The 255082-nt window shown below is 40.9% G+C and overlaps 5 protein-coding genes across 18 annotated transcripts; all 5 read left to right on the top strand.

The window, feature by feature from the left end:
- Positions 1-3896: 3896 nt before the first annotated feature.
- SF3B1 (splicing factor 3b subunit 1) lies at positions 3897-27176 on the top strand. Of its 3 annotated transcripts, XM_054277919.1 has the most exons (25): positions 3897-3966; positions 9690-9856; positions 11875-11976; positions 12663-12777; positions 14612-14691; positions 15833-16000; positions 16152-16386; positions 17172-17384; positions 17784-17905; positions 18534-18731; positions 18823-18924; positions 20227-20406; positions 20830-20916; positions 21044-21314; positions 21591-21736; positions 21824-21970; positions 22091-22216; positions 22618-22839; positions 23087-23269; positions 23362-23473; positions 23561-23681; positions 23961-24092; positions 24664-24936; positions 25398-25614; positions 26546-27176. In XM_054277919.1, exons 1-25 carry the CDS (start codon positions 3939-3941, stop codon positions 26702-26704), a joined length of 3906 nt encoding a protein of 1301 aa, XP_054133894.1. In that variant the 5' UTR covers positions 3897-3938; the 3' UTR covers positions 26705-27176. The 3 variants fall into 3 exon arrangements, 2 of the variants coding, with proteins under 2 accessions (XP_054133894.1, XP_054133895.1); XM_054277920.1 differs by lacking the exons at positions 3897-3966; positions 9690-9856; positions 11875-11976; positions 12663-12777 and adding an exon at positions 12845-14298; XR_008483119.1 differs by lacking the exons at positions 16152-16386; positions 17172-17384; positions 17784-17905; ... (14 more) ...; positions 25398-25614; positions 26546-27176 and having other exon boundaries at positions 12962-14691; positions 15833-15851.
- An 18927-nt stretch (positions 27177-46103) lies between these two features.
- On the top strand, positions 46104-177975 carry ANKRD44 (ankyrin repeat domain 44). 10 transcript variants are annotated; one of them, XM_054278477.1, is made up of 30 exons: positions 46104-46201; positions 107953-108036; positions 116442-116520; positions 122616-122686; positions 126623-126823; positions 128055-128142; positions 129893-130035; positions 131392-131604; positions 132535-132613; positions 135783-135897; positions 138825-138907; positions 140130-140247; positions 142560-142628; positions 143328-143468; positions 145377-145460; positions 146426-146537; positions 151815-151841; positions 157378-157449; positions 158846-159047; positions 162805-162883; positions 163946-164063; positions 164702-164918; positions 165554-165641; positions 166507-166590; positions 167791-167936; positions 168746-168828; positions 169958-170040; positions 171124-171215; positions 171524-171595; positions 173356-173442. In XM_054278477.1, the coding sequence occupies exons 1-29, from the start codon at positions 46175-46177 to the stop codon at positions 171559-171561; spliced, it is 3036 nt and encodes a 1011-aa protein (XP_054134452.1). In that variant the 5' UTR covers positions 46104-46174; the 3' UTR covers positions 171562-171595; positions 173356-173442. The 10 variants fall into 10 exon arrangements, with proteins under 10 accessions (XP_054134452.1, XP_054134449.1, XP_054134445.1 ...); XM_054278474.1 differs by lacking the exon at positions 171524-171595 and having other exon boundaries at positions 140184-140247; positions 173356-177975; XM_054278470.1 differs by lacking the exon at positions 171524-171595 and having other exon boundaries at positions 145380-145460; positions 173356-177975.
- A 714-nt stretch (positions 177976-178689) lies between these two features.
- PGAP1 (post-GPI attachment to proteins inositol deacylase 1) lies at positions 178690-211855 on the top strand. 2 transcript variants are annotated; one of them, XM_054277743.1, is made up of 27 exons: positions 178690-178842; positions 182945-183098; positions 185724-185899; positions 186533-186704; positions 187788-187948; positions 189520-189572; positions 189749-189815; positions 190883-190988; positions 192729-192784; positions 192893-192976; positions 194331-194380; positions 195915-195966; positions 196191-196268; positions 197189-197264; positions 197542-197615; positions 197702-197753; positions 198439-198505; positions 199372-199480; positions 199832-199870; positions 200935-201028; positions 201721-201811; positions 202014-202211; positions 202437-202569; positions 202976-203026; positions 204196-204419; positions 204760-204864; positions 205691-211855. In XM_054277743.1, exons 1-27 carry the CDS (start codon positions 178690-178692, stop codon positions 205827-205829), a joined length of 2814 nt encoding a protein of 937 aa, XP_054133718.1. In that variant the 3' UTR covers positions 205830-211855. The 2 variants fall into 2 exon arrangements, with proteins under 2 accessions (XP_054133718.1, XP_054133719.1); XM_054277744.1 differs by lacking the exon at positions 192729-192784 and having other exon boundaries at positions 178703-178842; positions 192937-192968.
- A 2644-nt stretch (positions 211856-214499) lies between these two features.
- CUNH2orf66 (chromosome unknown C2orf66 homolog) lies at positions 214500-218705 on the top strand. 2 transcript variants are annotated; one of them, XM_054278122.1, is made up of 4 exons: positions 214500-215778; positions 216297-216439; positions 217322-217513; positions 218492-218705. In XM_054278122.1, the coding sequence occupies exons 2-3, from the start codon at positions 216317-216319 to the stop codon at positions 217493-217495; spliced, it is 297 nt and encodes a 98-aa protein (XP_054134097.1). In that variant the 5' UTR covers positions 214500-215778; positions 216297-216316; the 3' UTR covers positions 217496-217513; positions 218492-218705. The 2 variants fall into 2 exon arrangements, with proteins under 2 accessions (XP_054134097.1, XP_054134096.1); XM_054278121.1 differs by having other exon boundaries at positions 214500-216439.
- A 423-nt stretch (positions 218706-219128) lies between these two features.
- GTF3C3 (general transcription factor IIIC subunit 3) lies at positions 219129-236077 on the top strand. The gene is made up of 19 exons (XM_054277788.1): positions 219129-219253; positions 220281-220383; positions 221461-221702; positions 222065-222188; positions 222690-222881; positions 223180-223345; positions 224188-224335; positions 225395-225467; positions 226470-226556; positions 227598-227701; positions 228297-228468; positions 228902-229104; positions 229670-229771; positions 230666-230801; positions 231457-231694; positions 232034-232224; positions 232853-232977; positions 234272-234424; positions 235329-236077. Exons 1-19 carry the CDS (start codon positions 219155-219157, stop codon positions 235449-235451), a joined length of 2781 nt encoding a protein of 926 aa, XP_054133763.1. The 5' UTR covers positions 219129-219154; the 3' UTR covers positions 235452-236077.
- The last annotated feature ends 19005 nt before the right edge of the window (positions 236078-255082 follow it).

The raw sequence follows: 255082 nt of genomic DNA, 5'->3' as shown, positions 1-255082 counted from the left end.
TTTAATGACACCTTTCAGTGGGCAAAGAGTCAATGTTGACAAGGAGAGCATATACCTGTGGAAAAAAAGGCTATTTTTTATTCAGCTATGTTCCTACAGATGAGTGAAAAGAGCAGCTGGTTTAGTATGCTCCTTAGGCAGCCAGAGATATGCTGAAGAAAACAAAAGTATTGCCATTGTGTTCCTGTTTATACATGAGTTTTGAATAATACTTGCCTTTGAAAGATCTCAAAATACCTCACAATTATACATGTAGGCTGGGAAAAATAATCATCTACGTATGTAGATAAATCAGGATATAAAATCACATAATTTTTTAAAATATTTCATATAGCACCAGTGAACTTGGTCTTATTAATAATTGAAGTATTTGGCTGTATTAGACTTGTTTGATCTTCATAAGGTTTTAGTGAACTAAAAAATCCAAAAGATGTTTAAATCTCGGTGCATATTTGCTCACAGCCAGATTTGAAATCCAGCTGCTCTGTTCTTACTCTGTCCCACTTCCAAAGCAGTGCTGTGTGTATTTATTGAAGTGCTCAGGAAGAACATGATCTGCACCAAACCATGCAGAGCCCGGGCTCAGCTAGGGCAGGCTGGGGAGATTGCTGTGTGGGGAGGGGCAGGTGTCTGCAGCAGCCCTTAGCCAGCACCCTGCCCCTGCCAGCCCTGGGACTGTGCCCGGCTCCTCTTGGCAGAAAATCTACAAAAACACCCTCAGACTCCCTCAGGGGAGCCCACAGGACTGTGAGAGCACAGATGATCATTCCATCCCATCCTTGATTTCAGTTCCTCAGCCCACCCTTACTGGCAGTGACACAAATGGTTTGTGTCAGGTTATGCACATCCTGCAGAACACAAAGCAGCCCTCATCTGAAATCCTCCAAAAAGCTTATCTTCCAATGTGTGGTTTTTATCTCACTGGCTTGCCAGTGACTAAAAGGATCCTTTCTACATTATTTCTTCTTGACATCAGAAACAAAAATGGGACTGGAAGAGATTTTATCTTGTGCTATTTTTTGAGAAGTTTCTACAGAGTTGAAACCACAGCTGCTGGGGTTAAATATTTCCTCTCTTTGTTTTAAGAACTTGTGCCCTTACCTTTAATAGACACATGGATGTCAGTGATCTGTCCCTGGCACCTGAAGCTAAGCACAGACCTGGGCAGAAGGAAGCACTAGGAGTTTAGCCCAGGTTTTATCTTTTTGCCTGATGTCAGCTCGTTGTACAGCTCTTTAGTTGGTGGGTGGGGGGAAAAAATGGATACAAATAAAAAGTTACTTTTGGAAGAAGCAGCAGAGGATGTAGTCAAAAGCCTGCCTTCTTTGAGTGGACCAGTGCCAGAAACTTCTGCTGGCACAATAGCTGGGGTCAGTCAAGGACAGGCAGAGTCTGTCAGCAGCAGTGCCAGCTAGTGACAGCTTAAGCTGCCCTTGAAATTGGACCTGAATCTTACATAAAGCAGGAGCTTGAAGCTCTGTTACTTAGGTAAAAGATCTGCAAAGCTTGAGGGCTCTTAAATCCAATCTGCTTCAAATCCATCCAGGAATCTCTGTGAACTCTGTGGTCACTTGTATGTGTGGGAAAGGGATGGGACCTCAGTAGGGCTGGTAAAGCACCAAGTAACAGCCCTGTCTGAATCCTGTGGAAGCTGTGGGATGGAGTTCATGTTCAGGAGGCACAAGTACATATTCAGGCATTTGACAGCCAAAAAGAACCCAGGGCAGCATACAGAATTTGGTGGAAAAGCAGGGAAGGGACACAAACAAAAGGCAGTTCTCTCATTGTTTCATCACTGCACAAATTCTGTTAGCACTCACAACACATGAGTCCCTTTAATGTGTGAAATGGCACATTCCAGAATGATTACTTGAAAGCATTCCTTGGGACCTCATCCCTAGCTCAGGTCTGCTTAACAACAGCAGAAATGAAATACTGTAACTGTTCTGCTTAGGATAAGCTGGAAGTCAGGCTGAAGAAACAGGAGAAAGTTACTGCAAATTGATCTTCATAGTCAGCATGTGACATTTCCTTAAAATAGTCACATGCATTCAATTCTTGCAGTGGGGAATTAGTTTGCCTCAACCTTACTGTCACATGTCCTGGGCAGCTTGGTAAATATCTCCTTTTGTGGCCTGTGAGTATGTGCAAGTGCATCTTTCCAGAAATGCAAATATGAGTTTAACAACACTGAGAATAAAGGACAGAGGACTTTGTGCACCTTCAGTGACAGTTCCTTTAACATTTGAGTACATCTAGTTACTAGTTAGTAAATTATTAAAAGCAGAACTGTTCATCAAACTCCTGCAAACCAACCGACACAAAGCAAAGACTGACAGATCTTTAGATCAGTTGGTCAATCAAATAGGCATGTTAACACAAAAACATGAGCTTCACACTATTTTCTTTAAGACAACCTTCAAAAAGCCATAATGTGAACTACCAGCTTACATAAGGGGAGTGGTTAGTGAAGAGTCAAGAGGAGTTTTGCCATCATGCATTTATCACCCTTTTCAGAAAGAGTTTATGCATTTTACCTGATGGAAAGTTCTCAAGTCAACTTCACTTGTTGCAAAGGCTTCTGAGGAGATTAGGGACTTAGCAGGTGTACAGTGAAACATGATAATAAATAAACTATAGAAGTTTACATGTTACACTGTGTTATGAAATATCATTGATGTGCTGAATCATTAAGCAGTTGTGGACGTTGTACCTAGGTTGCATAACCAGCCTTGGCGTTTTACTACTACTAAAAGTTGAGACAATAAAAAACTAGTTTGTTCACAACACTTGACTGTAAGGGGGAGTTCCCAGGGCTTTGCATGTGGACAGAATCAATCCTAGTCAGTTATCAGGTATACAATAGACAGTGATGCTGAAATCTGTGTATATCACACCAAAAGAACGGGGGAAAAAGTTAGTAATTCCCAAATGAAATGTGGAAGTGGTGTGAGGGCAGTTACTGCAGAACAGCTAAACAATTTGTTTACATCCCCACCTAAGTCATGTTCATAAACATCTGATTGTTCCTCCTCTCTTCTAGACTATACTGAGTTTGCTCAAGTCTCTGATAAAATGCCATCAGTGGCTTTGACTGAGGTAAGTAAAGTGAAACAATTGCTTTTCAGGTTTTGTACACAACACAAATCTTTAATGGCCTGGAGTAAGACTTAATTCCACTGCAGCAGCATATTGCTATGGATAGTTGTATAGCTTTGATTTCCCATGTCATCCGTTCCTGACTATTTTTGCCACTTTGAATTAATATAGTGACTTAAAATTCCAATATGTAGTAACTTTTACTTTTTGTTGAAGCTTACCTCTGTGCTCTTAGATTATTTCATATGTGAATAAATGTCAGATGATTCTTAATTCCTTCTTCCACCTGCCAGTTTGGTGTCATCTGCCAATTTCGCAAACACAGCTACCCTTCCCTCTTTCAAGCCCTCACTAAAATATTGAACAGACTTGACCTGCCTGAAGGGCTGCAATCCGGTTAACCCCCATCTTGTAGCAATAAACGTATATCTGCTTTATTTTATCTAGCGATCCGCCTGTTGGCACTGAGCCAGTTGTCCTGACCACATGAAACCCACGTCAAGCAGTTTGGCAAACAGAGCTGAGCACCCAAATTCCCGAGGGGCACCCCTCAGTGGCTGTGGGAAAGAAGTTTTCAGCAATCTCTGCCATATTTGGCTCCTCCATTGCCCCCGCCCTCACCGGAAGTTCCCTGAGGGCGGGCCGGGCTCAGCGCGCGCCCCCGCCGCTTCCCGCACGGCCATTGGCTGAGCACGCCGTCCATCAGGCGGTGGGCGGGGCCTGGCTCCCGGCCCGCAGGACGGCGGCCGCGCCTGCGCGTTGCGGGCTCTGGCGGCCCCGTGTGGCGGAAGCGGCGGGGCCGCGCCAGTTCCGCCTCGGCGTCGTTGGCGCTGCACAAAATGGCGAAGATCGCCAAGACTCACGAAGGTAAAAATAGCCCGGAAGACCCTGTGTCCGCGGCCGCCCGCGCCTCGCTTGGGCATCGCCCGCTGCTTGAGTTGCTCCCCGGCTCCGGGCAACGCCAGGCGCGGCTCGCCGGGCGGGGGCCGGGCGGGCAGGGCCTGTGTGTAATGGCGGCTGCGCTCGTCACCACCGGGCCGGGCGGGGGACGGGCATGAGGGGGAGCTCTCGCCGTGCTGGCGTGGGACGGAGCGGCGGCCAGGCCTGTGCGGGGCAGCTCGGTCACTGAACTCCCCTCTCCCGGCCTCCTTCCTCCCATCGAGCCTCGGCCGGTGCGCTGTGCAAACCCCGCGGGGCCGGTGCGAGTTTCGCATCACAAACGCCGACACCGCGCGTTCCTCCCCCCGCCGAGCCCCTTGGCCTCGGTAACCGGGGCTGCGGGGCCGCAGAACGGCGCGGCCGTGCCCAGACTGACCCGCCGCGGTGCTGGCTGAGAAAAGTGCCCCGAAGGAGGGGAAGGATCGTGAGGTGTGGAGCGTTCGCGCTGCCATTTTACACAGACTTCCTGCGGCCGCCTGTTGGCGCAGGAACGCGGCTCCCGGGGCTCCCGGGGCTCTCTCGGCTCCCGGGGCCGTGGAGCCGCCGAGGGCCGTCCCAGGCGGGCTGTGCTTCTCCAAGGGGCCCTGAGCGCTGCTCTCCGGCTCTTCTCAGACGGAATCAAAGCGCTCTTTGTGGGCATTGCCTGCGGCTGGCCCTGCGCTTAAGGATTTTCAGGCACCGGGGAATAATTTGTAGAATTACAAATTACACTGCTTCTGTGTTTTTGCTTAGAGGTTTTTCACTCGTGTTTCTGTGTGCGATAGGTGTTCTGCTGTATTTTGTTTTAATTTATTTGCGTAACTCGCTGATCGCAAACTACCTCTGGATGGTGCACTGTGAGGGCACCCAGGCATTCGTTGTCTTTTAGTAATTTTTTAATTTTTTTTTTCAGTTTTGCACTGAAAAAGCTTTTCAAATGGAAATCCACCATCTCCCGTGGAAGTAGGGTTAATGTAGTGCTTAACACTACAGACCTAATCTGAGCTTAGGGATGAAGAAAAGCTTTAACTGTTGTGCTTACTTTCTTAAAATTTAATTTGATTTCTTTTTTTTTAGAATTCTAGAGTATTTTGGTACAATTACAGAAATTGTCTTGTTCTTTGTTTATGTGCTGTAACATGTGTAAGAGTTGTGTGAGATAGTACCCAAGTGAGTATTACCCATCACAGTGCTCTGCCTCTCCTACTACCTAAAGAGATTTTTGTCTTAAAACAGTAGAATTGTTGAGGTTTGGTTGTTTCTTTTTCCTTTTTTTTTTCCTGAGCTGAAATTGCTTTTTTATTGGAGCAAATGGTGATGCACTGACTTCAGTGAAGACACTGACATGCTTCCAGTTGCATGTGTTTTGATTAGTGTTGTATCAGAACAGGTTTGAAGGGAGAGAGTAGTTAAATAAAAAAATATATGTAACAGGGTATGATCATGTAAGGGGCTTTCCCAGCATGGAGGCATCAGCTGAGCAGCTTGATTAATTTGCTTTCAAGTTCTAGCCTATCTTTTTCAGTTCCTCACTGATCTTTCAAATTGAGTTATTACTATAATAATCTTAAAATATTTTAATATATTTGTATTGTTTGTTAGATACTTATTGATTGTTCAAGATACAGCTTGAGAGAAGCATCAAAACAGTTGGAGTTTGTGTCAGCTACATAGTTAAAGGGGAACTCTGAGGCTGAAAAGTGAAGTTTCAAGTGGCAGCTTATAAAGTAAATATGTGAGCTTTCAATGCTGTTGAAGGTCATTTTTAGTTTAAATATTTTCCTTGCTTAGAAAAGAACAGAAATCTTCCAACATAATAGATCTAACATGTGTAAGAGTGGTAAAGTAGCTAAAAACAAAGCCATGCAAGGCCAAGCTAAATGTGCAAAAATATGATAAGGCCTGAAAACATAGAACCTGTTTACTCTGTAAAATACCTCTCCAGCACAGGGTCTTATTTCTTTTTTTTAATGTTTAGAGTAGAACTGCATGTGTGGTAGCAGAGCACATAGTTAGAGAAAGCCTCTCTGTGAGCTAGATGTTCAGACTTCAAATTCACTTGTGTTGACTTAAATAATATTCAGCATTTGTGGTATGTTTCAAATCAAGTGCTTGTTAAAGCTACTTGTGCTAAAACACTAAATTATATAAATAATAGAGTGAAATACAGAAAAGGAATGATCAGGAGACTATTATCCCCCTCCTCTGTTTTTCCCCCCAATTTCCTACTCCCTTTACTGTTTCTCTGTGAGTGAAGTTTCCATTCTGTCCTGCTTGACTAAGCCATTAAACAAGTAGTTTGCTTTGCACAATGTATCTTTAGGCATTGTAATTACTCTTTCTTCATTTGCTTTTTATTAAAGAGCTTTGTTAAACATGGTGTGAGCTTTTCAAAGGAAATGCCACTTAGCTCAGGGAAGCTAGCTGGCACATTTTGAATGTCAGAATAGCATTTTCCACCTAAATATGTGATGCTTTCCAAACACAGGCTGCCTGTGGCTACAGCCTCCTGGTTCAAGGGCAGATTTTGTAGGGTGTTCTAGGTGCAGGGTTCCAGGTGGGAGCTCAGAGCAGAGGGGCAGAATCCCCTGCCTTGCCCTGCTGCCCACGGGATGCCAGGACACATTTGGCTTTCTGGGCTGGGAGGTGCTTCAGTTAAACTGGCACCTGGAGGCTGGTATGAATTAAAAATCGGGGTGGCTATCAGTAAGGTTTGTTGAGTCTATATAGACTTTTTTTTAATAAATAACCCAGTAGATTTTGCTGTAGGAAAATGAGAATGCTCCTTACCCTGCTGACAGATATAATTTAAAGGAGAAGGCCAATTATGAATGATAGCTCTACTCTCTTAAAGAAATATAACTGTTTTAAAGATAATAGTTGAGGACAAGATCTTAGTATATTAAGTGTTGGTAAGAACCATCAATAAGGAAATATTTTTGTGTTGACAGTTTCAGTGCTGAGATCCCCCAGCTGTTTTACTTAGCTGTTGGTGATAGTGGAGGTGGGAGGCCAAGCGCGAGCCAATCTCTGTGGCCCATCCTGCAGTGCAGGGGGCTTTTCATGTGAATTTTGGTGTGTTTGCTGTGTGCTGGAGCTGTATGCTCTGGTTGTGTCAGTGAACAGCTGATGAAGATCTGTAGGCAAGATCCATAGGCTTTTGCATGCTGAAGTTGGTTACAGCTGTGGGGTTTCAGTCAGGCCACTGAGCAGGCAGGGTGTTTGTTGTCCCACTGACTGCCCTTTGCAAATAAGGGAAGCAGTGGGGTGGTACCCTCACACCACCCCCTCAGTGCTGGTAGGGTTGTCCTTGGCAGAGATGGAAGCTCCAGGTGTGCCCTTCCACCCCAGTACTGCAGTGCACCAGGCTGCAGAGGGAATCAGGAGCTTCATCTGCTCCTCTCTGGGACAAACAGAAATAACTAAAAACTCTGTGGAGAGGGTAATTGTGTTTCCTTGGCTCTATAGCTGTGCCATAGGATGGTTGCTCACAAGTGGAATACCTTAAGAGGACGCTGTAAGTGCCCCTGAAGGCAGGCAGAGGCCTCTGAGGGCAACAGACAGATCCCTAATTTGGAAGCAGTTTCTTTCTGCTGCTTCACACAACTAACACATTGGAGAGCAATGTATTCCAAGTTCTGGACTCACAGGAATCCCCTGGGCTGTGCAGGATTTTGCAGGCAGCAGGATGTACCCCCAGGCTGGATTCAGGAGGCTTTTGTGAGCTTTCAGCTTCTCACGAGTCTGTAACAGAGGTGGCTGAAGTTACTCTGCTCTAGAAAGCTGCAGAAGTTCAGTGGAAGCCCTGAAATGGCTGGAGCAAGATTCTCCTTATAAGCCTTTAGGGTGTATCTTCTGTGCTTGGGACTCTTTAAGAGTTTAGAAACACATTTGTGCTGGGTTTCCTCACTAGAGCAGTGCAGGAATTGCTGATTTGCTGCCAGGTTTGCTGTGCTTCACTTTCTGACTAAGTGAACTCTTAGTTCTGCTGTTCTCACTTGGCAAAGATTTCTCAGGTAAAACTCTTGAGTTGCCCCTCTAGAGAACATGCCTTTGTACAGGAATCATAATTTGACTTACTGTGGGGTTGTGGTTGTTTTTGTGTTTTTTTTTTTTTGCTTAGTGGCAGCCTGTGATAAGAAAAGGACCCAGCTGTGACGTTAAGGCTTGATGTTTGCAGTGTTGACATTTTAAACTTTTAAACAAAGCAATTCTGATCCAATAATTTGCATTAAAATGCTAATAATCTTAGCTTTAGAAAAAAGTATTCTTATTTTTTGTCAGGTTTCCTAACAGGTGTTGAATAACGTTGTGTAGTGTCTTTTGCAAGATGGCTTGATGGTAAAAATGTGTCATGTTTATTCATCATGAAAAGAGGAGTGAGCCACAGTAGTAAACAATTATTGAATACTCAGGATTCAAGATATTTGTGAACAAGATTTCCTGTAGCTTTTTTGTAAATCGACAAATTTCCTTTAAGGTAGCAGGCAATAGCACTTCAGGTGGGAGAGGGTGAATGTCAGAATTATTCATGTTGTAAGGGTCTTTTGTAGTCCAGTCACAATGTAATCCAATTCTTCCTTGCAGCCATGCTCCTTCATATTCCTGCAACTCTTGGGGGTTTTCTTGGCCATTAAAGTAATTGTTTGATCTAGTGAAATTTACATGGTATGAATAATTGTTATTCCATGTCTATTAACTCAAAATTCACATGAAAACAATAATAATTTTTACACAGCTGTGCCTCAACATACCTACAGTTGCATTTATTGAAGATGGCTGGATTACTGCAATTTATTTTCCTCTTGCATTACAGCAGATGGGACGAAGGCATGGTTTAATTTTGTTCCTTGTTTTTTGGATTAAGAAGTTAATGTTCTTTCTGAAAGTACTGAATTTCTAGGGTCAGAGATGGCCACCAGAGTTGATTAGAGTCAGATCCTGATACAGCATAGGAATGACAGAGCTCCCGTTTGTCCCATTTGAGGAGTGTTTTGTTGTCCAGAAGAATAGCAGTCTTCAGAGATGGTGGTGCAGGCAGGAATAATGATGAGGAAACAACATTTGAGCTTCCAAAGTGAAAAGAGAGTCCCTAAGTTTTGGGGGTTTTTTATTAACTTGTTACCCAATGGCATATTGGAGTTGGATTTTTTATTTACTTATTCAAAGATAGTATAGCTTTGCAATACGTAATGAAACAAATACAGTGTTTTATTAAATCTCAGTTCTGAGAACCTGTGCAGTAATTCTTTTAAACAGAGTTGTTTAAATTAGCAAAATTGGTGGTAACATTGTGAAAGGCTTTTTTTAATGAGAGGATGACATTTGTTGTGAAAGGGTTTTGTTAGTGTAGTGTTGAGAAATACTGCAGTGGTGTAAATTAGCTTCTCTGCTACCTCTGGCAGTAGATGGGATGTGGTAACAGTGAGTTAAATAGTTTGCTTTAAGCCATATTATTAAAGTACACTTGCTGGATCATACTAAAACATGAGGAGGAGCTTTTTTTGAATACCAGCTTATGAATTGTGATTTTGTAGTTTTGTGTGTCATATGTTTATTTCTTTAAAAATAATCTTTCAGGTTGGGCAAAAAACCGTTTGCTGTACATAGTGACATGGCTGCTGTATTTGGTATGTTTGTGTAACAGGACTTTGTGTGTGTCTTTACCCTAGATATTGAAGCACAAATTCGAGAAATTCAAGGAAAAAAGCCTGCTCTTGATGAAGCACAAGGAGTAGGCCTTGATTCCACAGGATATTATGATCAAGAAATTTATGGTGGCAGTGACAGCAGGTTTGCTGGATATGTCACATCTATTGCAGCTACTGAATTGGAAGATGTAAGTAATTTTATTTATTTTGTTTGTTTAGGGCCTGCATTGTAACTATTTCAGAATTGATTTTGAGTAATTTTTAATAGCAGTTGCTTGAAGTAGAACCAATTTCCATTAAAGCCATAGTGGACCAAGTTATGTCTTATGTGGGAAGCACATAATCATTAAATAATTTGGGTTGGAAGGGGCTTAAAGATAATTTTGTTCCAACTGTCTTCCCAGGGGCAGGGACACCTTTCACTGGACTAGGTTGCTTGAAGCAACCTGGCCCTGAACACTGCCAGGGATGGGGCATCCACAGCTTCTCTGAGCAGCCTGTGCCAGGGCCTCACCACCCTCAAAGAAAACAAATTTATTCCTAATATCCAATCTAAACCTACTGTCCTTCAGTTTACAGCCATTTCCCCTTGTCCTGTCACTACATGCTCACATAAAGGAGTCCCTCTCCCACTCTCCTGTGGGCTCCCTTCAGGTACTGGAAGGCTGCACTTAGGTCACCCCAAAGCCCTCTCTTCCCCAGACTGAGCAAACCCAGTTCTCTCACCTTTCCTCCAGAGAGAGGTGCTCCATTTCTCTGATCTCTTGGTGGCCTCCTCTGGAGTCACTCCACCAGGTCGCTGTCCCTCCTGTGCTGGCCCCAGAGCTGATGCAGGGTTCCAGATGGGATCTCAGAGCAGAGGGGCAGAATCCCCTGCCTTGCCTTGCCCTGCTGCCCACGGGGCTTTGGATGCAGCCCAGGGCAGGTTTGGCTTTCTGGGCTGGGAGTGCCCATGGCTGGGTCATGGCCAGCCTCCCTTCCACCAGCTCCCCCAAGTCCTCCTTATCAGGCCTGCAGTTCCAAGTCTGGCTTGTATTTAATGAATTTTGCTTTGAGAGCCCTGTAAGCCCAAGCAGAAGGCAAAAACTTGTGGCCAGGTACTTGGCTGGAATAATTTACTTTGTTCTGTTACTGCTGCCAGGATTACAAATGACAGTAAAAAATGTAAAAAAATTTTAGCCAGCAAATTGTAGTGACTGCTTTAAGATTCCTGGTTCAAATTTCAGAGCTGTTTTTAAGAATTGGCTTTTTCACTGTGTTGTGTTTTCCTTCTGTATCCTGCTTGTAAGATTACCTTATGTTAATTTCTAATATTAAACATTGGACTGTATTTTCAGTTGCAGGAACCATCAGATCTATATGTCTTATCATAAGTACAGAAGGCTTTATAATAAGTACAGAGGCAACTACATCATACACTGAGAGAATTCTATTTCTAAGAACGAGGAAGATGTTTAGTTTAGTACTAGTTGATACTTGAGGGTTTTTTTAGTGATGTACTTGTGTCATCTGCAGACTTCTAAGAATGCCTTATTAAAAATTTCCATTGCTCTGGGTCTCACTGAAAAAGTTCCTTAGTTATATGAGCAGTTTTTCTTTTGGGTTGCTGGGAATAACTGAATAGAAACTGACTGCTGATGTGAAGGAACAGCAAAAACAAGTGCTTGTTATTGCCATTGTGGTTGAGTAAGTATAAACTAATATGAATCTAGTTCTGATTTTTTTTGCTGTTTCTGAAGCCTTTTTATTAAGTCTTCTTCCATATATATAGATATATATCTATATCTATATACATATATATATATCTGACTTGTATGAAAAATAGTTTGAATATCTCTACCCCAGTTCTCACACACCAGCTAGGGAACTAGTTAGGTTCTAATGGTAACTAGTTAGTTCTAATGGTGCTAGCCAATGGTAGTGCTGATATGAAATACAGACTTTTTGTCTAATTAGTGCAGATAGCATACTTGATTAAGTGTAGCATGCTGAAGATTACTTGAGCCTTCTTAAGTGATATGAGCAGGTTTATCTGATGCACCAGTTTAGGAATAAGAAAAGCTATATGAGAAACCTTGCTAAAATTTTGAATTAGCTGTTCTACTTGTCCATTTTCATCTTTTCTATGACCACAGCATGTTTATTTGATGTTAGTTTATCTAAATATAATACCAGCATGACCAATCCACCATGTCTTTACTGACAGGATGATGATGACTACCCTTCCACAAGTCTGCTTGGCCAGAAGAAGCCAGGATACCATGCCCCAGTGGCATTGCTTAATGACATACCACAATCTACTGAACAGGTATGTTGTAATTGAGGGCACAGTAAAATAGTCCTGTAAGCACTGAGGAAAACAAGTGTTAATAACAGGTTTTGTTTGCTAGAAATAAAACATGTATGTAAAGAGCTATGTTTTTTTAATGTTGCTGCAAGCTTGTTGCTGCTTTAGTTTGAAATTTCACAAGATGATAAAGATTGGCACTTGTGCATGTAAAGCCAACATGAATATAGAAACTAAACTATCAAAATTTTAAAAAATTGAAATCCAATACTTTGTTAAATTAAAATAACTGGGAAACTTAATATCCTTTATATGTATAATTTTTAAAGGAAAATGTAATCACCTAAGTTTTACATTCCTGGAGTATTTTTCTGTAAAATTTAAAAGCACAAGAAGTAGCATTAAATCACCCTGCAAAAAGAAGGGGAAAGGTGAACAGCATTAAATGCTTTGGTAACAAGTGAATAAACTCCAAAAATACCAAATTTTTATCAGAAATTGTTTCATAAGAAGTTCTGTGTTTAAAAAACTGAAATTCTAGTTATGGAAGTAAAATTTAAGTTAGTATAGTGTTTTGACATTTCCTGCACAATGGAGGCAAAAAATAATTTAAATCTTTTTAATAATACTTTAAATGAATACAGTACCTGACAATTTTCATATTAGTCTTCATAGATCTGTGACTAACAGACTGTCTTGGTTTTTAGTATGATCCTTTTGCAGAGCACCGTCCTCAAAAGATTGCAGATCGGGAAGATGAGTACAAAAAGCACAGGCGGATGATGATAATTTCCCCTGAGCGTCTCGATCCTTTTGCAGATGGTAATTTATTTTGGCTTTTCTATACCCTGTATGAAATTTTTGTCTTTAATTGTCTTTAGCCCTTTGATTTCTGTTGGCATGCTTATAAACTTAGTTTTGTTTTAAACATCCCCTTTTCATAGAGATTTGGTTGAAAATTTAGATGCCATATTCTTCATCTTTATAATACGAGTTTTCTTTCCAGGTAGAAGGACAAGAAACTTGTCAATGAGCCATTGCCATAGAAACACAAAGGGTTAAAGGTTTCTCTTTTCATTTCGTTTTGGGTTGTGCGTTGTACTTTGAACAACTTGTGTATTGAGTGCTCAGATTCATTCAGTACCTTGATAGTTTTCATTCCAAGTTATAGACTTACAGGGTTACTGCTTTTGAAATGCTAGTAGAGCACCTAATTCTTACCATCCTATGTAAATTTTAGGTGGTATACCTAAAAGAAGCAAAAGCATATATAAGACTTTGATACTATTAATAGTTCAAGTCTGTTCTGATAATTTTAGAATGCAAGTCAGGAGAAGGGGTGTTAGTGGGTCTGAAATTTTCTTCAGGTGAGTGAGTTTCACGTGTGGCAATAAGGTGCCTGTTGGCTTAAAATTAGTAGCTATTTTGCAGGTTTTACAAATGAGAATTTCAGCCTGCATGAATTAGTAGGGATATTAATTATTTTACTTGCTTAATTGTAATTGATATAAACATGTATTGTCAGAATTCACAGGCCCATACTAACTGTCCTTAATTTCTTTCCTACAGCAGTACTGCTATATGCCAGTCCTGTCTGCATTCTTAAGGGTGCAGTTCAACACATCCTGTGTAGATTATGGTGAAAAAGTATTCCAAAGGAAAGTCCTATCAAAGCTAGTGTCAGAAAGACACAGCCAATTGGGCAGTGATCTTCAGCATAGAAATGTTTAAGAAGTTTATTTTTTTCCCTAAAGTATAATAGCTATACCACTTGTATAGCAAATCTGCACATTTTTCTTAAAGAAAAGTGTTTTTCTTGACAAGTCTCATTTCTATAAAGTTGGGCTTCTTTTAATGTATTTAAAAACTCAGTTAATGCAAGATACAGAGCATAAAACAACATATGGTGTACAAAACCCATTACCTGTGAGTATTGTTGTGGTGGTGTATGTACTGTATTGCATTCAGATCCCAATCACAAATGTCCCTTGAGAAGAGAAGAGGGGGAAAGTGTCATCAAACAGTATTTTGGGGTTTTTTATTTTGTTTTATTTTTATTTTTAAAGAAGCCCTGTTACAATATGACACTAGAAGGTGTGTGAGACATGTCCAGATTTGTCAAACTTATAAATGGGTCTTTATGATAAAACAATTTAAACATTACTTAGGTATGCAGTAGTTATTTATAGTCAGATAACAAGTAGGATTTAACAGCTTACACAAGGTAATGTTTTGATGATAAATATCTTTCCAAAGTGTTACTAATGGTAAAGAGATAATTTTCTAGGCTTCTATTCTGCTGCTTGAAGTCAGAACTGCTGATGGAGACAAAGGCACGAAAGTGTACGTATTCCGGATTAGCAACCCAGGAACCCATCACTTCTGAAGACTCTTAACTGTGTTGTCATTTTATCATTTTTATCGGCTTTAAAATATTTGTTTGAAACTGCAGTAGTTATGTTTGTGTTCAAACAGGTTAAATTGATCAGCAAACTGAATAAACGTAAGATACATGTAATTTAAAAAAATTACGATCAAAAAGTAAAATTAAATGATCATGGAATAATATAATACTAGAGCAGGACAGTAGAAGTCCATAGTTTCTGCTTATCCTGTACTCATTGTGCTCCATTCCTGTTGCTGTTCTCTTCTGCAGGAGGGAAGACTCCAGACCCTAAAATGAATGCCAGAACATACATGGATGTTATGCGTGAACAGCATTTAACAAAAGAAGAGGTGCGTGGAGGGGAGGGTTTTCCACGTGGGCTGAGTTTCATGTTACAGCCTTTGAAAGCATGTTACAAAAGTGGGAGCATAAATTCTCTTGACTTTGTCTTGACTTAAAAGCCCCTTTCTTTGGAAAATCACATTCTTCATATGTTGAAAGTCAGTAGAATGTAAAAACATCAAAAAAACATCTGTTCTATGTAATAGTAAAGCAGTGCAGGAGAAAATAGTCTCAATACATTTTAATCTGGATTTTTAAATTTTTTTAAATAGAACTTGTACTTTCTCTTGTTTATTATTATCTTTCAGAGGAGGAGAGAAAATCTAACTGAGAATTACTCAGTGTGAGAGATGTTTGTTTTTGTGAGCTCTATGTATAGGTAGACAGATTTTAAAAGGCTTTTGATGAAGTACCTACAACAGCACTGCAGTACTGAGATCGGGTATAAGATTGCCATTTGGTTTTAAATATTAAAAAAAGGAGAAAAGCAAAATATATGCTTTAAAATTTATTTAATAGTTAAAAATATATTGGTAATATAAACAGATTTCTTGTCTAATACCTCCAGTACCATCTTGCTAATTGGCACAAGACCTTGTAGTTCCAGTGACTTCTAACATTGATTTATCTTAAGTGAGGAATTATTTCATAATTTTGGCGGCCTTACTGCTTATGGTTCCACTGATAAGTGCAAAACAGTCTCTGTTAGTGTGCTGTTTCAGCAGTATCATCTCAGGATTTAAAATAAGAATTTCAGGGCTTTTTAATGTCATGAGATGTAGCTCCTGTGAACATATTTTCCAAGTTGTCCATCTAGTTTACTGAAGTGGTACTTATTTGAAACAGGTGGGTGATGGTCTTAAAGCATATACCTATCGGTGACAGAAACTGATAGCTGTAAAAATTCCCTGTGCATTTGCTGTAAGAATGGCTTTTATTGAAAAATTAATTTAAAAACAGCCCCTCAAATACAGCTCCTTTGGCACTATAGAAGAATTTGAAAAAAGAGTGGCCTTGAAATGAAAGCAGTGGCTAACTGCAGGTTATTTGAGCAAAACCGCAAAAAAAGCATAAAAAGATATTGAAAAAGCTCTTTTGAAGGTATAATTTGAAAAATTCTTATGTTTTTGTTTTTGTGCTCTTGAACAGAGGGAAATTAGGCAACAACTAGCTGAAAAAGCTAAAGCTGGAGAGCTTAAAGTCGTCAATGGAGCCGCTTCTCAGCCACCTTCAAAACGCAAACGGCGTTGGGATCAGACAGCTGATCAGACTCCTGGTGCTACGCCTAAGAAATTGTCCAGCTGGGATCAAGCAGAGGTAATGACCTAGTGCTCATCAGCTGTCTACAGAAGGCATAATCAGTGCTAATCCTCTTGAGTGTCAGAAGTTTCTTACTGTACTTAAGAACAACTGGCAGTGTTTTACTGTACAGGATGAGATACTCACACTTGTGTTTTGTCTCGTGCAGACTCCAGGGCACACCCCATCCCTGCGATGGGATGAAACCCCAGGCCGTGCAAAGGGAAGCGAAACTCCAGGTGCCACCCCAGGCTCCAAGATCTGGGATCCCACTCCCAGCCATACCCCAGCAGGAGCTGCAACGCCCGGCCGGGACACACCTGGGCACGCAACGCCGGGCCACGGAGGGGCCACTTCCAGTGCACGCAAAAATCGGTGGGATGAAACCCCCAAAACAGAAAGAGGTATTTATGCAAACTGGGAGGTGCATCATAAGTTTGGAATGATTAATTGTGCTGGGTTTTTTCACCTTACGTAAGCAGTGAGTTCAGAATCCAGGCAAAAAGTAATTATATTCTGACATCTAGTGGTTGATGTGGGGAATTGTTATTGTCTGAGTTCTCAGCATCGGGTTCTGCCTGTGCCTTAGTGGCATCCATGAAAGTATCTTGGCTGAAATATGGAACAACAGTTTTGTCATAGCTAATGACTGCTGCAAGTTGGGTTTTTAATGTATAAAGGACATAGTAAAAAAGTACATGTTGAATTACTTTTCATAATATGTTTGTGTGTTGTTTTTTAGTTGTTACGGGGTTTTTTAAGAGGTTGTTGTTAAAACAAGTTAAAGAAGCATCTCACTTGCCTAATTTGAATTTGACTCTGGTGTCAGAGAACAGTGAAACTCTTGTTACCTAATGCTTTTATCAAGGGAGTACATGGAGTACTTCATTCAATTCCTAGAATATCTGAGTAGATCTTGTTTTTTTAGAATCTTTTTATGCTAAGGTTCAGTAAGAAGATGACACTTCTTTCATAAAACAAAGTTCTCTGTTGGATATTTTTAGTGTAATGCCTGGGTTTTTTCAATATTCAGAAAAGTATTTATATTTATTTGGATATTCAGCAAAAAGTCTTTACTTTTAGCCTAGTGTTTGTTAATTTGATACTGAGAATGGGTTTGAATATTGATGGTGTAGTTGGAGTATATACTGTTCAGTTTTCTGAGAAGATTTGGTTTGTTTTTCCCTAGATACTCCGGGCCATGGCAGTGGCTGGGCTGAGACACCTCGTACAGACAGAGGTGGTGACTCCATTGGTGAGACACCGACCCCAGGAGCGAGCAAAAGGAAATCCCGCTGGGATGAAACACCTGCGAGCCAGATGGGCGGCAGCACTCCTGTTCTGACACCTGGCAAAACACCCATTGGAACCCCAGCTATGAACATGGCAACCCCTACACCAGGTGAGCTCGGTCCCTTGTCCAAGGCTTCTCTTAGTGTTGTGGGAATGAAGCATTTCCTTCTGTATTGTCTTTTGAAACAGACTTCTGCCCAGCATGCTCTCCTGCCTGTATGAAAGCAGTCAGTGTATGCTCAGTATACTATTTTTGTGGCAATGCCCACAGCAACTAATTTCTAGAGAGGAATTGAGACTAATGCTACTTACCTATTGCTGTTCAGTTTAGTTGGTAAGAAATGCTAAAAGGCTCTGTAAAAGTTTGATATCTTATTTGGCTACAGAGTTCAGGTGCTATGGAAACTTTGACTCAAGAGAGCATTAAAAAGTTAAGTAAACAAGTCATCTGCTTCTGCATACAAAAAGATTTTTTTAAAATACTTATTTTTTTAAAATTTGGATATAGGTCACATCATGAGCATGACTCCTGAACAGCTGCAGGCTTGGCGCTGGGAGAGGGAAATTGATGAGAGAAACAGACCACTTTCTGATGAGGAATTGGATGCTATGTTTCCGGAAGGATATAAGGTAATTAATCTGGATTAAAATAACAGCAGATCATGATGAAGTTTTTTTCCTACCAGGGATTACTGTTTGTTTTTTTTTCCCCAGAAGTAGAATGCTTCACATTAAGTATTGATTGTCCACACTTGCTTGACTTGATTTATTGTAAATCCCTTAGAAAAGGGGGTCTAAAGGTGTTCTCACAGGCAAATCACTGCTGTGCTTCTCAGTGCTGGAAATGCCTGTCAAGGCCAGAAATGTACTTTGTATGGGCTGATAGAAACTGTAAGTCCAGATGTAGACAAACATGGAAGAGGGTCACAAATCCTGAGACAGCAAGAATACTACGTTGATTCAGTTATTGAAGTACTTCTTTAATCCTTGGAGACTTCCCAGTTTGTTATCCCAGCTCTCAGCAATGGGAGTGAGCTTTCTTCTGAAACGTTGGCAGTACAGGATAAGTGCAAATACAAGCTCTCAGGGTGAGTTTGTATTGCTGGGAACGTGGGATCTGTTGTACGCAGTAACACACAAATAAATCCCCAAACAAATAAAGTGAAAGCTACAACTTGAAGCTTCAACGTTTTGTGTTTGATGGGTTCTTCTTTTCATATCCGTTGCAATTAAAATGAATTTTGTTCTTCCTTCTCAGGTTCTCCCACCCCCAGCAGGTTACGTGCCCATCCGTACCCCTGCTCGGAAGCTCACAGCGACTCCCACGCCCCTGGGGGGAATGACGGGGTTCCACATGCAGACCGAGGACCGCACTATGAAGAGTGTGAATGACCAGCCATCGGGCAACCTGCCCTTCCTGAAACCAGATGATATCCAGTACTTCGACAAGCTGCTGGTAAAGGAGATTGCACTCATGCTGATGGAACTCCCCTGGTTTCTTTTGATTATATAGCAATGCCCATTTATTTGTCTGGAATTATTTGTAGGTTGATGTTGATGAATCGACTCTGAGTCCTGAGGAACAGAAGGAGAGAAAAATAATGAAATTACTTCTGAAAATAAAGAATGGCACGCCTCCCATGCGAAAGGTAAGATGAGTTGTCAGATACATTTATGTAATCTCATTTTTCAAAAACTGGTGTTTTCAGGTTTAGCTTTAGTTGTCCATCCATGGGATTCTCTTGAAGATAATTTCCTAAGCTTTGCTATCTATTGTGATTTAAATCCAACTGTTAACTAAGCCCCACACAGCTATTTGCTTCTCCCCTTGCTTCCTGTAGTAGGATGAAGGAGAGAATCAGAAGAGTAAAAGTCAGAAAACTTGTGCACTGAGATAACAAGAAATAATAGTAAAGGAAAATAACAGAAAAAAAAAAAAAGGATAAATAAACCCCAAGGAAACAAGTTATGCAGATGGAAAACACTTGTTCACCACCAACCCAAGTGATGCCTAAGCAGTCCCCTAGCAGTGACCCTTGGGCAGCTTTGCACCTGGTTTGTATGCTGAGCCTGGTGCCATATGATGTAGAGCATCCCTTTGGGCAGTTTGGGCCAGCTGTCCTGGCCTTGTGCCTCCCGATTTCTTGTGCCAATCCACCTTCTCAGTGGTAGGGTGGGGTCAGGGGGAGAAAAGGCCCTGACTCTGTGTAAGCCCTGCTCTGCAGTAACTAAACATCCCTGTGTTAATCAGCACTGTTTCCAGCACAAATCCAGAACACAGCCCCATACTAGGGGCTTGGTAGAGAAAACCAACTCAGTTTCAGCCAGAACAGCACGCTCTGTTTAGTGTTTTTGTTCTTCCTCTTCTATATCTGTGTGGCTTTTTGTTATTCAGTATAATTTAATACTGCTGCTCTTTTAACAGTAATGTCAGTCACTAAATGGTGTGGGCCTTGTATAATTTTTGGGTTTTTTACAATTATGAGAAATTGGATTTATAGTGTGTTTTGCTTACACGGCTTTGTAACTTTCTGGATTTTGCTTCTTTCTCTTAAATTAGCTACTTAGTGTAACTCTTTAAGTTTTGGCCTTAAGCACTAGGCAGCATAATAGCAGTCTTTTCTGCAAATGCTCTAAACTGACCAAGCCCCAAGCTGCCTGGATGCAAACAAGGGCTGTGAAGCTATTTTCCAAAGGGAGCCAGTATCAGCTCACAAGTATGCTTCTCTTGAAAATTGAACACCTGGGCACTGACAGCACAGTGTTTGTCACCACACATTTGTATTTTAACAGATCAACTTAAAAATGCTTGAAATAGTTTTGTGGTGGTTGGGGCAGATATTTGGAAGCCTGTGGATGCATCAGTTACATTTTAACTTGGTTGTACCTGTTTTGTGATTGTTCAGTATTGCTTCCTTAGTTTAACTGGCAGGTTTTCTGGTTTTGTTCAGGCTGCGCTGCGGCAAATCACCGATAAAGCTCGGGAATTCGGAGCAGGGCCGCTGTTCAATCAGATCCTGCCCCTGCTGATGTCTCCAACACTTGAAGATCAGGAGCGGCACTTGCTTGTCAAAGTCATCGACAGAATTCTGTACAAATTGGATGACTTGGTCCGACCATATGTACACAAGGTCTGTTGCAGCTTGCTATTTCATCTCTGATTTGCATTTTCTGCATTTTGTGTGCATATGAGAAGAGAATGATGCCACTTTTTTAAAACATATTTCACTTTCATGTTTCTTTAACCAAACTTAAAAGTTTTTATAGTGTGATTGGAGTGTAGGCTGTACAGTATTGAGGCATGATGTAAATATGAAATATGCATATTTGGAGGTGGGAAGGACCTTATCTGATCTAGGTAGTGTCTCCAGGCTACATCCTTAAGAGACTTAAGAACTATAAAAAACAATGCAATAGATTTAATTTTTTCTGATCATTGTAAGGCTTTAAGCTTGAATTAATGGAATCATCTCTGTTTCATGGACTCCAATAATGCTAGAAATACTATAGTAAGTATTAATAAAAGGAAATATTAATATGTTTATCTTTTTTAGATCCTTGTCGTCATTGAACCACTGCTGATTGATGAAGACTACTATGCTAGAGTGGAAGGCAGAGAAATTATTTCAAACTTGGCTAAGGTAAAACAGCATCTTTTATTAAAGCACTGAGTTAGCTTACATATACCTGCATGTTTATAGGCATGGCAGAACAATTAGCTGTGCTGTTCATAAATCCAACTGGTATATTTTGTGTTTTGTCCTGCAGGCTGCAGGTTTGGCAACAATGATCTCCACAATGCGACCTGATATCGATAACATGGATGAGTATGTCAGAAATACAACAGCTCGAGCCTTTGCTGTTGTTGCATCTGCTCTGGGCATCCCTTCTCTGTTACCCTTCCTGAAAGCTGTCTGTAAAAGCAAAAAATCCTGGCAGGCCAGGCACACTGGCATCAAGATTGTACAGCAGATTGCTATTCTTATGGGTTGTGCTATCCTGCCTCATCTCAGGAGCTTGGTTGAAATTATTGAGCATGGTAAGTTCTGCTTTCCCTGACAAAGTTTTTTTTTTACCCACTTTCTGTCTGGAAGTTTTTATATCTCAGTAAGGCACAGTGACAGTAAGGTCCTGGTTTTGTTGTTGCTGTGACACTGAGAAACGTTTCATCTGACTCTGAAAGGTGAATAAAGACAAATAATTGTTCAGTATTCCTGAAAATAAATTAATCCCTTTTACACTGCTGCTCTGTTGTTGCTAATTTGAACTTAAAGCACGAGTACAAGAAGTGGTCCTAAACCCTGAACTCTTGCAGGGCTGGTGGATGAGCAGCAGAAGGTTCGCACCATCAGCGCTTTGGCCATTGCTGCTTTGGCTGAGGCAGCCACTCCCTATGGTATTGAGTCATTTGACTCTGTCCTGAAGCCCTTGTGGAAGGGTATACGTCAACACAGAGGAAAGGTAAGTCTAAAATACTTTGTTTAGTTTGAACTGAAATGGATGTGTTCCTGCTGTAACTTATTAGAGACATATTTTGCATTTAAATAGGGTTTGGCTGCGTTCTTGAAGGCCATTGGTTACTTGATTCCACTAATGGATGCCGAGTATGCAAACTACTACACCAGAGAAGTCATGCTGATTCTTATCAGAGAGTTCCAGTCTCCTGATGAAGAAATGAAAAAAATTGTGTTAAAGGTATGTCACAATGATAGTTTTGCATTGATACTGAATATGTATTAAAAAATTCCAAACAAAAGCAAAAAAACCCCACACCCTACACCAGATTAAAATTGTTGGATTTTTATTTCCTGTCAGGTGGTAAAGCAGTGTTGTGGTACAGATGGTGTTGAAGCAAACTACATTAAAACTGAAATCTTGCCACCCTTCTTCAAACATTTCTGGCAGCACAGAATGGCACTGGACAGAAGAAATTACAGACAGGTAATTTTGGTGTTTTTTTTAGCTGGGAAATTATTTAGAGTAAAAGAAAATTAGAATGCTCATTCAGGCTAAATACTTATTTTTGTCTGTGTCCTGAAACTTGATTTTTGTTTTTACTAACAATTTAGAAGTTGTGTAGCTAAGAAGATTTTCAGGTTCTTAGGAGGTTATCATGACATTTTACATCTGTGAATGTCTTCATCACTTGCAAGGTGGGGTGGTTCACCCCATTCATATTCTTAAAAACACTGGATGATTTCTAAAGCTAAAACTAGTTTTTTGTAGTGGACTTAATTTGTTTCTTCAGACTAGGGAAACTATTTTCAAGAGGTAAAGAGTAGATTTTAACTACTTTTCAGCATAATTTTAATGCTTGCTTATTTAACATTTCTGTATTTCAGTTGGTTGATACGACTGTGGAGCTGGCAAATAAAGTTGGAGCAGCAGAAATTATTTCTAGAATTGTGGATGATCTGAAAGATGAGGCTGAACAGTACAGAAAGATGGTCATGGAAACAATTGAGAAGATCATGGGAAATCTGGGAGCAGCAGACATCGATCACAAACTGGAAGAACAGCTCATTGATGGTATTTTGTATGCCTTCCAGGAACAGACCACAGAGGTAAGGCCTAGGGTTGGAGTATTCCATTCACTGGAATTGTAAGCCATCTCACTGTTAGTTATACAGAAATGTGTGCTTCTGAGTTAGATTTTAGAATCCCTTTTTAGATGTCAGTGCTCTAATCAGTGAAATCCAGAAACAATCTCTGGAATGTTAGCATTTTAAAAGCAATTTTAGATTATGGCAAGTTTAGGTAAAATGCAGTGATGCTGTTTGTCTGATTTTCCTTTATTGTTTTTTCCCTCAGGATTCTGTGATGTTGAATGGTTTTGGCACAGTGGTTAATGCTCTGGGCAAAAGGGTGAAACCCTACTTGCCACAGATCTGTGGTACAGTTTTGTGGCGTTTGAACAACAAATCAGCCAAAGTCAGGCAGCAGGCTGCTGACCTGATCTCTCGTACTGCAGTTGTCATGAAGACTTGTCAAGAGGTATGGACTTCTCTTCCAGATTTGCTCTAGCAGGTCACAGTAATGAGAGGGGAGGGGAAAATTCCATTCTAACTCTTTTTACTTGCTTGTAGGAAAAACTGATGGGACACTTGGGTGTTGTTTTGTATGAGTACCTGGGTGAAGAATATCCTGAAGTACTGGGCAGCATACTTGGAGCGCTTAAGGCTATTGTGAATGTTATAGGTATGTTTTTGTCTTCATTACTTGTCTGTTCAAGAGCAAAATAGAAAAACCACTGTAAAACTAAATGTGCCTCTTTGAATTCAATAGGTATGCACAAGATGACACCACCAATCAAAGACCTGCTGCCACGGTTGACACCTATTTTGAAGAACAGACATGAGAAAGTACAGGAAAATTGTATTGATCTTGTTGGGCGTATTGCAGACAGGTAGGCTGAGTAATGTTAAAATAGCTAACCTTCTTTGTGGGCAATTACTGTAGCAGAAGCTCAACTTTGGCTTCTGGGTATTTGTTGTCATATCTCTTGATATTTCTGAAGTTGTGCCCAAAACTTGAAATATTTAGCAGACACACTGTTGAATTACCTGATAAAGGAAATGCTTAAGCTTAGCTCTGTAGATAGCAAATGAATAGGTGCTACAATTTGTGGCTTTATGTAAAAATCTCTAGCATCACTGAAGAGGTAACTCACTTTATTCTCTTTCAGGGGTGCAGAGTATGTTTCTGCAAGAGAATGGATGAGGATCTGCTTTGAACTGCTTGAGTTATTAAAAGCTCACAAGAAAGCTATCAGAAGAGCCACAGTGAACACTTTTGGTTATATTGCAAAAGCTATTGGGTAAGTTGTGTTAATGCTTGTCCACTTCTTCACACAGTTACCAAATATAGTGATGATTGTTAGTTTTCTGGTGGGAAATATTCAAACTTCTCTATATTTTATATGTGCAGACATTGTTTTACTCATTTTGAAAACTACAATCACGTATTCTTGATTAACATAGGATGTTGCACTTCTGAACAAAATTTGTGGACTAATAAGGTTAAAATCTTATTCGAGAGTAAGAGCTGTTGTCTCATGAATCACTGTGGTGTGCATTCACACCCTCTTTGTATTATTTTATAAACTCCTTTAAAGAATTTATCTTCTCTCTTCCCGCCCCCCCCCCCCCCCCAAATCACTAGTTTTATCAATTCTTAAAGGTTTGTTTCCACTAAGGTCATACTACAAGTCAGCACATTGTAGAATAAGGCACAGTTGCCATCTTTATGTGTGTTCTTTAAGAGACTGGTTCTCTGAACTTTTTATGAGGGCTAAACCAATGTTTCTCTGCCACTTCTTTGAAGCTTAACTACTTTTATCCAAATCCTCACTGAATCGTTGACATGGATGTCCGTGTTGTCTCTTCCAGACCTCACGATGTATTGGCCACACTGCTAAACAACTTGAAAGTACAGGAAAGGCAGAACAGAGTATGTACTACAGTAGCAATTGCTATTGTGGCTGAAACATGCTCACCCTTCACAGTGCTGCCTGCACTCATGAATGAATACAGAGTTCCAGAACTGAATGTCCAGAATGGTGTGTTAAAATCTCTTTCTTTCCTGTTTGAATACATTGGAGAGATGGGAAAAGATTACATTTATGCTGTTACACCATTGCTTGAAGATGCTTTAATGGACAGGTGAGTGCACTTCTTCTATACCCATAGTGACTTTTTTAAGGATATACTTGATTGTTAATGATAGCAGATATGCATTTTGTCCTTGTTTGCTGAAGACTTTAACTGACCAGCATAATTTGTAAGCTATTATTTGCAAACAATTTGCTCCAATTTTACTAATAATTCTGAAGATTAAAATTATAAAAGCATTTTCAGAGAGTCAAGACTTCTTACATTAAAACTGCTTTTGATAATTTCTATTGTTGGTACTTCTGTGGAATCGGAGTGCAGTAATTTGTCAGAAAACTCCCATCTTTTTTCACTTTACTCATTTTTTATACTCTGCCTATTGCTGTCACTGAGTATGGCTTGAAAGTGTTATTAGTGCTTTCAAGAAAAGTGTTAGTGAAAAGAAACAGTATGGTTCTCCAGTCATGTTGCTTCTAAGTCTCATTTATTAATTCCCATTGTTCTCTTTGCAGGGATCTGGTACACAGACAAACAGCCAGTGCTGTGGTGCAGCACATGTCCCTTGGTGTTTATGGGTTTGGCTGTGAAGATTCTCTTAATCACTTGTTAAACTACGTGTGGCCCAACGTGTTTGAAACCTCTCCTCACGTCATCCAGGCAGTTATGGGGGCTCTGGAGGGCCTCAGAGTGGCTATTGGGCCCTGCAGGATGTTACAGTACTGCTTACAGGTATGGTCTGTGTGCTGGGGCAGCAGAGAGAGCTGTCAGGCAGGACTTCTTTCCACCAGACAGAAAAGTCAGCTGAAGATGATTTCCAACAAAGGAAAAACGGCTTTTTGTTTCCAAAGTATTTTTTAAACAAATACTCTGTGCCAAGGACTTGAATAGTGGAAATAGGCAGTAAACAGAGAGTCTGGTATAGGGAGATAGCTGATTACATCACAGAACTTGTGTAGAAAGAGCAGGTAACTTAGAATATCAGTTGACTAAAATAGCCTGGCACTTCGATTTCTAAACTGGAAGGATCTCAAATTTTGAGGATGTGAACTAATGACTGGGGAATAAATTAGCTGTGGGAGGGGTTATGACAAGTAATCAGATAAATAAACGAGAGGATAGGATTAGTAGTTGTGATTTGTTGTTAGCCAAGAGAAAAAGTGAGATGTTTACAAGAGTGCAGCACTATAAACAGTGCTTTGATTAAACTCGGTACTGTTAGAGCAACACTGGGCAGTTCAGCTTCTGTAAATGGGGTGGTAAAATCTGAAGACTCCTTTTCTGTGTTACTTTGTGTCACAGCACGTGACAGTGGCTGTGTTGGCTATGGAATTAAAACTCACCTAACAGGTGGGGAGCAAGTCCGTGTAGAGAAGGTGTGACAGCATTTTAGTAATAATTTGCAGATAGGAAATTTCAGACTTCTGCAGTGTGGGGACCTCAGCATGGAAATACTGATGTCAGTAGGAAGATGCAAGTCTCTTGCAGTGCATATTCCTGCAAGTACTGTCTGTATGTTGTTAGTACATAGAAATGTTTTTTCCTAGAGCTTGTATGTTCTGTCCATTTATTAAATGCTTGTTTTGCAACACTTGGTTAAATTCAATAAAGGAACATTGGAACTGCAAGCTTTTATTACATTTTGTTCTGTTCTGTTTTCTAGGGTTTGTTTCACCCTGCCAGAAAAGTCAGAGATGTTTATTGGAAGATCTACAATTCAATCTACATTGGCTCACAGGATGCTCTGATAGCACATTACCCAAGAATCTATAATGATGAAAAGAACACCTATATTCGTTATGAACTTGATTACATCTTATAATCTTCTTGTTCAGTTGTTTGTGTTTAATGCACAGCTGTTGTTCAGTTAAATGCTTCGGATTTCATGATGTAAAATTTTAAAATTTTGGAGATCAGTGTAGAGCTGGTCAGAGGCAGAGCTAGGTATCCAGTAGCATGATTTTTTAAATATGTCCTCGTTTTTTGATGTTAAACAGTTAAAGCCAGTAGTGACCAACAAAACAGTAATTACAAAGTACTGGAGGGATTTTGTTTTGGATCCATCTTTATGAAGATTTAGATTTCATTCCTTGTGTTTAAAGGGGAAGTTTATTTGAGAAATAAACATTTGTGTATAAAAACTAATTTGTGTGTGGTTTTTGGACAGAGGGGCTTGTAAGATAAGTCCCTTTGGATTAAGTATTTGTTTATGTAATGAACAGGTGGTATAAAACATTTTAACCCTTTTTGTCATCCACTAGCTTTTGAATAAATAAGAAAAATGTACCAACTGTGGTTAATGTGTGTATCTTTGTCATGCAATAATGTAGCTGTAGCCTGGCTGATGGTTGTAGTAGTATCAGTTTATTTTCATGGTAAAAGTATTGAATTTCTTCTTGTTACTGCTTCATTTGCAGTATCCTGGTGGACATGGCTTGTTAAAATTTCAGAAGTTAGCAGTTTTATTATAAATTGCATTTGTAAAACCAGTTGTGAAAATTATGCATATTGGTATATTTACAGGCTGTGCTGTAATTCAGTTTAAGAGCTAGGAAAGTGAAGTCCCCAGCACCTCAGATGAGGCAGTTTCTAAGAAAAGCATTCTATTTTCTCATTTGCTTTTTGCCTTTTGTGTGTGTACTACAAAGAAAAAGGTTTTGCTGTCAGTAAAGCACCTAAAACCCAAGGATAAATGATTTTGTTAGTAGTGTACATTATACCATGTTTGTAAGGTAACAGGAGGCAGTAGCTGGCTATCAGACACCTTGTTCTGTGAGTGCTTGACTTCAGTGATTCATTTCCATCTTACCAAGTTCAGGGCAGTGCTGTTACCTGACTTGTCTCTGTCTCACATAAATGTCTGAGTCTTTAACTGTTCAGCATATAGAAAATTTGACCCTACCTTTCAGGTCTAATTTTTTTGTTAGAGGTTTGGGATGGCACAAAAGCAACTTGGGGCCCTTTTGTTAATAAATGTGCCACTGCTACTTAGGAAAGGGGAAAATAACTTTTTTCAACAGCTGGTTTTTACCTAAAACTTAGGTATAAACAAGCTGCAACTTGTTTAAGTCTTTATTGCTGAACTGTTTCCTCTGACAATAAGGTGCATTCTAGTCTATTTTTAGTGCTTTGTCACTGAGTAGTATTGTTTGTATTACAGATAGCCTGCCATCTTCCTTGCATCAGAAGTTTTGCAAGACAGAACCAAGCAAGTGCCAGTAGAGAGGGAGAAGGGCTGGAAAAAAGCACTGAGTTTTGAGAGATGAGCCAAAAGAGAGCTCTGAAACAGGTAGGAATAGATGATGGCTCCTGACTTCTAGATATGCTTCAGCAAATTCATTATTAGAAATAAGAAGTGAAATTGTAAAAATTTTCTCAAAGTGGAGAGCAGCTTCAAATTGTTACCATTTTTGTATTTTTGAAGCTCATCACTTTTAAATCTCAAATACTTTCATAAATCTTTTTGAGGAAGGTGCAATGTTTCCCTTGTTTCCTCAGGAAGACAGAAAAGGGAAGAACTGTATGATGAAACAGAATTGTACATAAAACTGATGTTCATGTTTGGGTGGTTTGCTATCCCAAGTATCTGGTATGAAATCAGGTTTGAAATGGCAGTATTTAGGTGCAGCTCTTGATATCCAGAGTCATCAGGAAGCATTTTTATCCTTGAGACTTTGTGGATCTGTGGAACTCTTACTAAAGAGGCCATCTCTGGATCATAGACTGATGGGATTTTCTGAGCGCCTACAGCAGCTTGTAAAGGATTTTGCTTTTGTTGTTTAGAAAGCACATTGAGTTTTATTCAGCACAGGAAGATCAAGGAGGAAATTTGGGGGAAATAAATAACTACCTAGATGCAACATCTGTCTATGTAGACAAATATGTTTATTTTCCAGTACAAACTAAAGTCATTAATGAATGGGAAAGTTTTACTCTGAGGTGGTGGCTGGTATTCACCTGCAGGCTTCTGGTTCTAGACAGCAAAACCAAGGAGTTTAAATGAATGGAAAGATTTGGATCACTACTGTTCAAATTCCTTTAATGGATAATTAATTGTGCCATTGATGCAGAAAAACAGGCTAAGTGAACAAAACATCAGCTGTTTTGCTTCTTGTTTATGAAATGGGAGACATTCCATGGCTTGGCAAGTGAGCAGTTAACATAGTCACAGAATTAGTGTGATATTTGATAAATACAAACAACAAACAGACAATCCCTCAATTTCCTTAATTAGGTTTTCTTTTAAAAGGAACCAAGTTCCTTTCCAGTTGTCATCTAACCCCCTTTCTGGATTTACTAGAGCTCCTAGCTTTCTCAGTGAATTTCAAAAGAGGCTCTATGGACAGAAGCTTCACTGACAGTTGATCATCCTGAACAGGCTCATCCAGCATCCAGAAAGAGGTGGAGACACCTACAAGAAAAAAAAAAGGTATGTGATTTTTTTTTAAATTCAAATCTGTTTTTTTTAAATTAATTACAATTACGCATTTAGGTAGGGACAGTGAATTAAGAGAATGTAAGCCATACTTCTTTGGGCTCTTCCTAGTTCAGAGTATTATATTTTACCACTTAATGTGGGTTCTGATTTAATCAAATTGTTTTCATTTGTCCTTTTTAATGGAAAAAAGGATGCATTGGTTGTATAGACCTACACTTCCTTACAGTCTAAACTTCTCTATCAAAGGATGCCATGCCCCTTTACAGCTTGAGCTGATGGAGCTAAAATTAGCCAAGGCCAGCAGTTATCCTTTAAGGTATGCTAATCTTAAAAGTTTGGGAAAATTTTTTTGGTTTGTCCAAGCTTCTTTCTGAGAGCACCTGAAAATAAAGATCTAAAGTGTCCTCAATTTTATGTTTGGTTTTAGTTGCATTTTATTGCTTACACTTCTGTGTCTTCTGTTCTAATTTCACACACATGCACTTCCTTCATTGCCACTGTTCTGATTCATTTGTACCCATTTTGCTTGTACCTCATTTATCCATGGATCTCTCTAACCTGCATCTCCCACCTCATTTGCTGCACTCTTACCCCTGTGTCAGACTTCCTTTCACCTTGTCTTGGCACAGTAGCAGCGGTGGCAGTGAGAGCACTGAAGAGAAATCCTCCTGCCCTCCTGGTTGCCCTTGTAACTGCAGCAGTTCCTGGCTGTGTGGAGAATCACTCACTGCTGGAAAAGTCTCACTCTGATTCTGCTCCTCATGCTGGGCCAGATCCAGGGGGTCTGGAAAAACACAGCTGCCAAATTTTAATTGTTTTGGAAAATACTAGGGAGTGCAGTGTGCAAATATAGTCTGGTCTTTCTTGCCCAGCCTGAGCTACAGGGGCTCTTCCTCTGCCAAGCCAAGTGGAGATGGAGCCTGTTCAGTGGCTTTTTACATTCAACTTCTTGATCTTACAGTGAAATCATTGTAGGAGTCAGATTGAATTTGTCACAGTGTTCTGTCCAGACAAGGGAATGGGATGCCAGATTACTGAAGTGCTGCATTTTCTGTGATGGTCTTTTCTGTGTACCTCCAGAGGGAACACTGCAAAGCTTATTTCCAGGCCCAGCAGAGCTTCCAACCTGAGCTGCTGCTTGAGGCAGAGTTAACAAGTTCAGATTCATAAATAAAGGTATGCAAGTAACCCTGAAAGTATTTTGCATGTTGTTGTTACAGACATAAGGTCAAGTTTAATTCACCTTTTTTCAGAGATCCTGAGATGGCTTAAGGAATGGCAGTTGTTTCCACAAGAACAGGATTTTGATGCCTAGAATAAGTTTTGAGATTTTCTGAGAGAATTTCAAAGAATTGTGAGCCAAGTATGAATGTGATCATTTTAAAGTAAAATTGCATGTAAGAGTCCTCAGTTTTTAGCCAGACTCCCAATATTTTGTTCTTGTCAATGAAGTAATTCCACTCTGAAAAATGGTTGATTGTGAAGTAGCCTCTGACATGTTTCAAAAGAGCTTGGAGCTTGTAATAAAGGAGGTTGTAATAAAGAGAATGATCATAACAATAAATGCCAGGAATCATTAGGAATGTTTTTTATCAGCTGTGGCATACCTTCTATTTGCTGGCTTCACAGGCAAACTAAACCAGAGGGTTTTCCTTATCAATTTTACAGCCATGTGATGCCCAGAGATTACGTGGCACAAGTTTCTATTCTGTTACTTTTTACAAGTTTGTCACTTAAGACCACTTAAACCTTTTGGTGCAATGACTGTTGTGAAATTAGGTTTCAGCCAGTGTTGCATCACACTGATAATTCTACATATTTTTCTCCAAGTTAAGGAACATATTTTCCCTCAGTTTAAGCTGCTGTAATGAATACCCTCATTACTAATAGACTGGGGTGGGACGGGAAACAGCTTTCAAATTTTGGTTCTTCACTAACTGTGGGAAGTGTTGATGTGCAAGTAAAGTGATTGCCTGTTACTTAATGTACATCTGTGAGCCAACTGCAAAACCTCACTCTTTGTCAGTTTAATAAAAATGGAAGAGGTGAGTGTGAGAGTCTGATCTGAAGTATAAATTTGTACATCAGTGTGATGCCATATGCTGTCTTGAATCTCACCAGCAGTAATGGAAAGATTTCTGCTCCCCCTGGCCTCCAGTGGTTCCTGTGTGGTTTGAAGTGCACCCTCCCTGCACTCCCCTCCCAGCTGTATCCCTGGAAGTCATGGTAGGGCTGGTAAAGGGATCCAGCACACTCCTGGGTAAGGGGTGCTGCTTCTCCACTCCTAACATGAGTCCCAGGCCAGATGCTCTGGAATTTATGGATAAGCTGATCTATTTTCAGGCTAAAGAGCAGCAAATGTTTTGTGAATTCTGAATAAATGAGGAGGGAGTAAGTTAACGGACCTGATCTATTTATCCCAAGATTGTATCAGATTGATCTCAAAGCAATTAGTGTGGACTTTCTTACTGTGAGTGTCAATTAGTAGTGGTCATAATTAGAGTTTTGGGTTTTATGAAAATTTGCTTTCTTGATGGGAGGAGATTTTGTTTGCTTGCTTGTTTGTCTTAAAAATCATCTCCAGAGTCTGCACACATTTGTTTCTTCACTGGAAATCTGTTCCTTTCAGAGGTAGGAGACATTTTGGTCACCTTGATAGACAAATGTTTTTTTGTTTTATTAGCAACCATCTTCTTCACTGAGCTGGCCAATAAAATGTTTCAATACACTGTACAAGTCATTCCCCTTGTGCCCCATTTCCTCTGAGGGCTTGTGTTTCTTGCTGAAGAATGCCCCCTTTCACTGGTCCTGCTGCTCTGGAGCAGTGGTTTCTGTTAAAGCCATCCCTGATCCAGGCCTGGGAACAGGCTCGCCCTTCACTGTTCGCTCCTGGCTGTTGATTGAGACCAGATGTGACAGCTGTTCACCACCGTAGGGTGACAGGGTCTGAGGTGACTTATTTCTAGACTTTTCTTAGGTAACTTTAGAAACAGTGACCTTCAATCCCTGCCTGTCATCCAAAACAGTAGAGCAGAACTGTGTTCAAATAGTGATTTTGCTTTGAAAGCCATATATTTTTGTCTCTGTTGAACTCTTAAGTCTCCAAGGATCTGCAGGTCTTGAGCCCAGCTGATAAAAGGAATGCAACTGGCCATTTATTATTTTAGCTAATAAAAGAGGATATTGTATATTAACTTTTTCACATTCCAAGGCACTAACAACAGAATGAAGGTTAAAGGCATCTGATATTCACAATTAAAGAATGGAGCCTTTGTTTTTAGCACAGTATGCAGCTGAGACAGAAAGAATATGGCAGGAAATGAAAACCAGGTGGCTTGAGTTTCAGTTTTTAAGACCAAAGAAATGACCTTCAGAAAAAGCTGTTTCCTCACTCAATAAAAGTAAGTTAAATATATACAAAATCCTTTAATTATTCTTTACATTAGTTTGCAGATGTTTCTGTACATGTATCTTGCATTTCCACAGAATTAGGACAGTGATGTGTAGATCAGACTTAAAAACCCTGCTGAGATAGAGCTAGAGCTTTCTGTAGCTTTAGGTTCTATGTTCATTTTGACAGGACTGGAATGTACATAATATTCAGTGAGTGAATTTTTTACTCATTTCAATATATATGAAATGTTCATCTGTATACAAATGTTAATGTTTATATTGCTGTAATACCATTACCAGTGGTTTGGGTTGGAAGGGACTTTAAAGATCATCTAGTCCCCCTGCCATGGGAAGGGACATCTTCCACTAGGCCAGATTCCTCAGAGCTCCATCCAGCCTTGAACACTTCCAGGGGTTGGGGCATCCACAACTTGCCTGGGAAACATGTTCCAGTGCCTCACCACCTTCATAGGTGCCCTCTTTCAGTTAAAAGCCATTTCCCTTGTCCTGTCACTCCATGCCCTTGTAAAAAGTCCTTCTACAGCTTCAAACTCCCTCTCCAGATTGTGTCAGTACCTTAATAAAGATCACAAACACCTGATATTTTAAAAAAAGCAAAATCAAAGGCATAATTGTTTCTCATTCTCTCCTGTTTAGTATTATATTTATCGTGAAAAATGTAACCATGGTAACTCAAACTTAGTGTAAGGCATCCACAAAGTGCAATGACAAGTCATCATTTAATACAAGTGCAGATTTTCAGGTACAGGCCTTATTTAAAGCTTAGAAAACTGGGGACAGCACACTTTGTAAATCAGCTTGGTTTTTTTTCTTTTGAAAATGGTGAGCATGAGTTCCTTGTGAGAAGCTGTAGGGTTGTTTTGCTACCCCCGCAGCAGCAGCAAAGTTGTAGTTGCCATGAGAGCTCCAAACTCCAGTGCAGCTGGAGTCTCCTGCAGGAGGAGGCTGGATCATTTGCCTGGGTGATGCTGGAGCAGTGCTCAGGAGCACAGGTGTAAAGCCTGGTTATCTTCATCAGGTAGTGTGTTTCCAAAAACTGGTTTTCTTGGCTGAGGTTATTCTGTGTTTCAGGATGATGTTTGAAATTTCCTGCCACCTCCACACAAAGTGTCATAGGCCTGGGACAGCAATGGGTCAAGATTCATTCAAGAAACTCAGCCTTACTTCTCCAATCTTTTCTCTGACTCTGGTATTGTACTGAAGAAGCAAGTGGGCTTCTTGATTTGCTGAGCAAGTCTGTCTTAGTCCAAGGTGCTTCATCACCACCCTATGATTTTTTGATTTTGCTGTGTTGTGTGTAAGATTTTGGTGGGACACCTCTGCAGTGTTTACAGAAACAGAGATGTTTTATTACCAAATGCTGTCATGCATAGCATCTGCTTACTGTTTGTAGAAGTCAAGAGTTAGTAAATGCATAAGCATTCATGTGGCTTATATATTAAGATCTCTCTGAGTCACTGTCTGAAGATGGGAGAATAACTTCCCAGATATTCTGTCTTCCCATGTTAAGATGCATTTAACATGCCCATGTGCAAGAAAAACCCCACATCTGTGCTCCTGGGTGCAGGTTGCTTTTTCTCTTATGGCCAGTTACAGTTTCTTTCTATAGTTCTCTGTGTTGAGGCAGCTCTTGGGCATTTCAGTCACTAGAGACAGACCTGCAGTACAAACTTCTTGGAGTCACTGTGTTTTCATACTTTGATTATTCTGTTGGTGTTAGAAAAGCAAGTCTGCAGTTCAGGACAGCCTGTCAGCTGCCAGCTCTGCTTCCTTCATGCTGGTGTAATGCCATGTACCACAGTCATTTTTTATGTAGTATAGGATATGCAGCGATTAAAAAACAAAGGCAAAACCAAACCAAAGCACAACCACCACCACATTTACATTTTAGTGTGTATCAGTAGTTGCTTGAATTGCATCTGTTTTCATTGTGTTATTTTTAATCACTTTTCAAGCGTGGCCTATAAGGAATTCTCCATTGTCAGAGAGGCCTCCGGTCTGGGTCCTTGCTGCCACTGCGGGATTCCTGTGTGATACAGATATTGCCATCTGGGAGATGTTTTGAGACTTCCTGTGCAGTTCAGGTATCAAAGAACTTCCTCACACATCTGTTAAAGGTTTTGCCTCTGTTCTTGCCTCCTTTCAAGTTCTTGATGCTGCCTTGTTACCTGCCTCTGGAGTTTTGCTGCTGGGAATTGTGATTTTTTCCTCCCATAGGAATTAATGTGCATCTGATTGTAATACTTCTGTTACCATTGCAAATCATCTCTGTAAACACAAGCAATCCTTTTATTTATTCTCCCCTATTTCAGGAAAGGGAGCTCTTCCCATTGGTAAAAGTAGTAATCCTCAACCCCGCTCAGTTTCTCTCTTAACACCCCAGCTGATGAGCAATTACTTTTTACTTTAAACATGTTTCATCTGTTGAATTTTTATATTGTTCAACTCATACAGTTTTTTTCTTTAATTGGATCATTTTCTTGGTACATACCATCCATTTTATATGGCTTAAAGCCAAAATAAATCTCCAGCTATCTTAATCAAGTACCAGCTACCACTGTGTTTAGCTCAAGTGCTTTCTTTTTTACGCCAGAATATATTTCTTGAGGATGGAAATTTAAGGTCTTGGCCCAGTGTTATGTAGAACAAGGGTCTTAGCAAGGAAATAGTTTTGTTTTGCTCTTTTAATTTACAGTTAAAATGTGGAACTGTCTTGTACACCTGCTGTGTTGTCAAAAGTTTGACTTACGTGCTTAAAATCAGGCAAGTGTGGGTGTAAAGAAGGAGCAGTGCCTAGAGATTAAAGCACAGTAATGGATACTGGGATTTCCTGCTCTGCTAGAGTATTTGCTGTGTCTTCAATGCAGAAATTGTCTCAGTACCAGTTCTGGGAAACCATCTTGAGGGGAGTCAGGGGTGTTTTTCAGTAAATCAGAGGACACTTGTTACCTTGTTCTGAGGGGAAAAGTTTACTTAGCATGTGAATGATTAATTTTGTCTGCTGTTTTCTTGAATGTTGTGTACACATTGAATACAGTACTTTGGGTGGTTTTATGTTTCTTTCTAACTATGATACATCACTGAAAGTTGGTCCTTTAGCCCCAGTTTCTACTGGGATGTTTCTGTGGAAAGCAGGCATTTTTTCCTCTGGAAACAATGGACTTAGAGCAGGTTTTAGGGCCTGCAGGAATGAGTGTCAGGGTCTGACCTCTGAGGAGACCAGGAGATCTGCAAGCCAGGACTGAGCTGGTAAATCCCCTGTAAACCTTGAGAGAGTCACTTGAGGCCACGCTGCTCCTGGGGCTCGAGCACCTGGGAGAACTGTACACAGTTGGGAAGGCTGTACCAGCCATGCTTGCAGTCCCTTCCTCTTCTTTCTAGAGATATTGATGCAGATTAATCTGTTTTATTGTCTTTCACATTCAAGAACACTAAGAAATACTGTAATTCAGTAGCTGTTGAAAATTCACCCACTTATTTGCATCTAGGGTAGATTATTTCAAGGCATGTTAAGGGTGTGCCAGCAGCCTGCCTGTAGAAGGCCTTGTGAGAGCCCTGCTGGTGCTATTCACTGTGACAGAACAATGCTTTCTGTCCTTCAGGAGGCAGGTTCCCTTTCCTTTCTAGGGCTTGGCTGCGTCTCATTGCTGAGATAAGAATGCTTCTTAGTGTTTCTTTTTTCATAGCAGCTAAACTGAGTTGCTGGAGTGAGCTGAGGCCATCTGTCCTGATGCTGGAAAGGAAGAGTACAGCCTGCTGTCAGCTGTCTTAAGCTCCTGGCAAATCAGGGGTGTGACGTGGGGGACTTAGGAAGGAGTCTCTCGCTGAATTGCAGACCATGGTGATTAAACCAGTCTGCCCTACTTGGCATACTGGTTCAAGATGTTGCTGTTTAGTGGGGAGCATCCCAGTAATGCAGACACAGCTTTTCCTGCCTCTCTGACTGGGTTCTCCTCCCCTCTTCCATGAGAGTGGGTTTGAGTCCATAACATACTGTTTGGAAAATTAGTTTCCTGCGTAGTCAACAGAAAAAAATCATGGAATCACTAAAATATGCTACTGAAACATGTTTCCTGTGCTAAAGGAACTGCAAAACCTGCCAGGAAGTGCTGTGTGATAGCAGTATGATTTGTAACGTTATTTATTGTAAGTAGTCACTAATTCTGCCATGGCTGGACAGCAGAGTTAAGATGTTAATGCATTATTAAATCATTAGTACTAGTATACAAGCATAAATTTATTCTTAATGTGAAATATAAATCAAAAAAGCCATATCCTGATACACTCACATAGTTTTGCTTTGAGAAAGAACAGAATGACCTCTCACCTTGCCATTCCCCAGACACGCAGGTTTGACAGTTTTGAACTCCAAAATTCATCTCCCAGATCTGAACACTGGCTGCTTTATGGCACTGTTTTTCTACCAGCAAGGTGCTTTTCATTCTCACTGTGCTCTGGGATTTGGGGAATTAGAGGGGAGTAAGGCAACTGTACCGTAAGCTTAGAAGCTCATTTCTGACCTGCTTTATTCTTGTAGCTGTATCTGTGGCTGTGTCTGGAGATGTTAATAGTGACATTATCTGGAGCACAGCCATTGACCCAACCTTCTGATCCTGCAAGAGGATCAAGGAAGACATCTGCACTCATGCAGAATTTTACAAACGTGCTTCAGGCTTTGTGCCAGTGCAGGGCCCATCTGTATGGGCTCCATCTATAGATTTTTATCTGGGGACCAGGCATGTGTGCTGAGCATTATTTATTCCATCCATTGCTAAGTCAAAATACTGTGCAAAACACATGTATGAGAATATACAATGCCAGAAGAACTTTAGCCATTGTACTCTGCACACATAAAGAGTAATTCACGTGTTTTTTAGGAACATAGAGCAGATATTCACACTGTGTGAACTCTAAAAGTCTTCTACAGTGAGAGATAAATCCATTTAAAAGGAGATTGAATAGAATGCAACAGAGGTACTCAGTCTTGGAGTCATGACTTTCCTCTCTGATACCTTGTTCCAACTTAAATAAATAGAGGGTGGAATCCTCATTTCTTAGAGGCAAGGTAGTGTTTAGTTGGCAGTGCTTCATATTTTAGTCTGTTGGATCTTTCTTTTATTGAAAACTCTCCGCAGTTCTTACCCACAGAGGCAGGATTTTCATAAAGAACGTGCAAGATGAACTGATGTTGATGTTTGTAAGCCAGAGCAAGATTATGTGCTATCCAAAAATCCAGTAGAAATAAAACAGATCAACTACAGGATGTTCCTATCCATGGCACTTTCTCCAAGGGCTCCAGCAGTGGCAGTACATGCTGGGCTCTTCCCCAGGATGTGTTGTGCAGGCAGCATGGCCATCAGGCAGGTTATCAGAATGTCATTGCAGTTAAGGATGGATTCCTGCCTCTCTACCATTTCTCTCCAGTTACTGTAAGGCTTTAAAGAGACACTTAGGAGCTAAAGAAATTATTTTTTCCCTCACAGGAACACAATAAGCCCCTGTCAAAACAATCAGTTGTTTATTCTGATGAATGTATGTGATTATTAAAAACAGAATAACTTCTCGGGGAAATGGAGCTTCCATCAAAACCTTACAAAATTCTTCCATTACCGTGTTTGGAAGTGAAGAGGAGTTGGGGTAGAGAATTCTTTGTTTTCTTTTTCTTTGGAAACATCCTTATTTGGCATCTGTAAAGCATTTGCATTCTCTAGTTCTGGATCAAAGTCCTTTCATGGCTCATGTTACTTATTTCCTTCTTTAACTGAAGCACAGAAAGAAAAATGGATTTTTCTTCCCTCAGGCTTACAGTATAAACCATTGTGAAAAGTCAAATCCTAGTTTTTTAGCAAGGAAGTAGTGAGCATAAGGAATAAAACAGCTCAAAATCTATAATCTGAAGAACCACCATCACCCACTTCAGAATGAATAACCTGTAAATGCAAGTCCCTATAGCAGTTATAAAGCATGTAAGGTAAAATTTAGTAAAACTAAACTAAGTTAACTATGCTGCTGGATTTCTTTCAGTCCTCATGTTCCAAAGGTTTGTGCTTTTCAGGGGAAGACCTTTGTCCTCCTCAGCCTGTGTAGCAGCTAATACATTTGGCCAAGTATTGGGATACAAACTGCAGTTGGACCAGGCACTAGAAAGATTACAAGAAAAACACTGTTTTCTTTGTTGATGAGTAGCAGGATGAAATTTGGAGTTGGCAGAAGTATTTTCTGATAGAAGAACAAGAAACCCCTGTGTATCAGCTATGGCACATTATCTTGTGTTAAACTTGCAGGAGAGTGTAGATAGTTTTGTTTCTGAATGCAAAACAAACTTTCCAAGTCTGCCCCTCCCATTGGTCCTGTGCCCCAAAGAGCTTGGTGTTTCTGCTTATTTTCAGAGCTGTGCTGGCTGTTTGCTGGCTCTCTGCCTTTTGTACACACATGGAGCTGAGCCCCATCACCCTCTTCAGCTTGCAGACAAGCTTCTAGGCCTGTGACCTTGAATATTAGTTTCCTCCTGTTTCCAAGTACTGCTACAGAAGTGTATATAATGCTTGGGTTTGATTTATCTTCTAGGAAGAATTTGGATGTATATCAGTTTTAGTATGGCTTGGAAGGATGCAATTAGCTTGAGGTAAGCCAGTGGAATAGTGTATGTAGCCTTTGTTCTGCTGGAAACAAATCATAAATTCTCATCTGTATTTTAGTGTGTTGAGATATTTAAGTTGGTTTCCTTCACAGACCTTCATTCTGCGAGGTTCTAGTCTAGCATTTCTTGTTGTAAAGGAATGTACTGTAGTGCAAAGCATGTTTTATATCTAACCATAAAGCAATGTTGACTACAGGCTGTTGGGCTGATTTGTTTCCATTAGCTTGCATCCAGCAGATCTGAACTTATTCCAGAGTTCCAGCATTCCTCCAAAAATAACGTTACTGATACCCTCTGTCACACTGTTCTCCCTACAGAGCTCTGAGCCACATCATTTCCCTAATGCAGGGGAAAAAGCCCCTCCCTTTGGATTATGAGCTAAACCCTAACATCAGAGAGAAACACAAACTGCCACAAAGGTGCTGCTCCCTCCTTGGTGGCAACTGCATATTGGTCACTGCGTTCTTCCACACTCCTTCTAATTAAATTCAACTTCAGGTGTTGCTTTTCATTCTTTGTGTGACATGAAAAATGAAATCTTCTACTTGCTTTTGGGCCCTGTGAAAAATATAGTTGAGTTTGGGGAAGGAATTTGCTATCAGAACATTCCCACATCTTACTTGGTCTTAAGAACTGGTGTTGGACTCCTCCTGCTCCGGCATAGCCCTTTCTTCCTCTCTGCACATTGAGAAGAGATTAATATAGACTCCCAATTTTGCTTGTGCAATGTTCTTCACTCTCAAGACTGCAGCCTTGGACAGCTGACCCAGTGGTTTCTTTCTGAAATTAATCTGTTTCAGCTGGTGGATTTCAACACTTCAGGCATGCATCCATTGGTGTCCCACTGGCTACCCTATTAGACAAAAATGAAGATTATGCAGGTACTGTGAAGTGAAAAGACCAAGGATATGAAATCTTCCTATATTAAAATAATGATGACTTCCTGATGCAACTGAGATAAAAAAATTATATTTTATATTAATGTGACAGTTCAATAAATTTAATCTTGAGGGTGCAAGTGAAAAGGAGATTTCAGAACTAAGGATTATAAGTAACTGATTGCTATAGTTTATATAGTAAAGTGGTGTGTACAGAGAGGTTGGTGTAGTGTCCATTTGGGGACACTAAATGATATCTGTTTTAGGGAGTGTGACTAATTAAATGAATACAACTTGTACAATTACCTGATGTTTCACTTAGAGGGGTACAGGGGATGTTTCAATATAACGGGAATCCTACCCCCTGGAGACTGCTGAATTCTTTAAAGGTCAGGCATACTTCAAAATGTAAGTCAGTGGAAAATGTCTCTTAATGTTTCACCAAAAAGACATAGACAATTTAAGATCTTTTATATACCCAGAAATTAAATAGAGCTGAGGACAGAAAATCTGAGTACCTCTTGTTAATCTGTTTTGCTCATCCTTCTTTTTCCCAATTTCTTTTTCCTTTTTTTTTTTTTTTTTTTTCCCAGTACTTCAGTATCTGTTAGTATAGAGTGTCAGTTGTGGTGGAGTCTAGACTCCACAGCCAAGTCTGCAGCTCCATAGTGTGGTGAAGTGTCTAATGTGTTAGGGTTTTTTGTTGGTTTTATTTTTTATGTTTTGGGGTTTCGTCTGTTGGAAAGCTTAAAGCTTTCAGAATCAGATAACTTGGTGTTTTCCAGGGAAGAAGATCAGGAGATAAAAGTAAAAACCCCAAACAGCAAAGAAACACAGATCTCTCTGGCCCTTTTTATGTGATATAAGGCAGTAGACTTACCTGGTTTCTAGATTGAGCACTGGCTTATGTGACAAATTGCTGAAAACTTTGTTGCAGCCTCTTGTCAGGAGTGGTAAAGATGGGTGTATATTTTCACAGACAGGCCACTAACATGTTGCTTTAAGAACTGAAGTGAGGCTAATGCTTTCTATTGTCAGTGAAGTCTTTTTCTTTTGCAGAGATGCATTTCTAGACTGCCATAACCAGAAAGGAGTTGACCCTGTTTAACCTGTCTAGTTGTCATGTGCCTTAATTTCTCCCCTGTTTTCAATACCTGGTGCTAATTACATGGACGTCTGCAAGAGAGGTGCTAGCTCAGACCAAACGTGAGGACACCTTAATGTATGAGGGAGTGGTTTTTTTCCTTTTTGATTAACACAGCAGAAGGCTGTAATAATTATAATTCCAGCTTTAAATTCACAGCTTCTTATTGTATCATATGTCTAATGCTGTGCATTAACTACATGGCTGCAGAAGTATAATCAAGAAGTATTTGAAATAAGAGGAGGAGGCCTGTGTCTGGACAAGTGGAGGTGTTGCCAAGGTCTCCTCTTTGCCCCTCTCTGTCCTTGTCAGTGGATTGATTCACTTGGTTTCATTTCACACTGTCCCCACCCCCTGTCCCATGTATATATTAAACAAGTAAGTCTAGGAGGAAAAATAGAAGAATCATACTAAAACAGAAGGAAGAAGACTTGGAGAGGGCAGTGCAGGAGGGGAGAAACATCTGAGATGACCACTCCCTTCCCACCTCACAGTCACCCTGTGTGCTGGAGCAGTGCAGGAGGGGAGACGGTGACAGCAATGATTAGTTCCTGTCTCTGGTGTTGTGCTTGTTCTGCTTGCCAGTCTCCTGCTGTGGCCAGTCTGCCCTTCCATTTCAAATTGACACAGCTCTGTATGTTTGTGCTTGTTTTCCCCACAGCAGACACTCAGAATGATGCTTGTACATCACTCTGATCTGACTCCCACTGATCTGTAAGGGGGAAGAATGTGCAGCAAGATGTTCACATGCTGCTGTTAGGGGATAGGCAACAGGTAGGGACCAGAGGCATGCCAGGTATCTGGTGCTATTAGAAACAGTTAGAGATAACAAATTTGTCTTCTGGTATCAGTTCTGTCCTCCATCCTTGCTCAGCAGTGGCAAACACTGCTGAGGAATATGCTGACTGTGTGTGCTTAGTTTCCTTCATGAGGCTGGAGCCAAACATATGTCTAGGAACAATTGCACCCTCCATCTGTGAGTGATCATCATGCTTAAATACAGCAGCAGACCTGGCTTTGGAGAGAAACACAGAGCACAACTCTTCCCCTGCCTCTGCTCAACAGTGCAGGCAGAGCAGGAGCAGGGAGGAGGGTGGCAATGCAGACTTTTGGCTGCCTTAAAGTGACCACATCCTGTTAGGCTGCAGAAACATCAGACTAATGCAGAGATCTGTCTGTTTGAGATGCAGGAGGGTTTGTAGGGATTCAGCAGATGATTTGCAGACATGTTTGTACAGGGTGCAGGGAGAACTCCTGAACTTGCTCTTTTGTGTAGGCTGTTCACCCATTTCCCACCCTTGTCCCAGCTCACTACAGCATGTATATACAGTAAAATGGATTTATTTCAAGGAGATTGCTTTCTTCCCTGATAGCACATGGGAAGTGCATAACCCTTAACACTGAGTCTGTGGTGGCAGGGTAATGCTCAAAGCAGTGGCCAGTGGCCTTTACCTGAAATCCTTCCCTAGCTGATGCCTTGAGAAATAAGGCATCACAGCCATGTCAGAGGGTGTTCCTCACAGAGCAGGAGAATTTCCTTCTACAGGCAGCAAGACAAGCAGCATGAGGAACAAGCACCATGCACGAGCACTGTGGCACGAGACAGAATTAATGGGGAGTCTCTCAAGTCCTAAGCCAAATACCCAAACAAAGACTTGCACTATGACCCCATATGAAAATGACAGGTGAGATCTTAATCAAAGGCTGATCATATATGATAAGAAGATGCAGTTCTGTTGAAGTCACATGCCTAAGATTTAAGTGTGCGTGGGAGTTTTGTTAAACCCAAGTGGGTATAAGAATGCTAAGAGGCTTTCCTGACACAAAATCGAAGTGAGGAAGTGTCTCAGATGTGCATGACTGCTGGTAGCAAATGGCTGAACAATCCAGTTTAGATGGAACTGGAGGAACTTTTGTTTTTCTGGGGACAAAATGAAAAGGTGAAAAGAAAAAAAGGCAGACATCCATGGTACTGGGCCCACACACTACAGAACATAATTGTGTTGTGGACAGAAGATGAAGAAATCTAAGTGCAACTGCAGCATATTTGAGGCAGTTCTTGCTTTCTGTGGGACAGAAATTGCTAAAGTGCTAAAGTTCAAACTTTCATGTTCCTATTTTGCTTTTTAAAATATGCAATAGGGGATTATGTTTCACAGAAGGCTTCAACTGGATGCACAGAACCCTCTTAGTATTGGGTATGGGTCAGCAAGGAGCAAATGCACCCGCTGTCCTTAGAGGGTTTCTTTCCATTTCCCTGTCAGAGGCCCAGTGTAGCCCTAGGGCTTTTTCCTTTGCAAATACAGGTTTAATCCAAGATGACAGTATCTGGCAAGCTCAAGTGTATTCTCATTGAGAATGTTGCACACCTGTTTTGGTGGTACTTTTCTTGGTAGGGAAAGTGAACATTAATGCTACAGGTGTGAGAGTTGCAGGCATAAACATTATTTGAAAAGTTAGCTAATGGCTTTGTGACTCTTCTTCAACAAAGGGCAGCTGAGCATTTGGCATCATTTCACTTGAAAATGTGTCATGGAATTAGTTATGTATCAGCCTAGGCTAAGAAGTTGTTGAGTAAAGTAACTCAGAAAAGCTTTTATTGGTTGTGCATGACTGGAACATAGTTGTTTGTGCTATTTTGTGAACAGGAGAGGAGGACATTGTATTTTCAGAGAAATCTTGGACTCCTTTACTGTGTGGGTAATGACTGTAACACTGTGACTACTCTTGGCAGATCCTTTAAATGGGAAGTAAATAAAATTGTAAGGACCTCTGTAACATGAGAGCTGTCTTCTTAATATGGGATGTGAAGACTTTCTGCAGTTCTGCATGTCTCTGGGGGCCTTCCAAGGAGTGGCACTGGAGGTGGTTGGTTCTCCTAGACTCCATCCTGTGGAGCCTGGGAAAGGAGCTGGCATGAGACTCTGCTTGTTGGGAAAAAAACTTGAGAAAAATATTATAGCAGTCATGACCCATCTCCTCTATGATCACTAGCTCTCATCTAGCCCAGTTATTGACCTCCAAGCAGCTGGGCTCTTACTGCACTGCAAATTTCCATTCAGATGATTTATCTCCCTGACAGGAGTGTCAGTGGTCCCAAAGAAAGTACAAGGATTTGTACTAGATTTTTGGATCAGAAAGTGAGGGGAGCAAAGAACAAATCTGAAAAATAATTTTTCTTAGATTGTCAAAACCAAATTTCTGGCCTGAATTGGTGGGACATGGAAAGTACTGGATTGTCTCACTGGGTTGTTTTTTGTTTTTTTCCTTTAAAAGACTAATTTATATTAACGCTATTTTGCCATTAAGACCCCTTTAAAATAGTTGGAGTCAAAACGTGTTGTAAATTGTGTGATATTTTTAATCTCCACTTATAATGATGCCTCAAAAGCCCGAAACCAACATCTGCTTCCTTGCTGGATTGGTTTTCTTCCATAGAAGGCACTTCCCTTTTTTTAACTACTTAAGAGTCACCTCATTCTGTAATTAAGTGTTGAAAAGCCATAAATTACTGTCATATTGGATGTGTTGCAGCATATGGGAGTTTCTTACTGTAGAATCTAACTTGCGAGAAAATACCTGGCCTTTGTGTGACTTGGAGGAGGGGAAGAGTGAATCTTCAGCCCTTTGCTCTTCAGTTACATGTCCTTGGAAAAAATGTAATTACCCTCATTACCTTCAGCATGTGTGTAACCACTGTTGCTGTGCATTGTACCAATGATTTTAATCAAATCACATGCTTCAGGGATTTAGCTTGTCAGCTCTGAGGGGTAAGAAAGAATGTAAATTTACCCCTTCGTGCTTTTTTTCTTCTTTTTCTCTTCTCCCCTTGCCAGCCCCTGGCCTTGCATGCCTGGCTGTGCGCTGGTGCTCGAGTGACACTGACAGCCAGCTCTGAGGGAGGAACTGAAGTTTCCCTCAGGTCAGCTCAACAGGAACAGGGGATGATGTTCATTTTCTCTACAGCATGAGGCAGGGACTCTGGGGCTATTTTCTTTGCTTGTTAAACTGTACTTATAATTCAGCATGTTAGTTTTTGAAAAATTAAGTAATATATTGAGTAGGAAGAGATCTGGACTGTCAGGAGTTACCAGATTTTTCAAGATAGCTACTACAAAAAGAGATAAAAAAAACCCCAAAAGGCTCCTGTCAAACAGTTGTGTCTGTCTGATGGAATTTGACAAATGGATTTGCACGCACACATAGAAGGAAGGGAGAGGTTAAGGGTTCGGCTTCTCCTTCTACCCGGGCTTGGGTCAGCACGTTCGCTGCTGTCCCTCAGCGCGGCCCTCAGGGCTGCAGCCGGCGCGGTGCCCTCGGGGCAGCCCCTGCGGCGGGGAAGGGGCACCCGGCCCCCGGGCAGCGCCGTGTCCATCATTGTCCCTCAGGGGCCGCGGCCGCTCCCGTGCCGGGTCGCCCCGGCGTGCAGCAGGTGCCCGGGACGCCAGCCGGGGCGGGTCCGTGCGGGTCCCGCCCGGTCCGGCGGCACCGCCCCCCGCGCTGCCCGGCGGGGCGGGGGCGCCGAGAGCCCCGGGCGGCCCTCGCTCCGCTCCGCTCCGGCAGCGGCCGCCGGCGCGAACAAAGGCGGCGGCAGGCGGCGGTGGCGGCGCGGCCGTGCGCGGCAGCCCGCCCGCCCCTGCTTCCTGGGCCGGACCAGGCGAGGCGGCCCCCGCCCCGCCGCGAAGCGGAGCCGCCGCCGCCGCAGCAGCAGCGCCGGTCGCGGGGCGCGCTCGCCGCCCGTCGCGGGAGCTGCATGTGCGCGGGAGCCGCGGCGGAGGATGGCCGTGCTCAAGCTCGCCGACCAGGTGGGCGCCGCGGGGCGGGCGGGAGCGGGCGGCGGGCTCAGCCTCAGCCGCAGCCCCCGCGGCGGTGCGGGCGGCCGGGGGAGGCCCTTCCCCCTGCCGGGGGCGGCCGTGGCAGCCCCTTCGCGGGGGGCGCCGTGCGGTGCCGGGTTCCCGCTGCCCGCCGAGCCGCCGCCGATGCGCTTCTCTCCGCTTCCCGGCGGACATTGTCTGCGTGCGGCGGCCCGGGGGCTCGGGGCCGGTCAGGGCGCAGCTCGCCGGGGTCGCGGCAGCCGGTACCGGGCGCTCGCCCGTCCCCGCCGAGCACCCGCGCCGCGGTCCCCGGTGAAACCCTGACATCTCCCGTCGGCGGGCTGGGATGGAGGTGGGTGTCGGCCCGTTCCGAAAGGCCTCTGCCTATCGTTCCTTGGGCTTTTTCCATCGTTTCTTTGCTGTGCAGAACGTAGAAATCATTTTTCCTTTTTACTTAGGAAGTGCCTCTTCGGATAAGCTGTTGCCGTTCTCCACAGGCTGCTAGGAAAACCCGTAGTATTAACACTTGGATCGTGTTAAATTTAGCAGTGGGCAGACAGCTGTAATCAGTATTAAGTATTTCTTATCACTGGTAGCTAGAAGCATTTATAAATATTTAGTAAATTGATATTATGACTCCCACATCCTGGTTCATCCATATACTCTACCAACTGTTACACACTTTGCGTGCTTTAATCTGCTATTTTTAAATCAGCGTGGTCCGCCTGTGATGTGCAGCGTGGGTGTCCTGCAAGGCTCAGACCTTTCCTGTGGGGTTCAGAAGGACTGCCTGCAGCCAGCCCCTCTCCAAATACCCGTACTTGGAGATCACAAGCCTCGCTCGCAGTCTATTTATGCTTTTCCAAAAAAATCTTCCACATGCACAAAGCTGCCACATAGCACATTGAAAAGAGTTTTGAAAGCAGCAAATGATAAAGCTGCTTCTAAAGTGAAATCAATACTGGGGGACTAGACTATAATGTGTTTCCATGTGTAACAGAAGGCAGTATTTATGGGCTGCCTCCTGACATGTCCCTTGCATATCCTCATCTTTACATCTGATGCTTATGGCTGGCCATGAAAATGTTTCACACCATGAGGCTTCACTGCCCCATTGTGCACAGACTGAGTGTCACAAATAAGGAGATTTAGGTAGGAGCTGTGTGTTAAATATCCAAACAGCACACATTAATATTAAAAATACATGTGCTACAAAGGACCAAAAATGTACTCTTTCAGTACTTTTTACATGTTTGAGAAGCCCTTGAGTTTACTGCCTTTAGTATTTTTAAATCTTTGCTGACATCTTACAGTGAGAATTTTGCTTCAGCAGCAGCAGTAGAAATCAAAATATGTATAAGGCAAGTAGATCACGTCTTGATGAAGTCTGTAGTGCTGTAGAAAAATGATAGGCTGTCGTCTTAGGGTTCTCCCTTTTCGTCTTCTCTAAGAACTCTCAAAGTAGAGGGAGGAGGCTCCTCAGAGTTGCTGTGACACCCCTGCAGTGTGCCTACTTTGAGAATGCTCAAAATTTTGGTGAATGCTTGTCATTGTTCCTGCTTAGGCTGTGGCCTGGGACATGATAAGACAGGCTGATCGTTTTTCTTTGTGGAGATAGGTTTCCTGTTGTTTATAGAGGAATATGTTGGTCTACCTGTACCCATCCTACTGGGTCTCTTTTAATTTTCATTTTCTTCAACAAGATCTTTCACTTCTGAGAGAGTGGAGGAGGGGGAGGACACGTTCAAAGCTGGCTGTGGTGCTTCCTCTTAAGCTGAGAGCAGAAGTTTTTGTGTGCTTGGAGCTGTTGCTGGTGGAGCCATTGCCACCTGCAGCCCGAGCAGTGTCACCAAGGCAGCGGGGCTGCACCGCAGCTCTGTGTGATTCAGGGCAAGCTCTGCCTCTCGTCTGTATCACACTGGGGGAGTGCTGTCCCCAGGCTGGCCTGCCTTTAGCAGAGAGACACACAGTAGCAGCAGCCTTGTGTGGTTATGGATAGATTCAGTCTAAAGAGAGGTGAATCTCTGCTGGAAAATGATGTGTCTGGGAAGATTTGAATTTCTCTAACAACTCCTGTGTGTACTCAGGCTCACTGGGGTAGAGAGCAGGCTCCTTCTGCATTTCTTCCTGCTCTTGAGGACAGAGGCAACTGTGACAGCGATAACTCGCAGCGATTCAGGAAACAGTTTCCTTTTTCTTAAACACCAAAGGCCACAGCTCACAATGTCCTGCAGTGAGATTTGGAGTGAGGGACACTCCACACATCCCTGCAGTGCTCAGGACCTGGGCTGCTCTTTGTGCAGCATATGTGAGGTGCTTCAGATCTGGGTTGTGATGCTCAGGGAAGGCTGACTCTGAAACCAAGAGCTCTGTTCCTGTCACTGGGATTTCTGTAGCACATGCTTCCTTCTGGATCCACAACTTTTTTGACCAGTGAGGAGAGCATGATGTAAGAGATAACTAGAGAACCTCCCTGCTGGGAGTTTCAACATTTCTTTCTCTTAAGTGACTGTTTCCTCCTTGCCTCCATGATTGGCTTTTCTTACCAAGTGTATCTAACAGCGCAGGTAGTATTCAGACAGAGGAGAAATTAATCACACCACTTCTCATACAGGCTTTGAAGACAGATGTTAATAATTGCTGCTTTTTTGATACAGCTGAAAGGTGCTAAAGTGCTGCTACACTTAAACCTTAAAAGAGATTATCAGTTCTTTTAGCTGCATTCACTTGTTAGGCAGGAGAGCTTAGTTTAAGAGTTTAGCATTAGTGAAGGTGACTTGAATTTGCTTCCAGAGATGGTAATTATTTGCTCCTCAGTTGAGCCAAGAGAAACCTGTGAGTGGTTTAACCACAGGAAGTGTATTCTACCATCGCTAGTTTCTAGATTAATTTCTTTCTGGCATGTAAGGAGTCACTTTTGAGTGACTAAATGCTAAGCAGTAAACAAGTTCAAATAATTCATAAAACTTAAACTAATTAATAGGATTATAATCTTTGTGCATAGTTGTATCTGTGCATTTGTAAACATTCTGATATTCTAAATATTTCTGTTGTCTTATACAAATATTGCAAAACTTGCTCTAAATCTTAACACATTTATCTGGTCCTTTTTTTTCACCATCTCTGCTGTGAAGTTTAATTACAGCAAGCGTGCACGTTGTTTTAAGGACTGAAAAAACCTTTTTTTCTTTTCAAGTATAAGAGTTATTGCTGTACTGTTCCCTATCCAAGTCATTGGCTGTACCTTTTCCATTTCAATAAGCATTAGTATTTTATATTGTGTGAGAGTACAGTTGTTCACAATAAAAGGTTGCAATTAAACTAGAGCTCAGAAGGAGCAGCAGACAAGTGCTCCAACAGGTGAGGAGCCAGAGGCTTTCAGGTGTGGGTGGTGCTCTCAAAGGGTGAAGGTATTGATCTGCTTGTGACTTTCCTGGCTGCTTTTTGAGCAGCAGTTGTTGCCTGGACCCACCTCTCTCATCCTTTGAGTAATCAGGAGATGCAGGGCTCTTCCTGCTGCTGTCTGCAGTTCTTTGCTCAGCTTATTCCTCGTACCTGCACCAAGTAACCTGGTTTCTTGAGAACTGTTTGTTTGCCACTTGCAAACTTTTCCAGAGAAAGCCTGGTAGCTGATGTCCCATCCAGTGTGCTTTTCATCTTCAGGGTTTCCACTGCTGATTCTGGGCAGCAAACAGACAATTGCTCCTGTAAGTGTGAAAGGGTAAAATATCTTAAAATAATGCCATATGTAAACTTCTGCGTTTCACCTTTTGGAAATTATTTTGGGAGAACCTAAGCTTTTTGTAGTGTCTCCATCTCATTCTCAGTTTTGCCTTGCCAGCTGGGGCCTTCCTTGCAGAGTTGCCAGCTCTGCCCCCAGGTGTGCAGGTTGTCTCTTTGGCTAACTCTGTCATGTTCTTTCTGTTTAAAGCCAGCAGAGTTGCCCTGTGCATGGCAGTTTGGTTTGGGATGCCAGCTCTGCCTTCACCTCCTGGCACAGATGTGCCCATTGTGCCCATCAGAGTAGGGTGTGCATGGGACAGGCATTGGTGCCTGCCAGAGGCTGATGCAGGCTCCACTGCCTGTTGTTGGTTACAGCTGTGCACGTCTGCAGAGGAAATGTACCCCTCTGTCTTTGAAAGACACCGAGAAGGTTTTCTACAAACAACAACAAAATGGGAAGTTACCTAGGAAGTGCAGCCTGTGTAGGTGCTTGTAAGAGAGGCAGTGCTTGGTGGTTTCATGCCTGCACTCCCACATTCAGTGAGAAGCTTGCTGTGAACCTGAGACAGACACAGGCTCTAGCTAGCCTTGGGCCAGTGCATCTGGAGGGTCATAGTTTGCTGTGACTTCAGTGTCACCAGCCCAGGCCCTGTATGTACAGAACAACAGAATTACTCTTAGGCTGCCCTCGCAAGCTTGCATATGCATGCATAAGGGTAATGGAGCCCAGATGAATGGTAGTGTGTGTACTTAGGCTGCTATTAACTGCAAGCCCTCATCCTGTCTCCTGGTATTTTGCCTGTTGTCCTTGATTGCTGAGGGTAATGCAGTGTGACTAGAACTGAAAGGACCATTTCTCTCCCTTCCCCAAATGTTTTCCTGTGTTTGACAGTTCTTTGCTGACCATCAGGATCTTTTTTATTATGGTCACAGAGAAACAGCATTAAACAGATGTTTAAATAATTTTAAACAGATGTCAAAGATCATAAAAATCTGCTGGGCAAAGGCTGGACTTGTGTCTGAACACACTTAAAACCAAAATGAATACAACAGTAACAAATAGTCTCCTAACAAAACCAATTACATTTCCAAGTGATGGTGTGTCTAACTTATTTCAGAATCATTCAGTTGACAATAATGTCTTTCTGTGTATCCTTTTGCTGTGACATGTAAAGGCACCTGAGAAAATGCCCCTGCATCTACTGTATAAAATAGGAGTAATGAACCTGTGCCCCATGCCCACAGGCACCCCATGAGTTAATTTGGTGTGCCATGTGATGCCACAATCCCTTCCCTCCTCATATTATGACTAGATAATATTAAGGTGTGTATATTAATTTGCAGTCTTCTAAGTGGTTTTGAAAGGGCTCAGAGCCAGAAAGAGATAATCCATTTTAGTACAAAATACTCAGCCACAAAACTAAGGTAATTGTGGGGAAGGAAGGAGGAGGAATTTACCCACAGGAGTGTGTCTCTATTATTTTGTGTGAAATGCAAATGTGGTTGGACCAAAATAACTCCACTGTGGCTGCCACTGTCTTCCTGGAGCCATGATATTCCTGGGTATCATGCATACTGGGAGACATGGCTCCATGCTTTTTAAAATAAAATAAAAACTTTGGAAAAACTGGGATGTGCCAGAATTCCTGGCCTTGTTCTGACCTGTAGGAGTGATGGTCGCTGCCATTTGGTATAGATGGCACCTCAGCTCTGACACAGAATCATGGAATTGCTTAGATTGGAAAAGACCTTCAGGATCATAGAGCTCAACCATAAACCCAACACTGCCAAGAGCACCATGGAAATATGTCTAAATGCCCTAAATAATGCCATAATGCCTCCAGGGATGGTTCTGTTCAGAGGAGGTGGCTTTGGGTCACCAAAGAGAGCAAGACATGGCTCAAAAGGGAAGCTGCTTTTTTTTTTTTTTCCTTTCTTTTTTTTTCTTCTTTTTTTTTTTTTTGTCATGGCTTCTGCAATGTTTCACTTCCTGATAATTTTGTAACTTGTTTCAAGGTAAAAAAGAAGCACTTGACTTGGGAGAATTTATGGCATGGTGTAGCGTGCTCGAGTATGTCATAGCTATTTCTTTAGCAGAGGAATCCTGCAGAGGTTTGCTCCTTGGTAATGCTGGAAAGGTTTGGAGTGGTTGTGCCTAGATGCCTGGCTGTTTTGAGGGGGGTGTGCCTGTCATGTTAGAGTGTTGGTTTTCTTGAATTCCAGATGGCATCCAGCAGAATTTCCCCTCCTGTACCCTCTTGAGGTGTGGTATTTTATCCAGGCCTGACAAGGGCCTCATGACCTCCTCCTGCTCATCTCTTCAATGAAGATGTCGTTGTCATGGCTACATTTAGTAGAGGAATAAACATTGCTCCCAGCTTGGGTGCTTGTGTGATGGCTTGGTTCCAGGAAGGTGATGTTTTTATCTGGATCCCTGCTCGAGGGTGGCCAGGTGTTTCCTGTGCCCTGGGAGCAGCAGTGCCCAGGCTGGAGCTGGCCATCACTGGGGCACGGTTTGGGTCAGTGCCACTGTCAGCAGCACCACCCTGGGCTGGGAACAAATCCCTGCAAGCAGAGAAAACTCCTAAATGTTTCTAGAGGTCTGTGTGGAGCTGATCCTGCTTGTTTGTTGCCAAGAGAGGCAGAGGCTGGGATGTGCTGGTGATGGGAAGGGTTTCCCTGGTCTGTTCGGGGAGGAGCCAGGCCAAGGCCAAGGCCCTTCTCCTCTTCCTGGAGCTGCCCCACCACTAACAGATCTCTGCTTGTGGAATCTCTGCAGCTCCAGCAGCTTACTCTTCAGGAGCCACTTCTGGAGTTAATTCTGAATTCAGGCTAATAACCAATGCTTCAATTAACACATTATGTTTTTAGGCTTTCTTTTAACCTCTGTCTAGAATTTTGGAACTAATACTAACCTGGTGCCAACAGATGCCTACAGGAGCCAGATATTGTAGGTATAAGCCCTATTAGGCAAATATTTCAAAGTATATTCTGATAGCATTGACCATTTCCTCTGTCTTTTATTCCTGCTTTTTTGAATGCCCTACTTCACATACTGCCTCTGTATGTTGCAGAGCATACAGGTGGGCTAACCTTGCTGACAGACTACTTCTGTATTTTAACTCTTTAGTGCATTTTTTTGGCTGTTCCTGTATTTAAATTAGCTTTTTTTTTGTTGTTTCCAGAAGTACATATCTGTCATTTGTCACTTTTTTTGTTAGCTGGAAAGCTTGGGCTGGCAAGTTCCCACAGCTGCTGTCTGTGGCTTCAGCCTTTTCTTCTTTGCTGCACTAGAAACATGTAGCAGCATGTTGGAAACCCTTCAGCCTGGTGATGGGTGGGAATCAAAGCATTACAAAATTACATTTAAAGGGGAGAAATTATTTTGCAGTTTCAACCAAGGGTTTGAGGTCATTCTTGGACGTTTGCAAGGAGTTGGTCAACAAATTACAGCATTTAGTTGTGGCTAGGTAATTGTGACATTCTGAAAGAGCGTGTGCTTTTTGATGACAGACATTTGCATGTGTTTTGCTTTTGGGGGAAGAAAAATCTTTCCTGTCTGCAGATGTACAACCAAAAATGGAGGCTGTTGAATGAATTTCTTCCATGCAGTGCTGAACCTCCTGGCCTAGCAGGCTTGTCTGCCTCATGTTTGTTCTTTGAGTTACGAGCTGGTTTTTATATAGGGACTTGCATTTTTGTGCTGGAATTATTTGTCAAGGCTTGCTCTGTTGTTTTTAAAAGAGTACTTGGGGAGAATGCCCTCACAAAGCCCTGCTTCCCCTCACAGCTGCATGCTGCTGCATCTTGGTGGGGAAGTAGGCAAAACCAGAGCAGTTAAATCCTGCATATGGTCTTAACTCATGTACCTGATGGCATTTGTTTACTGAGCTGAGGCTTCAGCTCCTTTCCATAAAGGAATTGGTTTCTTATGGAAAACCCTTGTGTTATTAATTATGTGTAGGATTGCTTCAAGTGCCATGTGTTGATATCCTTAGTAGCACAAAGTCTGCAAATAATCTCTAGTGATGAATAATTTTCTATTTAAGCATTAGCGTTTTTATTCTGGTAATTTTTTGGATCTTATTATGTGGCCTGTTTTTTTCCTCACCTTGCAGCCTTTGTAATTTTCTAGACTTGTTCCTTGAACAAATGTCTTTTGTCCATGCAAAAGCTTTAGGAAAACAGTTGTTTGGTGTCTGCTTGGTTGCATACCTCCAGCTACATGTCTCTGTAAGTGAAGTACTGCCAGAAGTAAAGAGCATGTAACTTACAGAAATTTAAGACTAAAAATCAAGTATTGTATCTGCAGAGTATCAACTGAAAAGAAAGCACCAGTCAACTGCACCATTAGGTGCACAAGCTTTCACATTCTAAATATGATCAAATAATTTCTGAAATTATTTGAAAGGAAATGAGTGTGAACATTAATAAGCTTTTATATGCACTTTGTCATTAATAATGTAGATAATGCCATTCAGATGGAGAACATAACTCATTTCATCACAGTATCATTTTAACATGATAGGCTCCTTGCCTTTCCAAGGTGAAAGAGCCATAGATTGCCTTCTGAAATCTCATCCTCTGATGAAGTTTTGCTTTTGGCTGTATCAAATCTAGACCAGCTTTGCAGGAATATGAGGAAGGTGCTTTGTATTTATAACAGACTGGTAGCAGCACCAGACTTGCTGTGCTTCTATGTATAAAGTTAATTTTTCCCATACTTCTAAGAGATAAAGGTGGACATCATGTCCTTTTCTCTAGTGTTTTTATTCTAGCCTCTCTAGGTGTTTGTTTTGTTTTTGTATTTAAGGTTACTTCTGTTGTCTTCTGTGCAATAAGGCAGCACAACAAAGCTGTGCCTGTGCTGGGGAGCCTTGCTGGCAGCAGGGGATGGGTACATCAAGCTGTGTGGTGTCACCAGGCTGGGCTGGTGTCACTGCTGGGGCCAGCCCTCTTGCCATGGGAGCTGGTGCCAGCAGGGAGCCTGGCATCTTGGAGCTGGAATCCCACAGTATTACCTGGTAAAACACTGATTTGCTCGATGGGGTCTTTAGTTGTTTCTCATGCCCAGGGTAAAAAATTAAAGAACAAGGGCCTGAAAAACCTTATATTGTCTTTCTGCTTCCAGCTGTCTTAATGTGCTTGCCAATGTAACATGCAGCACTTATCTCCAATTTAGAATCAAGAGAGGGACTTATTTAGTCATTGAGTCCAGGAACATTTCCAAAGTGTTCTACCAATGAAGTCAATGTGGTGTGCCAGGTTCTGCAGCCATTGCCTCTGTTTGAGAGGAGCAGGCTTAGGTGAGTGATCTTGTTGCACCCTGCTTAGCATGAATCAAGCCTAGTATGAGGAATTTTTTTTCTTTTAATGTAAACAAGCTTTGATCCTTTAGCTATATCCATAATCCTGTTCCTCTTTAGGAGATGTGGCCCTGCTTCTGGTGGGGTTTTCTGCAAGAGGAGCCTTGCAAGTGGCTCCAATTACCTTTGACTGGACACAAATCTGAGATTTTTTTTTTTAAGAAGCTGCCTAGGTGGTTTTAGAGTTTGGAGAGAAGGGATGAAAGAAGAAGAGTTGTCCTGGACAGCTGAGGCAGAGAGCAGGAGGGATGATAGGAGGAGGCAGAGGGAGGAGAAGGCAGGCACTGTGTAGCTGAAGTTGCAGTGCTGCTGCCTGATGGCACTGCCAAGAGAAGATGCTTGTTACCCTTGTCACAGCTGGAGAACTGCTGCAGAGAAACTCTGAATTGAGTCAGGCTGAGAAGGGGGCTGGTGACAGAGCAGGAGCCAAATCCTGATGTACCTATTGCAGAGGCTGATTCACAGTGATGCCCTTCCTTCCTTCCTTCCTTCCTTCCTGCAGGTTGTTTTAGCACTGTTTACTGTGTGGGCTGATGCCAGTCTCATGATGTTGCAAGGTGACAAATGAACGGTGGCATGCATTGTCACAGTGGTGTTAAATCCAATGAACACATTGGGGTTTTAGATATTTGTTCTGTCAACTGTAAAATCAGAATTGCTGCTGCTTAAGAGCAAGTGCTCTGTTAGGAAATGGTTTCTAGGCCACCTGGTAGGTAAAGACTTACTCTGGCTGATTGCTGTGGGTGGCTGTCTTTGGTCACTAATCCTGTGTCATGGGCTTGGCTTTGTGTCCTGGCAGCGCAGATGGTAAAAGTGAGATCAGCCTGTTATGCATCAATACTGCTTGTTTAGCCTAAATGTCCTAATAATCCAGGACTGCCTGCCTCTGCCATGGAGCACACACACATGTGAAGCTGGGTCATTCAGATAAATGGAGATTAGCCTCTCAAATCTGAAAACTTACTGTCAGTGGATTAGATGGTGCCCTTTGGGTACATTTCACACAAGCTCCATTTCATGTCTGGCTCAAACTCAGCAGTCTTAGAATCATAAAATCATTTAGGTAGGAAAATACCCCTAGGATCATTGAGTCCAGCTGTTGAAAACACCATTAAACAGCCATCACAGCTGGCACACTACAAACTCATCAGGATGCAACACAGCCCTTCAGCAGAAATGTGGTTTAACATAGTGCTGGCTGATTCCCATCCCATCTTAGAGTCATTTAGATACCTCCTTAAGTAGGGATCAATATATTTAAATTCAACTCTAACTCAGGTAATCCACTTGGACACAAAGGCATTTTAAACCCCTTCAGAAACCCCACCCATGTCTTCTCACTCAACTCTGCTTATTACAGGTAAATATTCATAGACATATAACCTAGTTTCTAATTAGAAGTAGTTCCTCCTTCCAGAACAATTTTCAAGAAGACTGGTAAATTTGTCCATGCCCCTGCTTCCCAGAGGAGTGTTATGTCTTTTCTGCAAATTGGAGCCAGTGGAGCTGAGCAGATTCACCCTCCTCCACAGCCAAGGTTCAGACCAGCTAAACCAGCCATGTAGCCTGTGCAGCCCCAAGAGTGAATTCTGCACACCTGGGCTCTCTGAGGATGTGCCCACTGTTGGTGGGGAGATGACACAGCGCAGGAGCACCTGCATGCTGTGGCTTGGCAGGTGCAGCTCCCTGGGGTGGCTGGTTCCAGAAGCCTTGCCTTTATCCTCTTCCTACAGGCACAGCTTTCACATTAATCAGGGATTGCATTTGGGATCTCCTGGTTCCTGTTCCTGGGTACAGTTTGCATATCTTTAATGGGGTTTTATGCATGCTTGGTGCCCTCCAAGGCAGGTTTGTGATTCACCAGTGAGCTGTCTGGAACAGGAGAGACAAATGACGGCAAACCACAGAGCAGGCACGTGATCTCCAGCACTTCTTGTTCCCGCGGGGCTGGCTGAAGACAGCTCCAAACAACTGTCTGAAAACCCTTGTGTGGCTCCTGAGGGATGACTCTGTGCAGACACATGGTCTCCAACCCTTCAAAGACCTGCACCTTTCAGACACTTGTCTGGGGAATTCTTCAGTTGGCTCTGTGGTAGGGACAAAAATTCAAAGGAGGTGTACAGGCAGGTGTAGTTCAGTGCCTGAAACCTCCAAAAAGCTTTAGCATAGAGCAAGCTTTCTCCTAGGGCTTGTGTACAGCTGCTTGTCTAGGACCAAGCAAATAGGGAAGGGTCTGACCCACAGAAGTAACAACATTTCTTTATGCATTTTCTTTTCCTGTGAGATTATTGAGCTGTTCAGAGTTTGCTGGACTGAATTGCACTGCTACTTGCTGGGATATTGTAACATCAAAACAAAAAAGTACAGTGACAATAGCTGTTTGTCCTGGGTTGATTATATGATGCTTTTATCCCCAATTGTCTCATTCTGTTTATGTTGAATAATAAGTTTTGTACCTTTAAGATTGGGGATAAAAGCATCATATAGTCAACCCAGGACACTGTCTCACCTCTGAGGGTACAATTCCAGCCATAGTGTCACATTAGTGTTTTATTCCTGATGCTGCTTCTGTTGATGTATTTTGTTTGCTTTCAACCAGTAGGCTTTGAGAGAGCACTCCAGAGTTTTGCCTGTTCGTAACAAAGTGTTCAGCTGATACATTAACTTAACCTTGAACATGTGCAGTAATATTTTTAAGCCACAGTAGATGCTTCACCAGTAAGGTAATTCTCTCTAAAGAGGGATAAACAGTTTGCTCAGCCAGAGGAGAGCTTGCTATCTGGTGCCTTATTGCATAAATTCATGCATGTACTGCCCCACAGAGTTGTGCTGAGCCCTGGTGTTCATAACATGACAAGTGGAATCACCATAAAAGCCATCTTTCTGCTGAGGTCTGCCTTAACCAAGCTGAAAAACCAGTCAGACCTATTTTATATTGCCCATGCCCCATTTTTGGGAAACAAATGTGGTTGAAGACAAGCTTTGTATTACCAACAAGCCTTTAGAGGGTAGTAAAACTGCCTGCAGAAATGTAAGTAGAAGGGGCTTTAATTGGTTGGGGTTTTCCCTGGTGCTCTCCTTGCCTTCATAGCAGAGCCAGGTTTGGGACACTGTCTCTGGTTTCTTGCCCTACCACTGGGCAGGCCTGGGTGCTGATTTGCCTTGAGATGTGGGAGAACTGCCACAGGCTGGGCAAAGCCAGAGCAGCTTCATTGGCAGTGACTGCCCAGGTCCTGCCTCTGGGAAGGGGCCATGCCTGTGCAAAGCTTTTGTTCCCCATCCTGAGGATTAGGGATCCAACCTGTGGCCTTCTTTCTTTCACTATGGGGGTCTGCTTTGTTAGGCTGCCAGCCCTTTCCCTAAATAGAGGCTAACCCTGGATTTAAGGACCCCAAAAGGGACAACAGAGTTCAAGTGTCTTTTTGATCTTTGTTGCTGAGGCAAAGTTGGGTCATGTGGTATGAGCTGATTTCAGTTGTGCTTGGAAATTTACTGCAACAGCTACTCTGAAAAAACTATTTTGAAGAGATATTTTGGTGTGGGTGCTCATATTCTTGCATAAGAGCGTAGTTTGGTCTATCTTAGTGCACCATGGAACTAAAATAATTCTGACTAACCATTCAAGAATAGTGCTTTTGGTAAATGCCTGAGCACAGAAAAGCCCACTACAAAGAACAAAGACATCCCCATCCCATCCCAGTTGCAAAGAGGATGTTCTTCCCAAGGTATTTAAGTAGTTCTGTTCATTCATGTTTGTTTAGAAAAGAGCAGTGGTAAGTTTTATGTTGCATGGTTTAAAATATTTCATATTCATTAACAAACAAGTACCAATTAATTTTACATTATGATGCTTAAGGGGTAGACTACAAGGAATGGTATTTAGCTGTGGCTGTTTGGCAATTATGACCTTGTATATAATAACAGACTCAATAAATTCTTGATGTGAGAGAGCATCATTAATCAACACAGAGTTAATTAACTGTGCTGCTTACTTAGGAAGTGCTGTGCAGAATGGTCTGAATCTCTGCAGTGCTACTGAAAATGTTTGATTTGTCTGATACCTGCCTTGTTTACATAGAAATTTCCCTCAAAATTGATGCTGAAGAGGGAGCAACACTTCCTCTAGGTGACTGAACACTGATTCCACAGGTCATTTTCTTCCATGGCTCTGACATTCTGGCAGACTTACATGGGTCACTGTGTCACTTAGGCTTTCTGTCACTTAGGCTTTCTGTCACCTCCATGTAGAAGGTGGAAGCCTTTGGATGAGTGCTGCAGTGCTGGTAATGGAAAGTACTCTTGCATCAATGGCTTTGTTTAGGTTAATCCCATAAGACTACCAGGAAATTAGGAATCATGGTGATAATTAAGAGTTATACTCATCAGCTCTAATTTAGACTTTATACAGGACTGTTTTTTCTTGTGTATTTTTTAAATAATCTGAAATGTAGTCCAAAAATGGGAAAATGAACAACCTACCCCTTAAGCATCAGCACATGTTCAGAGAGACAAGAATCCACCTCTGTAGCACTCACCCCTCCACACTCCAAAGAGATCTTTTCATTTTCCTAATAATGTGATACTTAGAAGTATGAAACTGTCTTAGCCTTTTGGAGTCCTTTTGTTGGCTCAGTGTGCATATTAATGTGAAGGATGGATTTCTAACCTGGAATTGTACATTTTAAGGTATATTTTAAATTATATATGTGCATTTATTTATTTATGTACATTTTTATTACATTGTACATCATCTGTCTTTTTTGCTGTCTCTTGAACCACTTTAATATCTGAGGTCACTGTGTCACAGAAGGATTCAAAGTTCTGAGCCATGGGAATGCTTTAAACTTGCTGAGAGCAGTGCTCACTAAGAGTTTGGAGAGTTTGAGTTACTCCAATATGAGAGAAGTGAGAAAAAGCAACTGTTTTCTTGCTGCTGGAATGTGAAACCTCCTGAATTCATATGCCCTGTTTTTATTCTTGAAGTTAATTTAACTTAGAGGTGTAGCACAAGCAGTCTTCTCTCTTTCCTTTTTTTTTAAGTAAGTGCAGTTAAGTGTAATCCTTCATCTTCTGTCCCCTCTCTGCCATCTGGGCTCTTAGTCTTAATGAGAGCCTGTTTAGCAAATAGCTAATACAAGAGTGTCTTGGTATTACTACTACAAGAGATGGCAACCAAATAGGGCCAGAAATAGATGAGCAGAAACTGTGTAGTCTGAAAGTGTAATGGAATGCTCTTTACCACTTATAATGATGCAACTAATTATAGGGGCCTGAGAGTGGGGAAGGGAAGGAGAGAGGAAGAGATTTTCACTTGAGATCTCAGGGCAGAGAAAAGTGATGGTTCAGCCAATCTCTCGTCTGCAAATTGGATTTTTCTGCTGCAACCACACAGCTTCTGTATTTGATATTGGAAAGGAAAGCAATAACTCTTAAATGATGGAAAAACAACTGTTCTTTTTCTTTTTTCCCCACTTTTTTTGCTACCCACTCGGGGAAACAGAAGTCAACTGACACCTCTTCTTATTAACCCCAAAGTGTAGCTGGTGGTTATGGCCTGGCATTCCTCCTTTTCCATCTCCCACCCAGCTCCCTCCCTGAGTGGCTGGCGTGGCTCCTGCTGGCTCTGGCTGCTCATCCTGTGCTCCAGCTGCCCTGCAGACAGCCCTGCAGAGAGCCTGCTTCACTCAGGTGTGTAACACCTCCTCAAATCCAGCCTTGGGCCTGCTGCTCCATCAATCCAGGGAATGGGCAATGCTGTACTAAGCTGGTATTAATGACAGCTCTTCCATTTCAGTGCTGTGGCCCTTGGTCCCACAAACAGGTGTTTCAAGAGATGCGCTACATACCACATGTATAGATCCTTAACTTTCTTGTTGGTTTTTTTTTTTTTAATTTCTGAATTGCTTTCAACCATGGTTTTCTTTAGAGCCATGCATTTTATTCCTTGTTTGGAGAAGCCCTTTCTCCCTTGCCTGTATATTGGTGTGTGGGGGGATAGAAGGTAAGAAAATAAAGATAGTGCAGAAGGCAGTCTCACCCCTGAGGAGTTGCAGCTGTACCAGTCACCAAAGATTAGGAGGAGCCCTGCCCTTAACAGGCCACAGCTGTGTCCAATAAGGATGAGTGCTACAAAAGAGTGGGTGAGGAGAGCTGCTGTGCTGGGAAGGAGGAGTCAGTGCTGTGAGGAGCTGTCCATGAGAAATCATGGAGAAGGTATGGAACTTTTGTAATAAGATGCCAACATGGGTGCATTTTCCTTCTTCGTACCTCTTGTGTTTTCAGAGTGTGGAAGAATGGTCTATGCTTTCCCCTGTGCCTAGCTTGTGTCACAGAGTCCGAGTACTGGGCTTTACTCCTTGACTTTACCCCCTTTTATGTTTCCAGCACAGTTTCTCTTTTCCCTTTTTTTTGGCCAGCTGCTTCAGTGCTGTGAAGTCTGATGAAAGGTAGCAGTTAAAGCTCCCTTTGCAGCAGTCCTTCCCTTGGGTGTGCTTTCTTGTGGTAGAAATCCCTTGGATCTCTGCTGAGGTTTCATCATCCCCTTCATTCTTATCTTCAGAAGAACTAGCATCATTCAGAAGTTCTAGGATCATTTTCTCCTGACACCACAAAAAAACCTGAGCAGGGGATAGTATAAGCAAGAGTTATTAGTTTTCAATAGTTTTAGGTATCATATGTCATTTGTGGCTCATCATTTCAGATGATTTCATGAAGACATTTTTCTCCATTTATTTTGGCCTTATAAACAGCCCATATGCAGGTGATTTTATGAATATGCTAGGTATAAGTTGAAGAGGATAAATGACACTAAAGATCAGTTGGTTCTATGATATAGAAGATATACAAGTAATGGATGCAATCTGAGAAGGCTGAAAAATTGAAATGTAAAACAGCCATAGTAGCAGTGTGACATTTTAGACTATTTTTGAGTATGTGAAGGATGGGGAAGATGCAAGACGGGAGACAGGCAAATGCTGTGCCTATTTTAAAAGGGGGGAAGTGAGAAACCAGAGAATTAGTATAACACTAACACTTTGAGGTATACAAAGCAAGTTGTTGGACAGATTTATAAATATCTGGATGATGTTAAGGTAATTTAAAAAAGAAAAACAAAGAAAAGTATGGAAACAAATGTTAGTCCTAATGAAGGGCCCCCATGTCTTTATTCTTAAAAAGATTCAGAGAGGTGGGAAGGCTTGTATTATTTCAGATTTTGGAACTACAATACCATTTGTTATAGTTAATTTTTTAAAAATCTTTAAGTATGATGAGGTGCAGCCTGGTTCCCCAAATTTCAGCAGCACTGGAACTTCCATGTATTTAATGGCATCCAGCCTTTTTTGATAATATGAGGAGGATTGTGATGTTAAAAAGTCATAAAATGTCTTGTTTCCAGAAGTCTTTGGCATGACAGAATTTCTGTAGATTCTTAGAATCTCAGGATTTCTGAGAAGTGAAGTCTCTGCTGTTGACTTTTCTGCTCTGTTCAGGGAAATTGGACTGGGTGCACATTTTTTGGAACTTGCAGACCCCCAGCAGAAACTGCCCTGTGAAGGCCCCGGACTCTTGCGAGCTGCTCCAGCCACGAGGGGAATAATAGGGAACAGAGAATGCTGGGCTTGTTCCTCATATGGGTGTGAGGATAGAGGCTGACACCTGGGCCATTTTCTACTGTTCCTAAACTGGGGAGCTGATAAAATAATCCACAGTATCTTCACCACTCCTTTCTCATGACTCTTCATTGCAGACCCTCCGAAGGGAGCTCTTCACTTCCTGCCAGTGATGCAGCTTTCTGATCCAGCTTTTGCCATGGCTGCAGCAAACTTGGTCAATAGTATAGGAAGAAGAACTCTTTTGGCATGGATAAAAATTACAGGATTTTGTTGCCAAGGCAAGCAATTCCAGTTTCAGTGTGCTGAAAAGGGGAAAAATATGCCATTGTCTAGTTTAGTGAAAGCTGTAAAACTGAAGGAAAATTAATGTACTCTAAAATATGTGGGGAATTTGACAGTGTCTGAATTTACCCAGCATTATAAGGTAGCAATTGCTAGTAGATACTGACTCTTCCTTCAGAAGCATTTTTAATCCTTAAATGGTGCACTGAAGTTGTTTTCTTGCATTCCAGTATAAATATTTCCATCATGTTACAAGACAGATGAATGAATGGAAGGGAGAGAGATAAAATGGTATTATCGGATGACAAGATTTCTTCTTAAGAGGTCTAAAAGAGCTGTGTGTTGCAGGCATTCTGATTCTGTTGGTATAGCTGCAGGATGATTGAATGGAAGTTTTAATATTGGGATGTGACATGGGTGTCTTTGTATCAGAATTCCTCCTTGAAAAAGACTCTTGCTTAATGGCTTGCCAGATGAAGGAGTTAACCTCTTACAATACTTGTTATATATTTGGAATTTCGAATATTTGATTCATCTGGTTGCAGCTAGACAAACCAGAATTTCTGCTGCTTGTATGGATTTTAAAGGTTTGATGTATTTGGCTCCTTTCTAACTTGATAATAAATTCCATCTGAAAGGAGCAGTGATTAAGGAGAGTTAAGAGAACAGATACCTATACACAGCAGATTTCAGAGTACATTTACCTGTTTCTCATGACTGTAGAACATACACTGTAATTGTTTGAGAGGCCTTCTAGCTGAAGAGAATTAAGTCTAATCTTGAAAACAAAGGACAGTTTAGATGAGGAGAGGAACAGTAGGGAATGTGATTTCCGTGTGCCTCAAATACCTGGGATGGGTTATTTTTTGATTTGAGAAGCCTTTGTGGTAAGGTAGGAGCTCTCTGTGGCTGATGCCAGTTCTTTTTGAACTCCATGCTCTCAAACCACATGTAAACATTACCTTTACCTCAGTGGGTTGGCTGGGTCTCACAGATAGATTTAATGCATTCTTGAAAGCATTTGAGCTTGTTGATCTCTTTCCCATTCCAGTCAGTTCCTAATGAAACCACTGCAGGTGCTTGTTCCAAACAGGGATCTCCTGGGGGAGCTGGAGTAGAGAACAGGAATGATGCATTGCTGTGTTTCCATTGGGAAGGAGCAATACAGACATCATGCTTACAGCATTTCCTTGTGCAAACCTTAGGAATTGTCTTTTCAGTGACTGTGCTGTTCCAACACGGACTCTTGGGCATGGCTCTTCCTTCTCCCTGTCCCTGAACGTAGAGCAAATGTCCATCTGGTTTTGTAAAGGTGTGGGTTTGCGCACAGGCAGCCACACTTCCCTGATGCTCCAGGAGGCCCTGGCCTATCTGCAAACTTCACTGCAACCAGTGGTGCCAATGTTTGCAGCTCTGGGGCTGCATGGCTGAGCCCAGAACCCACTGCTCAAAAAGGAACAGTGCTGTTTCTCCCTCTCTTACTGTGCTCCTCCAGAGCTTGTTAAAGTCAGTATTCACTATTTGGGGTTACTGTGTTTGTGCTGTCAACGCTTGAATCTTTCATAAAAAACTTAACGCCATCTTTCCCACCTCATCCTAGCTCCAAACTGTTATTAAATTCAGTGTGTTGATCCCCTGTGACATTTCTCTCTTTGTTATCAGAGTAGCTGAGACCCTTTGGCTGCCTTTGCTTTTGCCTTCCTGAACTTTGTCTTGCTTCCTTTTGAACCACCCAAAGACTGTCTCTGAAACTATCCTATAATTATTTTCATCTGTTTGCTTTCTTTGAATTTTTCTCCTGCTGTATTCTTGTCTTCTGGAGCTATTTTTTTTGCTTTATTTTCTGCCAGCTGTGATTTTGCTTGGCTAATGCTCTTGGCACCATTGCAGGGTTTCTGCAGAGAGAGGGGGCCTCTGCAGATGGCCTGTGGGCAAGCTGCTGTGGCCAGGGGGATCAGCTCAACGTGGTCCCTAAAACCAGCACCCAGACTCAAGGTCTGGTGAGGCAGAGCCAGGTATTTCTTCTTAAATGAGGAATGCTGTGTGTGATTGCACATGTGCCAGGGGTGATTTTACACCCAAGTACTTTGTGAACAGTGAAACTTCCAGATAGCTTCCCCTGTTTCTTGGTTGAAATCGCTTCAGCAAAGAAATTCCTCATTGAAAGTCGTTCTCTATCACAGGGCCATAAAATATTGTGCCTTGTATTTTGTATTCTGTCTGGCTTTGAAGTATCTGGTGCTAAAATCCGTGTGTGAAGCACTCTGTCATGCTATTAGAAGGCGCCTACATTTATAGCTGCAATTCAGTTTCTAAAAATGTTGACTATTTTATTAAAAAGAATTTATTTGGGTGTGTGGCTTAAAACAGCAATAAAGCCATATCCTGTCTCTAAAAGGTAAGTGTGATTGAATGTTCAGGAATGTGTTCAATATACAGATATAAATTAAAAATTCAATTCCTGAGTGCTGTAATAAAAGAAGTTAGTACTAAAATAGCAATAGGCCTGTGAGTTTTATTATGTCATTGCTGGAATTTCTGTGAACAGTGCATAGAAAACTTGGATTATCTGAAACTGGTTGTCCCAAACCAGCCAGGGCTCCTGCTCCCTAGTCCCTAGGAGCCAGGGAAGTGAGGATCTCTGCTGGCTCAAGCATTGTCTGCCAAAGTAACTCCCAAAACTGAGTGATGCTCCAACATAGCCGCTCTAGAGAGATGCCTTACAGCTGTGTGATTTCACTTTAATTGGAACTATCTGTTTTATTTCTGACCTGTCTTCCCTCTCCTTTAAATCCCAATTATTTTCCCCCAAAGGCTTTGTTGAAAAGGTGACAGTATTTTAGTTTGCACAGTATCTCTTGCAACCTTTGGACACTTGTATATAAATTTAACTTGATTGTGACCCTCACTTGATTGTGACCCTGACAGCTGCAAAGGAAGTGACTTGCAGAACAGCTTGGGGCTCTTGCTCCCCTCGGCCCAGGCTGTGCCCACTTGAGCAGAGGTGCTGCATCCTGGACTGCTGCTGAGTACCTTGGTCTGACCTGCTCCATGGAATAACCTGTGCCTTTACATGTGCTGTTCTGGGATTTCTGAGGCCAGCTGGCCTGGCACAATGTCAGAGCCTCCTTTTTATCTGGGGGAGCAAGTAATGGGGAATATTGATCCTCTGAAAGACATCCATTGCTCCTTTTCTTTGATTCCTGTTTCACCTTTCAAGGTGAAGATGAGATGACATGGCAGGACAAAGTAATGGCTTGGAGGGCTGTCTGGGGCTTGTGGGGCCATCTGTTTTGCAGGCCTGGTATTAATTCCCTGCATATGTGTTGTTGCTCTGCAATCTGTTTATACAGTATGTGCAGGTTCAGAAGAAATGTGTAGCAAGCAGAAGAAATGCATTTATCTTCTGCTGGCAGAGACAGCAGCCCTGCAGAACTGACTTAAAATATGGTTGTTTGCTTGTGGGATAAGCAAAAATATCTCTTTTCTGATTGTCAAGCAATTTCTTTGAATGTCATTTGCTTTTTACAATTAACCTCTCACAAAATACCTTAATGAAACCTTCTGGGCATTTTTAACTCCCAGCACAACTTACTGGATTTATGTTAGTTGTCTGTAACAATAATGGCAAATATTATTGCCATTCAGGAACTACCTTTTAGGTGTGCAGACATAAAAGCTTGGCTCCATGAAAATTTGTGGGCATGTTGCCATTACCTTGAGCAGGCTAGCATTTCCCCCTTGGATGTTGGCTCCTGATCCTGGGAATGCTCAAGAGACAGCCTTGTTTGCGTTTCATATGTGTGTGTTTGCATGAGCTCCTTGGGCTGGAATCACCAGGCTAGTGGAGCATCTCTTGGAGGTTTCATACTGAAGTATTAATCCAGATGAGTAATTTTACACAGGTGGTGTTTAGAATTTTGGAAGATCACTCCTTATTTCAAACTTTGTCTTTAAGTTAGGTGTTAATGCTGGGATTGCTGAAATGGGCTGAAATTGAATGTGTCTTGAGCCTACATGGTAACAACAGACAGATCTTGGTCTTGCTTTTAACTTAATTCCTGATAATTTCCTTAGGGTAACAAAACATACTGGAGGAGGCACCCTGATGCTGGCAGCTGGCCATGAGGCGTCTTGGAGAGGGTGGAAAAGATTTGGTGAAGGGTTGGCATTTGGAGTGCACCCCCTGAAAAGACCAGGGTGCCTTTTGGGAAGTCTTTTGCTTCGTGGGTAATACTGAGAGCAGAAACAGAAAGGAGCTGAGTGTTGTGGTGCTGTGGTGGCACACAAAACATTGCTCTGCTTTTCAGCTGGCTCCTCCTGAGATGTGCTTACCTGTGAGGGCTGTGCTTGGCCTCCACCCCTAAGGGGGCACATGGTGACAGTCATGGGGTGGCCAAGTACCCTGAGCTCTTGTTTTGCCTGCAGCACTGGCTCAGTCCTGTGACCAGCCTCAGCTGTGACATGGCTGTGGTGGCTGCTGTGTTGTGGGATGTTCAGGAGATGCCCCTGCTCTCAGAGGTGTTTGGTACCCTCTGTAGGCACCCTGCCAGAGGCAGGTTTTGGCACAGCAGTCACAGGTACAGCCTTGCCACATTGCCCCATGCCTGCATCCCCATGGGCTGCCTCTCCTTCCCAAGCCACAGGTTTGCTCCCTGTGCACCAGGTATTTCCATGCTGGTGCTGTGGCTGTGATCAAGCTGTCCTCCATTGCTGTGTCAAACAGCTCCTGCCAGAAGGGAAAGGTAAGCTTTGAACACAATTTTTCTGTTGTGGTTGAGTCTGTCTTTTTTTGTGGCTGCTGAAACAGCCTGCAACCAGAGTGGTTTTCAGGATGTTGCTGGAAGGAATGGAATGGAATGGAAAATCATGGGGGTGTATCACATGGCACAGGTTCAGGAATTGTCTGGCACCTCTTGCTTTAATGTGATGAGTTTTGCTGCATTTGTTATCCTCCTGGTGACTCCATGCATTGGGCATTTGAGAGGATGAGAAAAGGGTGTTCTTTTGCTAAATAACATTTCCCATGTGTGTGAAATATCCTTATTTTCTGCCTAATCTTTTGTAGGAATGGCAATGCTATTAGTTTCTGACTAAGTACTTCTCGATTCTTGCTTTCTGTCCTGATCTCTTCAATGATATTTTCAACTGCTCCACAGTTTTCTTTTTTGCACCCAACCGTGTTTAGAATAATTTGTATCTCTCTAAAATCCCTGTGAATAGCTTTATTCTGGTACCTGTATATTTGACAGCTGTTGCAAGCAATGCCAGTTATTCCTGAAGGACAGGACTGGAACTGACACATATTGTCCTTTTTATTCTGTATACCTGGTTCAAATCTAGGAAGTGTTTCTTTTTGTATATGATAATAAGGTTAATTTTATTTTTTTATTAGTGACTAACTTCAGGGATTTATTTTCTTCCCAACAAGGCTTGTACCTACAGGAATCTTCTCTGGTAATGTGAAGATGAAATTATTTAAGTCTAAACATTAAAAGAAAGCGGAGAACACAATGTAGCTGCCAACTAGTTAATTGTTAACTGTATTATTTTAGACACTAAGGAGTGTTTTACTGATTTTGTAATTAGTAAAAATACAATTTCTTCATGTCACGCTCAGGATGTTAGCTGCAAGTTTAAATTAATCTGCTGTCTTCAATTACATGTAAGCTGCATATCGGTTTGCTGCACTTAATAGCAAGGACATTCTGTAATTGAGGTATTCTGCACTGTGACAGACAATTTTATATAAATAGGTTTTTATATGCCACCATCATTTCTAATATTGAGGGATCAGTGGTCCATGAAATCAGATCTATGTGGCTATTCCTGGTGTATTAGCATTACCTAATTTTCTGTGTCAAACTTGGGGAACACAATATGGTAGAGGGTTTTGGTTGCCTTTGTTCAGCTGGAAATGACCTTCATTTTGTGTTAACCTGACACCTGCACAACATTCTGGCCTGGTTGCCTAGATGTACAAATAAAGATGATAAAGTGACAGGTGCCTGTTTTTCTAGATGGACAGGTATTAATTCAGAAGAAGAATGAGAAGCCCAGTGTTCAGCAGGAACAGTGAAAATTCCTGTCTGCTTACTTCCACATTCTGTAAGTGAAAAGGTACATGTTCAGTTTGTGTAGTTTTAGCAAGGAAGTTTTAAAAGAACTGTTGGCAGATTTGTGCATATACTGAGCAGTAATAACTTTATGTTCTGTAGTACTCTGTACACAATTGAAATACAGCATATGAGTAGCTCATGTGACAGCTAATGTTATGTTTAAGAATGAAGAGTATTGTAAACAGCATATGCATCTACTTGAAATATTGATAAGCTGGGAGTAAACTCTTTCCTAACTGGCTCAGTTTGAGAGGTGCAACTCTCAAGTGTAATGTTGTCTTGTGCTCCTGCTGCAAATGGAAAGATTTTGAAGCTGCTTTCAAAATTCAGTGTTTAATATGACACTATGTATGTCAAAATACAGATGGAGTATTGCCAGGACTCGTGCAACAAAAGATAAAACAGAAACAGAGACTGGAAGTTTTGTACAGAGAACAATAGTGTGGGCAAGTTGTCACACATCAAAGTATGAGTAGAAGCTTAAGCTTGCCTACTTTTGAAGGTTGTATTGTATTTCTGATTTGGAAAACAATATTACAACTCTTTTATGAGCTGTCTCACTAGTCCCTATTGCTTCTGTACCTGTTGGTATAACCTTTCTTTCTTCCCTAAACCATGGCACTGAGAAGGTTTTACTGCTTTCTTTATGCCCCAGCAAAATGCAGTGGCAAGTCTTAGAGTGACTTGGTGGAATGTGCTCATCACTAAACTGCTGCCCAGGAATGGGTCCAGGCCCTGCTTCCCTACCCTGTGCCACCAGTTCTCCCTGCCCTCTCTTGAGAAGAGCCATCCCTTTATTTCTAGGCAGTGGGACATTCCCACCAGCAGCCCAAGCAGCTCAGGGGTGAACAGAGCTTCCTGGTCCCACAGTGAAATAACGATGAGCAAAGTTAAGAGCTGCAGAGGGTTCTTCTCAAATGTGTTGCTAGCTCAAAGGAAACAGTGTTGTGAAGAGAGAAAGGGATTGTGTTTAAGGAGCAAGGTTGACTTCTGTGCTTCCTCACAAGTCAGCTTAGGTGGGTAGGTTTTGGAAATTTTCCATACAAAGGCAAACAAACTGTGTGGGCAGTAGCCAGGGCCCCAGAGATAAGGCAGCATGTTTGTACCATGATTTCTTTTGCTGTGCCTCATTAATAATGAAAGAACTGAATGATATAATGTGGGCTAATATCTGGCAGGAGAAGCAGTGGCCTGGATTTGACATTAAGTTGGTGAAAGTGAGTGAGACTCTGCTTCACCCCACTCATTGTTATTCCAGTTGAATTGAAAACTACTTTTAATGTCTCCTGCTGTCTCCTCTTCTGTCAATCAGATGGGAGTCACAAACTAAGCTGCACAAGTTGAGGCTTTTATCTGGAAAATATTTGACAATTTATGAATGCTCTGTTCAAGTGTTGAGCTTTTTTCATTGTGTCCTCTGCCTTCCTTGTTCTGAAGTGTTGTGAGATCCCACCTTTGATCTGACTGATCTCAGAGATTGTGATTAATTTTGGCAGGTAGAAGCTAACATCTTCTGGATTGAGGATGGAAGTCAGTCTAGATTTCAGGCATTGTTATAGAATTGTGATGGTATAGCATAGCTTTCAAATACTCCAGTTGTTTTCTGTTGAGATAAATTCTTGAAATTGCTTCTTTAGCCTGTAACAAATTTCAAATGTGTTCCGAGTGGGAGTTCTCCCTCCTACAATTTCTCAACTTTCTCTTATTTTCCTTCTCCTGTAGCATGTTCTTGAGGATGCTTACAAGATGAGATTTGGGAAATGAGTGATACTTTTAATCTGTGCAGAGACTTTTCAGTCCTGTCTGCATTTTCTGTGTGTTCTTGCAGATTGAATTTTTCAAGGTTTGCCAAGTGATGAAGTCTCTAAGCTCAGGTAAAATGAATTGGATGCTATAAACATCCTACTTCCCTCCTTCCATGCTTTAATGGTGATCTCATTCCTCTATGCAGTGCAATTTAGGGTTGTTATAAACAGGAAGCATTATCAAAACAAATTGTCTGCATCCACCCCTAGAACTTCAATTATATTTCTTGCTTGATCTTGCTTGAACAAAATAGACTATATTTGGGTAAAAGCATGGAGCTCTGATTATATCACTGTATTAAAAAAATGAATTGTAGTAGTATGTGAGAAAATTGTGACTTCCACGAGAAAAACTGGAAGACACCTAGTTCTAAAGTTGGCAAGGTTAGTTGGATAATAATTGAAGGTCTGCCAGGTCAATCTGTTCCATGCTACAGTCTAACAATTATATAATTAAAGCTGCTTCTGCCTTCTTTCTCCCAAATAAATTTGGCAAAATGGTGTTCTCTCTCTAGCACAGGGAGTAATGAAAGTTACTGGCCGTGACTATGGATTACCTGGTGAACCCTTCAGAAGCAAGAGAGATACTGTCTTTGTGAGTCTCTTCTCCAGTTTATTAGGGCTCATTAAACAACAATACTGCCCAATTATTTTTTATACTAAAGTGTGCTTGCAGCTTCATTTTCATGAGGAATAGAGATGAAAAAAACCCCAGCACCAAAAAACTATACAAAAAAAAATTCCCGACCAGCCTTCGGTAACTTTTAAAAAGAGATATTAAGGCTAAATTGTAGCTGCAAATGTATTTTAATTTTCTAAAGCAGTTTGTGTGTCTGTAGATTCTACCTGGGGACAGTGACTCCAGCTGGCTCCTAAGAACGCTGTCCCTTCTGTACCTGGATGGACTTCATGCCTGCATGGCCACTGCCTTCACTGGGATCGGGGGCTTGGTTGTTGACGTTCTGCTACCTTTGCACCCTTTTTTATTATGTACCTGTGCTGTAGGCCATGGGGAAACCTCTTTGTTGTTATTTCTGCCCATTTTATATGATACTTTATGGTGCACTTCTGCACAGACCTATTTGTCTGGTCCTTTTTGAGCCAAGCAAGAGTGCAGCTAGTACAAGCAGGTAATTTACAGTTTGGAAGCTTGGGAGCAGCGAGAGGTGATGATACAGGAGATGATGAGCCACGATGGGGGAGGGTGGAGGCTGCTGACCAAAAGCTTGGGCAGGGTCTGCTGCAGACATCAAAGCTGTTAATTTGATTTTACCCTGCTTGTTTGAAGGTTGCTGTTGTTAAGCTGCCTGGCTGTTGTGGCTGGAAGCTCTTCTGGTTTCTGTTCTTGAAGGATGAGCAAGAAGCCTGTAGGTAAACCAGAAACCTCAGTAAGACGATCTTGCTTTGCTCCACTTCCCAATATTTTTTTTTTTCCTTTGCCTGGCCTTGTGCTAAAGAGACTTTTGGGGTTACTTGAGGGGAAAGGTAGAGGAGCAGGATTGGCCTGGGATAGCTAATGGATGCACACAGGGTAAGTGGTGCTGAACGCAGGGCGCTGGCGTGCCCTGCCCCTGCTGCTCACCTCGGCTGTAATTACAGCAGGAGATGTCTCAGCAGGGAAAGTTGTTTGTGACCCTGGTGCTGCCTCTCAGTGCTGCTGAGCTGTTACTCATCCACGCTGCTGTTGGAGAGCCAGTATGGCAGGGAGCTCAGGAAGTCCTGGGGTGAAGTGCCCTGCAAAACAGGCATCCAGCCAAACCAGGTGGTTTGCATTTCTGTCGCTGCTTTTCAGAGCAAGCTGGTTATTAAAGCTATCCCAGACAAAATAGCAGAGTTCCTCTTTCTCTCCTGGTGCATCCCAGTGAGTGTATTCATTCATGTTAGTCATGCCAATCTCTTAAATCTTTATATGTGCATAAGCAAGGCTTGACTTTTCATTGAAGTTCAGCAGGTGCATAGATGTTAAAAGTGCTGTGTCTTCTGTAATTTTTTCCTGATGTAGCAATTTGGCCTTTACCAATAGCCTTAGGTTTAAACAGCACAAGATATAAAATAAGTTAGTTATGCTGCTGTGCTTGTTTAAGAATAATTGTAAAAAGTGCCTTTGGGTTTCCAGGGACACACATTAACAGAAGGTGCATTTCAGTGGCTTTGTATGGTACCTGATTTTCACAGTGGTTCAGCTGCTGTCCTCAGGAAAAAAAAAACAAAAACACAAGCAAAAACACAAGCAAAACCACCTTAGTGGGAGATTTGTGGAAATGCAGTGAATTTTGCTAGTGTTTGGATTTCCCTGCATCAGCCTCAGGAGAGTTTGATGCTGTGTGTCCGCAGAAAGAATGTTGGTCAGGGAGCCGTGACACCTTTAAAAAGGTACATAAAACCTGAGTCTGCCCTTAGGGGAGGGCAGCCCTAAGGACCAGTCCTTGCCCTGTAGCCAGTGAGGGCTGGGAGTGTCTGGTGCAGAACTGCCTGCCCTGTGACTGAGGAGGGACCCTGAGTGCCCAAAGCACCCGCAGAGCTGCTCCTCCCTGCCTGTTTAACAGCAGCACTGACACACTGTGACACACTCTGGCACAGCCCAAACTAGTTTTTCTGGCATGGTTATGATATGGTTATGCCAGTGAGGTAGTAAAACTGTAATTTCCCCTTTTCCCCTTGAATACTGTATTATATAAATGTATACACTCCATATATATATATACACTCTATATATACACACTATATATATATACACACACACACTATATATATATAGTGTATGTATATATATATATAGTGTGTATATATAGAGTGTATATATATAGTATGCTGTACTGTCCTTGCTCTGTTGTGATGCAATAGCCTTGCAGAACCCACTGGAAAAGGGCATATGTGATTTTATTTTACAATAGGGTATTTATTTGTAATAGTTGACTGCAGCTCTCTTTTCCTGTTATCTTTGCAGTTTAAGTATCAGAAGGATAAGGTGCTCAGCTGAAATGTGTCTCACCTATTGACTTATCAAATCTGAATACCAGAGGGCATTAATAAAACCTTAACAATGCCATATGTATGGTAAACATAGTTGGCTTGTTTTAACAGAATCACGGTTCTCTTGTCAGAAGCCCACTGTTTTATGGTTCAGTTGTTTTTTTCTACAACTCAGGACATGACAGTCCTTTATACCTCAGACTTTCCCTTCAGCCATGCTTACCTTTATTGTGTGACACCAAGTCCCAGAGGAGATTTGGCAGAAGAAACCATAAACAGCCTATTCCCAGCAAACTACCTCTGCTCCTCCCTGCAAAAACCCTCATGGATTAAAGAGCATAAGAAGCATCTGATGGCATTGGATCCGCTTCTAATCCCTTGTTCCACTCCTAGTAGGTGTCAGGTTCTGAAAATGAGAAAGGTGCAAGGATGCTGAGAGAACACAGATGGTGGGTGAGCTTCCTATCCACTGAAGTTTGCTCCTATTGTTTGAGTTAGATTAAGGCCTGAAATCTAGCTTTGGATATATTTTTGGAAATATGTTTGTGGTATATATAACACATATATGTGTGTATATGAAATACATGTACGTGTATAAAGTGTTGCACGTGTTATTGGTGAAGTTTTAACTTCTAGATACAACAAATTTCTTGGCCTAAGGAAGCACAGTGAAAGAATCCCAGTAATTGCTGGCGGTTTTCAAAACTGTCTGCCTGTGTCCACTTTGAAAGAGAAGCTGAGTTGTCCACCCCAGCAGCAAGCTACAGGGTAAATTCTGCTTGGGATCATTTCTCAGTGACTAAGAAACTCATAATTGGTGTGAGTGGGCAGAGGATCTGTCTGTGGTGAGGCGAGAGCGGCGCAGCAGACACAGAAAGTGTATGGGAGTGATGAGGTGGGCTGTGGCCTTTGTCCAGCTGCTCTGTGCTCTGCTGTGTTAATTGCTGCTCTTCAGAAGCCCTCTCCAGTTTTTTGATCCCCCTTCATTGTGCCAGGAGGAGGAGGGTCATGCTGTGGATGTTAAAGGTTAACATACTTCCTGAAGACAGATGCTTCATTGTTTCCTTCCTATATGAGTTCAATTGACAATGAACTCTCAGCAACATTCAGTAGAATTGGCTGGTTTCAAATGCCTTCTAAATAATTAGCCAAAGCTGAAATTAATTATAATAACAATGAAAATCCCTCCAAAAAATAAATAATGCAACTCCAAATTTTGCAGTTCAATCTTCTTAGTTGTGATTACCTAATGTTGTCATTCTTGAGGCTACTTTGTTGTTAATGTCTACTTTGATACTGTTTTACCTCTGTATTTTAAGCTGAGATGCTGCCCTCGCAGCTGTTTGGTTTAAATACTAGAAAAGGACAAATGAGTTCTGCCCATTCTTGTTTAAATGCCAACTCCATGAATGTCATTGTTGTTGTTGTGATCCTAGTATTACAGGCCTTATGTGAGCATTTATTCATATTTTAAAAATATTGATCCTTTTTTTAATTGCAGAAGGGAAAAGTCATGACTTCCAGAAAAAAAAAGTTGACTTCTTCATGCATGTTTACTTTCCTTTAACTCTGGAAAACTCAAGCCTTTCATTTGAGACTTTGAAGATGTTTTCCGTCTGCCTCGTAAACTCAGTGCTTGCTTCAAAGCACACATGCAATTTGTAGGCTTGTATTGCCTAGGGAATTGTTGGGAATCCTTGCTTGCTGTGTGGAGATGAATGCACACAGAAGTTCAAATAACTCCTCTATTTTTTTTCTTTCATCAGAACAGATTTGTGGTTTTTTCTTTTTCCTGCAAACAGATCTGAGCCTTTATTTCTCCATCCCTTCCTTTTTTCTCTTCTCCCTTCCCCTCTTGATTCGTATTTCTCTTTAAAGAGCTAGTGAGTAAAAACACAGGGGTAAGTAAATGGCCACTACAGTTGCAATGGCATTAATCTTTCATCAGGTAAAAACCTCCTCATGCTGGTTGTCATGGTGAACACTCCACTGCTCTCCCCAGGCTGTGGTGCTCCATCTCTCCTCCTGCACTGTGGTGAAGGTCACTGGTGGCCAGAGGTGGCCTCTGCAGGTGCCCAGGGCTGTGGATAATCCTCCCTTGCTCTCTGAGCAGGGCTGCACAGAAACAGGCAAAAACACCAAGCTGCTACCAAGCCTTTCTTCCAGATGTTAATGAAAACCAGCTCAACCAGCGAGGTATTAGATATGTAATTCATTTTATAAGTATTTCCATCTCCAGCTTAACAAGCAAGTGCTTATTAGTTAAAAAGTTTGCCAGTGCCTGAAGGAGCAGTCTGAGCAAGCAGATTTTAAGGTGCTGAATGAAGCCCAGTTTCCAGGCATCATCTAAATGAAGTTGCCCAAGGACTAGAGATGAAGGAAGAGGGCTGTGGGGAGGAATTTCTTTCAGTAAGCAAGGGATAAAACCCAAACCTGAGCCATATTTTAGTTTCTGCCTGGAAAGGAGAAACCTAACATTTTCTGGAGAGGGAAAGAAAGCTCTCCTATGTTTTGTGACGTGATTTGGGAGAGCTGTAACCCAGACCACGACCTTTGGATGGCCATGAGCCCTGGGCCATTCGGTTGTGACCTGGCAGGAGCTCTGCCTGGCACGATGGGTCCTGGCATTGCTTCTCAGGCTGGGCTTGTGCTGGGGTGGAGGCAGCGCTCTGTGCAGTGTGCCCACACTTCCCACAGCCACTGTGAGCCGTGGCAAAAGGGGGAGGAAGTGGAAAAAACCAACCCAGCAGTGCGTATGCAATCCCCAGTCTGCAATAGTGCCCCTGGTAGATAACTCCCCATTCCCTGCAGGGCAATCGTGTGCTTTCCCTTCTCGCGATGATGTTTCCCTGAAATGCAGAATTATTTTTGGCTCTGCCATAGAATGGATAACAGTCTCACAGTTCAGCTCTTCACAGTCGTCCTGTGATGTGCAGTTGTCCTTCAGGCCCTTGGTTTCCCTGCTGTGCAGTAGGGATAGGTAGGAATGAGTGTGTGTCGGAGGAACTGATGGAAACTTTATGTAGCACGAGATTTTGCCACAGAAAAGCTTGAACTTCATGGGAAATGTACTAAACATGGTTACATCTTGACACATAATTTCTTATTGTGTTGAAACTTCCATTTTTTCCCAGAACAAGATGCTGTTTTAGAGACTTATTTAAAATTACTGCTGGGATGTAAAAGCTCATGAGTATGTTGGGAGAGGGAAAAGACCCAAGCCCAAACCCAAGCACATTAATCTTCAAAGGCTACAAAGCTGTGTTTTCTTAAATTATTTTTTCATGTTTAACTTGAAACATTGATTAACGCTTATTATTTAACACAGGAATTCAAGGACTTACAAACTTTGGAGCAATGATTTTTTTTTTCCCCTCAGATTTTTATCTTGAAAAACATGGAATAGATGTTTATGATGTGAAGAGTTCATAGAAGACTTTGGGATTTGCTCTAAAGAAAATTAGTCTTTCCCCAGACAGCTTCATGCTGTCTAATAGCCTCTCCTTGTAGGCTGTGATAGTATCAAAGAGTGCTTTATTATTGCCTGCTTCCTGACCTCCAAAGGGAAGAAACAGAAGAACATTAACCTTTTCATATGTACATGTTTGAAATTACAGACTTAAAAATCCATGAATGTGCTTCTGTAAAAATATCTTCCCAGCTGGGTTCCTGGAGTCCAACTCATTTCACTGTTGTCTTTTGGTAGTGAAAAATGCTCTTGCTATTTACGATGCGTTTTTTGGCTGGTTGCCATTGCCTGCTGTTTATCAGAATTCCTGATATTTTTGGTAGAGGAAATACCCGTGCTTTTTTGCTACATATAATCAAGTTAAGCATAGCTTAATTTACTACTTTCTTGCTTTGTTTTGCTTTGTCTTTGTTGGTGGGGACCTGCAGACATTTGTTTGGCGTGCTGGATCTGCTGAGGGAATTTGTGAACATGTCTTTTGCATTCCCTGGTAACTGTTTGCTGAGCTGGAATCTACCCTGGCATTACTCAATGAAATTTCAAAATTTAACGGCAGCTTTTTTTTTTTTTTAATTTCATGCAGGAACACTAAAAGAAAGACAGAGTCTGAAATTCTCCTATGATTTCAGTTTCTGAAGGAAAAAATAATAAATGTGTGTGATCAGGTGATCTAGTCGTAGGCCAAATTTATTAAAAAAATTATTTAACAAGATTTCAGGTACAGGTTACTTTGTGTGTAACATAATCTATACGCTCAAAATAGTTTTTCCTAAATAGTGATTGTCAACTTCTATCAAAAAACTACTTCATCTGGAAAAATGAAGGACAGTTTTTCATGTCTGGAGTAGGTTAGAGATCCAGACAGCAAATGGTGGCCTCTGTAAAGCAGACTGCCTGACTTGATTCTCTTGTTTTAAGTATCTTGGTGAATGTCATTGTCTCTCGTCCTAAATATTTTATGGTTATCTAATCTACGAGTCAAATAATGTATTTGTTCTAGATCTTCTTAGAACTGTGAGGGTTTTAATAGGGCATCTACCAGAGTAAAAAAATACTTGAAAAACTACTCTGTACCTTTTCCTGGTCATTTCTATAGCTGGGACTGAAAATAAGAAAGATTATGGTGTGTGAAAATATTTGTTAAAGACTTTTCCAATGTCTGAAGACAGCTCTGGTCTGAAGTTCTGTTCAAGCTGGACTGCAATCCAAGGGTCACTTGTTGGGATTGTAGGAGTTTATGGTGTTCATGTGGGTTTTGGATGTAAGCCTGCCCTAAAATAATGTGAATGTTACTCCTGCAATTTTACACAAACAAGCTATGAGCTTTCTTTTTTCACATCCTATTATAGCATCATGACGTTTCTGGGGTGGGACTACCTAACAAGTAGTTTGTAATGGAAATTCTCATCCTCCTCTTGCCACCCTTTAGATGATTTGTCATCTCCTTCCTCCACCCAAGATGTTTTGCTAATATTTTGAAGCAAACAGATAATTGCAAGTAGATGTGACTGTGTTGCAGCATATCCTTCCTTTTATGCCAGCCAAGCTGCACTGGAAGGAAGCAACTTGAAGATCTTCAGAAGAAAATAAAAATCCTGTCTGCAGCTCATCTAATTTTGTTTCAGGTCTGAAATGGTTGCCTGTGAAAAGTGATTCTGTGCTGTCAAGCAAGAAGTGGTGGCAAAACATTTAGAAATTACTACATCTTTCCTACCACTGTTTTCCAGCATGATGAAGTGATGGAGCTGCCTCACGAACCTGACTTTGAAAATTGATGTGTTTTGTTTATCTTGAACATTTTCTTCATGCAGCTGAAGCTTACTGAGCAATTGAACTTCTGGAGACCCATATTTGCCATTAGATTTGTTGATTGAATTCTAACCTGACACTAACATATTGCTCTTCCCTGTGGCCTTTCACCAAAGATTTCTGTTGTCCTCTAAGTCCTCGCTCCATCACCTCAGAATCAACGAGGAACTTTGTATTTCAGCAAGAACTTTTGTGGTTTTGATTTATTTAGAATGAAGTAAGTGAAACAGTTGTCAGGTGAAGGTCTACATCAATGATTTTGTCTCCCTTTTGAAATAATGTCCTAGCTGGTTGTTCCTGCATAAAAGTCTGTGTAAGCACACCTTGCCTGACTTTTTCATTTTATTTTGTAGAGAGAGCAATAATTTTTTCTTTCTTTTTAGGGAAAACAGACAAACAAATGTGGCCAGTTTGTTGTATGATGCCCTCATGATGAATTAGGCTGTTACTGTGCCAGCTGCCATCCAAATACAAAGCACCACAAGAGCTTCTCCCAGCAGGACACGCTCGTTGTTCCCTGGAGAGGAGTGGGACAGGCAGGGTGGCAGGTAGCTCTGGCTCTGTTGCCTGCCATGGCAAGAGCCTCTGTTCTAGTGCAGGTCCCTGAGGGTGCTGTAAACATTCCTGACAGCCTGATCCTCTTGGCCACGTCTGAGGGAGCAATTAACTTGGATCTGGGCTGGGCTGTATCTGACTGCACAGCATCCCTGCAGCTGAAATCATATGAGTGTTGTGTGGCTGAAATCGTTTGCCCATGGAATGGGAAACATTGTTCATTTTCTCCTTTTTCTGTGAGAGAAGCAGTGATTCACTCAGATGCTGATCTCCACTGCTTGACATACCCCTGGGCTGCACAGGCAGTGCTGCCTGCAGATCCTGCTGTGGGGGGTGGGCTCTGCCTTTGCCCTTCCTGGGACAGCGTCCCACCCTCACCTCTGTGTTTCCCTGCCTGCAGAAAGGGGACAAGGCTCTCAGACCTTTGGTATTTGTAAGGGCTGCAGAGAAGGGCAGTGCTGCGGTGTGATCTCTGCTTCCCTTCTCCTTACCCATTGTTTACACTGAGCTCAGATAAGATGAGTATCTTTTGTTTTTCCTGTAGATAATAATAACAACCTGTCTCTACCAATACAGGATTAGGTTCTTTCAGGAAGACGTGGGAAGAGAAAAATTACTGTGAACTTGGTGAAGCATGTGTGACAGAAAGGGTCTCAGGGCAGGGAATCAGCAAGGCTGCACTCTAGATGAGAATCCAGGGTGGCTTTGCTGAGCACTGTGCCCTTGGAGAACCTCTGCCTCAGCCACATCAGCCACTGCTCACTTATTCATCACCCAACAAGGTCTCCTCACTGTCAGCATTTTCCCTTCACACTGAAATATTGAAATACTGTCTTGCTGCTTAGTCATAAAGAGCAATTGTCAGGGTGTCTGATAACTGTGACAAATAACAAATAGAAGTGTTGCTGTATGGATTGGTGAGTTTCCTTCACTGATCAGATCAATCTTATCTTGTCACCTTTCTTAAAAAAAATGTTTTTCTCTTCCTGTTAAGATTTTTGTGCATCTGTGAATACAAAAAACTGATCTGCTTTTTCTGGTTATGGTAGTGTCTTGGAGTCAGTTTCAGGTTGAACAGTGAGATACTCTGCTAACATCATTTTGGCCAAAGCTGACAAGGCAAAAGCTTTCATTTTGATCCTATGTTTATGGAAGCCTAATGCTCTGGATGTTCTTGGATATTTCTGTAGGAATGCAGGTGGGTGGATTCATGGATGAACACCTGAAAGGAATTTGAAATCTTCAGACTTGTCATGTGTTAATAGGAATGTAAGCTGGGACAGAGCCCTCTTGACTTTTTGCTGCTCTGTGCTGAAACGTGGGTGCTGTGAAGTGATTGGGAAGCATGTGCAGAGAGGAAATTCCTCGGAGGGTGTTCATAGGTTTGGATGCTAATTTGACTGTTGCAGGGGGACCCATGGTTTGTGTCTCTCACTGATTCATTCATCAGCTCAAGGTAAATAGGTCCTGTAGGTGTGATTTGTCAGCAGATACTGTAGAGCTGGTCTCTTTGCTGTTCACATGATTCCTCTCTGCAATGTCTTCATCTCAGGGCTTTGCCTAATGCAGAATTCTGGGAGTCTGAGGATGTTTTGGTTCCATTCTGCCACAGTCTGTGTCCATGCTGTTTGGAAGCAAGACCAGTATTTCCTGTGGCCTCCTTTATCTCTTGGTGCTCTGTCTCATGGAGAATTCATGCCTTTTTTTTAGTATTTGTATATGTTTTGACTGTCTTGTCCTATGAAATGTTCTGGCATTTATCTTTAGCCTGAAGTTACTCAGATGATTTATTCCCTCCTTGTCTTCAGAGTTTAGGCTTACTTTAAATGAGACTTATTTGGATGTCAGCCTCTTGCACTGCAATTTGCCTCCAAAAGGCCCTTTGGGGCCTGTTGTGATAGGACAGAGGGGTAATGGTTTGAAACTCAAAGAGGGTCCATTTAGAGTAGGTATAAGGGAGAAGGGTTTTTTGTGATGGGGGTGGTGAAACACTCTCACAGGTTGCTTGGAAAGGTGCTACACACCTGATTCCTGGTAACATTCAAGGTTAGGCTGGACAGGGCTCTGAGCAACATGATGTAGTTGAGGATGTCCCTGCAGGAGGGTTGTACCAGAAAACTTTAACAGTCCCTTCCAACCAAACTGTTCTGTGAAATAGACTGCTACATCTGCACCTATCAAAACAGGACTTTGGAGCAAAGTGGATGGGTTGTCCCTTTGTACTACTTTCTTTTTTGATATGGTTTATGTTAATTTACTGTGTGTTTGGCTGCTTTCTTTGATACTTGTTCCATCAAAACCTTCTGAGATGTCACCTTTTGCAGTTCATCCTGCCACTCTAAAGGAAGCATTAAACTGAGTAGTGGATGCATTTTCGTTACCTTGCCAACAACATGCTGGGGAGAAACCTTGGGCTGGAGCAGCACAAACTGTCTGTTACAGCAAGTGTAATTTATAGCAGGAATTTTCTATTGCCAAACTGTCAAAATCAAGGGATTAACCCTACTGCCTTCTGAGAGGAGCACTTGTAGGAGTAGAGAATCCTGATGGTGTTGCACAAAAGATTAAATTGCTGGTGATATTGAGACATGGTTTAATGTTCAGAATATCTTTTCCTATAGCATGTTAATGAAATCTAGGATGTGGGCCCAACTTGCAAGTTGAGATTTACCTTGCTATTTCCTCAGATGTTGCATTTTCATAATATCTTGCTATCTATTTGGAAGAGACTCTCTCTTATTCTCTAAAGAATATGTGACAGTTAGGTGTCCTGATATGCTTTTCTCTTCTGGTTACATTTATTAATTTTTTTTCTGTCTGAGAGTCTTTGTGAGTATTTTGCAATGCCAAAATAGCAAGGCTCCAAGGAAGCAAAAGCAGTAGAAATTGTTCATCATCCATGCAACTGGGAAATGTGTTTATCCTTCTGATTTGTATGGTTGAGACTCATTGTACTGCTGGGTGCTCTTGGCAGCACTCTTACAGGGGGGTGGCATTTTCCAAACTCTTTGTTTGGGTTTCTGGTTGTATCCTGACCCTACAAACACGCTTGCCCTGGTGATGCTGTTTATCTTCACTGAAAGGTTATCTGGTGCAAAGGATACTCGCTGGCTGGGCTGTAACAGACACCTGCCTTCAGTAATACACCTACCCCTATTTTCATTTTGTTCTGGTGTCATCTGAGTCGTTGTGATCCTGTGTTTGAAACAGGGGAGGAAAAAACCTTCTCCTCAGACAGCTTAGACATAAGGAAAAGCTGTGGGAGACCTCATGCCTTTAGGGTCTGGGTACTGTTGTCTAGAAGCTAACTGTGTCTTTAAGAAAAAACTGGATATTTATATTTGGTGTCTATCTGAAATCATGTTTACTCTACAGTGTTTATTAAACCTGAGTTAATTTTCCTCCTGTCTTTCCATGGCTGCAGGAGCTTTGCCAGTGATGCATTATAGTGACTGTAGTGGAAGGAGGTGCAGGCCACGTGCCAGGTTCCTGTTCCTGCTCCATGGGCTGGCCTGGAGACTCGCTGCCCAGCAGGGCCATGCTGCTCCTGCCCATGCTGCTCTGGAGCTGTGGCTGGCTCAGCCCAGCCTGGCAATCCCTGCTCAGGAGCTCCAGATGCCCTGGAGAGGCTCAGACCTGCAACTGAGCGCTCTTCTGGTTAAAAATAATAATTATGAATCCTTAATTACTCTCGGTCTCTCTCCTGTCTCCCTTCTGTCCATTACTCAGAAGGGTTCTTGAAACAGAGTAATTAGCATCATGCTTTCACATGGCAGTCTTGTGCTCGTTTTAAAAATATAAGATCTCTGTGTCTGTTATCTTTTATTTTGTGTGATGAGCAAGGATTACTTGCTGTTTCTGGTCCTGTGATGTTTTTGTCAGGACTGCCTTGGCTGAGGTGAGTGCTGTGAGTCACAGCTCTGTCAGCATTGGCTTTTCATCTGAGCTTCCTCACTCAACCAACAGCTGAGGCCTAGTAGCTGATGGCTTTATTGTCACATTGCTTCCACAGGCACAATTTGCTGTTGGTTCAGGTCTGGAATCTTGTTCAGTTTGGATGCTCACACGGGGAATTTGCAGAGGAACTTTGGGATCTGACACACATGCCCTCGGCAAGTGTGGAAGAAGCTGTTGCAGTCTGAGCTGTGTGCAGAGGTGGATTACCTGGGGGGGACTCCAGGGGATGGGTGCCTGACATACCCAGCATGTGCATGTAGTACAAAGGTGCTGGGTGAGTGTGTGAGACACAGCAGAGGTCTCTCTACTGATGTGTCTGGCTTCTGCTGCACATCTTCTGGCATTGCAGTTTGCTGGCATTCCTGGGCACAGTTCCTTTGTCTCAGTTGTTTTTTCTACCAGTTATCCCAGGGGTTTTCCTCTGGCTCTGAAAAGCATCCAAATGAAACATTAAAGACCTGAGGGGCTGGTGAGTACAAGGGTTGTTCTTGGCCCAGCAGTAAATCACAGTTCTAGGCTGTGAAGTGTAAGTTTTTAAGGAGGAATAACATGTTTCTGTAAAAGTAAAAGTGAAGATTTTTCTGTAGGTTAATCCTACTCCATTATTGTCTTTAGCTCAGCTGTCTGGGCTAGGATGTTTCTATGGAATGGGGTGATCATATACATTGCATGTCCACATATGCATATAACATCATCTGAATTATAATATTTATGTGATATTCTGCTTCCATGAGAAATTTCTGTTAACATGTCACCCAAGGCATTATAGAGGTTTTCTGATTTCAAACATTCTTTTTTGGTCTCCCACATTTAGTGCTGCTGTATTTTAGTTTGTAGAGTGAACTGCACAGACTAAAATCAAAAGTAAACCCCAACAAAACCATTTAAAATTCTTCAATTCCCCTTAGTCTTTACTAGGATGCTTTAGTTTATGCAGTAACATCAGCAAAACTAATTTTCTTTCTCGCTCAGCTGAATGGCTCATACATAAGAGATTATTGTTTTCAGTGCCTTACAGCATTTTAATGCTCAGCAGAGCATATTCTTGGAGTGTTTGTAAGAGATGAGTAAATAAGAACCACCTTTTCTGTAGATAAAACCTTACTTTTTCCTCATTCTACTGCTCTCTTCTCTGCTGATTTATTTATTTACCTATTTCATATTGGGGAAATTTGGTTAAATTTACCTACCACCTAAAGAGAATTGCATTAGTGTGTAGCAGTAATTGTAATTTCTTGGAAATGAGATTAGTGCTTGGGACCAATGCCAGCTGTGTGGTCTTGGGCTGTAAAGTCACCTAAACATGAGATGCTTGCATCTAGACATGGTTTATATTGGTCACAAGCATGCAGAGACAGCACCACAGTTGTTTTTCATTTTCCACGTTTTGATTTTCTAATAAATTAGGCTCTATTTCGGTTTGAGTTATCTGCGAAGAGATGTTCTTTTTAAGAATATGGATGCTGATCCATGTCACCCTCATGTGATAGATTTGTCTGTCATTTATATGGGCTGGATGCAAGCTGGATATTCTGAAGGAAGAGCTCAGTGTCCTGTGACATCTGTCTTGTGCCTTCTTAGTTACTTTATGAAAATTAATTTTCACTACTTATAGAAATGCATTTCATGTGCTTTATTTTGTCCAGACTTGATGCCTGTATGGAGAAGAGAATGCAAACTGCCAGTCAGGGCTTTTTGTTGCCTTTGATGCCATGTATGCTGAATATTTTCTCTTTGGGGTTAAACTGTGAAGCCTGTTGAAGCTGAAGTTTAGTGGGCTGGGGCTTTTACTTTCATGAGATGTTTGTCATTTGCAGGTACTATTACTGCTTGGGGTTTTTTTAAGGTTGCTTTCCTTTTTTTCCTGCTTGAATGTGTTTCTTCAGACCTCTTTCCCTTGAACTTTTTGGAGATCTCAAGAGAATTTGAGGGAGTTGCTGACATGGAAGAAAATGAGATAATCACAGAAAAGAAATGTTGTCCCAAAGTTGTCCCAGACAGCTCTGAATTATGTCATCCGTAGGACTTTAATTCCTCCAGGTACTTTATCTTTACAAGAAATCTGTATATAATTTGTGTCCATATATGGCAGTTTTTTAAAAGCAATCAGAGTAACAAAATGCTGTTGTTTAAGTGTTTTTGAGAAAGCAGAGTTCTTATACCTACTTTCTTATACCTTCTTTCTTTAGATCTTAATCCTTGAAACTATTTTAGGTTTCTGGCCAAAGTGTTTCCCCTTTTTCAAAGCAACACTCTGAATGCAAAGTTGTCAGCAAACCTTGGTGTTGGTTTTGAAAGCATTAGCAGCAATCCAGCACGGGGCATTTGAGGTACTCTATGTTCTTCAGTTTTTCTCAACACTCATTTTAACTGGGTGGAACCCTTGCAAAAGAGGAAATTTTTTTTGCCCGTGGAAGGGCTCTGATGGGCAAGTTCTGGCAGATTTGATTGTAGTGGAAGGAATTCTTCCTTTTCAGCTACAGGTTCATGGCTTGCCTTATACATTTTTCTGGTGGATTTTGCCCCAAGACCAGTGAGAACAGAAGGGATGGGTTGCCAGTGCTGCTGTCACTGTAGCAAAAGCGTGTCCCTGCTGGCAGAGCCTGGCAGAGGTGCCAGGAAGGGTTCACATGAGCAGTGCACTGATGTGCTGGCAGCCTGGAAAGGATGGCCCTGGGTGCCAGGAAGGGTTCACATAAGCAGTGCACTGATGTGCTGGCAGCCTGGAAGGGATGGGCCTGGCCCCTTGCTTGCTCCTTGCCCTGCATTCCTACCTCATCCTGCATCCCACTGTGCTGGGCTGCTCACTGAGCTGCTGAGGCTCAAACCAGCAGGAAAGTACTCACTGCCTCTCCTGCAGAGCAGCATTCAGCTCCCCAGAATTGTTTTCTGTCATGCTCATGGGTGTCAGAGGAGTCTGTAGGGGAGCAGGTTTGGGGGAAGTGGGGCTGTCCTCCCTTCTCCCAGGACAGCTTTGCTGTGCTGCAGGTGTGGCACATGCCTTGTTCTGGTGTCTCTGCTGCTGGAGAGGTGCAGAGTGGGTGCTTGGGGACATCAGCACCTCAGGCTGTCACAGTTCTCCCCCACCATGCTTTGCCAGAGCCCTAAGACAGTGAGTTTTTGACAAAAAATAAAAAGCCAAAACACTCTGGCAGTTCAAATGTCCAGAAGAGAGGCAGTTCCTAACCTGGAGGTTTCAGTCTTTCTTTTCAAGCCCATGAAAGCTGAAGTGACTGAACTTCCATAGCAGCCTCAGTCTGTGTGACTGTGATCTGATAGCTCCCAATTTAGGGCAGTAAGGCTCTCTGCTTTAATTTCTGGAAAGCACAGATGACAAGGCACAAAGAAGTGAAGCTTTGCATTCTTTAGGCTACTAAATGGAGGATGCTGATGGATAACAAAAATTTGCAGTGTTTCCTAGAGAAGCCTCGTCTAAAAATGCAGTTAATGTTACAGGTTTTCAGAGGATTTATATGCTGCATCAGGTTTAAATGTCCAAAAACTATTTGACAGTAAATGGAAAAAAAAAAAAGTAAAAATCTGAGCAATAACTCATGCTTTATGGAGCAAAGCATCTACCTCCTGCCTAGTTTAAAAAGAAACTTCCTGTGTAGATAGGGTTTGATGAACAACATGCCTCTGCAAGACCTAGAAAAAAGAAGCGTTAGAAGCTTGGTCTGCTCGCCATAAGCCAAGGCAGTTACAGAAGACTGATGGAGCCCATTGAAAATGAGTAATTTCTGCAGGAAGAAATGCCCTCACCAGTGACTATGACAAAGAAAAAAAAAAGTGCAAAAAGCAGAACCAAACCAGACAAAACTAGGGGAGAACATATACATGTTACACAGTCATAGCCAGGAATTACTACCTGGAAATATATAGGAAAGGTATCAGTTTTATGCAGAAAGTTTTACAGTGAAATGGCCTCTTTTCCAATAACCAAAGTGTTTGGTCCATAGCAAGTTTTATTTTGAATAATCATGGAAAACCAAGTTATTCACTGTGGGGAAAGGGAAAGTGAAGGAAGGGTAATAGTGATGACAGCAGGAGCAATGGTTGTTATCACTCAACTTGCACACAGACATTGTCAAAAACAAGTTTTAGTCCTTTCTTGCACTCTTATGGAACAGAAGAGTTTGGGGTGATGAAGAATTGTAGTTTTTGTACTGGAATAACAAAAACTAGACTTCTAGTCTCTGACCTAGTGCAAAAGTGATGGGGCCAGGTGATGTTTCTGGTACTGCTGTGATGTGGACGGGTGATTCCACCCCCAGACCTGGCACATTTAGATAGTCACTGGAATCATGGGTGAAGTTAGCATGCATTGAGCTTCAGTTTATTATTTTGATTTTTTTGTATCTTATTAAAGCATGAATGGCTCCTTGATACTCTCTAAAAGGTGTGATGGTTTAATCTTCTGGTTTTTCATTTTTACCACTATTTAGCTCATTTTCTCCTTGAGGGCTTATTATTGAGTTTTTCATTCAGTGACATCGTTGCCCTTTTTAAATCAACCTTCTAGAATTTAACATATTATGTTGTGTATAAGGATGAGACCATTACTACTTCATTATTTTCACTCCAGTAATTTTTATATTACACTGAACACCCTGATTAAACATTTATCTGGAAAAGGCTATAATGAAAAGGAAGCATAATTAAATATAGGAACTAAATATTGAACTCCTGACTTAAGGCTGAACTGATAAATGAAATTAAATTTACATGGGAGGAAAAAAAAAAGCATTGTAAAACTCATCCAGTATTGCATTTTAATGTTTTAGTCAACCACATCTACAAAGCAAGCTGTATATATCAACTACAGTAACTGCTAATTTTTGAAGGTCTTATTTAGAATGCACTTATTGTAATTGTGTACTACTCGAGTTCCTTGGCCTTTGAAAAAGGAAAAAGAATGAATCATCTGCGTTTAAAATTCAAGCAGCACTGATGCAGAAGAGTCGGGTATGGCATAGTTTGGTTTTCCTAGACAGATTTAAAAAACAAAGCAAACAAAAACCAGTAAAGCATTATACTTTATAAACAAGATTACTGAAGACAAATCAGTCTGTGTCCCTCATATAAATTCAGGTGTCAGAGCAGAACTTGCTTTTGGAAGCTGTGCGTATCTGCCCTCTCTGCATGTGTGCTCAGACTTCTTGGCACTCACTGTCCCTGAATCAGGAAGACAGAATTTATTTTCCTGTTGGACTAATTATAGTTCTTTAAAGAGATGAGTTAACCCTTCTTCTGCCACAGAGGGACTTTAGCAGTGAATCTCAAGTCAGAGGGAGGCTGCTGCTTGGGATGGCGTTCAGGGATCGGCAGTGGCAGTGCAGTGATGCTTACAGCCAGTCCCATGTTGGATGTGTGCTGGTTACCAAACTGTGTGTGCACAATGTACTGCTTCCAGAACTACACTCTGAGCCTGGAAATACTGCTGAAGCCATGGCTCTGTGAGATACAGTTGCAAAAAAAATACTTATGGTTAAAAAGTTTTGGATATTAATGTCAGAATGTATTTCTTCTGCTTTGTACTTTGCACGAAATGCTTTTCACCTTCTGTACCTATAGCATGGTAAAATTACCTATTCTTTTCTTTCTGTCCTTCCTTCCATCCTTCCTGTGTTCTGTGGGTCTGAAAAATGGTTGGTTATGTCTCTGATGTGGTGCTGTCTGGTTAGATATGAGCTGTGTGCTGTCCTCTGGGGATATTGTGTGGCTAACACGTGTGCTGTTGTACCTCAGTGATGGACCCCATAAAGTGTGGATTCTGTGGCTGCAGACCACCTTGCCACTCTGCTGGCATTTCTGGACCAGTCCCATGGGGAGAAGGGGCAGGGAGGAGAATTTTCCCCCATCACTACATTAATTATTGTGCCATTTGTGTGACTGAGGGCATTGGTGGGATTTTTGGTGTGATATGAAATAGCAGCACTAGAAAGGGAACAATCATGGATCCAGTTTTTTTACTGGAGCTATTCCATGACTAATGCCAACTGCTTAGGAAGGAAGGGCAGGCAGTGCCTGGGCTACTCAGCTCTCCCTCAGGCTGGGTTTTTAAAGCACAGGCCAGTGTGGGAACCAGCAGTGTTGGCCAAGGAGTCCAGATGAGGGTAACAAAGTGTTACCTTGGCAGTAGAAACCATGTGTGCATGAAGATTCTCTGGAGCAATTAATCTTTGTGTCCTCACTGCCTGGGTCTTCTCTCCTGGCTTTTGATGAGCTGTGATTAAGCCAGCTGGGCTCTCGACTCCCATAGAGAGTACATCTTCCTCTGATGTAACCAGGATGCTCTGTGTGTGTAGGGTTAGCTGCCTGAACAGCTTGGAGTTCTCTGTCCCTCATCCTCCTCTTCTACCCTGCCCGCAGTGCCTCAGCTGTGAAACTCCCCTATAGTGGACTCTGCTCCATTGATATGGATGTGGCTTTCAGTCACTGATGTGTTTTCCCTTTGGAAATCTTTGTGTCCAGTTGGTGCCCTGATGGGGACAGCCTTTGAGGTGAAGTGTTTTAAGTATGTACATTTGCATCTTTGTTTTTGCGACCAGATTCAGAGCTGGGTAGCATTTTTCATACAGCCTTGACTTGATTTTATGGCACCTACCTTCGAAAGGGACTGGGACTGATGTTCACAGTCTCAATCCTTGCTTCCATGGGAGAAAGAAGACAACTGGGAGTGAGAATGAACAAGTCATCCCAGAGACCAAGTGCAAGCAAGGATTTTGAAATTCTTGCTGTTTTGAATGAATGGTGGGAATGCAGCTGTGACCCCAGTGCTGTGATGCCATACAGGTTTATGAATGCCAGGTTCTCTATTAATGTAAATGCCTTTTGTGGGTGGAACAGGATGATGAGGAAAGCACAAACAATTTTTCCTAGCTTCTTATAACTCCATTTGCCAAGGTGCTGGGAGTTCATTTACAGATCTTATCACAATTTCTTCTATAAATGCCCATTAACTTAGGAAATTCAATTATGCTGTCACTCAACAAAAAATTTGGAGAAACATCTTAGTGCTTTTCAAAATTTGAAAGCATAAAACCTGAAAATACCTGAAAGGTGAATGAGTCCTATAGCAATTTTATACATGCTTCTCTGTGCTTGTTTCTTGGTCTGTGAAGTTGGGATCTGCCCTTATGAGGGATGGAAAAATGTTTTTATCTCCAGCTGCAGAGTGTGGTGGCTCTGAGCCCCAGTTTGGAATAGGAACATGTGGCAGTTCAGGTGAGTTCAGGCTTCTGCTGAGATGCTGAGCTGTTACAAGGGAGATCTTCAGTATGCAGTGAGTATTCAAGCCTACTCAGTAGCTCAGGCTGGAAGGTTTATGTCTTTAAGAAACAAGTCATGGGTCATTTTTGATGTTAGATGTGTTAGAGCACCTGCAAATTTGCCATTCTTTGTAGATGTATTTTTTTGCCATGTGCAGTCTGACAGTTTTCTGCTGCCTGTCTAGCTTGCCCACAAAGGACAGTGGGTGCTTTATTTGGTTTGAAGGGAGCAGCACACACATTTACCAGCACCAATGTGACTTTTGTCACTTTTCAAATGAGCAGCGGAGATAAGTAAGAGCAGGATGTGTCTGTGCCTCGATGAGCCAAGTCCTGGGGATGGACAGCTTGGGGGGGAATGCTTCCCAGCTCCTCTGCTCAGCTGCTGCAGCACATATTGCATATAAAACATGGTCTGAGACACCTGCAATGGCTTTGGCTGAACAAAATAGCAGAAGCTGCTTGTTTCTTCTGACTTATGGGTTTCATTATAGCTGTCAGTGTCACCTTAGTGGAAGTGTGTAAATGCAGCATTTCACTTGCCTGTCAGCTTTAATCAGCTTTAGATGATACAATTCCAATCTGCTGTAAACCAGCACGATTACCCCTTGTAGGCTTCAGGAACCTCCAGCTTGTTCAGTGGGGGTTTTTCCCCTCGTCATGCAAACGGACTTGGCATTTGTTCATGTCTCCAGAACGTGTTAATTACATTTTAAATATGTTAGGATGTTTGAGCAGCAGTATTTGTGAGAAATGATTAGGAGAAATGAATGTGAGAACTGGCTTTCTGACTATGAGAATAAAATTTCTTCCCAAATTTTCTTAAACTTCTTTAGAAATTAGCACAAATTAGAGACTCTAAAATAACCTCCAAGCAGAGGTGTGGAGAGATATCACCATCATAGGGCAAGCTACAGGCATTACTTGAATTTACCCCAGGTAATTCAGGTTGTAATTCTTGACTTTCTAGAAGCTCAGTTTTAAAATCACAGTGGAGTGGTTTGAAGTGAAGTGATCATTCTGGGTGCTGGATACCATTGTTTTTGTAAATCCATCCTTGACAGCTCTAGGAGTTTGCTTACATTTTAAAGCTATGTGATCTTTAATATATAAATTTCTTAATCTCCTTTTCATTATGTTGTTCCTGAATTTCCAGTTGAAGCTTGTGGGCACAGCACTGGGAATTGTTCTTATTCTAGGAAAACTGCTTCACCTTCACGACAGGCCATAAATTATTTTTTTTTAAGCTGAGGTGTATGACAGCTCTTCACAAAGGCTTTCAAACTGAGTCATGTTTCATGATAACAGCAAAAGAGCTGCTCACTGTCAGTCTTGAGCCACAGTGCATTGGTGCTGCTGGCACAAGTAGTAATTAATGGGTACATGTCCACTGGGCAGAGCAAGTCTGAGTTCAGTCTGTGCACACAATGAGATTTCCTTACACTCTGCACTTCAGAGTTTGGCTTTCACTAGCCCTAAACCTGACTATTTTCCTTTCATCCAAATATAATTCTTCATAATTAAAAAACCCTAACTTCTTGCAGACAATAGTCTGTCCTTAATTTTTCCAGTTAAATCAGATACAAAGGATGAATCTTTTTCAAGTGACATTGCTCTGGAAACGTGGAGCCTGTGCCTCTGAGATTGTAGCCAGGAGGGAAGCTGCTGAGGACACAGCTCAGAGTTTGTGTTTGGATAGCTACAAACACACAAGGATAGCCCCATCCCCTGTTCAGGGCCAGGTCAAATGTTGTTCTGAGCTACCTGGTCTGGTGAGAGGTGTCCCTGTCCATGGCAGGGGTGTTGGAACCAGATGATCTTTGAGGTCCCTTCCAATCCAAATCCATTCTATTATTCTATGATTCTGTGTTAATTGCTGGGAGAGGAAACTTGGTCAATAAGAAAGGCACAGCAATTTGTGGAGATGGAAAGGCATAGGATTTGCACAGCAAAGGACATTTTGTCTTGGGGATGAAGATAAGTGCAGATATCCAGTCTGAGTGGAGTGTGGCTGGAGGCTGGTGATTGGTGTCCTCCCGTGATTTACCTCCCCCCTTATCTCTGTTAAACGCTGCTTAGCAAACTCTGTGGCCAGCTCATGCTCTCTTAATACAGAAAGCTGAATGGAAGCTGGAGTCAGAGAGCACTCTAGTGAAAAGCTGCAAAAAGTCTGGCGTGTTATCAGTTGTTACTTCCTGCAAGAGCAAGCAGTGTGGTGCGGTTCCATTATCTGAAACCGAGCGGGCTGGTGGGGCTGGGTGCAGCCATTTAAAAATGTGATTTGTGTTTTTCTTTCTTCGCAGAAATCAGCCTAAAATATTTCCTGGGGCTTTTCTCAGAATCTGTGTCAGTGCAGTGAGTTAACCAGTGACAGCTCTGTCTCAGGAGAGTAGAAATTTAGCATGGTGACACTAATGTCTTTATAAGATGACCTAGATTAGAAATGTCTTGTTCTTGGTTTGCAGAATTCTCTTCAAATATTTAATATGACTTGGAGATGTTTCGATTTTTTTTTTCTTCCTGTAGAGACAGAAATAAAATTAGTTAAAATGCTTTTAGGATCCAAACAGTTTCAAGGATGGGAATTCTAGTTCAGGAACTAGAATTAGAATACATCAGACACATGGAGTCTGCCTCCCTGGTCTACATATTGCTATGGCATGAATAGAGATGAGAAATTTCCTGTGTTTTGTCTGCTGTTTATGCCTGTATGGACTTCACCTTCTGAATTTCACAAGATATCCAGCTTACAAGTTAGAAGTTGGAATTAGATTATAAATGAGGCTGCTGAAAATGCAGGTTGCCTTACTCAAAGCATGTAGGTAACTTCTTGCTGAAGCCTGGAGGAGCAGGACTGTGTAGTCACAGTTTTGGTCCAGACCACAGAGCTGGCTAATCCAAAGCAGGAGGGCAGGTGCCAGGGATGGCTTGTCCTCACCAGGAAGAATTTGCTGCTTTTCCCTCCCCTCTGTCTGGTTACTTCCTCAAGATTCTGCCTGTGTTTAAAGAGCCTGAAATAATATGTGTAGGTATATGACTAGGATGGAGAAAGGTATATCCACCTTTTTTGTTAACATCACCATTTCCCCTGTGGCTTAAAGCTCTCTGCCAACCATCACTTTAGCTCAGTGCACTGAATTCCCTTTGGGCAGGCCCCATGTACAGTGTAGTTTCAGTTGGTATGTGAGAGGCAGCAGATAACACAGAGAAGCTGTCGTCTACTCCTCTTACCCCAGAGGGGAAGGGATTCTGGACCCTGCATAAAGTGACTGCAAGCAGAAGAGTCCTGGACTTCCCCATGCACGACTCCCAGTGAGAGCACTATGGCAGGCTTTTGGGAACAGTCTGCTTCCTTTTTTTAGCTTCCTTCTTCAGGTTTTTTTTTAACTCCTTGCAATCATGGTGACTTAAGATGGTGAGATGGCACAACCTTTCCCACCTCTCTGAAAACTTATCCCTCCCTCAGAAAAATCGTGCAGATTCATGTGTTTGGGATTTTTAAAAGCACCAAGCATTGCTATCAGTCTCTTAACTTTGTTTGAAAGTTTCTGCCCTCAACTTAAATGTGAACAGTATTAGGTGGCTCTGAAATTTTGTTTAGCTTGTTCTGTAAAATCCGAGGTCTGTGACACAGTAAGGCCGTGCTTTTCTGTATTTTTTCTCAAGTGTTGGAGTGAGCTGCACCCACCAGTGAAACAAGATATCAGAGAAGGAGACTTACAGGTCTTGAATCAGGATCATTGCCATGAAAAACAGGCGAGAGCTTCTGAAGGACTGAGAGGAGGAGGCTGTGAAAAACAGAGAGATTTGCTTGTTTAGCAGATCAGAGGGGCAGGGTAGCCTGAGAGTGGTTAAATCATGCAGCAAAATAGGACAGTGGTTTACCAAAGCAGTTCCTTGCAAAGGGGTTGAGGGTAAGTTCCATTTCCTTGCAAAAGGGTAAGTGAAGGGCTAAGCCTGGGCTTAGCTTAGATGCTCTCAGCTTCTCATGCATTACTGAAGTCGCTTGTAAAAATCTATGCAAATTAGTGGAGATGGTTACTAATTTAGTTCTGCAGGCTCTGTTTTGTAATGTACATGTAATGTACATTTAGAATGAAAACTGTAAGGTCTACACCTGCTTATACTTGAGTTCATGTATGGGGTTCATATCCAGTACACAATTCCAGAGAGACATCCCTTTTGCAAGACGCCATCTGGGATATCTAGTGGCAGTACAGACACGTTCCCTGAGCTTGTCCTCAGACATCCTCCTTTCTGATGGGCAGCATGACTCAAAGAGCTCCCTGTCAGAAGGAAGTGTTCAAATACCACAGGCATCCACAGTGGTGTGGCCAAGGAATCAATCACAAAAGAATGGTGAACTCAAACTGGCTTGGGAAATCCTCTGGTTTGTTTTGGCTTTGCCATTTAGCTAGGTTACTGTAATTCAGATTTCCGGATCTCATTAGGCAGTTGATCAAGCTGCCACCAGCTCTTTCTGCTGTTGTCATTAGAGAGGTAGAAAATAATGCCCTGCTTAACAGCACAGACAAAAATGAGTGTTAAGCACATTGCCACTGCCCTGACAAGCAGCAGTTACATGTGTTAGTTGATTAAAGGGTGTTTTGTATTAAGGGTGCATATTTACTGGGCTGAACTTAACAAGACTAATACATAAATATTCACAAAATAACTGAGTGGCTGTGTTTAGGGACTCAAAATAGAGATTTGTTGCCTTTTAATATAAAAACTGTTTAAAAAAAAGCCCCAACTAATTATTTTTTAGCAAGCTTAGGTGCTGTTTTTTGCAAGCATTTCTTTTGGTATCAGACTCGTGGTGCACAACAACAACACAGAATAGTAAGCTTTTCACTACTGAAGTAGAATAATTCACAGAAAATAAATGAGAGGCTGAAGTGTTAAGCTATGCAAGTCTAAATAAATTTCAGCCTTAATAAGCTATGGCCTCTCTAGCAAAATTAAAAACGGGGTTTCAATTACAGATGGCAGCTACAGTTTGGGCTTAAAAAGGCATTTTTAAAAACAGGGTTTTTCCCCTGCATCTCTTGTATTTCTGAGCACTTTGTTTTGCAGAGTGCCCTCTGAAGTGGACTGTCCTCTGTCCCTCTCTTGTCTTCCCTTTTGTTCACTGGATGATTCTTTGCCTCTAATGAGACTGCTCAGGAGTAAGGGGGGCTTGCCTTGACTTTGCCAGGACCCTCACTCTGAGGCTGAGCTCTCCCAGGCTGAGCCTTTTTCTCTGGAAAGGGAAGCCCCATTTGGGCAATGATTATCCCAGACCAGATCAATGTGTCTAGATGTGACATGGACAGAGAGAGGGTTTCTAACACAGCTGGGTTGTGTCTGAGTGCCAACCTCACGGCTTGGTTTGTATGACAGGAACTGGAAGGAAGCATGCAGAGACAACTGCGTGTACAAAATCAGCTGGTGCTGGGAGCTGGGGAGCTGAGCCCTTGTCTTGCCTTTCTTCTCATTGCTGAAGGGTTTCAGCAAGAGTGTGACCGTGACTGGAAGCTATTTGAGGGGGAAACAGAGGGAGGGAGATTTGCATGCCACTTCCTCAGCTGATGAGAATGCACACACACCCCTCTGGCTGGTGCTGCCCATGCAAGGTCAGCTGTTCTCACACACAGAGATGGACCTGACACATGGCTTCGAGTGTGATGAAGGGAGGGCTCACACTGAGTCTCAAAACTGTGGCAGTGGTCTCAGAGACATCTCGCAGGCTTTTCAGAGGGTATTCAGACAAAGCTATTCATAACTTGCAATGGTAACCTGTTGGAAACAAGTGTTATAGCTCATTGTAGCTCTCCAGCTCATCTTTCTGTTTAATTTGTGTCTGTACAAAGCAATTTTGACACTGCTGGATTTGTCACAGTCAGATGCATCGTGCTCTGAAGATACTGAATTGTTTTCTGAAGTGAAGACAACTTTGAAACCTTTTAAAATTTCCATTTAATTTCTTAGGCCTGGCTGTCTGACATTGCGCTCATCAGCAAAGCTTGATTTATTTTTTTTTTAATTTTTTTTTTTCCCCTGTCAGCTTCAATAATTTGGTTGAGGTTGAGAACGAGGATATTATCAGGACATGTTGAATCAAACTAACTTTGCTAATCTGTTCCAGATTCAAAATAGAGGTAAAACATCTGCTTTGGTTGTTGAGCAGAGCTCTATGCCAACTGTAGCATGCCTAATGTAAAGAAAGAGATGAAGTGGTGTTATGAACTGATCTTCATGTTCACACATAGTTACTCTGCTAGTAATGGAAATAACCCTGTCATCAGCCTCAGTAGTTAAACACTTTTAATCTGAATTTTATATCAGCTATGCAGAAAACAACTTTTAGTCACTAAAATCTGCAAAGGATTTTAGTATTCTATGAAAACAATAATAACCAACTGTGGTGCTCTTCAAGAGCACTATGAGCTCCATGACCTCTAAGAAATCAGGAAACATCAATGTTAGTTATTCATGTCTTTTAAAGTGTATTTGGCCCTGGCTGTGTAGGAGAAGGTGAGTTGGGAGATTTTCTGAGTTTTTCTGGAGCTGGCAGGAGGGTGGCTGTGGGGGTGGCAGCTGCTGGCCAGGGGAATGAGCTGCACTGAAGTGCGTAGGAGACAGGCAGTGCTGAGGCTGTGTGTGTGGCATGCAGCACAAGGGGAGCCTGAGCAAGATCCACTTGAAATATAGGGGTAAGACCAAACAAATCAGATAGTTCAGGTTTTGTTCAAGTCCCTAAAATGTCTTCTCCCTCCCTAATGTTGTTTTCGTGATCCTGGACCTGGAAGTGTTGCAGGTCACTTTTAAGAGGAAGATGAGGTTCAGGAACACGTGGGATTGTGATTGCAAAATGTATCTGTCCTTAACAGAAACTCTGTGCATGAGCTCATTGAAATAAACTCCATAGCTGAAATTACCTTCTGATGAGTGAATAAGATGAGATCTGAAATTCTGCTGGAGTCCTGCCATGTGTTATTGTGCATCCAACCAAAGGCACTGGACTCCCCTTGAACTTTTGGAAATGCATATTTTTATTGATTTCTGCTGTAGCTTACCCTTTTGGCATTAACCTCTATCTTCACGTAAGTGTGCTGTGAGTTTTCTTTGGCCTCCTTTGCTTTCGTATGTTCAATCCTTTGCCTACTGAAGCCTGCAGAAAAGAATGCCTTTGACTTTCAGCGATCGTTGGACTAGATCTATTTTTGAAATAGATCACTTCTTCTGCAGTTCACAGTTTGTAACTCAGCTAAACTGGCAACCCATGTCCTCATTTGTGTTGCCCTTAATGGAGCAGAGATGCATCCTCCTTGTGTGCAGCCATTTAAGCTCTGTATATCTTGGATGTGAAAAATAGATGATTTCTTTTAATAACGACCATTTATGTATTACAAGTAGTTCTTATGTTTCCTTTAAGTTGTGTTCTGTGTATTGTGACCAGCTCTGATCTGTTTAGGTTTTCCCTGTAAATCATGTTTTAGAGCTCTGTTTTGGTCTTCAAGTCAAATGGTGCCCTAAACTACTGCTTAGCCAGGCTAAGCAGTACTGAGCAGTGTGGAAGGACCTCTGTGTGCTTTGCGAGTCATAATCCTATTTTAAGTCTCTTCCTCTTCCAGAGCGTTGTTCGGTTACTTTCAGTTAGTAAAATGCAGTCCCAAATTCTTTCTTACACAGAACTGCTGTGTAACCACCCTGCATTTTTCACTGACAGGCAGGCTATGTTCTCCTCCATCCTGAGCAGTGTCCTACTCTTCCTCCAGCCTGGCTGTTTGTATAATTTGTCAAAGTGGTTATAAATTCTGATCTTGCCCTCCAACGTCCTTGTGTAGTCTCTTGTAGTTCTGAAGTATCTGCAGATTTATTGTGGCCCTCTCTGTTTCATAGCTGCCTTCTTTGTGTGTACAGTAATATAAAACAGACCCTGTTAGCCAGCGGAAGTCCTGATCTCACCAAGTAAGATCTTACAGGATCAGCTGCCTCCTTATAGTTCTCTAAATCAGGAGTAATTTTCTAAAAATGAAACGGTTTTTATTAGTGTGTGTGATTAGTATCCATGTGTGCTGCATATATCAGATAGAGCACTTAATTACAGATGGACTGGGCTATTACTTTGTCCTGCTGAGTGTCCAGACTGCCAGATGAAAGGCAGCTCTTGCTGTGCTGCTGCACTGAAAGAGGACTATGGAAAGGGTTTTTTGAGACAGCTGCAGTGTGTGTAGCAGCCCTTGCACACGCTTGCCTTGGCAAGGAAGAGGGGTAAGTCCCAGTTTCATAAGTGATAAACTGAAGGGAGATAAACTTGCAGCATTTCCGTTTCTTTTTTCCTTTTTCTGCTTGACTGCCATTGCTGCTGGTAGAGTTGGGTGCAGGCAGGATATCAGTGGTCTCCAGAGGATGTGGGCCCACTGAACGGAGGAGATGTCCCAGGTTAAGTTGACCAGCTGCATGAACCCCTTCAGCCCTCAGAGCGTTCCTCCCTCCACACAGATTTGGTTTTAATTGTCTTTTTTCTCTCTTGCGGAATTTAGCACCTAAACAATTGGTTAAAAAAAAAATTGCTTGAAATGTGTTTGAAGACAAGTGAGCAGGAAATGAAGCTTTTGGCAGGGTTGATGTTTTTCAAGCAAGTTTCTCCCCTAACTGCTTTATTCTGAAATCCCTTGCGAGGAGCGGACGTGTCACTGGGCTGCTGTTGCTCTGTTCTGCTGCTGGCAGTTTCATTTCTCTTGGGGTTCATAACCTCAAGCTGCCCTGGCCACCTCTCAGCTGTGCCTCTGATGGGGACAGTGTGCAGGGCCCTCTGGAAAGCAGGTGGTGTAACATGGCACAGGGCCTCTCACTTGGAAGTTGGCTTCAGCTGATTTACACCAGCTGGAATTTGTGCCCCCGGAGATTTTACTGTCTGCTGTGCTCTTGTTCAGAAACACTGCCTTGGTGCCAGGACTTCTTCCCTGCTTCTCACTGAATGATTGATGGATTATGGGGGAGGGAGGAAAATAAAAGACAAAAGCTCTGGGAAACAAAATATAGATATGACAAGAAGTGCTCAAATGGATAAGTAGTGCAGCACATGCTGCTGAGAACTTATAGAAGGAATTGGATCCTTTTTTTGGTACTGCCATTACAATCGCAGGACTGTTATTTAATGGTGCTGCTGCTATGTCTGTTGTGAGATATTACACAACACACAGTTTGTATCAAGAAAAATCCCAAGAAACTTTGAACAAACAAGTTCAGGAGGACAAGAAAAAATAGGGGTACTATTGGATTGATTATCCTCAATCTTTGTGATTATTCCAACAAATTTTATTATGCTGTCTGTGACAGACTTTTTTCTACTAAAATGGGTAACAAATGCTGGTGAATATAACAAATGTTATGCTACTATGTTTATTTTTGTCTCCTTTAAAAAAGCTTTCTTATTTTAACTAGTCTGCATCGTGCTGAGTCTTTGTCTCCACTTGATTAATGTAACTTCAGGACAGTATTTATTAACTAATTTTCTGATCTGATCTGGAGGCACTTTAAAAAACCCCATCCACCCCCAGTCCTAAATGCCAAGACTAAAACCAAACCTAGCACTTAAATCAAGACTGGTGGACAGCCTCCAGTAATGAGAATGAAGGAAAGGACGCTGGGCAAGCTGAATTAAACAGTCTGAGCTCTTTTCCTTTTTAGAAGTGATCTAAATTTAACAAGCCAAGAGTTATTTTGGTGCCTTTAACTGATAAGTTCAATGAAACCTAGGCAACTTGCAGCACTTTTCAGTGTGTAGAGGAATTTCAGGATTCCAGGAATGGCAGGATGTAACCTTCACTTCACCTGGAAATATAAGCCATTCTTGGGGCAGTTGATAGGCTTCCTAATGAAAAATGGGAGGCAGCCAAAATCCGGAGCCAAGCTAGCGCCAGAAATAGATCTGCCAGAGGCTTGTTTTGCACTGTCTAGAATGGCATATCACAAATTGTGCGAACAGAAATACCGGGCTGGGCCCAGCCTTGCACAAGCAGGATCAATCCTGACTGTTTTCCTTTTTAAGTATCATGAAAGCTTGACTAAATATGTTAAAGGTTCAGCTGTCTCAATATGTTGTTTTCAAGTAGGAGAGGGGAAAGGATTGAGCACAGAGAGGACCAGGGTGGTGGTGGGGAGGCAGGGGTGTAGCTGGTTTATTCTTGTTACTTCAGAAAATGTGTGCTTTTGGGCAAGTGTAGTGAAGTATAGTCTGGTTTGCACATCACTTACTAAATGAATATTTGAGATTATGTTTAATTATAGAATCAGATCTATTGTCTTCTCTGTCTGGCCGGAGACGGGGAGTTTGGTGGGTGGGGTGTAAGCAAAAGCTATCAGGGCCTTGCTGAGTGGGAGCAAAGAGCCAGAAGCCTGTGGGAGCACAGCCTGGATTCCCAATCCCAAGCCCAGCCTGTTTTTGCAAAGGCTTAGCTGTATTGGAGGGGAAATCACTTAAAAGCAGGTGATGCAGGATGTGTTGTGACAGCCCTGCTCTCTTTTCAGGGTTGAGCCATGCTCTAAGCAGTTCAGATTGTTCTTTTCCAAACCTAGTGTAAGCACTGTTCAAAACAAGATCCTTAATGGAAGGGTTATCGTCAGACAATCTTGTTTCAGACAGCCCTACTGCTATTGCTTTAACCCTTTTCCAGTGATCATGCTTTTCCCTTCCTCCTTCATTACAGCTATTGTACATCAACAAAATCTACTTGTTCACCTAAAGCTGAGGATGTGATTTTCCCATCCAGAAGAGGCAGAAGGGTGTTTTGGCAGGCTGTAATTCCAGCCTCTGGCCTCCCTGGTCAGTACTGGATACCAGGCACCCAGCTGAATTCATATGGAAGGGTGGGATGCAGTCCTTTGCTGCAGGCCAAGCTGCACAAGGCTTTGCAGTCTGCCCCAGCTGCTTGGCTGTCCAGCAGGATGGCTGGAGCTGCTCTGTTTCTGTAGTTGTTTGTGATTGCCATGCAGTCAGCAATGCACACCAGTGGTTAATCTCAGGTTTTGTAATGTTACCAGCAATGGCGATATCTGCTGGTCGTGTTAGAATCACTGCATTCCAACTAATGCACTGCATGAATTATTCAGACATTTGGGAACAATTGCTTAGGAACCACTTCTGCCTTCCTGAGAGGGGAGAAAGCACCAGGCACACTGAGCATTGTTTGCACCACACTGAGGGTCCTTGCAGACATCCTCCCCTGATGCCCTGGGTGCTGCTGAGTACGTGTCCCTTAGGGTTAGAGCGTACTGGGAGCCACAGGTGTGCACTGGGGAATTTCCTATTTGGTCACTGAGCAGTTTTTGGTGTTTTGATGAAGTTGACATTCATCATTAGATGAAAGCAATGGAGGGAGAGGCTTTCAGCTGTGGGCTTGTGTTGTGCAGGCAAATGCTGACACCCCCCTCCAGCTCTTCTTTCTTTAAAAAGTTGGGAAAGTTGCTTTTGAAGCTAAACATGTGTTCTGTTTGGAGTTTATGTATAAGTTTTTACCTATTCTCAGGAGTGCATAACAGCAAATGAAGCTGTGATCAGTTCTCCACTGCTCCTGTGTGCCCTGTGCCACTGCTGTGAATTCCTTTTTATGGTCTGAAGGACAAACACAGCATGAGGCTTTGGAGAAGCTGTTATAAATGACATAGATAGAAACGGGGGCCATTACAGTAAAACCCAACACTTCTTGCAATAAAACTTAAATGCCCATTACATCCCTCTAAGCAACTTAGAGCACAGCATGGCAGCAAGTTAGAAAGCCATTGGGGCAGGCAAAGTGTCAGAGCACAGTGGCATCCTTTAAATGCTGGCCTAAAAACAACATGAAGATCTCTCAGCTTGGAAGTGCCTCTGCCACACAGAGATTCTTTTTTAGTTTTGGGAGTGTTGGATCATGTTTTTTTGAATAACTCTGAGTGTCATATAAGTTTGTTGGACCTTGAGCATTCAAACACAGTGGAACAAATTGAAATAAATAGCAATGTGTAGGCATGCATGCTGTCCTTGCTGCAGAGGATTGATGTGCAATCCTTAAATTACTGGGCTAGTCTGCAATAAATGGAAGGACATAATAAGATAGAATTAAATTAATTGAATTTTTTTTTTCTGACGTGTTTGAAATGTTGCAGTGTAGAGGGTATTTATTGATCTGCTCAGTATAAATGTTCTAAGTGCATTTGCTCACTTAACAGTGCTGTTAGTTTGTCACAGTGATTCCAGGGAACCAGTACACTCAATCTACAGATTTGATTCTCTCCACTGGCTTTTCAGCTGCTTGGACAAGTATTCCTTAAGTCACTTAGTAAAGATCTGTAATTGCTATGTAACACTTCTTAGCAGCCATCCAAGGGCATTGTTCTCCAAATACCAGCACTGTGAAAGTACTTTGTTGGCAGAAGTGTATATGGAAATTCCCACAACAGGATTGCATCCTTTGAATTAACAAATTAAGAGCAAACTGTTTTGGTATTTACCCAGCAATTCATTCCTAAAACACAGTAAAAGGCTAACCCCTGATGCAAGGGAACTAGACTACAAAACCTATTGAAAATTATCAGTATTGAGTAATTTCTGTACATGGAACTGTATAAATACTAAGCATCAGGGAAATGCACTCTAAGAATTAAGAGAAATCCAATTAATGGCTGTTCAGTAATACAGACTTGAAAGTAAAAACTGCATTTCAGGTATTCATGTGCTGTATGTGCAGAGAGAAAAAGTCCTAAACTAAAATTAGGGAGAGGAGTAGCCTCCTTGCTTTGGCCAATGGAAGGAAATAGATGTATGTGATGTGACATAGCAGACAACCTTGTAATCTGGATTAGTGGGGGTGCCTTCAGAAAAAACAGAGGTGTTTGGCCAAACAGTCAGAATCAATACCACTCTGAAATGATTGTGTGTCTTTCCACATTGCCTTGCTAGTTACACGAATACATGGATATATCCAAGTATTTAGTCCAGGAACTTGATGTAAGGCAATTAGAAGTAATAAAGGATCAAAATGTAGCTTCTTTTCACTCAAAGGAGCAAATGATAGTCTATGAGATCAAATGGGCATGGGAGTCAATCATCCTTTCCCTGTCAGCCTCTACCTCCTGTCAAACAAATATCTGGCTTAAATAAGTCGTGGTCAGTGAGTCAGGATATGTAAAATCAAGGCAAAATGTTCAGTGTATGTCACAGTTACTAGCTACTCAACAAAAATGCAAAGTTTGCTACGAGGTTCAGCACCTGCTTTGGACATAGCAATTAAAATTATACTTGAGACAGTCCCCTTACATGCTTCATCTCCTGTGGAGTCAGAGACTTGCCAATGCCCCTTGGTGGCAGTCAGATCTATGGAGGAGAACTTCCCAGTGTTGCACTTTGTCTCTTGGAACACCTTGTCTGTGGAATCCAGCTGAGCCACAGGACATTCTTCCATGTGGGTTTAAATTCTGTTTCTGAAAAAAATCACTGTGCCTTCAGTTCAACAAGTTAATTTTACCTGGTGGGTTGAAGTCCAGCTTGATTGCCCTGCATGCAGTAAAGATAGGAATATGTTGCAACTCTGGAAGGTGTCTGCAGACACTATTTATTTTTTACTAAAGTGCTTGTTTCAGCACAAAGTAAAGAAGCCTCTAATAAAACTTATTGGTAAGTTTCATACTTACCATAGTAACTGTAGAAAAAGTAATATGGAAAGGTTTTTGTTAGCTGCTGGAGTTTATTTTCAGAAAAAAATGTGAACACTCCCAACTGAAATTCTCCTTAAGAAATTGGAAGCTCCAGAGAGCTGAGCTGATGAAACAGTTGTTCATCATTCCAAAACCCTGCACCCTTGCTTAATTCTAATAATAGTTATATATAATCTGCTCTCTGCTTGTGCTTTTTTTCCCCCTTTTATAATAGAGTTTAACAACTTCTTAACAATTTGAAGACTTTTAAAGGAAAATATTTCTGTTAATGTAATAACCCATTAATGATGTCACAAGTTTTAGAAATAATTTCCAAAAATATACTTTCCTTTAATAATTAGAAAGGAAAATTATCTACCCTTCAGGAATTAAATTTTTAAAAAAAGCCATTTGAAGTCATTGATGCATGAATATAGTTATCACTGAAGATCAAAAAGTAATCTGTTCATTGGGCATCCATCATCAATGTGTGTGTAACTGCACAAGCCCCTTTCCATCCCTGTCAGCTGCTGAATGCAGCAGTACTTTTTCCATTGTGCTCATGGATGTGGATGCATCTTCTCAGCTCTGACCTCAGACTGAGCAGTGATGCTGCAACATAGTTCTGACATGCATTTCCTGGGCAGGTCATTATACTTGACTGCACATCTTGCACTGAAATGGGTCTCGATATGTAATAAAATCGCCTCAACAATAAAGAATACATTCTCATTTCAAAATGAATACCTTTTGAAAATAAAGTAAAATAATGACATAGTGAATTAGAAAAATGGCCAGCTGGAGCAGACTGCACAGCAGTGACTCAAGATGGTTATTAACCTGTACTGGTTTTATCTCCTCTTGCCAGTTTTCAGGCTCTGATCATTTTTATCTCCTCTTTCCAGTTTCCAGGCTCTGATCATTCTCCATTATCTCTGTGTCTTGCTGCTACAGCTATCAGAGATAGATTTTATCGTGATTAATTTATAAAAATTAAATCTTACAGGGGAAAAAGGTCTGAAGGATGGGGCCTTTGAAATGGGTATATGGCAACTTTGTCCTGTCAGCAAAGGTTACATGTGTCAGTGGTGGCAGTTATACCCATGAACACTGGGGTTTGATCAAGGAGCTGCAGGTGGATGTGACCATGGTATGGTGGACAAAAATTGAGATGAGGATCTTCTGTGTGTGATATTCTCAATCTGCTTTCTGTGTAAAGTGGCTGATGCTAATTAAAAAGGTCAAACATTTCCTGTAAAACCAAGGGTTTGATTCAGATTTCTGGCAGAGGGAAGAGGGGTCAAAGTGCCTTATTTTAGACCTTCCTTTTTTTTTAATGTCATGATGCACAGTACTTACTCCCTCCTTTTTTAAAAGAAAAACTTACAGAACTTGATTACCTTTTTTTTTTTATCTAATAGATTTGAATTTTCAGTTTTTTTCTCTTAGCTCTGTCTGAGGTCTCACCTTAAATGTCACCAGATTCTGGCTGATACATTTCATTGGGTGCTGAGCATACCAGCAAATGGATTCAGGGAATAATCTAAGATGCTGGGGGTGTTTGTTCCTTGGCTACTGAATTGTGATTGCCATTCAGCTTGTAATTGAGGAGTTCTCTGCTTTCCTGCTGATTTTTTAAAAATTTAAATATTATGATAAATACATAGAAAATGCAAATATTTTGGTGCAAGTATAATAATTTCACAAACATTCACTGATTCTTCATAGCTGTTAGTTTTAGGAGAGAAGGGTCTGGTGTTTTCATTCCCTGTTGGGAAATATTCTCTGCCCATTCTGACATGGCTGGGAAAGGAGCATGCTAAATGGTTCAAGTGAAATGCAATTTTTTTTCCTTCCTTTTCCAAGCATCCACTGCAATATGTAAGATGTAGACAATGGTGATGAAAGATGCTGCTTTAGTCCTTTTCACTTTTGGAGGAGTGGCAAGAATGAAATTCCTGTATGAATGTTTCTCAAGGACATAAGGGATTAATATGTCTTAAAATAGACACCATTAACTTAGTAATGTATTTTCCACATTTGAATAAGAAAAGATAGGGAGGAAATGGTATTTACTTTGTTCTTTCAGCCTGTTTTGTGAATTTTGAGATAGCCTGTTTACAAGACATTTAAATTCTGTAGAATCCCAAGAACTGTTGCAGTTTTATGTGCTTAAGTAGTCATGCATGCTGCCATTTTACAGGATTATTTTGGATTCTGGTGATTGCATGGCGCCACAAACTCCTTTTTGCCAGTAGGACCATGAGGCAACCAGGAGTGAGACTTGGGGGGCACACGCTGTCTTCAGGAGGGTGCTGGTGAAAGCAAGGCCTGTTTAAACCACGTGCTTTATGGGATAGGGATCTTTGTGAATTGTCCCCTTCTTTTCCCGAGTCTCCAGCAGCACAGTTCTTCTTCTTTTAGTTCAGTGTGCTGCCAGCTTGGTTGCTAGCTCAGGTATTTGCTGCCAAGGTGGTTGGAAGGGCTGAAGTCACCAGCTCTGGCTGAGTGTGGCAGCGCTCCCTCCCCTGCCCGCGGTGACGCCAGCCTCGGAGAGCAGCGAGCATGGCACATTGTTTCTCCTGTGGGCCTGGTTATTTATTTCTGCATTCCCATTCATAATAGCATAATAACAGACTTGAGACAATAAGATAATTACTTCGCTTCTTGGGTGGTTAAAATTAACTGCGCTCATGGCGTATTTATTCGGGAAAAAAATGCAAGTTGTTTAGCGATTGCCCAGAAATTCATTATCTGCATAATGTTCTGTTTCTAAATGTGTATGGCATGGCCATTCATCTGTGCCAAGTGCAAGCATGCAGCACTATCTGATGTAATTAGTTTTCGCCTTACATGCCAGGCAGAACATCTGGGCTAATTGTGTGTTGTTGACAAAAGTTGCTGTTCTAATGTGGGTCCCTGTTTGTGCACACACATGCTCATTATAGGTACAAACATGCTCACGATTTCAGTTTATCCTCAAGCAAGCTGGTAGCTCTTACTGATGAGATGCTCCTGGTGATTTGGGACTGGGGTCACACCATGTCTCTGGGCAGATTTAGCAGGAGTAAAATGCTCTCAATTTAAACAGAAAGTAAACAAACCTGTAATGCTTCTGCTTCTGTTTTCTTTTTGCAGCCTCCACTGGTCCAGGCGATTTTCAGTGGTGATCCAGAAGAGATACGGATGCTGATCTACAAAACTGAGGATGTCAACGCCTTGGTATGTGACTGGCATGTTGTGCACCATGCCTGTGGCAATGACAGTATTAAAAATGTCCTCAGTAATTGACAAATAACAGAATGGAAATGGTTGGGAAGTAAGAGATTTGGGGCTTCAGTGCTATCCTAAGTAGGAGTCAATGTAATTGTCTCCAGCAGATGACTTTAAATTTTTTAAGTGTATGGTAATTATTCCAAATGTGCAGGTCAGTCAGGGACATTGTTTTTTCTCTTACTGAGAAAATGAATGAAAACAGCTGAAAATTGCATATTTTTACTCTCTGTAGGGCTTCCTTTTATAAAGAGTATTTGCAGATCAGGAGCTGTTATGCATTTGACTCTACTTGAACTAAAACTCCAGTATAATTCTCAGTAGTGAGAGTAAAGAAGCAGAATCTTGGCCACAATTTGCCCACAAAGGAATTACTGTTTTGCAGATTGACTTATTCTAGCCAGAATGGTAAGCAGCTGTAAACAAGTAGTAGTTGAGTGCTTTGGCAGTGAAAAAAGCATCTCCAAGTCAACTTGGTCTTTTTTGCAGAAATTGGGGTGGGTTTTTCCCCCTTCTTTGATTTTAACTTATATCCTTACTGATAGAAACAAGCCCTGCCAGTCCTGACTACAATCTGTGGCCTCTCAAGGTGGTGAGAATATAAAGCAGAAGCAGAATGATAATTTCCAGGTGTTTCCTGGACTTTTGAATCAACCTTCCTTTTCTTCATGCTTTTCTGTGATGTAAAGCCATCAGTTTATTCATTGCTAACTCCAGCAGTTGGTCTGGTATGGTCTTGGCACTGCAGCTTTTGCGGGTAGTGGGGTCCAACAGTCTGGTCCAGAGTTACCAGAAGGAGCTAGAGAGGCAATCCTACAGGTCTGGTTGTCTGGGGTTCCACCCTGTTTGCTGTCCAGTAGAAGAAAGACATGAAGGCATGCCACAGTTTTAAATCTGATCCAAGACCTTGGTGTTAAGCTTTCATCATGATTATCAGTGCCTGATTGTTTTCCTGCAAGTTCCTAAAAGTGCTTCCTTAAAGAATCATCTCCCTTGAATTTCCTCCTTCATTTTTTTTTGCTGATGATTTTAAAGAAAAAACCAAACCCAGCCAAACAAAACCCCCTCAGCAAGGTAGATAAGCACCACAGTCCCCAAATTTCATCTGTATTTCATGCTGAATTTTTAAAGCAGCATTTCCTGTATGAGATTATCGTGGATTTCTCCAATGTTTTTCCATCTTTTGGCTGCAAGTGTGTTAGTGATGGTTGCTAGGGAGATGCTCTCAGCTGTCAGGTGCAAGATTAGATGAAGAACACGTGTTTTGCAGATGAGTCCCATAATTCTTAATAGAAAAAGTCATTGAATGGTTTTGCCCAGAATACTGCTTACAATGCTCAAAACTCACCCAGGAATGCTTTGCCTCCTCAGGAGCAACACTCAAAGCTGTTCTTTGAAATAATCAGAAAGATACCGGTCAACACAAACTCTGAAGGTTGTGTTCTGAATAGTGACTGCAGGGAACTGTCAATTGCTTAAAATATCACTGAAGAAAGATGAAAAGATTTCCCCCTCATTGTGCTGTGAGCTGGCAATTTGCATTCCATGCTTTTGTTTCTATTTTAAGGGTGTTTTTAATTACTTCCACGTTAGCGTTTGGTTGCTCACATAAGAGGAAACTCTGACACCATTTGGCAGAGATTTGTCCTTTGTTGATCATTTTGGTTGGCTCTGTTAACACTGGAATAATTCAAATATAGGTAGGACAGGGATACAAAGTAGAAGTGTGGTTTTGCAGTAAGGTTTGGGTATTTCTGAAGTTTAAAACATCAGGGTATTTTTTATCTCCATTAAGAGAAGTATTGTAAAGTGCATGGAGGAACAACACAAAATTAGGAATGTATGTGCAGACGTCCCAAGAGAAAATTAATCTCAGGAAAGAGTTTGGAGGAAACCAGAAGTTTAAAAGATTTTTTTTTTTTTTGGTCTGGTAAAATAATTAGTAACTTCCCAAGCCAAGGACTTGTTTGTTGATGGAAACGGCTACATTCTGGATGCTGCTGTAATTGTGACTTCTCCTTTAAACAAAGTGAAATCTGTTTGGATTACAAGTGTGGTTTCAATTCATTCTGCCACTGTAATTGTCACTCTGACCTCTCCAGTCCCTACCTGTGCTCTGGGGGCACGTGATGCCACCTCTGCATCCTGAGGGCATGGACCCTGGTATATTTAGCTGGCAATGAGCAATTCCCTCCCCCTGGGTGCTGAGTGCACACTGTGTCCATAGGAAGTGTGGTCAGCAGCCTGTTTTCCCAGGACATTTGTGATGTCACTTGGGCAATCCAGACCACCAGATGAGTTGCAGGTAGACACTTCTACACTTGCTGTCTGGTACATTTCAAAGCAGCAGGGTGATCATGCTATGTGTACGTAGAGAGGGATATTTTGGGGTGCTCTTTTTACTCAGGGAAGAGTGAGAATGACCCCCAGAATCTAGGGACTAATCTGGATCCAGGTGTCACTCCTTCTTATTTGGGATTCATAATACATGAACTGTACAGCACCTTATATCTGCAAAGTCCAGTTGTCGTGTGCAATGTTCTAAACCAAAAGCCTCTCTGTGAAATTTCCATTTTTAACTCAGTCTTTCAGTTCAGTTTCTCTTCAAAATATCCAAAGTCAAAAAGAAGTTAAAAAACCTTCCAGTATTCTTCCCCAAAAGTGATGGGTTGTTTGCAAGTCATTTAGTTATCTGTTTTTATTTTTTTATCCCCTAATGCTGTGTTTTTTCTTGGATGGAACCCTGCTTCTAGCTGCAGAGATTGCAGGGCCATACATGCAGGACCAGGTATTTAGGGGGTGGTTTTTTATGAGATAAAGAGGGAAGGAAGGAAGGAAGTCATTATGGAGACACATGTATGTGTGCAGTTCATGACTTTTCTCCTCATTATCCTGCTTGGAGAGGCATAGATCTGCAGGGCTGCCTTTGTCAGGAGGATTCAGGCTCATTCCAGGCCTTCCCACATGCACACAATTTCTATATATTCCTGTACTATTGCCAAGCATGTTTTTGGAGGTGCTGTGAGTGCTTGAGGGTACGAATAGGCACCTATTTAGGGTTGTGAGTCTGAAAGGCTTTGCATGTTTGGGGTAGCTGAAGAGGGTATTTAGCCTCTAGTAGTGCTGTTTATATGCTGTTTATTTAAGTAGGAAATCATGGAGAAATTTTTTTCTACACAAATTATGAACAATTCTCTATTATGTAGCAAAATTGAATATAAAATTACACTGATGCTCTCAATGCAAGGTAGCTAGCATGACTTCTGTTTAGATGATTTTTTTTTTGTTTAGATGTTTTTGAATACTTTATAAAGAAAATTTTTGAACTGTGAAGAAGATTCCGCTAGAAAGACTGAGAGTCTGAAATATTCTGGGTTGCATTGCAACAGGGTGGTAGTGTAGTAATGGTTACTATGTTATATATATATATATATCTGTGCTGGTGACTCATCTCATCAGTTTGAGGCAGTTTAGGATGTATAGATCATTAAAGTCTCATGGCAGGGTTTGGCTGTAACTGCATTATTGTCTTCAAAGGCAGCAATATCAGCCTGAAATACTTGAATTTTCTAAATCTTTTCCCATCCTGAGTGATGTGTGCTCCCATGCCTTAACACCCCCTATCCAAAGTCAATACTGTGCTTATGAAAGTGGAGGAGTTGTTCAAGTCTATCTTTTGAGTCTTACAGTGAATATCAGTAATCAAAATATCAAAATATTTTCATTCTTTAGGATAACAGTTTCTGTGGTCTCAATCTGGAATTAGTAATTAGTTTCTGAAGTTATGCTTTTCTAGCATAAAAGTCACTGTCAGCCTCATGGAAGGAAATTGCTAGATAAGGGGGGAGAAAAAAGATAATTTTTCTTGTTCTGCAAGATCTAAGTATTTGCCTCTTCTGCTTCATGAACACTTGGCAATTTAAGACTCCGCACAGAAAAATCTTTATTTCTGAGGCTGAGTTGAACACTGTGGGATGAGAGGTGCTGGAATGAGGATCTGCATTTTCAGATGGGAATTTCTGTTATGATGCAGAAGAAAGAGCACAAAGTATAAATTATACAGCTTGACTTTCACCTGTGGTGCTCACAGTTAAACACTTTGATTTACTCTGTGAATTACAGGCTTTAATAAAAGAATGTGTGAGGAGGTGGAAATCTTTGAAGCAGCAGAGATTTTCTTGGTACACCATCAGCTTTTGGCGCCAAGCAGTTGTAAATAGCCCAAGAAATAGGTGCTCATAAGCTTTTAGCCTCTTCTGTAGTTCCTAACAGTTCCCAATATTTAATTTTTCTGAAGTTAACTTGTATCTGAAATTTTTTTTTAATGGCTGTGCTATTTAAATGAGATATACAACTGTAAGTAGAGTGAATGAGCAGGAGGTTTGTTTCTGTCATTATTTTGGTTGGAGTTGATCAGTGGAAGTTATATTAATTAATGTGCTTTATTCTGCCATCCAGGCACATTTTGAAGATGGTGGTAATCCAAAGGCTTCAGTAACTCTGTTTCTATGGTGGATTAAACTCCTGTAAACTCCAACTATTCCTGCTAGCTGCTCAGTCAGTTTGGTGACAAAGAAAGGTTACATACGTTTATTTTCTGCAGCAGTTGCATTTACATTTTAATAGTAACTAACTCTGTCCTAAGCATCGCCTGATCTGAGCAGTTGCAGTTGATAAAAAAATTCAAATCCGTTATCTCCTTTGACATGTAGGCTGTATTGAGGAGAAAATGTATGTGCCTTTCCTTAATGTGCTGATAATTTTACATGTGCTGATATGATTCATTCAGCTCACTGTTCTGCTAATCTTCATGTACCCCAGGCTCTGATCCAATAGAGCACTTAAGGACTAGTCTAACTTTAAGCCTGTGAGGGCCTTATCCATGCCACTGTGATCACTTGAACAGTTTTAAGCATGTGTTGAGTGTTTTTCTTGCTGAGGCCTTCTGTTCCTCATTGCCTGGCTGTTAGATTTTTAGTTTCTTTTATCTGTATTATTTTTAAAAAAAGGTGTACAGATAATATTAACCTGCAGCATCATCTTTTCTGTGAACTAGGCTACTAATGCAGTTTAATAGAATCACAGAATGTTCTGGGTTGGAAGTGACATTAAAGATCATCTCATTCCAAACTCCTGCCATGAGGGACACCTTTCACCTTCCACTACACCAGGTTGCTCCAAGCTCCATCCAGCCTGGTCCTGGCCCTGAACACTTCCAGGGACAGGGCATCCACAGCTTCTCTGGACAGCCTGTGTCAGTACCTCAGCACCTGCACAGTAAAGAATTTATTCTCAGTATCTAATCTACACCTGCCCTCTTTCAGCTTGAAGCCATTTCCCCTTGTCCTATCACTACACTCCCTTGTGAAAAGTCCCTCTCCAGCTCTCTTGTAGGCCCCCTTCAGGTACTGGAAAGAGAGTTTATCTCATCTCAGTGTGATTTTCTAGCCATTGTTTATAGCTTATCTACTGTCTCTTGCTGACCTTTTGTTCTTCTGAGAACTGCACTGGAAGCAGGTCTGATTATTTCTCTTAATGCTTTTTGTAATCCTGTTATCATCTCTTCCCCCCACTTACTTTCCTTGCCTTGATAATGTATGTTGAGATTTGGGGTTCTGCCAAGCCTTTCCTTGAAAGGACAATTTTTATCCCTCTCTCTGTGTGTAGCCTCCAGTGTTTAGATCATTATGAATTCACTTTTGTGCTTCTGTTCCCAGCAGCACAGGATGGGGAGCTGGAGCTGGATGAGTGTTGGGGTGCTGGGTGCTGAGCCAGACAGTGAGAAGCTGTGGCTGTGAGGGACCAGGGCTCTGAGGGGGACACATGGCTGTGATGGGACAGACAGACAGAAGCCTCAGTTCCTCTGTTGGGGTACCAGTGCTGTGCACAGTCTGGACAGGAGCTCAGGGATGTTCTCCAGTGAGCTGTTCTCTGTGCACAGTCTGAACAGGAGCTCAGGGATGTTCTCTGTGCACAGTCTGAACAGGAGCTCAGGGATGATCTCCAGGGAGCTGTTCACTGTGCACAGTCTGAACAGGAGCTCAGGGATGATCTCTAGTGAGCTGTTCACTGCCTGCTTGGCTGCAGGAGTAGTGTGTGGGTTTCTCCCTGCCAAACTCCTGAAAATGTTGCCTGTGTGCAGGTCAAGGCTGATTTGTGCCTGGTTGTGATAAATGGATAAATTTCAGGGTTTTTTTCCTCTTGGAGAAATGAAGCTTAAATTCAGTTTTGTGAGTAACCCATCTTTCTCTGAAAACTGGATTCACACTCAATATGATAGGGCTTTGTATTGATTTTAAAAACTGAAAGCTTAGAAAGCTTACAGAGTTAATTGTTCCTGTTACAGAAGAGTAAAATTTTCTGTTTCATGTCCTTTCCTCCCTCAGTTATCCAATTTGCATCAGATTAACAGTTTAATACAGAAAATTGCTTATAATCAACAGAGCACTGGGTAGCCTTGGTTCCATGATACAGAAAATTGCTTGGCCTTGTATCATTAGCATTCAAGTTCCAAGTGCTCTGCCCTTGCCAAACTTGGCTGTGTTGCACTGACAGGTACAATGGCTATTACAAGTACTGTGTTGAACTAAAGAGAGCTTCATGCATTAATAACACCAAACTAAGAAAAAAATAAAACTGGTGTTATTGTTGTATATCTGTTTGATCAGTCAGTGTATTTTTTGCCATGAGTAGCCTTAGGACAGGGAATATGAAAGCTATGGAAGATCTCACATACACTTATGTAGCCTGTAGAAGCTGTTCTGTGGTGTTAGGAATGAAGTATATAAGAGTAACTTGTGATATTGGTTCCTGAGGGAACAGTGCTGCATGGACCCTGCTTAATATTCTTTGGATTTGCTTACCATGTGAGAATGTGAAAGCCTGTAAGAGATCTTCCCCTTTGACCTGTGACAATCAGGGTTTTATGTAAACAGTTTTCTGAGTGTTTCATGTGCATGCCCAACACCTAAGATCAAAACCCAATGCAGCACAATTTGAGGATTATGTACTTGATGTATGTTTAAAAAACCCATGCAAACACAAAAATTAAACATAAACTGTTCTGGTGATCAGTGGCTCTGTACTTCTCAGTGACGGAAAACAATTTTCAACATTCCCATGACAAATGTTTCTGCTACACAGATTTGTCCACATTTACAGCATACTTTGAAGATATTCCAAAATAGTTCATGGTTGATTATTGCTTGGGTATGTTGAAAGTGATATTTTTCATGACAGGCTCAGAGATCTTTTTTAGGGACAGGATGTAAATATTGGTAGGATTTCTCTGTTGATACTGTTTGCAGGATGTGTTGAATTCGTTGCCAGTTTAAAATATTTAATGCTAGAAGGTTGCATTAAGTTGGATTGCTAAGGTCTCTTAGAAATTATTTTTGTGGTTCAGAAACCAAAATAAAATAACATTTAGGACTGGAAATAGCACAATGAGCAGTATTAGCAGTTCTTGTGATTGTTGTTGCCCATGTTGTAATATTTAGCAGTTTGTTTTAAAGGCCTGTGTTCTGGAATCAGCTGAATAAAGCAATAAAATAAAGGGGGTTTGTAAGCACTGTATTTTACCCCTTGAAATAATAATAAAAAAACCCTGTGAAATGGACTCCTTAATTTGGAAAATTACAGAAATAAAAAAAAAACCTGCATCCTTCAAAAGTTTTATATATATATATATACATTATATATATATATTCAGAATATATATATGTGTGTGTGTATATATATATATGTATGTATCTTAGCAAATCTTATAAGTTTAAAGACAGATTTGTCTGGTAATACTTTATTTATGTTTAAAGGTCATTCAAGATGTACATGCCCATCTTGGGCTGCTGTAGATACCCAGGCTATGGTCTACAAGAACCTTTGTAGACCAAGAAGAGTTTGTATCTTGACCTTGTGTGTGGTTCCAAATAATTCTCCTGAGTTATCCTTTTGAAGCCTCTGGTTTTGTACTGTTGATGCAAGGTGCATTACAAAGTCTGATATCCAGAACCATCTGGGTTGTGCTGCTGTGATACCCAAGAGTGGAAAATATTTCTGAAAGAGACCTAAAGACGCTGTCTTTGCTCATTTCAGCTTTGATTTCATCTACCTGTAACAGAATATCAGAGTAAAGGCAATATCTCTGCAAGGTCTAGTGGAAATGAGTGATAAAAAATAGAGGATTATTGGGAGTTGAGTTGTTGAGTTCTTGAATTTTGTTTTTTCCCTGGCTGAGATTGCATTTCTAATTGCAAACAGAAATGCACCCAGAAAAAGAAATATATACAAATCCTTTGCTCTTTTACACCAATGGCTGCACTTACTGACCATGTTTTATAACTGTGGTTTTGCAGGATGCTGAGAAAAGAACGCCCCTTCACGTTGCATCATTCCTGGGCGATGCAGACATCATTGAGCTCCTCATTTTGTCAGGTAAGGTACAGTCCCTCACTGCTGTTAACTGGTAAATCAGCTAATTTTAAAGCTACAGCAAAACATACATGAGGGAGCTTTAGGCATTGTTTATTTCTGAGTTTCACAGAGCTTGTTGCATTTCTTGCAAGCTTAGAAAATATATTTAAATTTGGTGATAAAATAATGAAAAGTACCCTGTGACTGAGCAGAATTAATAAACAAAGTAACTTTTAACAACTTATAAAGCCTTCAAACTGACAGTATTTGTGATTCAGAAACTTGCTGAAGTACATATTTGAAATATGGCTTCATATCCTGGAGTACAAGAATTCCTGTTAAGCAAAAATTATGGAATAAGAGCAAAAAGATTATTAATCAGCTTAAATGAGTTGTAAGTGCTATTTACATTAGAAGCATGTTTCTAAGAATCAGGAAGTTTATTTGGGTATTAGAAACTGTATAGTAGGAAGTATCTAAACAAAAGAAATAAAAGTTTCCCAACTGTTGTAGTGACAGAAAACACGATCAAAATATGTCAGAACAAAGCATAAAGCAGTCATCTCTCAAGAAGGGAGCATAATTCATGGCAAACTCCTGGATGTGCTGGCAGATTTCAAAGCAGTGTTTTTCTAAGCTGGAGAACTGTAAGAGTAAAGCTTATGAGGATTTAAGAGTGTGGGGCTGAAAGGAACCTTATGGTACAAACTTCTAACCCCTTGCAAGCAACCTTGCTACGCAGCTGGTTTCACAATTTTTTAGACAGCTCCTTCAAATGAATTCCATATTTTTTTTAAAGTTATTTCAGAATTCTCAGCCCTTTGATTACAAGGCACCTTCTAATTTCCAGCCTTGAATGCTAGATTAATTCAGGAAGGTATTTCTAGAGATGACCTGATCCAGCCTCCTGCTCAAAGCACTGAATTTCAAAGTCAGATCAGGCTGTTGATGGGTACATGCTGAGTACACAATTGTGTTTCTTTGGCTCACCACTTTAGCCAGACCTGGAGAAGGCAGAAAATGAGAACTCACTTTGCTGTAGCTGTGTTTCCTCTCTTCATTTTGGGGGAATTCTGGGTTGCTTAATTGCTTAGTGAGAGTAACTTGCTGGCCATACATCAGCTCTTCCTGCTCTACCCCTGACAGCAGCAGAATGGATGAAAAGAGCAGTGCTCTACTGACAGGTTATGCTTGGGTGGGTTTTCAATGTGCTAAATGCAAGCATGATTTTCTTCCTTGGGAGAAAGGAGTTAATAAATTTAATCTGTGCATGTGTTCTTGCAGTGTGTGTTGTTTGTCACATACTGCTGTTCCAGTGTGGTGTGAGGAGATTGCAGGAGCAATGTGTTTTTTCAAGTTTTGCAAGCATCAGCACAGGCAATATCCTCATCAAGAGAAATGTGAAACAGTTTTGTCCATTTTTCCCAAACATCATTCCCAAAAATGTCCCAGTGAATGTTCCTGGTGAGGGAAGAAGGCTTTCTAGAGTTCTTCTGGGACACTAAGTTCTAGCATCTCACTGCCATCCATGGGTTATAGGGTTTGTCTGATCAACCGCATAAAATGTAGGTGGTGCATCTTGGGGAGTTTTTATATATGTAAGTGAGCATGAAAAACTTAAAATGTGGGCTTTTAAAAATTGAACTTTGTGTCAGTGGGACTGTGGACCTTTCCCCACTAGCTCAGCATGCGTCACAATTAATTTTGTGTTGTGTATTCTACTTATGCATTGTTCTTTAATATATGAAGTATCATTACTCATGATGAGCATGAGTATTGTATCCAAGAGCAGGTTTGGAGGTTTCTGAGAATTGAAGGAGCAGGTTTATGACTTGTTATAAACACCTCTTTGTGACTGTGATCCTTCCATTATCTAGGCTGCAAGGGCAGGTAGATCATCTTCCTTTGCTTCACCTCTTCAGTCAGCAAATGCTAGTAGTGAAAGTGTATCATAAAATATAAATCTGAACATAACATTCCGTTACATAAACAGGAAAACTTTGTTGTCTGACTTAAAATGCAATGGTGTTTTCACAGAGAGATAGCACACAAACACTTGCTGTTGGTGTCAAGCAATATTCTCAGCATGAGCAGGAGCTAGGAGCAGTATCAGCACTTTTCATTTTGTTCAGGAGAGAAATGAAATTAAATACACACTTTCTGAGATTTGTGGTCCATAAACTGGTGGTGGCACAAATAAACATAGTGTCTAATGAATGAAATTTCTGCCCAGGTGGCTGGAGACAAACCAAGAATGGCTTTCTAGGTAGCCACTGAAATGGACTCTGTGGGAACTGGTACAGAAGGGAGAGTGCCAGATCCCTCAGCTGGTGTGAGTCACCCTGGCCCATTGAATGTCAGAACCAGAGGGGTTTGCACCTGCCCCAAGGTCTGATCCATCATCAGGTGGTTCCAGCTGGGGAAGGGTGCTGAGTGGTTTTGGTTTTTTGAGTACTTCTTCACTTCCTTCTGTCAGAAAGGAGAAGGAGCAAGGTAACCATCTCTGAGAAGGAATCTCTGTGGGTGCCACAGTCATGGAAGTGCAGGAACAATTGTCTGGGCAAATACAAGCTGCATTCCCATTTGGGCTGGTTCCTGAGAGCATCATGTTTGAGCTCTGCCCCTTGTTCCCCACCAAGGCACTTGCTATCTTGGCGATATTGTCTTGCTTTACTCTTTCAGAAGGCTCTGGGCTTCTTGCCAGGAAACTGTCCTTACATTTTGGTGGGCCAGTTGCTGTGTCTTACAGGATAAATTGAAAAGGTGCAAGTAAATAATGACATAAATAGGTTAAAGAGTTTTCTTCCTCCATTGACTATCCCTAATCTTGGAGATTCAGACTGTGGAATCTAGAGATGTGGATTTGGCAGATGTGCCGGACAGAAAAGTGTACTTTAGTTATGATAAAGAGATGTTAACTTTATTCCTGAAAGCCCGCATCAAGTTGTTTATTTCAGATCTCAAAAGAACAGAGGCAGTTTCAGATTTATTTCATCTTCTGGCAGAAAAATTTGAGAGTGAAAAATGGCAAAGATTACAAAACAGCCATATTAAAGAAAAGAAGAATACAGAAAGTTTCCTCTCTGTTGATTTTATCTGTAACATTATATGTTATGTTGTCTACTTCAACCTCACAAACCCTACAGCTAAGCCTTTCTGTCATGCTTGGGAAGAGCATGGTGGAGAAAGTGAGGCTGAGAAAAGGCTTTACTCTGAAGAGCTTATTTTTTAAAATGGATATTTTATAGGATGGGTGAGTGCTGTGGCTATCTGAAAGGATTTAAAGTGAAATCTTTACAGCAGCTTCTATTTTCAAGGAAGATTGTGCCACAAATGACACAATTTACACCAATCTGAGTGATTTTCAGCCCTCTTTGTCCTTATAGACACGCAGATTAATTCATGGAGTATTGTAGGAAGTGCACTGAGACGTGGTTAAGGTACTTGGTCCAGACTGAAGAGAGGGACACTGAATTTCTGGTTGGCTGGAATGATGTGTTGTGGGATGGTCTTGTGAATTTAAGCTTCTGGGGTTTGTACACTCATTTTAGATGTGGTACATGTAAAATGTACAAACGTTTTGTACGAACATTTTAGATGTTCTAGAGCACTACGTCTTTAAAACTGGATTTCTGTGTTACTCTGCTTTCAAAGGGCTGTCCCAGGATAGGCCCCCAAGTTTCTGGAATGCAGAGGACACCTTTGAAAACATGAGCATTGCTCTCCCAGTGCCTCTGCTTGATCATCCTTAAAATGGCAGATATTTTCTGTCCCCAAAGGAGTGCATCAGTGCTGGTGAAGTTTTTTCACTGTTGTTAACCATTGCCTGCGAAGAACTGCTGGGAACCTAGAAGCTGAATTATGGTGAAGGAAGTGGCAGTACAAGAGGAAATGTTTTGAAACATCTCTTCAGAAGATGTGCATCTCAGTAAATGCACGAGAGCAGGTTCTGTAACAGGCAACAGGTGAATTGTGTAGCTCCTGAAAAACAGAAATCACAAACATATTCAGCTGATGCACTGCATTAGACACCTAAGAGCAATTTCACTGTTTCACATAAAGAGGCACAAAGAGGTAAAAGGATGTGGAAAACAGCTGAGAAAGAAAAGGCTGATAGTGTGCTGTGCATTATTTTATTTACACTGGTCTTGTTTTCCTTTTACTGTTTTCTTCAGTTTTCTTGGTAACTGTTTCAGTTTCTCAAAGTGTAAATGGATCAGTGAAGGGCATGAATAGCTACTGATGGAGATACTTCTCTAGGTTTTCATCATCTTTGTATTCACCAATGCTGCTGGAGTTGTTAAATACTGAGGAATAATATTGGTCATGCTTTCCTACTCTACATATTAGCCTTTCTTATTTGTAACTTTCTGCTTATAGGAGTTAGTGAATGGGTAGAGATAAAACAAAAGAAACCTTAGTTAAGAGCATAAGGCAAAAACCCCCAAGGCAAATACAGAAACAATTTCTAAATCCAAAAAGTTTAGAGATTGCTGTCAATCACTAGGAATTCATATAAGCAGTTTCCATCTCCAAGACCCCTACCAGGCCAAACCAGGATAATGGAAGGTGCCTTGAAGTCCTGTCAGCTTCCTGATGGTGAAGAAAGTCATTGCTTTATTGGTCTCTAGAGCCTCTCACAGTGCAGGCAAAGGGCAGGATGCTAAAGTGTCAACTGTAATGGCCTCCTCAAAAGGAAGAAAGAAGGCAAAAGCTTCCTTCCTTAGGCAGATTAATTAGAGAACTCTTTGAAACTGTATCTTTTCCAAAGTGTGTTTTTCCAGAGGGCAGGTTGTACCACCAGATACCAGGTTCTGAGGTGAGTTTGGAGGATTGCCTCTAATTGTTGCAGTAGCTATGAAAGTGGAATTGTTTTCCTTGCAGCCAAAAAACTGCATCCTGACTTGTGGAAATATGCAAGAACTTGTTTCTTCTGTGATTATCTAGAATGACTCCCAATAACCACTGTGATTCACAGGCAAGCATCTTAATATTCCTGAGAATCAGCTCTCAGAAAGTACTGGTGATTCAGAGAGTGGGATTTATTAATTACAGTCTTTTGAATGCACTAAAGTTAAGGTGCAAAATGAAGCTTAAGCATCCCTTTGTTCATGAAGTTCAGAGGCTCACCCAGGCTGTGCTTCTCTAATTTTTTTTTCTGAATGTTCTACCTTTCTCAGGCTAATGCTGCTGCCTGCAAACCTGTGAGACACTATATTTTCAGGTTAAGTCCTTTTAAAAATGAGTTTCTCTAATCCTTATGACTAGATGTCCTTCCTGAGGTATCACATCAGTGAATAGCTTTAGTATTTCTTGCAAAGAAATCTTTTTGATCACACAAATGTACAAGATACCTTTAAAAAAATAAAATTAATGGTTTGCAGTCAGCCAGGACCACTGTGGTTGTCAAATATTCTTCCTTTACCCTTATTTCTGGCAAGCCAGCCCAAATCCATCCTCTTGCCCAGCTGCTCTTGTCAGAGCACCTGTTAGCACTGAACTGCAGGGGAGGCAGATGAGTTGTGTTCTTCATCCCTGCTCTTCTGTTGTTTGCCCAGGAACACCCACAGAACCTGATATAGTCAGTGCCCAGTTCTGTCTCCAACCTGAGCATTTCCTGGTCCTGTATTCTTGATCCCAGCAGGATTTGTGAAGCAGGGAAGTGATTATTTTTTGGTGGTTTGCCTGATGAAGCTGGAAACAAGAAGTGGTTGCTCAGGCTAGTTCCTTTCATGTCTGCAGATGGCAAAGTGCTTTAAGCAAAGGGTGCTTTTCTTCCCCCCAGCTGTATCAGTTGATCTAAAAAAATACATCTACATAGACACATGTGTACGTGCATACATAGGTAATTCCTTCCAAGAAACCTTGCTTCTTTTGTGTCCTGTAAACAAAGCAGTTTCTAATAATAGTCCTGTCTAGCTGGTTCCTTTCTTTCTGAATCCCTCTTTTTCTACCTGACATCTGTTAATGCCTTTTCAAGGTGAGCATGGTGCCAGGAGAGTCCTGGGGAGCACGGAGAGTACCGAGTACTCCGCTCTGGTCACTGGGAAGCAGCTGGGCAGGGCTCTCAGTGGCACACCCAAGGCATGCCTGTAACCTCTGCTGTGTATTTGCAGGAGCTCGTGTCAATGCCAAGGACAACATGTGGCTCACTCCTCTCCATCGAGCAGTTGCTTCCAGAAGTGAAGTGAGTAAGATTTGATTACCCTGCTTTTGCACATAACCAGCGTGCTGGGGGAAGGGCAAACCCTGCAGAGCCGTGGTGGGTGGCATGGGCATGCAAAGAGGGAAGGCATTTCCTGCATGCAGGGCTTTGCAGCTGGAGGTCAGTGTTTACATGTTACCGGTAGCTGCTCTTGAGCCTTCGTGTGCTTGATTCCCACCTTGCTTTACATTTCCCTAGCAAGTCACAGGGAGCAGTGAGTAGAACTCACATGGGATAGAGTCCACAGTGATCTGCAGTGCCCACACTATCTTCAGGTGGTGAAAAAAGAGAAATGGATCCCTGTGGGTGTGTGCATGCTGCGTGTGTGCCAGAAGGGAGTGGATGTGGATGTGATCCAACATGCATTACCACATAATTTGTTTTGGCTAATTACATCTCAAGGCATCCGTTAGGTTTTCTGTTCATGCATTTGATTCATGCAGAAGGGAGGGTTTGCCCATGTTTCTTCTACTTGACAAATAGAAATATTCTGGGATCATGTTGTACCCCTTCCATTGCAATCTTAAAAAGGAGCAGCAATAACTACTGGGAGCACAGCTCGGCCATTACTCTGTTTCCAACTGCACCATTATTCTTGGCTTTCCTTTGTGAACCTTCCTGTCTACTTTCACCCTCCCAATACTTCATTACCAGTGAGTCCAACTGCAGGCTGAATTGGCTGCTGGGGATGTGGGGAGGGGTTGTGAAGCAGACAGAGGGTGGCTGTCTTCCAGAGCCTGATGGACTCGAATCACCTCTGTAACAATCCAGCGCTTGCCAAGCCTGGAGGCAGGAATCCTGGGCTCGCTTCTGAACTCGGGCATTGTTTGGCTGCTGGCTGAGCTTCCCAGCTGCTGGCATCCCCTGGAACCCTCTGAAAGGAATATCTGATAGACTGTGAATGCTGTAATGAGGCAAAATACAAAAAGCCATGTTGGGAAACAAAGATCAGACTTAAACCTTAAAAATCAGCCACAGTCTAGCTGATGCGGGAATTGCAGCGTGCTTGGTTTCTGGTTTTGGATGTGTCAGAGTACATGATTTTTATCATCAGCCACAGTCCTAGCAGAAAATGTATGTCTTTCTGTGGCTTTGTGTCTCATCTTTAACTCTTTGTCAGCTGAAGCACAATGAGAAAGTGTGCTGGCAGTTCTGATACCTCTCAGTGAGTACCCAGGGGCATTAGTGAGGCAGCAGGGGAAGGCATCAGCCTTTCATCCCTCATACTTCATAAACACATTCAGCTTTCTTCTCCTGACATTTTTTCTTCATTATTTATACTAGAATTGCTACTTTTGGTAACAATTTGGAAACAGGATTTATTATTTTTGAGGCTCCTTCAGTGCTGCTTTTTGCCTTCTTACACAAGTGAACAAATTTGCAGCTTTGATGGTGATAGCAATAGATAGCAGTAGGTGAATTCAGAGTTCCCATTGATAGAAGATGAGTTGGTGGTCCAGAAGCTGACCAGTAGGACTCGGTGTAGTTTTGGAAGTTCTTGTGAGCACAGTTGTTTTTAGAATGATCACCAACAAATTTTATTATCAATCTTTTACTATGAAGATTTCAGAGGATTCAGAAGTTATATCCTTGAATCCTTTTATATATTGATTAAAAGAATGGACACTTCTTTACTTATGTCTTAATGATTTTTCAGGCGCTTTAGGTATTTTTGTTTATTTACAAATCAGCAGCCCTTAGGGTGTAGGATTGTTAATGGATATATCAGCTTTTAGCCCTAAACAGTTTAAAAAAGTTGAGAGATTTCACTGTGATAACTTGGGATAGTTAGAGACACTGACTGCAGAGGCTTACAGCACAGCTGGGCACTGCATACATATGGAGAAACTATAATAAAAGGGTAAAGCTCATGCTCTAAAAACAATAGAATTAAAACTTTTCCATTAGGATTTTAACTTTTGATTCCAAATCTGAAAGAGCAACAGACTGCAGATGTAAACAAAAATGTGTAAATATTTTTATTTTAAAATCTAAGTATTTTTAGCTTTGGATATTCAGTCCTTATTATTTACTTCTAAAAATTCTCCTTTAACTTTTTTTTTTCCTTTCGCTAAGAGTGCATGAAGTTTCCTGCTGACTTCATGTCCCAGCTGTGTAGGTCTCCAGTGAATTGCATTGAAATGACTCTTAAAATAGTAGGCCTAGTAATTTAAAAAACAAAATCCTATTGAGACATCTACAGTCATATATCATTATTGGTGCAGTGTCACTCACTGAACAAATCTGTTAGAGGAGAGTTTGTGACATGGCTGTAGAAAATGAAACTGCTGAGATCATTTGAGGACAAAGACATAAAACTCCCAGTATGTATATAGTGTTGATACAGACTGCAGGCACTCTCCTGGGCCATTCTAGATATAAAAGTACTATGCAAACATACTATATGTGTTTGTTATTTATTAATAAAATTTTGGCCGGGCTTAACAGAAAACTTTGCAGTTTGTGGAAAAAGAATAAGGTACTCTGTAGGACTAGGGCTCTCCCACATACCAGATGTGAGTTGCATTTATCAGACAAGGCTGCTTCAATGCTACTGTGTCCCAGTAGTTCCTCTGTATTTTGTTTGTTTGTGGGGAGAAAAAGGAAGAAGAAAAGAAATGCAATTTTGAGAAAAATTTGTAGTTTTTGTCTGTCTTGTTTAATGGCATGTACATGAGTAGAAGCAGAAATGAACTGATTATGAGTTCTCCAGCAAGAGGGGCTCTCAAGAGAGAACAGTACATTTTCTCACTGGGAAATATTTACTTTTAACCGACAAAATTAACCTTAAAAGATGTTGTTTGGTCTCAGGCTGACTGAATGGATATTGCAGTCAAGACCCTTGGCCTATGCTTAGGCCTTGGGGAGGAAAAGAATGCTAATGCTGAGCTGGGGACACCAGAATTCTCATGTTTTTGCAAAGTTAAAGTTTTGTTTTCACACATTCTTCTTTATTTTCTCCTTTTTCCTGTTTATGAATAAAATGTGCAGCACTTTGCTGTTATTTTGACGTGCTTTTCATTTTGTGAATGGTTCCTGTAGCAGTGTGTGTTGGGTTTGCGTGGCAAGGATGTGACAGTGTTCACAGGGGTCTTAAGATGAGGGAAGAGATGAGGATCTGACTCCATGTTTCAGAAAGCTTGATTTATTATTTTATGATATATATTATATTAAAACTATACTAAAAGAATATAAGAAAGGATTTCATCAGAAGGCTAGCTAAGAATAGAAAAAGAAAGAGTGAATACAAAAGCTTGTGTCTCGGACAGAGTCTGAGCCAGCTGACTGTGACTGGCCATTAATTAGAAACAACCACATGAGACCAATCACAGATCCACCTGTTGCATTCCACAGCAGCAGATAATTATTGTTTACATTTTGTTCCTGAGGCCTCCCAGCTTCTCAGGAGAAAAAGTCCTAAGGAAAGGACTTTTCAGAAAATATCACGGATACACAAGGGTGTGGTAGTGGGGGTGTTGTCTGTGAGAAGCTGGCAGAAGCTTCTTCATGTTGGACAGAGCCAGTGCCAGGCAGCTCCAGGTTGTCCAGCTGCTGGCCAAGGCTGGGCCCAACAGTGATGGCAGGAATAGCTAAAGTGAGTTCATTTTTTCACTGGAAGCACAGCTATGAGGTATTGATGGTTAATCAACCAAACAGGATGGGCTCTGTGCATAGGACATGCTCAAATCCATCCGGCAAGTTTTGACTGTGAGGCCTTTTTACTGCTCTCACTGAGAGTAGAGGTGATGTGTGCTGGGCCATTTGAATGGACAGTGCCATTGCAGAAGCCTGGGAGGTGGTTGGGATGGCTGTTGTTGCCTGTGCCTCTGCTGGCCCCCCTCAGCAGTATGCCAGAGCTGTCAGGGCAGCGCTGTGCCTTTGCTGGAGCTGAGGGCTGTGGTTGTGCTGCCCTTGCAGGAAGCCGTGCAGGTGCTCATCAAGCACTCGGCCGATGTCAACGCCCGGGACAAGAACTGGCAGACCCCGCTGCACGTGGCAGCTGCCAACAAGGCGGTGAAGTGTGCAGAGATTCTGATCCCCCTGCTGAGCAGCGTCAACGTGTCGGACCGTGGCGGGCGCACGGCGCTGCACCACGCCGCGCTCAACGGCCACATCGAGGTGAGCGCCGCCAGGCAAGCTCCTGCCTCATTCTCTACTCTTGCACTAGGCTCAGTCTGGACTCTGTTGTTATCTCATTGTAACAGTTCCATACCTCCTTGGTGATTTCTCGTGGGCTACTCCTCGCAGCACTGACTCCTCCTTCATAGCACAGCCAACAAACTGCAGCTTGCTGCTCACCCAGCTAACCCACTCTTTTATAGCACTCCCTCATGGGACACAGCTGTGGCCTGTTAAGGGCAGGCCTGCTCCTAATCTTTGGTGATTTATACAGTTGCAACCCCTCAGGTGTGAGACTGCCTTCTGCGCTGTCTTTATTTTCTTACATTCTATCCCCCCACAAGACTGTAGTCTAGTACTAGTCTAGACTCTAGTGCTCAGTCTAGACCTGCTATGGCTGGGTCTAGGCAGAGCCCTGTGTCCCTGAGCCCCGGGGTTGCTGTCACTTGGCTGCTTCCCAAACTGCAGGATGGGTTTCCTACCTGCAGGAACACAGCAGTGGCTGTGTAGAACCAGGGTGTGAGTCAGATGTGCAGGCACTCCTGGAGAGATGGAGAGATGGCTGTGCCACTGCTTCCAGCTGCTCCAGGGTCTCCTGGCTTCTTTGGAGCTGGAGTGCCTGTGAAAATAAGAGTGGCAGAATAGAAAAAGGGAAAACTGGGGGATTGATTTCATACTGGAGAGACATGCTGCTGTGTGAGATCCAGTCACTCTGCTTTTCTAATTTGCCTTCTAGAAAATGTGCTTCTGTTTTTCCCTACTTATACAAGCAAACTTTCCTATTATTTTAATGACATGAAAAAGCTTACGTAAATAAAGCCCCTAGATTTTTGCCTCCTAGGTTTTGATAGTCTTTAGATCTGGGTTTAAGGGTCCTCATTTTCCCATTCCACACCTGAAGATCTAGGTAGGGAATAACAACTCTTAAACTGGAACAGTAAGCTTCTGTCAACGAAAGTTAGTGAGTTATCCTGTAATTAAAAGAAGAAGGAGGAATGGTAGTTCCTGTAAAATGGTGACAGTGTTTGTCCTTTAAAACACTGGACTGTAGGAAAGAGACAGTAATGCCTGTGTCTAACTGTCATAATCTGAATATTTTTCATAGAGAATATGAGAAATGATCATCCAAATGCAGCATTTTGTGATCCCAGCTTTATTGCAAGATTGGTTTGTTATAAACCTTCGAGTGTGTGATCTAGAGGGTTGGTTTACTTTCTGTTGTTACTTCTAGATGGTGAACTTGCTCTTAGCCAAGGGGGCAAACATCAATGCTTTTGACAAAAAGGACAGAAGAGCTCTTCACTGGGCAGCGTACATGGGTAAGGCTTGGGCTGCTGCTCCTCCTTTTTCATTTCCTATTCACAAATGGGTTGCATGTCTTAAAATGGACAGGAACAGACCTGGCCATGGAAAGAGTGTTGTAATTACCCTGAAGAGGGAAAGGTTCAGCTGATCTAAATAAACACTGTCCATTTATGGGTTTGCAGCTAGGAAGATCTTGGCTGTGATTTCCTTTTTAAGACAGTTAATTGTGGGCTTTTTGTATTGCTTTTCCATTTTGGTCTTCTTATCCTGACTCTAAGTCAAGCCTGAGCTATATTTGTGCTAGAAAAAAACCCAGGTTATATTTATTTCAGTTTTTACTAAAAAGTACTTTCAATGAAATGCAGGTAAGTGTGATCCAAAATTTAGTGGTTTATTGCAGTGTATAAGCAGCTAGGTAATGATATTCTTAGGAAATGCACAATAGGCACTTTCTTCCTGTTAGGAGAATATTGTCACCTTTTATTCCAGAGTGGACAAGAGCAACTGAATATCTCCCCAAAAAATAAGTGGTGTTACCAAATGCTGCTTCATTCAAACAGTTTGCCTTATCATTCTTTTCAAGCTAAAGGGAAATTTCTTACATTGGGACATTATAATTTTAAAATACAAGATTGTCTGTGACAGTGGTCATTCTTGTTCAAGAGCTTTTGTTGGCCAAGCTGTATATTTCAGGTTACAATTGGTGGGGAGCTGTGCACCCTCAGCCAGGAACTCTTTATTTGACATGTCAGAAATCTTTATTTTAATCCTGGCACTTTTAGGAATGAGATAATAGGAGATTTCCAACTGTGAGAAAAGCATATTGTGTGGTTTTTTGATATACACAGACACAGATGGAAAGTCTCTTGCCAACAACTGTGATGTGGCTTTTGCGCTAACGAGCTTTGAACTTCACTCTCTAGATTTGAAAGGCTCTTACATTGTGCTGTGCAATTCCACGCCTCTTTTCCATTTAAATGTTTTCAGAAATTCATGATGCACTTTTAAACGTGTTTAGATAACATCTAAGGCCTAAATTAGCAATGGAAGTTAGATAATGCGATGAATGCTGTAAACCCTCACAGAGTTTCTGGAATATTTAATTATTTTTGGACACCCATTATCTATAGACTTTGTACATATGGTTTCCTACGTCCTGCACATGACAGAGCTGCCCTTGTCATGAAAGTGCTGTGCAACTCAGATGGAGCACAGCTTTGTATGGTGTTTGACATAATAAATGTTTAATTCTAAGGCAGACAGTTCTGTCTCAGCATGAAGCAATAAGACTGTTCCTCTTAATTTTATGATTTATTAAGGTTATTTTTTATCTCTAACAAAACCCAAGTAGTGTTAGCAGTTGTGTTTGCAGGTGACATCAATAGGATGCTGTTTTGGGAGACTTGCATGCTCTTGTGCTCACTGTATCACTACTCTCTGTAAAAGGGAGAATAAAACACACTCTGTTAGCTTGAGAGAAATAAATGGAAAAGAGGTGTGGTTTTGTTCTTTTGGCAACTGGAAAATCAATTCAGTAAAGAGAAATTTGACACATTTGGAGAAGGTGAATGCATGGATTTCTTCACAAGGCCTGGAGCTAGGATTAGAAACATTTATAAAAATGCTTTTTCTTCCTTTGTAAAACCGTGGGAGCACTTTGAAACAGCAGTGAAAGGGCAGTGTGTTAGCAATAAAGCAGTAATCTGGGAGAAGTGATGCTGTGGGATGGTCTATTCATTGATTGCTATCTTTTATCTTTTGAAGGTCACCTGGAAGTTGTTGCCTTACTGATTAATCATGGTGCAGAAGTGACTTGTAAAGACAAGAAGGGTTACACCCCACTTCATGCAGCTGCATCCAATGGGCAGATTAACATTGTGAAACAACTCCTTAACCTGGGGGTGGAGGTATGTGGTAATGAGCACTTTATTTCTATTTAGAGATAGTCTTGTCTTCTTTCTTATGGATGCTGCTAAAGATAGGGACTTCTAAAGAAAAGGGGTCCCATTTTCCAGACCACCTCATGCTTCATGTGGTTTATTGGTTCAAGAGTCAGGCCATATTCTGTATTAAAGAAAGGCTGATAAGGACAGTAAATTGCAGGCCACCTTGCTGAAGGAATCAGGAGATATATCCTGTTCCTGCAGAAGAAGATGGAGTATTGAAATTTTCCTTGGGTCAGCATTTCCTTTGATACAATGAATGGTTGTTCTCAATGTATGCACTGAGTACTTTACTAAACAGCAGCTCAGGCTGTTTCAGTTTACAGACCTGTATTTCCTCTGTAGCTGATAGATTGTTTTCACTCTGGAAAATAACTTTTTTTTTTCAGGGCGCAGACTTCTTGTTATTGCCAATTCCTCAAAGCAGTGGTGAGATGACCAGAGGAGCCTGATCAGACAGGCTGATTATTATTAATCATAATAAAGAATTACTTTTGTCATGGTATTTTCAGCTGACTTAACCTGCCAGAAAATTATCAGAAGTTCATGTTCACAGGCTGTTGGCTGTGAAGGGGAATAGCTGTTTCCTGTTATTAACAGTGCCATGCTAATAAGTCCCTTTAAGTTCCACATTCTCCACCACTGGGGATATGATCTTAGAGACGCCTGTGTTTCATGGAAGGCTGTTCCTGCCATTCCCGAGTCTTTTGTGCAATCTGTCTTGTCCTGTTTTACAGAACAGCAGTTGAATACTAAGCTGGTCATCAAGAAGTAATATAATGTTAATTACATCTTTATAATACTGAACTACTGAAAGTGGTTTCTTATTGAAGTGTAAATATGTGTGCACTTTCCCATTGTTTTCACTCAGATACCCCCACTCCCTATCCAAAATGAAACTGTGTAAACAGCTGTTATGCCTGGTTCTGTTCACAAAAACTCAATAGTCACTGTTGTAATCTTTTTAAATATAAAGATTGTGAGCTTTTTATTCATCCTGCTTTTCCACTTATATGGAAAATCTTTTCAGCTTGTTAGGAATTTTGTCATCAATATCGTCATTACATAGTCCTGCTATCAGCTTTAAGCTTCACACTGGTTTTAGAGATTGTCAGCAGGATAAAAAGTTAATAATAGGAAAGGTAAAGCATTCCAAGGGAAGCTGTCTGGGAGTATAATTTGTCGATGAAATGTGCTGGTGAGAGCTATGCCCTATGACAGTTCAGGCCTCCAGCTATTTCCATTTGCAGCGTGTGATGCATTACGTAAATGCTAAGCTGATCTCTGTAATTTTAACTATGTCTCCTTGTCTCATTTTAGATTGATGAGATGAACATCTATGGAAATACTGCACTTCACATTGCCTGTTACAACGGTCAGGACTCTGTTGTTAATGAGCTGATTGACTATGGTGCTAATGTAAATCAGCCTAATAACAATGGATTCACCCCCTTGCATTTTGCTGCTGCCTCCACTCATGGAGCACTGTGTCTTGAACTACTAGTGAATAATGGGGCAGATGTTAATATTCAGGTAAAAACTTAAATACCTGCTTTACAGTTTTACTTTAGCCTATTTTGCATATCTCAAGAGGAAATTGTAAAAACAGCTACAGCATGGCTCTAAATCCTTCATGGAATTGGAATGATGCTGAGAATGTTGATCATGAAACTGTTTGGGTGATGTCACATCCCAGCAGGGGAGCTTGCAGTGCCTTGATAACAATGAGAACTCTAAACTCTAGGGCAATCACTTTCATGAAGGCACAAAAAAGTACTAAAATATAGTCCCAAGAGCTCTGTCAAAATATTATCTCAGGGAATGGTGCTAAGTCAAAGAAGTATTCCTTTTTAGTGTTTTTCTTCCCCGTACAATATAAATTTAATTAAACCTGACTCCAAAAAGTTCCCTTTCCAGGGTTGCTTGTTACCTACTTTAGAGCCCCAGCTTACAAACTCTGATTCTGCTCAGGATATCTGAATATTCTTGAAGGCACAACTTACACATCTTAATGAAGCTGAAAGGAACTTGCTGTTCAGAGGGTACTGGTATAAGTATTAGAAAACTTGAGGTCTTCTGAGTTCATACAAGATTTTGACTACTTTTGTTAAAAATTTTTGAATTTCAGTTTCCCATCTATGAAACTGGCATTTACCTTCCAGCATTTAACACCTCTGGCAAGTGCCTTAAGATCAGTGAATAGCCAGTGCACTGTTTAAACTCAGAATTATTAAGAAGAAGTTAGGGATGTTAGTTGTGCTTGCCAATGAAGGTGAAACCCCATGCCAATAAACATGAAGTGATGTGAGTGGAAGCTGGTACCACTCCCATCTGTTTTCTCATTGCTCAGATTTCCTGGTCTGTTTCTTTCTGTAAAACCCAAAACATTGCTGTGTACTCACTGTATCTTTGCTTTCATAAGCCTGCATGTGCTAAAGCAGGGCTGTGTTTCATTCCTGGCAGAGTAAGGATGGGAAGAGCCCCCTGCACATGACAGCTGTCCATGGGAGGTTCACGCGCTCGCAGACCCTCATCCAGAACGGTGAGTTCCTGTGAGCCCCTGGCGTGGCTCTCCAAGAGACCAGGCATGTCCACTGATGCAGTTTTCAGTTGTTCTGGCCCAGAGGGCAGCTCCATGAACTTCTGCCTTTGAGCTGAACTGACAGCTCTCATTCCATCATGCCATCGCAACCTGAGATTTTGGTTGTTGACAAAATTCCATAATTTTCCAGCTGACAGTGGTCCAGATGATCTACTGAGATTCTTAACCTGAAAGCAAGAGTTCAGAGGTGTATTCAGGTCTTTTCTGCTGAGAAGGATGCACAATTTTCTAGTTGTCCTCCTTTGGGAGCCCTGCTGTTCTTAGAGCTCAAACCATTTTTTCTGCTGTGCACTCAGCAGCTGTGCTTTTCTCACCATCCCTTGCCACTGTCTCCATGAAGTGTTGAATATGTACTCAGCAGGGAGGAGCAGTGCTACCTTGTTTGTTCTGGCATAGCCAGGATTCCTGATCATCAGTCATTTTTCAGGCATCTTTTTTTGTCCAAGAATACTATGGAATATAGCAATTGTTCTTGTTGGAGATCTGGCAGAGGCCTGTTTCTGAATGACGGAGGTTGCTATTACTGATTCTTTACTTAAGCTTCCCAGTTTGGGCCACTACCTGAGACAGGATGGTCTGGGCTTTGTTCACTGGCTGTTTGTTGGTTTTTTTTTTTCCAAAAATCCCAACTTGGAATTGAAGTGTGAAATGTTGGAAGTAGTTGAACAATTGTGCTTTAAATGTAATGACACATCTAAACAAGATTGTGTTTTTAAATGGAGGTCTCCAGTAGATCATGATTCTTTCAGGTCATCATGCAAATTGTTATCTCTCTCCTGGGATTAAAAAAAAAAGGTAATAATAAAAGGGAGTAGGGGCAAAATGCAAGAAACTGTGCTTTACTGCAAATTTTAGTTGTTTATTCTAATAGGCTCAGGTTTAGAGCCATTGTTTGCTCACTGTTGGATTTCTGTGTGAAAGGACTGGCAGTTCTTCATCTGCCCTTCATGCCTCTTCTTCCACTTACTTGGGTTTCACTTCTTTCTTTCTTTCTTGGTTTTCTGCCCCTCTAATTTTAGTGTTGTACACAGATCTCATTGCAAGTGACTTTATGCCTCATTGCCATGGGATCTTGGGGAAGAGAGAAATGTGAATTATTTAAAGCAATAGAGTTTCATTCTGCAGTACTTAGTGAGTTGGCTAACCATGTCTCAATTTCTGGTTGCTGTCTCCAGCAGCTTGTAGAGGAAGAATGGATTACCTTAAAACTGGAAAAGTGCAAGTGTGATACCTTTCTTTAAAAATAAGGAAAAAGAAATGCTGGGGAATGTTACATAGGTCAGCCAAAGTGGGCAATATCTTGTGTAGATTTCAAGAGTAAAGGAAGCTGGAACATCACAGTTCTCTTCTACAGCAGTTTAATAGATTTTGTTAACACAGCACAGTTCTCTGACTTTTCCACGTGCAGTTTCTGTTTGTGGAGACCTCCGCTGGTGGATGCTCTACCCCAGGGAACCTGTTCAAGCACTTCACTGACCTTCATTCACCATTAAAAATTAGAAATTAGAAAGTTTGGAAGGAACCTTAAATATCACCAAGGTGTAGCCTGTCTGCCATGGGGAGGCATACCTTCTACTAGATCAGGTTTCTCAGAGCCTCCTCCAGCCTGTCCTTGAACACTTCCACGAATGGGGAATCCACAGCTTCTCTGGGCATGTTGTCTAGTGCTTTACTAGAGCTCTTCCTGTTGCAAGTAAGCCCTGTTACCACCTGTGAATAGTGGACATGCAGTAAATATTACCATATCCTGGTGTTAGCAAGACTTCTGACATGCTTTCAGGAAGCATTCTCACTGCAAACCAGCAGAGTATTAAAATACTACAGTGCACAACTGGTTGTAAAACTACACTCAGAGATTAGTAATAAATGAATTGTTGTTGAAATGGAAGGTGTAGTAAGGGAGTTTTCAGTTTCCCTTCTGGGTCTGGAACTATCCAGTATTTTCATTAAATGCTTGGATAATGGAATAGAAAATGTGCTTTTAACATTTGGAGAAAAAAATTGTAGTTGGGAGAGACTGTTTGGCAGAAGGTGTAGCCAGAATGAAAAATTATCTGTAGAACTGGAGACAGAGGTTATAATGCAAGTGAAGCAAAAGAAAAATCACCCACAGAGGCAGGAGTATCAGCTGGACAAATTCAGAATGGCAACAGCCAGGTGGGTGGCAGTCCCTCCAGAAGGGATCTGGGGCTTGTAGAGGATCAGAAGGTTGTTGACCACAAGTCAGCAGTGCTGTGGTGCTTAAAGAAATGGATAATGGATGTCCATGGTGCTGTGCAATGTCCAGGAGTGCACAGATAGGAGTGTAGCCAGCAGGCATGAAGTAATCCTGTTTGCTTAGCTCAGCATTGGGAGAGTTAGCTGTAGTACTGGTTTTGGCTTTTGCTTCCACAAGGATGCAGGCCAGCTGGAGAGGACTGGGGGAAAGAGAGAATAGTTGGCGTGCAGTAAACCTGACTGCCAAGGAGAGACTGAAAAAGTTACAGTTCTTGGTCCAAAAAGAAAACAGGGACTTGTCTGTAATCTATCTAAAGAAAGAATCCATTTTTCCTGCTTATGTGAATAAAACATAAGATGCCAGGTTTAAATTGCAAAAGGAAAAGCTCTACATACGCACTGTTTGGTTGTGCTTTGGTAAGACATACAAAAAGCACGCAGCACATTTGTTTGCAGTGTGTTCCTGATGGCCTCTGAAGTGAGCTCTAATTTACATTGTTGTACAGATAAGGCTGAGTGGCAATGCCTTTACAAATGAGGGTGCAGTTTCAGCAGATTATTTTGTAGTTTATTTCGGGACACCCATTTGTACCTTTAGCTAGGCAACAAATCGAAATCACGTACTTGACCCCTGTACATCATCTCATTCCCACCACTGCAGGTGGAGAGGGAGGTGCAGGTGCTGCTGCCAGACCATGGCTGACAGCTGAGAGCTTGCTGTGTGCTGGTCCTTGCTCTGGGAAACTCAGTGCCTCTGGGAAATTCAGTGCCTCCTCTCAGTGGCTAAGAGAGCAGCTCGGGGCTGCTCATGGTGCTGAGACAAACAGCACTTGTGGTCCCTTATTCATGGTGAATTTTTCAGTCTTAATCTGTATGAAAATCTCTTCTGCAGGAGGGGAAATTGACTGTGTAGATAAGGATGGTAACACCCCTCTGCACGTGGCTGCAAGATACGGACACGAGCTTTTGATCAACACCCTCATAACCAGCGGAGCCGATACTGCCAAGTAGGTGCCTCAAGAGGAGCTGTTTGCAAGGATCAAGTGTCATGTCAAATGCCTGGAAACACAACTGCTTCTGATGTGGGGAGGTTAAAACTGACAAGCATAATTGCACTGTACTTAAGTGGGTGACATGAGACTAGAATATGAACGATTGGGAAGTGTGGAGGGAAGCAAACTCTGCTCAGTTCCTGTTGTGCCCACTTGTGTGATTACAAGTTGTACAAGCACTGCTTCTTCCTGAAGCATTGATGTGGGACAGTGGTGGTAATGTACATGAAGTGGGGATGTGTGTGTGTGTGTATATATATATACACACACAGAGGATTTTTGAGTATTGTTTAGTTATGCTCAAGTTCCTAGGGTCTGTTAAAAGGAGTATAAACACAGGGGTATGAGATCAGGGTAATGCAGTGCCATGAGGGGTATCTGTACCAGGTGTTTCAGAGCAGCATCTGATTTCATGAATCTAAGGTTTTGGAAATTACCTCCACATGTCTCTAAAATATAATTTCTCTTTTACATAGAACCTGCCATAGAAATCGGGGACTTCTCTTGACTTACCTAGTTAGGAAACCCTGCTTTCAAATGCAACTGTATGGTTTGAATTTGGGAGAGAATTGCAGCTCTCAGTATTTTGTTTATTTGCTTGGTGGTGTTCATGCAAGTGACACATTTGCCCATTCTTCTTTGCTAAGCACAACTGTCACCCTACAAACTCAAAGGTGGAACGGATCTTGAATTGGCATGGATAATGTAATTCCACAGGTTTCAGCTAGTGTCACTGGAATTTATTAATACAGGCAGCATGAAGATCTTGGTATCTTAAAAGATGTGTAGGTTTTTCCTCTCTCTTTCTCCAGTACAGTCAGTCACTGTCTATTATCTTGAGGTTTTAGGGGAAAATGAGATGCACTGGGATAGCCCACTCCACTCTTGGAATCAGGGTTATCCAGTTAGAAATTTCTATTTCACAGTTGGGTAACTGGAACATTGATCAAATAAAATACTTTTTCCAGCAGCAGAAATAAGTGAAAAAAGAAGTTGGCTCAGAGATAGCAGGCAGATGGAAATGATGCTACTGCCTGTGCTAAATGTGCTTTCAATATGTGCTGCATGTAAATAACTCTGGGTGAGCTCCCCAAATAGGTTTAGGAAAGAAAATTCTGCAGCACTGTTCACAGTAAGTGCAGACAGCTCGGCCAGGCTTTGAGGCAATGCACTGCAAGGGAAAGTGTGCAAGTGATGGGAGAAACCAGTGTGAACAGCACTGCAGAAATGGGACACTGGGTAGCAAATGTGCAGATAGTGGATTTCAGTGGAAACCAGCCAAAACATCTGCAGGGTGGAAATCTTGACCAAAAAGATGAATAATATTGTGTTAGATAACTAGAGGGAGGAGGAGGCAGAGGGAAATGGGTGTAAGGAGAAATAGCAATATGGAATGTCCAATGCTCCCTTAAATAAGTGAATCCATGGCTAGAAAATGCAGCCTGTTTGTACAGATGCAGCAGCTCAGTGAAGCTTGCAATGTTTTCTTCAAAGAACAGGCTGTCAGATCATCTCTTAATAGATTTATTCCAAGATATAGATGCTGCTAATAGCAAAATTCAAATTTGTACAGCAGCACAAGTCAGTGTAGTGAAGCAGTAAGGAGGACATGTGAAGACAGAGAAAGAATGGGCCTGTGGATTCAGGAAATAATAATTTTTTTGAAAACAAACCCAAATTAGTTAAATACATTTATGTATAAAATCTTGGAGATAGCAAGATATATTTATAAACATCCACATAAAATTATTGTCTTAAGCTTCCTAAGTAATTCTGATTTATGGTGTCTAGAAAGACAAGATCCTTTGTCTTTGGGTCTGTATCTGAAATCCTCTCCCACGAGATGATCATACTCTCCCATCCACCAACTGTCTTGCAGAAGTGAAGGACTGATAGGAATCCATCTGCTATTGTTCTGGAGTTTGTAATTTAAAAAAAAAATCTGCTAGAGCAGGCAGTAGATGATAATCTTGTCAAGCTAGTTGTTTTCAGAGGCTCCATGTTTATGTGCACTTGGAGACCTGCCAGCAGGATAATATATCTAGAATAACAAGATGCTTTGCACAAAACAATGCTGAATGAAAGACACCAAGATGTTCAGACCCAAAAGTATTCTAAGACAGTGTGCAGTGGTATGCCTAGGGACTGAACTGGCATGATTTCCTGATATTAATTAAAGTTGCTGAGTGCTCAGCTTGTTTAAAAACTCCATGTTTGCCTGATATGGAATTAGACTGATGATAAACAGGCTCAATCTAAAGGCGCCCTTTCTTTTCTTACCCATCATGTCTGCTCTGAAAGTTTATTGTGAGATTGAAAAGAGGGAGGAAAAAGTGAAAGGGGAGGTGAGGAAAGTAGCTGGAGCAAATAGGAAAATTAGATTATTAGTTCTTAGGCTGTGGAAGAAAACTGATATGGGGGCCTAAAGGAAAGTGTGAAGAGTCATCTACAAGGAAAAAAAAAAGGAAAAAAAGAAAAATAAGAGATTCAGAAATAATATAGAGAAGATTTTGGCATTTACATTTCCCTCAAAATGGCAATTGCTGTATATGTAGCTGGTGCAGAAATTTGTGGCTCATTGGGCAATTGACTCCAAGCAGTATCTGCTCTCTTACCTCCTCCCCTACCTTGGCTTTTCCTGGAATTTTTGCAAACCATCCTGCCACATTCTGTTCAAAGCAAAATGCCAAGACTTTGCTGCATCAGAATATTTTTAACTCTCAAGAAGGCTGTTAAGGAAATACAGATAAAAATAATGGCTGCCACCAAGAAAGAATCTTCCTAGAAAAGCATGGGAAAATGTTGCCTTTCTGGAAGGAGCTTTTGATGTGCTGTGTGTGTATGTAACCTGCATTTTCTCATGAGGCTGTTGTCCCTTTCAGGTGTGGGATCCACAACATGTTCCCTTTACACTTAGCAGCACTGAATGCCCACTCAGACTGCTGCAGGAAATTGTTGTCATCGGGTGAGTAAATCCCCCAGTGTCCCTGGAACTCCAGCAGTGTTTGTCTCTGCTGCTTGCAGCCCCTTTCCATGCTTTGTTGTGAATTATTCTAATGAGAGTGCTGCTGTGTTGGGCTATGTGGGACAGTGCACCAGAGCATGCAAGGCTTTCCCAAAGCCATGCTGGTAATTCCTGTGTTGTTCGTGCCCAAAGCTCTTTTCTCCCAGCAGGTTCAGAGGGTTTAGACTCTGGGGAGGGAGGGAATTTAGAACCCCTTTCCAAACTGTATAAATGTGAGATCTTGCTTTGGGGATTCTCCCCCCTGCCTACCAGAGGAGTAATTCTGAAATTATCTCCTTGGGGTCTGCACTGGCACAGGGATTTACATCTCACTGATGATGATGATGTATTTTGCCTGCAGCTAAAGTGTGTTTCTGAATCTGTAGTGAAGGACTTAGCCTGGCCAAAGCTCTGGGGGCATGAGAGGGAAAATGGGTGGAAGTGTAGTGTCAAGAGAACAGGCTTGGGATCCTCAACAGAGCCCAAGGCAGAAGCAGCCAGAGCTTGCTCAGTAATCAGTGGTCAAATCCCAAATTCTGCTTTTCCCAGGCAAGAGTTCCTTTGAGTTAAAAAATCCTGACCCAGATCATATGAGTTTTCTAGAAAACTCCTTCATTACTTAACACGTAAAATGTCCTACAACTACTTTTTCCCCTTAACTCAAGTCCTGTAGGATATAAAAGAAAAGTGGAAAATGATAATTACATACCCCATTATATTGAGACTTGGTGTGTTCTGGCCATAACCACTAGATAGGAAGAGAAAACACTGGGTGGGCAGAGTTAGCACTGTCAGGGTGCAGCCTTTGGCCTCATGCATCTTGATGAATATCCCCACGTGCTGCTGGAAGGCTCTTCCCAATCTGACAACCATGTGCCATGAAAACAGCCCCAGTTCATGTTTAGGCTGACTCTGTGGTTCTTCCTCGTGTCTCCATGTTCTCTGTCTTCCTGTCCTGCTGCCTCAGCCTCCCAGACACCCATCCCAGGCTGCAGACAGGGGTGTGGAGGAGCTGGGTGTGGAAATAGGCGCCCGTCACCGTCACAGCTCCTTTTATAGCGCTGCCAGTGCCAGCAGCCACTCGCCATCCCCGTGCCAGCCTCTCTGACTGTGCCTTGCCTTCTGCTTTCTTCCCAACTAACTGATTTTTCTGTCTCTGCGATGTTTCCTGTGGTTTAACTAGGACAAAAGTATAGCATAGTGTCCTTGTTTAGTAATGAGCACGTGCTGTCTGCAGGCTTTGACATAGACACCCCCGACAGCTTCGGGAGAACGTGCCTGCACGCGGCCGCTGCCGGAGGGTGAGTACTGCACCGGGGCTGCTCCAGGGCATCTTGGGGCACATTTGGGGCCAGCCAGCTTGGCTGTGCTATCCACAGAGGAATTCATTGGTGTGCAAGGCAGTCTGATGCCATAATTTGGGTCATTTTAGGCTCACTTTTGCCCCTGCCCTTGTGTAGGGTGAGCTGGGTTGATTTGAAGCATGCGTTTCCGGCAGAGGGGAAAACTCTTCCTTTTCATGCCCCTGAGAAGGCTCTTTCAGCTTTCAGGCCTCCCGAGGGCCACAACAGTCTCCAGAAAAGCATCATTCCCTAGGGAACACCCAGTGTGGAGCAGGAGCTGGAACTCCTGGCATGCTGCTGGCAGGGGAGTTACTCCTGCCCTCCCTCTCTGGACCGTGTCCTTGTCCAAAAATGCAGCTGTACAGCAGTGCCCATCAGGTTGCAGCCTTGGAGTCCAAATGTAGTTCATCTCCCTCTCTCCAATTTTTCAGGTGCAGTAAGTTTCTAAAAGAAAAACCAATGAACCAAAGCAACAACAAAAAAATAACCAAAACTAAACCCACAGCCTCCAAATTAGAAAGTGAGAAGGCTGCCCCTCTCTTGGGGTGATGCGTTCCTGAAAAGTGGTGGGAGGGCAGAAAAGTGAAATTGAAGTGGAAATTGAAATGCTTCAATTTAAGATGTAAATGTAGCATTCAGTTATTTTAAATATTTCCAGATAATCTAGATCCAGATAATCAGTGAAGTGTTGAGAGGTTAATCTAGCAAAAGGACACAATGTTCAGCAAGCATTGAATTTTGACTCTTCTATTTGAGTACTTTATGGCTCAGAAGACTGCTGAAATGGAGCCTTGGCTACAGCCCTTGGATTCTCTGTGGTTATAACAAGCAGAAATGCTCATCCACAGCAAATGCTTGGCAGTCATTCTGGAAATTGCTTTTTCTTCTCAGTGGACCAAAATCTGTATCGCAAAATTTTTGTTCCTGAGGGGGAAAAAACCCCAAACCCTAATAAAATTCATCCAGATATTGTTTTGGTATTATTCATCTTGATACTTCTTTCACTTTAGTGTAAGAGATATGACAGTTACTTGGATGGAGATTATTTTAATATAGTTCAGATGCTACCTCTTTGATAAGGCTGGACCCCAGAAGGATACTGAAAACATCCTGGAAGTCATAAAGAGAAGGAGAGGCTTCAATAAGAAGCAAAAGTGACTCATGAAAATAAACCATATTTTCCCAGTGGTTTATTATGATTGTCGTCACTAGCAAGTGTTTTTATTTTTAGGGCATTGTGGTGAGTTTTCCATAGTTATTTTATGCAACAGCAATTTAGAGTTGGGATCGACATACACCAAAATACTGCATTATTGCACCCAGTCCCTTTTTTTTTTTTCCTGTAGCTGGAGATCTACAAAAGCCATTAGTGTATTTCCTGACACAGGCCTCTTACTGCCATTACATTAATGGGAGTTGCATGGGTGCTAGGGAAAGAATTTTAAAGGTCTGCTCATCTGATTGTGAGCACAAGTGATGCCCCTGTGAAGGACAAGCAGTGTTGGAAAGTGCTGCACTACTTTGTCATTTTCTCGGAGTCCTACATTTATTTTCTTGAATTACAAAAGAGGTCAGAATGCAGCTGGTTTGTTTTCTATTAAAAATTACCTGGCTTTCAACAAGACAAAGAAACAGCCAGGCTGTGGTAAATTCTCCTCCACTTTTATAAATGCAGTGTTGATGTGACAATCACTATAACAGCCACACCCCTTTGCTAACAAAGCACTTGGAGATGGGCTTAAATCCATCAATAGTCAACAAATCATATCAGAATAAACCTACAAGTGATTCTTGTGATTATATTTCATTAAATAAACAGGATTTGAGCAAAGTGCTTACTGTTGAATGCTCTGCTGAGTGGGGGTGGATTTCGTTAAATGTCACCTCTTCATTATTAGACTGGCATTTCATAAGCTAGCAACAACTTTATTTTAAAGCTCCCTTATAAAATACCAGGTCAGAATGGGTGCACTGCAGTACAGCTGCCATTGAAAATTTCCAAACATACTGATCACATTTACTGTGCTGTCTTTGGAAAATTAATTATTTTCTTCTTCAGAAGAGAAGTTTGAGGTTTTCTAGTGAAAAAAAAGAAACTAATTTCTTCTTAGAGCTTCACTTTCTCTTAGATTGAATTTCATGTTATAGTTTTTGCACAGCAAATAATACAAAAATAACTAGATTAACTTTTTCCTTTTGGGGGACAGGGGACAATGCAGGTGTAAGCTTCTGCTTTATTCACCTTTTGTTTTCTTTACTTCTCTTTCCAGTAATGTAGAATGTATAAAACTCTTGCAAAGCAGTGGAGCAGATTTTAATAAGAAGGACAAATGTGGAAGGTAGGTAAATTACACAGCTCTTTTAAAAAAGAAAGACTCTTTCAGGCAAGGAAGAAAGGCCACCTCTGACTGAAAATCATATGTTCTATGAAAAATGGCAGCAAAATCAGGTAGTTTGGCCTTCTCTGCAGAACCCTTGCTGCTGCAGTTTCGTGCCAGCCACACAGGTGCAGGCTTCATTAAATTCATTATACCTATCCCACCCTCTTGAGTTTTTCTTTTTAAAAATATCACAGCTTTTCTTTTTTCCTTACTGCCTAAATTCTTGTGCTGTTGTGCCCAAGACAGCACCTGAGCTATGATGGCAGGATAGCTGCCACTGGATGTGCTTCCCGGAGGGTTTTCCCCCATGGAAAGCGTTGCTATGGGTGTTGCCATGCCAGCTGAGCAAGATGCTGTGATGGACACGGTGCTGTGCTCTGCCTCCCAGCTGGGAGAGGCAGCGTGTCTGCAGAGCCACAGCAGAGGCTCTCACGGGCACTGGGCTGTTTGCAAGACACAGATTGATGCTCTGTGTCCTATCAGGCTTTGTAGCAGCACCAGAACTTCCTGTTAGTGCAATATTTTGTTAAATTTCCATGAATTAAAGTGCTGATATTGACTGATGGAAATCTGTAGGAACGCAGCAATGAAGATTTATCTTAATCCTCCTCAGTACATATTGGAATATGAGGTAACAAATTGCCACTTATGTTCCAGGACACCTTTGCACTATGCAGCTGCAAATTGTCATTTCCACTGCATTGAGACCCTGGTGACAACAGGAGCCAATATTAATGAAACAGACGACTGGGGACGCACCCCTTTGCACTACGCTGCTGCTTCTGACATGGACAGAAAGTAAGAGAGCTCTGGGGAATTCCTGCTTTGAGAGTTTCACTAAACCAGTGTCATTTCAGTCTCTTCATGGTGCTCTGCTGTTTGAGCCAAAAGAATGATCCCACTAGCACAGGAATTTCTCTCAGATGTGTGCATAGCTCCACAGTGAGTTGCTGTGCCTGGAAGCCAAGCCCCCAGATGATGTGGCATTTCAGCTCCACAGTTTACCTCTGAAGGAGCACACAGTTCTGCAGCCAGCCTGCCCTACAGAACTGTTTTCACAGTGTTGTGTCCTCTGTTTTCCTCTGTGTGGTTTCCTCACAAGATTAAGCTCAGAGAATTTTCTGCATTTGCTTTGCAAGTCCATCAGAAGGGATAGAGCAAGAGACAGCAGCGGGAGAGGTTTTCAATGACAGACATTTGGCATTTTGACAGAGTGGTGGGAAGGGTGGGATGGATCTAACCATCAGTCTCACTCCACTGTCAGAGCAGATAAAAATGCTCACCCTGTCCAAACAGGTTGCCTTTTTAGAGAGATGTCTGAGGAATAGGCTTTGTCAGAACACAGTGGTGTTCTTGTGAGAAGGAGCTGCAAGACTTAGAAATGCTGTGGTTACTGGCTGCAATTTTAATTCCCAGATAGTGGAACATTCTGCCAATCTCTTCCTTATAACACACTGTATAAACCAGACTCAATTATCCTGTTCTCTCTCTTCAAAATTGTTAGCAACCTGTATTTATTTTTAGTTCATCCTATGTTTTTCTGTCTCACAGTGTCTCTAGACACTAAGGATCTAGTTTTTGCTTTCTTGTGTAGTGAGGTCTGGTGAAAGTACAGCTGCATCTCTGCCAGCAGAACACCACCTCAATGCCACGGCAGGGGAAGTTTGGTTTAACTTTATGGCAGAGTTCTGAATGCCACATCAGAGCCTCAAGAGCTTCTTCATCATTTTCTGTGATAATACTGATATAAAAAATGCCTTCCCCATCACCCTCAAACCTGAACAGTGCTGGGGAGAAGGAGGCAGAGTCATCAGAGGGGTCTGTGCTTGGCATGAAAAGCAGCGTAAGCTTGTAGGAAGGCTTTCACCACTGCCTGTTTCTAATTCTGTCTTACCAGGGTGAGGTGTTACTTGGGGGGGTTGAGAATGATGATTCAGTGTGTTTTTCAGCTTTTGGTTCTTGGTAGGTGAGGTTCCTGCATTTAAACAAGCTCTTGGTTAACTTCAGGATGTTACTACTTTTATCCCTCATTAAAAAAAAAAAAAAAAAAGCTTATTTTAGTCACATCCTGAACTTTGGAAGAAGTATATGGCTTGTATTTGTCCTCACAATCCAAACCTAAATTGATTCTGATGTGGTGATGCTGTCTTCTCGTTTAATTTTTCGGTTTGAGATGTTCTGGAAGAAGCCTTATTACATAGATCAAATGCTATTTGCAGACCATGATTTTATAGGTCAGCAAATCTTTTTTTTTTCCTGCTGAATGTCAAAAAACTTGCAAGGTCAGGCGATCTCATTCCAAAGAATATTCATCATTAACTCTGGATGTGGGTAGTTAATGAGCAGGGAGAAGAACCTGACCGAGATCACACAGTGTTGCCGAGATATTTGACAGAAAGTGAGGCCAGTCAGCTAATGCAGACTCGAGACAGTGATTTAGTATCAGTGATTAAAGTTGCTCTAAATCCTAAATGCTAGAGAAGAACCAGCAGCTTACTGCAGGAGGAAGTAAGGTGTAGTATTCCTGAGTTACTCTGGAAAGGAAAAAAGTGCACAACATTGCTGCAACAACTTGTGTAATCCTCATCGCTGGCTGGAGGAAGTCAGCTCCTTGAAGAGGAGGTTGGGGGTGGGAAGCAGACTGCATCAAAATCACCGGTGTGGTATTTTGAGAATAAGTTGCATTTTTCTGTCCTCTGTGCTAAGAAGAAAGAATATTTTAGGTAACTCCCATGAAAATGCTGAAGAACTTGAAAGAGCCACTGAGATGAAGGAAAAAGAAGCTGCATTGTAAGTTTGGTGTCACAAATGCAGTTAAACTTCATTCCTGGAGAATGCCACAGCTTTGGCTTGCAGCCTTACACTCTGCTCTTGCTTGTTCTTTGCTCTGCTGAAAACAATGCTTGGCTTTGATGAGGGCTAACCTAAAGGAAAAAGCTCCCTGCTTTTCTCTGTGCAAATAGTCCCTGATATTTCTGTTTCTGTGCTTGTTGCTGTTTTTAATGGAAGATGTACAGCCTCAGTAATTTTATAATTCTTTAATATCACGTGCTTTAGTATCACGCAGTGTCTTTAGTGTCATGCAGTGTGTACGTTGCAAAAAGAAGTAGCCAATGGCTTTCTCAATGCATTCACTTGGATTAACATTTTCATGTATCTGCTTAATGGTTTTTTTAAAAAAAATCCCCTTTATTATATAATGGCCTTACATTCACTCCAGATTACAGGCTAGGCAAGGAAGTACTAATAACAAAATGACAGTATCTTGATGGTATAAGAGAAAGTGGCAAGAGCTAGAAAGAGCAAAAGAGATCTTTTGAAAAACATTATTGAAAAAAAAACCAATGACAAGAATATGTTAATGTAACTTAATTAAATCTTTTTTCTCCAGCCTGCCCTAGTGCATGTTTGGAGACTGATGGTTTGATATCTGAGTTTTTGTGTGAGGAGTAGCAGTTCTAGGCTGTTTATGTCATGTGCACAGAAGCTTTCAGGTTTTGTAACAGAAAATCAATTTTGTAATCTAGAGTAACCACAAGAGTTAGGATGAAGATCTTTTCCATGAAGTTGATCTTCAAAGACAAGTGGGGATTTTCTGTTTAAAAACATGGTGAATGTGAGGAGCTATTGGTGAGAAGTGATTTGCTGCTCAAAGTACAGGATTCACTGCCAGTTTTCAGTGCCACTTCCAGCTGCAGCGAGGGATGAGCTGTTAAACCTTGTGAGCCCACATTTACCCAGTGAATTGTCCACAGGTGTCTCGAGTTCCTTCTGCAGAACGATGCCAACCCCTCCATCCAGGACAAGGAGGGCTACAACACCGTGCACTACGCGGCTGCCTACGGGCACCGGCAGTGCCTGGAGCTGGTGAGTGCCTGCCTTGGGGCTTCCCTGTCTGCTGGTCGGGAATGTGCCTGTGCCAGGATGGGCAACTCCCCCCATGGCCACTACTGGGGCTCTTTGGATAGTAAGAAATCCGTAGAAACCTGAAATATGGGGCAGTAAACACAAATATTTGCACCCAGATGTATCTTAAAAGTATGTTTATCTTGATAATCAAGTCCTAATTCCAAAACCTGGTGCTTAAGGGTTGTCTTTGAGTGGAGTTTATGTATGCACAAATTAATTTTAAGTGTGATCAAAATACTCCCAGTGTATGCCTAAGTGCCAGGAGTAAGGGACAGTTCCTGGTAAATGACAGTGAATGTGCCTGATCCACCTGGCACTTTGTCTGACCTGCATATTGAGAGAGTAAATAACTTTTTCTTCATACCTGCAGTTCCTTTTTTGTCTCTGGCACAACAATGGCAACACTGATAAAGTTACCATAATCAAGATCAATCAACCTTATATGCAAAGCAGCTGAGAATTTTGGGGTTTTTTTGAATTTTTTTTAATTCCTTTTTTAATATTCTGGGTCTGAGTGATTAGTAATTGCATCTTCTAAGATGCCAACAATTTTTAGCCAAACATTGGATTTGGGAAATGTATAGAATGGATTTATAGATGTATCTGACTTGTTAAAGTGTCATTAAGGTGAGAGTTAACTGTTTTATATACAGGATGATCCAAAATTATATATATTATATTATTACTATATACATTATATAGGCTATATAATAGTATATATTGCATATAAATCGACTTTCATTGCTTCCAAAAACTAAGCTCCAATTGGAAAATTGTATAGCTATTTATGCTTTAGTGAGAACACTGTGTGTTGTTTAGTGTTACGTGTTGTTTGGTTCTCTCTTTCTGTGTTGAAGAGTCAAGTATTTGGTTATTGAGAAGGAGCTCTGCACAGCACATGCTGCTTTCACACCACACGTGCCACAACAGGAAAATGCTGCAGCTGGTTCCAGCGGCTTGGAAACCTGGGGCAGTAGCTCTGCCAGGGCAGGCCTGGGGCAGAATTCCAGGTGGGGTGTTGAGCTTTTTTAGCTCCCACCTGCAAGCATGTATATTTAGGACACTTTAAATAGCACTGCTCCTTGTTGCCTGTGGCAGTGAGTTTGGCCTTGCCTTCTCCTGGCACTGATCTCTGGTGCCTGTGGGGCTGGAGGGGCAGCATCTTCACTGGGGATTCTCTTTCAGCCTCCCTGTCAGTCCCTGTGTGCTGTGAGGCACAGACTGGGCGCAGAGCAAGGCCCCCTCTCTTCTCTTGTGCTTGTGGCTGGGCACATTTTCTGCACATCTCAGTTGCAGGCAATGGTCTGCTGTCAAATCCTGGCATTGCTTAGGCTGGGCAGACAGAAGGAAGAGCTGGGAATGCAGTGCGTGTCAGAGGTGTTGGGTTTTCTTTTAATCTGGTGGGCCAGAGACAGCTGTGCAGCAAATGTTCTGTATTCAGGCAGAAAAACTCCAAGTTCTTCCCTGACAGTCTTCCTGTATTTGTGACTAAAGCTGCTGTATGGAAAACCAAGGTCAAGCATCATTTACAGAGTTAGAGTCACACAGCTGTTCTGTGTACAGTGGTGAAAAACAACTGCCACAAATTTGAGTCCTCTGCATGCACAGGATCAGTGTTTTGTGCTGGGGTGCCAGGATTTTTCCATTTGGGGAACCAGGATTTTTCCATTGGTGTTTGGAGGGTAACAGGCATGCCATTTTCTCTCTGGAATACAAAGGGTAAATGTGTCAGAAAGCATTTGTGCTCATCCAGCAGCAGGACCAGGATCTGTCATCTTTGCACCCACTGGCAGAAGAAGCTGACTCAGTTTTTTTTTGTCATGAGTTACCAGGTCCTGAGTTTAACAACTTTACATTTGATAACTCTAACTAGTTGATACAGGCACCACCATTACACTGATTTCTTTGCTATGCTGGGATTCAGGATAAAAGGCAAAAGGGCTGAAAGCAAAGTCAGGTGGGATTATGTAAATAAACCATTATTTTTCAGTGCCATATTAGCTGTTATTTTACTATTTTATTCCCTGGGTGAATGTTTTTGTTTATTATTGATAGCTGATCAATGAAAATATCTAGGAATTATCTTGCCTAGAACAAGACAGTTCTTTATGGGCCTAAAACTTGTGAGAGGAAAGAGTTCATCTAAAATATGGAGCTTTAATTGTGGTCAAACTAAGTCAAGATGGGTGCAACAATAATCTTGTTTTTCTATGAATCATGATTACTAGTATTTCTCTACATACACAATACCTGACTTCAGCAAAATGTTAGGGAATTATTTTGGTGTTCCAGAATATGCCAAGTTTGTAAAAGACCTTGTAAGATTATTTTTTATTTGCCTTCCCCCCTCCCCCACAGTTTTTTAGTAGGTATTTAAGAGAACTTCTTTCTAAAGAAATGTTCACTTTTAAAAGTAGGCCCACAGAAAAAGGTGTGTTATGCAGTGGAGTTTCCTTCACTGGGCAATTTGGTCTGTGCTCTAAGCACCACAGTTTGTCAGCATTATAAAATATTTACACATTTGAATGCAGTTAGGGAAGGACTGGTTTATCTATAGAAACATGTTTTCATTCTTTGACTTTTGTGTTTCCCATGAGTCCAATACCTTGGATGGAACTTAGCTACATTTCTTTGTGGGGAGGTATTGGGAGAAATAAGGATTAAGAGTGAAAAGGTCATATCTTTGACCCAAACCAAATTTATGTTCTGTGTGTTCAACCACAGAGCTCAACAGGAGAAGCTTTTTCCTGGAGGACCTTTAGGTTGTCTGGAACATTAGTGGGGTAGTTGCCCTGCAATGAATGATGTGGTGTTGCTAAAAGAGAAGAGTGGAAGCTGATTCCTCAGCTGTCTCTCCATCAGTAGGGAGCCATTCATAGAGGCTGAATGGTGGGCATGTGTGCTTGCAAGCCACTGGAACTCCCACCTGCCTTCCTGCTTCCAGAAATAACCTCAGGTTTGTTTAGGCTGGGGCTGACTTTGCTGTTGGCAGTCAGTGACACTGGTCATCACTGCTACCTCGTATTTTAGTGCTGATCCCATCACCAAACTCCTTTGAAAAAAGGAAAAATATTGTGGGGTTTTTTACATTGAAATGATCTCTTATCACAAGAGCTTTATTGGTGTAAAAAGAGTGGAATTTAAATTGTAATTTCACATTAGAATTCTACCTGGAGAGACAGTCAAGCACTTTGTGCTGATAAAACCAGGTTTCTGTGCAATGCTAGACCAAACAGAATGAAATGCCTGTCTCCTCCAGTGAAATCTCTTCTCTGACTGTAAGAAATTATGGGTACTTTTTCTTTTAACCTGCTCTTCTCTTTATTCCATCAGCAAAGGTGATTCCCTCTTTGACTAACAGAAATGGAATTGTCACAGGGGCTAAATCATTTAAGAACGGGAGGAGAGCATGGTTTAACCAAAAGCTGTGCCCAGAAGAAAAGGCAAATCCCTCTGTGTGTGCTGGGGAGCAGGGGCTGAGGGAGGTGTGTGGCCAGCACACACTGGGAATGGAGAGCTGCGGAGCACCTTTATCAGAGCAGCTCTGCACTGCAAGGCAGATAAGCCACGCCTTCAGACACTTGGCTCCTTAACCTGGGGAGAAATTGCAATCACTGACTCCATAAATCTCCAGTGTGGCTGCTGCTAATTACCTGTCTCCTACCAACACAAATGTGTTCATTCATCCATCTGAGAGCAGGACCTGGTAATTACTGATAAGTGACTCACAGCAGGGCTGGGATAGGTGGTAAAAAGCTTTTTCCACATGGGGTTCTGGCTCCAGTGCTCGTCCAGTGGCAGCCCCTGGACCTCCTTCTGACCCAGATCTCTTTATTCAGGGGAAACAACCTGGGTTTTCTCCTTCATGGTTGCCTGTCTGTCTCCACAACCAACACCCTCTTTCTTAAAGGGATCATGTTGTCTGAGCCAGGGGCAGCAGTGTTTTGTGTGAGGAATTACTTTCTACCTGTGTCTATGAGAGCTTTTCCATGTGGAGCAGAGAAGCACAAAGTCATTAACTTAAGTGGTTCTGAAAAGGAGAACAACTTAGGAACTTAATGCTCAAAAAGAACTTTAATACACCTAATTTGTCTGTCAGTTGTAGAATCCCCCAAATCACAGTAGACTGATTTAATTGGTTGAGCTTTGATGTCAGCATTTGTGCAATATGTGCCTAGACCCACTGTTTAAATAATCAGTAGGAGCCCATATAGGCTAGATACACTGATATAAGTTAGTTTATAGAAGTGCAATTTGTCTTAGATTTTACGTTTTGGAAAGCAGATAATTTGGATTCTAAAAATGTTTTCTAAAAAGCTAATGCTGCTTAGGAAATCAACAAGGGCAGGAATTTACTGTTTGCCCTGGCACCCTGCTGGCACTTTGCCTTTTAGGATAGAGTATTGCTTAGCATCTCTGGGGTTTATTTTCTGTCTCTCTGACACATCTTGTCTTTTTTAGTCTGTGTTTTTATTTTCCTGGGGTGGAGAAGCAAGACACCCTTTTGACAGAGAACAGCAAGGCCACTGCAGAACTTCAGGAGACATTTTTCCTTCAGTTAGGAAAGAGATTGTGGACTTCTGCCATTCCCTGAAATACCTTTCTGTGTATCTGTGTGTGTGGTGTTTAAATGTTATATGTGAAGAATATCTGGCTCCCTCAAATCTACTGAATCCAAAGAAAAGGACATTTGATCAAGGCATATTGCATTGCATTAGAGTATTAGGCTCTCAGAGCTGTGGTCACTGGGATTTTAGGGGTGCAGTCAGGTTTATTTATCCAAGGCAAGATGTTTGCCTGCATGAGCAGACTTTTAAACAGAAACTGTCACTGGTTTATTGGTATTTGTAGGTTTGCAAAGCAATCTCACTTCATTAAGCAAAGCCTCCCACTGTGTGTGTGTGTATTATATATCTGTTGATCTGTGTTTTGTCAATTGAGGAGATGGATCTTAAACACTGTCATTATTCTCCCCTCTTCCTTCCTGCCTTATGAATTAATGTACCTGATATCCATCCACAGTGGCTGTGGTGTCATTGCTCCAGGAGTATTTCTGCTGGGTGTGGACAGTGCAGGAATGGGACACACAGGCTCGGGTCCATGGTCCTGTTCATGCGCTGCTTGCAATGCAGTTATTGTACAGGAAAAATAAACCAAGAAACATTTTCAGATTACCATTACACTTGGGTGTTTCTGTCTTTAATTATTCTCATTCTAATTGACATTTTTAATTAGATTGGAAGCAAAACTCCCTTGGATATAGTGAGTAAATGAAAAGCGATTGCATGTTGTGTATCTTTATTTCAACTTCTTAGTATTTTGCAAATCCTTGTATTCACTCTGGTGAAGCCTGAGGAAGAAGAATCACAACTCTTAACCAGCATGCCATGTACTTGAAGCAATTGCATGTGTGCTGCTTCTGCTTCCATTGGAATTCCTTCTTCCTGCTGCTTGCAGGCTCCAGCTTTGCTCAAGGCTTTTGCTTCTCCTCAGTCAGTCTCAGGGGCTGTGAGGCCAGTGCACGTACCTGGCTGGCATGACACTTCCCTGGATGTTAAAGTAACCTTGCATTTGGCAATGTGAAATGGAACCACACTTGGCTGTTTTCTGGAAGTTTGTGGCCAATTTTAAAGTGTTTTGGAGAGGAAATGTAAATTACGTGGCTTCAAGCGAGCTTGAATTTAAAAAGTACTTGTGTGTGTTTCAGAGTAGAGGCTCAAATGAGAGGAGAGTAGCAAAAATAACACTGAAATGCACATTTTAAAAATAGACTGTCACTGTATTTCACCAGTCCTCAAGTTTTCTATCTAAAGAGGAAACGTTTAATAATTTCTCTAAATATAAGCCCTCCTATACCTTTTGCACACCTGTATGATTTTGCAAAAGAGAGTCCTTAAAGCAAACTGTGAGGTTTTACAGAACCTCTGAGGTAGAATTTCTGGCCAGAAAGAAACATGATATATGGGATTTGAGTGTGACAGTCCCAGGTTCAGATCTCTGCTCTGACTGACAAAGGAATTGGACTTCTACATCCCGAGGAGTAACCCACACATTATGCAGGCTGGTGCTGGGGGTGAGCTCTCACTCTCATTTGGAGCTGTTCTGCATTGTTTAAACACTCATTGGGTGACAATCACCTGTCCCTATGAGCCACTGAGTATGGCACTCCTGTGGCTTAACATGAAATGATTTTGTATGGAGGGGAAGAGCTCCCAGGGAAGATCAGATCCCCAGCTGAGAACAGCCCAGGGCCTGGAGGCTGCTCGAGTTTCAGACTTAGATATGTTTAAAGCCCTGAACAGTGTTCTCTGACATGCCAGGTAAGTGTCCTGTTTGCATGGTGGTGACTGCTCTGCTGGGTATTGAATAGTTAAACTTTGTACTGGAGTACTTGCACAGAGCTACTCACACATCTCTTCAGGCTCACCCTGAGCTCTGGTGAAAATACTTCTCGCTTAATTTAACTTCACTCATATCTGTGCATGTGAGTGAAATTGATGCCAGTACTGATGAATTGGATTTTTAAAGCCTGATCTTAGGAAAGCATCAGCACTAGGTTAAGAGGCACATTGGTTTTAACCTGATCAAATTAAACTAATTTGATCGTGTTTATTTCTGAAAATGGAGAGAGCTTACAGGATTGCTCGTTCCCCTGAGGATATATTTGTGCCACTTCACCTTTGAATTTTTCATCAATTAGGAATAATTCTGAGATTTTTAAAATGTACTTCCCTGATTAGAGATAAAGTAGTGAAGAGGTTCATTTTACTGCTCTTTTCTGTATCATCAGAAACAACTGATGAGGGTTTTCAATCTTGTCCTGGCTACTTGCTGGAAAAGCCTTTATTTAAAAAAAGCTGCTGGTGGCATGTTTTCCCAGAGCAGAGACAATTATCTGTTCCAATTTATCAGGACATATGAGGTGCAAAGTGACACCTAGCTCATATATTTGTATTCAATTCTGAAAGTGACATTAAAAATCGTGACCAGTAGCCACTTCTGAATGACCTTGTGAGTGATCAGCAGCATCACTGCAGAATTCCAACTATTTCTTTTGTCTTTATTGCCTTTTGATCAGCTCTTCACATGTGTGGATATATCTGAACAGTGTTAGATGAATAACTTTTCAGAGTAAAGGCCATTTTTAGAATATACACAGCCAATCTAATGCTTTGCCATTTTACAATTGGCGTGAATGGCACCAAACTGCAGGGGCTCACCAGCAGTACTGCCAGGGTGTGTGTTGGGATGTCAAAGCTGCTTTAATAAACAGTAAAACTCTCAAAGAAAAGTCCCTTTAACTTCAGTGCCAGGTAGCACAAACCTGGGACATACCTATTGGGAGTGCACTGCAGTGGCTGTGCCTGGAGGTGCCTGTGCATGATGGCTTGGACAGATTCACACATTCTGTTCTCTTGGAAGGTCTGAGATAGTTCCATAGTTCCCATTGTTTCATTGTCTATGGCTTGGACTTTCTTTTGACTCTTGCTTTGAAAAGTGCAGCTTAAACCTTTTATGCATGATGAAAGTATTATCACTTTTTCTGCTTTATGGTAATTTTAAATTACTGACATGCTCCATGAAGCTGCTTTTTTTTTGTTTTTTTAATACCAGAGCTGAATTTTAGCATATATTATGAGGACAATCATAGGAAGTATCCTGACTCATTAACTGGCATATCTGAATGCCCCAAAAATGAAGGGGGGAGCCCACACTGTATCCTGCTATAGAGTAATTTATTATAACCACAGAATAAAATCAGGCAGTAAATCCTCTTATGCCTGTAAATACCCTTGCTGCACAAATGAAATGGTGTGAACTGTAAAAGTTATTCATCTTCATGCTGAACTGGGGAAGAGAAGAGAGTTTATAATAGTAACCTTGTAGTGCTGTTAGTTTGTAAGACTAGAACTGAATAATTGATGTTTTATCTTAGTCTGCATCTCCCAAAGCATTCATGTTCCTGAGTCTGAAGAAGACTTCACAAGGTTACTTGCAGTATTAAATGATGCTGTCACAGGAAGTGAAAGGATCATGCTGGGGATTCCCAAGAGGCAGAAAGAGAAGAAGGATGCCCTTCTCTTCAGAAAGGTTCTGACCTGCCCACAGGGAAGAGCCCCTCTCATGCGGGGTCTTAGCAGATTTCTGACATCCATCTGAAATCTGTGGCAGTCAACACAGAGAAATGCAATCTGCTACAAGGCAAACTTTTAAATCTCAAAAAAATAGAAATGCAGTATGCTGGGACATTGTCCAGTCAGCCCCCAGTAACCATAAACTGTTGGCAATTCATGCTTATTTGTGTGTCTTTGGTGAAGTGCAGCTCCACAGGCAGGGATGGATTGCAGCACAGCAGACATGCTGGGACTGCTCTGTGAGCTCTGTGGGATTTAAGCTTCCATGGCTGCCAGAATAAATGAATCTCAATGATAAATTTACCTTTTTAAAAACAGATGCAACTATGGATAGCTTCTTCCAAGTATAATGGAGCTAGAGTCCCCGAAGGACTCACTGTTCTATGTGTTATTATAGCAAATACATGTAATTTACTATAAAAGCATCCTTAGAACCATGGAAACACTGGTAAAACTGGAGGATTTCTTGGTGACTTGGACTTGGTATTTTTTATCTCTTTCTACATTACATTTATCATTCAAGTGACCTAATTGTTAAAAACCAATGCTTGACTAGGAATGCCAAAAACATTATTAGTGCTGTGTCTTTTATCTTCTCTTCTCTTTCTCCTTTATAATTTCTCCTCTTGCAGTGTATGGCTCTGTTTCTGAAAGCTTCCAGGTTTGCCATCAAATTCTTGTTTGCACTTGACTTTCTGATGAAGATATTCAGCCTTATGACTAATAAGCTCATTAAGCCTGGTCTGCTTTGACTAAGCCATGGAGATGCCTTTTGTGAGGGGCTCTCCAATCCCACAATTTGTGCCTTTAGAGCCTTAATTTTGTCAATTTTCTCTGTGGTTTTTTTCATCTGTTTGAAAGGCAATTATCTGCCTTGTTCCTGGAGACTTTTGGAGCCTTCTGACAGGTGAAGGGAAGTATTTACTTATTATGATTTTGATCCTGGAATTTCAGCATGGTGATGATAAATATAATTAAAAATTATTAAATTAGTCTGCTGTGCTGGCCTCATGGACACAGACCAAAGGCCAGTATCAGGTAGGCAGGGGAACAGGCTTAGTGCTTGGCTTTGTTTAGTGGGATTTTTTAGCTTGTTTACTCACTGGAGAAAATCAGATGCATTTGTGTATTCATAGCTGGCTACAGCTTCATCCTGTTCACAGCTCTCTTATATAAGAGAAGAACAGTGTTTTAACTGGAGGTGGTTCCACATGGCAGCACCAAATGAGTTTCTTAACTCTGCCCCAAACCTACCAAGAAACTGGTGGGAGGCTTGATTTTTTTTTTTTTCCTCTTAGCTGCAGGGAAGTGTTAAAATTTGCATTACCTGCTAATACACACACCTACCTGCTTATGATTTTTATCAACACATAGTCTTGACATATTGCTAGGCACAAAATATACAAGTAAATTAAATTGTTGCCTAATTTTCTAGCTTTTCCAGAGGATTCAGGATAAGAGATTAGTAACACCTTATGCATTATTAAGGCTAATTTTAATTGTAGACTAAGTTATTACACCAAAAGTTCAGGCCTAGATCATTGTTTAGGAATATGGCATCATCTTGCAGCACAGGCAAAACCCCCTGTAGCCTTTTGTGGTCTCTTTGGAGAATTTTCCATGTTGTCATAGCCTAAAATTGTCTAGATTGTAAAAAACCTGACATACTTTATTATTTTTCAGTCTTTTGATTAATTCCTTAGTGTCTAAAAAAAACCCCAGAAACCAAACCAGCCAACCAACCAAGTGAAAAACCTTGAAAAAGACTGAAAAATGTACTTCTAGCCTTAGAAAAATTCCAAGTCTGTTTTAGCTGACTGTCATGCTTTTATGCCTTTTATACAGCCTCCCATTGGTGATTTTCTGTAGAATGTTAATTTCCAATCCCAAAGGCTTTTGGAGACTAACTCTGAGTAATGATTAAGCAAAAGGCCAAGCACATGAGCAGTGCCACTCAGCAATTGTTGAATTGTCAGTAGTATTCTTAACACTGTGCATGATTTTCTTTGCAGCCTCAGCTGGATAAGTTGTCAGGGTTCATGTCCTGTTGTGGAGTGGTGCTTTTCCACAGCTCCTCCTTCTAGATGGATGGAAATGTCCTTGGTTTTAAGCTGTAAAATGAAGAGGATTATACAAATTTGTTACTAGATATCACTGGATGCTTGTAAGAGTTCAGGGACATGTTGCATTTTGGAAGACTGTCATTGCAGGAGCAGATTGTTCTTTCAGTCAATTTTATAATTTATCAGTGATTCACAGCTCAGTTATAATTATTCCCAGTGCTAATTATGTGTCAGAATTACCCAAAACACTGTATCAGACATGGCTTGCACATGCTGTATAATCATGAAACTGAGCTTTCTCCAATGTAAATTTACTGAGGGCTCTATTCCACAAATCCATTGTTTTAAGGGCTCCTTTCTCACCCAAGCATGGCCCAGGATTTCATGGAAACTAATTAATCAGGGTAAGGATGTTCATGACAAGATTTTAAGCTGGTTTTATTGCTTTACCCTGTGCAGAAAAGCTTGAAAATACTTTGCAATCCTTCAATAATTACTGTGGCCAAAATGCATCTTTGCTGATTTATAGATTTATAGCCCATGAAAATTTATCCTGTCTCATGTAAAAATGTTTTAAGACTTTATTTTTTTTCTTCCCAGCTTCTGGAAAAAACCAACAATATATTTGAGGAATCTGATTCTGCAGCTACAAAAAGTCCTTTGCATTTAGCTGTAAGTACGAGATGTGTAAAGCATTTGATCAGTATCTCCTAGAATAGTTCCTTAATCTCTGTCTTTGAAGCAAGTTTAATTGTGGGCTTGTTTTGAAAAAGGTGGGAAGGGATGTAACAAACCCAGGTTCTGGGCTGGAATCGTTAGTTAAATTTTAGGCAGTTGAAGCTCTTGGCTCTTCCTGACTCTAACACTTGGGTAGGAAGATGACACAGACACTGAAGTGAAATTAAATGGAAATTCACACTTGTATTTAGAACTAGGTTATAAATATGTGGCCAAAGCTTGAGCCTAGGCTTTGCTCATGGAATGAGATTCTCTGATGTTCTGGTGGAGAGGTGCAGTGCAAAAAAAATGTTTGGTACACAGCAGGGTGTGGGACAGGATCCAGTAGAGGTGGCCTCAGAAATAACAACTTCTTCCCTGTCCCAAGAGCTCAAGGTTCATGATTCCTCTTCCCAGTTCCCTTGTGCACAATCACAGAATAGCTGGGGTTGTTGTGGTTGACATGGACCTCTGGAGATCGAGTCCCACCTCTGTGGTAAAAGTAGAATCAGCTAGAGCAGATATTTTCAGGGCTGTGCCCCATCACATTTCGAATGTCTTTAGGCATGGAGAGTTCACATCTTCAACTCTGATAACACTAACTATACAAGTGGGTGTAAATAAAAAGGATGCTCTGAGTATGACAGTGGAGGAGAGGAGGGCAGGCCCTATAAAGCTGAACAAAACCTTTCCAATTTCTGGCACTATCCACTGGGGTTTTGCAATGCCACCCCTGTTTGTGCTGTTGGCCCCAGGGTGGCTGTAGGTCTGGGAGTGCATCTGCCTGTCCACTGTAGTTGTTCTACCAAATGATCCTGCTGGCAGGAATTCTCTGTGAAGCATCAGCTGTAAACAGCAGGTCAAGTTTGTGTTTATATTTGCACAAAAATCTGGTTTGGGAATTGCTTTTGTTTAGTTGGAGACCAGCACATGTGTTGAATTCAGCACCAGTCAGGTGATAATCCATGGAGCTCTCTAGTGAATCTGGTTTTTGAAGCAAATGTTTTCCTGTCAGATACATGTAGCATGTAAAAAATGAATTGCTGATTGACCTGTGCTGGCTTGGCAAATTATTGCCTGAAATTTCCTCACTTTGGGTTGTACTAGAAGGTTAGAGCAAATCAAGAATCATAATTTCTTTTCCTAAACTCTAGGAATTTTTTAATTTCTTGGGTACAATGTAATTTGGAAAAATCCTTTCAGGCTGAAGAGAGAGTCATAAGGAATCGATAAAACTGATTTCTGTTGTCTTTAGGAGACATTGAAAGGGCTGGATTTTATTCAGAATTTATGGGAAAGGTCTTTGAAAGATGGAATTGTGTCCTTTACATGACACATTTCATAATTCTAGGCCTATAATGGTCATCATCAAGCTCTGGAGGTGCTTCTGCAGTCTCTGGTGGATCTGGATATCAAGGATGACAAGGGACGCACTGCTCTGGACTTGGCTGCATTCAGAGGACATGCAGAGTGTGTGGAAGCTCTCATCAGCCAGGGTGCTTCTGTCACTGTAAAGGACAATGTCACCAAAAGGACCCCCCTCCATGCCTCAGGTGAGTGGGATCTTATGCTGCCCCTGTGGTATGAACCCTCCCAACTGAAGCAGGTACATTTACTTACCTGCTGTTGCTATGCACACTTCTTCTAAAGGGAAGAACATTCCCACATGTCCTGAGGAGTGATACTTCTTTGCTGATGTTGTACATTTAAACCATTTTTCTACTGTTTCATTCATCTTTTTCTCCTCTACCCCTGTGGTTCAGTCCTCCCTCATACAGAATCCCATATTTTTGCATACCACTACTGCTCTGCCCTTACCTGCTTGCCCCTCTCTGTCACCACCTACTCTTCAGGAGGTGTGATGTTTCCCTCATGACACCTTCTCCTGCTGCTTCTTCAGCCAAATAATCAAGGGAGGAGGGAACACTTGCCTCGCTGCTTCTCCTTTGGAAGAAATGTTGAAAAATAAATGTGGGCTCTGATTGGCAATGAAAATGTTCTGGTGTTCAAAACTTGCACCCATTGCAGTGGCAGCACCACAGAAATTCACCCCCCTCTTTCAGGCTCCTCCTCCTGAGCCAGCCTGCAAACTTGCACTTGCTGGCAGCCTGCTCCTTTCCTCATGTGTGGGGTGTTAATTATGTAACATGCAAAATGAGCTGGGAAATGTAGACTTTGTCACTGATTTGAAGGTTATTATTTGACAGGTACCTGTCAGGTAAATATGGAGAGGTGCCAAAGGGAATGTGTCTCCTGTGCTGTTCCAGGAGGGGCTCCGTGCAGGGTAGCAGTGGCCTCTAGTGGGAAGGAAAATTAATACCACGTGGATAATTCATTCAGGACCAGACTTAATTGTCTTTTTAATCTTGCTGAAATGCATATATATTCTGTAGTATCAGTTTATTCTCTGTGTGTGATCATGTTAGTGCAACCTCGAAACATGAGGTCAAATAGACTTAGCAATTTTGTCTGCAGTACTGAAGGAAATGCTCATGATAGACCCACGCTGCATACTAAAAATGCTTCCTGTCTGCTTAAACTTTGCACCAGAACTCAGCACATTTCTCCCCATGATAAATACTGATGGTTTGATTAATTGAAATCAATATTAGTGCTACCAGAAAACTAAGCTGTGGTAGTCAAGAGCTTTCCCTGTAGTTACTTCAAACATATCTTGGGATGTGATGTGAACAAGGTGTGACTTGGTCTGGAACGTCATCACTACAGCAAAGATTTGCATTTATTTAAAAATGTGGTTAGAGTGACGTAAGTTTCCAGCTATCACAACTGAACTGTAAAGGTTCTTCAGTACTAAAGGTTCTTCAGTGAATGGTAACAAAGCCATATTTTTGTTAGCAGCTCTGACTTAAAATACTAATCTGTTGAATAAATCGAGTACATTTGTTGAATAGAAGATGTTATTTTAATACACACCTTTCTTACCTTCACATAATTTCAGATTGTGTTCCCCCCACCCCCTTTTAATTTGTTTTTGTTTGAATCACCACCATCACTGTAGTATTGAGTACCTTCCACATGCAACAAGTGGGAAGCTTCATTGCAGACTTTTCTGGTGCATTATGCCTTTTGCTTCTCAGACTGAAAAAAAATTCCCAGGAGTATAAATAAATTGTTCTTTAAATTTGCAGTGAAGCAAAATAAGTCAGATAGATATGTCATAAAAACAAACACATATACAAAAAGTCCAACCATGAAAAAAGGCAAAAAATCCTACCCAGGAATAAGGCACAAAAGGGAACATGTACCTGGAGCAGAATGGAAAGTAATGCACAGATGGGTTGAGTATTTGAACTCTTTAGTAAAGGAGATTCACCACTGGCATGAATTTGAAAGCTTTCAAATGTGAGTTAAGTGCACTTCAGGTAAATATTCATTAAGACAACGTTTAGAACCCTTCACTCAAAAGCTCTGTAGAGTTCTGTGGAAATGATCTCTGGAGTAAAGCTCCTGCTTTACCACCCCCTGCTCCAGGCATCCCCCTGCAGGATGCCCATTTCCATGTTTCCAGGGAAGCACTTTGGTGAGGAGTGTTGGAGCAAGGCTGGTGCCACCTGCTGGGAGCTGCTGCACGTTCCGAGTCCGTGCTGCAGGTGTGCGAGGTCAGCGGGTGCCTCCTGAGAAATCCAGCAGAATTCTGGCTGCATTATTCCCCGGAGTGCCAGCGTGCATCTGCACACACAGAATGAGCACTTGCTCGTGCTGCACTGGGAAGAAACAAGAAGAAAGTGTGTGTCCATCCCCTTAAACTTGTCTGCCCTCATTGCTCCTCATTACACCGGCACAGTTGCTGAGCACTGAGCTCAGGAGGCCTCAGTGGTGGACTGGATGACAGAATTCTGCATGTTTGTGTCAGTAAAGGGATTTGTGACTTGAGAACTCACACTAATTAAGTGTTTCTTTTTTCTGACTGTCCCCATGAAGTAACAGATTTCCTCTGGCCTCATAATATGGAGAATTTCTTTTGCCCAAATGATATGTTCCCTGTGTCATTTTATTACCACCAGCCTCTCCTCTGGCTAGCCTGGGGAATCCATTGCAAGTGTTCCCCTGGTGTTAGTGTTGTGGGTCTGTTGGCAAAACTAATGTTCCCTGCAGGGTCTGTAATGCTTAGCAATCACTGGGTCAGCTCCTAGGAGTTTCTGGGAGAATCTGTTCTAAAACTCATTTACCAAAATAATTTTCACACATCTTTGTGAACAAATTATGATTTCTCTTCTTCCTGATGGGAGAAAGAACAGACCTTTATTTCCCCACCTCAAGCCAGTGAATCACCAGCCCTGCAGAACTGTTTACATGTTATCTATATGTCATTACTTAGTGGTAAATAACTAAAAATGCCTTTTATTTTTCTGGGTGTAAATCAAGTAGGATTATTTTTGGATGAGTAATTTGAATGTGATGATGTGCACCGGTTTCTCTGCCAGCATGATGTGACATAGGTGGTGTCCAAGGGTTTTGCCTCAGCCCACAGGGTGTAGGCAGTGTGAATGCATGACTTGCTGTAATAAGAACACAACGTGTATCCACTGAGCACAGGAATTGTTTTTCAAAGAAGAAAATATCTGTCTCTTCATCCCATGAAAGTCTGAAGCCTTAAAGGCAGCTGACACACAGATGGGATTCAGTGTCAGGCCCTACAGAATGTAGAGACTCAAAGCTGTTTCCTAGCAGCAATGGGTTACATAAAAAAACCCAAAAAAAACCAAAACCCAAAAAAACCCCCCAAAATATCCTCCCCCAGCAAAAACTCCAAACACCACTAAACCCAAATGTTTTGATAAGTCTCTTTTTGATAAAATGGATAATCTCAAAGGGAATTTTAGTCTCTGGTGTTACGTGCTTTTATGAATTTGACATTTGTATCATTGGTCATTCTTTATGGATTTCTTTTTTTTCCTAGCAGCACTGAAGTACTCACTTGTACAGTGCACATAAAATTAAGGAGCCTTGACAATGTACTTCCTACTGTGTTCCAGCCCTGAGCACAGAAAGCATTGCCTGCCTGCTCAGTCTGGGGGATTTTGAAATGCTGTCTGCTTTAGTAGAAATCTTCTCAGAAGAGAATATCACAATTTCTGTTTTACTCATTTGGGATTTTTGTATCTAAGAGAACAAGTACTCATCTTCATGAGGTTAAGGGAAAAACAGCTCACCATTTCACTGGCACAAATTAAATAAAAATTGGGCGAATGTTGACCTGTTATATGGTGGAGTATTTTCCTTGTTTATAAGGGCATTTCTTATCCCTAAGCATTCCATGAAATGAAACACAGTTTTTTTCCTTTACAGTCATTAATGGCCATACACCTTGTTTACGGTTGTTGCTGGAGGTGGCAGACAACCCTGATGTGACAGACGCCAAAGGACAGTAAGTTTTCTTTGGGGGCTTTTTTTTTCAGCTCTGTAATTCAAACAGCATCTCATATTTCTCACAAAAAAGTACTTACTTGAAATACTGTATTTCCTGCACCTCTCCTCATAGAATTTGGCAGAGATTACAAAGTACACATTCAGTTGATGTAAGCCATGTGGAAAGGACCAATCATTAATCTTAGCCTCTGCTTCATACTTTGCACAGTCTTTTATAGATGTTGTGGGCCAGATTCAATAAAAACTGAACAGGCTCCTGAGATGTTTCTATAAAGTCTTCTTCTTTCTAAAACATTGCTATTCTAGGGTTTATTTGGTGCATTAGACTGGTGCAGTAGGACACAGTGTTTATTTGAGGTGACACATGCATCTGAGATGTTCCTACAAAAGCTTCACCGCTTCCTAAATGGCAGTTATAGAGGGAAAATAAGATATATTTTTAAAGTGAAAATGTGAATGGTTTAAGAAACTCATCTGGGGTGTCTGGAACATATAATGTTGTACATATAACGTCTGCACATTTAATTTTAAATGCTATTAGTCTGCCTAGAAACAGATGGAGAATAGATCTCTTTCAGAAACAAATGAAAGACATGTTAGTCTAAATTTTAGCTTGAATATTTCCCTCATGTCCCTTCATCCTCTTTAAGCAAATGTGCAGCATTTGCAAAAGAAATACTTTGGGTCATTGTCATCTTGGTAACTAGCAAGGACATGCATTCACAAGACTTGGTATTGTAAAACTCTTGTGTCACTGGAGGTGACAGTAATTCTAGGTTATTAAGAGAACAGATTGTCTTGAATGGTGTTGCTCTGTAAACTGCTTACAAGTGGGCTTGTTACTATTTCAGTCCTGGCAGTTGGTTGTTAAACGTCTCAATAATTTCATACTAAAGGTTTTCACTTGGGTGTCATATATGGGTATGGGGAAAAGAAGTGGGTTCATGGGTAGGAGTGGCAAGAAATGCAGGGCTTCCTGATTTCTCTGTGTAAGTTAGCAGGGACAAATAGTATCCCATTTTATAGCTCTGACTGCTCTGGTTTTCTTTTCTTTCCCTAGAACTCCATTAATGCTTGCAGTGGCATATGGGCACATTGATGCTGTTTCTTTATTACTTGAAAAAGAAGCATCTGTAGATGCAGCTGATCTCCTGGGATGCACAGCTTTACATCGAGGGGTGACTTAATTTTTATAATCCTTTATTATTTGTTTTACTGTGACTACAACTCGCTTAGAAGTAGAGGGATGTTTAAATCTAGAGAACACTGTAAATGACTGGAAACATGACCAAGCATAATCAATGAGATATAAAGCAAGACAGATCTGCTCTTAGTAATGCTTTGCTTTTATTTCACATTTGTGTTAATTAGTAATGATTAGACCACTTTTTTTTTTCCTTTAGACACTTTGCAATAGTAGTCATTATTCTTGTAACTGACCAGCTTAAGAATTCTGAAAATAATTTATTTGAAAGAACTGGTCAGTAGTTACTTTCATTTTTCTTGGAATGGTGCAAGTAAGTCCTGTAAGTTTTTGCTAGGCAGATATAATATTTTCTAATCCAGCTTGACTAAGCTGACTTTCCTAGCTAAGTCTAGCTTCCTACCCAATGTGGAGCTGATGCAAGGAATGACATTTATGCAGAACTTTATGGTAACTGCACAGAGCAGTTCAGCAGGTGAGCAAAGGGGCTCTCATCTCTGCCTGCTGAATCCCATCCACACATTTCATGTTCACGGGTGTCAATCACATTCCATATTTCCGGGGCAAGAATCTGTGTTACATCAACCTCTGTACTCCTTTCTTTGTTGCCAGATCATGACTGGGCATGAAGAATGTGTTCAGATGCTGTTAGAGAAAGAAGTCTCCATTTTGTGTAAGGATGCCAGAGGCAGGACCCCTCTGCACTTTGCAGCAGCTCGGGGTCACGCCACGTGGCTGAGCGAGTTACTGCAGGTGGCACTGGCCGAGGAGGACTGCAGCCTCAAGGACAACCAGGGCTACACACCCCTGCACTGGGCTTCCTACAATGGTGAGGCTCTGCTGGGGCTGCTGCCCAGGTCAGCTTGGGGACATCTCCTGGAGCTTGAAATGAAGAGGCAAATTACCCCTGTGTGCTGCCTGTATTAGCATTTGCTGTGTGCACCCTTCAGTTCGTAGCTCCCAGGGACTTTGAGGCTCGTCTGCTCCAAGTCACAAGAAGCCAGGATGAAATTCTGGGTTTATTCATGTCCATGCTGAAATTGATTTCTGTGTGACCAGGAATGCTCCTTTGAGCTCTTGGTGCAAGAGACCATGTGAATAGATGGATATTCTGAACTGAACCAATTATTCTAAAATGGATAATCTGAACTTGTTGCTTGATATAAGGATAAAGCTTCTCAGTATTGACATTTAAGCTTTGGATGTAATGCAACGTACACGACATCACATTAAAAAGAGCTTTTTTGCTTTCCTTTTTTCTTAATAAATGCTAATATTAGCCCAGATCTCTCTTGCTGCTGCCATAAAATTTAAAAATCCTCTGATTTATGACGTAAGAGCTTATATACACATCATGTTCAATTTTGATCTTAAAAGTTTTAGATTCCAACCTGTGTAAGCCTAATATGAATTAAGTGAACTACCTGCTTTGTGCAACACTGTGAAATATCTGCTCTTTCACAGGTCATGAAAACTGCATAGAGGTACTATTGGAACAAAAACTTTTCCACAAGTTCTATGGTAATAGCTTCTCTCCATTGCACTGTGCTGTGTAAGTAGAAATCTCCAGGAACAACTGAGTGTTGCTTTAGGATATGTCTGCAGAAAGTAGCAGTATGAGAATAAAGCAAGCTTTTTTGGAAATTATTTGCATGAGCAAATGATTTTAAAGCTGATCATTTGAAATAAAATTCTTTGTGGCTGAAACATAATATTTTAAATCAGAATTTCTACTAATAGCTTTGAAAAAAAATTCAGTATTCACTTTATTTTAAATGAGTATGCAATTTTCAAGACTAATAAAATGTGTGCAGTTTAAGCATGTGTGCAAATTTAAAACGAAAATAGCTTTTAATCCAATATGGAAGTGTGTTACCTATACTGTTTGTCTACTACTGTTTACTAAATGCTGTTCATTTTCATAAAGAAATGAGACAAATTAGCAAAACCCAGAAAAAGTGTTAATTGAACACATCCATCAAATCAAAGTACTAAATGTATGAGTTGGAAGAGATGTGGATTTCAGTACCTTAAACATTAGAATAAATCTCTCTTTATGTAAGTGTCTCTGACTGAGTGCGTTCCAGGCCCAGGGGTGTTTGACATACAGGCTAAGGATTTTAAGATATTAAGGGTTTAATCCTAGCTTTGTTCTGGACTTGGAAATTACCTTGGTGCATAGTGAATTAAGGATCAGCTTTGCTTTAGAGACTGAAATCCATCGTAGCAGATGTAGTTTGGTTAAATGGAGAAATTATGAATATGCAGAAGTGTGACTAAAAGCATTAAGACAAAGGCATATTAGGGTAACTTAGAAATAACCACTAAGAAATACTAATGGGAAATCAAGTAAACCAATATTGGAAAGTGAAAAAATACGTAGACATGGCCTTTTAAAAATGTATTTTCTTTGGCAGAATCAATGATCATGAAAACTGCGCATCACTACTCATCGGAGCCATCGACGCCAGCATTGTCAACTGTGAGGATGACAAAGGAAGGTAATGGTTCCTTGGACAGATTGCATCTCACGACTCCATTTAGTAATTTTCATAGTTCTTTCTGAACCTCTGGCACTAATCCTTAAGATTTGTCATGCTGACTCTTTCAGACAGCAGTTTACACCACAGCACAGCTAAAAGGTGTCTCACTTGAAGCAAGAATATGAAGTATTCAATGTCAGAGTGCATATGAAAAAATATAAAAGTAATAGTATTTTGTTTGTTTAGAACAGCTATGGCTATAGGCTGTTTCCCTGGATCTGTTTTCTTTGCTAAATGTTAAAACACATTTATCTTTGCTAAATGGAGTGATACTAAGTACATACAGAAAAGTATTTCATTAATGGTTTCGACGTTATGTTGGCATTCTCAGGGCATACAGCTGAGAATATCTACCCAGGAAACGAAAACCATTACAGCAAGAGATGGGCATTCAGCCCAATCCGTCATTTGTCACATTGAGAATCTCCTCACCATATATGTATATATTTACTTAAAATTGCTAAAATTCTAAAAAGTGAACGCTTCTTGTTTTCTTTGATTAGAACAAATTTAATACCCTCAGTAATTACATAATTCTGTGAGGATAAGAGCACCTCACCTTTGCTGATAAGCAAAACAGAAGCAGCACTGAGCTGGGCTGTGTACGAACTATCTTTCATCGCTAGTAGTCACCCTTCTGACCCAAAATGCCAAAGAGCCACAGAGAATGAATTCCAATGTCTTTGTCTTATAGAAACTGATAACCTTCAAAGTGGATTGAACTCCTTCTGCCTTTTTATAGTACTGCAGTCACTTGTGGCTTGTTGCTGCAGTGTCTTTGACTACAATTCAAAATATTCAATTTTTAAAATAATGGATCTGTTCTTTTCCGATAGTTCTTCCCAACTGAGGCTTGCTAAAAAAAAAGGTAAAATCAGATTAATAGGGACGAGGGATTGTACTGCTTTTCATGTCACACAATATGCTCTATTAAAATAAATAGGCTGAGATTCTTCACAGTGTCATATCTCCATACTATCATATCCACCTTTGGAGACTGGCAATATTATTTAACTTACTTCAGCTGCTGCTACTACAGCCTTCTTATCAAATTCGAGTTATCACCATAGGGAAAAGCCCTAAAACCTCTTGCACGTGGAGGTTTTTGGGGAGCTGGGGCTGTTGCCCCTCTGTAGCTGTGTGGGTGTTGCTCCCCAGGACTCCCCTGCACGCCGCAGCCTTTGCTGACCACGTGGAGTGCCTGCAGCTGCTGCTGAGCCACAGCGCGCGGGTGAACGCGGCCGACCGCGCGGGCAGGACACCGCTCATGATGGCAGCGCACGGCGGGCACCTGGGCGCCGTCGGTGAGTGACTGCTGCCCTGGCCCTGCCCTCTGTCCTGCGCTTCTGCCCCACAGGGGAACCCTGGCAAAACTCAGCAAGGAAAATAGCTTGTGTGCATAACATCCTTCTGCGGGAAGATAGCTTTTCATCCATTAAAAATACTACTTCTCTGCAGTCTTGGCAAACATGTGTAATAACAATTTTGAGTCTTTCTTCCTCCCAAGAGCACGAGGGCAGTAGTAATTCTGTTCTCCTTTACTTCCTTGATTTTGAGGAGCAGTAAAGCTGCATGTATGAAAAAGATTATGTAAGCTTTTCCATCCTGTTTTATAGGAAGCCCCTTTCTTGAAAAGGCAGCTATCAGCAGCTGCTTTTTCCAGGCTAGACTATGTGCCACAGGCACACTGACTGGGGGCCTTATGGGCTTTGCAGAACTCCCTTTTCTCTGGCTTCAACAGCACAGCTGCGCCCCAAGTTCTTTATATTCCCTTAGTCCTCTCAAAGCAGGATTTACAGTCATTCTGAGGCAGAAGTGATTCAGGCTAAAACTGCTGATCTGCAAATAGGGAAGTTCATAAATAAGATGGATATATGTATGACAGTTTGGGGCACCACAAACAAGCTGTTAGCTCTGCATTTGTCTGCTGATTAACTGCACTAGATTAGTCTGTTCTCATTCACTAATTTCATTATTATAAGGCTTACATCATATAAAGACTTAATTAATTAGCCTCTATGCACATGTATATTGAAATAGTAATTTTTTCCTCTCTTTTGACATGTTCATCTTCCCATTGGGTTTGTTCATTGATTCCTACTCTATACCTCAGACTTTTTGGTGAACATTGCCAAGGCTGACCTGACATTAAAAGATAAGGAGTTGAATACATCTTTGCACTTGGCTAGCAGTAAAGTAAGTCAAACACACCTCTCTGTGCTTTTATTCTCATCAGTCCATATGAATGTATGTGTGTGTTTATGCTCCCAAGGTTTTTTCTGCAGTGGAAATGTGGTGGTCACAGTTGTGGTGAGGAAGAGAAAGTTGTTCCAGGCTTTTTCTCTTGTCTGTTTTAAAATGTTGTCTATTGAGAAACAGGAATGGCTCTTATGACAGCTGAAACATAAGTAAGTGACACTACAAGAAGTAAAGGAAACCCTTTAAGGCTTTACCAGATAATCTCACTGTAAAACAGCCTAACAGGTACAATAATAAAGAAAAATAAAATTATTTTTCATTTATATGAAAGGAGACCAAAATTTTCCCCTAACAAAGCAGGAGTAAAACCAGAGATATTGATTAGATGGATGATGGTGTCTCTTCCTAAGCCTTCTTCCTCTTAATTCCAATTTCTACTGCTATTTCTGCAAGAAAATATGCACAGAGGATTCCCTTTCCTTTTGCTCCTACCCACAGATTGGATTCCAGTGTGATCATATTACTCCAGTTTCTGCAGACACATGAGCCTTGCTGAATTCTCAAGGTCCTTCAGGCAGCTCTTCCCCTGCCAGGACTGTAGGCTCAGCACAACTTGCGGTGCAGAAACAGGATCAGAAATAAGGCCTGGATCTGTATTATTCCCAAAGTTCCTTTGTTAGAGCTCTCTGACACTGAAGAGGTTTTCTAGCAGCTTATTAATAATACAGAAAGGCATTTAAAGACCCACAGAGTGTGGTGTTCGTTTCTGAGATGAAAGCATTCTCTGTCACTGTGCAGTTCTGATAAATCATCCACTGAATGTTCACTCAAGAGAAAACAGCATCCTCTGAAAGCTGAGGAAGTGAATTCATATTTAATGAATGCAGGGTTGAAAGACAGGTGAATGTCTACATTTCTAAATGTGCTAAAGCATCCCATTTGTAGTGGTTCACAAATGGTATTTTAAGACTCGCTTAGTTCACCTTCTACACAGGCTTACTGAGCAGCATCTTTTGTATTTCAAGTTGAGTTATTAAATTTCACTTTTATTATGTAACATTTCTTTTTGCCTCAATTTCAAACTCCTCAGCAAATTAACACTTTTGGGTTTTTTCCCTGACTACAGGGTCATGAAAAATGTGCCTTGTTAATACTTGACAAGATCCAAGAACAGAGCCTTATTAATGCAAAAAATAATGCATTGCAGACGTAAGTATAGCCTGATCCTCTCAAATTCAGCTGATTTACCAGAATATTCCAGCTTACCATTTCAAATTCATGTCTCAGATTACTTAATAGAACAGTAAAGTTAATTTCTGATTTTTTGGAATGCTTTCCCTTGAAAAAGACCCAAATTGTATCGCACTCTCACTTTTAATTTTGATTCTGTTTGTGCCATTTCTATGCATGATCTGGTTGAAAAATTATACAAGGTTATTTATTTAAAGATTATATCAAAATGTCTGTTAATAATGTGAACATGTAAGTATATATCTGGCATTTTCTAGTGAACTTCACCCTAAATTTAAAAAAATTATTTAGACTTACTTAGGCTTAAGGTGGTACATTTAGTTCTCTGAAGGTTTTTTAGGTGATATTTTATGTGCAACTTCTGTCCATAGCATATGTCATCAGCTGCAACTGGTTATTGGCATGGGGGAATCCCACCACAGGAGATCCAACCATGAGTTCAGGTGGCAGATCACCTAGAGCTTGCAGATGAATTTATTCCGTCTTAGCCCTGTTTTCCCCTTCTTCCAACTTGAAAATGTTTTTCCTGTCCTGCTAGCTGTCCCCAAACCAGAGCATTGGGTGTTGGGCCAGGAAAGGAGCAAACCAAAGGCTATTTTTTATTTCCAGCTGTTCTGCAGTAGCAGAGATTAGCAATTGAGTATTCAAGGATAAAAACGCAATACAATGATATTGAACAGCCTGTAGCAGCCAGAATTAAGGACAGAACACAGGTGTTTTTCAGTCTTGGATTCCTTTTAAACATCAATTATGTGCTGCAAACAGTGCAAAAATGAGAAAGACTTTTAAATAAAGTCTTTAGGCTGGAAAATATTAAGCCATCTTTGTGTGCTTGCACAAAAGAAATCTTGTTTAATAGATGTGGAACATGTCAATTGTTTCAAAGGCTGCAATAAAATTTAGTGTCTACGATACAATTGTAATGATCCAAGGAAGGAAACCATTCTCTTTCACATGCTCAGTATGCTTTGAGCATTGCCTAACTTTGTGTAGAAAATCTGTTGTAAACTAAAGTTGAATTTAGTTGTTATGTTTTTGTAGACCTCTTCATATTGCTGCACGAAATGGCCTAAAGATGGTGGTTGAAGAGTTGCTGGCCAAAGGGGCCTGTGTCCTGGCAGTAGATGAAAATGGTAAGTAAATGATACACTATGACAGTCTTCAGTGGGAGCCAACAGGTAATTTTACAACAGACTGAAGCAATAGACTTAAAAAGTGATGATAGACTTCATTGATGCTTTTATCCTTCCAAGAACAGACAATGAGTTGTGTGAGTACCTATTAAAAAGAAGAAAATTAAAAGATACTCTTTCTTTAGTATAAGAATCTACTTTAAACATCACAGTGGTCCCTTTTACTGTTCATTTTGCATGTACTGTCAACAGCTAGTCTTTTTTAATGCCTGAGTGCAGTGGTAACTTGAATTTCCTAAACATGCAAGTGGCACCGGATAATTCTGACGCCTTGCGGAAGAATTAAGGAATTTGCATTCAATCAGCGCATGTTTTAATGGGTAGGAAGAAAACCATCAACATGTGTTTGAGTGTGTCCCAGCTCATTCTGAGATCAAACCTTGCGCTTGCAAATTATCTGACCAAGATGCAATTAAATTACTGTTGTCTCATAAAAATACATAATTGGTTACTAAATTAAATAATTTTATTTCAGGCTTTAGTGAAGCCCTTCCCTAAAAATTATAAGGAACCATAGAATGATGTGATTCTACAATTATAGTTTTTAAAAATATCTTCCTGAAATCAGTTGTTTTTTCTTACAATACTAACTTCATGGCATTAATGTAACAATTGGGTACCTCCATCTTTCCATATCTGTAAAGTAACACTAAATAAAGTAACTACTCACCCATCACTGCAAGACATTTGAGATCTCTGGATGAAAAGAACTGATTGGTATTTACTATAAGCCAAATGCTACTTAGCTATACTTGCATGAATGAGTTCCACAGAAGTCATCTGACCCTAACCTCACTTCAGAGATAGGTGACAGAGAAATGAACCAGACTATTTTCTAACCACAGATTTTATCCTTAAAACAGTACATACAAATCCAGCTAATTTGTATGTAACAAATGACAATTAGATTTAAATTTTACACGCATTTAGTTTTTCTAGGAACAGCATACACATTTTAAAAGAGATATGTTCAAGTAGAACCGTAGCACATTCACAGATCTAAAGAATGTTAGCACTTGGAACACATGGAAGAGGAAATGTACTGACTGCAATCAGTGCTTAAATGTGGGTATTTTGCAACAAAACTGTATTCACTTTTTGCTTACCAAGTTCATCTGTGCTGCAGATCTTGGCTTCCTCGAGGCAGTAGGTACCAGAAGTGGCCACTGCCTCGCATTACTATTGCTGCAGTGCTGAAGATTTAACCATCTGCCAAAGAATTTTTCAGCTCTTAGCATAAAAGGAGGATTTGTTGGAAAGGGCTGGAGTTCTGCACAGCAGCATGTAAAATGTACAGACAGTAAGTGTAATGAGCACACTGCCTTCCAGGGCTCATGTACATGAAGAGCTGCTTTAGGGCAGTGCTTGGACAGGACCCAAGTTAAACTGCAGTGAAGACAAGCTTCTAATAGCTCCCCAGTCCTTTGTTTGACTGACATTGGAGTCCTATTAGCTGTGTATTTGAAGTGTATGCCATGCTTGCTGAAAACAGCTAATATTCTTCTAACACAGTGTATATTTGGGTAACTAAACATCCATGTTTAGTTGGGAACTAAACATCCAGTCACACCTGCTATCCATGTACCCCCTGCACTGGTCTAATTATTTTATAATATAATTCCTAAATAAACTGCTTGCCAAGTTGAGTAGATACTCAACTGATCAATCTTTAAAATTGTTCGCTTACTAAATCAAAATTTTTTAAACTAATACCTTTCATGTTTAGTGCAAGCTGTTGTTCTCAGAATGAGACTCGTTCATGCACACAGAAGCGATGCCAGTTTCTGTCCCTGTTGCTGCAGTGCCTGTGTTCTGTACTGGCCATGCTGTGTGTGCTGTAGAGCCGTGTTTAGCTGTGGTGCACCTGGCGCAGTGTTTGCTGCCTGGTTTCACACGAGCAGTGCTTGTTGTGGTCCCGGTGACTGCGGTGCCCCCAGTGTCCCTCCCAGCATGTGCCGTGAGAGTGAGTAACACGCCTGGCATGTGTAACCCCATGTGTCCCTAGAGATGTCCCTGAGGAATGCCGGGTGCCCCAGGTGCCCTCAGTACTAACCATTGCCTTGTCTGCGTTTGTGCCCAGGTCATACGCCAGCCCTGGCTTGTGCTCCTAACAAAGACGTGGCTGACTGCCTGGCACTCATTTTGGCTACCATGATGCCTTTTTCTCCCTCCAGTTCAGTGACGGCTTTCAACTTCGCTTGTTTTAAAAAAGACAATTTGGGCAGGACGCACCTCTGCGATGGCTCCGCTGTGGGCACCATTAACTCTTATGATAAGCCCTTGAGTAATAACATAGGAACAGAGGATGGGTACAATGAAAATGATTCGGATTCTGAAACATTTTGACTCATTGGTATTCGAAAACTTTTTTCGTTATTGTTTCATTTTAGCTTTAATTTTTGTCTTTTTAAACAGCTTAAATCCCACGGTTGTATTCTTAACTATTATTCTTGACAAGTAGTTAATGAAAGATTTGTAGTGCTGATGAGAATCAAGCCTTTAAATAACAAAATTAGAGGGATTTACTGGAACATATTCCTATTAGAGTTCTGCAGCTTTTCAGTTTCCTGATGTTTTCTTTAGGCCCAAAGTGCCCCTGTGGAAAGTCTCTACCTCTTATTTTAAGTAGAAAAAGAGAAAATGCCTTTTTTCTTTTTGACAGCACAAATAAACAGGGAACTGTTCGTAAAGAGTTCTTTCATGTTTTAGCTGCACCTTTAGTGCACAATCCTATTTCCAGCATAACCTTCACAGATTCGAGCATCACCCCTTTCCTATGTTTGTCTGTTTCCTGCTTCCAGGGGCTCTGTTAATTAGATAATTTTTTTACATGAACCAAAGGTAAAGTTGTAATCTTAAAACTGCCTGTATTACTTTTCTACAGGAAATGAAACCTTTTACATTCTGCCTGTATTAAGCACTTAAACGTACAGAAGGCACTTTTTACAGTTCTTAGTTGCAGTACACAATTAGAAAAATGTAGTTGTTAACTCTGAAGGCCAAATTCTGCTCATCCCACCGTATTTTCCCATGAACATCACTTCTGTAAAATGCTGATCACTTGGCCCTTATTTTTTTTCAATTCAGCACAAATGTTTATTTGCACTACAGAATTAGGGTCATTAGATGTTTCTGTCACCTGAGCCATTAATCATGAATCTAGTACCAGTAAAAAAAGGGGAGAGCGGGAGAAATCATGTGTAGACAAAGGTGTATGTAAAAGTTTCTAATGATTTGCCAACTTAAATGGCGCTTTTTTCCTTTTCTATCGTTAAATAATTTATTTTTACTGTTAACAGTATTGAATTTTAAAATACTTTTGCCAGTGTTTGGATTAACAGAGCAAAGGTAAAGCAATGAAAGCGTATCACCAAAAGTTGAAATACCAAACACCAGAAACATAGCAGTGTACCGTGTAGGGGACCAGAGACAGATGCTAAAAAAGCCTTTTGTCACCAGCTTTTAAAGCAGTGTCAACTTTGTGAATATGTTTACTCCTTCTGCCAAAGTTTCTAGGTCAAATGGACCCCGACCCTCCTCTGCAACAGATGTACAAAAGGAAGAATGAGACTTTGTAAACAAAAACAAAAAACACAAACAAAAAACTATCATGAACTAACCAGCCGTACCAAGAGGACCAAAATGCTTCAGTAATTCAGTTGAAGACTTTGCTACTTTTATTTTTTTGTTCAAATGTGAGTGACATAATGAAGTAGTTTTTTCTAAATGATAAAAATATAAACTTTTGAGGTAAAATAGTCTTGGGTGAATTTTACATTTTATGACACCAATTTCAAGTTGACATTTTTAACTGATGATGTGTTGACCACAGGTGGGTTTTTTTCCCAGACTTTAGAATATGTTAATATACTTTTAATGTAAATGTGTTTCTATTTATTTGAGATGAAACAAATGCCCAGGAAAAATCACTATGGTTTGTTCTCCTAGTTAGCATTCATGCATACTGAAATGAAATGTGAATCTGGCAAGACTGAGGGCCTGAGGAGCAAAAAGGAAGGGTGGATGCACACCAGGAGAGTGCCCATCTTGTATGGAATGCAAAGGTCCACTGGCTGTGTTGGGAAAAAGCAGAAAGCAAAACACTTTCCTTTGTTTAAGAGTTTAAGAAGGATGCAGCCCCTTGCCAGACAGGTGAGAAAACCCACACAGCTGTGGCAGAGCATGGAGTCAGGTGTTCTGTTCCTGTCATTCACTCAGCTTGTCTCAGGCCTGTGTCTGTGCTGGAGGGTGAGATCAGCTTCCTCGGTGCTCGCTTTTGGCAGCGTAAAGGAAAAGTAAGGATTTGAGTTTTAGTTGCAGTTTTTGGCCCTGTTCTGCTGGATTGTTGAAAATCTATTGGCAGATTTCAGTCCTTTAATTAGGAAAAAAAATTAAATATTAATTTTATTTTGCCTTACTAAAATTGAGTATTTTTTCCTTGATCGTTAGCAATCTTCCAAAATTTACAAGAAAAAAACCCCTTTTCTCTGTACTCTGTAGTTCCTAAAGTAGAATGACAGAGAATCTGCAACCTGGCTTTTCTCCTCAGAAATAGCACCAAAAAACATTTTAATTGGTTTTTCTCAGCATTTTTGCTTTTAAAAGTTGCAGAACAGCAATAACCACCTTACTTAAAACACTGAAAATAAGAGGAGAGAGCAGTTGTTAGAATTTTCAGTGGTGCCTGTTCCAAAATGAATAGTAATCCCAAATTTTGGGGTTTTTTTATATAGAAGGGTGGCATTGAAAACAAACATATGGGAAATAGCTGCCACCTGTCTAACAGCAGAATCAGCATTTTAATCTTATTTTAAGCAGAAATGTAGGCAGGCTCCTTGGCAGGATTAGTTGTAAGTCTCACCCTGAAATACAGAAAATGATGCTATCCTACATGACAGTGCTTCATTAAGACAAAACCAGCCCTCTTTCTAAAAAGTTTTTTATTATTTGAAGCAGCCATTTAAAAAGTCTCAGTATTTTCACCTGCTGCCCATACAGTTACAAAAACTACTTCTAATTGTGGTACCTGGTAACACTGGTAATTGTGGAGTGCAACAGCTGCTGCATCCCAGAAGCAGAGGTGATTTATTTCTGAGTCACGCTGGTCCTTCCAGGAGCCAAATCCAACCTTTAGCCATGACACCCCACAATGGTGCCAGGATGCAGCCTTCCAAAAAGCACAGGAATGTAGGCTGTGCTCACCTCCAGGGCACTGCACAGGTCGTGTTTGAGCGCGCTGGATTTAGCAGGAAAACTGCCACAAGCGAGACACTGAGAAGTGCTCAGTGTTGGCCTCTCCCACATCTCATGTGAGTTACCAGAATCCCTTTTTTTTGTATGCTAGCACATCAATCTGTAATTTATCACATGTAGAAATCAATGTGTAGTTTAGGGCAGGTATATAAGCATGCGAGTAATGTTACTCTTGTAAATAATCTCCTTGCCTTTCTGTGGACTCCTTACAAGAGTAATCATACAGAATCGTTGCACTTAACCCTGGATCCTGCAACTTACACACGTGGGCAGCTTCTGTGTCTGCACCCAGCAGAGGGCACCTGGGCAGGGGCAGCTCCCTGCCCGGGTGTGCTGGCAGGATCGTTTCATCCTGTATTGTAACCACAGCTGCAGGCGGAATCCAGAGCAGGGTGGGCTCCCAGGTCTCTCTCATAAATACCGAGTTACAACCTCCGGACTGCCTGAAATAGCTGTGAAATAGCTCAGGGGATTTCTGTTCATCGCTACTAAAAGGGCACCATAATGTGTTTGGTACTTTTATGCAGTCAACAACTGCCAGGTTATTGAATTAGAACAAACACATGAAATGAATTGTTTATCCATTGTACTGTTGAGAAACTTGGTTATGTATTTGAGGATGATTTAAAAAAAATTTGTGATTTTTATTCTTAGTCATGTAAGAAATATTAGAGTGCCTTTTTATATTTGTGTATAATGGAAATGTTTTGTGAAACTTGTCTTTTTTTTTTTTCATTTGAGTGTTATAAAAGCAATATATTACCAGTAAATTTTCATTTCAGACCTTCTTTGAATGTATAAAGTGTTTCTTCTTTTCATATGTTCTACCTGCATTGAAATGAAAATTAATATGCTAAATTTCTATAGGAATAATGTATAATTTTCGCCGTGCTGAAAATGCTTTCTTATTACACAAAAAGTAAACTTAGGTCAGTGTTATAGGAAAGGGCGTTTTAAACTAGTGACAATCTTGAGTGTGTGTATAAAATGTAATTTTATGCATTTCTTATGCAGTGATCTACATATTAAAGCCAATATCTTATGTTTTGTAGGTTTTGTCTTATATTTTATGCTTTAGCATGTGCAATATATCTTTACAAACCATGGTGATATGCATCTGGTGCCAGTGTTATATTTTGCATAACATTTGTAATAAACTATATAAAACATTGTTTGATGGTTTCAGTGGGGTTTTGTCGTTATTGTTTGCTTTTGTAAATTGAAGCTTAAGGACTTGGATAAATGTCACATATGAAATGAGGAAAAAAAAACTTAATTCATTGAATGACTTGGAATTCAACCTGAATCTTCTCAAGCACAGTTTAGTAACTTTTTAAACTACTGAATGCTGTATTAATGTAATAAAGAACCCTAACTGTAAACTACTATTGCAATGCATTCAGATGGTTATTTTTACAAATAAAAATGGTACAAATACAGTGGAAAACTGAGTAAATTTTGTTTCTTTTGGGGGAGCCGGGGAGGCTTAAGTATTTCGCAGTGAATATGAAAATGCAATTACTTCGTACTTCCCTCATATATAAATACCCTTTGCCCTAGAAAGCTGATTTTGCTTTCTCTGTAGATTCGGGGAAGGTGAGGAACAAAATAAACCACCACAGTAATTTATTTTTTTTCTCAGTCATTATATATTTAACTGTTTTCCCTGGTGAGCCGCACCCGCCCTGCTGGGTGTGCCCTGCAGCCGGCTGGGGCAGCAGTCCCACAGGGACTAAAATGCACCAGACAGCTTCAAGACAGTGATAGTAAGGTGTTAAAAGTAACCCGAATTAAAGCAAACAAACAAAGGGTCCGTGCCCAGCGGCTGTGCGGGTTTATTTTCGGCAAGGTGCCCGGCTCCGGCGGGCCTGGCTCTGCCCCGGGGCCCGCCCGAGCGCTGCGGGGCCGAGTGGCCGCGGCGCCCTCCCCATCATGGCGGACACGCCTCCCCCGCCAGCCGCGACATGGCGGGCGGGCCCCTCGGCCCGGCGGCCGCCCGACCTCCCCAACATGGCGGCCGCCCCCTGGCGCCGGCGGCGGCCAGGTTGAGGCGCCGGCCCGGCCGCCCTCCCGCTCCGCCTCCCGGGCGCGGCGCTCCCGCCCCGCCCCGCCCCGCCGTGCCCGTGTGCGCGGGGAGCAGCGCTCCGCTCCGCGGGGCGCCATGGGGCGGGCGGGCCGCCGGCTGCCCGCGCTGGCGGGGCTTTTCTACGGGGCGCTGGCGGCCCTGGTGCTGCTGGGCGTGCGGGACGTGATGTTCCTCTACGAGGAGAACCGGTGCAGCATGACCTACATGTACGAGTACCCCGAGTACCTGGTGAGTGCGGCGGGGTGTAACAGGTGGGACCTGCCGCTCCCAGGGCGGTGCCGCCCGCCCCGCCGCTGCCGGAGCCGGGAGCCTGAGGCGCCGCTCCCCCGGGCAGGGAGAGCAGCCCCGAACTCGGGGCTCGCCGCCGTGCTGGAGCGGAGGGCGGTAAATGGGGCACGGGCAGCTGGGCGGGAGCGGGGCCGGGCTGGCAGGACGCGCTGCTGTGCCCCCGTCGTGTGGCGGTGCCCCTCGGGGGGACAGGGCGGTGGCAGAGCCGCCCACCTGTAACCCTGCGGGGCGCTTCGTGCTGCCGCCGTGCAAAACCTGCCCGCGGTCCGAGCTGCCGATGGCTGGAGCTCCGAGTGGCTCTGTGAAACCCAGGACGTTGGGTTTCACACGGGTGTTGGCCGAGGAAGGGGCTGGGCCAGCTCCTGTGCCAGCTCTGGCCGTGCCCAGGAGGCCAAGCCTTGCACTTCATGGCCCTTCTCGCGACTTCTCACTGGGAAGTAACCTGTGTGTCAAAAAAAGGGCAGAACTGAGCTCTGACTATTAGCGTATCTCTCAAGGTGGTGAACAGTGGTGCGAAGTCCTCTCGGTGAGCACTTTGGAGGTGGCATGTCCCAAAAAGTACATGGGAGAGCTTGTAAATCCCTCTGAGGTCCGTCTTGTTTTGCTAACAGCCTTGTAGAAGTCTCTTTGAAAACCTGGGATCAGTTTGAGAGAATTGATATTTTCCACACACTATTCTGGTTTAGTAATGGAAGGATGTAAATGCATATTTTAAGTTCACTGCTAATGCTGCAGCACGCAGTTGTTAGAAAACTATTTCTCTTTTTGATAGTAGTAAATGCTACAGCATTTTCTCTCCTATTAAAAGCATAACTGGTTGACTTCTTAACATTCATTTATCATTATCTGAGATCTAATTTATGTTGGGAAAAATAGTAATTTTTCTAAATAACACAGTTCAGAAGCAGGTTGCAAGCTGGCTTGCACAGTAAAGAAGATGAAAACCAAAACTTCAGTGTCTAAATTCATAATGAAGCAGAAAGTTAATTTTTGGGTGTCGTAATCTTTATTTCCTAACCTTGATATAGCCATCTTAGCCTACAAAAGAGGAATTAGGTATGGCTATAGGGATTGTTTTGTCAGTGCTGTAGAACAAATTCGTTTAAGCAGTTATAAGTACTTAAATACTGCACAGCAAGTTTTGAGATCTCCTGGCAGCCAGAACCTACTTCAGCTTCAGTCTGAAGCCAACCAACAGAAAGTTACTGGCAGAACCCGTGTGACGGTATTGGCGGGTGCCTGAAACTCTTGTCTGCCACCACATCTTTTGTCTTTACTCATTATGTAAGGGCTTAAACTCAGGCATCTTTAGGCGGGGTGCAAGGCTTAAAGGTGAGCGGTAGTTCCATGCAGGAGATACAAGTCACAGCTGGCTGTATTGCCCTCTGGAATTTCTGCTTCCTGTGTAATCGTTTTTACCGTGCAGAAAACAGTACTTTGGGCTGGGGGGCAAACTGTGAATTCATGTGGGTTTGCTAAGGTATTGTACTTTACAGGTAGGTTTTTATTGTTGGTGTCTGCTGTGTGTGTGGTGCTGCCTTCGCTAGGAAACCCCAGGGTGGGAGTTTCGGTGGGAGGTACCTGTCCTTGCTTCCGGATTGGTGTCACGTTACAAAACAAATAACGGCTTGAGCAATTAAACAAGAAGTTTAATTTCTTTTGTGCCCATCAGGGTGAGTTAGCTCCCAGTCAGCCTAGTAATTGATCATTGATCATCTTTTTTTGCATGAGTTTTAGAATTGCAGTGTTTGAATTTAACCTGCCCTTGTCCTGTTCAGCTGTACTTGGCAAGAGATTCAGAAGTTAGTAATGAGGAGTTGTTCACATAAACCTAATTTCTTACAGAACCAGGTGAAAAACCAAGCGTGCACTGACATTGTAAAAAGCTGCTGTAGCTTGCTACAACTGATTGCATAAGCAGTGTCTTGGGAATTCACAGTTTAAACCCACTGTCATGGAACATGAATGTCTCTTTTCCTTTGGAGTTATACATTGCCACTTTGTTATAATATTTAAAAACTGTGATTTACCAAAAAATCCCCCAACCCCCCGGTATTTTGACAGTACAATTCTCATGGGTTGTGTGGGTTTTTGTGTTTGACAATGCCCCAAGGAAGAACAGCATGTTAATTTTATGTTCTGTAAAAGTTTTTGAAAAGACAATGAACCGGGAAGTTTCTGTGGATGAACAGTTGATTTGATCTGTCAGGAAGTCATATAAGCACATCTTGCTGACACTCTGAGTTTAGTAATGGGAACTGCTGAAGGTTTTTGTCACATAATTTTGAAAGCCTTTCCAAAAGGAGCAGCAGAAAGGAACGAGAATGGGACAGTGAGGTGAGTGAAGCTGGAAAGGCAGGATGATGAAGAAGGGGAAAAGACCAAAGGATGATCTGAAGACATAAGCCCTGAATGATGCTTAAATTTTCTTCTTCTCAGTGAAAGAATTTCTCACAGTCTCACATTGTGTTAATGAATCAAGATATTAAAAAACTGTAAATAATACAAACACATAGATACATCTCATAGAATAGGGATTTTATATATATATATATATATATTTTATATATATATATATATATATATATATATAATAACCAGTATACCAAAAACTTTGAAGGCCAAGGGGGGAAGAAGAAAACAGTCATTAGCTGAGCAGAGATAGACAAGAACAGGGGAAGGGAAGGAGTGTGGGGACACAGAATTAAAGCTGAATCACCTTTATGGTAGGTGCAGCTGAGAGAAAACAATAAATGATTTGAATTAAAGATGCTTCTATTTCAGGGAAGCAATTAAGAGAGACTCTACAGGAGATTTCTGATACAAAACTGAGTTTAGTCTTGACCTTGTTCTGTAAAAGTGTTTCCTTAAAATAGAAATTACACCTTAATACATGTGTCTTTGTATTATCTTATTTTTCTCTCAATTGTTACATAGTTGTAACATAAATAATCAAACACTGGAATAAGTGTATTTGCAGTCATAAACATTTTAAAATCTGTATCTTAGAAACTCAGAATTATAAACCAACCAGCCTCTATGCAGGTGTTAAACCAAGGTAGTAAACAAGAACACATTTAATTAAGACAGTGGCATATGACTCGAAGAGATTGACTTACTGGTGTGAGATTAATCCTCACCTAGCCCTTGGGATCAGGGAGATTTTGTTCTTTTCTCTTTGGGGATCCTAATCCTGTGAATCAGATGTGTGCTAGGTTAGGGGGTTACTTGTTGTTGAGTGACAGCTGACATGTGTGTTAGACCTTGAGCTGTTCCAGAGCCAGGCACTTTGTCAGACCACAGACCCAGCTCTGGAGAGGAAACAGAAAAAGCCTCAGGGGACCAGGGGTTTGTTTTTCCTGCTGAGCTGTTTGAGGTGGTAACTGCTGTTGGTTAAACTCCACTGCAGGTGACATCTCTGTAAAACCAGCTAAGAGAATTCCCATGAGAGCTGCAGTTACCCTGAGCTAGCAGGTGGCACCCACATCCCACTGCTCTCCAGGTGTGACTCTTGGATCCTTGTGCTGGGGTCCATGGCCTTGGGAAGGGTTCCAGAGCCATTCCAGTGCAGCAGGAATAGTTAGCATCACTCTTGTGCCCCAGTTTCTGCTCTCAGCTGCTCCTCTCCTGGGAGAATTGCTGGGGTTTTGACATGCCTTTTTTTTTTTCTTTCCCCCACCTGTGTTGTAAGGCTGGATTTACTTCATAAATTTGCAGCTTTGGTAGATACATAATTGCATTCATTTGTAGTTTGTTTCAAAGCTAATTGTTTAGAGTAACTGGAGCCATTCATTATGCCCAATAATACTTATTAAACAGTTTGTTTGATATTCCAATTTGAATTAGTTTTTTTTTTAAAGCCTAACCCAGTTTTTCATTCTGTATTCTTTAGACTGTAAAGAATATTTTTATGGCTCATTTCTTCAGCCATAAAAATAAAATCACATGCGCCAGATTATTTAAATGGCTGGATAGCCACTGTATTTTCCTGTTTGTAACTCTATAAACAAGGTCCTTGTTTTCTTTTTAACTTTTGCAATAGAAAATAAAATTACCCAAGAAAACAGCCAGACGATACCCAGCATATGAGCTGTATCTCTATGGGGAAGGGAACTATGCTGAAGAAAACAAAAATCTCCTACTGACAGGAATTCCAGTTCTCTTTCTGCCTGGGAATGCTGGCAGTTACAAACAAGGTAAGTGTTTAGCTGACTTATAGCTTTGCTACAGAAAAGCTCTCAGATATGTGCATTTGGTAGTTTTCTGTTTGAAATAATGTCAGACACAGTCATAATGGTTGATCATATTAGTCTGTTTGATTCCAAACAGTCAAGATACATGATTTTTGTTTGAAATCAGTTGAATGGCTGAGCTGTAATATTTCTCTGGAGCAGCAAGGCTTTTGAAAGCCACAAACAATACAGTTTATGCAGTTTATGCTCTGGCAGCACTGCACCCTTGCTGTACTTTTGATTGCAAACATCTAGTTGGTTTTGATTTGAACAATGTTTAGTGCAGTTAGTGCCAAATAAAACATGACCTGAATTTGATTAGGAGAAACTGAACCATCTGTTGTCTGTGATGTAAAGGAATTACATGCTATAGAAATTCATGTAAGCTTGCCCTCTAGTTTCATTATTCCCTGCATCTTTATATTGTGCTGTTTTTTCCTTAACATTGGCTTCCCACTTTACACACAGCCTCTTTTGTTTACTCTCTTACATTTCTAGACTCCAAATGAAAAGCAGTAATCATTTTAAAGCATTTTTATTTTTCTGAATACCAAAGCTAATGGTACATGAAGTTTTGTGTTTCAATGTTTACTTTGGTACCTGCTATTCCTTCCAGTCTGGGTTTGTCAGACTGTTATTTTTGTTCCCTAAAATGCGCTTTGAAACAGTAAATAACACTCTCATGATGTTAGAAAATGGATGGGGGGGGGGGGGGACGACCAGCATAATCTGAGCCCTGATTTCTTACTGTGATAATTTTTCCTTATATTAGCACTAAACTTGATGATTAAATTACCTGATTTCAGAGAACCTTTAGAGAGCTGGAGTTTTTACATAATGTACTTGCTTAGCTTATAACAGTGTTAAATATTTTACCAATTAGTACTTTCAGAAAACCCATAGAGACTTGCAGGCACAATAGCATCCAAAGAAGATTACAAACATAATGATTATGAGAGGTGCCATATGGACTTTAGTGATTGTGCATCAAATATTGCAGATCTGTGAATTAATGCTGTCTCTAAACACAGAGCAGTACATCACTATGCAGGAAATAGAATGGTACTCTCAAGGCATTTTAGGAATCAAAAGGAAATATCTGAAAAACAAACTTACTAGGTGAGTAGAAGTACTACATGCTATAGGAACAATAAATATTTTAGTAATGTTCTTTTTGGATTTAGGGAGACTGGCAATATGTCATCTGTGCATTTTGGAAAACTTTTGTTAAAATAATTTGTGTTAATTCTTACTTTGTTCAGAATTCATTGTGAGATAACACAGTTTTATTCTGGTGCCTAGATAAGCAGAGAAAGTGTTGCTATTGTAATTTTCTTAGTTGTTTAAAATATATTCTTATTTGCTGGACAATGAAGACAGAGGCTGCTGCTGCCTTTGCTGGCCTTGTTATCTTCATAGAACCATTCAGGTTGGAAAGGACCTTTAACTTCATGGAATGCCAGCGTTAATCCAGCCAAGCCCACCTCTAAGCCATGTCCCTGAGTGCCACATGTGCACAGGTTTTGAATGCCTCCAGGGATGGCAACTCCACCACTACCTTGGGCAGCAATGTCTGACCACTCTTTTGGGGAAGAAACATTTCCTAAGATCCAATATAAAGGTCCCCTAGTGCAACTTGAGGCCATTTCCTCTTGTCCTTTCACTTGAAAGAAGAGGCTCACTCACAACCCACCTTCAGGAGTTTTTGATGTGGTTACAGGCATTTTTGAAATATTAATTCATCATCTTTCATTGGCACTAAAATGAAATTTGTAAAATGTACAAAAATTCAGACTTTGAGTAAAAGACAATCTGAGAAGGAGGGTCCTGCTGTTCTCTCAACCTGCACTCTGGGAGAATCTTGTTCTTGTGTGCTGGATTTGGACAGACCTTTATGGCCATCATTTGTTATTTTATATAGGCACTTTTGGGACTTTCTCTTTTATTTTCTAGTACCGTGCCTTGTTATTTGCAGCTGTTATTGTTCCCATCCTGCATTGTCTCCATGGAAACTTGGGGACTATTCTGCACACAAAAGGCTGAATTGAACAGTAGCCAGGGTTAGACAGGGAAGACAGGTCAGAAGCAAGACCTTGCAAAGTGAACATTTTCTCACTCGAGGTTTTAGGTGGACAAGTGTCCTTTAGGGTTTGGTTTTCCAATCCCCCATACTTATCTTAGTGGTGTTTGGGAATGTTTTCTTAGATGATGGCCTTCAAAGGAGTTTTCTTCTTGATGGCCTTGAAAGGAGTTTTAGGAAATCCTAGCAGTAGGACTGCCTCTGCAGTTGGAATCAAGGATGCCTTCTTCTCTGGTGGCACTAAGAAGGTGCAAATGAGATGAGAAAAGCAGACCTAAGGTAGAGGAACATGATCCTTGTATAAATTTGTTCCTGACATAAAATACCTCTGTTGTCAGCAGTAAGCTGAAAAGAAATTGTTTGGTTTAGAATGTCTTTTATAAATGACTTGAGGTGAACAATGGATTTAATGTATTTGTTTCTTAATTGATTATGTATTTCAGTGTTTTTCTGCTAAAGTGATGCTAAGCAATGACTGTTGGACTAATTGCTGTCATTTCTTTTTCTAGTACGTTCTCTTGGCTCCATTGCACTTAGAAAAGCAGAAGATGTTGACTTCAAGTATCATTTTAATTTCTTCAGTGTCAACTTTAATGAGGAGTTGGTTGCATTGTATGGTGGCAGCCTGCAACGACAGACCAAGTTTGTGCATGAGTGCATCAAAGTAATCCTTAAGCTGTACAAGGTAAGTAGTGCCACGTGCTGAGTAGTGCACTTCCCTTTGGGAATGGAATTCTGGGCTGCCTTTCCTGCTGCAAAACTGAGGAGTGAGGAGTAGGGGAGGGAGACTTTTTGAAGGTGATAATAATGCTATAGAGAATTACTTTAATGCATTTTTAGTATGTGACAATCCCAGAGTTTTAAGGAGGTTCTGTGTTGTGTTTCCAAATAAATACTTCTGTGCACAATGGATGTCTTTTTCTAGTAGAGATGTAAATATTTGTAGTTTACTAAAATATTCATATAGCATTGCCTTACATCAATCAATTGCCTTACATCCCAATTTTCTCTGGGGAAGTTCTTTGACGTCCTCTGTTCCTAAAAACTTCAGAAATTAAAATCAGCTTAAGTTTACTAAGCTTACACAGGATACACAGTATTTCCTTTTGAGCTGGATAATTCATATTAAGCACATTTTCATGAGATAGCAAGTACATTTTTATTGAATTTGTAAGCTTGTTAAGTTGATGCTAATTCATGTTGTCCTTGAAAGACTATAAGTTAATTGGAGTGGGGGGGGAATCTACAGCTGATAAGAAAATAAGAACAATTCAATGTCAAATCTGTTTCTGATGTGTCTGATTGCTCGTTGCTGAAGGATCGGGAATTTGCCCCGAGCAGTGTGGCAATAGTTGGGCATTCCATGGGTGGTCTTGTTGCAAGAGCATTGCTCACTCTGAAGAATTTTAAGCCTGAACTCATAAACCTGCTCATTACACAAGCCACACCTCACGTTGCACCTGTAATGCCTTTGGACAAATATCTTACTGGTGAGTACTGCATTTGTCTAACCACATGGTATTTATTTATTGATCCTCTCAAGCTGTGGTGGGGAGATTCTTGCAAATCAACAGCAAAATGTGCTGCTTTATTTACTGTAATCAATCTGTTCCTTTGTTACTCAGGTAGTTGAGGGTGCCAGGATGCTCAGAGAAAGTCAAGTGTCATATAGAATGGATTATGTGGACTTGAGTTTCTGTGTGATGCCTGGAGCTCTCAATAATCTGTAATTTAATAAGTTGCAGGGCACGTTACTAAATTTGTAAGCTTTCCAGTGAATTATGTATTTTCTTTCTCTTTTTTCTCCTCTTTTGAAACTTGACCTCTGTAATGACCTATATCTTTATTGGATGCGATAGTGTTAGTTCTGTAAAAGGTGATAAATTTAATCATTTTCATACCCAAAGGTTGTACAAGTGAGAATATAAATATAGACGCAATTAGGTATTTTAAATATTTACAAAAAAGAGCATATTTTCCTTCACCTAAATGTGTGGCATAAAAATGAAGTATAATCATTACACATGTACTCTACACTTTCTGAAAAGCTAGATTTGATTAAACTATACTGATTAAATATGTGTTTTGTGGTATTTGTGCTGCTACATGGAGATACTGAGGGAATTGGTGAAGGAAAGGGAACAGACATTAATTTTCATTGTTCTCTGTGACACCCAAGAGGAATGAATTATCTTTAGCTGCTGCATTTGATTTATTGTGCTTGTATTAATTCTCCATCCTACAATTGATTTCAGTGCAATGTTTAATCCTTACTGACTGTTTCTGAACTTCAAGTAAAACTGTGTCTGTCCTTCAAATAAACCTGTGGATTGCTACTCTAACAATATATGTGCTCAGCTGATAAAGAAAATGTATTTGTCTTTCCTAATTGCTACCTGTTTGGGTTAAAGCAATAATTTTCCTCTCTTATGTGAATCAAAAGTGATAATCAGAGCTCAAATGTCTCCCAGGGGGCTTACAGAAACACTTAGGTAATGTTTATATAGCTTTTTATTTTTGTATATCAAATAGGCTTATGGGAAAATGGTGATTGATTTTAATATATTTTATAGATTTTTATACAGCTGTAAACAATCATTGGATTCTAAAGGCCCAAGATTTAAGAAATTTAACTACCCTTTCTGTGGCGGGAGGATTCAGAGATTACCAAGTTCGTTCAGGACTGGCTTTTCTACCAAGATTGAGTCAACATGACAGTGCCTTATCTGTTGTGGTAAAAAAGCAAACTGTTTTTTTTGGTTTTGCATGGAACTGTGTTAGATAGTTACTAATGTAATGCATGTATCAGTGTCTATATGGGCAGCATGGTGTCAATAAATATGAAAATACTGCATGTTCAAACACTTGATGGATACTGTATGGTCATAAAATCAAAAATAGTTGATGTAGTCTAAATGAGCCATTCACTGGAGGAATATGTGTGGCACTGATTGGAATCATCTGTCACTGATACTGTTTCTTCTTACCACCTGCTTGCACTTCTTCAGTTCCAGAACTCAGGTTTTATTTCCCTGTGTTTTTGCAAGAGATATGTATGTGGAGAAAGGCGAATGTGTAGTATAGAAGTAGAGTGTTCTATTATAAAAGAGAGCTCTGGCATAGCACCTTCTTTTTGTATTTGTTGTTTTTCAAAGAATTTAGGAATTGAAAGGATGTAGAGGATCATCAAGTCAAATTTTCTGCTTTTTGAGGCATCTATGCTTTCAAAATTAATCAAGGGTCATCAGGAAGTAGTTAGGTTTGTTGTTCCATCCCCTCTCCATCAGCTTGTTCCCTACATGGACAATGGAGAAGCTGGAAAACACAAGAAAGAGGAAAACTTGTAATTTCCAACTTCCATTTACTGCAGAAGCCAGTTTTTAAATGCCTTTCTTCTGACATTTGCTTAAAATGCTATATGAAATAGCTGTCATTCCCTTGGTGTTTACCTCCCTGTGTGTTGTACAGAAAGCTGTCTATAAATAGGCTCAGCTCAGATCCTGCTAGGCTGAGAGGATTAACTCTGCATTCCCTTTGTCCTAGTAACCCTTCTCTGCATCTGCTCTACTTTCATTTCTCTTGAGTGTTGGTGACCAGAATTTTGCATGAGATTTCCTGAGTAGTGGTACAAGTTCCTCCTGGTTTTTGTTTGGTTTGTTTTGGAGGTTGTGTTGTGGTTGCTATTGTTCAGTTTGGTTTTTTCTTCCCAATGATGCATTAATAGTTCATAGTTTATTTGATTCATGTTGAGCAATAAGTTGATGAGCTCCATTTGTGGGAGGTTTTTTAGATAGTGTTAGTCCCTAAAATGTAATGCATGAAATCCATTTAAAGCAAGTAATAGCTTCAGACTGACCAGCCTTTCTTTGTGGTGTTCTGATGGTTCTTGCTGTTGAGGATGCCCTTGGTTTCTCAAGAACAGCTTTCATTGGCATGCTGCTATTCTCATGTGCCAGGATCAGTTATTAAAATAGTAAGATTAGTCATAGAAGCAGTCTTTGAAGAAATTTTTGGTAAGTTTCCTCCTCTCCATTTTCTACCCTTTCACCCCTGGTCTCTGCTAGCTAACAGATAATTTTGTTGGTAATTTTGTTTTATCGTTTCCATCTTGCACGTGCCTCAGAGCTTGCAAGATGGGCGACTGAAGAAGTCATTCTGCTGCACCCTAAGCTCTGAAACTCTTAAGATAAGGGCTGTTCTTTTTAATAATTGTGCAAATATGTTTAAATAAGGAGGGGAAAATTTTCCATATAATTTTAGAATTGAGTACTAACAAAAGCTTAATGGTTTTCTTCCCCCGAACAGAGCTCAGCTGTGCCTAGAGCTTGGGCCTCAACTGACCATCTCTCCATAGTGTGGTAAGAGAATGGAACAAATGTGAATTGACTCACTGTGCACAGCTCTCTTCTCCACTGTTAGCACTTTCTACCATAATCTAACTTCACTTTATTATTATGGTAAAGTCTCTTCTGACCAGTTTTATCACCCTGGATCTTGCCCTTCTAGATTTAATTTTACTTATTCTGTCTTCTAGGTGCAAAGAACTGATCCTGGCTACCATTAGAGCTTTTTTTGATCTCATAGATGAAAACACAAGGCAGGTCTGTATATGTGATCTCTGTATATTTCCCCATCACACTTTCTTCTTCCATCCCAGAATGTTTAATCAGGAGAGATATCTCCCCGTTTCACAGAAAGCTCCTTCTTGATTATTCTAAGTCACGCTGAGAAGTTTTCATTTTGTACCAGTCACTGAGAAATCCCTTTGTGTTGTTTAACCAAAGAGTCAGAAATAAAGTGTTAGCTCAGTTTTCATTATTGACTGCTTGATGCTTTATAGCTGAGCTGAGGGCTGAACATTTCTACCACAAAGCAGCAGGTTCAGTTGACCTTGCACCAGGATGAACAAATTTTGTTGGATCTGTAGCTGTGAATTTGACCTCTAATGTGTACATAAGAGCAGAGCCCAAGACACAGAAGAGGAAGGATTTTAGATGTTCCTTCTCAGGCTGTTTGGGGCAGACTCCTCTAGTTTTTCATGTGTACTTATTTTAATGTGTGATTTAGAGGAACAAAAAGAGCAGTACAGTTCTGCAGCACTGACTGTGCTGGAGGGTAAAACTTTTCAGAAATCAGTTGTAGTGGCCACAGTTTTGGAAAGTAGAATAGATAAAAATTAGTCCTGGAAGGCTTATTTGGAAAAAGCAAAACCTTTGCTTTGGAAAAAGCAAAACCAAACTGATCAAACAAACAAAAATCCCAACCCCAGACAAAAGTGAATCCCAGTGTGGCAATACAGCTGGATATGAGAGCTCAGATTAGCCTAAATGTGAGAATTTTTCTTAAGCTCTGGCCTGAGTTTCATTTCAGGAAGAATGCATGTGTGCCTATAAAGAAAGTTTAATGGAATGGTTTCCTGGGTAATGAGTAGGTGAGAATGTAAAACTCCTGGAAGTTTTGGCTGTGCTCAATAATGTGTAGATTTTCTGTATTGCAGTGATTGACTATTGGTGGCACTTCAGAGTGTTGAATTCAGAACAGAAGGGGCTCAATGACTTCTAACAATCTCTGCTGCCTTCCCCCCACAAAACTCTATTGCTAGCTGTGATCATGAGGTGATCTTAAATCACACATATTGGTAAAAATTGATAATGTGCTTTTGTTTTAGATAACTGAGGATCCAAAGAAGAGAATGTCTGTATTGAATCACCACTTTGTGAGACACCCTGCAAAGATGTATGAGGAAAATCCTGAAGCTTTTACACACCTCACAGGTGAGCAGCAGTTTTCTTTATAATAGGGTTCAGTGAAACTGCTTTGTTAATGGTTAATCTTCTCATTAACAGTTTCAGAATACACTTTGTCCTCCTTCAGGCAAACTAAAACAATATGCAGGTTATAGGCCTAAGCAATCTGTATTTATTTGGTTTTGGTATCAAATTGGTTAACAGGGATAGGTGCAAAAATCTGTCACTTTTCTATAGCTCAGACTCTGAGGAGTCATATTTACACCAGGTTGTCCAGTAGGAAATCTCAGAAATGGAATTGCTGGATGTCAAAAGGGCAGTCTTATCTGCAGTGGTTGCAAGAGGGATTGGAGGGGTGTTGCAGAGCCATTATGGTGATTTTGTTCTGCTCATGGAAATGCTGAACATTCAGACCTGCTCCATCAATCTCTTTTCCCCATGACATGGCAGGGTGAAATGAACTGTTCACTGAGGGATTCCTTCTACAGTTCTTTCCTAAGGATGCAGAGTTAAAAGTGAGAGATTTTGACTACATGGAGTCTTAAGGACTAAACACAACTTCTGTAGAGCAAAGCTTTATTTTGCTGGAGTGGGCTGAACTGTTTTACACAAACCATTTTATTTCAGGAATGTTCTCAGTGTAAGACATTGTAGAAGTACCAATGTAGCTTGTACTTTGCTGTCCAGTTTTGGGCACCCTCTTCCATGAAAGCATTTATGCATTGGCATCTCTGAAATGAGCGTGGAGCAAAAGACCACCGAAATGGGCAGTTCCTGAGGTATAGGAAATGGGGGAAGGAGGCTGAGTGAACTGAGGAATTTCACCCTGAAGAAAATGCTGAGGGGGATCATGTTGCTGTTTTCAACTTCCTAATGAAGAATTGGAGAGAAGATGAAGTTAGATTTTTATCAGAGGTTTACAGTGATAGCACAATTAGAAAGCAGAGGGTTTCTACAATTAGGCAGTAGAAATCGTGTTGTAACAAAAGACGTTCTCATTAGGTATTAGGAAAAAATATTTCACCAGGAAGGTGGTCAAACACTAGGACAGGTGCCCAGAGAGGTTGTGAAACTGATATTTTGGGAGGGTTGCCTTTTTTGGGTCAGTTTTTAGCAATAAGAAAAATTTATTTTAAATTGGATTTCATGTTTCTGTCTTCCTATTCATGGTGACTTCTTGACATTTAGCTGAATTTCTGTCATGAATTTGTTACTCTCCTTAAATGGAAGAAAGATACAACCTCTTTGCATGACAATTGGCATTGTTTGTACTCTGAGCTCTTCATTATTGCTTTAATCTTTTCCCTAGGCATATCTTTAAACTGCTTCTGGTTTTTTCTGTGTTACTCACTTTGCTGATGTTCTTCTGCACAAGTTTCTGTATTAGCTTTCTAAAATGCTGACAGGGACAAAGATTGGGGCTGTTCCTAATGTTGCCTCATCATTAATCACTCACCCTGTAATTACATGAATATAATTTGGTTTATTTGTTTTGTTGCCTTTATTTTGTTTCAAGATCCATGGGGTTTTTATTTTGCCATTAGTATTTATTAACAGGATCCTAGGGCTTTATTGTTTCCTGTGTAACTGATGATAACTGTTGCATGTAATTGTAAGCAGTAGCAATCCTCAGTGTTGATTAAAGCACATAAGGTTTATATCCATATATAGACAGGAGATAAGACCTTGGTGATCAGTAAAATACCAGGTTTTGGATGAAAGGATAATTGTTCCTGCAGTGCAGCATACTGAAATATTTATTTTTAGGAGCTTTCAATTGGATTACAGTCAAAGCCTCAAAATGGACTTACTCAGTTTACAATGTAAGTAATATTTTTCCCCATTGTGTGTTTATATTTTTGTTTGGTTGTTGTGTTGGGGGGGTTGTGGTTTTTTATTTTAATAATGAGCTTTTGTTTTTTTTTTTTTAGGATTCTGATGGAAAATATTTCTCATTTCCTCTTGCAAGCCACAGAAAATTATACAGTCATGTTTACTGTGAAAATAGTATGTTGGTGAGAAAATACTTCTTTAATGTCTGGCGTTTGTTTATAAAGATGTGATTTTTAATTTCCATTTGCTGCAGTCCTAAGACAATTAATGAGCAGCTGTTGAAATTGCTGCCCTCCATTTACAATCACAGCCTAATGCATGTCAGAGGCACTACCTGTTTTAGCATGTCCCACTTAGTATTCAAGATCTGAAACCTTCAGTGCCACCTGAACCTCAGATGTTTTCTGTCCAGCTCTCCTGGTTAGCTCTAATTACTGTGTCCTTTGATTTAGTGCAGTTCTGTATCAGTGGTTTTGAAGGAAGAAGTTGTTTTTAGTGCTGCTGTGTTTTTGCCATACTTCTAATTTGGGAAAGCTGTTTGTAGGTTTGCTTTCCTATAATAAAATTTAAGTGAGCCTGAAAGGCTGCAGAGATCTTTCACTAAGCAAAGAAAGTGAATGGAAGACAGATGAGGAGACAGCACCATCTCAGTTGTCTCCTATGAAGAGGAAACACCATAATGTGCATTTCTTGTATTTTTAGCTTGAGACACAGGCATTCAGCCAAATTCTTTTTCAGTTACTTATACAAGAATGAATTTAATCTCTTGGCAAACTGAAGATGGATAAATACGCTTTTCAGAATCGCATATTTTACATTAGTGGCAAGAAAATTGAGATGCTTTTCTGTTTCATCCTGCCTGTCTCTGTTGCCACTCCTCCCCTTGCAAAGATGGCATTCATACCACCACTGTGAACAGCAGTTGTGTGTGCCTGGTGCTTTTGTAACTTTCTCACTGGCACTTTCAGTGTTTGCATGTATGTTGTGACCTTAGCTGTGCTTTGATAGGATAACTTTTCCCTTGTTATGGTGTCTGAAACACAGGCCCAGTACAGCTTGAGAGGAGGAGGGAGGTACAAAGCAAACAAATGTCTGAGAGCTGCATCATGGTGCTGTTGCTTCAGAACACTTAAATTCTCAAGGGATGGAGCAGTAGAACATTAAATATCTAAAGTATTCCTCTACTGCTTAAAAGAATACCTTGAGATGTTCCTTTTAGTTAGAAGAGATTAAACATGGTATGTAAGATGAATATTTTTTAAAGAGAATTTATGAAAGCTTGTTTGCTTAACTTTGTACTTATTCATATAAAGGGTGGCAAATTGAAGTTATGTAAAATGGTTCCTAGAAACCCCCACCATTCACTCTGAAGCTTCACCTTTCTGTCCTTGCAATTATAATTGCAAGATTGATATCAGTCCTTTAATTATCATCAGCTTTAACCCTTGCATTGTTTGAAGTAATCAGTATTTTGAATGTATTTATAAATGCAATCACACCTAGGTAATGGAGTATTTTATGGTATTGACTTTACAGGACACAAGTAGCTGGATTTATGGCTGCATGAACACTAATTCATCAATGTGGTGAGTATGAACAATTCCTGTCCTTTATTCAAATAGGTTTTGTGAGACTGTGTTTGAATTTAAAGTGTATAAATTATCCTTGGTAGGAAGGGATTGGGAAGTAAAATCATTATTGTAAATAATTCATGCTTTCTATATCACCAGGAAAACAGGAAAGAATAGCTTTTCTTAAAGTAGGTGATATTCCTCTTCAGGGAGCTGTGCTTTTGACCTTCATAGCAAGAGCTGGAGAGGGACCTTTCACAAGGGCATGAGGTGGCAGAATAGGGGGTAGTGGCTTTAAACAGCCAGGGCAGGTTTAGGTTGGATATTGGGGACAAGTTGTTCACTGTGAGGGTGTGAGGCACTGGAGCAGCTCCCCCATCGAGGCTGTGGATGTCCCACCCCTGGAGATGTTCCAGGCCAGGCTGGATGGGGTCCTGAGTCACCTGGTCTAGTGCAGGGTGTCCCTGTCCATGGCAGAGCTGTTGGAACTAGATGGGTTTTAATGTCCTTTTCAACTCACTCTGTCATTCTGTTTCGTTAGAACCCTGTGACAAAGACATCAAATGTCACACAGAGCCTTCAAAAGAGTCGAGTAAAGCATCTCTTTCTTTCTTATTTTAAATTTGCTACTGTCATATTAAAATTATTTAGAAGGATGCGTGGTTTAGTGGTTGTTTTTTATGACAGTAGTTACAAAATAGATTTAAAACATTGTCTTAGCTTAAATTTGTAAAATAGACTCAAAGTAAATTCATTCTACCCTTCAAATTAGGGAAAGCTTCCAGGCAAAATTGAACAAGCAAAGTTTGTATCTGTTCTGGGGTCACTGAGGTGTACAGGCAGAGTCTTGCCTCCAGCAGATAGCCAAATGCCACAGTTACTCTTTCCTGATCCAAGAAGTTGGCTGTGACTCCTTTGTAGAACCTTTGATCAGCATGAAGTGATGAAGTTACTCGTTTAGGACTGCTACTTAAACCTCATCTAACAATTGTGGGTTGGCTGTGGACGGTCCTGAGGTCATGAACACTATTTAGAGAAACAGCAGTATTCTGGTATTCAAAAAATCAAAACCTGGTGACCAAATGGGTGTATTGCAGTTCAGTGTGTGAACACATTTTAGAACTGCTACAAACTCTTTAACAGCCAACAAAATTTTTTTTTTATATTCTCTATTTTAGGTATTTCCATAGGAAAATCTGTGGTTTTGATGTTTAGCAGATGCTAATAAAAGTGCATGATAATTCAATGCTAGTGCAGTTTTAGCTGATGAAAAGTTTTCTTTTTGTGTCTGAGCTGCTTGGCTAATATATGCTGCAGGTTTTCTGTATGAGAGAGTTCAAGCTTTGCTTGGCTTGGTTTTGCACAAATAAGATTTGCACTATCTGAAATTACTGCAGTTTGATAAATAACTGTGGTAGCAGTGCAGCCAAATTTCTTCTCAATTTAAAATGTTAATTCAGAGAGAGAAGCTGGTTTATTAATCCACTGCCATAATGCTGGGCCTGCATAATGAATATGCTCATCGTTTAATGTGTATGAATTTTTACAGCCTGGAAGCTGCTGATTTATCCTGGAGAGCTGAGTTACTTCCAACCACCAAGGTAAGTGTGGACCTAACTTGGAGGGGGGAGAGGTGTTTCAGGAGGTCGTTGCAAGTCATAGAGGAAGGAGCTGTTGTGTTTGGAGCATTGGGACAGATTGCATTCCACAGGAGAGGGTACAGGAGGTCAACAACTGGGAACTGGCAAGGGGCAAGCTAAGGGGTGTGTTCATTAATGGCTTTGCTACTTCCTTCTTTCTTTTTCTTTCTTCCTTTCTTTTTAAGGTTGTAATGCTGAAACTCCTGGACTATCCTTCTTTGTCCCACATTGTCATTCAGGTACCACCTGCAGTTGGCAATAAGGTAAAAATATACCACATTCAGAAATTACTTGCTTAGTGTATTCATAATTTTCAGGGGCTATGACAGGAGGAAGAGGAAGCATATTTAATATGTACTGAGTTACTTTGAGAAGCCATAGACCCACAGTGTAGTGTGGTTTGAAAGTAGCTTCTGTAAGCTCAGAAACACTTTGAGAAAATACCAAGCAATAAGGCATGAACAGCACTTGAAACATGTACAAGGCCATGGCTCTCAAATCAGTTCTTAGAGTTCCTGTTGGAGATTCTAATGGTAATCCTCCTTGTTCTTCTTAATCCTCTGATTGTTTTCCTGAATGTTCATATCTTTGAACAGTCATTTCTCTTATCCAGGTTAGCAGAGATTACAGAAAATGGAAGGCAGAACACCTGGGTTCTGGGAAGCATAGGTCGGATAGCTCTGCTAGCTCTTAAACCACAAATGATGTAGTAGCCTGAGTTGTGCAGCGTTTAACAGCTTGAGTCTCACAAATGAGATGGATGTCTTTGCAGCAAGAGCTCTCAGGATCTCAGTAAGAGGACATTTGGAGGCTTGGTGTGTTACCCATGTGGATCTGGCAGACCTTTCCGTTAGTCCTGGAAATGGCAGAGTACTGAATTGGAATTTCCAGTAAGATGGATCAGAGCTGACATTGCTTTCTGTGACACAAATACAGTCTCAGAGTCTGTGGTGTATTAATCCATGAGCCAAGAAGTCATTCACAGCACAAGTGTGTGATGTTGTTCTTTGAGTGTATCTTCAGATAGTTGTGACAGAGGCATCTTGCAGTGAAATTAGCAATGCACAATGTTCAATAAGCAAAGATAGAGGAGAGATCACTTGGGAAATGTAATTTGGCAAGTACAAAGGCTTTCTAGTTTTGTGCTTTGGTTTAGATCTGTTTTTAATATCTTCAATTGTAGTATACTTTGGGCTGTGAATTCTTCACAGAGGATTCCAGAACAGTCCAGCTCCCTGTAACACACATTTTTTCATTTGGTAAGTATAGCATATTGCTTTTGGAAAAAATGGAAAACTAATATAACTAACCTTTGGATAATAAATTTGCCTAAAAATGTCAGGTCAGGAGGTTTTTGGGGGTTGTTTTTCACTAAAGCTAAGACTGCTTTTGTTAGTAACAAAGAAATAAGAAATGTGGGGGTTTAGGCTTACAGATATGAAAGTATGTTATTCTCCTGGAAAAGAAATAATTTGAATATGCAGTGACTTCTCAGATAATTGTATCTAATAAGTGAAAATATTGTATCCTTTCCAGGGTTTTCTTCAAGCAAAATTCTCTTAAATTCAACTGGATTACTTTACAATGTACAGCTCCAGCACTTCAACCAGGTAAAAATTCTACTTAAGTTTTTAAGGTAATGTAACCACTGTTTGTCTGGAGAAAAGTGAGTGAATTCTATTTTTTTGTGTTCTAGATATATCAAGCTTTCAAAATTTATATAGACAGTCACTGCCAGTCACTCAAAGGTAAATAGAAGTCTTCTAAAGTACAAATTTATAAAACAAATTGTTGAAAATTTGTAGGAGCTAAAGTGTTCTCATGCAATAGAGTTTAGCAATGCTGCTATGGTCTGTTCAAATGTGTCTGTTGATATCTCTCACTTCCCTCTTTAAGAAGGATGGATCAACAAAAATGAGGAATTAGTATTTTAATGTTTGTTTTTCTTATTTCCCAGCAAAGGGAAGTTGAATTTCCATTTCAGTTTCAGGATTCTGCCTTATATTGAAAGTGTTTCTTGAGAAAAGCACATTTGCCTAGGATTTTTACAAATGTGAATGTTGAGCTACATAAGCTTAAACAGGATGTGCTGCTAAAGGACCCTGTTTCAAAAAAAGAAAGTGATGAATTTCATTAGACTGAGGTTTTGTTTCATATTGTAAAGCAGAACTCGTCTCAAAACTGTTCTTCTTTTAAACATTGATGTCTCACTGTCTTGTCCTGTAACAGCCTGAGTTTAACCATGTCATTTTTGTTTGCTGCTAACTGCTCTGATCTGCATTGCAGTGTCAATGGCAATGTAACTGCAAGCCCAGAGATTCTGTGTAGTGATCTGTGTGCCACCTTTGTTTTACTGGCCCTCGAGTTTTTAGAGACAGTTGCCACATGTTGTTCTTAGTTAAGTTTATGTTTTTTAATGCTGTTCCATTTCAGAAAGAAAACCAAGTGTTTACAGACTTCATATCCCCTGGTCATATGAAGACTCAATAACTGTAGCAAAGTAAGGACTTTAACAATTAATGACTTCTTGATATGTTTTTTAAAGAATATTTGCATCCTGTTGTGGTAGTATTTCTGATGTGAGACAGTTTCTCCAGTCTTAAGTGTTTGGCTTCTGCATCTTTTCCTCATTTACCTTTCTGCCCTTGTTGACACAGTTGTTTTGACTTTTCCTAGAATAAGGATACCTACTAATTGTTTGCTTAATAGTTCTCACTAATTTTCTTGTAAAAGAAGTCAGATATGCTGGTCTGAAATTCTCAGGATTATCATTGACCTTCTCATGAGTGGAGAACAGTGGCTGCCCTGGATGCTGGCTTCCTCCTGGAAGTCAGGTTTTCAATTACACAGCAGCCCTGTGTTTACTTCAGCAGCATAGTCCTGACAAAATCAAATGATACAGCTTGAAATATATTTGTCACATATGAAGTTGAACAACCTGACTGTATTTTGGATGGTAGGAAAACTGTATTTCTAGTTTATTTTAGAAGTCTTAAGGACACCTCACAATTTCCAGCCCCCTGTGTTTTCCAGCAGCATTATACTTGCAGGAAACAGAATTATATTCCTGAGGATATGTTCTGTCCCTTCCTGGCACTCAGCATATTTGCATGCTCTATGTGTTCCCTAAACTTGTCTGCATTCCTTAGTGCCAAGTCCCAGGATAGTTCAGAGGAGAGGGAACTGAGGATGTTACACAGTTCTTTGTGACAGCATGAACAAGTTCCTTATGCCATTTTGCTCGCAGCTTGAGGTGACACTTGGTGTGGTAGATTTGATTAATGTGCACTTGTTGAAGGCTGAGACACCTTTGGTTTTTCTGCTTGGTCATAAGACCAGCAGTGACCATGCAAGTTGCTGTTTCAGAGTTCCATCTCTTGCTGAGATTTCTGCCAAACTGCACATTGCTCAGCCCCACAGTGACAGCAGCCTTCCAGAGTTAAACATCTACTCTTCCCCAGACTGTCAGTATGAAGTGAGTAAAACAGTTTTATTTTATAGCTAGTTTGCATTGCTGAATAATTATTGCATAATTCAGTTTTTAAACCATAGCTAATTAATCTAATTAAATACTAAGCAAATCTAAAGGTAAGCTGTTTTGCCTTTTTCAAATGTAGTGTGTGTTACAAGTATTTTGCAACATCTGGGTTAGTACTGAAAGTTGGACTCTAAAACTTTAAAGCATTTGCTTTTAATTGTCAATAGTAAGGTGTTGTACATTTTAGTTGTAGGATTGCTGTATTCTAGAACTTAAATTTGCTTCTTAAAAATTGAAGTATTTTGTACTTATGCTTACCACTGTATGAAACAATATTTTTTTTTCAAGGTAATTCTGAAGACATCACTTCTACAGGTTCTTGGGCAAGTAAGAAACCCTAATAATAAATTGGTTTTTTTATGTCAGTAGCATCTATAGAAATTTTTACTTCCTCCCTTCCTTACTGTGGCACTTCAGGTTCCTTCTCAATGCCAAGAGGAGCACTATTCAGTGATCATTTTGCAGCCTTTTCCCTTGGCAAGGATCCCTCCTGGATGAATGTCAGGCCCTGGTCCTTAGAGGAGCAGAAAAGCTCTCTAGCTCTAAAGAGCTGCTGTAAATGTGCAGTATGTGGCTTTGTGGTGAGCTCAATATCTGTAGGTCACTTTAACTTTCTAGCCTGATGAGTCAGTGGTGTTAGAACTTTAAAATACATTTGGCATCAATTAAGTTGGGGGAAAAAGTCTAAGCAGGTCCATATGTTCCTTTTCAACAAATCTTCTTTGGTTATCAATGAAGAATACATTTCGACATGGGGATCAGTAAAAATAGACTGGCCATCTGCAGCTCTCTGCAGCTAAAGAGTGATTAATTTGCAAGCACCTAAGTGTAGTGCTGGAATAAAACTGGCAAGGTTCTCTACATGAATTTATGCATTCAGAGCAAGGATTTTTCATTTTGTTGTTATTTTACAACATTTATAGAAATTTATAGGCTATTGGATATTAATCATTACTTGAGAGAGTGGAAGCCAATTAATACATGCATGAAATTGCTTCCAAAAGTTCCTTGCCTAAAAGCATATATAACTATATACAGATTTTGCTTGAAAAGTGGCCTTTAAATTGTTTTAAATTTACTTTACTGAAATGTAATACTTGGTTTTTTTCATACTTGTCTTGACTGGGGAAAAAACCCCAGTTTTTTCTAATTTGATAATTTATCCAAACCTGTTTCATTAAGTGCTTATGAGAGATTCTAATATTTCCCACCTATAACATTAATTGTTATTAGAGATTATCAAATATGCATTTAAATGAGAAGCTGGATCTTTTAAGAAAGATTTTCTAATCTCATTATCATTTTGGCTTCATGATAATATTTGTGTATGTGTTTTTAAAATATATTTTAATAGATAGAAATGAAGTTATCCCTTTATCCTTGTCTTTCAGGTAGTAAGGTTCCATGCTGGTGCTTTTCCAGTCTATATTGTTTCTAATATTCTTCTTACTTATGGAGGACAACTGAGCACATTGAGATCAACAGGTAGCTTTCTAAAAATCTGTGTATTTTTCTCTGTCATAAGTGTATTTTAGGGAAATTGTTTATTGAATTTACTGATGAAAGACTAGCTAAATGTGAATTTTTTAAGCTAAATATCATTCAGCTTACAGAAATATTTGGGTCCATGCTCTTTTTTTTAATTTTTTTCTTGACTGGTAGTTCTTCAAGGCTGTGTTGTAGCAAAATATTTCTTTATAATTTTAAATTGCAGTCCCTCTCTGTGAAATATCAGTATTGCACAGTAGTTTAGAATTATCAGAAATCTACTTAAAATACATGTAAAAGTTAGAAATACATTTGTTAATGTTCAGAAAACACTATTTCTTGGAGGAAGATGAGATTTGCATTACAGCTTTGGTATGCTGTCATGTCTTCAGCCAAAATGCATTTTTATTAAAATTCAGGAGGTGTTTGTAACAAGCTCCATAGTGTCTCTAGAAACTCATGTGCCGTATTACCTTAACGTGGGTACCACATTATTACCTTAATGTGGGTGACCCAGGGGAGAAAGGGCTTGGTGGCAAAGTATGCAGCCTTGCAGTACTCTTACAAGGCATGGTTATCTTGTTTTCAAGTCAACTCTCATTGTGAGAATTTATATTTTGTTGTGGATGATGTTTGTTGAAGTTCATGGCGTGGCAGTAACTACAGATGCTCTCTGTTCTTGATCCTAGGCCAGTGTTCAGACTTCTCCCTCCAACTAGTTAGGACAGCAAAGCCCTACAAAGTAGAACCTCTCATAAGCATTGTTGTGTTTCTGCAGGGGTGAGTTTGCATCATTTATTTGTTTCAAACAGAAGTTTCAGTAAAACTGTTGCTAGGGAGGACTGTTATTTTATCTGTAGTCACTGAAAACATCTGACTGTTATTTTGCTTGAAAGACTGTAATAGAAGGAATAGTTGATAGATATCTAACTGTCAGAGCAATTGGAAGTGATAAATAATACTGCTTTCATGTTTTTGGCAGGTTTAACTGGTTTAGAGAGATATGGGAGTCACTGTCACTGCCAGAGGTGGATGCTGCTGTACTGAGTAGTCAGGATGCATGGTTCCCCCTTGTGTCCCTGATTCTATTTCTTTTTGGGACAGGCATTGCCTACTGGAGTGGAGTATTTTTCTCTACATCTCTGAGACTCTTCTCTTCATTATGGTTAACTCTGATTAGGTAAAACAACTTGATGCTATATAATTATGCTCTTCTAGATGACTTTGACCCTGACAATTATTTTTTGTTTGTTTGTTTCGGTGTGAATGCTTGGGCAAGATTGAATTCTGGGCAGAGTGAATTTATACATGATTTTAGACATCTGGGTTTGAAAACAAGCAGAAATTGATGTCTGAGAAGAAGTACAACAGGAGTTTTGTTTCTGGTTTGTTTTTTTTTTTTTAGACCTCCTGAACTTCAGAAAGATAAGTTGATTACACCCAGCAGACTCTGTGGGATGATATCTCTTGCTTTGGTTAGCTGGACCACTTGTGGTGCATTTGCTGTGCTCATTGTTTATCTCCAATACTTGTTCAAGGTACTGAAAGGCTAAATGTTTCGTATATGTAACTGAATTGAAAATTTTAGGTGCTTTGAATTAACCCCAGGTTAAAAGCAGAAATCCAGATTATCCTTTTTCATACATAAAGAAATGTTATTATTCTCATACTTGAAACAGATATTTCTAATTTATCACTGTCATAATCCTATAATCTGTAGAATTTTCTTCTTCTTTTGTTAATGCTTCTTACAAAGAAATGTGTGGTCTGACGTGCCCACTACAACAATGCAGAAAATTGAAAATTTTAACTTCTAGCTAGGCAATACTATAAAAACAAAGATTAGTTGCTCCCTTGAAGAGTAAGGAGTCCTCAATTTTTTTTCCTGTACTACAACTTTTGTGTGAAGAATCCTTACTAAACAAGCAACTGCTTGTCTTCCAGGTTGTAAAACTGCATGTAACTGTAAGAGCAGAGCAAAACACGCACAACAGGGTGAGTCTGTTTCCTGCTTCTGTTCCAAACTCTGGCCAAAAATTGTCTGGCAAACTTCTGCCTTGGTACCCTTAGGTTGTGCTGCAGTGACTGGGTGGGTGCAGTTCACTTGCTGCATGTGTGGTGTGAAAGAACAGGCAGGCCATGAGCAGCCTGCTCCATCACACGTGACTGCTGTTTGAAGTTTCTGCAATGTGAAATTCTCATCTAAGAAGAAAACTCTGTCTCTGAATACACACAGATTAACAGGATTTGTCTAAATTTTGGTTTTTGATTATGCATGGGTTATCTTTAAAAAAAAATAAATTCTAGGTAATAATGTATACTGCAGGTAAAACTGATTTTTCTAGAGAGGCATTGTGTGGAGTTCAAGGTATTTTAGTCCAGAGATGACAAAAAAGATGTGTTAGATGAATATGGACTGAGACTGATGTAAACAGGGAGCTGCTAAAAACACAGTGAAGAAGTGTTGGGCTCCAAGTCCATGTGAACTTTATTTTCTGGATTACTTTAAAGTATAGGATCAAAGATGTATGCAGGTGTGGATAACAGCATATGATAAGTACCTGCTCTTTTTTCCAAACATAAAACAAAGTCTGACACAAAAAGTTGTTGAAAGTTTTCTTTGGGTTCCTTTGAGTGGGTTTTTCATGTGTTTAGTTGAAAATCCTCTCCTTTCATCTCTCTATAATATTTTGTTTCATTTGTGGGGGTTGCTGTCACTGGAAGTTAGTATCTGCCAACTCATTCATTGATCTTTGCTTGTTATTCCTGCAGGTAATATTTTACTCCCAGTTGCATTACTTCCTATATCTTTCCTGTGAATGATCATCTGTGATTTTTCACCCCCATGCTTTATTGCTCCTTTTATTTTGTTCTTCCCCCTTCCAGGAACTGCTTTTCATTTCATTGGTGTCAGGGCATTTACAGTCTCCAGTCTTTTCTTCCATAGACATATAAACTATTAGTGTATGAGAAATTTCTGGTTTAATTTAGATACTTTAAAATTGGACTTTACTTTTGGTGGCTTTTTGAAGCACAAATTGCAGATTTTCTTCCTAAATCACAGCTGGTGTGATACTGTTAGGATATTTTTCCCTTCCTCTTTCCTCAGCATGGGTTCTTACAAGCCTGTGCACATCTTTGTGACTTCTGTCTTTCATTTCCAGGATTCAGGCCGCTCAAAAGAAACTTCACAGAACTCCAGTACACACACAGTCAAAGCCCAGAGTTCAGTGGACAGCATTCCAGAAGCAACACAGTCTCCCTCCAACAGTAAAACATCTGCTGAAGCTGCTAACAGTCTTAAGATGCACACTACAGTCCTTAATTTATTCACGTGGATTGTGCTGCTCAACTTGCCATCTTTAATTTATTGGTTAAAAAACCTCAGGTAAGTTCTTAAATTGACACAGAGGTGGAAGAAAGTTACAGGAACTTTTGAAGATAATAAAAATTATAAATGTTTGGTTCTTTACATTATTAGTTACCTTACAGTTGTAAAGAGTACTGTTAATTATTATTGTTTTCTCTATCCTGTCTGGTTTGTATTGTGGTGTAAATAGGTGTTAAGTGAATCAGTGATATGTTGAACAAAGTAATGTTTCAGAAGGGGTTTAAAATCAGGCTGGGATGCCATATTTATTTCATGTATATTTTTTGTCATCAGCACATGGATATTATTTGGCAGCCTAGTTTAGAAGTGATGTGCTTTTTAAACCATTTCTTTGCAGGTACAATGTTAGGCTTGATCCTGATCCCTGTAGAACCACAGCTATTATCCTTGTATGCATCTTAGAAATCCTAATGAATTCAAGTACTTCTGAAGTGAAATCAAGGTACTGTAGCCCAATCTCTAGTTTTGCTTTCCTGCTGCTTTGTGAATTACCATTTGTGTGGTAAAACTTAATTTATGTAGTAATTGTTCAGCCTCTGTAGAGATTCATGAACTCATATGGTTAAGTCTGAAAGATGAACTAAAATGAGTGTGAAGTACCTCTAGTTCAGCTAAGAGGAAAAAATCCCCTGTATTTGCCACATGGAAATAAATGAAGAATGTGCTGTCTAAGCAATTGGCTGCATAATAACTTCTTGAAATGTGACTTTTTAACTCACAATTCATTGAATCCTTTCAAGTGTCACAGAATCCAAATATGTTGAGCAATTATTGTCAGACAGTTACAAGGAAAAGGGAATTCTACAGGATTGTAGTTATGTTCCTGTACCTCCCCTTATGGGAGTAGAAATAGAATGTGTTCTCTACTGGATTAAGAAGTTCTGGGAATTTGGTTTTGCTGACAGAATATTTCTTGTTGAGATATGAAATTAGTTAATGTCTCATGAATGACAATCAATAATAACAAATGTCATTTATCCTTTTGACCAGTACCTATTATCTCAAGTGATCTAAACCATTAAGTCTTCTTATGTTACAGAGAACAAATTTCTTAATTATTATAGTTTTAATGACATTAACCTTTTTGAATAATTTCTCTTGCTTATGCATCAATTTTTCTGGCACATTAGACCTAGTTGTTCAGTTTTAAAGATTAACAAAGCCTTGAAATAGAAATTATTTTGCAAAGGAAAATTATATATGGCATTTGCATACTTTCTGCATATGTGGCTACAAAATTATAATCTTTTTCCTTTCTATTCTTACAGTAAACTCTTGAAGATTGCAGCCAAAGTTTCACTCCCTTTGTCTGTTGCAATGCTGGCCTTTGGACGAATGCATTTATACAGAGTCCCACACTTTGTAACCTTTTCTCTTCTTCTACACATGCTGTGCTGTTTTGTGTAATGTTCCTTCTATATAGGACAATGCACCCCAGAAACTTAACTCTGGAGATGGGAAAAATTGCAACACAGAAATGCCTAAATTAATATGATCAGTAGTTTACATTTTGTGGGAAAGAGGACAGAACTGTGAATACTTTACAGAAAATTTATGGTTTTATTCATGTTGCTTAGAAAACCTTTCCTGGTGTTTATTTCATGTCTCTGAAAATGGAGTGATTTAACTGTGTATAAGCACATGACTCATATCAGTGCAACATCTCAATACTCTGCCTTGTAGACACTTTGGTATTTCACTGTACTGCTTTGTGGAAACACCTTTTTTACTCACTGTGCCATGCAGTGTCTGTGTTCTGAACTTGCATCTCTTGCAGGTCTAAAGTATGCTGGTTAAAACTCAATACATTTCAAGCACACTGTGACTATCACAAAAACCACACAGCCAAGTATACTTTGAATGATTTTATGTTACATTCAAAAGCTGCCACATTTGTGTCTAGACAAACTAGAATGTACTGCTTATATAGAACTGTTATTTCTATCAAATCATTTGTTCAATCAGTGTGAGTTGAACATTTGTGAGATTATTGCAAGTCTTACACATTTTACTTTTTGTGAGAGTGAGAAGACAACAGTATTCTATGTAGCTTTCTATTCAGGAAGGATACCAGCAGATTCATAAACAATTTGCTGTAATGTTGTTTTAAAACATTGTCAGTTTTCTCTGGAATTTTGAAATTAATCCTTGGACTTTGTCCATATGTGGAAGCTAGCAAACATTGAGATATGCTGTGAGTTACCAGTGCAGTTACTGCTCTCTTTCTAAGTAGACAAGGCAGGCTTTATTCCTGTTGTAAACAGAGAACAAACCATCTCCTAATAAATGCCAATACATAAAATGAATATGGAATAGTTGCAAATTCCTGTCCTGCCATACAGTGCTACCTTCTGCATGTGGGCAAACTCAGTAATAGTGGGAAATACTGACCATAATTATCAGTTCTGTATAAATTTTATCTTAGTGCCTAGATGCTACAGTGACTGCCATTTGTAATAAAGCCTACAATAGCTATGTGTAAGGAATTCTGTCCCCTGGGCATGTGTTTTGCCAACAGAAGAAGTCTCAGCAGTCCTTAGGTTTAAATGATGTATTGATTCTGTGTAGAGATGAGCTTACTACTTGCTTCTGTGTTAGCTGTCTCTGCTGTGTCTGAGATACCTGTTACCTTCATCTGGAAACACTAGACCAGCTCAATCATCCTATAGGAATACCAAGAGGAAATCTGCTGCTCACAGTCAATCAAGAATACTCTTAATCCAGTAGTACAGCCAGCCTGACCCATTAATTCTATCATATCTTAATAATCTTGCCTAAGTGCCTCAGTTATTTCTAATGTGTTGTTGGGGTCAATTCCTTTGAGCAGCTGGCTGGAAAGACTCAATTCACACAGTGACTTTCCAAAATGAAGGACAAATGTGAAGAAAGCCATGTGTGTTTTGTTTGTTTATATCCATGTCAGCAGTTCAAGTTATTAATAAGTCATTACAAGTGCTGTAACTGAGTAAGGGTATTGTAGTTAGCCAAACCACTGTCACTGTTATCAGTAATCTGTGTGCTGGTATTCTAGTCTTAACCTTTTCAAAAAGAAGGTTAGATTATATATAGTGTTTGTAAATCAGAAAAGTTATTTGAATAGATTATGTCTTGATATTTTCTAATCAAATGTATGCTACAGTATATGTATATAAGATAATTTATGTGACTTAATGTACTTGTAGGTAAATGCACCAGTTGGTTTAACTAGGAATTGCTGTTCCTAGTTGAAGAACAGAGTTGTTGTACTTGCAAATGGCTGTGAATGAAAGATGGTGGCAGAATTGCACAGGGCTGGCAAAGGGCTGTGAAATGTGCAGGTCTGATTTCTGTGGAAGATAGTTTTCCTCGACTTTCATAGTCCATTTGGCTTACTCTCTTTTACTTCTGATTTTGTTTTGCCACCTTAGCAGGCTCTTTCTGCATGAATCCATTTGTTGGAACTGTTGGAAATGAAACAGACTCGATATTTGGTATCTTTGATAGCTTTCAAAATATGCCATGAAGTGAAACCTACTGAATTACAGCAGCATAGGATAACACTTTTTTTTTTTTCTTTCATTTAATGATTTTTTTTAGCTGGAGTTCTATTGATGATTGTTAGAACTCTTCATAAAAGGAGTTCTGGTATTTTGTATATTTTCCTGCCTGATTTTCAAGTTGGAGGTAGGAATAGGTATAATCCTGAGTCTGAGATCCCAGATGACAAGAGTTTTTCACATCTCACTCAACACTCCCTTTTCTCAGAGACGGTTTACCTTTACTGGGGAAAGGAGGGGAAGTTTTACTCCTATTTTGAATTGAAATGCCTTGTGTGCCATTTAATAGATTTAAACTGTTGGCAGGGATGTGTGTCTGGATTGTGCAGTGATCCTGGACTGGACAACTTCAGCCGTTTGGCGGATTAGGCGTTAATCCCAATTAGATTTGCCATACAATCAATGGATGGTAATAGGATTAGAACAAGTCTTAGAATTCATCCCATTCTGAGAGAGCATGAATTGTCCAACTTGTCATTCTGCAAAGGACTGGATTTTGTAACAGTCTAAGGTTGTTTTTAGGTAAAATACAGTGATTGTTGTTACTTTTGGAGAAGAAGGTAAATTAGGTAAATCTGTAGTTCTGCCACTGTTCAATTATTATTTCAGCAGAAACATAGGATAACCCTATATATATACACACTGTTAATTGCTTATACAAGGAGATATAAATATTATTGAAATATCTTTTATTATGAGTGGGCTGCATTTATAAAACAGCTTTTGGCAAATACATTATAATGATGTCTCTTACTACCTTTAGTTGCATTAAAATTCCACTTTATTCTTCACATTTTAGATTATCTAGACCATGTGGGAGGAGACCAAGGCACAAACTGTAAGGGTTTAGACCTCAGGATGCATTCAAAAACTATTTATGTGGATCTAATATGATTTTTTATAAGCTCTTAGAATGAGGAAACAGGCTAAGGCCTTAAAATATAAAATGCCACTAACTTTTGGTACAGCAGAGGCTTTCTTTAACAGGGAGAGATTTAATGAGAAGCTTTGGTGATAGCTTCATACCCTGAAATTACTCTGGAAGTCTATAATCTTTTCTGCTTGATGTCATCAGACATGTTCCTCACAGTCTCATCATGCTGCAGTGACACATGTATCTAACACTTCATAGAAAGTCTCTGTGTCTGATAAGGAAAAACTCACATCTTCACTGGAATTAGCAAATGCACCTTGGAACTGAGTGAATTAAGGTTGTCCAAAGCTAATCTTAGTTGTGATTTAAAAGTTGCAGTGGGTCATATTTCAGCATCCTGTTGAAAGAGGATTGGTTTGGGGGTTTTGGTGGGAGATTTCTCTGTATGTTTTATTTCCAAGAAACCTGTAGAAAATGGACTTTAAGTTAATATTATTTCTGACATTTAGGGTTCTGCCCTGATTTTGGTTTTTTCATGTAGCAAATCCTTAGTATTAATTTGCTATGTTTCAAAACAAATAGATTACTAATGACAGAACTGTGAGCAGTGCAGTAGGAATACATTGTAGAAGGCATAGAGACTGCTGGTATGTCTAAGTGAATTTTTCATCTATAACCTAATTGGACTAACTTTATAGTCAGTGATTAACAAAATGTATTGACATTTAACCTCAAAACCATTGCATATGTCAGTGTTTGATACTTCTCATTTTCCATGTGTTTGCCAGTAACAAGTGATGAACTCACTCGGTGTTCTGAAATCTGATAAATCTGATCCATCTGACAGCACAGAATAAAGTCTGTTATGTAGTCATTAATAAATGTAAACATTTGAGAAACTTTCATTTGAATCAAGTTTTTTCAATACAGGGTTGAGTGTGTTTAGACTTTTGTTATATTTATACTGAGATAAAACCAGCCATTTACTGACCTTTAACACTCTGAGCTATGAAAATGTTTTTGGAAGTGGTTGTAGAGTCTGTACAGAATTGTGCTGCTGTTCTAAATCACTAAGCTACTAGAAAATTGTTAGTTGTAAAGTAGACTGAATTCTTGATGCTTATTTTCCATTTAATGTTTTAATGGTGAATGTTTCTCACTTAATTTACAGCTTTGACTTTTTGCATTTTTTTTCTGGGAGATAATCAGTCTAGCTTTTGTAAGCACTTAGCACTGTAAAATATAAAATTCTCATCACTGTTCCTTTAGGGGAGACATTTGTCACCAAAGCTCCATACTGCTGTTGTATAGCCTCCAGGAAATGTGTGACAATGAAGGACAATTCAAAACTAGTCCTTTTTTTTTTTAAGTACAATTTTTTCCTTTTTTTTAGAGCCAGAACTTTGAACTAGAATAATAGAATCCATAAAGTCTTAAAAATTTTGAAAACCTTTTGCAAAGACTATACTTCCTGATGTATATTTTTATTTATGGTTGAATGTGTTCAAAGCTTTTAATGAGCTCATCTATCCTCAAACTCAAGTAAAAAGTATACACTTTGTCTTATTAATAGACACTGCTGCTTTTAAAAATGAATTTTAAGCATTTAGAGAGAAAATTCCATAGCACTTACTTAAGCAAATCTGCCCAGCCCTCAATTGTTCATGTGTCTAAGCACATAACTGCCTCAAATATGTGCTTATTGCCTTGTAGGCTGAAAACCTGAACTGTGATATTTTGAATTTATTTGCTTAAGATGTAAGGTTTCTTTCTGCATTTTTAAATGTAGACAGATTTTGCTATTCATGCTGTCATAAAGAAATCCTGTCAGCATTGTCTCTCTGCAGTTACTGGCAGCTTGTGCTCTGATTCTGTGGGAATGTGTGGTGTCAGAGCTGAGCTTGTCTCTAAAAACCAGGAGTGTGAACATGATAATATTTGTTATTTGTGGCACAGCATTGTGGGTCCTCCATCCCCATGCGGCTCTCTCTGGTTTGCAGTGTCCCTGGCCTGTAGTGCCTAGGAGTTCCCAGAGCAGTGGAACTGGGACTGACCTGGCAGAAGTGCAGCAGCTGTGTCCTGCAGACTCCTCCTGTTTGTTAAAATATCAACCAAGACTGTTTTCCCCCTCCAACTTCAATAATTCCAGGGTATATCTAAGTATCAAATGTGCAAGTGTGCTGATGTTTATTTTTACAAAAGGCTAAGGGCACTGTTTTACGATCAATTCAGGTTTTGGTATTTTCCACACACTTCAGTCTGAGTTTGGGAACAGGATTTGAGGCTGCAGCACCTGGAATGCTTTACAGAAGTCTACAGGTAGTAGACAGGACGCATGATTAGAGTGCCAGACCAAAACTGAAATGTGAAATTCCTCACTGTGACTTTAAACTTGTAGCTTTCTAGAGAGAGAGAAAAAAAAAATAAATATACTGTGCCTTAAACCAGTAAATGAATACACTCTAACTGTAGCCTGTGGACTTCCATAGCCTTATGTTTGATTTTTGAAGTTGACCAAAAATATTTGTGTGGATCATACTGAAACTTGATTTGGGGAAAATGCTTTAAAAAAATTATTTTGACCCCATTTTACTCTTAGAAAAATGAAGATTTATGACAAGTGCAGCATATTTTTTGTTTGGAATCACACCAACCAAAGTCAGAAAGCTTTAGCTGACCTGAATTTTTCAAGCCTTTCTGTTGTGACCAGAAGAAAACTAAGGAAGGAAAACTAGTTGCAGATATCTGTCTCAGCTTTGAAGTCTGTGTGTCAAATTATTTTAAAACATTTTGATATTTGGTCTTCAATTAAAAAAAAATCTCAATTTTAGTTTAAGCAAAGTACTGTATTTAAGCCATTAAATAGCAAAATCTTCACCAGTGTGAGAAGAAAACTAGACAGGGGTGGGGTTGATTGTTTGTGTTAAGGCTCCAGAAGTTTTGAATACTAAATTTTACTTTTTAGGAAAAATATTCACATGTAAATCCCTGAAAGTTGGCATGTAGATTCCCTTCTTTGGAGGAAAAAAAAAAGTGCACCTTTTTTATCCTAACTCATTAAAGAAAACTAGAAGTACTTAAGATCTTAAAATCTTGTTATAATATAGTAGAAGGATTTCTTACATGTATTTTTTAATACAAAGAGCTCAGGAAAAGCCACTGCTGGCTTTTCTTATTTGTCTCTAGAGGATTCTCTGTGTGTTTTGAACAAATTGTGATTTCCCTCCCTCCCATATAGCACTGAACCTTGGAAAGTGATGCCATCTCAGAGGTTATTGTAGTACTGGGGGTGTTTAGACATTCACACAAACAACTGCCTGCCAGCTGCTCACAGAGCAATACACAGCAAAGTTAGAAAACATTTCCTTTCACTGAGCTCCTGCTTCAGTCTGGGTGCCACAGTGCTGCTGCTGAGCATGGAACACGCCATCCTTGTGTCTTCCCTGCTGCTTAAACTCATTCCAGTCACCTCACTTCTTATTTTGTGGTGGTGTTTCAGCACTCCTGGCCATTGGTGATTTTCTAGCCACTGGAATATTCTAGTATTGAAACACTTGAGAAGGTAGAACTGCCTTTAAGGCCTTTATGTATGATGGTGACTCGAGAAAAACTGCGTAACTTGATTCCCCACTGACCTTTCAATTGTTTTTCCAAGCACAAAGTCAGAAGCATGTTGGCCAAAATACCTGGTTTGGGTGATTAGTGGGGAGGGAAGGATTTGTTGGTTGTAAAAGGACTTAAAACTTTGAAGAAAACATGTGATTTTGGGGAAAAACTTACCACTTCTCAAAGCAATCTATCTTAGAAGTTTTTAACTCTTCCTCTGTGTTCAGTTATTATGTAGCTACCACAAATCTGATGTTGTACATGAACTCACTCTTAATATTTACGGGTTTTTAGAGATGTTGACAGGGTCTTATCTATAAATGTTTGAAGAATGCTATAGCAAATTACTGTGCTTATAAAAATGTTTATAACTAAGTTCTTACAGATCATGTCATGTATCATAAACTTCAGCAAAGTCTCTGTCTTGTGAGATGCTGAGAAAACCGTGGAGAAGAGGTATTTTCAGATGATGATGTAATTGCTGAAAGATGGAATCTCATAATCTTTAAAAACTGCATTTAGATACTTTTTTGTTGTAGTTGACGGCAACTTCATTTGGGAGCTACTCTGGGATGTTCCTGTTTTGTTTGGTGGCTTCTCTGGCTGCAGTGTGTACTTCAATTTGTATTATTAGTCTTTTTTTTTTTTTTTACCTAAGTGTGCATGACTTCAAGTACATTGTATAGCAAATGCCCTGCTAAAAAAACACTTCTGTATATTTTTGTATGTTATTCCAACGTGCTTGCATTGGTACAAATGGTTGTAAATCCCAAGAAGTGCCACTTGCCAGTGCTGCTGTGTGTTACCTGTATGCTGTTGTACAGCCACGCTGATGAGTGTTGTGAGCAGTGTCTGCCTTTAGTCCTGCCTCAGGTACTCATGTGGAGCAGTTTGGTGCTTTTCCTTCTGACTTGTAATCCTTGGGATTCTAAGCAGAAAATAAAAGTAGTAAACAAAAAGCCTTGTGGTTGGAGCAGTGCTTTAACAGTGCTTCTTTCACACCTCAAGTACAGTGCAATAAAGATAGTTGGACAGACAGGGTGAAGCTTGGCTCAGTGTCTTAACCCCAACACCTCAGGATTCATGGCTGGGAAATGCAATAAAGTTCAAAGTGTTTGCTGAATAATACAGTTCATATAGAGCATCATATGTATAAAACTTGTTCTCAGCTAAACGAGTATATTTTAAACTTGTACATTTCAGAGGGGAATTGTGTGGAACTGAGCAAGCAATGCTATCAGCATTTTCATCTTCACAGCAATTCAATTCAAACATACATGAGCATTACTTCCTGTGCCAGAAAGGTTATATAATTAGTATAGACACTTTGAAAATGTTTGATTTATTGAAGATGTTTATTAGAAAACCTGGTGCTTAAATTTGGGTGCATTAAAAAGGCAGCCCCCTGACATCTGGCTTCGACAGCATTTGTTAAACTTAGCTACTGTCCTCAAAAATGAGGTTGCAATTTAATTCAGTCAGTGTAAGTATACTAATAGTATTTTAACATGAATGTGCTCTGCTTATATTTGACTTTCCCTGAAGGAGAGAATTGAAATTACTAAAAAAAGACCAACCCACACATTAAAATGAGCTATAGGTCTAAACAGACTTTTTAGCTCCTACAGTTTCTCAGAGCTTTAGCTCAGGAAGCCACAATACAAGTGTGTATGGATTTTTTTTCAGACAGCTCACAGAAAATATATGCTAATTGAATCTCTTGCATATCTGCATGCTTCATCAGTCACCCACATTGCCTGAGTTCCTCCAGTAACAAAGCCTGTTTCATATTTGCAGATGACTTCAGTATGTTTTATTGACTGAATACACTGCATATCCCCAGTTCTTTGTAAAGAAATCAATGGAATAAATTAATTGAGGGGGAGAAAAGAGGTAGAAGAAAACTGCCAGCTCTTCTGGCTTTTTTTTTCCTCCTCTTCTTTCTAAAGATAAGGAAATAAAATCTAAAACCAAACTGTGAATCTTGCTTTTCCCCTTCCTGTCATTTTCTCTACAGGAGCATATTTCTACTTCTAGCTGAAATAAGTATCTACCTAGAATATCAACAAAGAGTTCCCTTATGCTGGGACCTGCATTTTTTGTGTTGTTCTGGTGCTACTGCTCTGTTCTTGATGAGTCCACTATCTGGAAGTTGAGTGTAATGAAACCTAATTAATATGGCTTAATGGATTTTCTTCTTTGTGTGTATGATTTTTTAAAACCCCAAATATGCAGAAAAATAAACAAGCTGGATAAGTTGTTTTGAATTTATACATATTGCTGTAGTCACAAAAATAAGCTGCTGTATTAGCAGAAGGGAGTAGAACAGAAACAAGTGCTAACTGTGGAGTTATCAAGTGTCCTCCCCTTGGCCAGTGCATATCCTGGGGACATCGGGGTTTCTTTGTCATCTTTGGCAATGGAAGACTTGGTGCTTGGGATCAGCTTGAAAGTAACACTGCTAGGATTTTGTTTACTGTGGTGCTAATGATGTTTGGATATCCAAAACTTCACCTTCCTGGAAGGGTGGTGGCAAGTTTTTATTTTGCTTTCAAAATTTAAACCAAAGAAAAATGTAAAGCTTCCAGTCAGACACAAACATCTACACTCTGGAGTAAGGTGATGGTCAAATATTTTTAATTTTAACATGTCTATTTAGGGATATATGTGATACTAAATCATGTATCATCTACATAGTGGAGAGAGGAGTGCAGTGAAATAATAAAAAATATGAGCAGCTTTGATATGAAGAATGCTGTGCACTAAGGCCAAGGTAAATTAGCAGAGTCCTCCTTGCAGCATTTGTCTTAGTTTCTAGTGTGACAGGAGGATATTAACTGCTGATAAAATCAGGGTAGGAAAGCAATGCTTCCATTAAAATGTTATGATTTTGGATATTGAAGCAGACCTTACTTTTCCCTCTCTTTTTCCAGCATCAAGAGAGTGATCCATATCTCATTTACTTAAAAACCATTTGTCACCATTCTAGAGAGACAGCTAATTACTTTTGACTAAAAATAATATTTTGATAAAGCTGTGCCATTTCTCCTGGGAATTGTTTTAAACTTCCTGCATGCCTACTACCAATTTCTGCAATACAGATTGGGAGGAATTTGTGCTGCACTGTTCAATAGCAACAGGTCTGAAGAGTACCAAGGATGAAATTCTCAAGGGTCTTTATGTCATGGTTGGAAATGGAATCATTACTGTATTTTTGAGCTCCTGCTTACGTCATTGACACCCACCTACAGTCTACTAGAAATATAAGTGCAGAGATCAGGTTGTTCACAGATTACGAGGAGACCAACCAAGAAGGGGCAAGCCAAAGCCAAATTCCCTGGTAAGCTCTATTTTAAAGAATGTGAGAGGGAGAATTCCTTTTCTCCCCCTGAGTCAAGTTGTGAAATGGATCTCTAGTGTGTTAGACCAGGCTGTATCAAATACCATTGCACTGTTATTAAATGTAGTAACATGTAATGCAGTTTTATAAAACTGAGCTCTCTGGATCCTGAGTCACATTTTTGCATTCTCCTTGGAGCATGCAGAGCTCTGGTGCTGTATTAGCCACTGAAAATGGCTTTATGTAATTAATGTGAACTTACAAATGTAATATTTTGTGTTGAGTGTTCTGCTGGTCCCTCAGAAGAGAGTCCAGTGTCTAGAAATAGCTTTGGTATGGGAAACACTTGTTTAGAATAATTTGTTCTCCCGAGGACCTTAGTACTATGAAAACAAAGAGTTGCTAGCACATGGGTGTAATCTGCAGTGGACAGACTTTGCTTGGATTCCCGTGCTTTGTGTGTTGCCAGTGACAGCTGTGTAGGATGTAAGGAGTATGTGTGTTTGCCCTTCTTACAGGCAGTCTGTTCATCTCCAGCATGTGGAAAGGGCTGCTCCTGGGTCTGTGTGTAGTATTGGCTGTGAGAGGACTGGCAAAGGGGGCTCCTTTCCAACCAGAAGATAAATGGAAGCCTCTTGATAACCCCAGAAACAGAGACCTGGTAAGGAAATGTTTCAAGAAAGAGAGCTGAAGTTCTGTGTGTTTTTTTGTTTTCCATGAAGAGACTCCTTATTGCCTAAATTTAAAGGCAAGAGGGGGCCATTAGATGTAATGTTAGGAGCTGTGCACTTTGTATGGTCAATAACCATTTCTCAGTCAAGATGTACCCCTTAACTGAAGAGACATTCTCAGAGCACAGTAGTGCTCAAAATGTGCTTATATCTCCATCCAGCAGCTTTCATTTTTAAAGAAATTATTTTGATTATACAGCCACTTGTTTTGTGAAACAGAAGAGGAATGATTACTGTGTTTCTTTCAGATGTGTGCTCTGATTGCATGTTGTTTCATCTCATGGAAGTACAAATATGTTTGTATCTGACAGCTATGAAAATACCACTCCGAGAACATTTGCACAATCTTAAAAAGAGTTTGTGAAGGAAAAGAATCGGTTTCCTGTAATATTTCCTCAGTGTTTTAAGAAGCTTTAATTTCTCCTTGGAAGTGATTGCTGGGGAACAGTTCAAATCAATTCCCATTGTTCCTGACTCCTACTGAAATGTTTCCAGAGGTGTCCTGTTTGCTGCCAGCAGGGCTTGGCTGTGCCTGTTTTCCAAGGGTGCAGTTATCTCTCAGCCCCTGTGGGTCAGTGGGGAGCATAAATGAGCAGGACACAGTTGCTGCTCTTCTGACTTCCCATAAGATGCACAAGCCATGGATGGAGTGGGCATGTCTCAGTTAGGTTGCCTACACTGTATCAAGTTATGATCAGAACTGAGGATTCCATCCCACAGAGGAATAAACATTCCATCTAATTTGTGTCAGGAGAAATAATTAATCTCCATGGGTCATGCTCTGTTTATTCTCACATCCACAATCTGCTCAGTTTTTCAGAACACTCCAGGCTTACTTCTCGGGCAGGGGTCTGGATCTCAGGAAGTTCCCAGCCACTTTCACTGTGAACAATGAAGGACCAAGGCTCTACTCAGATCCTATTGCTTCTGCATTTGCAGATTATGAAGAAAAGAAAAAATCCTTTCAGAACTATTTCAGAGGCTGAAAGATTCTGCTGATGAAGGTAAAAGAGGGTGCCTTGTCCTCTGATGTTATGTGTAACCAAGAAAGATTCTGACTGAAGTATAAAAGCAACTTCTTTCTCAGAAGGAATTTAAAATGTAGTACCTTGACCCTTGCCTGAAGTGGGGTTTAAAATTCTTGAGGCAGAGATTTATGAGATCATTGCTACTTAGATAAAATAACACAGGGTCCTTGTGCAGACCTCTATAGACCCTGATTTTTTTTGTTTTCTCTTTTTTCTCCCCTCCTTCATACGGAGGAGAATTCTGAAAATTTACAGATAATAGGGGATGCAGGTTTTATGAAAAGAAGATTACAAATTGAGATTAATGGTTTAGTGTGATATATGTGTATTAAGAAAATTAATTTAGCATAAGTTATTGCACTAACAAAGCATACATTCTCCTTTACATTCACAGTAAATATTGTTTTCTTCTGGTTTACAAAGTGCTGAGAATTTCAGTAAGATTTAAATCCAAGCATTTGGGTGATTTACTCAGTATCTTGAAGTGCTTAATTTGTAATCAATATTCAGTTTAGGATTTCCAGCTCTGTCCTTTTCTTGGCCTGCTTAGCACCTTGTCTGTTTATAATCAAAATCAAAGCTTTATTCTTATTATCATGAACCACAATAACGACTGCACTCACATTTTAATACTAAATTCTCTTTTTGCTGAGTTATGAAAAATGGGAGCACCAAAGAATGTGTATTTTGTGCATAAAAAAAAAGGGGGGGGGGAATTCAGAAGGGATGCTCTACTATACATCACAGCAGCAGTGAGAAAATGACTGGTGGCAGCTTTGTCCTGCATAATTCAGGATGATTGTGGTAGTTCTTTTCAGTATTCAGAACTGTTTTGTGGGAACAGAGGTTCATCCAGTGTTGGTTTTTTTTTTTGTCTTGGTTTGGATCATACCTTGGTTGCATATGGATATTTTTGTATTAGTCTCACGTATTTGTATTTTTTGTCTTTTTTAGGCATTAATTTCAGAAGTCCATGCCAAGTGGAAACCTTCACAGCAAAATTTTACTGCTTTGACTTTTTAACTGTTACCTGACAATTCCAAAGTTTCTTCACTGTTCCCATTTCTGCCAATGGAATCTGGTGTCCTGCTGCAATGAGCATTATTCTGTCTGTTGACAAATGTGTGCTACTGCAGTCTGTGAGCAGAATTGTGTTTAAGTGTGAATAAACGGGGAGTGCAACAGCGTGCATTTAACCACTGCCGAGTGTCTTTGTTCAAAGCTGGGAAATAAACCTTCCCTTTCAGTTTATTAGCACATGTCCCCAGGTGTTCTGTGCCAAGTGTTCACATCCCCCGTGGGTACAGCCCCATCCTTGGTGGCCCCCTGGCTGCTTGCGCCTCACCCGGCCCCGCACGCCCTTTTCCGACCCTGCCGTGCTCAGAACTGCCCCCTCACCCTGAGTACGGAGTTAAAGCCCCTCGGGGCCGAGGTGCCCGAGGCAGCAGAGGCCGCCGAGTCCCGGTCCCAGCGCTCGGTGCCCGCCCTTCGCTCCCGCCCTGCCCTCAGGCCCCTCAGCCGCACGGAACTCGCGCGGGCGGGCGCCGTAGCGGCGGGCGCCATAGCGGGACGGACGCGGTGCCACCTCACGGGGTTCCCCCGGGCCGGTGCGGAGCCATGTCGGGCTTCAGCCCGGAGCTGATCGAGTACCTGGAGGGGAAGATTTCCTTCGAGGAGTTCGAGCAGCGCCGCGAGGAGCGCAAGAGCCGCGAGAAGGTGAGTCTGCCCCGCCTGGCCGCCCCACGGCCCGGGCCGTCCCCCTCATGACAGCACCTGGCAGGGCACGGCCCGCGCTCTGTGTGTGCAGGGGCTCCCGCTCGCTGCTCCTGCGGCTCCGAGTTCCGAGTGTCGGTGTCAGCCCCTGGCAGGGCACGGCCCGCGCTCTGTGTGTGCAGGGGCTCACTGCTCCTGCGGCTCCGAGTTCCGAGTGTCGGTGTCCCGGTCAGCAGAAGGCCGCGGTGGGGGCCGCAGGACGCGGCTCTGTCCTCCCGCCGCTCTGGGCAGAGGCACCGGCCCGGCAGCACCGCCCGGCCCGCGGAAAATCGGTGCTTTGGGCCGGGGCAAGGAGCTGGTTCGGGTATAAACTCATCCAGATTGTGCTGCTCCAGCTCCCTCAGCAGCATCTGAGGGAGAGAGCCAGTGCGGCTCCTCGTTTGATTTCTTGGCAGCAGTAAATATAGGAAAACACATTGTGTCCGACGCTATGTAGGCGGTGTATTAAGAGAAAACACGCGTGATTTGTCGGGGCGTCGCAGTTCTTTTTAACTCTTCTATATTTGTGTCAACGTGCTACTGAATTTCTGCATTTCGTGGCCTTCAGAGAGCAGATTGAGCAGAACTCAGCTGTCATGGAAGGATCAGTGTTACCCTGGGGCAGCATTCTTACCGGATTCATGAGTGCTATTGTGATATTGACTGGCCCTGGAAGGATTTGTCACACAGAACTTTTTTTTCTAATACCATGTCATCCCACCTCACTGTAGTGCCCAATAATCAATGGACTGGTCTCTTCAGTCTGATGTAGTGTGAACAGTCACCATCTGAGTTTCCCACATTGATACAAGTATAAATGTCCTGAAAGCAAGGAATGCTGGATTTTATTCACTTAAAAATGCAGTGCTTATCCCACCTGTTTCACTGGCAGTGCAAAGGCTGGAAAGCCAAATGGTAGCTGTTAATATGTGGGGAAATAAAAAATGGGTAATTCTATAGAGGTAATAATTTGTATTTTTGGTGTGTATAGGATGGTGAAAATGGATCTGCTGAGGAAAATGAAGAAGATGTAGAGGCTCCATCTTCATCCAGAAAAGCATCTGGGAAATCCCAAAGTCAGGATGAAACTGATGGTTGGTGTTTCTAACATAATCATTCCTATTTAAATAGGCACTGGAAGTATTTCCTCTTTGATAACTGACTTCATAGAAACCTGGCTCCATTTTTCCCCTTCTGGTCTCTGAAGGGACTGAAATAAAAGGGAAAGTAAATTAGTAATTATGGGATTTTTCAGATGGGGACAGGGGAAGATAAGTCTTATGTTTAGATGCTTTATATCCAAGTCAGAATAAAAATAACCAAACATATCCAAGTAAAAAAAAAAAATAACCATAAACCCAGGTGTGGTCCCCAAATCCCTCTCCTATATAGCCAATGCATGATAGATTTGTTTTTCTGTCCCAGCTTGATGCTGTGGTTATTTTTTAATCAGGTGTCCAATCCCCCAGCTCAAACTTTTGAACCCTACATATTTTGAATTTTGTATATAGATCTGTGGTCAGTTATAACCCTGGATTCAGTTTATAATGAGAATCTGTAAATAAAAAATGTGTATTTTTTAAAAAATATGTGCCTTAAGCATATTTACTCAGAGTAGTTAGCATAGTTTTCTTACTTATTTTAAAGAATTCTGTTCTTTTTCCAGAGAAATGCAAATCATCTGGATTTTGTGTTTACACATGTTAAAAGGTACTTGTTGTCATGGATGGAATGGTTACAACATCTTGTTTTCAATTGCTTTGAAAAATTGGTTGCTGGGTTGTTGTGTAGTAGAATTGTCTGCTCCCTTACAGCCTCTTCAGCTGAAAAGCTGATTGCAGACAGCCAGCCCTGTGCTTGAAAGTTGCTTAATGTTCTTCTGGACTGAGAAAAATGTTGATTAAACTGTGGGCTTCATTCTGTGTGTTCCTCCCTGCTTTCATTTCAGCTATCCAAAAGATGTTACAGGCTGGGCCACGCCAGGCATTGGTGATGAATAATGCAGAGCTCTAAAACCAAAGAGGCTGTCAGTAGTTTTTGTGCATTTCTGCAGGCAGCACTCTTACAGAATAGCTACTTCAAGTGGGCTGCTGTTTTCTCTGCACTTGTCCAGGGAAGCAGCATGTTCTCTTCATTATATCAAAAACCTATTTTACTTCTTTCTCAACCAGGAGAAACAGCAGATGGGGTCAGTAAATCTGTCCATCGGGTCTTTGCATCCATGCTTGGGGAAAATGAAGAGGAGGAGGATGAAGAGGAGGAGGAGGAGGAGGAAGAAGAAGAAGAAGAAGAAGGAGGAGGAGGAGGAGGAGGAGGAGGAGAAGAGGAAGAAGAAACTACAGAGCAGCCTACAGCTGGAGATGTTTTTGTTTTGGAGATGGTTCTTAATCGAGAGACCAAGAAAATGATGAAAGCAAGTATTTAAACTTTCATTAAATTCTATGTGTCCCCTGACCATGGTCCATGAATGTCACTTTGTGTGACTTTTAGCTGCTTACTGGGAAACTTGCCTGAAAATTGTTCCATGTAGGATAATCCTGCTTATGCTGGTGTTTGTTACGCTTTCTTTGTTATAAAAGCACTGTTGTTTACTGTTTAAAGCCTTCAGAAATAATGAAATCAGTTTTCCCAGCATCAGAAAACTATAAACATTGGCAAGTCTTTTGGTCAGTCATTTATTATTGCTAATACTTAAATAACTTGGGGTTAGGTGGTGTTAAGTACAAGAGGGTGTCTCCTGGATTTGGGCAGAAACAGCATCCCTTTTCCCTTTAGGAGAAAAGACCTCGCAGCAAACTTCCCCGTGCCTTGAGGGGTCTGATGGGAGAGGCCAACATCAGATTTGCTCGAGGAGAGCGTGAGGAGGCCATTCTGATGTGCATGGAGATCATTAGACAAGGTAGGGGAGAATGGGCAACCTCTGGGCTTTAAGGATGGGGTCAAGTGTCCATGTGCAGGAGCAGGATTCAGTGTGGCTTCACTGAGGATGAAAATAAACAGTATGAGCAAAGTCAGGTATAAGTAGTAGAATTAAGAATATGTGATGCACTTCCTTTATTTTTTTGCTTATAAAAAGAAACTAGCACCCCAATTCTGCAGAGGCCCAGGCCTTGGCTTAGCTTTACACAGTTTGCTTTTACTGTCTTTGTAGACACAAGGTATAAGCATCAGCATGCCTTGCAGTATAGAATTATACCATAAATGGTGTTGTTAGATTCAGTCAGCTTGTTTAATAATTTACAGACAGGAATCAGAAACTTGTTTGCAAGTTTTTCCTGAATTTGAACAGCACATGTTTCATATAATTCTGATACCTGTTCTTTTTGAGAAAGGCAAGTTATTTGTGTCCAATGTGGATTTTAAACAATAAATCTTAGTCATTCTTTTTGTCTTTTTACAGCCCCTCTTGCTCACGAGCCATTTTCCACTCTTGCCATGATCTATGAAGACCAGGGCGATATGGAGAAATCATTACAGTTTGGACTGATTGCAGCTCACTTAAATCCTAGCAATACTGAGGAGTGGGTTAGACTGGCAGAAATGTCACTGGAGCAGGACAATATTAAGCAGGCTGTTTTCTGCTACACAAAAGGTAGTGTAGCAAACATTTTAATAATTTAAAATTAATGCTGTGTGCTAATGGCAATAATTTTGTTATGTTCTCCTTTGCTTCAGGGTGCTAAGATTCTGATACCTCTGTCTGGACTTTGATAAAAAATGAATGAACGATGAATGATAATGATGAAAGATGAATGATAAATGAATCTGTAATACAGGATGTCCTTGCAAAAACCCTGTGCATGTCCACTACCACGAATCAAGGAAACGAATGTAAAACCCACTGCTGCATTTCCTAAACTCTGCTGTGCTGCTGCTCTCTCTCCCTGTAGCCCTGAAGTACGACCCGAGCAACGTGCGCTACCTGTGGGAGAGGTCCAGCCTGTACGAGCAGCTGGGCGAGCAGAAGATGGCCATGGACGGCTACCGGCGCATCCTGAACCTGCTGGCTCCCTCCGACGGGGAGCGCTTCATGCAGCTGGCCCGGGACATGGCCAAGTGAGCTGGGCTTGCACACACTGCCCTTTGCTTTGCCACGGGAGCCTCCTGCTTAAAGTGTGTAGCTCTCACACAGTCGTGTTTTACCTGTGAACTGATTCCTTGTGGAAGCAGTTCTCTCCCAACCTCGTAGGTGATCCAGAACACTTTACACCAGCTGACCCACTAGTCACTCCTCCACACATCAAACCCAAATGATACTTCCTATTTGCCTACACCATCCTCTGATCCATTCCAAACAAACTAGGAGTCATAGTAGCCCTGGCTGCCTCAATCCTCGTCCTGTTCCTCACTCCGTTGCTACATCAAAACTGCGATCGATAACCTTCCACCCTCTATCACAAATCCTGTTCTGAACCCTAGTGGCTAACGTCCTCATTCTAACCTGAGTAGGCAGCCAACCAACTGTTACTGCCTGTTTCAAAACGGTTTAAGGTCTTTTGATCTTTGTGTTTGGGAAATGTACCAAAAAATACAAGGATGTGTATTATAACAATGTTATTAGTGAAGGTTTCATATACAGGTTAATGTGGGACATGATTGATGCCTGACTCCAATGGGGGAGGGTGTGATGAACACTCCAGTAATGTCCTTAGAAATACGGGAGAAAAAAATTGTTAATTATTCAAAATATGTAAAAGTTTTCAACAGTTGTATGGAAAGGAAAAGCACCCCCTTTATCACTGTCTTTTATAACATCCACTTGCTAATGAAAATCTTCACTGATGAAAATCTTCGCTAATAAGCAAAAATCAGAGAAATATGAACATCCTTTTGCTTTGGTTCAAAGTAACATTGTCAGTTATGTGAATTACCTGGTATCTCATGTCTGTGTTTCACAGGAGTTACTATGAAGCCAACGATGTGACCTCTGCTATTGAGATAGTGGAAGAGGCCTTTAGCAAGCACCAGAGCCTCGTGTCCATGGAGGATGTGAACATTGCAGCTGAGCTCTACATCTCCTCCAAGCAGTACGACAAAGCTCTGGCGGTACGGACGGCTCAGGGCATCTGGGTGGCATTTTCAGCACCTCTTTGCCTGCCAGAATGGATGGTTTATGTTCATCATTTATGTTCCTGCATGTGCTAAAATGGGGTCCTGCTTCTGTAAAAATAGAGCTCATCAGAAACAGACTGCTTGCTATTAGTTCTGTAGTAATTAGCATTTAAATTAATGGTTGGATTGAATTAATTGTAGGCTGATAGATTTGTACATTGTTTGAGTTTTAAAATTCTGGGATCCTTCCTCTCCTTCACTATAGTGACCATAAGATCTTCAGGCTGGTTTTGTGAGTAATACCAGCAGAGGTTATTCTCTGAGTGGAAGGTTAAAATCATGACACTGAGTGCTCTGATGGTTCAGATGCAGATTGTTGTGAATTATCTGGCAGGCTTGTGTTGCAACTAATAATTTATGCATTAAGCACTAAGCATACATTCCAGAAAGACAATACATCTTAACTCTAAGGCATCAGGAATTAGAGAATGTTGCTTATCTGGTCCAAATTAGTTAACTCTCACTTTTGAGGAGTATTTCCCACTTGATTTGGTCTGGCTTTGGGAGGGAAGATGTTGGTATTTGGCCATTGTCATGCTTTCCAATATTGATGGAAAAGACACTGTAAATTGGGACTTCTTCTTGTGAACATTCTTATTTGTTGATATCAAATTACTTAGGTTTTTTTTTTTCCTTTCTTTAGATTTTATTCAGCTGTCTGTCAGAGCATAGTATCATGAGCCTGCAAACAATTCCTCTGACCCTTTTTTGTGCTTCTTCCCTCCTTAAATGTCAGTCAGTCAATTTTATGTACACAGCATTTAGCTACTGGATTTATTAATACAGTAGAACTGAAGTCACAGAGCCATTTCCCTGTTTCTTTTTGAAGGTTCTACTTGGGTAGATGAATGCAGCTTTACCTCTGATAACTTCTGTGATGTCTAAAACTGTCATATAGGCTGGTTGCTCCATTCATGCTTTAAATCTTTGAAATTATCCAAGTTACTTTTGTAAACTTGGATAATTTGTGAAACAAAAAACTTTTTGTTTCAGGTTATTACAGATTTTACGGGAATTGTACTTGAAAAAAAAGCACCAGAAAGAAGTGCAGCTGAGGAGAAAAAGGGTAAGTAGCTGTCAAGTGGTTCCTGTGACCCTGCTGTTCATGTGATATGACATCTTTCCTTTACCTTTTCAACTCCTGGGTATATTTTGCTGCACTGTTGACAGGCTTTTCTCTGTTGAAATCTGTGGGTGCTCTTAGTGAGTAACATGGCGTGACCTCAGCCTGCTGTAAGAAGTTACTCTGGTGTCCCCATAGCCCTGCTGACTCACTGAAGACAAGGACTGCTCTCCAGGCATCTGGAGGGCTTTTAAAGTTCTAAACATTCCTCTGAGTGTTTACATCAGACCAGCTATTTCTACCAGCTAAATAACTTCTAAAAAAAAAAGGATAAAAAGATAAGCTTAGTGTCAACTGTGCTCAAGAATGTCAACCTTTGACCTAAGAGTAATGTTCTTTATACATCCTACATCTGTTATTAACCACCTAACTGAAATCTAGGTGTACTAGCTCATAATTTAATGAAGTGGGCTGTCTTTGAGAAACCTGCTTTATCAAAGTAATTTAATCTGAAAATGTTTATTTAGGCTGTAGAATGGGCACAGCACACCAACTCCATAAGGAGACAGTCTGTTTTGTGATTAAAGTGGTTGTCTCAGCAATCTGATCCAAGCACAATACAGGTATAAGATATTTCTGATGACTTTTTGCTCTGATTGGCCAGGTAAGAGTACATTTTTTTTATGAACAACTGTCCTGATGGAGACTTTCAGCAGATATTTTATAAGAAACAAAACTATAATGGGTCTAGGAATTAGAACACAATGTTTCCAAGTTACCTCCTGTGTGCCATTGGTTGAGAGGGGGCTTCTAAAATAGAGCTGGGCTCCGCTCTCTGTTGCTTTGTAACTTTTATAACTGCTCCCTGCTCTGCTGTCCTTAAAAAACAAAACAATACAACACAAAAAACCCAAAGCAGGAGTCCACTTTTCAGAGTAAGCTGCCAGTCGTCTATGGATTCAAAGGCAAGTAACTACTGGTTAATCTGATAATCTTTTTAAAAAGATACAGATGCAGCAGTAGAAACTCAGGAAAACCAGGAGGCAGTGACTGACAACCAAAGTCAGCCAGTTGCTGAATCCAGTGCTCCAGGTAAGTAATTTTTTAATTTTTTTTTTTTTAATTTCAGACAAGTCTGTGAACTGATGATATGGTTAAGAACGAGCTTGCAATCATATAACATCTGGAGATTTCTGACAGCACAGAAACAGGGCTTCATCCAGAAAAGGATTCTTCTGTACTTTCCTTCTTTCCCTTTCTCAGAACTTCCCTCTAATCCAGACTGGCAGTTGTCATTTTTTAAAAATATATCAGTAGGGGAATAGTCACCCTTGTGCTGGGTATTGCAGTGTTCAAAGAATGTTAAATTAGTCTGCATATTGTGATTTGCAGTAAAGGGATGTGTATGTAGGAGGTAAAAGGGAAACCTTAGGCTGGAAATCCCAGTTTTCTCAGGTTTTAGCACTGAATGTCTGGTGCAAGCACTGAAGTGAAGGAGAACTTAACCAGGAGTTAAGGAGGTGTCATGGCTGTATGTGAAGGACCTGTGATAATGGAATTTTATTGTGTGACTTCTCATTTGCTGATATTGTCATGGGTAGCTGCTGTGGCTCATGTTTGCATTCTGATCAGGTTGCATTCAGCCTACCAGTTGTGTGAAGTTCTGTATAACACTCTGTTTAACAATGTGTTCAGGCAGTGCCTGCTACACAGGACTTCACTTAGCAAGAATGAGAACCGCCTTGATACAGGGCATTCTTTCAAAAAATAAAGGAGAAGAGGGTACAGGTGCATAAATTGTTAAAGGAAAGCTTTATTGAGCAATAAAGTAGGCAAGGATCCTTAAGTAGGCAAAGGATCTAAGCACATGCTGTGGAATCCTACTTGGACTTGATGCAGACTGACAGTAACTTGGTACCTCACATGGAATTATTTGTCTCAGAGGCAGTAGGAAGTCATTGCTCCAACTCTTGGAAAAGATAAAGGAGGAGGAAAAGAAGGGCAGACAGACACTTGCTAGAGCTGATAAGACTATTTTCTCAGTTCCTGAGCATGGCCTGGGGGGGATGTGGTGCTTGAGAAGTGCTTCTTAAAGCCTCTGAGTTGAGAAGGAAATTCTTTCTGTTGTCCCAGCTGTGGAGAAGGTCAGCTGCTGCATACCTGAGGGTGTTCCCATAGACATCACAGTCAAGCTGATGGTGTGCTTGATTCACCTGAACATCCTGGAGCCACTCAGTGTAAGTGGAAACCAACTCACAAGGTGGGGGTAATGTTCTAAGAAATCACAAAAGCAAGTAATTGTTCCTGTGTTCATAGACTTGAGGTGGTTGAGGGAGCTGTGGAGGTTCTTTTTGCTTCTCTCCCACTCCAGGAGAGAAACTTCACAGGTCTGTAATAGCAGAAATAAAATCTTTGCCCTTAGAAATCATGCCAGTGTAAGTTACATTACTAAAGCACAGTAAGTCACAGCCTATGTGCTGTGACAGGCCCAGGACCATATTGAAAGCTGTGAACACTGAGGAACATGTTTTCACTATGTTTTAAAACCATACTAAATCTGAAGACTGTTCTTTCAAAAAGGATACTCCTCACTGATGGACACTTAAACCCACTGGATGTGTGAAATGTCTAGAATAGAAAAATGGGGCTTCTTCAGGAGTGCTGAATTTCAGATCTTTTATTTTTCGCGTCTAAAGTAACATTTAATTACAGGAAGTGTAGTTCAGAATGCAAATGAACAAAAAACATCGGATAAAAATGCAAGCTTCCAATAAGCATGCCTTAAAGAAATTAATTATTTGTGCTTTAGTGTTTGTGTGTTTTTTTTCAAAGCCTCTTTTGACTACTCTGGTGGAACAAAATCCAGAAGAAATGGGTGACTTGTACCTGGATGTTGCAGAGGCGTTTCTGGATGTTGGAGAATACAACTCAGCCCTGCCTCTCCTGAGCTCCCTTGTCTGCTCAGAGCGGTACAACCTGGCTGTTGTGTGGCTTCGGCACGCAGGTGAGAGGAGGCAGGACTGCTGAACAGGGGGACTGAGAGATGGTAATGCAGTGCTGAGCATTTCCAGGGACCTATATCCAAGATCACAGGAATTTTATATTGACTGGTTGAATGAGAATTGGTATTTGCAGAATGAAGCTTATCATGATGACTCTGTCAAGCATTTTTTTCTTCTTCATGTACACTTAAATTTACATCAGCAAAAAGTACTTCATGTTCATGTAAGTGAAGCAGCATCTGTTCTGCATTTCTGTGTCAGCTGCTGATGCTTGAAGTGAAACTGTGGATACATCAGTGCATATATCTGAATATTATCATTTAAAAATACATGTTTGGGGTGATTTTACTAAGAAGGTATGTTAATTTATTTGCAAACTTTGAAATCCTCTTTTTCTGCCTCTTAAGTGTCTTGTGTTGCTTATGGTATTTCTAGAGTGCTTGAAGGCTTTGGGGCACATGGAGCGTGCTGCAGAGAGCTATGCCAAAGTTGTTGATCTTGCCCCATTGCATCTCGATGCAAGAATCTCACTTTCAACACTTCAGCAGCAGCTGGGCCGGCCTGAGAAAGCTCTGGAGGCTCTGGAGCCAATGTATGACCCAGATACTCTGGCTCAGGATGCTAATGCTGCACAGCAGGTGGGTAACATGTTCTGTGCTTCCATTTAGGACGTATTGATCTACCAAGCTGTGCTACTAGTCCAACATGTCTGCATAGGACCAGGGATTCAGACTTACCTCCCAATGGGGAGCTTGCAGAGCACAGTGAGTGATCCATTCCATTGTCAGGGACACGTCCTCCTGACTTTGTCCCTGACCATTGTCTCAGCATTTCCCCAGTCCCACCTGATAACTTCTGTGCAATGCACAAACTTTCAAGCTTTTGGCCGCTGAGAGCCAGTTGTGACCCTGCATAAAGTTCATCAGCAGTTGCTATGTGTGAGCTACACAGTTTGGCCTCTGTTGATTGTAAGCAGAGGTTCTGAATCCCCTCTCTAGAAGCACCCTCACCATAGGTAAGAGTCATGCCAGATGTCACTGAAATGGGAGAATTTGCAACAGTAACTCCTGAAAGCAGTTTAGGGAGAGCTCACCTGCTGCTGCAGATTCTTACAGCTTTGTGGAAACTTTTCCAATCCTATTGGTTTGTTTTATAAACTCTCTCTGGGCAAGAGGTTGAATAACAGTGTTCACTGTTGTCCAGGAATTAAAGCTACTCCTGCATCGCTCCACGCTGTTGTATTCCCAAGGCAAAATGTATGGTTACATTGACACCTTGCTCACAATGCTGGCCATGCTGCTGAAGGTAAGCCAGTCTCTCCTGCTGCATTCTATGAAATTGGGCATGTGTGACTTGGGTCAAGACAGACTACAAATGAACTCAGGAGGAAAGCTAGTGGGCTTTTATATGTGAGTGGTTTCATAATTTTATTAGGTAGTTATCTTGCAGCCTGCAATACTGGTGTTCCTGCCTGTAGTGTTCGGAACAGAGGACTGTTTGTGTGTGTAATTATTGATACAGTGACTTCAACTCCCTGTTCTCAGTGTGCTTACAACCACTGAGTTCTAAAGCTGCTTCTTGCCTTTTTAACACTGAGCACACAGCTTTTTTGTGGTGTTGATACCGGCTTCTATTTCAACAATTTTCTTTTTGATTGCTTTCTTTATTATTTTCTTGCGATAAAAGGACAAAATAAGAATTTGTTTAGCCAGTAAATACAATGGTAGCAGTTTTGTGTTAATTAATTTTTGTTTATTTATAAATAGGGAGTGACTTAAAGGAATATTTAGACCTCCATTTTATTCATTTGCTCAATACCTTAACTATTGTATTATACTGGTTGAAGAGCTGACTATGCACACACTTCTGAAAATGATAGAGAAAGGCATTGTTCTTATGCTTCCCTGCAAAGAGTCTTGATTTCAATAAACCCAAGGATGTTCCAATCCCAGGAGAAGTCTTTTTAAGTAGCTTGAAGAATTTGTATATGGCTTTTGCTTAGCCCAGTTTGCACTGGAGCACGAGGCAATGCAGAGAGGTTATTCCTATTGGGAATGTTCTCTCTGAAGACCTTGGTCTATCGTGGTGTCACTGACTGTTTTGGGATGCAAGGTGAGCCAGATGGATTGGCCATAAATCTGCCTTTGTCATAGGATGTTACATTGTAATCTGAAATGCTGCCCTTAAATTTGTTTCTAGGTAGCAATGAGCAGAGCTCAGGTGTGTTTGATATCTAGTTCCAAATCTGGAGAGAGACACCTCTATCTTATTAAGGTGTCAAGGGATAAAATTTCTGACAATGATGACCAAGAGACAGCAAATTGCGATGCGAAAGGTAACAAATCACAAATTGTTTATTAAAAACAAAGCAACAAGGTGAACTCCATAGTTCTGAAAAATGATTAAAATGCTCCTATTTTGTATGCTAAATCCATGCAGTCCATGTTAACATTGCTTTATTTCTAGGGCAAAGAAGGCAGCCAAACTGAAGATAATATACCTTAAGGGAAAAGTCCCCATTCAGAGAAAAATAGTGAGATTACAGAATAATTCAGATTGAGAAGGGCCTCCATAGATCTTATGGGCCAACATTCACCTCAGGGGAAATATCGTACACGCAAATCTAGAATGTAATACAAATACATTGTAAAAGTGATGTCATTTTTTTTTTTAGCTGGCCCAGGCTTGGTTGAGCCAGGCCACACGCTCTAAAGCACTGCTTGATAAATTAGGGAGAGGAACTCATTGCATTCATGTAGTATGTTTACAGCTTGAACTGGGTGTATTGCCTGCTCTTTGTTCCCGCTTTGAGAGTGTTTTTTGCTGGTGTTTTATCAACTGCCCTTGAACTGAGAAAAAGTAAATACTTCCTATTAGCTGTTAGTGCTACAACATCTTTGAAAATATCAGTTTGATGTATGCATCTATTTTGAAAAAAATTATATTTCTTGTTCTAATTTTTCTCAACTTTCTGGCTCCAATATTTTTAGCAATTTTTGCTGTCCTCACAAGCGTTCTGACTAAAGATGACTGGTGGAACCTCCTCCTGAAGGCTATATATGCCTTGTGTGACCTCTCCCGCTACAAGGAGGCAGAGCTCCTTGTGGATTCCTCTCTGGAATATTACTCCTTCTACGAGGACAGACAAAAGCGCAAGGAGCTGGAGTACTTTGGGCTCTCTGCTGCAATTCTGGACAAGAACTTCAGAAAAGCTTACAACTATATCAGGTGGGCTGCTGGGAAGGCAGAGCAGTCTGAGGCTGTAGTCACACTGCTGATGATGCTGCTGAAGTAGGCAGGCTGATGCTTTCCAGCCTTGGCTAAATGAGAGAAGGTTACTAAAACTGAAGGAGCTTTCCAATAGCCTCAGATTCCAAAAATGCACAATGCAATAGGTTGGTTGATTTGGCCAGAACCATTGGTTCTGTTTTTCACTCTCGTCTTTGCCTGACCTTCTCTTTGAGTTTCTGTTCTTTGTTATCTTCCCTGAACTGCTGAGATTTTATTGAAGAGACAGTATATACTACATAGCATTTACTAATTCCTTGCACATGTCTCCTTCTGTAGAATCATGGTCATGGAAAATGTCAATAAGCCCCAGCTGTGGAACATCTTCAATCAGGTCACTATGCAGTCTCAGGATGTCCGCCACCATCGCTTTTGTCTCCGCCTGATGCTGAAAAATCCTGACAATCACGTGCTGTGTGTCCTCAATGGGCACAATGCCTTCGTGTCTGGCAGTTTCAAGCACGCTCTTGGTAATATCTTTCATGTTCTAATATCAACAAATAGAACAAGTGAAAGTTTATGTAAAGGGAAAGATTTTTTTTCCATCAGAAAATTATAGGTTCACAATGCTAGTCTGGTGCTTTGATTATTCTGTACACAAATCAGAGCACTGATGAAGGGCTTTGCTGATAAAAATTAAGCTGGCACGTTTCAAGTTTAGCACACATTGCAAATATAACTAACTTGCAAAGATAATTGGAGGCTAATGATAACAATAATGACAGAACCAGCCCAATTTAAACAGCAAATGCAGCTGGTTGCATACTTTAAGCAGGCCTTCAAAGTAAACCTGCTGCTTTCAGTCCAGTCCTCCAAATGTCACATTTAAATTCCAGCAAGGACCATGTTTGCCTTCTGTGTCTGATCGTTTTCTGCTTCCGTTTTTACATCACAGTCTGCATTCTTCCTTCAGAATCCAGTGGGTCCTGAAAATACACAATTTGCTTCCCTGTTTTTTCCTGTGTATTTTGATGTAGATGTATTAAACTGTTTCTTTCCTTAGTTCACACTTCTACTTCAAATATTTTCTTTCTTGTTTGTAACTTTTTAAGGAATGCTTTTCACAACCAACGTCTTTATTGATTTATTTGCTTTTAGGTCAGTATGTGCAAGCCTTCCGTGCAAACCCAGACGAGCCTTTGTACAGTCTTTGTATTGGCCTGACTTTCATCCACATGGCCTCTCAGAAATATGTGCTGAAAAGGCACGCTCTTCTAGTACAGGTGAGGCAGTGAGGTTCTTGTTACCCACAGTGTTTCCTGGCTTTGTATCTTGCAGATGGTTATGGCTACAACACACTCTGTTTAAATAATTTTTCATAGTTAAGGTGTAATTTTAAAGAGGCAAATGGTAAAGCATGAGCACAGATGAATGTGCTTTTGAACTATAGTTACACCATCTGAATCTCCTCTCCTTATGGTAAAGGTAGCTTGTTACCTTGATGTTAACAGCTGCCAGGTATTTGTGAAAATATTATATAATATATATCATAATATATATATTATATATATATATAATATTATATAATATATAGAATATCTTGGTGGTTGTAATCTGAGTTTTCTTTCAAATTTTTTTTGGCTTGCATTGCTGTAGAGTGGAATCTATGCCACGTGCCCTTCGTAACTATGTCTCATAAACTGCATTCTTGAGGCAAATTGTACAGGCTTGGAAAGTGGTTTTTTCCCCCTGTCTTTCTTTTCCCCTTTTAGGTGCCTCTACACACTCTCTTTGTAAAGATCTCTTGAGCTCAAGTTTAGCTACCTTCAAATTTTCAGCTTCATTATTTGCATTTTTCTTTCCATCTGCGAGATTCAGTTACAAACCACAGACTGAGTAGTCCCAAACAGAATCTTGGAAGTAATTTCCTCTACTTTACACCAAGTATTTTCATTAACTTGAAATACCTTTTAATTCCTGTAGCTTCTGAGCTCAGTCAGCACAATGTGGTGAGGATCCCGAGCTCTTGTGACTTCTGAAATTGCTGGAAGACTGGAGCTTGCACTGATATTAACAAAAGTTACGGGTCCCCAACTATTGTGACACAAAACCAGTTATGACAGTGTCCAACTTCAAGATGTTTTGAACTTGCAAACTTTGACCTAATTTTAATACTTTTATCCACGTTTTTCTGTAACCAGCCTGCCTTTTTGACAGAAACTGCCCTGTTCTCTTTTTATACATTCTTGAACAATGTCCTATTTATATTACCCCCTGGCAATACAGTTCCCTTCTCTCTCTCTTCTCATTTCCTGCTTACTATACTCAGTGATTTTACATCATTTCTTGCTGCTGTGGTTGTTAATTAGTAATTCAACCACAGTGACCTACTGGCGACCTAAATTATGATCATTAGCTGCTTGTGTCTGAACTAATTCCTCAGATTGAAGGAAGTGATTACCAACATGGTCTCCAGAAGGTCCTCTGTTTACAACAGAATCATCACACTCCAAAATGGTAACAAAATAAAATGCACAGGAGGGGAAGAAAAAGTTGTGTGCTCAAATTCTCCTACAGGGGTTCTCCTTCCTTCACCGCTACTTGGACCTGCGTGGGCCATGCCAGGAGTCCTTCTACAACCTAGGCCGTGGCCTGCACCAGCTGGGACTGCTGCACCTGGCAATCCACTATTACCAGAGAGCACTTGAGCTTCCTCCCCTCACCTTAGAGGTACTGTAACTTTGTAAGTTATGGACAGAGAATAAAGTCAGGAGAATGTGAAGAATTCCTTAGACATAGATAAAATAGGTACATAAAATCTCTGTAGTTGTGCCTCCTTTGATTTCTATTTTAATTCCTTGTCGTTGGAAGCCCAAATCTGATTGTCACCTGATAATGTATTTAAGCATGTGTTAAGTTCAAAGATGTATGAATTTTGAAGGATTTACTCATAGGCTGAGGCAACAGCAGAAAGGATTGCTAAACAACTTTTCCTGTTTAAGTAGCTGACCTTTCTATAGATTACATGCAATGAATTATAACTGGAAGTTCTGTATACTCACCCATGCTATAAAACAGCATGCTGGAGCAAGATGGATCAGTACTGTGAATGCCTAATTGCATCTGAGCCACAGTTTAATTCTAATTGATCTGTATTGGATCCTAATTGATGTGTCATACATCTACAAGTCTGGTCTGTGGAATGGGTAGGTAGAAACATTGCAAGGGTGCTCAGAAAAGGAGCAGTGTTGGTAAAGTAAGAGCTGAGGGTGTTAGTCAGCCCTGAGAGTTCAGACCCTGTAAAAGATGCAGGCAATATTCATGTTCTGATTGGAGAAACAAATGCTCAGCATACAAAGACAAATTAGGTAGTACTTTGCTGGTTTATAAGCTGGCTATTTAACTTAGAGCTAATGTTTTGAGTGTGAAATTTTATAACTTTGGTGATTAACACCATGATTTGGAAACCCTTAAAAAGGGAGAGCACAAGGAATACTTGTTCTGTTTCCATACAGCTGAAAGCCTTTATTGGCTATGAATATGTCATTTGATTCCATTGTAATGGCTACTCATTGTTTCTTTTTTATACTATTTTTGTGTATTGATAGCTTTTTTTTAATCATTATTTTTACAGGGAATAGAAACAGATCAAACAGACTTGAGAAGAGACACTGCCTTTAACTTGTCACTCATTTACCAGAGCAGTGGGAATACCAGAATGGCTCAGAAGATGCTGTATACCTATGCAGTTGTGTGAAGAGGTTTGTGCAGGTGGAATTGTTACCCTTTGGATTGACCTTTGCATTATGCAGTGCTGGGGAAGCTGGTTTTAATTACAAATTTTTCTGCAGAGGGTCAGGGACATGGCTGGTGCTGTGTTGTGGCTTTGTGGAGTTCTTCTGCTTCTGCCCTTGGCCCTGTATCACGTGTGGGTGGTAACTGAGCACATCCTGAGCACACCCTGACGTGCTCACAGGGGCTGCTGTTAGCTCTTCTCCTTGGTGCACTGCTCTCTAAATAGATTCAGTCTTGTATATAGAGTCAAACAGTGAAAACCAAGGCCCAGAGTGATTTGCTGAGGGCTTTTGGTGGGGGAAAATGTACAGTGTGCAGTATTTCAGCTAATTACCATTGAGGTTGCTGAAGAAGCCATACTCACTGGTGATGAGAGTATTATAATGTATTTTAATGTGCAGCATTAAATTAAAATAATGTGGAACCATCCTAGAGGATGAGGAATTCAGTATTTCAAGACCTGTAAAATATTCAGAGTTTTCTAGGAGTTCATATTCCTAGCAGTTTTTGTATTTGAAGGGGATTGATCTTTGTTTTACTGAAATCAATGTAATTTCTATTCTTTCTGTGAACTTGTTAATAAAAATTCTGAGGTTGATGATGTTTACTTATTCTCAGCTAACATATATCCTACTGAATAGGACAAACCTAAAGCCATATGGCACATACCAAATTTAAAGCAGCAAAATTTAATGAAGCTCAGGTGTGTTTAGCTTTGCTGGTGTGCTGAGCCACTCCTTTGTCCTCAGAACAGCCATTTGCCTCAAGGGAGAGAGGCTCTTGCATTAGTCTGCAGTCCTACCACATAAACTACAGTTTAGGGCCAAATTTCTGGAGGAACAGCAGGAGACAATTCCAGAGTGTCCTTTGGCTACACCTAGGCTCCAGGGTCATGCAAGACTTCTCCCCCTGTTATACTAAACAGGGAGAATATACTTTTATTGTTATACTTGTTATACTTTTCTCCCTGTTAGTATAACTTCTGTTATACTAAAGAAGTACCACAAGTAACATGTATAGGTCCCACAGGAACAGTAGTGCCATGGGTCAGAGGAGGTGGAGAGCAGCTCTGCTGAAGCAGGTCAGAGTGCAACACCACCTGTCCTCAAGCCAGGTTGTACTGGCACCCCATAGAAGAGCAGGCCATGATGAAGATGAGCTGATCTTTGGTCTTGAAGACTGTCCATGCTGTAATCATCTTCGGCATATCATGATGTGAGTCTCCTGCTCCAACTACTCTTTCTCCAGCCTGTTGTTCCACAGTAGGATAGGTTGAACAAATTCCACTAATTCTTATGAAGGTAAGGTGATGTGTGGTGTAACATCACACACCTAATGAATTCCTTCTATGCTCCTGAAATAGCCCAAAGCTTATGTTCTCTCATGACCCAGATATCATCTCCCATTATAAGCAGCCAGTCTTGCCAGTTCCTCCCTGCCCCAGTCACGTCAGCATCCAGCCACAGGCACATGACTCTTGTCTTCAGAAATTCACCCGAACCCTCTGCAAACCAGTCTTTGTTTTGATAGCACCTGCCAGGCCTTAGTCTAAAGCTGATGAAAGAGGGATAAAAGCAACCATGTAGCCTATCAACAGCATACGGTTTACAGTGATTACAAATAAAGAGTCATTGTTTTGTTATAAATAGTAATTTTACTATCAACCTCATAATGCAAAGAACCTGAGTCAAAAAGACACCGTGAGAGGTCAGAGTTAATTCAAATCAGCTGTTAGGGTTTAAACAAGAATTCGAGGTTCCCTACAGGTGGGTGCCCTGTGAGCACCTTTTATCTGCAGCTGGCCTCAGCAATTCACACCTATCTAACTGTCAGAGCAAGTAAAGTGCCAGATTCTCCCTCACCTGGGCTCTGCAGGGAGTCTCCTGGCTGCAGGTGATGCTCTCCCAGGGCTGGCAATCCCCAGTCAGATGAGCTCATTTCCTGCACAGCTCACGTGAGCCTCTCCAGGGCTGAGCTGGGGGCCTGGTCCTTGCCCTGCCTGGCCAGGCAGGTATGAAGGGGAGACTCCTCACTTTTCCTCCTAGAGAAGATGTGCTATTTTATGAAGCTGATGACTCTGGGAAATCTTTGTTGTTACTGAAGAAGAGATGAAGTTTTAGCAGTTTAATACTGACATCTCTAAAAAGTTAATTACATGGCTGTACAAGAACTAATTATGGAGAAGGCTGAGGAAACTACCCAAAGAAGGTAAGCATGGCTTTTGGAAGGGTGTCTGTAGAGGGCATGGACAAGGGAAGCTGAATCACTGACATGGAGCTGAATGCAGAGCTAAATAGATTAGCTGTTAGCTTTCAAATCAGTGTTTGCTTAATGAACATCAACCAAGCATGAAGTGTGTACAAAGCATCTTTTCTAAGTACACAGCTGTCCCTTGAAGTTCTCCTGTACCTGTAATATTCCTTGTTGCTCCAGTATGTCTTTTGGCAAAAAGACAGGAAACAAACTAAACTTGAAGAGGTCTGCTCTCCACCCCTGAGTGTAAGGAACTACAAAAGAAAGGCTAGAAAACTGAAATTATGTCTCATAACAGCCTGCAAAATACCATTCGGGTAATTTTTCTTTGCTTCCTTCTTTGAAATGAATTTGTTTGCTTTTTCTACCTCTTTTTTGGAGCTGCTCTCTTCTTGGCTCAAGGTTTTCAGGACTTTTCAGGCTGTCAAATGTAGATGAGAGCCATTGTTGAGTTGCTGCTTCCAGGCCAGTTGTGAACTAGGCAAGGTGGTGTAATTAGAACTGCAGAGAGAGCAGAGATGGTGTGCTGTGTCCCACGTGTGAGGGGCAGGAACAGCACACCCTTCACATCTTTCTCCTGTACACAGGGGTAGGAGCTCTGTGATGCTCTCTTGCTGTGCTGTGAAATAGAGTGGCCCCTCAGTTAGAGGAGTAGTGAAACCAACATGGATCTCCAACACAGCATAAAATACAGAGGCATAGGAAAGAGGGAAAATAGATGCTGAGTGCCTCAGACTCCTGAGAAAATGAGGGCAGACTAACTTTACCTGAGAAGTGCTACAGAAATACTCTTTGCTATTGGGATCTCTTTCTAATCATAGAACAATACTTGGACTGATAAAGCAGCATGTAAGGCCTGAGGCTGGGGCACTTTAATACTTTTCTTAAAATTTTACTTCATGCGGGTTCATACTCTATAAACATCTAATCCCTTAGGTTTTCACTCCAAATTACTACAGTAATCCATGCAAGCTATAATAGTTTGGATATTGTCATATAACGATGCAAGGACAAATGATTCTGGGGGCAGGGGGTGTGGTGGGTGGTTTTGCGTGATGTCACACACAGTGACATAACAGCAGCACGGGGGAGGGGCGGGGGGGCAATTTACTTGGCCACAACACTTCTGTTTGGTTGGCTAACAGAGATATTTTGATCCTGGTAAAAACAATAGGCTGGGGTTAACAGAAGTTCTTTATACAAACCCCACTAAATTGAACTGACTTATAGAAAAAAAAATGTTTTTCTTTTAAAATATGATAAATGCCACTTAGTTTCACTTAGTTGAAAAGGGCACATGTGCACCTCCTCTTCACCAGAGGATTATAGCTGAGATTGAAAGGGTTACTTGGTGCATATGCTCAATTCATATCTTGTAATCTGGCTTTTGCACTTCAGTCTTAAAGAAAAGAGATGTGACAAAATATCTCCACTTGCTTTTAGTGCAGAAACAAACCAGCATTGTCTGAAGTGGAGCACACAAGGGAAGTGACAATGTCTCTTTACGCAGAGCAATTGTTTTTTTTCTCTGAGTCTCAAAGCAGGAGAAGCAGAAATCACTTATAATTTATCCTTCGATAGAAATAATTCCAAGATTCACTCCAGCAATTAATTTAGTTTTAATCTAAGTCCAATGTCTTGGTCACACCCTACTGTCACCAGGACTGTTGCATAAATGCAGCTTTCTTGCTCTTTTATAATCACTACACATTCTGTGCTGTTTGAAGAAAGGTGGAAATCTTTTCACCAGTGTCGCAAATTCTATTACATAGAGTTTCACAGGTTTCCAATCTTTCAACCAATTTTTACCCATCTATTTTGTTTTAATGCCCCCTGGTGGCTGTTAGCCATTCTGCTATTTTCACACATTAAGCAAATTAATTAGCCCAAATCCTAGAGATGCATCTTGACTCCCAGAGGTAGTATGAACAGCACTGAAGATTATTTTGAAACAGAACTCTCTCTTACTATGCATTTGTCACTACACAAAAAAGTAGAGAAAAGAAATAAGCACTTCCTTCCAGATGAGGTACCAAAGAACTCAGGTTAAACAACCTTATCTTAGATGAATAAAAGCAAAGTTTTCCCTTTGAGGGGCAAAATAGGATGCTGGGAGGTATACTTTGTCACAGGTCAGTTTATTCTTGCTGAAATACAGCTCTGCCAGCACCAGTTGTACCTGCTACTGGGCACACTGGGGAAAAAGGAACAGAAGTCACTACCTTGTCAGAAAACAAACCAAAAAGAAACCAAAAAACAAAAGTTCTCAGTATATAAATTGCTTCAGGTATAAATTTTCAGTTATATGAAACAGTAAAACAGATTTTAAAAATCAAAATGTCTTCAAACCAGGATATTTTTAGGAGTAGCTGCTCAAATTAGTACAATTGTCCAGATGGCCACAAGAAGGCCACTGTCCTAGAAGCACAGCCAACAGAAATGGAGAGATGAAAGAAACCTTTGACAACAGGGAACAGAGAAGCAAAAAATAAGTATAAGAAGGCAGAGATAGAATTAAAGTAACTTAGTAAAGAATACAAAAAAGTGTGACTTTTTAAATGTTTTGAATGCTCTATTGATTCATATTTATCTTAAGGGAGATGACAAAAGAGTTCTGTGTCAAGTAGAAAAAATATACCAATATGTTACAGAGTGACGACTGTAGAAATGAAACTTTGATTATCAAATGACACACATTCAAAAGATATTTCAACTAATTTGTTTCAGCAGTGGTATTTTATGACCCTATCAGCAGCTAAGTGTTTCTTAGGATCTCCAGTGTGTGAAAGCGGCTATCACATCCAGCACTGTAAAAACTAAATGGTAAAAACATTGCTAGCACAGTATTACTTTTTACTTAACTTTTCTGGAACCAGTCAAGTATCCTGATCTAGGTGACTGAGACTAGTGAGAAATAATGGAATGGGAACAAGTAAAAAATGGGAATGAAGTGCCAAGCGCAAATGAAGAGGGAAGTGATAAACCCCCTCTTTTACTACCTGCACTCTTTGGATTCAGTTCCTTTTCTCTCTGTGGCTAGAATAACACTCTCTAACTGACATGTGTGGTTCATCAGTGTTTCACAGTTCTTTCCACCATGTATTTTCTCCCATGCCTGCTACTCTGGCCTGCACAGGGCTGATGGCTGGGGCTGGGTGAGTAGCGGGTGTTTCTGGGATCTCTGAGTGGAAATCTCCCGTAACTTGCTCCAGGTGACCCTGCCTTGATTGGGGAAGGGGTGGAGGTGGGATTGGACTAGGTGATCTCCAGAAGTCCCTTCCAGCTATGACTCTCTGAAATGATTGAAGCAGAAAAGGAGGAAAGACTGAGCTACTATGTGCTCCTGACGGACCTGCAGCAGAGACGGCTGAGGCACAGCCTGTGGTGGCCACTACAGAGCGTTGCTCCTGCTGGCTTCCCCCTCACATAATCACAGCATTTGAGTTCTCAGTTGGAGGGGGCCCACAGGGCCATCGAGTCCAACTCTTAGCCCTGCACAGGACACCCCTGTGCCCTGGAGCACAGAGCTCTTGAGCTCTGCCAGGCTTGGCGCTTTGACAGCTTCCCTGGGGAGCCTGTTCCAGTGCCCAGCCACCCTCTGGGTGAGGAACCTTTCTCTAACATCCAGTCTAAACCTCCCTGACACAGCTCCAGGCCAATCCCCAGGTCCCGTCACTGTCACCACAGAGCAGAGATCAGTGTCTGCCGCTCCTCTTCCCCTCATGAGGAAGTTTTAACAGCAATGGGGTTTCCCCTCGGCCTCCTCCAGGCTGAACAGACCAAGTGACCTCAGCTGCTCCTCGTACAGCTTCCCTTCAGGGTTCTTCACCATCCTCATGCCGCTCCTTTGGATGCTCTCTAACAGCTTAATGCCTTTTTTTATATTGTGGCGCTCAACACCGGACAAGGAGTCAAAGTGAGGCCACGCCAGCACACAGCAGAGTGCGACAGTCCCCTCCCTGGAGGGGCTGGCGATGTTTTCGTTCATCCCCGGCCCGCTGCATCCCCTCCCGGGGCCCGGGCCCCTCCAGCCCGCGGCGCCTCATGAGGGAGCCCCCGGGGCTGCCGCACTCTGCGGGGCCGGGGCACGCCGGTGCTGCTGAGGGGGCCCTGGGCTGGTCCCCGGAGCCCCTGGCAGGGCTGTGTGAATGAGCCTCGCCTCTGTCTGGTGCTTAGATTTAGATGGCGCTGGCAGTGCAGCGTTCCACAGCAGAGCACTGAAGGGGTTGAACTTCGGCTTGTGGCGTGTGGAGGCTCGCACTTCCCCCGGCAGCTGCGCCACAGAAGCGTGCTGGCCTTCACGCTAAGGGTTATTTTCACACGCGATTAGTTTAGTGCGCATCAAATGATATGCAAGAGGAAATGGGTGGAAGCTGGAACACAGTAAGTTTAAATTAAATACTAAGAAGAAAACTTCACTGAGATGAGGGATGAGGCTCTGGCAAGGGTTGCCCAGAGGAGCTGTGGATGCCCCATCCCTGGAAGCGTTCAAGGCCAGGCTGGTCGGGGCTCTGAGCAACCTGGTCCAGTGAGAGGTGTCCCTGCCCATGGTAGGGGATTGGAACAAGATGTTTAATGTTCCTTCCAAACCAACCCATTCTATGTTCACTTGGGGCCCTAAGCAAGCCTTGTGTTTTATATTTGTAACCATACAGCTTGCAGTCATTTAATACAGATACACAGATCAGCAATTGTACTGCATTACAGTGTCTCCGCTGTGCCTCTGAGGTGTGGGGCTTTTAAAATGGTGCCCCTTTTTGTACTGAATTTGTTTTATGCAGAGAGGGAAACTGATTTTGTAGCCTTCTGGTTAAAATGTACGGCTGTGGAACTGGGAGGCCTTCTGTCTGAAGCAGGTAGTAAGTAGGAATGCTACAACCATTAAGCATTAGATGTTCTGGGGACTCAAGTAAAGGTATCTAAGCTGTCTATCATAGAGACTTAGAATCTCCTTTTCACTTTTGGCAGCTCATATGGCTTCTGAGGGACATCTCTTTGTGACTCAACTCCTCCCATGCATTGGACAGGGACCACGAGCCCCTGATTCCCGGCTGAGGATTTTCCTCAGGAGCAGCATGCAGTGTGAACACCATCAAAGGACCATTCAGGGACCCATCACATGGGCTTAGCTTTTCCTGAAGCCTCTAATATGTTGAGGTAATGCTATTGATATCATATATGTTTGGGGTGGACTGATTTGTAGGGCATGCTAAGATGCTGTTATTAAATGTTTATCTGGAATGGAAAAGTAGATTTCTAAAAAAATCTTGAAGTTTGTCTGTAGATGGCAGCAGAGAGGAAAGATATTTATTAGGACCTCTAAATATGGTGACGGTGCATTTTATGACTTGTGCAACTGCAGCTGGTGGCTCTCCATTAATGCTGAAATTTTTGCACTTTACTGATGAATATAATTATTTTGATTTAAGGATCTTTTGGCATGAATGTTTATTTTGGAGGAGGAGTTGGAGCTTTTCTGAGCAGAGAGTGACTCTGCAGACAGGGCAGCAGTGCATTTGATCAGTGCTGTGTATGTAATAAAAAGATCCTCAGCTGACATAAGGATGTCATTGCTCCACTTGAGAATTTGCTCCAGAAAGCCTTTGCCCGGGGGATGTTGCTAGGAGGCTTGTGAAGAAATGTAGGATGTGAGGGAATATAAAAATCACTTGGGAGAAAGGAGATTAAAGTGATAAATTAAGTAACTCTCAAGTTTCTCACCTAAAGGAGGGATGGATAAATAGCATTGTTTTTATTGTACAGTTTCTCAATAACCCTTGGTGCTGTATTAGGCTTGTCATTAATGGGAAGATTTTGATATAATGACCATGTGGGGGTACCTGGTTTATGCACTAGAATAGTGTGTGTATAGGAGGTGAGAACATAAAAGAGCAACTGATATGTGGGTCAAATGGAAATTGTATTTCAGAGATCCTTTCATGAGCTGGGGTAGGGTAACACTGTTTGAAAGAAAGATGGCTAATTCTGACAGCACCTGATAAATTTTGAAACAAACAGATCAAATACTATTCTTACTTTAGTGTGCATTAGGAGAACTGCTTGATTTGAGCTTTTTATTCCCATTTGTTATTTTACTTTCAGAAGTTGGTGTATAGTCTGATAAGAGTTACTTTGCATAAAAAAGTAGGGGTAAAACACGTGCATCAAAATGTCTGTAGCATGTTTCCCATGGGAAACTTTTAGGATGACTGTGATCAAAGGAATGAGTTTGAAAGTTGAAGTTAAACAATTAGATGTTCTTGTCTGCTACAAATATCCTGTCCAACAGTTTCACAAGAGTAGTCAAAATAATCTAAGAATAGTATTTTCTTTCATTTTTAATGTTGTTTATATGGCAACAGGAGATGGGGTGGGCAGGTGCATTATAATGACCGCTCATCTACTTTTTTTCCTTTCATTCCTTTTTTTCCTACATTTCCTCTATACTCTGCCAACTAAAATTTATTCCTGGTGGAATAATGTACAAAGTTGCAAGCAAAAATGGGATAGAAGAATGTTTTCATTTGTAGTTAAGAACAGAAGTCTACTTTTGTTGCTTACACCTGTGCCTTGTGTGATGTGTGCAGCAGCTCACATAGCAAAGTAAATCTTTCATGTAAATTATATGGAAAAATCAGAAAATTCATATAAGGTTTGCAATGGCCTTTCTTTTAGCTATAGCTTTTTTGCTATTCTGGCAATGTCTTTTAATTTCTGCTTAGATTTGCCCTGTGTTTGGAGATAATTAAGTGCTGCAACTGTCATTCATTAACAAAGTTTTATTCCAGCATAGGTAAAATGCTTTCCTTGCATTGATCTTCTTTGAGTTTCTTCTACTGTTTTGAGGTAGAACTGAAGTCTTTGTTCAAGGTGGAGTCTGAGCTGCCAGCACTGTGGCGGTGCTTGTCTTGAGAATCCTTTTCATCTCACTCAGTTCCTTGCTTATGCAGAACACTCTGGTATGAAGGTAAATCAGAGAGCAAACTCCATTACAAATATCCCTTTTTTGATTCCTTGGGTGGCATGAAAGAATGCTGCAGCAGTAGGTGAAATTTGCAAGTTTGAATTGAGAGGTGGGATAAATGAAATCTGCTGAATTGGATCAGTTTGTCCATCCAGGTCAGCATCCTGCAAAGGGAGGTGCTTTGCAGGAGTCAGAGCCTCAACTACCCTGTCGCTGCTGTAACTCTGCTTTCTCTGAGCATTGCTTCAATTAGTTTATCCCATTCCTCCACAATGCTTTTTTTTTATTGTATCAGATGCAAATTTTCTCTTCAGAACCCTTTGTGATTTTTACTTCTCCTGTCTGCTCTGAAAATCTCCAGTCAGAGTAATTTCACAAGTTCCAGTTAAACCAATAACAATGTTCCTAGTAATATTTTTCCTATTTTTAAATTTAAAAAATTGAAAGCTGTAAATTGTATCGACCTGTTTTTCATAAACAGAATTACATTTTGAGTAAGGGTTTGCCTCTTGCCTTAATGCCAGTGACACATAAGCTTAATGTATCTGCTGGCCTATTTTTGAAGGGAAGAGTCTCTAAGGGTAGGACACTGACGTGATAGCCGAGGTAAATGACTGCTGTGCTTACTGGCAGAATGACTTCTCCTTCAGAACAAGAGACTGGCAAAGCAGGAGAGCCCCATTAGTCAGTGAGATAACCAGCCTCAGATTTAAACCAGGCATGCACAACAAACAAAGGCATCACGCAGGATACATTAAATTTTAATTAACATTTTATATTCAAGTTCAGGCTTTGTTTATGCAGCCCTTAAGAGGAACATTTTCTTTTTGCATATAATCAAAAGCCAGCCCATATTTTTGGGAGGGATTTTGCCTTATTGTATACTAAACCTGCATTTTGCACTCTTTGAAGTGCTGTGCTGTTTTTGTGTGAATAACCAGGGATTGCTGCAGGGCTTTGGTGAGTGTGGCTCCTGTCCTGGGAGTTGCAGACTGATGTGCTGTAAAACCAGATGTGTGCATAAAAGGAGATTACAGTTTGCCTTTTTTCACCTCAAATCCTTGGCTCCACTTTGTACAGAATTATTTTGTTTGTGGGAGGGAAAGTGTCATTTATCTACTTCAAATTATGGTGGACCTGTGGGGACTGAGCCACAGGACTGGGGATTTGAGCCTGGATTTATGTCAGCAGCAGGGAATACCAGGAGGAGCATGGCCTCCATTGTTAGCATCCATTTTACACTGGGGTCTAGTGGAGCACACAGGAGTGCAGTGCAAAATACCAGTTCCATACAGAGAATCCAGTCTGGTGTCTCTCAAAACAATTTCCAGCAGTAACAGGTAATAATGTAGCTAACATGTTGAGTTACACTGAGTAGCAGAGCTTGATTTATATTCAAAACTTAAACATTCAGCAAAACATATATAATACAAATAATAATGCTTATTATTTTGGACATCCTAAGGTTAATCTTTCTAAGCAATACTCTGTTATTAATTATTTTATTTTTATCTATTGGCTGTCATTTTTATTGAACAAGGCTTTTTTTGTTGAAAAGGTGATGTTCTGACTAAAAGGCTTAACTGCATTTACAAACAATGCAGGGTTTGCTTTACTTCCAGTGGTGCATTACTTAATTATGTTAAAATGCAGTTGCCCTAAATACTGCTTTATAAAACACTATTTCTCTCTCCTGACCTTGTTTCCTTATGTGCTGACAGATTTTATGTTCTTAACTCTCTACGTCAAACTGCAGACAATATCCTGGTTCCAGCTCATAACAAAGAGTATTGATGAATAAACAGTACTTATTTAGAGAGAACATTAAAACCCTTCTGCTAACATTTACCTTTGTCAGCCTGTTGACACCACATGGAGTTTGATGTTTTTCTCCTGACTTTTTAAAAAAGACAGATATGTACAGTAGCACTGGGGTCTTTGTAAGGGGCTTTTCCTGACACTTACCAAGGTTGGTGTGGTTATGGACAGAATGCACAATTGCATTTACCAGGGCAGTGTCAGACCATTAAAAATCTATCAGAGTTTTGGGACATCTTTTAGTAACTGCTAAGGTGCAGGACACAATGAGCACAGATTCTTAATGGTCAAAGTTACTGAATCAGAGGAAAATTAGGCTGAATAAAGCATTGAGTCTTGCTGAAGTCTGTAGTATTTACTGGCTGAGCTTATAAGGACAGTTTTTTTTGTCCATAATATTTTGTAATCAGAATTCATAACTATGTACACCAAAAATGTATAATGTGCTACAATCTGCATTTTCAAGGTAATCACTTTTCTTTATAGAATTTGTAGCCAGAGTTCTGACCATGTGCTCCGATGTCCTGTGTAAAATGTCTCAGAAGTGATACTGTCATAATTCATTTTGCTGTAGGGCAGAAGGATGGACTAGATTGATATGAATAAATCAAAAGCCCACATATCATGAGAACATCCTAAAGAAGAGATGCTGTCCCCATCACAAACATCATAGATTTTCATGTGTGTTAGAAGCTGTATGTCATTGACTTTTGACAGGCTAAGTCAGAAATTAGGCCATATTATCATGATATTTTTCATAGATATTTAAAATTAAAATGATACATATGGTAACATCTAAATTCAAAAACTTTGGTTGCCTAAATGCTAAATATTTATCACATGCCTTCCTACCAAGAAAAAGAGTACAACATTTTCCACAGATTTTTTTTCCTGAAGCACTATCTGGTCCTTGGATACTAAAAAGGGTTTGGAAAAAATGTTCTAGATGAACTCTCTCTATTCCTTCTAATACTTTCCAAACAACAACAACAAAAATGGAAGATCTGAACATACACAGTACAAACAGATTGAAGAAAGAACAGAGTGTTCTGGCTGAGAATCTGATAGCTGAAGTTTTGGGTACCAGCTAAGGTGCTGCTTTGTGAGTAACTCCAGATAAATCAGTTATCTCTTCATTTGCCCCTGGACAGGCACACAGCTAAGGATCCTGTCCATCTCCTACAGCCTTTCTAGTGTAGAAAGGCAGTGTTTTGCCCAGGTAATTGAAGCTTCTTTATTGACCTATACTCTATGTGTAAAATAATTTTGGCAAAAACCCTCAATGCCAGAGCACAGGCAAGTTTTATTTCATAACAGAGTCCCTCTGTTAAGGTAATAAAGGTTGCATTAATCTGTCAAATCAAGGAAGAGCATCTTCCCTGATCAAAGGGTTTGGTGGGGCACATAGGAAAAATGATCAAAGTAGAACAGCCATGATTTGCAATGCACCAGTGTGGTTCTGTAATCTTTGTTGACACCTGTAAATATACTTTTTTCCTATAGTGCTGCTAGTAATTTACAGTGGAAGCTAGTTTTAATAACGTTCTTCATTCCACCTTTATACTCACCATATTAGAAGTTATTTACTATTCCATGTGGTTTCAGGGGTGACTTAATTACAGCCTCCCTATACCTGAAGGGAGCCTACGAGAAACACGGAAAAAGACTTTACAAGAGCATGTAGCAACAGGACAAGGGGGAATAGCTTCAAACTGATAGAGTGTAGCTTTAGATTAGATATTAGGGGAAGGATCTTTCCTGTGAGGGTGGTGAGGCCCTGGAACACATTGCCCAGAGAAGCTGTGGCTGTCCCACCCCTGGAAATGTTCAAGGCCAGGTTGAATGAGGCTCTGAGCACCCTGGTCTAGTGAAAGGTGTCCCTGCCCACGGCAGGGTGTTGAATGAGATGATCTTTAATGTCCCTTCCAATCTAAACCATTCCACAAAAAGCAGGACTACAGAGATGCCTTATAGCATTATTACAGCAGAATACTTCAACCTTTATGAAAAATTGCAATGATGAGGTCACACTTACAAAAAGGAAAAACAAATAAACAAAAACCTTCAAAACTGATTGAACCCTTCAATAATATTTTTCCCCCATCATGAAAAATCACCAGGGAAAGGTTAATCCCTTTGTAGTGACAGTGGAATCGGCTGCTACATTTGAAATGGCAATTGCAAAGGAATTAAGCCTTGTGGTTTAGAACACTGCAAATTACATTTGCAGCTCTTTTTTCAGTGAATTGAATAGATGCACTCAAGTATATTTATTATAAACAAGCAAAGAAAAAACCCTACCATCTGTCTATAAAATCAGAATTTAACCACAGAGTCTCACATGGAATTTAAAATTAAGCTTTTACAATTCAACGTAACAGCTTTATGTTTGACTGACTTCATTATTGCCAAATTTTGAGTTAGGATTTTTACTGTAAACAACTTTCTTGTGACATTTCTATGGCCTCTAATAATCTGATGGGAAAAAAATAATGACCTAATTCTGTCTAATATTGTATCTGTTTTTTACACTCATTTTCATTCATTCATTATCAAATGAACGAAATATACATCTTGAATGAAAAAATTGCATCTTTTTCTATGCAGCTGTGCCATTTTATGTTCCAGATCTTAATATTCTTTCCAATACTCAGATAAAATTCTGACTGGGTTCATTTGAAAGTTCTTGTTTCTCAATCCATTCTTAACACATTTAGATTTGAAGTCATGGACTTGTCTATTGTTCAGAAATTTAGTGCTGCACTTGGGTGTGATGAAAATGTACTTACAAAGCAGAAAGCTGAAAGCAGTGTCCAGAGAGCAGAAGAGAGTTAATATTTAGATTTGAAGTCAAAATAACAGCATTGTGCTCTCAAACAGACATTTTCATACTTTTTTCTTTGCTGTCTGTTCCCAAACATGGGATCACCTGTCTGTCACATGGGATCCTGTGCCACTTGGATTGCTCAGTGAACCCATTCCATTTGCTAACTTGGCAAGAAACCACACACACTTTTACTGTGTGGGTATTCTGTCATTTCAGTGAATAGAACATTCTTTGCCATGCAGTTTGGTGGCTGCTAAAGCAGATGTAAAGTAAGAGATGGGACTCCTTGAAGAGAATTCGTAAGAGTTTGGACCTCATCTTTTTGATGGTAGTGAGATGTGACTTGGCTAAAGCTGTAACATCAAACTGCCATTTTGTAGCTTTTATAGAACTGCTATATTTTAATTCTAAAATCTAGAAATGCATACCCCTGCCAAAAATACATTACATTTTCCTAATTTAATTCAAAGATTTAAAAGTGTGGGGTATCGTGTGTGAGTCAATAAAATTGTTCAGTTCTAGTCCTCTGGTTCAAAGATTTGAGAAAATAGTGAGTTCTGGACACATTCCAATTGGGGACTGATAAATCTTTGCTTAATTGAGCGTCAACCATATGGTCCAGCTCAAAGGTCTGAGGAAAAATGTGCTGCTGCTGCTTAATTTTTAAGCTTTACATTAGTGTGCTTGCTGTGGGAGAAACACTATTTCTTTTTCTGCCACTTTCTATTCATGTGTCAACCTGGCACTTCTCAGAAAAAACAGCCCTAATACATTAAATAAATATAAGCTTCAGCAAGCTTCTCCAAATCAGGTACACTTTGAGGCAAATTAAGAGGTTTAACAAATGCAGTAATGGTGTTCTCCAAAATACATCAAGTTGTAATCCTGATGGTTTTTAAATAGTTACATTATCTGGAGTATTTTGTTTTTCTCATTATGTCATACCCGCTTTTGGGGAAGTAAAATGTTACAGCTTTGTGTGAAAGCTGTAACTTGATGTCTAAATAGCATTTGTTATTCATAGGAATATTATGTGGAGATTATGCTTTTTTGCAGTAAGATATTCTAGAACTCCACTGAAGTTATTCAAGCACTTTGATAATAGTAGAGTGCCTGAATTAGCCAACTAGGCTAAGCTAAGTAACCTTTATTACCTTTTATTTTTCCTGCTACATTCAGCTTTTTGCTATGAAATTAATTCCACTCATGCTCATCGAGATGTGTTAATTTAGAATTAAGTGTGCTATTCAAATCTAATTAGAACAGACTTTGCAGAATTTAGAGCATTTTTTCCTATTCACTGGTAAAATGCAGGTGCAAATATCCACCTTGCAGAATACTCACCTTGCAGTAATCTGGTCACATTAGTCTAACTCACATCATCTCCAGTCTCTGCTGCTCAGTAATGGCATCTTTGTCTCCTGAACCAGAGCTCTTAGAGTGAGGTATATTTTGCATGTATAGACTGCACTCTGTAGCTGCAGGATTGTTCATAGAATACTGAAAGCAATCTCTGGAGTCATGCTTTTAAAATCTGTATTTATGATCTGTACCACACACTCAGACTTCATTAAATCTGGGAGCTGGTGTTTCATACAAGATATCAGGCAGTGGAGAACAGCTCCTGTAGGCTGCAAGTGGTGATGCTGTCAGTCTGTCTGCAGGCAAACCCTCACTCTGGAAATCTGGATATCTGTCAGTGTAGCACACAGGTGGAGTGTTATGTCCATACTTTCAGCTTTTCAACATGTAAACCCAAGTTTCATAATACACAGTCTTTATTATAATAGTTTGTAAAATGGACTATAAGCAAAGTCTCAAAAGTTGCCTTGTAAAACAACTGTTGTAATAAAACACAAAACTAAGGCTTCCATCTATCAACCAAAACCAGCAGCAGGGTGTTGACATGGCAAAATTCTTTGTTCTGTGAATTGTACCACAAAATAAGGAAGACAGAAAACATTTTGGTTTTTATATAAAGCAAAGTAGGCAAAGACACAACTGTAGAACATTTGTGCTGCCTACCTCAACTTAGTAGTGTTGCTATAAAAACAAACCCACATTCCTCAGTGAGAGGAACACTTCTATGTGGTTTCTGTCCTCCTGGAATGACTGCCACGTGATTCCTGCTCTGAAATCACAAACCAGCCCAAAGCCATGCATGGAATTTAAATGGTTGCCTAATACAGTGATGTGAGCTTAGCTGAAAACTGACAGGTATTCCTGATCCAGCTATGCCAGGATAAGAGTGACTCTGATGTGCTCCAGCTGCACTCCAGATGTCCTAAGCAGTGTGTCATCTGCTTATCAGAGCATCTAAATCTGTAAATGCATGTAGAAATTTGTCTTCTCCCTGCAAAAGTTTTTAGAGAACTTCTGCAGCCATACTCCAGACAGGTCTTATTCTACCTATTTTTTCCTATCCTTTGAGCTTGTAATGTTTCAAGGATTGTGTTCTTGGCTCTGCTCTTCCAAAGCATCTTCAGGACTCCATATTTAGTTTCCAGTATGGAGATGACATGAACAAGAGTTCAGATTCAGCAGTATTGAGCAGTGTACACCCCTTCTCTTTTCTACAGCTAACACAGCCAGACAGAGATTTGGGTAGAAAGCTCAGCCTGTACTGTTCATCACTCTGGGGTTCTTATTTGGGCCTCATTTCTTATACCCTGTTTTTATTTACTCTATGAACCCAAATACTTTGTTGTTCTTTTTTAGTGTGAAGAATTCAAATATTGTTACTTCTAATCTTCTTTGCTACTGTCAATTCTTCTCTGTCATCATACACTTCTCCTGAGCAATTTGTGAATTTGAATGTGATTTCATGCAATGGTTTTACTTGTTGATGTTTGGCTTAACTTGAGGTGCATATCCAAATTTGTCCCTTTCCAGTTAAGGAGTTAAGTTTCTATTTGAATTTAGGCACATGGTTAATCTACAGCACAGTCATAGGATCTTAGAATGGCCTGGGTCAGAAAGGACTTTAGAGATCATCCAGTTCCAGCCCCCTGCCATGGACAGGGACAAGTTCTACTAGACAAGGTTGCTCAGATTTTGTGGCATGGTAATGTGTGCCATAGTGGCTTTAGTTTGGAGCCTTTATTTTTAGATTTTGTTCACGTTTCAAGGTGGTCAGGTAGCTTACACTTCATTAAATAAATAGAATAAGTTACATATATATTCTTGTGGAATTAATCCTTCCATTATTGCAAACTGATAGTTTACCACTGCTGGTTTTTCCATGTGATACCAAGGAAAAAATGCCTGGTGGAAACTAACGCTGAAGTTGTATAACACCTTGCAGTAAGAACATGGTAAAAATATAAAAATCAAGCTCTTCCTTTCACTTTGAGCCTGAGCAGGGAGTGAGATTATATTTGTGGCTATTAGGATTTGGTGTTATTTTTGTAATTGTGGTGGATATGGTATGGTGACACTTCTACACAGAGATCTGGCTGAATGCTGGCTTTAAAGGCACCATCATTTGTATATTTTACATCCACTGAATAAATGTCTTCTCTCTCTTGATACGACAAAAGTGTTTGGGAAGGTAAAGCCCTATTAATTTTCACCATTCTGAATTGAACTCTTAGCCAAAATAATAGTTTCAGCATCTGTGCTTTAGATGACTCTGTGGATTCTTAAATATAAACTTACAGTCTTTTCATAAATGGAAAAGGATAGAATGTGTAAGAGAGCTATTGTGGATGGAAATCATGTCAAGTGTCTGTTTTGAATGGAACTATAAGAAGGTTTAGCTGGATTAGGCACAGGCAAAAAGCTTCTTTGTTGATTCCTCAGGCTTTCAGAGTGGCTTTATTTTTCTGGCATTAATGTTTATTTGTTCTGTGGCAGGATGAATGTGGCTCAAGCGTTTGATAGTTCTCTCAGTCCATGATAAGTTGAGTTTCCATTGCTGATCACGGCTGTTAGTGAAATGTATATTCACGTTACCCTGTCTGATAAAGAGCATTGAAGCTCAAGCGTAAATTGAAGAGAAGCCTCAATTTACAGTGAGAAGTAAATTATTTCTGCCTGAGCTGCAGGGGCATTTTCAAGCTCTGCTAATTCCACATTCAGTCCTATGTGGGATGCAGAAGGAATTAATGTCACTAGGGTAACCTGCTGCTTAGTTGCCAAAGATGTTACTGCTTCCTTCCAATCATTTAAAGAGAATTCATTGCCAGGGTAGCTTGCTCACCTACTATCTGCTGTATTTCCTTACTGAGTGTATTTACATGTAAGTGTTTCTGGTGTGCTAAGCACTGAGATTCCTAAAGAGATCATTTGAAGATTTTAGTCAAATTACTGACTAAATGTGTAATTCAAATAACCATGTCTAGAGGTGTAAACAAACATGAAGAGGGCCACCAGATAAATATTCTGAGATTTGAGTCTTAGTGATATCAATGATGTGGCAGCTCTGCACCACCTGCTCGAGCCTTTTCTGCTCTCCCTCCACTGGGTAAAACCAGGAATTTTTCCACTACTGTCAGTACAGATCTTTAAATTCTCTGGGGTTCTGATACAGATTTGTGATTCTCTTTTCAGCCTCACTAATGTCTTGATGCCTTCACAGTCTTTATGTCATTTCTCTCATGATGTTGGACTGTTTCCCCACAGACTCTATTTACTTGCTTCAGCAAGAATATTGTAAAGAAACAATGCAGTCATTTTCTTCAGTTATGGAACATTTCTGATTTTACAAAAGCATGATCCATTGATATTACCTCACTAGAGACTTTCTCTGCAGGTCTGACTGACACATTTATAAGTCAAATAGCAAGATCATGAAAGTGTGTTTTACAAGTGACATTTCAGTATTATTTTTTGATGCAGTGGGTCTAATGCTATATTACTTGCCTGAGGGTACAGTTCTAAAATTAAATCTCTGCAAGTGCCAACAGAAACTGACAATTGCTTTTATCATCATGATTTCAACTCCAATTCAGTGATCTTTATGCACATTTCAGTAACTATTTGGAAGCATTAGGAACTGCACCAGATTTCATTTCTGTACTCAAGAACTATTCCAATAATTTAATAAATTGCTATTGGTAGGATATTGCTTTAACATTGGCAATTAATATACTTTTCATGAAAGGTTTAGATGTTTCTAAATCAAAAGTCAGCCATGTGTTTTTTTCCTCTCTCTATTAATATTTTTCTCACTCCAAGGCCAGAAGACCAACTCAGGTAAGTGCTCAAAGATACCCATGGGGGTTTTGCTGGACTGAGGACTGCAGATTTGAGCTCTAACCAGATTAGCTCAGATGGTGGCCTGGTGCAGTGGGTTCCCTCCCTGTATTCCAGGGGAGTGGGGAGCTCCTGTGGAGCCCCTTGAGTCCCTGGCTGGATGAATGCCTGCCCTGGCACTGATAGTACCAGATGGCAACAGCTCTTGAGGGCTCATGGACCAGCTGCAGGTGGCAGGAGCAGCAAACCCCTGCAATGCTTTCCCTCACAGGGCTCTCCCCTCTCTCTGCTCAGATTGTAGGGGAGTGTGGCCTCCCAGGGGCTGGACAACTCCACAGTCACTCGGGCACTCTTTTATATTGCAGAAAACCTGCTGGGGAGCTGCAGATGGTTTTCACTCTCATGCAGCACAAAAGAGGTGGGACCGGTCAGGGAATATGCCCTGCAGATTTTGGCACCTAGGCTGATTCTTTCAATTAATACTTTCACCTGCTGAACAGTAATCTGTCCAGAAATCTTGTGAAAGATTACATTT

This window comes from Melozone crissalis, unplaced genomic scaffold (genome assembly GCF_028551555.1).
Source record: "Melozone crissalis strain CALT ecotype California unplaced genomic scaffold, PUWL_Pcris_2 ptg000023l_1, whole genome shotgun sequence".
In the NCBI taxonomy this organism is placed as follows: domain Eukaryota; kingdom Metazoa; phylum Chordata; class Aves; order Passeriformes; family Passerellidae; genus Melozone; species Melozone crissalis.
The sequence above is the reverse complement of the archived record's forward strand: the minus strand, read 5'-3'. Positions and strand labels throughout refer to the sequence as shown.

Excerpts from the sequence above, each read along its gene's own strand:
- ANKRD44 (XM_054278469.1), top strand. The coding sequence starts at position 46,175 with ATGGCCGTGCTCAAGCTCGCCGACCAG. Across the intron at positions 165,642-166,506 it reads TCTCCATTGCACTGTGCTGT|AATCAATGATCATGAAAACT; the intron begins GTAAGTAGAAAT and ends TTTCTTTGGCAG. Across the intron at positions 171,216-173,355 it reads CCTGGCAGTAGATGAAAATG|GTCATACGCCAGCCCTGGCT; the intron begins GTAAGTAAATGA and ends GTTTGTGCCCAG.
- GTF3C3 (XM_054277788.1), top strand. The coding sequence starts at position 219,155 with ATGTCGGGCTTCAGCCCGGAGCTGATCGAGTACCTGGAGGGGAAGATT. Across the intron at positions 227,702-228,296 it reads ACATCCTGGAGCCACTCAGT|CCTCTTTTGACTACTCTGGT; the intron begins GTAAGTGGAAAC and ends TTTTTTTCAAAG. Across the intron at positions 234,425-235,328 it reads TTCCTCCCCTCACCTTAGAG|GGAATAGAAACAGATCAAAC; the intron begins GTACTGTAACTT and ends TTATTTTTACAG.
- SF3B1 (XM_054277919.1), top strand. The coding sequence starts at position 3,939 with ATGGCGAAGATCGCCAAGACTCACGAAG. Across the intron at positions 20,407-20,829 it reads TCCGACCATATGTACACAAG|ATCCTTGTCGTCATTGAACC; the intron begins GTCTGTTGCAGC and ends TATCTTTTTTAG. Across the intron at positions 21,315-21,590 it reads GGTTGAAATTATTGAGCATG|GGCTGGTGGATGAGCAGCAG; the intron begins GTAAGTTCTGCT and ends GAACTCTTGCAG.
- PGAP1 (XM_054277743.1), top strand. The coding sequence starts at position 178,690 with ATGGGGCGGGCGGGCCGCCGGCTGCCCGCGCTGGCGGGGCTTTTCTAC. Across the intron at positions 185,900-186,532 it reads TAATCCTTAAGCTGTACAAG|GATCGGGAATTTGCCCCGAG; the intron begins GTAAGTAGTGCC and ends TCGTTGCTGAAG. Across the intron at positions 196,269-197,188 it reads CACCTGCAGTTGGCAATAAG|TATACTTTGGGCTGTGAATT; the intron begins GTAAAAATATAC and ends CTTCAATTGTAG.
- CUNH2orf66 (XM_054278122.1), top strand. The coding sequence starts at position 216,317 with ATGTGGAAAGGGCTGCTCCTGGGTCTGTGTGTAGTATTGGCTGTGAGA. Across the intron at positions 216,440-217,321 it reads ACCCCAGAAACAGAGACCTG|TTTTTCAGAACACTCCAGGC; the intron begins GTAAGGAAATGT and ends CAATCTGCTCAG.